Source organism: Eumetopias jubatus, unplaced genomic scaffold (assembly GCF_037043125.1).
Source record: "Eumetopias jubatus isolate StellerSeaLion01/CBP00866 unplaced genomic scaffold, mEumJub1_p1.0 scaffold_11, whole genome shotgun sequence".
Classification (NCBI taxonomy): domain Eukaryota; kingdom Metazoa; phylum Chordata; class Mammalia; order Carnivora; family Otariidae; genus Eumetopias; species Eumetopias jubatus.
In genome coordinates this window covers 126,900,780-127,183,927 of record NW_028274817.1, presented here as the reverse complement: position 1 = coordinate 127,183,927, position 283,148 = coordinate 126,900,780, and the positions used below count along the sequence as shown (strand labels likewise).

General features: G+C 55.9%; 4 protein-coding genes and 2 long non-coding RNA genes across 10 annotated transcripts in view; 3 read left to right on the top strand and 3 right to left on the bottom strand.

Annotated features, from left to right (window-relative positions):
• The window catches only part of LOC114218109 (uncharacterized), a 10,947-nt gene extending 620 nt beyond the window's left edge, over window positions 1-10,327 (bottom strand). The window contains exons 1-2 of the long non-coding RNA XR_003611117.2: window positions 10,003-10,327; window positions 5,229-5,367 (exon numbers count right to left, since the gene is read on the bottom strand). This is a non-coding gene — a long non-coding RNA (uncharacterized LOC114218109). The remainder of the gene's footprint in view (window positions 1-5,228; window positions 5,368-10,002) is intronic.
• A 29,541-nt stretch (window positions 10,328-39,868) lies between these two features.
• On the top strand, window positions 39,869-61,345 carry PLCXD1 (phosphatidylinositol specific phospholipase C X domain containing 1). The gene is made up of 9 exons (XM_088028590.1): window positions 39,869-39,992; window positions 44,390-44,526; window positions 48,001-48,129; window positions 48,832-48,987; window positions 51,547-51,730; window positions 55,686-55,969; window positions 56,486-56,602; window positions 60,230-60,553; window positions 61,295-61,345. The coding sequence occupies exons 1-9, from the start codon at window positions 39,869-39,871 to the stop codon at window positions 61,343-61,345; spliced, it is 1,506 nt and encodes a 501-aa protein (XP_087884716.1).
• A 236-nt stretch (window positions 61,346-61,581) lies between these two features.
• Window positions 61,582-73,453, bottom strand: GTPBP6 (GTP binding protein 6). Of its 3 annotated transcripts, none has more exons than XM_028115023.2 (10): window positions 73,088-73,453; window positions 69,464-69,601; window positions 68,793-68,863; window positions 68,506-68,636; window positions 68,084-68,154; window positions 67,087-67,245; window positions 64,742-64,950; window positions 62,870-63,018; window positions 62,229-62,381; window positions 61,582-61,918 (listed from the first exon to the last, which is right to left on the bottom strand). In XM_028115023.2, exons 1-10 carry the CDS (start codon window positions 73,434-73,436, stop codon window positions 61,795-61,797), a joined length of 1,554 nt encoding a protein of 517 aa, XP_027970824.2. In that variant the 5' UTR covers window positions 73,437-73,453; the 3' UTR covers window positions 61,582-61,794. The 3 variants fall into 3 exon arrangements, with proteins under 3 accessions (XP_027970824.2, XP_027970825.2, XP_027970826.2); XM_028115024.2 differs by having other exon boundaries at window positions 68,506-68,633; XM_028115025.2 differs by lacking the exon at window positions 61,582-61,918 and having other exon boundaries at window positions 62,294-62,381; window positions 62,823-63,018.
• Window positions 73,454-73,456: 3 nt separating this feature from the next.
• LOC114218064 (cohesin subunit SA-2-like) lies at window positions 73,457-129,551 on the top strand. The gene is made up of 32 exons (XM_088028588.1): window positions 73,457-73,633; window positions 84,095-84,220; window positions 84,596-84,748; window positions 85,190-85,286; window positions 86,524-86,600; window positions 89,906-89,977; window positions 95,274-95,478; window positions 95,982-96,133; window positions 99,323-99,396; window positions 100,067-100,190; window positions 104,457-104,555; window positions 106,759-106,838; window positions 110,728-110,835; window positions 111,686-111,797; window positions 112,260-112,374; window positions 114,888-114,991; window positions 115,968-116,060; window positions 116,188-116,277; window positions 117,110-117,316; window positions 118,400-118,476; window positions 118,898-118,985; window positions 119,206-119,286; window positions 119,983-120,075; window positions 121,187-121,349; window positions 121,845-121,993; window positions 124,267-124,368; window positions 126,528-126,679; window positions 127,010-127,144; window positions 127,492-127,670; window positions 127,742-127,847; window positions 128,450-128,540; window positions 129,453-129,551. The coding sequence occupies exons 1-32, from the start codon at window positions 73,457-73,459 to the stop codon at window positions 129,465-129,467; spliced, it is 3,696 nt and encodes a 1,231-aa protein (XP_087884714.1). The 3' UTR covers window positions 129,468-129,551.
• Window positions 129,552-129,686: 135 nt separating this feature from the next.
• On the top strand, window positions 129,687-131,683 carry LOC148163147 (uncharacterized). The gene is made up of 3 exons (XR_015769499.1): window positions 129,687-130,960; window positions 131,131-131,366; window positions 131,456-131,683. It is a non-coding gene; the product is annotated as an uncharacterized LOC148163147 (long non-coding RNA).
• On the bottom strand, window positions 130,587-187,036 carry PPP2R3B (protein phosphatase 2 regulatory subunit B''beta). Of its 3 annotated transcripts, XM_028114983.2 has the most exons (14): window positions 186,262-187,036; window positions 162,475-162,660; window positions 143,632-143,735; window positions 143,242-143,344; window positions 142,254-142,328; window positions 141,645-141,731; window positions 140,711-140,867; window positions 138,664-138,712; window positions 137,847-137,936; window positions 137,460-137,635; window positions 135,171-135,289; window positions 134,995-135,101; window positions 131,500-131,600; window positions 131,224-131,354 (listed from the first exon to the last, which is right to left on the bottom strand). In XM_028114983.2, the coding sequence occupies exons 1-14, from the start codon at window positions 186,592-186,594 to the stop codon at window positions 131,317-131,319; spliced, it is 1,725 nt and encodes a 574-aa protein (XP_027970784.1). In that variant the 5' UTR covers window positions 186,595-187,036; the 3' UTR covers window positions 131,224-131,316. The 3 variants fall into 3 exon arrangements, with proteins under 3 accessions (XP_027970783.1, XP_027970784.1, XP_087885021.1); XM_028114982.2 differs by lacking the exon at window positions 131,500-131,600 and having other exon boundaries at window positions 130,587-131,354; XM_088028895.1 differs by having other exon boundaries at window positions 131,264-131,600.
• Between the last annotated feature and the right edge of the window lie 96,112 nt (window positions 187,037-283,148).

Below are 283,148 nucleotides of genomic sequence, written 5' to 3'. Positions count from 1 at the left end.
GTAGTAAAATGAAGCATAAAAATAAATTCCTAGTGAACTGTTGATCTGAGTGTGAAAGGTAAAACAAGCTGGGGGACACCAGGAGAATAGCTTCTCGATGACAAGGGAGGCAGAGATCTGAGTGCAGGTGTTTTGTGTGCCACTGTGGGGCCTGCCCCAGGGTAGACGCCCAGTAAATATGCACAGAAGGGACCGAGAGGACAGTTTTACCACCGTCTGAAGGTACAAGTCCGTGTACCCTTGTGAGGACACCATGTTCCTCACGGTTAGATTCCGTTTCATGTAAACGTCACTTCTTAAATTAGACGAACGCAACCTTAACAAAAAACACATTCGTACTTATTTTTGGAATGCAATCCTTTGACCCTAAATTTCACATAGGAAAACGATGTCGCGCGAGCTCCCGGGGGGGGGGGGGCCGCAGGTGCACGAGCAGATGAGCCGCGCGCCCGCCCTGCTGCGCGAGCTCCCGGGGGGGGATGGGCCGCAGGTGCACGAGCAGATGAGCCATGCGCCCGCCCTGCTGCACGAGCTCCCGGGGCGGGGGGGGGGGGGGGGGCGCAGGTGCACGAGCAGATGAGCCGCGCGCCCGCCCTGCTGCGCGAGCTCCCGCGGGGCCGCAGGTGCAGGAGCAGAAAGCCCCGGAGCCCTCTACATGAGGTGCAGGGACACAAGGGCATGTACTGCTGGAGTGGGGAAGACCTCTGCAATGCGCCCTATGTCGGAGCGGCAGGGAACACGGGGCTCCCTGGGACCGGGTAAACCTGGCCAGGCCGTGCTTCGGGGGCGGGGCTGCGGGCAGGGACAAGAGGCCAGGAGCCAGGACCCACCTCCCCCCGAGGGGCGCGCCCCACCGATGGCGCCCGCGGGGTGGTGGGCGGGTGGCTGGCTGGCCACTCAGGACGCATGCGCAGGGCACTGTGCGAACCAGCCCCCCACCCGCGGAGAGAGGCGCGCCGGTGGCACGGTACAGTCACGGAGACGAAGGGTACATGACACGAAGGGCCAAGCCCACACGAAGTGCTGACGGAGGGAGCCGAGCGGTGACGGAGGGCCCTGAGGGGCTGACGAACAGCGCAGAACCTGGCCGAAGGGCCGAGGGGCCGAGCCTACACGAACTGCTGACATATGACGATGGGCGGTGCCAAGTCCTGAGGAACTGCCGTGACAGCGCGCCGAGGGGCCGAGCCCGGACGGAGAGTGCCGAGCACTGACGAACAGCACTGAGGGGCGGACGGATGGCGCCGAGCCCGAACGAAGGGCCGAGGGGCCGAGCTTACACGAACTGCTGACGGATGATGACGGACGGCGCCGACTCTTGACGAACGGCTGTTAGAGCGTTCGGCCGAGCCCGGACGGAGAGCGCCGAGCAGTGACGGACAGCAGAGAGAGTCGGACGGACGGTGCCGGGCCTGAACGAACAGCTGACGGAGGATGCCGAGGGGCCGAGCCCGGACGGAGGGCGCCGAGCAGTGACGGACAGCACAGAGAGCCTGACGAACCACACCGAGCCCAAACGAAGGGCTGACGGAGGGTGCCGAGCAGGGACGAAGCGTGCCGAGCCTGGACGGAGAGCACCGAGCACCGGCAGACAGCAGGGAGGGGGCTGCCGGGCAGCGCCGAGCCCGGACGAAGGGCTGGCAGACGGTGCCGAGGGGCCGAGCCCGGACAGAGGGTGCCGCGCAGGGGCGGACAGCAGCGGGCTTGAATGGAGGACTGACGGAGGGCGCCGCGGGGCCAGAGGAGGAGATCAAGTTATTTGAAGGGGGACGACTGGCAGTGACTGAGACTAACGGACAGACGGACGGGAGGGGGCGGAGACGGACGACGGGTGCGGAAGCTGGTGATGGGAGACCGCTGAATCCCGAGCGAGCGACGGGAGCGCGTGTGCATGCGGGGAGAGGCCACCCAGGAAAGAGGCGCAAGGAGAGAAGTGATGGAGGAGGAGACGTGACGGGGGCTCGGGGCCGCGCTGCAGCTGCTCCGGGAAAACCCTGCGCGGTGCTCTTCCCTCGGTGCTCCCCCCTCCCGAACACCTGCACACTCGTTGCTCCTGACCCCGGACACCTGCAGGGGAGGCGCGCTGAAGCGCGCTCCCGCACGCTCGGTGCTCCCAGCTCCCAGACACCTGCAAGGGCGGCGCGCTCCTGTGGACTCGGGGCCTGTGTTGGAAAGCCCACCTACGTGTGGGCTAACACCCGCTGCCACCATCCCCTGTTAGCCTTGCGCATTCACAGCGGGTCCCCCCACATCCCTGAGACTCAGGAAATACTGTGCCATCTCTCTGGAAAGGCGAATTTTCCTGTGTGTTTACCTTAAGGGCCTCCACGTAGTACCCCCAAAATAGCCCTGATTCGTCTGTCCCGCAGGCGTCCTAGCAGAGGGAGGAAGAGTGGGACCCTGAGTCCCAGAAATCCTGTCCCTGCAGGCTAGAGTTCTCCCCAACCCTTGCCAGAGGTCTCGCTCCACCCGGGAAAGCGGTGCACACGTGCTGGTTACGTTACGGGACTTGGAAGCAGGCTGTGCGCAAAGCGCTGGCCTGGCGGAGGGTGGACCAGAGGCTGGGCTCTGCTGGGCAGCTGAAGCCCACGGCCCCTGAGCCCTGCCTGTTAGCTGCAGGAGCAGAGGCCCTTCCTTCTGGGAAGCAAGTAATTACCAGGTCCAAAGCCGTAACCATGGAGTTCACAGCACATTCAGCCTGTGTGGGGATTGCCGAGTCTGCAGGCAGAGCTCCCGCTGCATGTGGGGATTGCACCATCCACGGGCAGAGCTCCTGCTGCAACTACTTCCTCCATGATGGCAAATACAGCTCTGTTTCAGACTCGCACATTGAAGACAGAGTGCCCGCCCACTCTGACCAGACAACAGGGGGGCTGTCCTCAGGGACCTGAGGTTTCTAGATCGATGACAAAGCTTCAGTGACGGTTCCTATCTGTGGGTCTGAGCTGTTTGCTTCAGGGCGACAATCACCTGCACAGGGTCTGCATATAACCGTCCTACCCCGACCAGAACTTGTTCATCACCCGGCGACTCCAATATGACCTTGCTCCTCTCCCCCAGACAGATGCATCTATCCAACCACGGAATCATGATCTGGCCTGAAGAGCAAACCTGGGCTCCAAGGACTGATCTCTGCTGCTGTCCATACCCGAGTTGCTGAGCCCTAATACTCGGGACCGTCCCGGTCTCCCCACTTTCCTTGTGCCCAGTAATGTCTGTGGCGTGTACACGGCCAAAGGCTATCACCAGTCCCCACGCTAATTCCCACATATGGCACAGCCCGGCCCCAAGCCCCAGTCTCAGGCCTGATTCCTGCATAGAGCCCAGATGAAGCTCCCGGCCACATGGCGCATCTCACATCCAGCCCCATGGGGAATCTTTCCAGGCACAAAAGAGACCACTTGTGACTCCATCCAAAGGTGCCCTGTACTTGCTGAAGTGTCTTTTGGGAGAGGCGCCTGTTGCTGAGAGCCCCAGATACCCTCGCTGAGCCTGTCCGCTCCTGCCTTTCCTGACAATGAGCACTTGTGTTGTGCTGGGCACATGGACACCCCAGGGGTCAGCTGACACAGCCTGATACCCCAGGAGGGAGCTGGCTCCTTTGCTGCCTCATCAAAGAGCTCAGAGACTGGTACCCAGCGGCGATAGAAACAGTGCATGTGTGGTGTTTCCCTTGGCCATTGCCTCACCCCCGTGGGACTTGGGGAGAAGGAAGGACCAAGGTACATGTTAGTTCCTAAGCAGGATGTTATGGGGTACACCGTACTCCCCCAAATCCATATGTTGAAATCCTCAGCCCCAGGACCTCAGATCGGGACTGTAGTTGGAGATGGGGTCTTAAAAGAGGTGGTAAAGGTGAAATGAAGTTAGGGTGGGCCCTTATCTGATACCACCGGGGTCCTATAAGAAGAGGGGATGAAGATGCAGACACGCACAGAGGGACGACCATGTGAGGACACAGGGAGAACCCGGGGTCTACACACCCAGGAGAGAAGCCTCAGGAGGAACTAGCCCTTGCCCACACCTGGATTTTGCACATCCATCCTCCAGAACCCTGAGAAATGAATGCCTTTTGTCTAAACCAGCCAATCTGGGGTATTCGTTAGGGCCACGGGAGCATGCCATGAAAAAAATCAGGTCTCAGACCCGACAGAACCTGCTGCCTATTGACCTTGTGCATAAGTTACCGGGACCCCAGGGACAGATCGTTGAGGAGAGCAGGCCTCTGGCTCCCTTCCCTCCTGGTTTGCATGCAGCAGGTGCCCGATGCCGTGAGCACCTTCTGTGTAGCAAGCACTCTGTGTCAATGGTCACACCGGCCCGTCACAGCAATCCTTGGACTGGGACATTCGCATACACACTCTGTTCGTGGTGTGGCAACGGAGGCCCCAAGGGGTAATGTGGATACCCTGCATCACAGGCTGGTAAGTGGCCAAACCAGAGTCCCAACCATGTCTCCGTACTGACTCTCAAACCCCTCCACCATCAGCAGGTGAGGGGGAATGGATTTCAGCCCTCGAGCAGGGAAAATCTTGTTCTCCCAGATAGGCAGGGCCCTCAGGATGGGGTGCTGGCTTCCGGACCCGTTCCGGAGCGAAGAGCTGGGGAAAGCATCGTGTACAAGCCGCACTGACTTCTTGGCCTTGTTGGACCGTGCCGCCCAGTCCCCAGGGCACCCTCACCTTGGAGGGGTCTCAGGCCCGGCTGCCCTTCCAACCCTGTGCTCTGGATTGTCATCCAAGTTCATTCTTTGGAAACTCCCTTTCCCGCTGCCCAAGCCCCAGAAGCAGATTCCTGCTCTGTAGCCACCAAGACATCCAGACTCATCCTGGATCTGAGTGCAAGTGTGTGCTCTGCCCTGAGTGGCCATTATCCCTTCTGACCAGTCTCGGGGTGGCTGGTCCCTGACTAGGAATCTCCCTTTGGGGGGGCAGACCCCGAAGTGGCCCCTGGGGGCTGTTGGCATCTTTTGGCCTCACCAAGCTCCCCAGAGTGAAAGCAGAGGCCCGCTGCACTGTATCCGCTGGAGCCACCAAGTGCCTCGCGGGAAGCACACTCTGCACAAAGTGCGGTTTTTAAAGGGTCCGTGGCTCCTGTCCCGTGGCCCCCGGCCCTCAGGCTGCCTGAAGGACACAGGGCTGAGGCCCCAAATTTTCCAGGCGGCACCAAGGGCATCACAAGTCACTCACATGGCACGGTAGGCCTGTCTCCAGGTTACTGATGCTCACCGGCCAGTGGAACATGAAGTGTCCTGGTTCGTGGTAGACACAGCATGGGCCCTTCCCTTCCACGCATCCATGATGACAGCGGATTTGCTTGTTCGTATTGTTCAAATGATGTGAACATGGCTGTTCTGCTCACAGCTTCCTGGGGAGGCAGAGGGAGGAATCAGCAAAGCGACAAACGCATCAGCAGCCTCCCTCCCAATCGCTGAAACCGCTCTCCTTACAGCTGCATTCCCCTGAGCGCATATCTCAAAGCAGCAAAGTGTTACAAGCACCCTGACTGTGCATCGAGGGGTGCACAGACATGACAGTGCGTTCCCCGCGACACCTGCATCTGCCAAGCCCAGCCCCACAGCAACTGTCTTAGTTTGGGTGTTTAATGACACACAGAAGCTTCCACTGCATGGGTATGTCTTAAACAAGCAATAGGGGCGCCTGGGTGGCTCAGTCATTAAGCGTCTGCCTTCGGCTCGGGTCGTGGTCCCGGGATCCTTGGGTCAAGCCTCACATCGGGCTCCCTGCTCCACGGGGAGCCTGCTTCTCCCTCTCCCACTCCCCCTGCTTGTGTTCCCTCTCTCACTGTCTTTCAAATAAATAAAATCTTAAAAAAAATAAAAAAGCAATAGAAGAGATTTGGGGCATACCACCACCACATTCATGTTCAAAGCAACCTTCCACGTTCCCCCAACATGGTGTTATTCTTGCCGATTTTCTCTGTGCGTGTGCATCTCTAGACCGAACCACACAACTCTGCTGTGGCCACCTCCACAGCGTAGCAAGCCATGCGAGCCACCTCCTCTAGGATTTCCAGAACACAGCAACATCAGAGTCCATACGAATGTGTAATTCACCTAGTGTAGGGACCCGGAGACTGTGCACGAACATCCTGGCAACCCCACTGTGGCCCCCCCCGGCGACCCCACCATGGCAGAGCCTCCCCGCCAGGCCCCGTTCCCGGTTCTTCTTCCTGCCCATGACTACACTGCCCTTCCCAGTCTACCCTCGTCTGGCGGTGTGGGTGCCACGGCTCAAGAGGTTACCACGGGGACGTAGGGGGTTGGAGGAGGGTCTTAGGACAAGGGGTCTGGCTCCTGCAGCCCCACTCCCTGCTGGCAGCGGCCCTCCACCCACAAGGAGGAAAGAGAAACCAAATGGACAGAGCCTGGGCCTCTGAGACCCACTGGCCTTGGACTCACGTGATGAACACGTGGCCTGAATCTTTCAGCCCTGGTGTGTGGGGACGCCTCAGCCACGTGGCAGTAACAGACTGTTGCCCTAAAATCAAAGGAGCTTTGCCAACACCTCCACGACTGTGACAGAAACATAAGGCTTCGTAAGACTTTTCCGAAGCCAGAGCCCATGCTGAAAGCAGAACCTTGTGGAGCATCACTCAGGTAAATGGGGCTTGAAAGCAGGGACCCCTTTGAAAGGATCGCCTGGGAGTTCAGGTCCCACCCACCTCTGCCGTCCCTGCTGAGGGGCACAAGTTTCCTTGACAACCCTCACAAACCTGCTCCGTTCCCTTGGCAACCAACTTTCTGAATTGCCCAAACCTTCCCTGTTGGCAGCATTCCTGTTGCAGTCTCGCGGAGCCTAAAGGGACACTGCTGTTACTATGTGTCAGCAAATCCATGGCTCTAAACCTGCAATGCTCGGTTACATGGGGTTATTAATCAAAAAATTCCACAAGAACCAGCTTTCCAGGGTGACTCATTCTGTACTTGGCACCCATGGGAAAGATGCTGTAACTGTTCTCATGATGGATGAACCCCCTTTCTGACAGAGCCAGGCCTTGGGTCCCTCTCATCTCAGCTGCTTCAAGCATCCCTGTACCCTCACGCCCACAATATTGCTCTCAGCACCAGTGCGTAGAAGACCCTACTCATCTCCTAGGAGGAAAGGGTTATTTTATACACAAATAGTGGGCTGAATGGTGGCCCCCAAAAGGTGTGTCCCCTAGAGCATGTGAAAGTGACCTTATTTGGGAAAGGGTTCTTTGCAGATACAACAAATGAAGGATTTTGAGCTCACACCATCCTGGATGAGCATGGCCCGAAATCCAATGACAGGTGTCCTTACAAGAGACAGAAGAAGAGAGACACAGACACAGAGGAGAAGCCACGCGAGGACGGAGGAGACGGGAGGGATGCGGCCACCAGCCTAGGGACGCCTGCAGCCCCGGAAGCTGGAAGAGGCAGGAACGACCTGGAGCCTCTGGAGGGAGCACGGCCCTGCCCCACCTGGATCTCAGACTTCTGGTCTCCGGAACTGGAAAAGGATAGGTTTCTGTAGTTATAAGCCATCCAGTTTAGTTAGTTATTGCAGCCATAGGAAACTAATTCCCACAGAAAGAGTGTTCTCTCCTTCGCTTTGCTCTGATCCAGGATAAAACTAATATAAAATGCTAACATTTGAGCACTGTGAATGGATGATATATAAGAATTCTTTGAACCATGTTATGGCTTTTTGAAAGTTTGTCATTGAGTTAAAATGAACATTAACGGGGCGCCTGGGTGGCTCAGTCGTTAAGCGTCTGCCTTCGGGTCAGGTCATGATCTCAGGGTCCTGGGATTGAGTCCCATATTGGGCTCCCTGCTCAGTGGGAAGCCTGCTTCTCCCTCTCCCACTCCCCCTGCTTGTGTTCCCTCTCTCTGTGTGTCTCTCTCTGTCAAATAAATAAATAAAATCTTTGAAAAAATAAATATAAAAAATAAAATTTTATTTTATAAAAATAAAAAAATAAACATAAACAAAAGTTCTCAGGAAAAGTCTATGTTTATGCTTGATCCGGGACATTCTTTGCTCACTGATAAGTCCATGCCTTTGCTTTCGGATGAATATGATGGACTTGGGGCCGTAACACCTGCTCTTCATCTCAGGTTATTATAAGGGCACATAAGCACAAGCAGCAAAAACAAAAATACACAAATGGGACTACACACTTAACGTCTTCTGCATGAAGGAATCCATAGAGTGAAAAGAAGACCTATAGGAGAAAATAATTGCAAATCCTATTTCTGATAAGGGGTTGATATTCAGAATATACGAAGAACTCCTACAACTCAACAATGAAAACAAGCGACCTACCTAATAGGTAGGCCTGAACGGACATTTCTCCAAGGAGACACACTGATGGCCAACGGATATATGATGAAAAGATGCTCAACATCTCTAATTGTTGGAGAAATGCACATTGGAAGCACAATGAAATACCACCTCATACCCATTAGGATGGCCACTATCAGAAAAGAGGAAACAACGAGCATCGGTGAGTATGTGGAGAGATTGAAAGCCTTGTCCTGTGCTGGTAGGAATGCAAACTGGTGCAGCCACTCTAGAAAACAGCATGGATGTTCCTCAGAAAACTAAAAATAGACCTACCACCTGACCCAGCGATCTTGCTTCTGAACACATTTCCAAAAGAACTGAAGGCAGCATCTCAGGAGCACCTGGGTGGCTCACTTGGTGGAGCATGCAACTCTTGATCTCGGGGTTGTGAATTTGAACCCCACATTGGGTGTAGAGATTTTTTAAAAAATAAAAATCTTGGGCACTTGGGTGGCTCAGTTGGTTAAGCATTCAAGTCTGGATTTCAGCTCAGCTCATGCTCTCTTAAAAAAAAAAAAAAAAGCCAGCAGGATCTCATAGAGATATTTGAACGCCCATGTTCACTGCAACATTATTCACAATAGGCAAGAGGTGGGAACAGCCCACATGTCCCTGGATAGAAGAATAGATAAAGAAAATGTGGTATATACATACAATGAAATATCATTCAGTCTTTAAAAAAAAGAAAGAAAGAAAGAAATCCTGTCCTCTTACAACATGAATGACCCTTGAGGATGTTATGAGTGAATTAAGGGAGTCACAAAAGGACAAACACCATATGATTCCACTTATATGAAGTGTCTAGAGGAGTCAAATTCATGGACATGAAATGCCAGGGGCTGGGAAGAGGGGTTGGGAGTTGTTCAATGGGCCCAGAGTCTCAGTGTTGCAACATGAAGAAGTTCTAGAGATCTGCTGCAGAAAACAGAATATAGTTACTATGGAACTGCACGCTTAAAACTTAAGAGGCTAAATTCTCTATTCTGTGTTTTCTGCTACAATTAAAAATAGGGTTTAAAAAATATTTTTTATATTTCTATAAGATGTTTAAGTAAACTCTACACCCAACATGGGGCTCAAACTCACAACCTGAGACCAAGAGTCGCATGCTCTACCGACTGAGCCAGACGGGTGCCCCCAAACTAGTTTAAAGGCCAGGTTAGCATTATACTTTTTAAATATAGAAACTTTATTTTTAATTTCATTTTTTTTAAGATTTTGAGATAGAGCATGAGCAGAGGGGGAGGGACAAGCAGACTCCCCGATGAGCATGGACACGCCCCCCGCCCCCCACCCCACATATAGGGCTTGACGCCAGGACCCTGAGACCATGACCTAAGCCAAAGTCAGATGCTTAATGGACTGAGCCACCTAGGCACCCCTGGAAACTTTAAAAGGTTTAATGAATTCAGTTGGATAGTCACAATACTTCAAAATACGGAGTCCCCAGTGGGAGAAGAAGAATAGCGTACACGTCCCTGATGCGGAAGGACTTGGATGCGGTTCCATCCAGTTCAACTCGACACTTCCCGAGGTCACTGCTGGCCCTAGAATTTCTATGGCTCATGGCCTAGGAAATCTTCTCTTCCCCTGCGTTTTTCCCACAGGCACACTACTAGTAAAATATTAAAAATACGGTCATCCCTCAGATTGTGGCAGCATGGGATACCTGGAACGAGATGCGTTGGCCCACCGCCGACCTCCCAAATGAGGGAAGGCAAGTCAGACCTGGATTCGGCAGCTCACGACCTCAAGTCACAGAGGGTCTTCCGTGAGGCTGTGAAGGGATGTGACGGGAAGTTAACTGCCTTCAGGAGTGACTGTCAACTTGATTACCAACCAGATCGCAGGGAGAAGGTGCAGTGTAGAGTCAGAGACCACAGCGTCCACACAAAGCAGCCTCAGACGGAATTCTGCACCATGCCTTTGCAATCGCATGCCAAGGACTTCACGGGTCCTGTTTGGGGTTGAGTTTTGTTCCCCAAACGATAACGTTCACATCCTAAGCCCTATGAACATGTCCTCATTGGGATTAGGTTCCTCGCAGACATGACCAAGTTGAGGTCCCACTGGAATAGGGTGGACCCTAATCTAATGACAGCTTTGCTTAGAAAGAAGAGGAAAAGGGGAGAAGACAGAGAAAATGCAGGGCAGAAGGCCGTGGAATGACAGAGCCAGAGGCCAGAGTAAGACATCTACGAGTCAAGGCAAGCCAGCAACCACCAGAAGCTGGAGACGCAGGTGGGAACCCCCCGCCCAACTCTGGAACCACCAGCAGCAGCACAGCCGCTGCCCCCGCCCGCCCGCCCGCGGAGGCCCCGCCGCCCCCCGCAAGCCAGGGCCGCAGAGGCCCCGCCCCCGCCCGGCCCGCAGAGGCTCCGCCCCACCGCCCGGCCCGCAGAAGCCCCTCCCCACCGCCCGGCCCGCGGAGACCCCGCCGCCCCCGCCAAGCCGGGGCCGCAGAGGCCCCGCCCCCCCGCCCCCCCTCCGCCCGCCCGCGGAGGCCCCACCGCCCCTTCCCAGGCAGGGCCGCAGAGGCCCCGCTCCCGCCCGGCCCGCGGAGGCCCCGCCGCCCCCCCCAAGCCTGGGCCGCAGACTTCGGGCCCCAGAACTGCGAGGGCAGACAAAGCCCCAGCTTGTGGAAACAAGCTGCAGGAAACTCGCACAGACCCTGTTGTGTAGGCTGCCGGAAGCGAGGGTCTCATTCCAGGCAGATGGATTACAGAACCCCCATCAGCACTGGGCCGCCAGAAATCCCAGAGCAGTGGCCTCGCACCGGACCGCTGAAGGGTCCTGTCCCTAAGTGCGCAGGCTGCATCGCGACCGCGCAGGTTCTTGCACCCCGTCCGTGTGGGGGTGGGGGCACCGAGTCTGAAGCATCCTCCACAGTATCCGCGGTGAAGACCTTCAATGTCACCATTCCCAGAGCTAATCAAGAGCCCGGTAGTTACAGTGATGAAAAGCCGGCTGGGACATCCGCTGTGCTAGCAGCAGAATTCTGAAGCTGATCAGACAAAGGGACGGGCGGAGGGAGGGAGGGAGGGAGGGAGGGAGAGAGGGAAGGAGGGTGGGAGGGGGCTTCCTCCCCTGAGGCCAGCAGGCACCCAGGCAAGGAGCTCCTCGGCAGAAAGCCGCAGGGCCCCGCGAGGGGCTGACTGCTACCTGAGCCCAGTGGTGTCCGGCCCTGCTGGAGCCCAGCCATCCTCACAGTCAGACCACACAGAATTTGTGCAGGAATCTGAAATACGGGAAAGAGCTCGCAGCAAAACCAAACCAGTAAGGACAAGCAAGGCCTAAGTAAGTGGGCACCCTGAGCCCACAGGGGATGGCCAGTCAGCGCCCCCCCCACCACCCCAGGGCTTTATTTTCCTGCTTCCTCACCTGGGCATGGGGCGAATTTCACACAGCAGCGGGACGTCCATCCTCTTCATTGGCAGGTTGCAACCTGGCAGTTTGGTGGAAGGTTCCAGCACAGGCCACTCAGACCGGGTGACCTGCACAGCCATGGCCCCTCGCTCTCTGCCGGCCCAACCCTGCAGCTCCTGACAAGGACCGGTAGCGTGGCCTGACGGACGCACACAGGTGCGCTTGCTTCCAAGAGGATTTATACAGAGCCCTGTTCCAGAGACACCTGGGCCCCACTCTCGGAAAGGCTGGTAAGGCTGGGTCAGGCCCCTATTCTTACCCATCAGGGGCTCATAGCTGAAGTCAAGGGCCTTGCTGCAGCCCGTCAGGAGCAGGTGTGGGGGATCAGGAGTGGTGAGGACGGACATCGGGTTGCTACTCCGTTTAGTTTTCTAAATCATTTCAACCAGCTGCTGAGTCAGAGGGAGCTTCAAGAAGACCCTGTTCTCACAAGATGTAAGGAATAGGGGAGGTGGGGAGGTGAGGTGGTGGGTGGAGACACAGGCCAGGGTGCCCGTGGGTGCAGCGGGCACAGCAGCCCGGAGAACCCTTTCCAGCATGCAGCCGAAGGCGGTGTACATGCTGGAGGAGGAAGCCACGCTCTCTGCACCACAGAGGGGGTGGACTCATCCAGGAGCAGCTGTGGGCCTTGCTGGGGCCCAGTGTGGCCTTCTGGCATCTGAGCTGGGAGCTGGACCAGCAGCTGGGTGAGCGTGCCCCGTGGAAGCTCCTGGGGATCGGAGATGATAGAACCTGCTCAGGGTGACCCCAATAACAGGGTTGGAAAACGCATCCCACGGAAGGGAAGGTTTTTGCAAAGTGAATCCTGACTCTCAGGATTTGTGAGAGGGGCGGTCAGAGGGGGACAGGGAGCAGTGCCGAGCAGCAGGGGGCCGTTCCAGCCAGCCCACAAATCCTAACTGCTCCAAGCCTCCCCTGTCTGCAGTCTGGTTGTTACTTCGCTTCTCCCAGGGTGTGTGCAGGGTGCTGACTGCATGCACTGCTGAACGTGACTTGCTGAAGGCGGGGCTGGAAGGCGTGTTGAGCAAACGTTTCAGGAACCACAGGCCGGCATGTCCTGCAGACCGCACCTTGGGGTACACAGCCCAGAGTTTCCCGCAGAGGCTGGAGATGGGATACAGCGTGCGTGTGCCAGATCCTGGAGTGGGTGAGACTCCAGGGAGCAGTTGCAGGTTTTGCAGCCGTGTGGGATGTGGTATTCCACACCTGGAAGCCTCAGGAACTCACAGCCCAGCACCCCCGGTGCCCCGTGTGTGGGCTCCTGGGAGCCGGGAGGACCAGGCCAGCCTCTACTACCCTCTTCCTTCGCATGCCACGGTGTCCCTCAAGACCGGGGCTGCGGTCAGGGAGAAACCCAGGCCGGGGCGGGGGAGAATCCTGTGTGGGGAGAGGAGAAGAGGAAGCTTCTGTATGTGGACATGTGGGCCTCTGGCTGAGGGCACAGAGGAGGGGCAGTCCACGTGAGGGCATAGGGGCCCAGGAGAGCTCACAAGCATGTTTTGCACGGAAGATGTGAACGCGTGGGGACACGTCTGCTGTGGAAACTCTGAATCCTTACCCGAGAATGTAGACAAGGGAAAGATTCCAGGCACGCGGGCAAAGGAGTTCTGGAGAGTTCCAGACGTACTTACGGGGGAGTGGAGACATGGACGGAGACAGGGGCTCAGCCCTCCAAACACTGGAAATGCTTCCGAGCCGGCAAGAAGTGGTTCCTCCATTGAGCCAAGGGGTGGGGGGGGGGGAGGGCAGGTGGGGGGGTTCCCGAGACCACCCCCAGCTCCGCGGACTTGCTAGGGGGCTCGCAGGACTGGGAGGAGGGTTGTGTGCAAGGGTCCAGGGCGCAGTACAGATATGCACGGCCGCATTCCAAGGATGGGAGGGGGCGGTCAGGAGGAATCCGGGTGCTGATTCCTTCCGTTCCCTCGGAAATTCCCGGAAGGTCTCGCAGAACGTGCTCTTTCCCCAGCAAGGAAGTGTGGAAACACGTGGCGTGTTCCTCCAGGGAAGCGCCTTAGAGACTCCGTGCCTGGGCTGGGTCGGTCACGTGGGCACGCTGCCCGGCACCCCCAAAATCCAGGCACCCAGCAGGAAAGCAGGCGTTCGGCATGAACCACGAGGTTTGTGCCAACAGTGTAGACACAGAGCCCCTCGGTCGGTTAGGAAGAGTTTCAGTTCGGGGTAAGGAACCGCTCACTGCTCTAAGCTTCCTGGGGGCTGTAAAGATGAGTACACCCCGAGACGGGAGTGGGGAAGGAGGCGGGGCCAGCGTGGAGACCGGGTGGGGGCGGGGCGGGGAGGTGGGGCAGGGGAGGTTGGGGCCTGTGAGCCGGGGGCGGGGCCAGGGGCGGGGTCTGAGCGGGGAGGCGGGGCCAGCGTGGAGGCCGGGTGGGGGCGGGGCGGGGAGGTGGAGGCCTGTGAGCCGGGGTCTGCGCCGAGGGCGGGGTCTGAGCGGGGAGGCGGGGCCAGCCCGTGACTGGGTGGGGGCGGGGCCAGCCCGTGACTGGGTGGGGGCGGGGCCAGCCCGTGACTGGGTGGGGGCGGGGCGGGGAGGTGGGGCGGGACCAGGAGTGGGTCGTTTGGGCGGCTCACCTTGGGGCGGGGACTGGGCCGGTAGGCGGGGCCAGCGTGGAGACCGGGTGGAGGCGGGGCTGGGAAGGTGGGGCAGAGCCAGGGTGGGGCCGGTGAGCGAAGCCTGAGGAGGGAGGCGGGGTCGGTGTGGCGGGGTCAGGGGCGGGGCCCGGTGGGAGTCCGGAGGGAGTCCGGAGGTAGGCTCCCGGCCACAGGGCTGGGGGTCTGGGGGACTGCATCATGTCAGAGCCAGCGTGGATCATGGTGAGCCAGGGTCAGACCAGGGGTGGGGACTGAGCATGGAGGCGGTCAGGGCCCGGGCACTGGGAGGGGGTGGGGCTGGGTGGGGCGTGAGCTGAGGTCAGGGCCGGGGGCGGGGTTAGGGCCCGGACACTGTGTGGGGGTGGGGACTGGGTGAGCAGGGGCGGGGTTGGTCGGGGGACGTGAGCTGAGGTCAGGGCCGGGGGCGGGGACTGGGCGGAGAGGCGGGGTCTGGGGCGGGGTCAGGGCCCGGGCACTGTGTGGGGGTGGGGACTGGGTGAGCGGGGGCGGGGTTGGGAGGGAGGCGTGAGCTGAGGTCAGGGCCAGGGGCGGGGACTGAGCGGAGAGGCGGGGCCTGGGGCGTGGCTAAGGAGGACTCCAAGGGGGAACTGCGAGCCTTTTTGGCTCTTTCTGGCTCTTTCTGGCTGCCTGGGTGGTTTTGCACCTGCTGCCCTTTTCCTTGATGCACGTGAGCCACGCAAGTGCACACTTACACACACATCCATGCTCAGATGCGTGTATACACACGAGTGCACACAGACATGCGCACCCTCCCCCAGATGGAGACACATGTGCATACCCACACAGGTACACAGTGTACACGTCCACACATGCTCGTGCACACCCATTCGTCGGACGCACACGCGCATGCGCTCACCTAGCCACACGTGGACACATGTGCACGGTATCCTTGCAAACATATGCGCAGACATAGCACACGTTTTCAGACATGTGCATGCACGCCCACACTCCTGCGTAGCAGACACCAGCTCATCTTTCAGGATTCGGGCCAGAAGTCGGCTTCCATGATGCTCTTCTCAGGCGTGCCCATCCCAGGACAAGGTCAGAGCACGTTAGTGTGTAATGACTCATTAGCTTGCACTGCGGATGTTCCTCGTCTGCCGGGAGAACAGGAGCACACGACGCAGGTGCTGTGCCCAGTGTGTTCCTCCAGCGCCCGCACCATAATGAACACCTGAATTGCTGTGGGGCTCAGCTCCACATCTCCTTTTTCGGGCATAGAAATCTTCTCAGGAAACATGGGGCTTACTTTTGGGCTGCCAGTGACAGAAGATGGGACTCTCGCGGCTGTCTGTACAGACAGAAGGTAGGTGTGAAGGCCAAGCTGTTGGTTTGGCCTCTTGATAACAGTATCGAAGGCTCTGGGTCTTTGCTTCCATCTTTCTTCCTTCTGCAGCCAGTGGGCATAATCTCCTCATGGCCCCCAAATGACTGCTGCAAGGGTCGTTGCATCACACACATGGGGGACAACACAGTTTAGTCTGTCTCCTCCTGTGAGTATTAATTCTTCCGTGAAAATCCTTCCTTTGGAGATCCCAACAGAATGTCCCCACAACCTACTGGCCAAGATGCCAGCCAAACCAAATTCTGGCACAGACCTAGAGTCACTAGGATCACCTCAGACCATGGCTCTCAACCCACCAGATTCTGTTCTTTCAAACAGCTTGCTTGAGGTCCATTCCCATACCAGGCAGTTCGTCCAGTGTGGTCATCAGCGTAGTCATAAAGTTGGACAACTATCACCACAGTCAATTTTAGAACATTTTCATTGCCCTGGAAGGAAACCCCATACCCCCTTCCCCCAACCCTGGACCACCACTAGTCTCCTCAGTCTCTCTAGATTTTCCTGGTCGGGACATTTCGTGTAAAGGGAGGTATGTGACATATGGCGCCCTCATCTGTCTTCTCTCGCTGGGCGTCGTGTTTTCAAGGTCCATCCACATTGGGGCAGATGTCAGCGATGTTTGAAGGTGCCAATTTCTCCCCTGGTTTATCGTCTGTGTTTCCCATTCCAGCACCTCAGTGGGAGTGAAGCAGTGTCTCATGGTGGGTCTGTCAACAGATTGTCAGCCCCTTTGTATCAAATATTTTGTGACACTCCCCTCACTTTCTGAAATCAAAGGCAGAGGTAACACAGTGTCTCTGCACGTGTAACTCACATATGATTAAATATATGTATCTATTAAGTAGCTATAATTGCACTATAAAGGGGAATGAAAGGTAAATACATTTTAATAAAACAACGTGTAATTTAATATGTCGCTGCTTGGCTTCAACTACACTAAGGATGTAAAAGGAATCAGATGCTTAAATTTAAATTTAAGAAAAGAGATAACATTCAACTTGATTCAACCTTTATAGTTAATATTTTTTAAACGAGGCATATCTGTATAAAATCTGAATCACCATGGTTACAGCAATCCTGGTACATTTATTGGCAATTCAAAAACTGAGCCACTCTGCCACTGAAGATATTTTTTTTCCAAAATGTTGAAAAAGTCCCAGTAAGATTCTGAATAAAAATGAGAACACCCTTTCCTAGAATCACATTGTAGTTCTATTCCTGCAAAATTAAGTGCATCTTACAGCCATTCGGAAATCATTTGTGCTTATAAGTAGATCAAAGTTAGATTGTTTGCTCAGATTGTTTGCTGGTCTTCCCCAGGAAAGGTGAGCAGGACACAGCACAGTGTCCCTCCCTGTGGGATGCCTGGCAGCTCAGGGCACCATCGCAATACATGCACAGAACACCCAACTTTTGTGTCGACCGGGAATCTACAATTCCATATACACCTGGGAGCATGCAGCTGGCGTCAAAGGTCTCCAAACTGGGACTCACATGTCCTCTTTCCAAGGTGCAGGAGAGGGCAGTGGTTTACAGGGAATCTCTTTGCAGAGCCTCCGGTTCATGGGTGCTCCCGAAATTAGACTGCCTGGGAGCTCATTTGCAGAGCAAACCCCTCATGCAGCCCCCTTTTCCTATGGACATTAAATCCTCAAGATCCCATAAATGCAAGATGTCTTAGTCAGCTAGGCCTGCCTCAATAAAGCACCCCAGACTGAGGGGCTTAAACAGTAGGTACTCATCCCTCAGTCCGGAGGCTGGGAGTCTGAGATCCAGGCGGGGCTGGAGGCTGGGAGTCTGAGATCCAGGTGTGGCCGAGGCGGGTTCCTCCTGAGGCCTCTCTCTCCTGGCTTTGTAGACTCTGCCTTCTCCCTGTGTCCTCACGTGGTCGTCCCTCTGCCTCATCTCCTTACGAGGGCACCAGTCATGCTGGGTTATGGCTACCCTGCCGACTATTGAAACTAAGTTATCTCTTTAAAGACCCCATGTCCACCTTCCGGGGTCTGGGGGTGAGGACTGGAACATAGGGACTTGAGGGGGACACAGTTCAGTCCATAAGAAGAGGTTTCCTGCCTTCCACAGTCTGGAGACATTTCTGTTAAAGGTGAGAGCGGGTGGCATGCGTGGGGCATCACGAAATCGGCTCTGTGTGGGACCCAGGACCGTTGTCTGTCCTCCAACAACGCCAAGAATCTCTGTGTCCAAGCGAGAGCCCGTGAGGGCAGCGCACCCCCGGTGTCTCTGAGAAGTAGTGCATTTCACGGCCTCAAACCCGTGCATCTCTGTTCAGCTTCGCCCACCACGCATCTTCACGTGGCTGAAAAGAAGGAGCCTCCTTCCAGAAAGCCAGGATGGATTGGGCTGTCAACAGTCACTCCCGGGGCAGGAGGTGGTGCCCACCTCATGGGGAACTTGCTGTGACTCCTTTCCGACAGGCAGGAACTCAGCTTTGTTAGAGCGGAGCCTCTTGGATTTACTCCTGCCCAAGACAGGCCTAGCTCGTCCTCATAGAATCCAGTAAGTGTTAGTGCTTTTTCTACAAACACAGTATCTGTCTGTATATTTTTCTGTATACTCTACCTGGTGGTCGACTCTGTCCTCGCCCCACCCCCTGTTGAATTACGATATCACTGTGATAAAAATTGCTGATTTCTATGTCTTCTTATCGACTTATCCCTAAAACTGGAAACCCAAGTCTGAGACACACACACACGCATGCATATGCATTTAGAAGACGTGAAGGAATGCGTGAAGGCAGAAAGCAGAGCTGGGGTTGTCTGCAGACGAGAGAGGGCGGGGGTAGGAGGGGCGCCTGGGGATGAAAGGTACGTCCTTATCTTGATCACGGTAAGAGTTTCAGAGTGCCTACACATATGCCAAATCGTACGCTTTCAGTGCGCATCCTACTGCATGGGAATTACGCCCTCAGGAAGCTGTTAAAAACAACTCAGGGTTTCGGGTACTAACACATCATTGCACATTCAGAGAACTATTTTCATCCATCTTGCTTTTAAATGAGCCCGGTGTTCGTGTCACTTCCATGTCATTTGGGTCTGGGCTGGGTTGGTTCCAGGGAGTGTCCTCTGTTGGTGTTACGAGCACCACACGAGCACACATTTTTCTTGCAGTGAATGCTGAACGGGCTAACCCAACTGGGCTGGGAGGGAGGGACGGACACACAACCAGTATTCCATAAGTGGAATAACCCTCAACATGCAGATCTGAAGATCCGATGAGCAAGAGCCCTTCTTAAGATGAAATACCACACAGGAAAAGGGGCAATAAGATGGACCGTAACCCAACTTTCCTGAGGCCTTTGGGCACATCAGGTTAAACAAGAATTTCTAGGCGCACCTGGCTGGCTCGGTTGGTGGAGTAGGTGACCCTTGATCTCGGGCTTGTGAGTTTGAGCCCCACGTTCGGTACAGTGATGACTTAAAAATAAAATCGTAAAAGAATTTCTAAGTCAAAGACTACATGGCAAAATCAACAATTGCTCAACTGTTAAGCGCTTGTGAAGCCCGTTGGCCCGCTTCCCAGACCGAGAGGGGGAACCCGTGTCATGAGTGGATCACACATCCTTTTGAGACTTTGCCATTATTTGCTTTCCACCCGACTGAAAGAGAGGAATTTCAAACTGTCTGCTGATAGATTTACCAAACCTTTTGTGTAATACTTGGGCATGTCCTTGAGAAGGAATTGAAAGGATAACCGATATTTTGTAACAAAACCTCTACTCTCCTCTAAGCAAGGTGTCTTGGTAAGAATGTCTAAAAGTGGAAACAGGAATGTGTCTAATAAATCTTTTTAAGTTTTTTTTTAAATGTATTTAGTCATTTAAGTCATCTGTACCCCCAACCTGGGGTTTGAACTCACATACCCAAGATCAAGGGTCACATGCTCCATGCACCTCCACAGCCAAGTGCCCCCAAATCTTCTCTGTTCCTAGCAATAAATCCTGATCATCCTTCAATACCTATGGGGGAAAAGGGAGTTGCATTCATTGTATTAAAAACGCAGCTCAAGTACATTTTTCTTTACTGCTATAAACAGTATATGGTATATTTAAACACCTACTGTGTTAGAGAGTTGCCAGTCGTCATAATAATTCAGAAAAAAAAAGGTAACTCTTAGAGCTTTGGGGTTATAATAAATATAACAGATTTTAACTATTTATGAGCATGGGGATGCTGGCGTGATCCATAAAAGACTTTTAGGCATAACAACGTGTTGCCTTACAGTTTCACTGCAAGAAAAAGAAAACATCTAACATCCTCTGAGTGATGAGGAGTGAAAGTATAATCTGATAATAGGAACAGAATAGAAGGACGCCAGTCTGGAAGCCTTAGGGGTAGGGTTACAGCCCCAACTAGATGCCCCGCTGCCAAAGGCACGCGTAGGGAGCCCATGAAAGGGCCAGCGGCTGCAGGGGCGGGGCCAGGCGGGCCCAGGGGACTTGGGGCGGCGACCCTGCTCTGCACGGTCCTGTGCTGGCGGAGTCCCGTCCTTGTCAATCTGTCCGAACCCACAGACGTTTGCAGCACCAGGATGAGCTGGATTGGACTCGGAGTTCCGTTAATAACATTGTAGCTCATTGCTTGTCACAAATGTACCGCCCAGCGCCAGATGTTCATAATCAGGGGAACTGCAGGGGGGTGGTGGTTGGGGAGGTCATGGGAACTCTGTATTTTCTGCTCCATATTTCCATAAACCTGAAAACGCTTCGAGAAATGAAGTGTACTAATTGTAAAACAAGAAGGTAAGGCAGAGGGATAAGGGGAGTGATGACAGGGAAGACCTCACAGGGCAGTCGCAAGGCAGGGTTCCCATCAGAGTGTCCCAATCAGAGCTGACACACTGCAGAAACCCCACGACGTGGGTGAATCTTGCAAATGTAGCATTCAAGGGGAAAGTAAGTCCCCAAAGATTACATACACCATAAAACTGTTCACGAGTTACAAAAAGTAAAAGTTAAACTACACAGCTTTTAGGTGTGTAAGTGGGTTAAACAGTGACCTCCTCCCACCCCGAAAGGCATGTGCACATCCTAATCCCTGGAAGCTGTGGTCGGATCTTATCTGGAAAAGGGTCTCTGCAGATGTGATTCAGGGAAGGATCTGAGCTGAGACCGTCCTGGAACAGAGTGGCCCTAAACCCAGTGATAGTGTCCTTATGGGAGACACGCAGAGCAGGAGGCAGAAGAGGAAGGGTCTGCGTGGCCATGAAGGCACAGATGGATGACGCATCTACAAGCCGAGGGATGCCCGGGATCTCCAGGGCCAAAGAGCTGGGAGAGGGCCTGAGACGGACGCTCCCCTGGAGCTTCCGGAAGAATCCGTCCCTGCTGACACCCTCACTTCATGCTTCTGGGTTCCACCACATACCGGAGTGAATTTTAAGAGCCCCAGTTTGTGGTAATTTGGTACAGGAGCTGTGGGGAACTGACAGGCACACGCACCTAGGGAGGACGAAGCCAGCCCAGGCAGAAGGCGGACACCCAATCGTGCCGACCAGGGTGGGCGAGCGGGTGGGTGGGTGGGATGGCAGGGCTGGGGGCCACTGAGCTTTTTAGGGGTGATGGCTCGCAGGTGCTGATTAAGCTCTAACCGCCACACACATGCAAGCACGCCAGTGCAGCAGGGTTGAGACCGAGTTGTGATCCAGCTGAGTGAACCGTCTGACCATCCACCTGTGGTCCTCAGAACAAGGCAAAGAGCGTTTCTGTGAGTTCATGGATATCCGCGTGGATGATGTTGGGTACAAACTCACTTGAAATGGGAAGGTGCATTCAGCACACGCGGGAACAGTGAGAGAGGCAGCACACGGTGACCACCAGTCTGCAAGTGTCTCCAGCGCTAGGACCAAACAGGCCAGAGGACCTGGGTGTGATGAGCGGGCAGCGTGCCCCACAGCTGGCTGGGGAACATCTGTCCTTGCCCGTGGCCGGCTCTCACGAGGGACCCACAGGAGGATCATCTGAGGGCTCAGACGGAGGCTGGCCCGAGTCCAGAGGCCTGGTGACAGGAGAGAAGGTGCACTGTGTGATGACCAAGCCCTTGATCCCCATGGATCGGTGTGGATGGACTGTTGAGCCAGCAGCTGATGTGAGTTCACTGGGGCTTCCAAAGCAAATGACCACATCCCGGTGGGTTAGACATCAGAAATGTCTTTATTGTCTCACGGTTCTGGGAGCCAGAAGTCCCACATCACAGCATCAGCAGGGCCTCACTCTCTCTGAAGGCTCTATGGAAGTATTGGAGAGGAAAGAGTTTTCTTCTACCCTCTTATGTTCTGTCATTGAGGCCTGTGAATTTAAATTAAAAGAGAGAGAGAGAGATTAGAAGGAAAACAGAAAACAATGTGTATGAATATTGACATGCAGAGGGCTCCAGAGACGAGAAGTGATGCTCAAAGGTGTAGTTACACTCAGGGGTTTATGTATCTTTTTTTTTTTTAAGATTTTATTTATTTATTTGATAGAGAGAGACACAGCGAGAGAGGGAACACAAGCAAGGGGAGTGGGAGAGGGAGAAGCAGGCTTCCCGCAGAGCAGGGAGTCCGGCGTGGGGCTCGATTCCAGGACCCTGGGATCATGAATGGAGCTGAAGACAGACGCTTAACGACTGAGCCACCCAGGCGCCCCTTTATGTATCCTTTTAACAAAGAAGAGGGTTTGGGTTTCAAGGTCAGATAGATTGTGGGGACATGACCAGAGAAACAGTGAGGGAACTAATGGCCGATACGGGTTATTTTAGTAACATCTGTCTGTGCAGTGTCTTCTCGGTGCTGGTGGCCCCTCCCCAGTGATAAGGGTCACTGTCCTCCTCTTGGCACAGGACAGGGTAGGGGAACCCTTCACAGAGGGAAATTTGGGGTGGCAACTTTCGGTCCCCTTCGAAGGATCAGTTCCAGGCGTCTCTCCCAGCTTCTGGAAGTTGCTTGGCTCGTGGCAATTTCACTGCAACCTTCACAGGACATTCTCCCTGGGTGCATGGGTGTCTGGGTCCGAATTCTCCCTTTTTATAGGGAAACCGGTCCTATTGGATTAGGGTCCAACCTAATGACCTCTCTCAACTTGATTGCCTCTATGCGGACCCCGTGCCCTAGTGAGGTCACAGTCAGAGGTCCTGGGGTTTTGGACTCCAGCATCCTTTCAGCCCAGAGTAAAGCAGCTTTCTGGAACACCAAGGTAGGGGGATTCCTTCAATCACTGTGGTTTCCCAGGAGCACAGGCTGGGGTGACATTCTGCACTATGGGGCTTCTTACCGCTTCTCCTCAAAGCCTGTTCCCTCGTCCTGTCACAGTCCCTGGGCTCTGTGTTTGGATCACAGGTGGTATTGGAGAGATGCCAGGGGGATGCCCCTAGCCCTGCAGACTGGGGTTGGATCCGGAGCTAAAGACCCCAACCCAGGAGCAGGAGTCTGGAGTGGGGGAATGGAGTGTGAGGTCACGTTCTGATTCTGCAGCTGTGCGAGTGTGTATGAGCATGAGCATGGGACTGTGTGTGAGCATGAGCATGGGACTGTGTGAGCATGTGTGAGCGTGAGCGTGGGAGTGTGTGTGAGCATGAGCATGGGACTGTGTGATCATGTGTGAGCGTGAGCGTGGGAGTGTGTGTGAGTGTGAGCGTGTGTGAGCGTGAGCGTGGGACTGTGTGAGCATGAGCATGGGACTGTGTGTGAGCATGAGCATGGGACTTTGTGGGCATGTATGAGCATGAGCATGGGAGTGTGTGTGAGCGTGAGCATGTGTGAGCGTGAGCATGGGAGTGTGTGAGCATGTGTGAGCGTGAGCATGGGACTGTGTGTGAGCATGAGCATGAGCAGGGGAGTGTGTGTGAACGTGAGCATGGGAGTGTGTGAGCATGTGTGAGCGTGAGCGTGGGAGTGTGTGTGAACGTGAGCATGAATAAGCATGGGAGTGTGTGTGAGCGTGAGCATGGGACTCTGTGAGCATGTGTGAGCGTGAGCATGGGAGTGTGTGTAAACGTGAGCATGTGTGAGCATGAGCATGGGACTGTGTGAGCATGTGTGAGCATGAGCATAGGAGTGTGTGTGAGCGTGAGGATGTGTGAGCGTGAGCATGGGACTGTGTGTGAGCGTGAGCACGGGAGTGTGTGTGAGCGTGAGCATGGGAGTGTGTGAGCGTGTGTGAGCGTGAGCGTGGGAGTGTGTGTGAGCGTGTGTGAGCGTGAGCATGGGAGTATGTGTGAGCGTGAGCGTGGGAGTGTGTGAGCGTGTGTGAGCGTGAGCATGGGACTGTGTGTGAGCGTGAGCACGGGAGTGTGTGTGAGCGTGAGCACAGGAGTGTGTGTGAGCGTGAGCATGGGAGTGTGTGAGCGTGTGTGAGCGTGAGCGTGGGAGTGTGTGTGAGCGTGTGTGAGCGTGGGACTGTGTGAGCGTGAGCATGGGAGTATGTGTGAGCGTGAGCGTGGGAGTGTGTGAGCATGTGTGAGCGTGAACATGGGAGTGTGTGTGAGCGTGAGCATGGGAGTGTGTGTGAGCATGTGAGAGCAATGGAGGGTTAGAGAGAGACAGAGACACAGAGAGAGAGACAGAGAAGGAGAAACAGAGAGAGACACAGAGAGAGAGAGAGACCCATGGGTGGTGGTCCTCATAGTGCAGAGGCACGGATGAGAGCGGATGAGATGCGGATGAGACACGGATGAGGCCTGGAGGAGGCCAGCTCTGCACTGAGCAGGGAGGAGACCCCCCCGAGGGCAGGTGGCAGGAACTGGACAGGCACTGGGGACAGTGACAACGTTGTTCTGGAGACTCTGGGAAATATGCATAGACTGTCCCCCTACGTCCTCAAACCGTGATGAAGTTTGTTTGCTTTTAATTTTATCTATTTATCTATTTGAGAGAGAGTGAGCGAGAGAGGGGGCATGCAGGGGGAGCAGCCGAGAGGGAGAAGCAGGCTCCCCTGCTAATGTGGGGCTCGATTCCGGGACCCTGGGACCCCGACCTGAGCTGAAGGCAGACCCATCACCGACTGAGCCACTCAGGCGCCCCCCTTTTATAAATTTTTTTAAAATCAATTAATTTATTAATTTGAGAGAGACAGAAAATGGTGATGTGAAATAATTCGATCTCTGGGACATTCTGCATCAGGCCATTCTGAAACCAAGCAAAGTGATCTCACTTTTCTTTGCCCAGAACTCGGGAGCCCATGCTGGTTGGATGCAGGATGGTGAGGAGCTCAAGAACTGACCCAAGCAGGAGGCTTTAATACCAAAACGCCCAGTGAAAATACCCCAAACGAAAGGTTTGGGGTAGGAGCAGTAATTGTGGAGAAGTGACTTGGAGACACATGAGGGGACAGGGACAGATCCCAGAGTGCCTGGGAATAGGGCACATATCCCAGAGTGCAGGGGAGAGACGGGGGACAGACCCCAGAGACGGGTGGGGGAGGGGACAGGGACAGACTCCAACTGCAAAGGAGGGGGAACGGGGGACAGATCCCGGGGGGGCAGGTGACAGACCCTAGAGATGAGAGGGATGACATGGATGACACGGATGACACAGGGGACAGACCCTAGAGAGCGGTGGGGGAGGGGACAGACCCTGAGACAGAGGTGGGGGAGTGGGGGTGGGGGACATGACAGAGGGGACAGACCCCCGGAGAGCAGGGGGGAGGGGACAGACCTCCAGAGAGGGGAGGGGATGACATGGAATGACACAGGGGACAGACCCCCGGAGAGCAGTGGGGGAGAGGACAGGGGACAGACGGGGGGGTGCGACACAGGACGACTCAGGGGACAGCCCCCCCCAGAGCAGTCGGGGGGAGGACAGGGGACCACAGTCAGCATATGGGGAAGTCATGAGCAGTGAACACACAAGGAAGGAACTTCCCAAATCCCTGGTTGGGACACTCTGGAATTCCTGGAATCCCCGCAATCCCGGGAATGGGGCCCCTGGGCTGTGGGCTGAAGTCCCAGGACGCACAGCCTTTGAGTCCTCTGTGCAGGAATTCAAGGATAAGTTGTTACCTGAAGAATTACAACAAAAAGGTGATTTGCCAGAAGATCTATAAAATCAGCTAACACCTTTTTTTTTAAAGATTTATTTATTTATCTGAGAGAGTGAGAATGAAAGAGAGAGAGTAGATGAGAGCGGGGACGGTCAGAGGGAGAAGCAGGCTCCTCGCCGAGCGGGGAGCCCGATGCGGGACTCGATCCCGGGACGTGATTCCGGGACTCCGGGATGGTGACCTGAGCCCAAGGCAGCCGCCCAACCCACTGAGCCACCCAGGCGCCCCTGGCTAACACCTTTTTACAAGTCTTGTCATTTGTATTTTTATCATGTACTCTCGGTAGGAAACATGTGTGGGCCAGGAAAACTACCCAAAGAGAAAACAATCCCGGTGACCTGGTGCCAGAGATGTGCCTTGTTTCCACGCGGATAGTTGTAAAGCCCTGAGACCTCTTCACTTGCTCCTCTCATCGTCACGTGAATCCTACACACAGAGCAGACAGCAGACGGGGTCACGGCACTGGCGGCAGAGGGTCAAGGGGCTGGAGGGGGTGTCCCGGGGTGGGGTCATGGGGTGGGAGGTCACTGTGCTGGGGGTTGGGGGTCGCAGGGTGGGTGTCATTGGGCTGGGGGTCATGGGATGGGGATGATGTCATGGGGTGGGGGTCACTGTGCTGGGGGTCACGGGATGGGGGCAATGTCACAGGGTAGGAGTCACTGTGCTGGGAGTGGTGGATCACAGGGCTGAGGGTGATGTCACGGAGTAGAGATGACGTCACCAGGCCGGGAGTGAGGTCACAGGATGGGGTAACGGGGCTGGGGGTGATGTCATGGGGTGGGGCTGATGTCACGTGGTGGGGGTCACAGGGTAGGGGTGATGTCACAGGGTGGGGGTCATGGGGCTGGGGGTGATGTCACAGGATAGAGTGATGTCAGGGGGTGAGGGTCACACTGGGGACTCAGCTGCCTCGAAGTTAATACATTGGCCCCAACCTGACAGAGCACAGGTGGTGAGGGTGGGGGTATCCCCGGGGGCGGGGTGACCCCAACCTGACAGAGCACAGGTGGTGCTGAAAGAAGAAACATGAATTTAAAAACTGTGCCATAAACTTTTTCCAAGCACAAAAAGAAAGAGTGAGAGAGAGAGAGAGACCCCTCACATCACGATTCCCTTTGGAAAACAGGCAACAGCATGAGGTCTCCTGGAGACGTGTGCAAATCTCTGTAAAAGCCCAAGGATCTGTGGCCAGTTCTGGGTCCCAGTGGAGTCTGTCGTGGGGCCAGGGAGCCTCTGCATCTGGAGCATCCGTAAGGGGTCCTGCCTCCTGTCTCTGGGAACTTTGCTCCCACATACAATTTCCCGCTTGTCTAAAAGAGGGGACTTTTAATATAATAAAAAATAATAATAAAATAAAAATAAAAGGGGACTTTGATGTTTCCTTTGGGTCAGGACAGAGAACAGGTGCATCACGGGTTGTGTCTGGCAGAAAAGGCACGACTTCTTCATTTCTCCGACAAGACCTGCAGTCTGACTGTATCAGTCATCTCGGGCTGTGTAACAAAACCCCACAGAGAGGGCGACTTCAACGACACACATTTACTGTCACCGTCCTGGAGGCTGGGAGTCTGAGATCCAGGCGGGGCCGAGGGCAGGAGTCTGAGATCCAGGCGGGGCCGAGACGGGTTCCTCCTGAGGCCTCTCTCCTGGGCGTGTAGACCCTGTCTTCTCCCCGTGTCCTCATGTGGTCGTCCCTCTGTGCGTGTCTGTGTCCTCATCGCCTCTCATGAGGACCCCAGTCCTATGGGATCAGGGTCCTCCCTACTGACCTTATTTTACCTAAATGCCCTCTTCAAAGTAACAACTGTTGGCAAACACAGCGGTGCTCGGAGGCCCTGGGGAATAAAGCTTAGACATAGGAAATCTGGGGACACAGCTCAGCCTGTGGCACTGGATTAATGCTTATTCCGTAATAATTTGTTTTCCTTCATTCTTACGTTTCATGGTGAGGAATTTCAGGGTTGGTACGAGATTTGGAGATTCCGTGTTTAGTGCCTACCCCTATCCTAACTGACTTATGGTGAGGTAGCTTTGATCACATTACAGCAGGGGACCGGTCTGGGGCGGGCCCGCCGTGTCCCCGCCCCGCACAGGTCTCACAGGAGCCCTGCCCATGCGCCCCTCCGAGGGGCCACTGGTGCCTCGTACCCACGGTGTTGGCTGAGACTCAGACCAGCCTCGCTCACCTCTGCTTTTGTCTTGCATGGACACCACCCTCCAGTATGTCTCTCGCCTGCTCTGGCGGGGTGAACGGGGTGTCCCCAAAGAGGCATGTCCCCATCCTGACCCCTGGAGCCTGTGGACGGGACCTCGTTTGGACACAGGGTCTCTGCAGGTATATTTACTGAAGGATCTTAAGATGAGATCGTCCTGGATCGGGGGGCCTGATTTCAGTGATGAGTGTTCCCCTGGCCTTGCATGACTCTGGGACATCTGGCAGGATTTCCTGGCGTCCCCTGGGCATCCGTCCTCAACCTGGAACATTCCCTCCTGAGCAGACTCTTGCCCGGCTCTCCCGTGAGCCTGCTCTCCACCAGGCCTCGAGGGTGGTCGGGAAAGCCCCAGGCTCTCCGCATGAATGATTCCATCCACACCTACCTCACAGAAGGCACTCAGACACTGACCAGGTTTCTAGGGGCTCAAGGCCTCTCTCTAAGGTGGTCCAGCCCCTTGGGCTGCCTGTCTGCCTGGCTCCGGGCTGGCTGGTGAGCTGACAAGGGCCCACCTGCCTTGCCAGGGCATTTACTAGAAAGGGCACCCAACTGCACCCTCCTTGTGCCCTGGAGATGTGTCTCCTACAGCCCAGGGTGTCTCTCAAGGACCGAAGCCCTGCCTTTGAAAGGGGGCCCTGAGGAATCCCTCACCCACCCCCCTTCAGAGCTCCAGCCACCTGCGCTGGAATCCAAGCCAGGTGGGTTCCCTCCTGCTCATGCTGCCGACTCCATCACTCCTGAGCACATCACTCCCGTCCTGCTCTCGTCCTCTTTGGGTCCCACTCCAGCGGATGCTGGCGAGCGATGCCTGGGGCCCACAGGGGCCCATCGGAGCCCACGGGCACCCATGCTGATACCGGCTGACATGGTTGGTGGCTGGGGTCCTGCTGGGGAACTGTGGTACCGTGGCACACAGCAGCTGGTGGACAAAGTAGCCACAGATGCGAGCGGGATTCTTGAAAAGTATGAGCTAAAATCACATGAGCTCTTATGCAGCTTTGTTTCCTGAACAAAGCAAACTTTAAGGAAAATGAAAGTAATGATTTCCTGAGGAACAAATGCAAATGCAGAGATAATAGCTGTGTGAGTAAGAGGGGTCCACATCGGAGGGGTGGTCCTCAAAAGTCTGCTTGGCGCCCAGCAGAGAGAGGAACAGGCAGGTCCCATCCCTTTCATCTCTTCTGGGACATGTAAAGAGATGAAGTCTTCCCACTTCCATATCTAAGGGGGAGGGGACCCCGGTACGGGGACCGCCACAGCGGGGTTGGGGGGACCCAGGTAGAGGGACGTCCACAGTGCTGATGGGGTTTTGGAATATATGTGAGGTTCGGAGCCGACGACCAAGAAAGAATCCTTGAGACTCTTTGGTGCAAAACGGTGGTTTATTAAAGCACGGGGGCAGGACCCGTGGGCAGAAAGAGCTGCTGCCCTGCGGTTGTGAGGAGCGGCTGATTATATGCAGGGGGTTGGGGGAGGTTAGGAAACGGGGAGGTTTCAAAAGGATTTTCATATGTTAAGGAAGCCTTACAGGGTACCGGAGGTCTTGCCATTGTCAAGTTAGGGTCGTCTTCCCCTCTAGCAAGGCAGGAACAGCAAGACAGTTGGGAGATCCGTGGAGGAACGTTACCCTCTGCCCTCTTCGAGCGTCTGCCAATGGACTGCAGGTTATAAGGACCTTTAATTGTACTGACATTCCCTTCTGGAAGCTATTGCTCAGGCTTTTGTAAGTAAACCGAGGGAGACTCGAGTCTTGCAGGACTGTGGTCTCTGTAAGTTACCTATTTGTTTTTTCTTTAGGGCAGCCGGGAGTGCCTGAGGAATGTCACATATATCCCACGGTGGGGGGGTGTGGGGTGCCAGCTTCTCCTTTGTCCTCAGCTTGCCTTCTGTTCCCTCATCACAAGGACACCCACAGTGGGGTTGGGGGAGTGGACCCGGGTGCGGGGACGTCCCCGGTGGGGTTGGGGGAGGGGACCCGGGTGCGGGGACGTCCCCGGTGGGGTTGGGGGAGGGGACCCGGGTGCGGGGACGTCTACGGTGGGGTTAGGGGGACCCGGGTGCGGGGATGTTGGCAGTGGGGTTGGGGGGACCCAGGTGCAGGGACATCCACAGTGGGGTTGGGGGGACCCGGGCTCAGGGACGTCCACTGTGGGGTGAGGGGGCAGGTGCCGGGTTCCCTGGTCTCTAACCCCTGGGGCCCGAAGCCCATGTGCACCCCTCAGCTGTACCTGGTCGGTGTCGTCACGGTGATGCCGTGTTAGGAGGGTGCGATGTATGGTTGCCCAGAACCCCCAGGAGGACACCCTGAACCTATCCTTTCCTGCCCGTGGTTTCGCCGTCCCGTGGGACATGTGCAGTGTGTCACTGCGTGGAGTGTCAGAGTGCCTCTCAAGGGTCATGGGACGGTGCTCAGCTGTGGGCAGGGGTGAAGCGCTGACCCCTGCTGGTACCTGATGAGCCTGGAGGACATGGTGCCCAGTGAGCGGGGCCAGAGGCACATAGCCCTGTGTATGTAAGAAGCGTCCAGCCAGGAAGATCTGTGCGACAAGGAATGTGGTGTGTGCCAGGGGCTGGGGGAGGGAGGGGGCGTGACTGGTGGTGGGTGTGCTTTGGGGACAGAGAATGTTCTAGAACCAGAGAGGAGGTTGCACACCACGGTGGGTGAGTGCGCTCAATGCCCCCCAATGCTTGCCTTAAAAACCTAACCAATGATTACACATAAAGAGCCCCACACGAAGGGGGTTTAGAAAGGCTGCTCAGTGTCCTGGGCTGGGGAAGGAGCAGTGTCCCTTCCCGTCGGTGACATCGTGGGGTCTTGGACATACTGACTGCTCCCCCGGAGGAGGCCTGCAGCGAGTGCGCGGACCCAGTCCCCGCTCCCAGAGACCGCAGTAGCTTTCTCCCCAACAGGGTGTGAGGGTCAGCGGGATGAGACCCCGCAGGGACGAGGCATCAGTGCTTCTGGCCTCACCTCAGTGCAGCCTGGAGGGCTGCACGAAGGAAGTGGCCTCTGAGCAGGGCCTGAAGGAAGGAGGTGGAGGGTGCGGGTGGGTTAGCCGTTTCCACAAGCAGCCCATGCTCATTCTCTGACACTCCCGGGGAGGCTGCAAGTTTGACTGATGTGCGTGTCCCTGGGCTCATTCGCGTGTGGGCAGGGCAGGTTCCTGCGGTCTCCCCAGCCTGTCCAGCTCCAGAAGCCCTGCATCCCTTGGCTCATGGCCCTTCCTCCGATGTCCCCATCACAGCCCCCGGGATTGCACGCCCACCTGGGTAATGCAGGGCAGTCCCCTGCTTTGAGCTCAGCTGTGCAGCAACCTCCAGGCCTGTCTGCCATGGAGCCTGACACTCACAGGTTCTGGGGATTTGCACAACTTTGGAGCCCTTGTGCTGCCCACCTGAGGCCAGAAGGGGAGTGGAGGCCAGCTGTCAGGAAACCCGCCCAGAGAGGAGGGTCTGTTCTGCAGGCAGTGGGGAGACCCAGGTGTGGTAACTGTCAAGGCTCCCCGGAGCTCAGAGCCCCACTTCACGGGCTCTCTGTGGGACCCTGGGCTGTGGAGGGGGGATGGGGCCGGTGAGGGGTTGTGGGCAGGGACCTGGGTCTCCGCGGAGGGAGGAAGGGGGAGAGGAAGGGGGGGGAGGGAAGGGGGAGGGGAAAGGGGAGGGAGGGGACAGAGGAGGGGAGGGAAGAGAAGCCAGTGGGCTGAGAGGGCTGCTGACCCGGTGTCCCCATGAGCCAGCCATGGGGACTGCAGGGTGGAGGGTGCCTGAGCAGGGGGCGGAGGGAGGCCACCGTGGAGGGTTCCACCCACACCCAGGACCCAGCCAGCCCTCTGAGCTGCCCCCCACGTGTCCTGTGTGCCGTCTGGGTCCCTGCTGGTCTCAGGCAGACACTTGCATGAGGCACATTTGCTGAGGGCTCCATGCACAGGAGGAGACAGGGAGAGGGGAGGAGCAGGGTCCCGCCTGCTGGGCTCCCAGTCACCTGGGGTCAGCACGGGGTGGGCTGGTCTGCGGGTGTGGATGTGCCCTGGGGAGTCCGCCCCCACCCATGGAGGCCACAGGCCCTGGTCAGGGCTGGGACAAGGGCCACTCAGGCCAGAGGGCCGGACACTTCAGCAAAGGACACGGTCACTTTGCCAACCAGTGTGCTCAGAGATCACAGGCACCGGCACCAAGGGATGTGAGGCAATTGAGGCTCTGATGAAACTCTTGTTTGCTCTGGCCCTGGGGTCCGGAGCACAGCCAGAGGCCGGTCAAGCTCTCAGGAAGTCCCCCTGTCCTTGACTGCTGGCCCTGTGGTCACACTCAGGATGTCCTCCCCCCGTTGTGAGAGTCTGGTTCCTGAAGCCTGGGATTGTGAATACCTGTGGACCCTGGGGCACTGTTGTCCACATAGGGAGTCCTGCTCTGCACTTGGGGGCCCTGCTCTGGACTTGGGGGGCCCTGCCCCGGGCTTGGGGGTCCAGGTCCGGGCTTGGGGGTCCTGCTGTCAGCTTGGGGTCCTGCTCCGGGCTTCGGGGTCCTGCTCCGGGCTTGGGGGTCCTTTTTTTTTAATAATTTTTTATTGTTATGTTAATCACCATACATTACATCATTAGTTTTTGATGTAGTGTTCCATGATTCATTGTTTGTGCATAACACCCAGTGCTCCACACAGAATGTGCCCTCTTTAATACCCATCACCAGGCTAACCCATCCCCCCACCCCCCTCCCCTCTAGAACCCTCAGTTTGTTTTTCAGAGTCCATCATCTCTCATGGTTCGTCTCCCCCTCCGACTTACTCCCCTTCATCCTTCCCCTCCTGCTATCTTCTTCTTTTTTTTTTCTTAACATATATTGCATTATTTGTTTCAGAAGTACAGATCCGTGATTCATCAGTCTTGTACAATTCACAGCGCTCACCATAGCACATACCCTCCCCAATGTCTATCACCCAGCCACCCCATCCCTCCCACCCCCCACCACTCCAGCAACCCTCAGTTTGTCTCCTGAGATTAAGAATTCCTCACATCCGTGAGGTCATATGATACATGTCTTTCTCTGATTGACTTATTTCACTCAGCATAACACCCTCCAGTTCCATCCACGTCGTTGCAAATGGCAAGATCTCATTCCTTTTGATGGCTGCATAATATTCCATTGTGTATATATACCACCTCTTCTTTATCCATTCATGTGTCGATGGACATCTTGGCTCTTTCCACAGTTTGGCTATTGTGGACATTGCTGCTATAAACATTGGGGTACACGTACTGCTTCGGATCCCTACATTTGTATCTTTGGGGTAAATACCCAGTAGTGCAATTGCTGGATCGTAGGGTAGCTCTATTTTCAACTGTTTGAGGAACCTCCATACTGTTTTCCAGGGTGGCCGCACCAGCTTGCATTCCCACCAACAGTGGAGGAGGGTTCCCCTTTCTCCACATCCCCACCAACATCTGTCGTTTCCTGACTTGTTAATTTTAGCCATTCTGACGGGTGTGGGGTGGTATCTCATTGAGGTTTTGATTTGGATTTCCCTGATGCCAAGCGATGTGGAGCACTTTTTCATGTGTCTGTTGGCCATTTGGATGTCTTCTTTGGAAAAATGTCTGTTCATGTCTTCTGCCCATTTCTTGATTGGATTATTTGTTCTTTGGGTGTTGAGTTTGATAAGTTCTTTATAGATTTTGCATACTAGCCCTTTATCTGATATGTCATTTGTAAATATTTTCTCCCATTCTGTCGGTTGTCTTTTGGTTTTGTGGACTGTTTCTTTTGCTGTGCAAAAGCTTTTTATCTTGATGAAATCCCAATAGTTCATTTTTGCCCTGGCTTCCCTTGCCTTTGGCGATGTTTCTAGGAAGAAGTTGCTGTGGCTGAGGTCAAAGAGGTTGCTGCCTGTGTTCTCCTTTGGGATTTTGATGGACTCCTGTCTCACGTTTAGGTCTTTCAACCATTTGGAGTCTATTTTTGTGTGTGGTGTAAGGAAATGGTCCAGTTTCATTCTTCTGCATGTGGCTGTCCAATTTTCCCAACACCATTTGTTGAAGAGACTGTCTTTTTTCCATTGGACATTCTTTCCTGCTTTGTCGAAGATGAGTTGACCATAGAGTTGAGGGTCCATCTCTGGGCTCTCGATTCTGTTCCATTGATCTATGGGTCTGTTTTTGTGCCAGTACCATACTGTCTCGATGATGACAGCTTTGTAATAGAGCTGGAAGTCCGGAATTGTGATGCTGCCAGCTTTGCTTTGCTTTTTCAATATTCCTCTGGCTATTCGGGGTCTCTTCTGGTTCCATACAAATTTTAGGATTATTTGTTCCATTTCTTTGAAAAGGTGGATGGTCTTTTGATGGGGATTGCATTGAATGTGTAGATTGCTCTAGGTAGCACTGATATCTTCACAATGTTTGTTCTTCCAATCCATGAGCATGGAACGTTTTTCCATTTCTTTGTGACTTCTTCAATATCTTTCATGAGTATTTTATAGTTTTCTGAGTACAGATCCTTTGCCTCTTTGGTTAAATTTATTCCTAGGTATCTTATAGTTTTGGGTGCAGTTGTAAATGGGATCGACTCCTTGATTTGTCTCTCTTCTGTCTTGTTGTTGGTGTATAGGAATGCCACTGATTTCAGTGCATTGATTTTATATCCTGCTACTTGACTGAATTCCTGGATGAGTTCTAGCAGTTTTGGGGTGGAGTCTTTTGGGTTTTCCACATACAGTATCATATCATCTGCAAAGAGTGAGAGTTTGACTTCCTCTTTGCCGATTTGGATGCCTTTGATTTCTTTTTATTGTCTGATTGCTGTGGCTAGGACTTCTAATACTATGTGGAGTAGCAGTGGTGAGAGTGGACATCCCTGCCGCGTTCCTGACCCTACGGGGAAAGCTCTCAGCTTTTCCCCACTGAGAATGATATTCGCTGTAGGTTTTTCATAGATGGCTTTTATGATATTGAGGTATGTACCCTCCATCCCTATACTCTGAAGAGTTTTGATCAAGAAAGGATGCTGTACTTTGTCCAGTGCTTTTCCTGCATCTATTGAGAGGATCATATGATTCTTGTTCTTCCTTTTGTTAATGTATTGTATCCCGTTGATTGATTTGTGGATGTTGAACCAACCTTGCAGCCCAGGGATAAATCCCACTTGGTCATGGTGAATAATCCTTTTAATGTACTGTTGGATCCTATTGGCTAGTACTTTGGTGAGAATTTTTGCATCCATGTATATCAAGGATATTAGTCTGTAATTCTCCTTTTTGATGAGGTCTTTGTCTGGTTTTGGGATCAAGGTAATGGTGGCCTCATAAAATGAGTTTGGAAGTTTTCCTTCCATTTCTATTTTTTGGAACAGTTTCAGGAGAATAGGTATTAATTCTTCTTTAAATGTCTGATAGAATTCCCCTGGGAAGCCATCTGGCCCTGGGCTTTTGTTTGTTGGGAGATTTTTGATGACTGCTTCAATTTCCTTAGTGGTTATAGGTCTGTTCAGGTCTTCTATTTCTTCCTGGTTCAATTTTGGTAGTTGATACATCTCTAGGAATGCACCCATTTCTTCCAGGTTATCTAATTTGCTGGCATAGAGTTGCTCATAATATGTTCTTATAATTGTTTGTATTTCTTTGGTGTTGGTTGTGATCTCTCCTCTTTCATTCATGATTTTGTTGATTTGGGTCATTTCTCTTTTCTTTTGATAAGTCTGGCCAAGGGTTTATCAATCTTGTTAATTCTTTCAAAGAACCAGCTCCTAGTTTCGTTGATCTGTTCTACTGTTCTTTTGGTTTCTATTTCATTGATTTCTGCTCTGATCTTTATTATTTCTCTTCTCGTGCTGGGTTGAGGCTTTATTTGCTGTTCTTTCTCCAGCTCCTTTAGGTGTAGGGTTAGCGGGCTTGGGGGTTCTGCTCCAGACTTGGAGGGCCCTGCTCTGGGCTTGGGGGGCCCTGCTCCGAGCTTGGGGGCCCTGCTTCGGGCTTGGGATCCTGCTCTGGGTTTGGGGGGTCCCTGCTCTGGGCTTTGAGTCCTGCTCTGGATTTTGGGGACTCTCCTGCTCTGGGCTTTGGGTCCTGCTCTGGGCTTGGGGAGGGACTGCACTGGGCTTGGGGGTCGTGCTCTGGGCTTGGGGGAGTCCTGCTCTGGGCTTGGGGAGGGCCTGCTCTGGGCTTGGGGATCCTGCTCTGGACTTGAGGGTCCTGTTCTGGGCTTGGGGGGGTCCTGCTCTGGGCTTGGAGGTGGCAGGCTGCCGCTCCGCAGGGCAGGAAATGAGTGTCCTGGAGGCAGATCCTCCTCCTCTTGGGGGCGGTGTTCCCGACACCCAATGGCAAGGCAGAGAGCATTTTAGGACGTGCTTGAGCGTCGGGGGCAAGCGGAGGGAGCCTCTGCTGGAAACTCTGCCGGAGAGACTGCCGCGGGCGGTGAGTGCCTCCCGGCTGAGTGCAGGGGGTCCGCTGCGGGGCCAGCGGGCAGGTGGGTGGTCCCAGCCTGAGGTGCGGGCGGGGGCGGGGACGGGTCGCGTGCTGAGGCTGCCCTTTCCTCCCGACCCGGCTGGAGGGGCAGCAGGAAGGGCCGCCAGAGTGTCCACTCCAGGCTTGGTGTCCCTGCCGGCGGGGAGGGTGGGAACTGGCTGGGGTCAGAGCTGAGCCCGGACCCCCCAGGCTGTGGCCCCGGGGTCCTGATGGTGGCGGGTTCCCTGGGCACCGACCTTACTGCCGAGCAGGTGAAACACTTGTTGGCCCGGGGGTCATGGCGGGTCCTTAGGTGCTGGGGCAGGGCCTCCAGACAGGCAGGTCAGGGAGCGGTGGGGAGCCAGGTGAGGAGGAGGGCGGAATGTCAGGCGGGTCTGCCGGCCGCGAGTTCGCCTGTTTATTCACCGAAGAGCTATTTCCTGAGCGTCATTGTGTCACTGTCACCGCCCGAGGATGACACGTGCCGCATGGGGTGCGGAGCAGCCTCCCTGCACACTCACAGGTGGGAGGCTCCGGTATCTCACCTGACTGGGTGTGGGCGTCTGTGAACCCGCTCTCACCCCGGTTTTGTGCAATCCCCACCCCCGGACTTGCCTAAGCCCTGCCTTGCTCCAGTCCAGAGGGTGGAGGCGGTCCAGCTGAGGAAGGGTCCAGCTGAGGAAGGGCGCGCTCGGTGGGGACAGCATGGGGGTGCAGGTGCACCCAGGACCTCTCCCAGGTGCGGGGACAGAGATGCCTCTGGAGGTCGACGTCCCCATCTGCTTGGAAAGAGCCTTTCTGCAGGGTAACCTGTGCCTCGTCCTGCAGTTTCTTTGTGCCTGGTGCTCCTCCCTGGCCTTCCGCTGGGAAGAACCCTAATGTCCAAAGGGCACACTTTAGGGGGCATGTTCTGTCCGCCTTCATTTGAAGCTCAGAGAGCCGTTTTCCTTGGAAGCAAAATGACGAGTCCCTGGGAGATCCCAGGGTTCACCAGAGCCTCCTCTCCGGGGCACCGGGATGGGACTGGGCTCTGGCCAGCTCTTCAGTTGGGGGTGAAGAGGCCCCCTGGGGCGGCAGCTGGGAGAGGCATGGCCCTGGCCCCTGTTCTAACAAGCATGCAGAGGCTGTGTGTCCTAGTCAGGCCTTACCACATGCCCCGATGCGGTCCACCAACACACACGATGGAGTCCTGAGGATGGGGTTACACAATTCCTGATCCACCTGCATTCCGGACACCTGTGTGGGCACGGGGCAGGCAGTGGCCCATCTGTGGCCGGATGGCACCTCAAGGAGTGGTTCCTGTGTGTGTGTGTGTGTGTGTGTGTGTGTGTGTGTGTGACATGGCACAGTCCAGCCTGGACGCTTGCTGCATGAACGTCAGCCCCTCAGGAGGTCTGGGGTCCCACACTCACTCCTGCAGGGACACCACTGACACTGAGCGTGAGCTGAGAGAGCCCTGGGACAGGCCATGAGTGAAGACGGATGGCCCGGGTGCTACTAGATTATCTCAAGGACCCTTTCATGGATGGGAGAGAGGACTGGTCTTTGTTGCTGCTGAGACAGAATGAGAACCAATGGTGTTGGCTTTTGGCGTACTAGACACAGTGTAGACCAGGAAGACATTTTTTTCCTACACTCTTAGGTTCTGTGCTGGGACCCGCAAATTAAAATGACAAAAGACAGGAGTGCTTGACTGGCTCAGTGGGTGGAGCATGCAACTCTTGATCTCAGGGTTGAGAGTTCGAGCCCCATGTTGGGCATAGAGCTTACTTAAAAGACAAATAAAATAGGAGCGCCTGGGTGGCTCAGTCGTTAAGGGTCTGCCTTCAGCTCAGGTCATGATCCCAGCGTCCTGGGGCTAAGCCCCGCATCGGGCTCCCTGCTCCGTGGAAGCCTGCTTCTCCCTCTCCCACTCCTCCTGCTTGTATTCCCTCTCTCATTGTGTCTCTCTCTGTCAAATAAATAAAATCTTAAAAAAAAGATAAACAAAATAATAAATAAAATAAAATAAAATAAAATGATAAAAGACAGATGGACAGGAGAAAAGGTTAATTCTGTAGGTGTGCAGAAGCCTTCACAGAAGAGAAGTGGATTCAAGGAGATAGTTAGACTTATGGGCTTACCTGCCATTTCAACAAGGGGTGATACATTTGTGGAGAAGTGACAAGCCAGAGGAAGAGGGGGTTGGGGTCGTAGGGACAGTAAACTGTGAGAAGGTGAGCGTTTGGGGGAAACCAATGGGAGGTGAGTGTTACTTAGTGAGGCTTGTTATGCAGACTTCCCCAGTGAGAATATTCCTCCCTCTCCTGGTACAGGGGACGGAGCAGGGAGCAGGGACAGCTTCACAAAGGGAAATTTATGCCTGCTTTCAAGCAGACAGGAGGAGGGCAGAGAGTGTTTCTTGTTTCTGCTTTTTCTCAGTCTCCTTTAGATCAAAATAATCCTTATGGCAAAGCGGATTATTTCAGGGAGGCAGATTCTGACCCCCTACCACTCCAACAGCGGGAGGCCGTGCCAGAGGAAGGGCCACATCCAGACTAGAGGGAACTCGTCCCTCGCAGAGGGTGGGTCGGGAATGCCTGTGTGGTGGCCGACACGCTGCATGGTCACCATGGGCCCGGGTCTCCTGCCCCACGTGCTTCTGCTCAGAACCCATCCTATGACCCAGGGAGATGACACGAGGGCTGCCATGTTGGAATCTGGTGGCAGGGACACGACACAGCTCAGCCCAAGACAGGCTCCTGCAGGGAAATTAGGAGGTGTCACCTCGGGGCTCCCGGGACACGGCTCAGTCCCTGATGGTGTCCCTTTGGGTGGAGGTGGCAGGTCAGGAGGCCGGGCTGTGTTGGACGGGGGCATGTGGCTTTAGCCTCAGAGGCACCAGGGGCGAGGGCTTGCCCGCTGGTCCACGGACCACTGTGGCCACGTCTTTGGGGCTCCCTTCCCCGTGCACTTGGTGACACACGCCCACCGGTCTGCTTATTGTGAGAGTGTGCGTGGGACACATAGCTGACAGATGCTTGGAAGGCAGTGGCGCTGGCCGTAGGCTAAGGACCCATGAGACCCCCCTACCATCCCCTAGCCCCGGGCATCGCCCTGGTGCTCGTAAGGGAGTGCGCGGGCTTCGGCAGGAACCTTTCTCGGATTCCTTGCACCAGAGCCCTACCCCAACAGGGGTAGAGGGAGACAGGGGGAGGGGGTGCTCACCTGGGCCCTCAAGACGCCGGCACCCCCAGGATGGAAACCCTGTACCCGTAGACTCTGCAGGCTGGCACGTGAGCCCCTTCCCACTGTCCGGAGGTGCAGTGGGGAGATTAGCGCATGACCAAGCAGGGGGGTCCCCTGGAGGCAGGGTATGCACGGCAGCCACTGCCCCCCACCCCTGGGAAAGCAACCCCCTTGGTTGACCTCTGCAAAACTTCATTTCCTTCCTCAGCTCTCACAGGGTGACCTCCGATGGGCGGACAGGTGAGCACTTGTGGCAGCTTCCAGAGCCTGCCATGCACCACAAATACAGACTGGATGTCAGCGCTGTGCCCCCTGCTCTGGGATGTGCCCCTCCACCACCTCTCCATCCCAGGTGAGGGCCTCTCTATCCATCCTTGCTGGGGTGCTGCTGGCATGCCATGGGTCTCAGGTGTGGGGAAACTGCACGAAGCACATACATGGATACACACAATATAGGCAGACATGCGTGCACATGCAACGCATGCACACAATCAGGTACAGATGCATGCATGCTCATGCACACAATACAGGCACGCATGCACACACACATGCACACAATACAGGACACGTACACACACACAATACAGGTACAGATGCATGCATGCTCATGCACACAATACAGGGGATGTACACACACAGTACAGGTACAGATGCATGCATGCTCATGCACACAATACAGGGGACGTACACACACATACACAATACAGGTACAGATGTGTGCACGGACACACATGCATGCACACAAGCGCGCACACATAATGCATGCATACAGTACAGGCAGGCACGCACGCACACACATGCACACACGTGTACACACAATGCACACAATAAGGCACACATGCACACATGTGTACACACATGCACCACATGAGTGTTTTCCCTTTTCCGTCTCCTTTACTCTAATGCAGCCCGGCAGGCATATGCACACCCCAGGGGAGTGTGGCTTCGTGACAGCATAGGGATTCGGGGTGAAGCTCCCCTGCTAGTCTGTCCCTCCATGTAGGGAACCCGCTGTCTTCTCATGGCTGTATTCATCACTCCCCATCACCCGTGTGCTGAGTGTCCTCTGTGCTTGGAGCCTGTAGAGTCCAAAGTGGGTCTGCCCCATAAGGAGATCACACTCAACACTTTGGGGACTCTGATCCAATGACCTGGCAGCCCTGAGTCAGGCCTGCTGGGTTCCGTCTGGGCCCCTGCAACTCTGGGATCAGGCTGTGTCCCTCTTGGGCCTGAGGGGCAACAGCACAAACCCAGGTGTAGGCACTGGCCAGTGCCCCCCAAATTCATGTCCCCCTCCACCCACGAGCCTTGGAAGGGGGCATTTTGTGGAAATAGGGTCTTTGCAGATGTAAAGTGAAGGATCTGAGATGAGCTCATCCTGGATCAGGGTGGCCCTAAATCCAAGGACAAGTGTCCTTACAAGAGACGGAAGAGGAGACACGGACACAGAGGAGAAGCCACGTGAGGACGGAGGCAGAGACGGGAGGGACGCGGCCATGAGCCCAGGGTTGCCTGGAGCCCCAGGAGCTGGAAGAGGCAGGGAGGACCCTCCCCTGGAGCCTCTGGAGGGAGCTTGCCCTGCCCCGCCTGGATCTCAGCGGCCCTGCCCCGCCTGGATCTCAGTGGTCCTGCCCCGCCTGGATCTTAGACTTCCGGCCTCCAGAGCTGGGATACAATTAATTTCTGTTCTTTGAAGCCTCCCAGTTTGTGGTACTTTGTTGAAGGAGCCACAGAAAACTCATATACCCAATAGATAATGATTGCAGAAAAATGTGAACATCTAGGTAAGTTAAAAAAAAATTTAAATCCTCTATTGACATATATTTACCTGTATTTTAAAATTATATATTTTAATATATGTAGCATACGGGTCCATTTATATATGGGGATGATCCATTTTTATATCTATATATCTATATATCTATAAAGATAGATACTATAAACAGAGAACGAGATCGAACCGTACAATTTTCCATCTGCCTTTTTACTCAACATAGTATCGTCCGCATTTCCTACACGGGCAAATACGGAGCCTCGTGTTGTACTGACCGTGTGCACTCTGCTGACATTTGTATGGGAGCATATGTCACGGAGACTGTCCCGTGTGTGGCGACCATCAGTCCCCACCGTGGGCAGCTTCGCCAGGAACCTGCAGGGTGTGTGCCTTGCTCGCCCACCATCGCTCTTTCGACTGAGTCCTGGACTCTCTGAGGCTACCGTGCTGAGTCTCTCCCACTGGAGGGGCCCCTGCAGCCCCTCTCCGCCCCTGGCCTCACCAGCATGCTCAAGGAGAGATAACGTCCCTGCACATACTCCCTGGTGACCTGAGTCCCTAGGGTTTCCCCTTCCCCCCGGGGGCTGTCTTCCTGTGGGGGGGGGCATGTTTTCTGTGGGTCCCTAAGTACTCTGTGTGCAGTCGGGATGCGGTTTTCCGGTGGGCGTCCTGGGGATCAGCAGGGAGTCGTTCTGGGAAGTGAGGAGGGACACAGAGGTATGCCCGTCCCGGGGCCTCCATCCCCTCCATGCCCCTTGGATGCAGGTGGCCTCTGCAGAGGGTGTGGGCAAGTAGCTCCCTTAGACGGCAGATGTGGGGAGGGACGCAGCTGGTGTGGTCGGGGACACCTCAGCACCAGTGGGGAAGGAGCCCCTGGTCCCGAAGTCACCACCATCTGGGTGGCTGTGAGAGTGTCCTGGGGCTCCTTTAACGAAGGACCACAACCTGTGGCTCCATACCACACACAGGGGGCATCTCACAGGTCTGGGGCCCAGAAATCTCCACAGGTCTGACCTCTAAGTGCCTGTACGGCTAGCTCCTTTTTTTTTTTTTTTTTTTATTGATTGGGGCGCCTGGGTGGCTCAGTCATTAAGCGTCTGCCTTCGGGGCGCCTGGGTAGCTCAGTCGTTAAGCGTCTGCCTTCGGCTCAGGTCATGATCCCAGGGTCCTGGAATCGAGCCCCACGCCAGACTCCTGCTCTGCGGGGAGCCTGCTTCTCCCTCTCCCACTCCCCCTGCTTGTGTTCCTGCTCTCTCTATCTCTCTCTCTGTCAAATAAATAAATAAAATCTTAAAAAAAAAAAAAAGCGTCTGCCTTCGGCTCAGGTCATGATCCCAGGGTCCTGGGATCGAGTCCCGCGTCGTGCTCGCTGCTCGGCGGGAAGCCTGCTTCTCCCTCTCCCACTCCCCCTGCTTGTGTTCCCTCTCTTCACTGTGTCTCTGTCAAATAAATAAAATCTTTAAAAAAAGAAAGATGCCCAACGACTCAGCCCCCCAGGCGCCCCAGGCCAGCTCCTCTGGAGGTTCCCAGGAGAATCTGTTTCTCTGCTGTGTCCAGCTTCAAGGGGCCCCTTCCTCCACGTTGAAGCCCGCAACATGCCTTCTACCCACCTCCCTGAGTCTGACCCCGTCTCCCTCTTAAGGTCCCTCGAGGCTGGGTCAGGCCACCAGATCATCCAAGAAAATCTCCCGTCACGACACCCATAACTGACCTGCAAATTCCCTTCTGCCGCATGGGATGACACCTGCACAGGTCCCAGGGGATTTGGGGGGGGATCTTGGAGGGTCACGTTCTGCCCACCACGTGGGCATTCAGACAAGCGTGTCTTGGGGACATCTTTAGGATGTTAGCTGAGCACAGGGACATCCCACAGCATCTCATACTGTGTTATTTGTAACTTTTAAGTTTCTACGTAAAGGAAAAGTCAATTTTTTAAAAAAGTATTAATTTATTTTGGAGAGAAAAAGAGGGTCAGAGTGAGGGGAGGGACAGAGGGAGAGAGAGAGAGAGAATCCCCAAGCGGACTCTGCTGAGTGTGGAGCCCCCTGCGGGGCTCGATCCCACGACCCCAAGATCATGACCTGAGCCACATTCAAGAGTCGGACACTCAACCGACTGAGCCATGTGGGCGCCCCAAGGAAAAGTGAATTTTTCTTTATGGGGTCAGATCTGTCTGTCGTTTCGTTCATAGCTTTTGCATTGGGGATCATGCTCAGAGGGACATACCCATATGTTCCAACAGAACGGTACGGTTTCATCGTGCGTGAAAATCTGTCAACAGTCTAGGGTACACTGGACTGGACGGGACATAGGACACAGGAATCTCACCTGATTTCCACTGTTAGCCGCGTGCCGGGAGGACCCTTTTGGCCCCTGACTGGGATGCTTCTTTAGAGTACCTGAAATTGGTAGAATGGTGTCCATCTCTGAACTCAGTATTGCGATCTGTTGATGAGTGGATTCTGCAACAGCGTGAGTCTGACTGACATGGCAGGTTTATTTATGTATATGGCACGTCCATATACAACACGTGTGCATTAGCCCCTCAGAGTAAAAGTCCCCCTTTCTTACTCTTCTTTTCAGAGGTTTCTGGGAAACCTTAAAGTTTTTCGGTGTGGATGCATCTGGGGGTGCCTCGCCCAGTTCAGGAGCATGTCCCGGGTTGTGTGGGGTGAGGGTGCACTTTGCACAGGGCCGTCCCCACAGTGACCTCTAGTTTTCCCCACCAGAGACATACCTGGGGTCACGTGGCTTCTCCTCTGTGTCTGTGTCTCCTCTTCTGTCCCCATAAGGACACCTGTCATGGGATTTAGGGCCCCCCGGTCCTGATGACTCTCTATGCACTCCGCCGGCGGCGGCAGGTTCCGGGTGGTTGTGCGTTTTGGGCGACGACCCACGCCTGTTCTCCACGTGAGCTCAGAGCACGCGGTGCAGGAAGAGGCTCCCGGAAAATTGTCCCCCGCGTTTGCTTGCAGGAAGCCACGACACCATGACCTACTGCTTGAACAAGAAATCGCCCATCTCCCAGACCCAGTCCTGGCTGCTGCAGCTTCTGGGCAAGGTCCTGCCATGTGTCACCCGCCCCGTGGTGCTCAGGTGGTCCACCACCCAGGTACGGGTCAGCAGCGGGGGTGACCAGCATCATCCGGCTGGGGAGGCGCCCTGATCCCTGTGTGTCGGGGAGTGGAATGGAAAACAGACCCCAGACCAACCCAGCGGACATACACGACTGCCCCCTGCCCAGTCGTGAAGACGAGGGGCTCTGCTGTTTGGAGGCTGATGGGGCGGGAGGCCAGCGTCTTCAGCCTCCAGGTTACATTTAAGAGCCTGTCAGTCCTGGGAAAACACCCCGAGCTGTGCAACAGTCCAGACGTCTGTTTGGAGATTTACACGCCTGTGAAAAAGATGAGAGAGAACCGCAGTGACCGGGGTCTGCAGGCAATACGCAAGGAAAGGCGGGGGGGGGTGTGCAGGGAAAGGCAAGGAGGGGGTGTGTGCAGGGAAAGGAAGTGAGGGGTGTGTGCATGGAAAGGCAGGGAGGGGGTGTGTGCAGGAAAAGGCAGGGAGGGGTGTGTGCAGGGAGAGGTGTGTGCAGGGAAATGTAGGGAGGGGGTGTGTGCAGGGTTGTGCAGGGAGGAGGTGTGTGCAGGGAAAGGCAGGGAGGGGTGTGTTCAGGGAAATGCAGGGAGGGGTGTGTGCAGGGAAATGCAGGAAGGGGGTGTGTGCAGGGAAAGGCAGGGAGGGGTGTGTGCAGGGTTGTGCAGGGAGGGGGTGTGTGTAGGGAAAGGCAGAGGGGGGTGTGCAGGGAGAGGTGTGCAGGGAATGCGCAGGGAGTCTGTGGTTCTGTCCCTCAGGTGCAGGACAGCACAGAACCTGTTCTCTCTATTCGGGTTTGCTCCATCCTCCCTGCCCAGTGCTTGTCTCCCCGGAACAGCGGTCCTCACAGGATGGGGCGTGGCGTAGAGAGGAGCTGGGGTGACCTGGGGAGTCCTCACCCGGGACCGGGTGGGGTGGTGGTGCCTGGTGTGTAGAGGCGGGTCAGAGTGACCCGGGGCGTCCTCCTGGGGGGGTGGGCGTGCAGAGGAAGCTCAGGGGGACCCGGGGTCTCCTCCCGGGGGCGTGCACCTGGCTGTAGGGTTGACACCTGCACAGCCTGAGGCAGTAAGCGGGGGAGGGGTGCCAGCTGGGGCCCAGCTGGGGGCGGCAACGTGGGGGTCACCTGGGGAGCAGCCCATCTCTCACTTCAGCCTGGGGGAGGGCTCAGGAGTCTGTTTTTGGGTTGCAGGCTCTCGTGCTCTGGAGTCTCTCCCCCAGTGGAGGCCAACACCCCCCAGGGCTCTGACCTTTGTAATTGCTAGGCTCCAGGAATTTCCATCAGGACGTTAATCCTACAGGACCTGCAGGTCTGGAATGCGGAGAAACCACATTCCTGACGTGAGGTGCCTGTTGGGAGTCACCCCAGAGCCCTGTGGGAAGGGTAGGTGGGTTCATTGTGGCCCTAGAGATGCTGCGGTGCTGGGGTCCCCGGTGCTGGGGTCCCGTGGTGCTGGGGTCCTGGGGTCCCACGGTGGTGGGGTCCCCGGGTGCTGGGGTCCTGTGGTGCTGGGGTCCCGCGGTGCTGGGGTCCCGTGGTGCTGGGGTCCTGGGGTCCTGCGGTGCTGGGGCCGCATGGTGCTGGGGTCCTGGGGTCCCGCGGTGGTGGGGTCCCCGGGTGCAGGGGTCCCATGGTGCTGGGGTCCCGCGGCGCTGGGGTCCCATGGTGCTGGGGTCCTGGGGTCCCGTGGTGGTGGGGTCCCTGGGTGCTGGGGTCCCCCGGTGGTGGGGTCCCCGTGGTGCTAGGGTCCCGTGGTGCTGGGGTCCTGGGGCCCCGTGGTGCTAGGGTCCTGGGGCCCCGTGGTGCTGGGGTCCCATGGTGCTGGGGTCCTGGGGTCCCGCGGTGGTGGGGTCCTGCAGTGCTGGGGTCCTGGGGCCCCGTGGTGCTGGGACACCATTATGGTGTGTCCCATGAGGTCTATGGTGTGTGTGTGGGGTGTGTGTTGGACGCTGCTGAAAGGGCTAGATCCTTCAGGGAATCCCGTGCAGGAAATAACCAGCCACGCCTGCACACCAGTACCAGACACAGGGGTCAGTGGAACCCCATCACGGTGCGTCCCCACACTGGGAAATGGTGCATACACTGGGTCATTTTCTCCAGAATGTACAATGTCAGAAGCTGCTGAGGATTCTGGGGAAGACTGGACGGGGGAGGGGGCATAATTGAAATTAAATTTTGCAGCACACACACTGAGGGGCAAACAGGGAGGAACGCATCCTGCTGGTCAGGGACCTCTCTGCCGGGGTTGGGGGGCTGTAAGTTTGTATCCCCAGATCTCCCATCCTGCTGGTCAGGGACCTCTCTGCCCGGGTGGGGGCGCGGGGTTTGCATCCCCAGATCTGGCAGAGATAAGCCCTGGGCAGTGAGAGCGTGGGTCCATTGTCAGCCTCTCTGGATTCTGCTGTTTTCCAAATATTAAAACAATGAGCACCTATTTTACTGTCTAAAAATACAGCACAAGTGTCTGAAGGGATGTTTTAGGGGACACAATGGTCTCTTCCCTCCATCCAGAACGTCCACCAAGGGCAGCGGGACCACAAGCCTGTGCACAGCGGCCTGGGCCGACTGGGGGTCGCCGCAGGAGGGTCCGCCCGTCCCCTGGGAGTCACTGGCAGAATTCCCTTCCCCAGACTCTGGGCCTCTTGAGAACTCGGGGTCTCTGGCCAAGGCCCCACCAAGAGCACCAAGGTCCCTCCCAGGCGGTTGTGCATGGAGGCGGCCTGGGGCTGGGGTGTGGGGACCCCACGCCGTGCACATGGTGGGCCTCTACGGAGCCTCACAACCTCAGTTTCCTAATCTGTCAGCAGGGAGACTAGCAGGAGGAACGCAAGCTCCCCGCAAGAGGACCCAGGGTGTAAAAAGTATTTCCATGGAAATTCATGCTTTTTCCATTATGACGTTGTGTGGAAGGGGACAGCCTTTTCTTCCCTTGACCCTCTGTGACCTTTCTTCCTGGTGCTGTTAGTGGGGTGGGGACGGTGCCCACTGTAGCTGACCCCCCCCCACGGTGCCTCCTGCCCCCTGAGGGTCCAGGTGGGGCTTCCTGGAGCCTGGCCCAGTGCTGTTGAGACCCAGACAGGGTTCCTTCCTGGTGACTGCCTGGGAAGTGGGGGAAGCAGGACCCTGTGTGGCTCTCCGTGGCCAGTGTCATGGCCGAGGGGGCATTTCCTGCAGGACGGGGCCTCCCCAGCCTCCCTGTGTGGCTCTCGGTGGCCAGTGTCAGGGCCCAGGGGGCATTTCCTGCAGGACGGGGCCTCCCCAGCCTCCCTCTGCGGCTCTCCGTGGCCAGCGTCTCCAGGAAAGCGTGTTCTCAAACGCTCGGCTCACGTGGCTTCCCGAGCCCCAGCGGGAACCAATACCTACTGGTTGCACATCAAACAATGTGGCCCCCAGCTTGGCAGCTCCAGCCCAACTCCAAGCCCGGGATGGTGGCAGTGCACCGAGGTGGGGGCCGCGCGGTGCCCCGCAGGGACGCCTGACCTCTGTCCGCAGGTGCTGGACGTCACCAAGCAGCTGGATGCGGGGGTGCGGTACCTGGACCTGCGGATCGCACACATGCTTGTCGGCACTGAGAAGAATCTACACTTTGTGCACATGGTATACACCACTGCGCTGGTGGAGGTACGGGGGCACAGGGGGTGCATGGCTCAGCGGGGAGGCCTCCACCCACATGCACTGCACACAGGAGAAGGCCGGCCTTCAGAACTCGTGACCAGAGTGCATTTCTGAGCTTGCACCCTGACCCCTGACTCCTCTAGTGTCTCCTGGAGTTTGCAAAAGGGGCGCCTTGTCTTCCCGCCTTTGGTTGGGGTGTCTTCAGTCTCCCCAGCCGCTACATGACGGCTTCCAAAGTGTGAATGTGACACATCACCGTCATGCTTCACACCTGCTCTGGGCACCCTGCCCCCCCCCCCCCCAGCCCTCCAGGGTGTGTGTGTGGCCAAGAAGACACCATCCCCGGGATCTCACTCCACATGCCACTGGCTGGCCTTGGTGTGCTCCCTGGCACTTCAGACTTCACACCTCGGCACCCGCGGTGCCCTCTGGAGTGAGCATGCACACACGCGGTCACACACACGCATGTACAAGCACATCCAGGCATGTGCTTCTGCCCCCTGAGCAATGGCTGACAGCCTAGCTGTTGCTTTGGCGAGGCTGCGTTTGAGATGGCTGCCGCCTGCTGCATGTATCTGTTTGTGCGGGACCTGGCCCGTTTGTCCAGTGAGTGTTGTTTGGAAAAGCCCCTTCAACCTGCGGGAGCGTCCCCCACCTTCCTGGCCTCTCTGGGGACTGTCTGCAGGAGCTCCTCTCTCCCCTGCGCAGGACACGCTCACGGAGATCTCAGAGTGGCTGGAGAACCACCCCCGGGAGGTTGTCATCCTGGCGTGCAGGAACTTTGAGGGCATGACGGAGGACCTGCATGAGTACCTGGTTGCCTGCATCCGGAACATCTTTGGGGACATGCTGTGTCCCCGAGGGGTGAGAAGGGCCCCTTTGGCAGGGCTGGTGGGGCAGGATGTGGATGGTAGACTTACCTGCTGCTTGGTTCTGGTGCATGATTCTGACAGAATCCTGGTGCTGGGTGAGGCTACTCGTGTGGTCCTCTTGATGCCCCGAAAGCAGAGAGACCCCGCAAGTGCAGCCTGGTGCGGCACATGCGCTGCCCGGACAGAGGAGGGCTGCTTCTCTAGCACCTTGGGTCACACTTAGTGCCTGTTTAGAAATTGCCACCATGTTTCGATACCCTGAGCATTCTCTGGGTGTGCCCCAGGGCCACTGTCACACAGTCCACCATGGGGCAGCCTCAGAACTACAGAGATGTATTCTCTCCCAGTCCTAGAGGCTGGAGGTCTGAGATCTAGGCAGGGCTGAGGCTGGGAGTGTGAGATCCAGGCGGGGCTGAGGCTGGGAGTCTGAGATCCAGGCAGGCCTGTGGCTAGGAGTGTGAGATCCAGGTAGGGCTGAGGCTGGGAGTGTGAGATCCAGGCAGGGCTGAGGCTGTCAGTCCGAGATCCAGGTAGGACCAAACCTGGGAATGTGAGATCCAGGCAGGGCTGAGGCTGGGAGTGTGAGATCCAGGCAGGGCTGATGCTGGGAGTGTGAGATCCAGGCGGGGCTGAGGCTGGGAGTGTGAGATCCAGGCGGGGCTGAGGCTGGGAGTGTGAGATCCAGGCAGGGCTGAGGCTGGGAGTGTGAGATCCAGGCGGGGCTGAGGCTGGGAGTGTGAGATCCAGGTAGGACCAAACCTGGGAATGTGAGATCCAGGCAGGGCTGAGGCTGGGAGTGTGAGATCCAGGCAGGGCTGAGGCTGTCAGTCCGACGCAGGTGGGGCCGAGGCGGGTCCTTCCTGAGGCAGATCCTGTCTTCTCCCCGTGTCCTCATGTGGCCATCCCTCTGTGGGTGTCTGTGTTCTCATCCCCTCTTTTTATAAGGACCCCAGTCCTATGGGATCGGAGCCCACCCTTGTGACCTCATTTTACCTACATTATCTCTTTAAAGACCCCACCTCCAAATAGTCATGTTATGGGGTATTAGGGTGAGGACTTCAATGTGTGATTTTCGAGGGGACACAGTTGAGCTCACAACACAACCTGTGCTTTATTATCGTCTTTTTTTTCTAAAGGTTTTATTTATTTATTTGAGAAAGAAGGAACACAAGCAGGGGGAGCAGCAGAGGGAGAGGGAGAAGCAAACACCCCACCGAGCAGGGAGCCTGACCCGGAGCTCAATCCCAGGACCCCGGGATCATGACCTGAGCTGTAGGCAGACGCTTCACCGACTGAGCCACCCAGCCGTCCTTGTGCTTTATTATCTAGATAATTTTTTCCATTGGCCGGTGGGGAAAGAGGCCTCCCTTAGTCTCCAGGAACCTGAGACATTAACTCCATGTCCATTTTGGGTCCATTTTACATCACTTTGTCTGGCGTTTGTCCAATTACGTCGTAAGCCAGGAGAAAGCACTGTGGTCCCTCATGGTTTGGGGCCAAAACACAGACCACGGGGCTGCTGTGAACCAGGGCGCCCAGGTGCTCAGGGATCCTGGGGTGATGGTGGCGGGAGCGGTTGCCCTGGGGATACACTGCCAGTCTGAGTCTCCCATGGGGACGTCAGAGGAGAGACAGGAGAGGGTGGGAGGTTGGATGTTCAGCCTCAGGGGACAAAAGCACAGGTCCTTCAACAGGGTGTAATGTAGTAAAAGGTGACCTTCTGGGGCACCTGGGCGGCTCAGTCGTTAAGCGTCTGCCTTCGGCTCAGGTCATGATTCCAGGGTCCTGGGATCGAGTCCCGCATCGGGCTCCCTGCTCAGCGGGGAGCCTGCTTCTCCCTCTCCCTCTGCCCCTCCCCCTGCTCGTGCTCTCTCTCTTTCTCTCTCTCAAATAAATAAAACTTTAAAAAGGTGACCTTCCTTGTGCCCATCACTATTCGAGTTGTCTCAGCGAGTCAGTGTGGGCTCAGGGTGCTGAGAATAAAACTAGTACCCTGTTCCCCTAAGAACCCAGAGGCCACAGTGCAGTTCTGGATGCAGCCCTGCCCTCTGTCATATTCCCTCTATAGACACCCCCTATAACACTACATCACTGCATCTCTCAGATACCCCTATTCACCACCACCACTGTCTCTCAGACACCCCGATCCTCCACCACCTGTGTCTCTCAGACACCCCGATTCTCCACCATCACCGTCTCTCAGACACCCCGATCCTCCACCATCACCATCTCAGACACCCTGATTCTCCATCATCTGTGTCTGTCAGACACCCCGATCCTCCACCACCTGTGTCTGTCAGACACCCCGATCCTCCACCATCACCATCTCAGACACCCTGATCCTCCACCACTACTATCTGTCTCAGACACCCCAGTCCTCTACCATCACTGTGTTTCTCAGACACCCCAATCCTCCACCATCACCGTCTCTCAGACACCCTGATCCTCCACCATCTGTGTGTCTCAGACACCCCGATCCTCCACCGCCACTGTCTCTCTCAGACACCCCCATAGTCCTCTGTCAGTCACCGCCATCCCCCTCCCGCTCCAGGAGTTGCCGACACTGAACGAGTTGTGGTCACGCGGGCAACAGGTCATTCTGTCCTACGAGGAGGAAAGCGTTGTGAGCCGGCATGGGGAGCTGTGGCCTGGGATCCCCTACTGGTGGGGGGACCAGGTGAAAGCCCAGGAGCTCATCCAGTACCTGGAGCGCATGAAGGGCTGCGGCCGCCCAGGTGAGCAAGGCCTGTCCATATAGGTGATGCCACCCTGCAGCCAGGTCCCACGCATGCTGTCACTCACAGGTCTGCTTCCGGCTTTCAGGAAAGAACTTTAGAAGTCGTTTATCTTGTGTCTGTGTGCATAACATGTATAAACATGCACATGGGTGTGCACACACGTGTGTGTGCCTATATGCACATGGGTGTACACAAGTTTACAACACGTATAAACACGTGTATGGGTGTGCAAACACGTGTGTACACGTGCACACACGCATGTAGCTAAGAGCATAACGTGTACAAACATGCGTATGGGTGTGCAAACCTGTGTACGTGTGCATATATGCCCATGTAGATAGGTGCATATACACATAGAGTTGTACGCACACATATCCACGTGACATCTGTGTGTGGACCTACGTGTACACACACGTGGCATCGATTCCGAGGTGCGTGTAGTTGAGTACACACCCTGCCCCAGGCTCTGCTCTGCAGGGGTGGTTGTGCCATCCTGCACAGGAGTGTGAGCTACGTGTTGTGTGCAGCGTGCTCCCACAGACGCACTGTGCACGGTTTACTGCAGAAGAGCTGAAACAGTTGCTGGCGGCCACTGAATGTCTGTGTAGCTGGCACTTGCTAAGCACGGGCTTGTTGACCGTCTGGCCGCCCTGTGCAGTGGGGATGTGGTTGTTTTCGTTTAGGGGTGAGGAGTGAGTAATGCCCACTACCCGGTGCTGCACATTGTCTCTCTCTGCGTCCACCTCTGTCCGTCCATCTCTGTGACTGCGTCCCTGTCCCTCTTTCTCTGTCAAGTTTCACGTCTTACTTTGGTTTGGGGCTTCCTTCGTACAATGGCTGTGTGGAATCCACCTCACAGAGGTGACAGGGCTTATCTGCGTGGACCCCTCCTGGGCTGCTGGCTTGGCACGCCGGCCGTGCCACTGGGCATTCATCCCATGCACACTCGGTCCACCATGCCCTGTCGGGCAGCTGGCCCAAGGGCTTGCCTTGTCTCCAGCTCAGAGAGGGCCAGTGTGGGACTCACATGCTCACGTGGACCCCTTCTAGTGGGAATGCTCACAGTCCCACGTATTTCCATTGGGACCCCCGTGGTCTGAGGGCTTTGTGGTACTTCTCCTGGCAAATGTGCTGCAGATAACCCCCAGTTTACTGCTGTGGCAGGGGCATCTTGGCTTTGTGGCACCCACTGGCTTCAAGAAAGTGACCTTTTCTTGATTGTGGAGTCCATGGCTTTACTGTTTCCTGTCCGTGGTCAAGGGTATGTGGTTGTGCCAGGAGACACTTTGGGCCTCCAGGCCCTGTTGTTCTGTGTCATGCTGTGCATCAGTAGCTGGTGATGCAGCGTGGTCGTGTGTCCCACTTGGCACGGCCGGTAGAGGTTCCCTGAGTCAACACCATCGATGACCATGTTTGAAACTGACAGAGCCGTCACTGCACAGAGACTCGAGGAGGCGGTAAGTGTGCCAAGCTTTGCCACGTGCTTCTGGCAGCCGGTTCCGTGTGCTTTTCCACGGAAGGCAGCTGGGTTTTCAGCCTGGATGCTGCACTGACCTCCGGCTTCTTTGTGGGTTCCGTGGTCTGTTGTTACAGACTCCTGCATGGGGCGCAGCTGTGGTGCATGCTGTGGAGCATGTCCGTGTGGTTGAAACAGCACAGGGGTGCAATTGGTGGGGTGCAGTTCTAGCTCCAAACCTGGCTGAGCCTGGGCTCCCACTTTGTGGTAGGCCCACGGTGTTTGTTTGAAAACTGCTCCGGGTGGAAACAACCCGGCGTTCGTGGTCGATGCACAAATACACTGAAGGCCCATCTGCACAACAGAATATGGTCTGTCCATGGAGAGGACACACGGTGCAGTGTGGATGGACCATGGACACGTGGTGCTCAGTAAGAGAAGCAGACACCACGGCCACATCGGGTGTGTGGGGGGCAGAAACAATGAGACCTCATGGGGATGGGGCCTCCTTTGGGGGGGGGATGAGAATGTTCTGGAACCAGAGGTGGTGGTTGCCCAACCACGTGAATGTGCCACACGCTGCTGAATCATTCTGTTTCCAGCATGTGAATTTCACCTCCATGTTTAAGAAAAGTAGCCAGTGGGGGGCAGCAGGGTGGAGGGTGTCATGTGCAACTGCTGCTGAGAACCCCAGTTGTCTTTTCCTCTGGGGATGGGAAGCTACGCTGGAGGAAGCCTCCCCACACAGATGTGAGTGGGTTCCCCTCGCTTGAGGCCCTCTGTGGACCTCCCATGCTTCTGGTGCTCATGTGGCTCCAAGCATGTATGTGGCTCCATCTGCCCCTGTGGCTCCAGCACGTATGTGGCTCCAACTTTCACATGGCTCTGAGGGCTCGCATGGCTCCAAGGACTCACGTGGCACCAGCACTCGTGTGACTCTGGGCATTCGCGTGGCTCCAAGCACACATGTTGCTCGAATTCTCAGGCCTCTGCATGCTCACAAAGCAGCGTTCCCGAAGCCATGAGCATTGTGTCCTAAGGGAAGGGCATAAGGCCCGGCCCCGAGACCACCTGAGGCCACCGGAGGAGCAAGTTGTTGGTGGTGTAGTATCTCGCTCTCTTGTGTTTCTCTGGTTGATGAGCTTGGATTCTGGGCGTTAGAGGGAAGACTGCTTGCAGAAACACCCACCTTCTGTGACCGTTGCTGTTTTGTTGTGGGTCAGGTTAGCAAGCCAGTGCCGGGTGCTCAGAACGTCGCCTGCCGGCTTCCTAACACAGGCTGCCAAGCACCGCCCCCCCACCCCGAGATTCTGCATCAGCAGATCTGTGACGTGGCCAGGCGCCTACCTTTCCGAGGATTCTGGACGCCCCGCCAGAAATCCACTGGCCGACACGTGCTATGTATCGGTCTCCATTTGCTGCTGTGACAAATAGCACACACCCTGCAGCCAAAAACAGCACACATGTATTTTCTTACGGATCGGAGGGTGGAAGTTCCAAGATGGGTGTCTCAGAACTAACATCATGGTGTCGGCAAGGCTGGTGCCTTCTGTAGGCTCCGGCGCAGAAGTGGGTTTCCTTCCATTCCCAGCTTCTGGAGGTGCCACGTCTTGTGGCCCCCATCTTTGTTCCTCCTGATTCCACTGTCAACACTGTATGTTCCTCATCTGTGCTCAAATCTGCCTCCTGCCTCCCTCTTCTTATGGACCCGTGTGATGACAGAGGCCACGGGGGCACCAGCACTACTTCTACCTCAACACCCTTAGCTTGATCAATCCACAAAGTCACTGTTGCCATGTAGGGTTACATATTCATAACTCCCCGAGATCAGGACGTGGACATCTCTGCAGATATTATTCTGTCCACCACGTGGGGGTTGGGACGTGGACGTCTCTGGGGACGTGATTCTTTTTTTTTTTTTTAAAGATTTATTTATTTATTTGAGAGAGAGAGGATGAGAGAGATAGAGAGCACGAGAGGGAAGAGGGTCAGAGGGAGAAGCAGACTCCCCGCCGAGCAGGGAGCCCGATGCGGGACTCCAGGATCATGACCTGAGCCGAAGGCAGTCGCTTAACCAACTGAGCCACCCAGGTGCCCTGGGAACGTGATTCTGTCCACCACGTCAAGGTTGGGACATGGACATGTCTAGGGACGTGATTCCATCCACCACGTGGCAGTTGGGATATGGATGTCTCTGGGGATGTTGTTCCATCCACCATGTGGGGGTCGGGATGTGGACGTCTCTGGGGATGTTATTCCATCCACCACATCAGGGTCAGGACGTGGAGGTCTCTGGGGACGTGATTCCGCCCACTCTCGGGTGACAGGAGCACGGCACTGACATTGACACGTATGTTCCCTCTGCCGTTGGAACTGTCATCTGCATGGAGACCTGAAACTCTGGTGATGAGAAGTGGGAGGAGAAGGGGGTGGGCTGGCGGAGCGTGAGGCGGGTTGTCTGCTGCCCTGGGTACCTCTCTCTCCTTCCTGTTTCAGGCGGGCTGTTTGTGGCGGGCATCAACCTGACAGAGAACCTGGCGTATGTCCTCGGGCACCCGTCCCAGTCCCTCAGGAAGATGACCCTCCCGAACCTGCCGTACCTGAGCGCATGGGTCCGGGAGCAGTGCCCTGGGCCGGGCGCACGGTGCACCAACATCATCGCGGGCGACTTCATCGGTGCGGACACGTTTGTGGGCGACGTCATAAGACTCAACGAGAAGCTGCTGAGATGCTCCCATGTCCCTTCTGCAGCTCACGTGGAGTGCGGGCGGGAAGAGTGGGTCCGGGGCGGGGTCCCTGCCTCCCCCTGACGTCAGGGCAGCCCTGTTGGTGGCACCTGGCCTCACAGTTCTTCTGCGTCGCTGGGGTGGATCACAGAACACGCTGATGATCAATGGTGGTATGTGCTTGCATCCTGAGAGGAAGAATGACCCGAAACCTGGGCTCTGCTCCTGTAGGTTCAGCCCCGGCTGTGCTGTGGTTGCCGTGGGTCGTCCCTTCCCCTGGGGCCTTGAGGGCAGCAGGATGACATCCCGACAGCTTCCTGGAGCCACGTGAAGCCCATCATATCGTGTCGGTTGGGTAGGACTGGGTGTACCGGAACCCCACTGAGAAAACCACGAAAACGGGGAAAACCTACTTCTAATTCTGACGGCATCACGGCCTGTGTGTTTTCCCTGAGGACCGTGGGCCCCATGGGGCTGGTTTCACTTTGGCTTCTCTGACGGTAACATAAGGACCGTTAGGGGCTGTTTGATGGCGAGTGGTGTTGCACACATGCTCCCTCCCACTTCCAGAGGCCTCGTGTAGTGCTCTCTTCGAGGAAGTGTGGGGACACGGGTGTGACGGGCAGCTCCATGCCCACGCCGGGGGCTGCCGTGGCATCCCCGTCCTCACACCCATCCCCTGGAGTGGCAAGTCTGTGTTCCTCCCACCCCCTTCCTCTGCTTGGCACGTCAGCCCCGCTGGGAGGCTGCCTTCAAGCATCTCCAAAATGAAGCCGATGGTCTGTGGTGTTGGCCGCCTGTCACTGTTCCCTTCTCCCAAGGCCACACTGGGCGTTTCTCACTTTTCCCATCTCGTCATTCCACGGTTTCTTAGAGTCCGTCCATCTGTGTCGATCTACCACCCATTTCTCACAGCGCCAAAGACGTTAACCGTATTTTCTTCTTTTCTGTGTCCTCATGCTCTGGCGTTTGGGGACCAGAATGGTGAACGGTGAGACCGCCCCTGTCAGGGCTAGCTGATTCCCACAGACAGAAACGACGTACTTGGGAGCATGTGTCTTCTGTGGAAATGCAGCGCCCCGTCCTCCAATGCTCACACGCCACACGGATGCGGGTGCGCTCCAGAGCTCACAGGCTGAACCGATTCTCGTGCTCCTTGGACACAGGGCGGGATTGGTTCCAGCAAGATCGCAATAAAGCGAGTCAAATGAGTTTTTTGGTTTCCCAGGGCACATGGCCGTTATGTTTACACTATCGTCTATTAAGCGTGCAATTGTATGGCACCTAAAGTGTGTACGTGCCTTAATTAAAATGTGTTATTGCTTAAAAATGCTAACCGTCTGAGTTGTCAGGGAGTCGTAACCACTGGCCACAGACAACCACAACAAACAGACTCATAAGGAAAAGCTGCAACCGGAATGGGATGCAGAGACATGAAGTGAGCGGACACTGTTGGAAGAATGGCACCCGCGGCCTCCGCCAGCCTTCCATTGGTCAGACACACGGTATCTGGGAAGCGCCGAGAGGCGAGCTGCGCCTGATTTCCAGCTACCCCAGTCTTCCGGGGCGGGGGCCTGTCACCCAGAGCCCGCCACCACTACTCACTCTGGACAGCTGTCCCGAGTGCTCTCTCCCACCTTGCCTTTCCCATGGAAACCCTCACGCCCCAAAATGGGTTTTCCCCGTGGCCTCAGGGGGCACTCGCCCCTGTCTTGGGAGACAGGAGTCATTAAATTCTTCTTTCGGTGGTTGGCCTCAGCCACCCCCGTGGGTCAAAAGCCCGGGGGCCCGGATGAGACACCCCCCACCATGGGCGGCCAGGCATCGTGTTAGAGGCCTTGGCTCTGCTTCCCGGTACCCAGGGTTCCAACTTCATGACCCCAAAGGTCACAGAGGTCGCTCCTTTTGCATATGAGGGTTATGGAGCTGCTGGTTTCCAATGCTCGGCCAAAGGGGAATCCCAGTTGTACTATCTTATTTTTCTTCCCACGTTGACATGGGATCCAGGAGTTCCTGTGTATCTCGTGTTCTGGAATATTCCTCCTACGATGGAACAGCACTAGACATTAGGTCTTCTTAGGACATAGTCTTGAAAATGATACTGTAACACAAGGACCACCGTCTCTATGTCTGATCCACGAGTACCTTGTCTTTGCGTCAGGAACGGTCCACGCGATCATTTAATCCCAGAGGACGATCGACAAAGTCGGACGTGTTTGTGCCTTTTTGTTTTCATCATTCAAGCGACCAAAACATCTGGGCAATGCATGGGAGGGTCTGTACAAGCGTGATGTTCAGCGAGCACGTTCTGCAGGTCACAGAGAGCTTTGTTCAAAAATCGTGCTGGGCCACAGCTTATTGCTTTGGAAATTAAAACAGTGGATGAGGGCGCCTGGGTGGCTCGGTCGTTAAGCGACTACCTTCGGCTCAGGTCATGATCTCAGGGTCCTGGGATCGAGCCCCACATCGGGCTCCCTGCTCGGCGGGAAGCCTGCGTCTCCCTCTGCCACTCCCCCTGCTTGTGTTCCCTCTCTCGCCGTGTCTCTCTCTGTCAAATAAAAAAATATATATATATTAAAAAAAACAAACAGAAACAGTGGATGAAAATTTTTTTTAACATTTTATTTATTTGAGAGAGAGCGAGAGCGTGAGCACGAATGGGGGGCAGAGGCAGAGGGAGAAGCAGACTCCCCGCTAAGCAGGAAAACGGACGTGGGGCTCGATCCCAGGACCCTGAGATCACGACCTGAACCGAAGGCAGATGCTTCACAGACTGAGCCACCCAGGCGCCCCTGGATGCAACTTTTGAGTGCTGTGGTATTTTAAGTTCCTCAGTGTGGACATGAAGGAAAGATTCCACACTAGATTTTACCTTTTTTTTTAATTAAAAAAAAACTTTTTTAAAGATTTTATTTATTTTTGACAGAGAGAGAGAGAGAGAGAGAGCGCTCAAGCGGGGGGAGTGGGAGAGGGAGAAGCAGGCTTCCCGCGGAGCAGGGAGCCCAATGCAGGGCTCGATCCCAGGACCCTGGGACCATGACCTGAGCCGAAGGCAGACGCTTAATGACTGAGCCACCCAGGCGCCCTGAAGATTTTACTTTTAAGTCAACTCTATAGCCAATGTGAGGCTCAAACCTACAACCCCGAGGTCCACAGACTGGACCAGCCAGGCGTCCCCCTGGCCCTGTGTAGTTAATTTTAAGGATGAGACTTGTATCTGAGGGGTGAGCTCTCTCAGGGATCTGCCTGGCGGACGACAACGTTGTGGCTGAAGGTGTGGACGGTCAGCCCACAGAGGAGGAAGCGGCGTGGTTCAGCTCTTCACAGCGCCCGGCAGGGTGCGTGGTCGGCTGGGTGAACGACCATCTCGTGATGGTGGCTCTGGGTCAAGCCTGTATTTGGTCCTTCCTCCTTCCCACATCAGATCTGTGGTGGGCGCACTGAGGGGGTTTGGGTGGGTCCCCTTCCTCCAGCGACTGCCTCCCTCCCAGTACGTGGCTTTGTTCTCAGGCCCTGGCTCCTCTGGACACGGTGGGCCCCGGAGTTGGGAGGGGAGAAGCCCATCTGCAGACAGAGGGGGTCTTGGGGAAGCCTGGGTGCTGGCGGGGGGAGCGGGGTGGGGGGCGGTCTTGTACCTGTTCTCCCCAGTGAGAAGCTCGAAACCCTCTCTGTGTGGCCCCCAAAACCTGTGGCCCTCCCTCCCAGGCCCCAGAAGGCCCCTGAATCTCCCTCCCAGGCCCCCCGAGGCCCCCAACCCTCTGTTGCAGGCCCCCTGGAGCCCCCAGCCACCTCTTCAGCAAGACCCCACTTTGCTAAGCATCCACAGCGGATGTCAGGACCCTGCAGTCTCCAGGCCTTGGGGTGGGGCCTTCGGGACGGGGTAGGGATACCAGGCGGTGGGGGGGGGGGTGCCAGAAGGAGAGTGAGGGACCAGAGGCCTGACCCACGCCCACCCCTTCCTTGTGTCTCTTGCACAGGGAGGAATTGGGGTGGAGCGGTCAGAGCCCGGAGAGGGGGTCTGGGGAGATGTGTGTGCCCCTGGCGTAGGGACCGGGCAGAGCATGGCCTCGGGGGCTCAGGGCAGCGTGGGGCACGCACCCAGGGGCATGTGGACTGGGCTGGGCCTCGGGGGTTGGGGCGGCCTATGCAGGATGCTTCCCGGCCCCCTGGGGTCTGTTCGGAGACCCCGTAGGAGCAAATCCCCCAGGGCCGAGCTGAGTGAAGCAGAAAGCCTGGCGGGTCTCCTGGACTGATCAGCCTTCTCAGAGGCAGCAGGTGTCCTGACGCTCCAGCCACGCCTGGGCCATCCTGCAGCCCGCCCCGGCCACTGGGCCGACCGGGACAGTGCTGCAGGACTTCACGCCTGCCCCAGCCATTGAGAAGGCCAGACAGTTCTGCGAGGGGCCTCACACTCCCCAGTCCACTAAGCCGGCCCGGACGGTGCTGGGGGACCTTGCGCCCCCATCCGCTCAGCCGGCCCGGACGGGGCTGCGGGACCTCGTGCCCCCCATCCACTCAGCCGGCCCGGAGGGGGCTGGGGGACCTCACACCATCCCCGTCCACTGTGTGGGCCCGACAGCACAGGGGACCTCGTATCAGCTCCACACTCAGCCCTCGGGGCTCCTGTGGGAGGAGTGGGTGAGGCCATCCCAGCAGACAGCCGGCTCGCGGGGTGCTGTCATCCAGTCCTGTCCGATACCCCAGGACCCCGCTCGTGAGGGTGCTGGGGCCGTTGGAACAGATGATCACACGTGGGGGCCTCAGAGCGCAGATATTTATTCTCAAAACGGTTCTGGAAGCCAGGGCGCTGACATGGGTCTCCCTGGGCCAACGTCGGGGGCTGGGTCCTTCTGGAGAGAACCCGGCTTCCGCGCTCCCTGCCTGCCTCAATCCCGGCTCCTCCTCATTCTTCCACACCAGCACCGCGGGGACCTCAGTTTCCCCAACTCAGCCTCTGCTCTGTCCTCACGTCTCAGGACTCGAGTAAGGAGAAGGTTCTCCCGTCTTCAGGAAAGACACACCCCCCTGCATGCCCCGAGGCAGGCTACGGGTTTTTGTTTTTTTTTATTTTGAATCCCTGAATGCTGAAATCTGGAATCACTCACAAAACACTGCTGTAAGGGTGACCACACATCAAAAGGGGAAAATGAAGTAAAACACTTTCCAGGGCGGCAACAGAGAGGCCTCTCACGTCAGCGTTCCCTCCAGAAAACGGGCAACGACAGCACGCTCAGACGTGTACTAATGTCTTTAAAAGTGGAGGGACCGGTGTCCAGTTCTGCGCCCCAGGGTGTGTGTCCTGGGACCTGTGATGAAGACAGCCCAGGTCCGTGACAGGCCGTGGGAAAGGCGAGGTCCCTCCTGTCTCTCCCACGTCAGAGCCGGCTGGCTGTGAGCGCAGACCATCCTGGCTTTGTGCTGAATCAATGACACACCGTGTTTTCTCCTCGACCCGTGCAGAGAGGCTTCTGGGTGGCCGGGAGACTGTCACAATGTCCAGGACGCTCCGTGGGGAGCAGCGAGGCCTCGCAGCTGTGAGTCTGTGACACACACCAGATGCGGAAACCCCAACTGGCCCCGTCACGGCCACCACAGGCAGGACCTCCTGCAGGGCAGCCCACACACGGAAGAAGCTGGAAGACTGGTTTACAAACATGAGCAGAGCTCTGAATATCTTGTAGCCGAAACCCCGCGGGAGGGACGTCAGCTCTCACGAGACATGCACGATCCCCCAGGGGCCAGAACCGCTCAGTCCATCCGCCTGCAACCTGAGCTTTGACTTCCAGGCACAGGAGGCAGCCACCAGCCCTTCCACCCAGAGCAGCCACGGAGGGGACGGCGGCCACTTCAGCGGACGGCTGAACTCACACAGTGTCCACTCACTCGGGGAAGAGCTTCCTGAACTTGCCGTAGGCGGAGCTGCTGATGACGACCCTGACGTCGGCCACGCCGGCCTCGGGAATCACGTCCACCTCCTGCACCGTGGCCTCCCGATGCAGCCAGCTGAGGACGTGAGGAAGGGCAGCATTCTGTAAGGACGTGTTCGCAGGAACTGTTTCCCCCAGGGAGCTCCGCCCCCGAGCCCGCACACGACCTTGTCGTCACTGCCCACGGCCCGGGAACGCCTGGCACGCCAACAGCCGGCCGGCGCCCGCACGTGGGGTAATTAACCCAGATTCACGGCAACTCAGAAACGACGCGGCCCCTCTGTGTGCTGGCGCCTTGCCTGTTCCGCTGCCTTTCCCGCACCTGCACACCCTGCATGGCCACAGCAGGCCACGGCCACGGCCCCCGCCGGGCCAGCCCCACGCACCTCAGCTGCGTGCCCGCCAGCCGGACCCGGAGAGTGAGGACCTGTCTTCCCGTGGCTCTCAGAATGGCATCTTCCAGCCGGGCTTTCAGCTCCGGGAGCCCGTGCCCCAGGAGAGCGGACACGGTGACGGCCTGTGGTCCCGCCGGGCTATACCTGTGTGGGGGCAGCCAGCAGACCCTGCTCAGCCTCAGGAAGATGGAGCGAGGGTCCCCCAGGGGCCCCCGCCCACGGGCCCCCACTGTGACCCCCTCCGTGTGTGTCAGGAGAGGATGCGGCCCCGTCGGACAGGAACACAGAGGAAACCATGATGAGGGTGCAGTGAGATATGGGGTCCGTGCGGGCGAGGGGGCTCAAAACAAACCACCCCAACATATGCTGCTCTGGTGGCCTGCTGAATCTTGTGAGTTACAGCCCTTCACAGCAGGCAGGTGGGGGGAAGGGTGCTCTACCTCCCCTTTTCTTCCTGAGAGCAGGGGAGGACGCGCCACGGGAGGACGCGCCACGGGAAGCCGCCTCCAGCGCCTGGATGACAGCAGCCTGCTGCTACCAGCCACGTCGAGGCCCCTGTCACACAGGTGCATCACCGGTACTCGCCAGAAATGAGGCTCCAAGGTCATGGGGCAGTGGGCGGGGCCCCTCACCCGGGAACCAGGTCCACCTTGTTATGAACTTCCAGCACGGAGTCCAGGAGTGGGGCAGGCAGGTGTAGGCCATGCAGGGTGGACAGAACGCTGGCTTTCTGCAGCTCCGTCTCCGGGTGGCTCACGTCTCTCACGTGGACGATCAGATCCTGAGGAACAGAAAAGCCACGTGGTGGGGACGAGGATGGGACGGGACACTGGTCCTCAACCCCCCCCCACGGGAGGACCCGCCCAGACGGGGGCTCTGATGGGCACTGCACGCGCGGGTGGGAGTGGGGCGGCGTCCCGTGCGGTCCGCGGTGCCGGTGGAGGTGCGTGGGACCTGGGGGTGGGCGCTCCCTGAGACCAGAGCGGGCCCGTGGCTCACCCAGTGCCCCTTGCGCGGGGTCTCGCCCCGGCCAGGCCACTCCCCTATACCTAACCCAGGGCCTTGGGCATCTCACACGTCTCAAACTGACACACACCTGCACACTCGCTGTGAACCTTCCAGAGCCTGAGTTACTCTGAATTTTAAAGAATTGTTTTTGCCTGGTTTTAAGTGGTTTACAGGTAGGGGTCTGACGCAGAATTGGGAAAAATGCAGAACAGAAAAAGAGCAAGAAGTGCCTGTAATTCTGCCCCTGCAAACAGAGGGGCCACTTTACATTCCAGGATGTTCGCTTCCAGGTTTTAGATGCACTTAACATTAAGACAAAGATAAGCATTTTATTCCAGAAACACTTGTTTTGGGAAATGCGGACCGTGAGGTGGTGCGCTCTTCTGACTACGCTCCTGGTCTAGAGTCTCCCGGCTCCTCCTTTCCGTCCTGGGACAGCCTCCACGACACGTGTTACATTCGTCTGTCACCTCTCCTTGGGCCCTCTGAACCCGGACCGTGTGGAGCACCGTGTGGGCATTTGCGGGACGCCCTTCAGTTGGGGTTTCTCTGGTTGTTTCCTTGTGTTGACACTAGGTTTGGGGTTTGGGCGGAAGGCCCAAGAGAATGTGCCCTTCAATCACATCACCCCAAAGCTGCACACAAAGGCTGACCTGAGGGCCAGGGGTCAGCTGTGACAGGTCTCCCCGCAGAGCGGCTCCACCTCCTTCCGGAATTAGTCTTAGAAGAGGTCACTAGGCAGGGCTCGCTCTCACGGTAAGTTAGGGCGCCAGCTTCCTGACGGGGTGGAATGTGAGTCCCCAGGGCCGTGTCACGTATGAGGAGACCTGGCGTCTGCGTTGTGTTGTGTTGTGTATGAAGACAACCCAGGCCACAGCGCTGTGTCATGTATTATGATGGCATCCGGCCCCCATGCTGTATTATATGCGAGGGGACCTGGTCCTCGGGCTGTATCGTGTGAGGGGACCTGGTTCCTGGGGTCACATTGTGAACGAGGGGAATCCAGTCCTCGGGTTTTATCATGTGTCAGGGGGCCCGGTCCCCAGGTTGTGTCGTGTATGAGGGCATCTGGCCCCCACGTTGTGTCATGAGTGAGGGGATCCAGCCCTCATGTTGCGTTAGGTGTGAGGGGACCCGGGCCCCAAGGTTCTGTCACGTGTGAGGAAGCCTAGTCCCCGGGCTGTGTCATGTGTGAGAGGGCCCGGTCCCTGGGTTGTGTCCTGTGAGGGGACCCGGTCCCTGGGTTGTGTCATGCGCGAGGGGATCCAGCAGCCATCATGTTGTGTCATGTGTGAGAGAGCCTGGTCCCCATGTCGTATCAGGTATGAGGGGACCTGGTCCCCAGGGCTGTGTCATGAATGAGGGGACCCAGTCCCCAGCTTGTTTCATGTGCGAGGGGATCTGGTCCCCAGGGTTGTGTTGTGTCTGAGGGGAACCAGTCCCAGGTTATTCAGGTGATTTCAGTAACTCAGCCCCCGGGATCATCGCACACTCACCGAATGAGCCACGTCTTCCAGGGTAGCGGAGAAGGACTCAATCAGGCTGTGGGGCAGCTCGGAGAGGAAGCCGATGGTGTCCATGTAAATGACAGCCATGCGGGAGGGCAGCCACCCAGCATGGGCTGTGACGTCCAGTGTCGCAAACAGCTGATCCCGGGGCTGGACGGCATCATCGCCTGTCAGGGCCTTAATCAGCGTGGTTTTTCCTGGAAGGTGGGTCACAGGGGACACACTGCATGAAAGGGGCCCTCACACGTGCCCCATGGTCTACTGCTGCACCACGGGCGGCTCCACGTCCGAGCCACATGCCTCTCGCAGAGGGGGTGGCCAAGATTTGTAGGATCTCTGAGCTCCTAGGTCTCTGTAGGACCCTTAGGATGCCTTATGTGGGCAACAGGAAGATGCTGCTATGCCTCTCGTGCACGCGGGTCAAGAGGGCCAGGGCCTGGGGTATGAGGGCCTACTTACAGGAGAGTGATGGTGTAGACCGGGTGGTGATGTGTGTGAATGTGAGGGGAGGGGATGGGTATCCGTGCAGATGAGGGTAATGGTGTAGACAGGGTGGTCATTATTTGTACGTGTGAGTGACACGGGATTGGCATTTACGTAGACGAGGCAGGTGCTTCGTTTGCCCAAGATGCAATGGGGATCTATATAGAGAAAAGCGATGGTGTAGACAGGGGTGATGGTGGAGTAGGAATTTCTGTGCTGTGTGTGGGAGGGGGCTCGGTATCTGCGTAGATGGGCGTGATGGTGGAGTGAGATGCGTGTGTGTGTGGGGGCTGGGCATCTGTGTAGACGAGGGTGATGGTGGAGTGGGGGTGCGTGTGCTATGTGGGGGGGGTTGGCGTCTGTGTAGATGGGGTGATGGTGGAGTGGGGGTGCGTGTGCTGTGTGAGGGGTTTGGGCGTCTGTGTAGACGGGGTGATGGTGTAGTGGGGGTGCGTGTGCTGTGAGGGGTTTGGGCGTCTGTGTAGACGGGGTGATGGTGGAGTGGGGTGCATGTGCTGTGAGGGGTGTGGGTCTGTGTAGACGGGGTAATGGTGGAGTGGGGGTGCGTGTGCTGTGTGAGGGGTTTGGGCGTCTGTGTAGACGGGGTGATGGTGGAGTGGGGTGCGTGTGCTGTGAGGGGTGTGGGTCTGTGTAGACGGGGTGATGGTGGAGTGGGGTGCATGTGCTGTGTGAGGGGGGCGGGGCGTCTGTGTAGACGGGGTGATGGTGTTGATGGCAGTGTGAAGGTGTAGGCAGTCAGGAGCTGTGTGTTTGTGATGCCCCCAGAGGATGTCCCCTCCACAGCCTTCCTGACAAAAAGGACCTGCGTCTGCACCCAAGCCCCGTGTTCAGTGGGGTAGTCACCCAGTCCTGGGCTAGTCCATGTGGATTACCAGCGGCCCCTGCTTCGGCCTGCTCCGAAGGTGAATCTGGAGGGGATTATCCCGCCGGGGGTGACCTGGCACCGCTGGATGACAGGTGCCAGGACACGGATTCCTCCTGTTCTCGTCCGTGCTGGCTGAGCCGCGGGGATCCCGCTAGACCCAGGTGTAATCCCCGTCAGCCAAGGACAAAGCCCCCGTCCTCACCGCCGGACACGCCACGCGGTATTCTGTATTTCCCACCAGCTGTGGGCTGTATGTACACAGACCGGATTCTCTAACACCTAGGTGTACCCCCAGCTTTCCGTTCCAGGTTTTGTGGGACGTTCCCTCCCTCCTTTGGACACGGACCGCCAGCGCCTCGAGGACAGGGAGCCGGTCGCGTCACGTTGGTTTTCGGAGCAGACACAGGGGGACTGCACCTTACGGTGGCACATGCTTGTGGAGTGAATCTCGATGGTGAAGAAGTGAGCCTACCGTGCCTTCCCTTCACGGGAGGGTACCCGTGAGCTCAGGGCTTCAGCAGGAAGGACACCCAGGAGTCTGCATGCTGCATACGATCACGCTAACCGCACATGCGAAGCTGAACCTTGAAATGCACCGTGAAGTCTTACCGGACACAACCTGAATTGTTTTTTATTCTTCTACGGACCAGTCTTCCGTAAACGAGCTTAAAAACGTCAGACTGTTTTCCATCTCTGAGTGGGAAGAGCACCGGTGGAGTCCAGTCCACCGTCCAGCGCTTGACAACCACACTAGGGACTTGACAGGGTACCGGCCGTGGGCACCGTGACAGCCCGGGGATAGCAGCCACGCTCTCCACCTGTTCTCGTCATCTGTCGGCCCTCTGAGTACCACGGTCTTGTTGCTTTTGCAAGCGGTCTCTCCCCAAAGACACTAGCCCAACACTGGGATACTGGGGGGAACGGGACAGTGGACCCCACTTCTCGCGCCCGGAAGTGCTCTCACCGCAGTTTGTGTATCCCACCACAGAGATCACAGGAAAGTCCTGCCGCCTCCGCTGCTTCCCCAGGACACGCCTTTTCTTCCTCAGTCTCTCCAGGGCCTTCCGAATCTTGATCTCCTTTTCCTTCAAGAGGCGCTGCTGCACCTGCATGAAAGATTCTCCTAAAAACACCCAAGATAGCGAGTCAGCGGGCAGGTGTGGCAGAAAAGATGTCAGGGCAGAGTGCGCCCCAGAGAGGGGTGTGGACAGACACCCTCTCGCCGGGACCCTCCTGTTCTCCCACAAGGCTGCTGCCTCAACGCCTTCCCACCTACAAGACGGCTCTGCCCAGCACAAGGTGGCCTCACCCGCGGCCTTCTGCCCCTGAGGTCAGGTGGGCTCCCCTTTTTTCGGGAGCAAGGGGCAGCCTCAGAAGGACAGCCGCCTGATATCCACAGCCCACTGAAAGACACATCCACATCCTGACCCCCAGGACCGGTGAGCAGGACCTCATTTTGGAATAGGGTCTCGGCACCTATAACTGGTCAAGGATTTGAGATGAGATCACCCTAGGTGAGGGCAGCCCTAAATCCAAAGACAAACGTCTGTAGAACAGACAGAAGGAGTCACAGAGGAGAAGCCACGTGAGGACGGAGCCAGAGACGGGAGGGACGCGGCCACAAACCCAGGGACGCCCGGAGACCCAGAAGCTGGATGAGGCAGCAAGGACCTTGAGCCTCTGGAGGGAGCACGGTCCTGCCCCGCCTGGATCTCAGCAACCCTGCCCCGCCTGGATCTCAGACTCCAGTCTCCAGAGTGGTCTTTAAAGCCCTGGTTTGTGGTCTTTTGTTACGGGTGCCCCAGGAGACCACCTAGATACCTTAGCTTGTTTGAACGTGACCACATACGAGGCCCACATGCGGCCCTTGCCCCACTGGGATCTTTCCACAACGTCCTCTTCCCAGGGGTAGCTGCTGTGACATTACCCCCTCCCTTTAGCACCCCTTGACCTCACGTTACCTGACCCCATGATGTAGCGCGAGCCCCCTCCTCGTCCATCCGGGTGGGCAATGCTCCTTTTCAGGTGGGATCTGCCGTGGAAAGGGGGCATCTCAGCAGACACACATGTCCATGCAGTGACAGCAGAGCAGGTGCCAACACAGACAAGTGAGGGTGAGAACTCTGGGTGGAGAGAGCAAGGCGGGGTGGTCTTCCCTCCCACCTGGGCCATCTTCACCATGGGTGGAGGGTCCCACAGTGGGGTGACGTGCCCTGGCAGGCATGCTGCTGGGACATGGCACCGGACAAGCCAAGCTGTCCAGGAGGGCGTGGCCAGCCCTGCATTCCGTCTTCACTACGCTCCGGGTGATGGCGAAGTCAAACACACAACTGCGAGAAGAGGCTCTGCTGTCGGCTGTGACAGCTGGTGGTGTGCCAAGTACCTGAGAAGGGGGAGCTCGGCCAGGGCCACCTGCAGCCGTGCTTCTCTGGTCCGGGCATTGCAGCGGAAAATGTGAAGGACAACCGTGAATCGGTCGAACACCTGCACGCCCCAGGTGGCTTCCAGGTCCTTCTGGAAAGGGAGGGAGAGGGAGTGAGTGAAGGCATCTGCAGTGGTACCTCGGGTGAGGGGGCGGCTGTGACACTGTCCGCAATCCCCTATCCTCAGCTGTCCCGTCCCAGCGGGATGCTGACCCCACTCCCCCAGCCCATCGAGACTCCCAAATACCTTGGTGGGCGTGGCCAGCCTCTCTACATTCAGGAAGACCGCTGTGATTTCTGGCGACCCTCTGATCTTCTCTGGGGAGAAGAGAAGGTCCCCTCAGATGTCTGTGCTCCGTGGAGTCCGTCGTGGGACTGACCCTCAGCTTTGGTTGGCTGTGCCCAGGACGCCCTCAACCCTCTGTGCGCATATTAGGGAAGTCGGGTGTGCCGGACAGGGGTCTAGGGGAGGACTGGGGTCCACCTGCAGGGGTGTGGGTCTTGCAGACACATGGCGGTCGCACAACCCCACAGGGACTGAACGGGGCTAAGACCCGGGCTGACACGGACGGGCAGCGCGCACCCCTCTGGGCGTATCTGCAGGGCTCAGCTTGCTGATCTCTATGGTGAGCTGATGTCAGTTGGGGCTGGAGACCCTTGGGGGGTCTGTGGAAGGCTGGGTTCACACCCAACGCGCTGTCTGGAAAGGGAGCTGGACTGGGGGCCTCGGGGACGGTTTCCACCCTACTCCTAACTGCCGATGGCACCACGGGGCACAGTGCAAGTTGTCAGAGGCGCACGGTGGGCCTGTCAATGTCTGATCCAAGTTCCCATGAGGCCGCCTCTACCCAGCCCAGATGGAGAGCCCGACTCTTGCTCTGTTTCTCTCAGGAGGAAGGGAGGGGCACGGGGACCCACCTGCCAGGTGCTCTAAGGTCCCTCTGCCGAAGATGAGCTTCCCATCTGGTGTTTTGGTGGGTACCACCATCCTGTCCGCCACCGACCAGCCATCCAGTGTGTGGACCAGTGCTTCTGCCTCCGCCACCTGCCACTCAGCTTTGGGGAGACACAGGGCCAGGGTGAGGGACGTGTCCCCGTGGGCTCAGCCCCGGGCCCCATCCAGCCCTGGCCCGTGTCCCTTGGCTGGGATGGCTTCCTACAGTGTGTGCAGAGGTCGTGAGACAGCACCCAGGGACACAGCTCTGCTGTTCCAGGGCATAGACTGCGAGAAGGGGAGGACAAGGCCAGGGGGACGCGACGACGGGCCCTCCTTACATGGGAACTGGGGGCTTGGCAGCCAACGGGAGGTCTGGTCTGGAACGCTGCCAGGACAGTGTATGATGCGCAGCCCCTGCTCAAGGCCCCAGCCCCCCACGCCCTCAGCTCCTGTGACCAGACCCTCTCTGGGACTCCGCCCACCGTCTGGGATGCTCCTGGACCCTTCCCCAGGCCCCCTCCTGCACAGGGCCGGCATGTAGGCCCCACGCGTCATCCTGTCTGTCCAGGGTGGCTGCGATCTTTCTTGTGCTGCATTGGCACCGGGCTCTGGGGATACCCACTCCTTGCCCACAGTGGCTCACGGCCCACCCTGCAGGGAATGCGGCATGTTCCCTGGGCCCTCAGGGGCTGCCACGCAAGATGTGCTGTCTGCTGGGTCATGACAGACCATGGGGGCCACTCTGAGACACTGCGCTGTCCCGAGTGCCCCACGAGGCTGCCCCCCACCGCTGCGGCACGATGTCACAGAGGAGCCGTCACATCTGCACAGAGCACCCCCTGCTGCATTATCCCCACTCCAGCGACCAGGTGCTGCGGTCTTTAGGCCAGCCTTGCTGAGCAGTGGCAAACCTTAGGTGCCTGAATAGTCTGCAGAGCTCAGGCACAGGGAGGAAACTGAGGCTAGGAGGGGATGCTAACGACAAGGCTCGTAGGGATCCGAAGCCACGGGGAGAGGCCCCAAGCTCTGCTTGGTGGGAGACGGGGTGCCCCATCCTCTGGGCTGAGAGGAGGCACAGTGTCCTCACTTTGACTCCTGATGGGCCTCGCGGGTCCTCCTCACCTCCACCCTTGCGGTCGCTCAGGTCAGGTGCACGGGGCCACCCCTCGACTTCCCTCCTTCAACGTCACGTGTAGGCCATCAGCAAACCCCACAGACGCTGTCGTTCCTGACCTCCATGGGGGGGGCCACATCCCCCAGCTCCATCGTGGATCACCGTGAGGCTTCCCACAACACCCTGCTGGGGTCGTGAGCCTTCCCCACGAGCTGGGGGTGTGGTCAAAATGCCATGTGGAACCCCCCACCCCTAGGGCTGGGTACCCACTTGGTGGGAGTGAACACTGAGAAACACTGTGGAGTCCACAGTTCAGAGACACGGGCTCACTCATGACTGGGACTATGGAACGCGTCCCCCTGCCCACCTCACCACCACAGCATCAAGGGCCCCTGGATGGCAGCATCTATTGCCCGGTGCCTTATGCCCAGCCGTTAGGCAGAAATTACAGGACCCAGAGCAGCATCAGAACCCGAGACCAACACAGAGGGGACACTGGATTTGTCAGACCAGGAGTTGAATATGACTATAGGACCCCTGGGTGGCTCAGTCGGTGAAGCGTCCGCCTTAGGCTCATGTCATGGTCCCAGGGTCCTAGGATTGAATCCCATGTCGGGCTCCCTGCTCAGCGGGAAGTCTGCTTCTCCTTCTTCCTCTGCCCCTCCCCCCGCTTGTGCACGTGCTCTCTCTCTCTCAAATAAATAAATCTTTAAAAAAACGCAAACGACTACGATTCACATGGTATGGGCTCTGACGGATAAAGTCGAAAGCACGCAAGGACAGATGGGCAGTGTAAGCAGACAGATGGGAACCCTAAGAAAGAACGGAACACAAACGCTAGCGGTCAGGAACACTCTAATGGAAGTGAAAAATTCCTCTGATGGGCTTCTGAGTGGGCCGGGCAAGGTCGAGGCACGGGCCTGTCAGCGTGAAGACAGGGCGAGAGTGACAATCACAAACGTCTGCCGTGGGAACGATGTTGTCGAGAGAGTGGAGAGCCAGGCCACGGACTTGGAGTGAAGCCTTTGTAAAACATCTGAGAAAGGACTGTTATCCACAAAGTGCGCAGAACGCTTGAGGCTCAGCGATAAGGAAAGAACTTGATGACACAATGGTCTGGAGAGCCAACACACATCTCACAGAACACACGGGGACTGCAAACACTAGGAAGGGATGCTCCGCGCCATCGCTCCTCGGGGAAATACGTGCAGATTTCAACAGAGCCCGGTAGGCACCATGAGACTGGCCCCAAATGCGCCATGTGGACAGCACCTAATGCTGGCGAGGATACGGAGCAACAAACAAGGTTTGTTCGTGGTTGCTGATGGCAATGCAAAACGGTGCAGCCCCTCGGGAAGCAGTCTGCTGATATCTATCTATCCATTTGACAGAGACAAACAGAGAGCGAGTGAGCGTGAGCACGAACAGGAGCAGAGGGAGAAGCAGGCTCCCTCCCTACTGAGCAGGGAGCGCGACCCGGGTCCCGGGATCACGACCTGAGCCCAAGGCAGACACTTCACCGACTGAGCCACCAGGCGCCCAGACAACAGGTTATCGTCGGCCCTGACACAAGTGAGCTGTCAAGCCACACAAGGGCACGCCGGAACCTTAGATGCACGTTACTGGGTGAAAGGAGCCAGTCGGCAAAGGCCGCAGAGTGCACGATTCTCACTAAGACATTCCGGAAAAGGCAAGACACAGGGGGGTGGGGCTGCTTCCAGCGGCCCAGGGCAGGTTTGGGGGATTGGAGGGGTGGGGTTTCATTGGGGCCCTCGGCGCCCCGCCCCTCTGAGCCCTCGCCCTGAGCCCCTGTCCCCGAAACCCCGCCCCGGGCAGCCCCGCCTCCGAGTCTCCGGCCCCGCCCCCGGCAGCCCCGCCCCCGAGTCTCCGCCGCTGTTGTCCCGCCTCTGAGTCCCCGAAACCCCGCCCCGGGCAGCCCCGCCTCCGAGTCTCCGGCCCCGCCCCCGGCACCCCGCCCCCGAGTCTCCGCCCCGGTAGTCCCGCCTCTGAGTCCCCGAAACCGCCCCCCTCCGAGTCTCCACCCCCGATAGTCCCGCCTCTGAGTCCCCGAAACCCCGCCCCGGGCAGCCCCGCCCCCGAGTCTCCGGCCCCGCCCCGGGCAGCCCCGCCCCCGGCAGCCTCGCCCCTCTGAGCCTCCACCCGCGACAAGCCCTCCTGAGTCCTCGCCGTGAGCACCAGGGCTCGAAGCCCCGTCCCAGAGTTCCACTCTGAACTCCAGCCCTCGGAGTCCCGGGCCTCCTAGTCCCCGCCCCCGACAACCCCGCGTCTGAGCGCCAGCACTCGAGGCCACGCCCCTCCGAGTCTCCGTCCCCCAACAACTCCGCCCCTCTGAGTCCCTGCCCTGAGCGCCTGCACTCGAAACCCCGCCTCTGAGCGCCTGCACTCGAAACCACGCCCTTCCGAGTCTCCGCCCCCGGGAGCCCCGCCACTCACTGTCCCCGGCCCCGCCCGCGGCGCCGCTCCGGATCACCTCGGGTCAGCTGCGGCTTCCCCGGTCCCCGCTTGACCTCGGGGTGGATCAGGCACACGCGCTGGGTCCCCAGTGGCAGCAAAGGGTCCCTCCTCAAAAGTTCCTCCTCCTCCTCTTCCTCCTCCGCATCTTCTGGCTCCTCCTCCTCCTCTCCCGCTCGGCTTCTCGGGCCATCAGCCCGTGGGCGCCGTCCTCCACCTCCTCGCCCCTTGAGGTCCCCGGGGCCAGAGCCGCCGAGCGCGCGGTGGGGGCAGGCCGGCAGCGGCGGCGCAGCTCTCAGAGCCCCGCGGCCGCGAACCACGCGAGAGAGCCAGGCCCCCGGCCTGACGGCGGCCCGCAGGGCCCACATCCCGCGTTCGCCCGCACGCAATGGGGCGGGGCTTCGGGGGCGTGCTCCCGCGCGGGCTCCCCATTGGCCGCCGGGCGTCACGTGCCCGCCGCCCGCTGATTGGCGCGCGCGGTCGCGGGCGGGCGGGGCTTGGGACGCCACCGCCCGGGACGAGCTTCCCTTCGGCGGGGCCTGGTCTCGGCGGAAGCCCGCGCCAGGTAGTTCGGCCAGCGGGACCGGGCGCTTCCCCACGCGCGTCCCTCTCCGGCCTCCGCGCGGGACGGGGGTCTGGTCCTGGGAGTCCATTCCCCTCCCCGGGGGTCCCGAACGCAGCCTTGAGGGTCCGAGGGCTGCCCCGGGGGTCGCACATCCTGCCGTGGGGGTCCGAGTGCTGCCGCGGGCATCCGAATGCTGCCTCAGGCGTCCCGAACCCTGCCGTGGGGGTCCGAGTGCTGCCCCGGGGGTCGCACATCCTGCCGTGGGGGTCCGAGTGCTGCCTCGGGGGTCCCACATCCTAACTTGGGAGTCCGAGCCCATCCCAGGGATCCCGAACTCGGCCTTGCAGGTCCAAATGCCCCCGGGGATCCCATATACTGCTTTGGGGGTGTGAGTGCGGTCCTGGGGATCCCAGACGCTTCCTTGGGGGCATCTGAGCTGTTCGTGGGGGTCCTGAACTCTGCTGTAGGATCTGGAGCCCGGCCGGGGAGTGGGGGCTCCAGAACACTGCTTGGAGATTCTGAATTTAGCCTGGGGGCCGTGAAGTCTGTGTCAGTAGTCCAGATGTGGCACGGGGCTTGCAGGCACCAGGGGTTCAGGCCCTGGGGTTAGAACCAGCCGTGGGTGTCCCAAACTCTGCCTTGGAGATTCTGGTCCGGTCCCAGGGCTTTGAAAGTGTGCGCTGCTAGCCTGGAGTGTGGCTCCAGACTCTGGGTTGTGGGGGAGGGGGACAAGTGGAGCACCAGGGCTTCTGTACCCTGCTGAGGGAGTCCTGTCCCATCCCTGGGGGTCTGGAACCCCGCCTTGGGGGTCCTAGCCAGTCCTTAGGAGTCTGAAAGTTTGCCTGGCAGGTCTGAGTCCATCAGTGCTTCAGGGTTAGGGTTTAGCCGCATGGGTTCCCCAGTCTGCCTTGGGCACGGGATGCTGACTTGGGGCATCCCCGGTGCTGCCCGGGGGTCTGGATCTGGCCTGGGCGGATTCTGAAGTCTGTGCTGGTAGCCTGAGTGTGGCCCTGGGGGCGGGGGGGGGGGGGTCCCAGGACCTCCTTGGCGATCAGAACCTGGATGGTGAAGGTGGTGTGGAGCACGACTGCGCATTCCACCGGGTCCAGCAGAGAGTGAGGGTGGGCTGGTTCCAAAGGAGCGCCCCTCCTGTTCAGACTGTGATCAGTTCTGTTCTCCAGGAAAAATCCCAAACAGCATCCACGTTCCCTGTGATGATGGGACGGCTCCTCGTTCTGACATATGCAGAGGGAGATGGCAGAGTAGTACAGGGGGACGTGGCCCAGGAAAGCAGCTCAGTGGCTCTGTAGGGATGGGTGTGGGGATTAAAAGCAGTGTTGGAGATGGTGTTTTGAGCAGGATCTGTCCTATGCACAGCCCGGACAAATGTGAGCCACTTGAGCAGAATTAAATGGAGATGTAGATCGTTTGTCTTAAAGAAAATGGGCACAGTCAGAATGTGGCCCCCGTGTCACCTGTGAAGCCCTGGACAGGCCATGGTTCCCGGATGCCATTTCCTGGCAGAGGGAAGGAGAGGCAGGATTAAAAGTTGCCATAAGGAATGCCCGAGTGTGTGCGTTCTGGGCGGCGTCTGTTGTTCTGTGGCTGGTCCCCCGGCCCTCCGCTCCGTCACACGGCTCGAGACCGCCAGGCACAGGGAACGTGGATGAGTGCGTCCATGGAAATACCCTGGGTCTTCTGTCCCCGTGAGGGTGTGTTTGGAGGGCCTGGGTCTGAGATGCTGGGGTGGCGCCTGTGTGCAGCGGGAGGCCGGCTGGAGATCACACAGCCGCACGCCGCGGTCCTGTTACGCCACCTGGCGTAAGATGTGGGCAGGTCCCCTCATGCAAGCCCTACCTCCTCCAGAGGAGTGCAGTCCTACTTGGGGGAGAAGAACTGCGGAGCTCACGTTTCCAGGGCTGTGTCTGTTGGGCGCTGGGCTCTCCGCGGCACACACACACACCTCTCCCTGCTCTCCTCCGCTTGCTGTCCTGGCTGGATCCCCTGCGCCGCGCCAGAGCCTGCCTTCCCAGCGGTTTCTAGGGGCGGGTGGGGGAGGGAAGCAGCGAGGATTAACGCTGGATAATGAGGTAATGCATATTTTTTACGGCTTTACTATTGACGGTGTGTCTTATGGCTGCTGAGGGAAGGTAGACGGTTTCCTCCCGAGTAAGTTGGGAATCTACCCACTTACCTTCGTGCAGATGCAGAGCTGTGTGGAGACAGTCCCCCAGCGTCTCCTGTTTATTACACAGCGCAGAAATGGTGCTGGGGCTGTGGGAAGGACGGGGAAGAGAGGTGAAGACAGGTGCCCTGGGGTAGATGCGCTGTGCACGGAACAGGAGCGTGGAGGAAGCACTCGTGTTTGGGCTCAGTTTTCAAAGTATTCCATTGTCTTGATTGTCAAATGTCCGTGGTTTGTAAGATGCGTCGTGGATGGCATGGTCAGAGGCATCCTGAGGTGAGAGACCCCAAACCAAGCACAATGCGTTAGGATCAAGGAGAGCCCGGGTGTATGATTTACCCCTCTGCCTTCGCAGAAATAGACCACCTGCAGATCATGCCTTCTGTAAGCCGAGCCCCTCCCAATTCCTGGGCATTGTCTGGGTTTTCTTGCTTCCTTCCCTCTGCAACACCTGTTTAACCACGTCGAGTGGAAGACGATGTACTTAACGTCCCCCGTGTTTGGAAGCGTGTGTACCTTTGAGAGAGAGGAGTGAGTCGGGGGTGGCTTGCAGATTCCAGGCTTCATGCCGCAATCTGACTTTTCTTGTGTCATAGTGGAAGGTCTGGCCGAGAGGGGGTGAAAGCCGTGTCGGTCTGTGACGGCAGTGGCCAGGACGGTGTGTCGGTAAGTCCTCGTGCCTACGGAGCTCGCAGCCAGCTTTATGCACGCTTGTTACGTGGACCTAACGTGCATGTTTCCCTGTGCCGTGTTCGTGTGGATGAGAACGTGGAGACAAGAACACGGAAGGAAATAGAAGTCACTGATCCTCTGACTGTAGAGACTTTGCTGTATATCCGTCCAGTTTTTTTCCCCCGCTTGGGTAGTGTCTAAACCCAATGTGCGGCTTGAACTCACAACCCTGAGATCAAGGGTGGCGTGCTGTACCAACTGGGCCAGCCAGACGCCCCTCCTGCCCTCTGCATACATACATGCATGCATACATACATACGTGTACATACGTGCTTGCACATATACACATGCGTGCGTGTGTAGATACAGATCCCAAAATTTAATAAAAAAATGGGTTTGTCCTATATCTGTTGTCTTATAACCCTTTAAACTTCAGGGGTACCTGGCCGGCTCAGTCAGTAGAGCACGTGCCTCTTGATCTCAGGGTCGCAAGTTCCAGCCCCACGTTTGGCGTGGAGTCTAGTAAAACAACCAGAAACAAAAACAAAAAGGGAAAAAAAAAATCGAAGCTTGAAATGTATCCTGGGTGTCCTTTGCGTGAGTGTGCATTAGTGTGTGCTGGATGTGTTCCAGTGTGTTCACAGGATGTGATCCACTGCTTGCTTCATAGTTTAGTTTAACAAGAATCCCTTCCTCTACCTGGACTGGTTCCGAGTACGTGGGGGTGTGAGGGCCACGTGGTGAGAGGACTGTTCTCTCGTCGCTCCTGATTTCAGAATGAAGATAATACAAGGCAGCCTGACTCTAATTTGGGGGGTTGCACGTGCACGCCGTGCGGAGGGTTACTCCTCGTGGCCGCAAAACGCACGAGAACCTCCAGAGTCCGTTCTGTAGCCCACGGGTGGGCATGTGGGTGGGGCTGCAGCCCCTTGGGCTCTGCAGTCGTGTGGCCTTAGGGGTGGCGAGTACCTGGCTCAATGCGGGGCGGGGGCGCGTAGCTCCCACCAGAGCTGTGTCCCCGGGACGAGCCCCCTAGTGGCCCTGTTTGCTGCTCACAGGCACAGGTCTTGCTTCTCTGGCTACTCTCAGCCCCCTCGTCCCTTGATCCTACTGCGTCCCCCTCTGCCAGGGACATGATGTGTCCTGTTTTCAGTTTTATTCGTACCTGTGACAGGGAGTCAAGCTCATTCTCTAAACGCTTCATGTGGAATAAACACGTTTCAAGTGTGCAGTTTAACATACGTGTACACCGTGAGACCGTCACCACCGTCAGGGTGATGGCCATGGCTGCCATCCCCCAAATCTCCTAGGCCTTGGTAATTCTGCCTCCCTCATTGTGCGCCCCCACGGCCCCCCACCCGGTCCGATCTGCCCTGTCACTGAACGTGACATTGTGCATTTCCTAGAGTTTTGTATACGTGGACTCGCGCACTGTGGCTTCTTTCTGCTTATCTGCATTTTTGGTCGGGCTTCTTTCACTCAGCGTAATTAAGTATTTGCGCGTTCACCCGCATTGGAATGTCTCCATGGTTCCTTCTTATATTATGCAGTGGCTGTCCCGTCTGTGGGTCGACCGCCCAATTGGTCTGTTTACTGTGCACAGGACATTTGGATTGTTTGTAGGTTTGGTCATTACTGACAAAGCTGCCAGGAACATTCGCACACAAGGCTTCGTGTGGAAATATGCCTTTGTTTCTCTCAGGTAGACGCAGTGGCTGGTACATGTACATTTAACAGTTTACGAGACCGCCAAGCTGCTTCCCCAAGTGGTTGGACCGTTTCACATTCCTGTTGGCAGGTAGGAGAGTTCCTGCCACCCCCCGCCCCCCACCCCCAGCACCTGTCAGCATGTTGGATCTTAGCCGTCCCAGTGGTGGTGGTTTCATTCTGCATCTGCCTAGTGCCTAATGACCTGAGCATCTCTCCATGTGCTTACCGTCCCATCTGTGTATATTTTCTGGTGAGGACTCTGTTGGAATCTTTTGCGCATCATTTTTATTGACCTGTTTTCTTGCTGAGTTTCAAGAGTTCTTTATAAAATATTGGTAAAGGTCCTTTATTAGATTATGTACTTTCCAAGTGTTTTCTACCAGACACTGGCTTGTCTTTTCATTCTGCTTGTTGTTGTTGTTGTTTTTTAAGATTTCATTTATTTATTTGAAACAGACAGAGAGAGAGAGAGAGAGCACAAGCAGAGGGAGCGACAGAGGCAGAGGGAGAAGCAGACTCCCCGCTGATCGGGGAGCCCAATGCGGGGCTTGATCCCAAGACCCTGGGATCATGACCTGAGCCGAAGGCAGCGCCTTAACCACCTGAGCCACCCAGATGCCCATTCGTTCTATTAATAGTGTCTTTCACAAGAGCAAAAGTTTTGAGTTTTGGTAGAGTCCAATTTATCAATTATTTCTTTTGTGTATTACATTTTTAGTGATGGATCTAAGAATTTTAACCCTAGATCACAAAATTTTTCTTCCATTTTTTTCTTGTAAAAGTGTTCTGGTTTTACATCTTACTTTTAGGTCCATGACCCATTTGAGCTAATTTTTGTAGAAGTTGAAAGATGTGGGTCAGAGTTCATTGTTTTGAATGTGGATGTCCAGTTGTTTAGTACCATTTGTAAGCAGATTATCCGTTATCCATCGAGTTTCTTTTGCAATTTTATAAAAAGCCAGTTGAGCATATTTAGGTGGTTCTACTTCTGGACTCTGTCCTGTTCCACTGCTCTATGGGACTGTCCTTTTGCCAGTACCACACAGTCTTGATTACAATAGCTTTATAGTAAGGTTTGGAACTAGATAGTGTGAATTCTCCAACTTTGTTGTTTTTGAAAATTCTTTTGACTGTCTTTGTTCATTTTCTTTCTATATGAATTTTAGAATCAGCTTGCTAATACCTAGAAAAACTTATGCTGAGATGTTGATTGGATTTTGCTGAGTCTGTAGATCATGTTGGGTTGTGTTCACATTTTAATACTCTGAAGTCTTCCAGTCCATGAACATGGGATGCTTTTCCATTTATCTATATCTTCTTTAATTTCTTCTAGCAATGTTTAATACTTTTCATCATCTGCATCTTTCACCATCTTGGTTAAGTAAATTCCTATGTATTTTATTCTATTTGATGCTGCTGTCAGTGGAATTGTTTTTGTAATTTACTTTTTAGATTGTTCATTATTGGTGTGTAGAAATGCAGCTGATTTTTGTGTGTTGACTTTGTATCCTGTGACTTTACTGAATTCATGTATTAGTTCCCACAGTGTGTGTGTGTGTGTGTGTGTGTGTGTGTCTGTGTGTGTGTTTGTGTGTGTCTAGAATTGTTAGGGTTTCTACATGTAAAATCATATCATCTGCAAAATAATTTGACTCTTTCCTTTCCAATTTGGGTGTTTTTCTTTCTTTCTCTCTCTTTCTCTATTGCTCTGCATAGTTACCCTGGCTAGAACTTCCACTACTGTGTTAAATAGAAGTGGCACAGATGTACATCCTTGCCTTGTTCCTCATCTTAGAGGAAAACCTTTCTGCCTCATCATTGAGCATGATGTTCACTGCGGGTTTTTCATAGATGGCTTTGGTTATATTGAGATAATTTCCTCCTATTCTTAGTTGCTGCTTTGTGTGTGTGTGTATCACAAACAGGTATTGAATTTTGTCAGTTACTTTTCCTGAATCAGTTGAGTTGATCATGTGATATTTTTCCTTAATTCTCTTGATGTGGTGCCTTACGTTGATCAGTTTTTGTATGTTGAACCAATCTTCTACTCCAGAGGTAAGTCCCGCTGGTCATGGTGTATAGTCCTCTAACATGCCGCTGAGTTCTGTTTGCTGGTATTTTGTTGAGGATTTTCACATCAGTGTTCATAAGGGATATTGGTCTGTAGTTTCCTTGTACCATCTCTGTCTCGCTTTGGAATCAGGGTAATGCTGGCTTCCTGGAATGAGTTTGGAAGTGTTCCTTCCTCTTCAGTGTTTGGAAAAGTTTGAGGATTGGTATTCGTTCTCCTTAAAACGTTTGGTAGAATTTCTCAGTGAACCCTCCAGGTCCAGGGCTTCTCCTCTCAGGAGATTTCGATTACTGATTCAATCTCCTACTAGTTACATGCGTATTCAGATTTTTTTACTTCTGTGTGACTTACTCTTGCTAGGGTTTGTGTTTCTAGAAATGTGTCCATTTCTTTTTTTTTTTTTTAAGCAAGCAGAGAGATTTTCTTTCTTTTTTTTTTAGGATTTTATTTATTTATTTGACAGAGAGAGACACAGCGAGAGAGGGAACACAAGCAGGGGAGTGGGAGAGGGAGAAGCAGGCTTCCCACGGAGCAGGGAGCCTGATGTGGGGCTTGATCCCAGGACCCTGGGATCATGACCTGAGCCGAAGGCAGACGCTTAATGACTGAGCCACCCAGGCACCCGAAATGTGTCCATTTCATATAGGTCATCCCATTTGTTGGTGTGCAGTTGGTCACAGGACTCTCTTCTAATCCTAGTTCTATGGAATCTGTAGTAATGCCCCATTTCCAGTTTTCATAATATGAGTCTTCACTCTTTTGTCCGTAGTCCATCTAAATTAAAGTTTTGTTAATTCTGTTATGTTTCAGAAGAACCAACTTTTGGTTTCATTGGTTTTCTCTATGTTCTATTATGTGTTGTGTTTGTCTCAGTTCTGCTTCTTTATTAGTTCCTTCCATCTGCTAGTTTTGGATTCAGTCTGCCCTTTTTCTCATTCCTCAAGGTATAAACTTGCATTGTTGATCTGGGATCTTTCTTGGTTTTCAGGGTCAGCACTTAGAGCTACAAATTTCCCATCAGCAATGCTTTCCCAGTGTCCCATAAGTTTTAGTTATGTCGTGTTTTCGTTTTCATTTGTCCCTAAGTATTTTCTAATTGCCCTTGTGATTTCTTCTCTGGTTCACTCGTTCTTTTTTTTTTTTTTTAATATTTTATTAATTTATTTGAGAGAGAGAGTGAGAGAGAAAGGAGCGCGGGGAGGGACAGAGGGAGAGGGAGAAGCAGACTCCCCATTGAGCAGGGAGCCTGACGTGGGGCTCAATCCCAGGACTCCGGGATCATGACCTGAGCCAAAGGCAGACACTTAACTGACTGAGCCACCTAGGCGCCCCAGATCCATTCATTCTTTAGTAGTCTGTGTTTTAATTTCCACAATTTTGTGAATTTTCCAGTTTTCCTTCTGTCACTGTGGTCAGAGAAGATACTTTGTACATTACCTATCTTTTGAAATCTGTTAAGACTTTGTGGGTTAACTTGTGGTCTATTTTGGGGAATGTTCCAAGTGCTCCTGAGTGGAAGGTGTGTGCGGTTGCTGGGTGGAGGGTTCAGTATATGTGTCTTAGATCTAGTTGGTTTGTTTAGTCTTTTTTGTCCTCACTTGTCTTCTGTCTGGTTGTTCTATCCCTTATCGAGAGTGGGGTGTTGAAGTCCCCTGTTGTTGTGGCATGCTTCATTTCCACCTTCTATTCCATGAACATGGTATAGCTCACTGTTTCTGAAGGTCTTATTTCATTTTTTTTCACCAAAGTCTTGTAGTTTTCAGTACACAGACCCTACATGTATTTTGTTAAGTTGATATCTAAGTATTTAATTTTTGAGGAGCTGTTGTAATAGGTACTGTTTGTTTGTTTGTTTGTTTTTTAATTTCCATGTCTGGTCTTTCATTGCTTGTTTATAGAAATATGATTGATTTTGTTATACTGACCTTGTATTTTGTGGCCTTGCTAAAATCACTTTTGAGTTTGAGGAGATAGTTTGATACGTCCTTTGGGATTTTCTGCATAGCCAATCATGTGATTCTCAAACAGAGCTAGTTTTATGCCTTCTTTTTTCCTAATCTGATGACTTTCATTTCCTTCTCCTCTTTGCTCCACGGAGTAGGACTTCCAATACATTGTGGAATAGAAGTAGCCTTGCCCTGTCCTTGGCCCAGTGTAAATGCAGGTATAGGACAAACATCCTGTCCTGGGTAGGGAAGGAGACTCTTGCCTGTAGTGCTTATTACTGCCTCATGTCGTGCAGCTGGCCACACTCTACTTGTCTCATTAGCATCTGAGAATTGGGTTAAAATTTAAAATGATAAAAGGCATTATCTTTAGTGTTGTGTAGGATAGGAAAGAGGGAGCAGTGTAAATATTTCAGGGTGGAGTGAACGGTAAACCAGTTCATGCTACGTCCTTCAGATAACTGGTACCAAAAGCCAAACTTTAGACTTTCTTATTTGAAATCATTACAGACTTGCAAAAGAGTTGCAGAAACAGTACACAAAGTGAGTCTTTTCCTTTCCCCCTGATTGTTCACATTACTATCACACCACGTGTGTGTTGTCTCATCGTCTCTCTGTGTATGTGCACACTTGCAAATTTATCTTCCTGAAGACACGTGAGAGCACATTCCTGAGGCAAGGCCTTTAATGGCACACATGTCAGTGTGGGGTTCCTACAGGCGGGACCACGTGTGTGTTGCAGTGCAGTTATCGGTGGCAGGGAGCCAACCTGGCCAAGCCCTAGAGCCCTCGGATGTTCTCAGTTATGAAGACTGTGTCATAAGGCCCACTGTGTGGGGGTGTGGGGGTGCAAGGGTGTGGGGGTGCAGGGGTGTGGGGGTGCAGGGGTGTGGGGGTGCAGGGGTGTGGGGGTGCAGGGGTATGGTGCTAAAATGTGCACTTGTCCCGCAGACCCTCTGTGCCCCAGGGTGGCCCTCGAGGACTCAGTGTCAGCGAGCCCTTGGAGGGTCAGACTTTAGTGGGCAGGGGAGCACTGGGTCGAGGGAGCTGTGGCCCTGGTTCTCTCACTGTGTCCATGCTGGTCCTCATGCAGTCGCTGCAGCTCACTAGGGAAGGTCATGCTGTTGCTGGGCAGCTGTGCCCACTGTCTGCATGTGTGGCCCCAGGTTCTGCCAAGACCCCCAGGTTTCACTGTCGCCATGACTCCCAGGTTCCGCCATCTTTGTGCATGACCCCGGGTTCTTCTGTGACTCCCTTGTTCTGCCCCGTGCACCTGTGACCCCTGGTTCTGGGCTAATCTCCTTGTGCCCTTGAGGCTGTGGTGGTCTCAGCCCTGCTTCTGCTGGGCCCCTGGGCCCCCACCTGCCCCTTAGGACAGGGAGAACTGGCTCACCTGTCCCACAGGACTGACTTCCTCTGACCTTGCTGGTCATGGCTTGAGCTCCCCATCTCCATCCTGGGCTCTGATCAGTGGGATGATGGGTACCCTATAGCCCTGAGAGACAGCCCTCGGGATTGGCTTCAGAATGGCTTGTTGTCGCCTGGACACGGGTGGTTCACGGCTGTGGCTGCAGCAAGTGGACTGGGTGTGTCATGCTGGGACGAGGACATGGTTGGGGATACGGGCGCGGTGGAAGCGGGTGTATGACCACTCAGCTGAGGTCCTGGTGGATCAGAAGCTCCGGCCGAGGCCTCTGTCCTGCAGCAGCAGTGGGTGACTCGGAGTGGCTGCCCCGCTTGCCCGGGGGCCCCTGGTGGTCATGGGCAGTGGTAGCGGCTACTTCCTGGCCACACTTCCTCAGTCCTGCGATGTAGGGGTCCTGTCGTTAAGCTGGCCTCCATGTATCAGCGCTTCACATCCTACTTTCTGGTTGTAGGTGCAGGAAGGACCCTCGGGGGGCCGGGATGCCAGTGGAAGTGGACCCCGACGGCGAGGGCGGCGCCCATGCAGGAGGCTCAGGAATCAGGCTGGCCAGTTCATCTCTGTGGTGACCCTCTTTGAGGTGATGGCCAGGAGGAGGAGCTCCATACTGGTACTGACCACTGCTGGGAGGGATGCACGGGCTGGGTGGGTTGTGACGTGCTTCTCCACATCAGGCGAGGAGCTGGCTGGCTCCCACACGGATCCTGGAGGCCTTTGTCCCTGCACGGCCTGCCCATCGAACCACCAGTCCACTAGGGCCCCACGGGACCACCAGGGCACTTCCTCTCCCCATCCTGAGACACCATGTCCCCTCCTGAGTCATCAGACACCGTGTCCCCTCCCCATCCTGAGCACATCCCTCTGTCCTGAGACACGGTGCACCCTCCTCGCCCTCCCCGGGACGCAGAGCTTCCCATGCAGGGTCCAGCCCCGTCATGGCCTCCTTTGGTTTTAGGCGCAGGGAGCACCCTTGGGGGGCCAGGATGTCAGTGGGCCGGGCACCCGCCGGCGAGGGCGGCCGCCGCGGAAGCACCGCAAGAGGAAAGTAGCCATCACCACAGAGGTGACCCTCTTTGAGATGGTCGCCCTGGGGAAGAACTCGGTGCAGGTACCGCCCGCTGCAGGGTGTGTGCGGTGGGGCGGGTGCGGGGGTGTGGCAGACGTGGGGGCCCTCCTGGTGTTTGTCGCTACTCACGCCACACGGAGGCCGGGTGTCCTGGCAGTCGTGGCCGCACCCACTGCTGCCTTGTTCTGCCCGGCCTGCTCAGTGGTCATGTGTGCCCGTCACACGTGCTCGCCACTGCCCATCACATCACCTGATCACACATGTACACACACGTGCTCACCGCTGCCCGTCACACACGCCCGATCACACACGTACACACACGTGCTCACCGCTGCCTGTCACATGCACCTGATTACACACGTACACACAAGCGCTCACCACTGGGATCATATTCATGATCACACACGTGTCCTCATGGCTGGCTGGTCGGTCCCACGCACCCCATCACACACGTGTGCTCACCACTAGCTGTTGCCCCTGCAGACGGCCGTCGAGGAGTGGGTGCAGTCCTATAAGGTGGACAGGGAGCTGGCCTTGCTGGACCTCATCAGCTTCTTCGTCCAGTGCTGTGGCTGTGAAGGTGAGCCGTGCTCCTGGACCCTCGTGCGTGTCCCCACAGGTGGGCCCGCTGGGCCTGCCTTTCCTGCCCACGTGTGGTTGTAAGAGACTGGGCGGGCTGGGGCTTTTCCAGACGTTGGTTTAGTTTACGTAGGAGACTTGTTATCTCAGAGCAAAGGGTGATTGTCCCCCCAAGGAAAGATCCGTCCACGTCCTGACCCCAGGACCTCAGGATGTGACCTCGTGGAGAAGAAGGACCTTTGCAGTTGTGAGCAGTAAGATAGTCCTTAGGGTGGCCCTAGTCCCACAAGACTTGGCGCTTGCAAGAGGAAGGACATAGGGGCACCTGGGTGGCTCAGTCAGTTAAGTGTGTGACTCTTGGTTTCACCTCAGGTCATGCTCTTAGGCCTGGATCGGGCCCCGAGTCAGGCTTTGTGCTCAGCGGGGCGTCTGCTTGGGATCCTCTCTCTCCCCCTCTCCTTCTGCCTCCTCCCGCTCACGCGCTGTCTCTCTCTCTAAAATCCATAAATAAAATCTTAAAAAAAAGAGAAGGGGAGATGGGGCGCCTGGGTTATGCTGCAAGAAAGCCGGAAGCTGAAGGTCTCCAAGCTGTGTACAAGGGGGCAGTGAGACACACAGAACGTGAACGTTATTCGGTCCTGCCCAGCAGGGGACACGGACCCTTGCTGCCACGTGGATGGACTTTGAACACATGGTGCTCAGGGACAGATGCAGGCACCTCAGACCACACAGGCTGACCCCATGTGCACGAAATGTCCAGAACGGGCAGGTCCACAGACGGACGGCACCTCCGCGGTTCCTGGGGCCAGGGAAATGAGAGGGGAGCACCACTGTGGGGAGGTGGGGGCCTCCTACAGTGGGCTGTAGCGATGGGTGACCGCAGTGAGTACACGCACCACTGAGGTTCATACTACGAGTCTGTTGTTCGCTCTGCGCGTTCCGTGCCCATCAGTTGTCATCACCAGCGAACAACTGGGGGCTTCGCCCTCCCTCCGGAACCTGACGCAGGGGCTGTGGGGCCAGGACCGGCCTGTCGAGAATCCCCTGCGGCATCTGGCTGGGCGCCCTGAGGATGTCTCATGAAAGCCCCGTGGCGTTAGACACGCGGGGGCCACAGCACGTGTAGAGCCCAGCCAGTGAGGCTGGATGCAGTGGCTTCGCCGCCCTCTCTCAGGGACGAGGTGGTGTCCCCTAGGAGGAGGGTCGGCTTGAACCACGTTTCCTTCTTTCTCTCGCAGGGATGGTGACGGCTGAGCTGTACCAGAGCAACCAAGGCCAGAACGTGGTGCACAAAATGACCGAGAAGTTTGACCAGGTGGGGCGGGCTCCACGCACTCCGTGAGCCCGGGGCCTGAGGTCACGGGAGCTTCCTCCTGAGCAGCGCTGCCCTCCCCCCGCCCGCCCTGCCCCCTCCCCCGGGCATGCGGGCTTGCGGTCAGGCCTGGGGGTGGAAGGAGCTGAGGCATCCCCATTTCCTGGGTAGGAGCCGTCCTCCTCTGCTTCCCTGGGAGAAGCGGGCCTCTTGGGGTTCCGTGTTGCTTTCTAAAGACTAACGTGAACCATAAATATGGGACATTCTGTCACGTACGGGGAAAATACGGCTATAATAAAGTGGTACTCACGTGGCCATCGTCCAGAGGAAGAAAGAGAGCGAGGCCAGCAGGTGCCCAGACGTGCTCTGTGCCCGTCCGGACCACCTCCCCGCGGTGACAGGAGTATGTCCTTGAACTTGGTGCTCACAATATTTCGGTGCTCTGGCTTTGCTGCTGCACACGGGCACCCGTGCACACCAGCCCCGCTCTGCCGGGCTTCCAGCTCCGTGCCCGGGAGACACCAGTGCTCTGTGTGGCGTCTGTGAGGCTCCGTCACACAGACACACAGTTTAAGAAATAATTTATATACACGTGAATAATGTCGAGTAAACGTCTATGTCATGGCTGTGGAATGTTCCGTCGCATGTGTCTGCGTGGTTCATGTCCCCATTCTGCTTCTGATGGCATTCGGGTTGCTTTTGAGCTTTTTCTGTGTATGGCTGTGGACGTGCATGTCCATGGGTCCTGCTGTCCGTGTTCCCGCGTTTGCGTGTAATGAATGTATGCACATTTGACTCTGTGGTGTGAGGCCAGCTTGCTTTCACGGCATCTCCGCGTGTGCGTTAGGCTGCGTGGCTCTGCATCCCCGTCCGTGTTGGCTGCTGGATAGTTTTTGCCAATCTTGTAGTTGTATGCATGGTTTAGTTCCCCGGACTGTTGGTGAGCTCAAGCGCCTCCTTGCATTTTAAAGACGATTTTCTCTTGTTTAACACGTTGTTTTCATTGTGGAAAAATACACCCAGCATACAATTCACTGTCTTAACCAATTCAAGTGCATAGCTCAGCGGCATTGGGTGCCTTCACACTGTTGTGCGACTATCCCCACCATCCGTCTTCAGAACTTTCCATCATCCCAACTTGAAAGTCTGTCCCCATGAGACACCATCTCCCGGTCTCCCAACCCCGGTCCCTGGCCCCACCATCTACTCTCTGTCTCTGTGGATGGGACTCCTCTAGGGACCCCGTGTACGTGCAGTCCCACAGGATGTGTCCTTCTGTGTCGGGCTCATGTCCTCAAGCTCCATCCACGTCCTAGCAGGTGCAGAACGTCCTTCCTCTTCAAGGCTGCGTCATGTTCCACTGTGTGCGAACTCATCCCTTCAGCGAACAGACGTCTTATCTACAAAATTTCTCACATCTTAAAATACCTAGAAAGTGTCTTCAGAAAGTCTTGTGAATCAAGTCCGTGAACAGTAACTGTTTTCTTTTAACTTTTTATTTGGAACAACGTTAAACGTAAGAAAAGAAGAATACATAAACTTCACCTGCATTCAGCAACTAATGCTCTGCTGTCTTCAGCTTATCCCCCATGTGTGCACGTGTGTCTCTGTGCTGTGCGTGCACACGCGTGTGCACTGTGCACGTGAGCGAGCGAATGCATGTGTGTGCACCATCTTCAGCTTATGCCCCATGCGTGCACGTGTGTCTCTGTGCCGTGCATGCACACGCATGTGCACTGTGCACATGAGCAAGCGAATGCATGTGTGTGTGCTGTATTCAGCTTATCCTTCATGCGTGCATGTATGCCTCTGTGCTGTGCATGCACACGTGTGTGCACTGTCCATGTGAGCAAATGTACATGGGTGTGTGCCATCTTCAGCTTATGCCCCATGCATGCTTGTATGCCTCTGTGCCATGCACACATGCGCGTGTGCACTGTGCACGTGAGCGAGCGAGTGCATCTGTGTGTGCTGTCTTCAGCTTATCCCCCATGTGTGCCTCTGTGCCGTGCATGCACGCGCGTGTGCACTGTCGGTGTGAGCAAGTGCATGTGGGTGTGTGCCATCTTTGCCTCATCACCCATGCTTGCGCATGTGCCTCTGCTGTGCATGTACACGCGTGTGCACTGTGCCTGTGAGCAAATGCACGTGGGTGTGCGCCGTCTTCAGCTTATCCCCACGCATGCACGTGTGCCTGTGATGTGAATGCACGCGAGCGAGCAAATGCATGTGTGCACGTGTGAGTGTGTGTGTGCAGGTCCATGCATATGCACAGATGTGTTTGCCGCCGTGTGTGTTCACCAGAACCGCCCGTAAGGGGGCTGCAGACTGAACTGGGCCCTGACTGTGTCCTCCTGTGTGGCCGTGAGCGCTCCCGTGAGACCGTGGTCCTGTCCTCACTCTCAGGCGCTCTTAAGTCACTGGAGGACAACACCCGTGCGAAGGATCTGCACACGTTACCATGCCTGTCTCAGGAATGTCCTTCACGTTTGTTTGTGTCCCGTTCAGGGTCCCGCTAAGGTCCCTACATGACATTTAGCCATCTGTGCCCGGGCTCCCTTGAAGCCCACAGGTTTGGCAGTTCGGAGAGCCCAGGCCCGTAATTGAGGAGGATGCGCCTACTTGCTTCTGGCCTCTGTGTCCCCGAAATTAGCTCCTTACTTGGGGTCCCTCAGCATGTCCCTGACTCGATTGGGCCTCTTTCCTCAGAGAGCTCCCGTCACCAGATCAGGGTCCCGTTCGGTCTCTCCCCACCTCTGAAGCAGCAGTAGGGGCTTTGCCAGCCCCTCAGCCTGTGTGCCTCATGGGAGACCCTGCGCTTCCCAAAGAGCAGGCCCCTGGACACGTTGTAGGGAAATGCCATAGTGTGCAGGGCCCACAGCGGGCAGGGTGACATGCACAGCCACGGCACTGGCCGTATGGAGATGTGGCCAGCGAGCACGAGAGGTTCCGATGCTCCCGGGTCCTCTGTGCAGAGTGGCGTCTCCCCATGCTGGCTTCCAGAGATGACACGTGCACGCTCTGAGTGCCAGCCGAGTACACGAAGTGGCTGAGCGCCGCAGACGCAGTCCGTCTGCACGGCTCCCGAGGACACTGACGTGAAGGTGGACGTGAACTGCTGTTGTGGAGACAGGCCGTGCATGCTGTCGGCTGCTCGGAGCCGTTCCCCCCCCTCACCCACGGGCCTCGGCCTCCAGGGGGGATGCAGACCAGCTCCCAGCACCCTGTGCTGCATGGGCCTGTCCTGCCGGGACGCGCTGCAGCCGGGGACGGGGGACTTGACCGGCACGTCTCGTCTGTCCTTGCAGGAGACCGGGCTTTACTACAAGAAGTTTCTGGCCTACCCCTGGATCCTGACCATCATGTGGCCAGAGAAACTGGTAACACACATTCCACTGTTTAAGAGTGGGGTGATTCTGTGTGGCTTCCCGGCACACCCGAGGCTGACGGAGCCCCGGGTGGTTCCTGTGGAGTTCCCAGCACGGGGTGGGCACCCTGATCACCGACGAGGGACTGCAGCCGTGAGCCTGGCTCCCACGGGAGCCGCCCCGAGCCGGCCCTGTGGACAGGGTCCTGCTGGCACAGTGCATGCAGACCTCACTCTATCCGGACTGCGGCGAGGGGGGCTCGGGCTGACCTGACCCCGTCCTGTCCACACTGAGTGCAGTAGAGCCTCCGAGTCTTGTCCACAATGCGACAGGACCTGACTGCGCGCAGTCCACACTGAGTGCACTTAGGTCCTATGGTGTGTTGCTTTAATTGACAAGGTGAAGCCAGACTCCGTGTGCAGTGGGACAGTCAGACTTGACCTGTCCTGCAAAAGTGACTTCATCCAGTGAGTTCTGTCCACACTGGGATAATCTGACCAGAGCGAGTTCATCTATACTGGCACATTTAGACCCGACAGTGTTCTTTCTACTCTGTGTTACGGAAACTGACTCTTCTCTCTACACTGGCACATTTAGACCAGATCGTGTTCTGTCTACACTGTGTCATGGAGTCCTGACGTGTACTGTCTACACTGGCTCATTTAGATCTGATCATGTTTTGTCTACACCGTGTCATGGAGCCCTGACTGTGTTCCGTCTACACTGGCGCATTTAGACTTCATCATGTTTTGTCTACACTGGGACATTTAGACCAGAGTGTGTTCTGTCTACACTGGCACATTTAGACCTGAAAGTGTTCTTTCTACTCTGTGTCATGGAAACTGACCCTTCTCTCTACACTGGCACATTTAGATCTCATCATGCTCTGTCTGCCCTGGGATGTTTAGACCTGACAGTGTTCTGTCTACACTGGCTCATTTAGATCTGATCTTGTTTTGTCTACACCATGTCACGGAGCCCTGTGTTCTGTCTGCACTGGCACATTTAGACTTGATCATGTTTTGTCTACACTGGGACATTTAGACCAGAGTGTGTTTTGTCTACACCGGCACACTTAGACTGAAAGTGTTCTTTCTACTCTGTGTCATGGAAACTGACTCTTCTCTCTGCACTGGCACATTTAGATCTCATTATGCTCTGTCTACACCGGGATGTTTAGACCTGACAGTGTTCTGTCTACATTGCGTCATGGAGCCCTGACTGTGTTCTGTCTACACTGGCACATTTAGACTTGATCATGTTGTGTCTACACTGTATCTTGGAAACCTGACTGTTTTGTCTACGCTGATCATGTTTGTCTACACTGGCATATTGAGACCTGTTCATGTTTTGTCTATGCTGTGTCATGAAGCCCTGACTGTGTTCTGTCCATACTGTGTCATGGAGATCTGACTGTATTCTGTCTACACTGGCACATTTAGACCCGACCATGTTTGTCTACACTGTGTCACGGAGACCTGACTGTTCCATCTACACTGGCACATTTAGACTGGATTGTGTTCCATCTACACTGGCACATTTAGATCTGATTGTGTTTTGTCTACACTGTGTCATGGAGACCTGACTGTTGGGTCTACACTGGCACATTTAGCCCTGATCATGTTCCGTCTACACTGGCACATTTGAACCTGATTGTGTTTTGTCTGTGCTGTGTCATGGAGCCCTGACTGTGTTCTGTCCACACATTTAGAGCTGACCATGTTCTGTGTAGTCTGTCCTGTAGTCTCTGCGTGCTGTTGTGATGGTCACTGTTGGAATGACCCAAGCCGTCAGGGTTTCTGTGGCCGTCTGCATCTGGGTGGAGAAGGGTAGAACAGGAGCTGTTGTAGGGTGCCATGTGGCCGGCCCCTGGCACAGCAACTGCAGGTGTCCTGTGGCTGGAGATTCACCTGGTGTCCTTCATATCATTCATTCCTCACCATCTCATGTGTGCAGACGAGATACCATGTATTAGCGCACTTCACAACGAGGGTGTGGGAGGGTTTCTCACAAAGTGCACTGAGTTTGGGGAGTGAGGACTGACCTTGCAGACCCGGTTAGTGACCTGGTCTAGCCTCGGAATGGAGGGGTGTCTCAGGACATGTGTGTAACCCCGTAGGTGACTTGGTCCAGCCTCGGGATGGGGGGTTTCGGGACATGTGTGTAACCCCGTTAGTGACTTGGTCTAGCCTCGGAATGGGGGTGTGTGCGTGGATAGAGGCAGGAGGCAGGTTGTCCCGATGAACGTCTTGCCGTGTGCATGGATAGAGGCTGGAGGCGGGTTGTCCCGATGAATGTCTTGCTGTGTGCGTGGATAGAGGCTGGAGGCGGGTTGTCCCGATGAATGTCTTGCCGTGTGTGTGGATAGAGGCTGGAGGCCGGTTCCCCTGATGAACATCTTGCCATGTGCGTGGATAGAAGATGGAGGCCCATTCTCCTGATGAATGTCTTGCCGTGCGCATGGATAGAGACTGGAGGCTGGTTCTCCTGATCACCCCTTGCCATGCGCATGGATAGAGACTGGAGGCCGGTTCTCCTGATCACCCCTTGCCTTGCACATGGATAGAGACTGGAGGCCTGTTCTCCTGATGAATGTCTTGCCGTGTGCGTGGATAGAGACTGGAGGCTGGTTCTCCTGATCACCCCTTGCCGTGCGCAAGGATAGAGACTGGAGGCCTGTTCTCCTGATGAACGTCTTGCCGTGTGTGTGGATAGAGACTGGAGGCCTGTTCTCCTGATGAACATCTTGCCGTGTGCGTGGATAGAGACTGGAGGCCGGTTCCCCTGGTGAACGTCTTGCCATGTGCATGGATAGAGGCTGGAGGTGGCTTGTCCCAATGAACATCTTGCCGTGTGCATGGATAGAGGCTGGAGGCCCATTCTCCTGATGAATGTCTTGCCGTGTGCGTGGATAGAGGCCGTAGGCCGGTTCTCCTGATCACCCCTTGCCGTGCGCATGGATAGAGACTGGAGGCCTGTTCTGATGAACGTCTTGCCGTGTGCGTGGATAGAGACTGGAGGCCGGTTCTCCTAATGAACGTCTTGCCGTGTGCGTGGATAGAGACTGGAGGCCGGTTCTCCTGATGAACATCTTGCCGTGTGCATGGATAGAGGCTGGAGGCCCGTTCTCCTGATGCACCCCTTGCCGTACGCATGGATAGAGCCTGGAGGCTGGTTCTCCTGATCACCCCTTGCCGTCCACATGGATAGAGACTGGAGGCCTGTTCTGATGAACGTCTTGCCGTGTGTGTGGATAGAGACTGGAGGCCGGTTCTCCTGATGAATGTCTTGCCATGTGCGTGGATAGAGGCTGGAGGCCGGTTCTCCTGATGAACCCCTTGCCGCACGTGTGGAAAGAGACTGGAGGCGGGTTGTTGATGACTTGATTGCGGGGCACATGAAGGAAAGAGGCAGGAAGGCTGATGGGCGGCTGGTGAGCTGTGCCGTCCACACCTGCAAGCCCACAGTGATCTCTTCCCTTTCCCATTCCCCGCCCCTGACTCCGCCCCTGGCAGAGTCACTGGAGTTTCTTGTCAGCTCAGCGGGAGCAGGAATGTGCTAAGTCCCCAAAGTGCCAAAGCATGCTTTTAAGTACCTTTCACGTTTGCAATGAATATTTACAGCACCTGAAATCAGCCAGAACCAGAGTGAAAAACAGGAGGGCCTGGCTTCTCTGGGATGAGTGTTGGAGAGGTGCCTGCACGCTTTCCTCAGGGTGACCTGAGGTCCTAGAGACCCGGCTCCTTCCCACACGTGGGGGTCCACCCACACAGCCTACAGACCTGACCAGGGGACGTGGGACCATTCGTCGAGGTGCAGGGTGTGGGAGAGGTGGGGTGATCCTTGTGGGTGTGGATATGTGACCCCCAAGTTCTGGGTCTCAGGGGGTTGGGGTCAGCGGGTGAGTGTGTATATCTGACCCCCGCTAGGTGCAGGGTCTGGGAGAGCTGGGGTCACTGTGGTGGGTGTGGATATGTGAGCCCCCCAATGCAGGAATGGGAGTGTGGGCACCCTGTGTCAGAGTGGATGTGTGACCCCAGGTGCAGGGTCTGGGAGATTGGGGTCACCCTAGGTCAGAGTGGATGTGTCACCCCCCCAGCTGCAGGTCTGGGAGATTGGGGGTCACCCTGGGTCAGAGTAGATTTGTCACCCCCCCAAGTGCAAGTCTGGGAGATTGAGGGTCAGCCTGTGTCAGAGTGGATGTGTGACCCCCCCCAGGTGCAGGTCTGGGAGATTGGGGGTCACCCTGTGTTTGGATGCGTGCGTGTCCCCCCCAGGTGCAGGGTCTGGGAGATTTCGAGTCACCCTAGGTCAGAGTGGATGTGTCACCCCCCTAGGTGCAGGGTCTGGGAGATTTGGGGTCACCCTGTGTCAGAGTGGACATGTGACCTCCCTAGGTATAGGGTCTGGGAGATTTGGGGTCACCCTGTGTCAGAGTGGATGCGTGACCCTCCCAGGTGCAGGGTCTGGGAGATTGGGGGTCACCCTATGTCAGAATGGACGCATGACCCTCCCCAGGTGCAGGTCTGGGAGATTTGGGGTCACCATGTGTCAGAGTGGATGTATGACCCCCCAAGTGCAGGCTTGGGAGATTTAGGGTCACCCTGTGTCAGAGTGAATGTGTGACCCCCCAGGTGCAGGTCTGAGAGATTGGGGGTCACCCTGAGTCAGAGTGGATGTGTGACCCTCCAGGTGCAGGGTCTGGGAGATTTGGGGTCACCCTAGTTCAGAGTCGACATGTCACCCCCCCAGGTGCAGGTCTGGGAGATTGGGGGTCACCCTGGGTCAGAGTAGATGTGTCACCCCCCCCAAGTGTAAGTCTGGTAGATTGAGGGTCAGCCTGTGTCAGAGTGGATGTGTGACCCCCCCCAGGTGCAGGGTCTGGGATATTGGGGGGTTACCCTGTGTTTGGATGCGTGCCTGTCCCCCCCAGGTGCAGGTCTGGGAGATTGGGGGTCAGCCTGTGTCAGAGTGGACGTGTGACCCCCCCCCAGGTGCAGGTGTGGGAGATTGAGGGCCACCCTAGGTCAGAGTAGACGTGTCATCTCCCCAGGTGCAGGTCTGGGATATGGGGGGGTCACCCTGTGTTTGGATGTGTGCCTGTCCCCTGCAGGTGCAGGTCTGGGAGATTGGGGGTCAGCCCGGGTCAGAGTGGACGTGTGACCCCCCCCCAAGTGCAGGCTCAGCGTGTGGTCATGTGACCCAGAGTCCCTTGTGCAGGAGCAGAGCTCCATGTCGTGATGGTGGGATGGGCCCAGACCCGGTACAGTGTCTGAGCCCCTCTTCCCTTGTTCTGTGTTGAGCACAGCAGAATGACTTTTACCCCATCGTGGGGCCAGGGCCCTTCTGGAAAAGGTTTCGGGTGAACTTCTGTGAGTTCACAGAGCTGCTGGTGCACCAGACGCACTCCTCGGTGCTGTGTGACGGACACCTCATGCACACAGTGATCTGCATGCTCAGCGGCCTCACCAACTCCGCCGTGTACAGCCTGCGGCACACCAGCTCCCTGGCAGGTGACAGGCTGCACAAGGACCTGCTGGCTTGGGGGCAGGGAGGGGCCGCGGGCCTGGGGGGCAGGTGACACGCTGCACACGGCCCAGCCCGGGGGCTCGTGCTGGCTAGGGGGCAGGGAGGGGCTGCGGGTCCGGGGCCACGGAGCCACAGGACATGGAGGGCAGGGGCCCGAGGACATGGGGGCAGGGGCCATGGGACCAGGGGCAGGGAGGGGCCATGGGGGAAGGGGCCACGGGGGCAGGGGCCACGGGACACGAACACAGATGTGTTCTCGGGGCCGTGTACATGCTCATCATGGACGGGCGACCATACCCATTCTTGTGACCCAGCAAGGAGCGGGTCGCGGCAGGCCCTCCAGCTGCCCTGACCTCCCAGCCCCTTTCACCCCCAGACCCAGTCTGAGTACCTGGCAGAACGGTCGCTCCTGTGGGAGGTGGAGCCCAGCACTGGGGTCACAGCCCTGGGGTCCCAGCCCCAGGGTCACGGCCCGCTCTGCTGGCAGCCATGAAGCTGCTGACGGCGCTGGCCAGCGTGAACCAGGGCATCTGCACGGGCAGGCGCACGGCCCAGCGGCTGTACGAGATCGAGAGCATCACAAAGCTCAAGGGCAGACACAAGTACTACATGGAGCTGCTGGACCAGCGCAGACACCAGGTGCCGACGGGCCGGCTGGGGTCACCGCGGGCGGGAGGGGGTGCACCGGAGATGGGGGGACGCAGGGGTGAGCACTACACTGCGCAGGGGGGAGGGAGGGTCCCAGACGGAGGCGGGGCGCAAGTACTGCATGGAGCTGTTGGACCAGCGCAGACACGAGGGGCGGGACCGGAGGGCTGGGGTCACCGCGGGGGGGGGAGGGGGTGCATCGGAGATGGGGCGACGCAGGGGTGAGGACGTACTGTGCGCGGGGGAAGGAGGGTGCACCCGGGATGGGGGGACGCAGGGGTGAGCACTACAGTGCGCAGGGGGGAGGGAGGGTCCACCCTGGAGAGGAGGCAGGGGACCCAGGTGTGAGGACAGCACCTGGTGCAGAGAGGCAGGGAGCCTACCTGGGAGCCTGGGCTTGGCCCGCCCCCTTGGCTCCAGGCCTCCCCCCGGCCCCGCCCCTCGGCCCCAGGCCCCGCCCCCGCCCGGGCTGCCCCACGGCCTGTATGGGTTCCTGCTCCGTCAGCGGGGCGGCTGTGGCCGTGTGCAGTAGCGCCTGGTCCCCCAGGCCTTGTGACCATTCTCCGGTGTTAGGGTGTCCCCACAACACGGCAGCAGGCGGGGGCGCGGAAAGCACAGCGTGGGCCCCCCAGTCGCTCCACATCCCGGCTCCAGGTTCCAGCTGGCCTCCCCGGGGGGGTGGTGTCCTCTGGGGACAGGCAGGTGGACCTCCACGCCCCTGGCTCAGTTACAGTTCTGTTCTGTCGTTTGTGGGTTCAGTATGTTCAAACTGCGACTCCTGCGTCCTCTGTGTCCCTCCCCGCGGCTTCTGTGCCCCCCACAGCCCGCGGCTTGTGTCCCCCCACCCGCGCCTTCTGTGTCCCCCCGCGGCTTGTGTCCCCCTGCGGCTTGTGTCCCCCCCTGCGGCTTCTGTGTCGCCCCGCGGCTTGTGTCCCCCCCCACCCGGCCTTCTGTGTCCCCCTGCGGCTTGTGTCCCCCCCCGCGGCTTCTGTGCCCCCTACACCCCGTGGCTTGTGTCCCCCCTGCGGCTTCTGTGCCCCCCACACCCCGCGGCTTGTGTCCCCCCCGCGGCTTCTGTGCCCCCCACACCCCGCAGCTTGTGTCCCCCCCCACCCGGCCTTCTGTGTCCCCCTGCGGCTTGTGTCCCCCCCGCGGCTTCTGTGCCCCCTACACCCCGCGGCTTGTGTCCCCCCCGCGGCTTCTGTGTCCCCCACAGCCCGCGGCTTGTGTCCCCCCCGTGGCTTCTGTGCCCCCCACACCCCGCGGCTTGTGTCCCCCCTGCGGCTTCTGTGCCCCCCACAGCCCGCGGCTTGTGTCCCCCCCACCCGCGCCTGCTGTGTCCCTCCGCGGCTTGTGTCCCCCCCACCCGGCCTTCTGTGTCCCCCCGTGGTTTGTGTCCCTCCCCGCGGCTTGTGTGCCCCCCACACCCCGCCGCTTCTGTGCCCCCCACACCCTGTGTGTCCCTCCTGCAACTTCTGTGTCGCCCCTGCGCCCTCTGTGTCCGCCCCACACCCGTGTCCCCCCCGCGCCCTGTGTCTCCCCTCCCGCGTCCATCTGTGTCGTTCCCCCCGCCCGCGCGTCCTCTGATCCCGCACGCGCACCTCTGTGCACACAGGAGGTCACGTCTTTGGGGGCACCCACAGTTCTGGGGCTGCAGAAGCCCTTTTGCAGAAACACAGTGGTGCACATGGGGTAGGGTTCCCCTGCACAGGAGCAGTCCTCCACCCCGCCCTGCGCCCCGCCCACTCACCGCCTGCACCCCTTCACCTCTGCCCCCCGCCCTGTCACCCCTTCACCCCTGCCTCCTACCCTCACCCTGTTACCCCTTCACCTCCTGCCCCTCACCCCGCATGCCTCCACCCCTGTCCCCCCTCATCCCAGCACCCCTTCACCCCTGTCCTGAGCCCCACCAATCCCTTTGTCCCCAGCCCCACCGCGCGGCCCCCTCCCATCCTCACCCTGTGTCCCGTCACCCCCACCCCTCACCCCTGCCCCTCACCCCCCAATCCTGTGCCCTGCCACCCCCACCCCTTACCTTGTCATCACCCCTCTGCTCCTGCCCCACTCCCTTCGTCCCATCAGCTCTTCACCCTCACCCCATCCCCCTGTACACCTTCACCCCCCCCGCTCCTCACCCCATCACCCCTACCCCCTTCACCCCATCACCCCCACCCCTTCACCCCCAGCACTCATCCTGTCACCTCCAGCCCTCACCCCGTGACATCTTCACGCCTGCCCCTCAGCCCACTGCCCCACACCCGTCACGCCTTCACCCTGCCCCTCACCCCGCCCCTCACCCTATCACCCCTTTACCACCATCTCACTTACCCTGCCACCCCATCACCCCCACCCTTGACCCCATCACTCTATATCCCGTCACCACTGCCGGTCACCCCGTCACCCCTTCCTCACCTCTCACCCCGGCCCTTCACCCTGTCACCCCATACCCCTTCACCCCTCACCGCTTCATTCCCACCCCCTAAGCTCCTCCATCACCCCTTTGCCCCACCCCTCACCGCATCACCCCATGCCCCTTGATCCCCAACCCTTACTCCTTTGTTCCCGCCCCTAACCCCCACCCCTCACCCCTTCATTCCCCCCCACCCTGCACCCTTCCCGCCCCCCACTCCTCACCCCCCTCTACCTTTACTGCCCCCCCAGCCTCTTCACCTCCATCCTTCATTCCATTGCTCTGTCCCACTTCACCCCTGCCCCCTCCCCTTCACTTTTTTGCCCCCACCCTGCACCCCCACACCCCCACCTCTGGCCTTTTCACCCCCCTGCCCCTTCAACCCACCCTCCTACCTTGTCACCCCATACCCCTTCACCCCTGCCCTCCAGCCCATGCCCCTTCCTGCCCACCCCATGCCCCTTTTCCCCCACCCACATCCCTTCACCCGCACACCCCTCACCCTCACCACTCGCCCCTGCATCCCTGCCCTGTACGTGCACATGTGTGCATCGACACTGTGTGTGGAGGGCACAGCAGGCTTAGATCAGAGCAGGCGGCAGGGTCTGCGGCCCTGTGGTGGCAGAACCGTCCAGGTACAGGATGCAGATGCACGGTGAGGGGCGACCACCCAGAGGGCCGCGTGTGGGCCTCCTGCACACCCGCCGCAGCTTCGAGGGGCCCGCGGACCCCTGCTTCTGTCCAACACACCCATCCTTCTGCCGCTGCAGTTCCAGAACAAGCCGATGGCCATCGACAACATCATCTGTGCGCTCTTCAAGAGGACGTTTGTGCCCCGCTACCGGTAAGGGTTAGCCTTGATGCCGTGCATCTTCCCGTGTGTGGCCCGTGACTCGGGCCGTGACTGAGCCTCAGGGTGCGTCTTCCCCACGTGTCCTCGGGACTCAGACTGTGACTGAACCTCAGTGTGCGTCTTCCCCGTGTGTCCCCATGACTCAGGCCGTGACCGAGCCTCAGTGTGTGTCTTCCCTTGCGTGTCCCCTGTGACCCAGGCCGTGACCGAGCCTCAGTGTGCGTCTTCCCTGCGTGTCCCCCGTGACCCGGGCCGTGACCGAGCCTCAGTGTGCGTCTTCCCCGCGTGTCCCCTGTGACTCGGGCCGTGACCGAGCCTCAGTGTGCATCTTCCCCGTGTGTCCCCCGTGACCCGGGCCGTGACCGAGCCTCAGGGTGCGTCTTCCCCACGTGTCCTCGGGACTCAGACTGTGACTGAACCTCAGTGTGCGTCTTCCCTTGCGTGTCCCCTGTGACCCGGGCCGTGACCGAGCCTCAGTGTGCGTCTTCCCCGCGTGTCCCCTGTGACTCGGGCCGTGACCGAGCCTCAGTGTGCGTCTTCCCCGCGTGTCCCCTGTGTCTCAGGCTGTCTTAGCCTCACTCAGCATTATGCTGACGCGTGCACCCCGCTGTGCTGAAGACATTGCCTGGCTCTTCGGTGACAATCTCGCTTCATTTCTCAGTGACATCAGCTCGGACATCCGTGTGATCTGTATGGGGGAACTTGGCTGCTGGATCAGGCTGTATCCAGACATGTTCCTGGACAACAACTACTTGAAGTACATCGGCTGGATGCTGTACGACAAGGTATGTGCGCCCTGCTGGTCTGCCGCCTCCACTGAGAGGGCCCACAGGTGTGTCGTGTGTCTGGTTCGTTTGTGGAGCGAGCACGTGTCTCCCGGACGGTTCTCATGAGTCCAGCTTTGTGAAGGAGGCTTTCCACAAAGCAGCAGTTTTGTAGCTGTCCTCGCTGTGGGGTGACAGAGGGTTCAGGCTGTAGGGGCTCACCTGTGCCCTGGAGAAATGGGGACGTGGCCCTCCTTCGTGTCTGCCCTCCGGCACAGGGTTTGCATCTGGGTCCCTAGCTTAGCTAATGGGGCAGGCACACGGGGGCAGGGTCGGCTGTGTGCAGTCCTAGGCTGCCCGCCCCATCCACCCTGTCTGTCTGCTGCCCGCTCTCAAACTGGGAGACACGTCCACAGTCCTGAGACTGCCTGACACAGGGAATCCTAAGCACGCGCCTGCTCCGGGTAGTAGCTCTGAATCCTGCACGTTCACATCCCCAGCAGCGCAAATGTGTGTTGGGGACACCCGCAGTTACCAACATTGGGCGGTGTTTCTCCTGTCATGGACATAAACGAGCAAAAGTCAGTTCTTCTGAATAGATGCCCTCTGTGTTAGAACTAAACGTGATGAAGCCCTAAGGATTGCCTGGGACGGCCCCACGGCTGTGTTTCATGTTTCTGGAACTGATGGTCCTGTTTTGTTCTCCTCCTCCTCTGGCCTTCCGAGCTGGGGCTCTTGCCTTGTTGGGGGAAGCAGACAGGTGTGTGGGCATGTGCGCATGGGGGGAAGCGGGCAGCTGTGAGTGGGGTGGAAGTGGGCAGGTGTGTGGGGGGAAGCGGGCAGGTGTGCGGTGGGGGGGAAGCAGGCAGGTGTGCATGAGTAGAAGCAGGCAGGTGTGAGTGGGTGGAAGTGGGCAGGTGGGGGGGTGGAAGCGGGCAGGTGTGCATGAGTAGAAGTGGGCAGGTGTGCGGGGGGGAAGCGGGCAAGTGTGTGGCAGGGGGAAGCGGGCAGGTGTGCGGGGGGGGAAGCAGGCAGGTGTGCGGTGGGGGGGGAAGCGGGCAGGTGTGCGGGGGGGGAAGCGGGCAGGTGTGCGGGGGGGGAAGCGGGCAGGTGTGCGGGGGGGGAAGCGGGCAGGTGTGCGGTGGGGGGGAAGCGGGCAGGTGTGTGGGGGGAAGCGGGCAGGTGTGTGGGGGGGGAAGCGGGCAGGTGTGTGGCAGGGGGAAGCGGGCAGCTGTGCGGGGGGGGAAGCGGGCAGGTGTGCGGGGGGGGAAGCAGGCAGGTGTGCGGTGGGGGGGGAAGCGGGCAGGTGTGCGGTGGGGGGGAAGCGGGCAGGTGTGCGGGGGGGGAGCGGGCAGGTGTGCGGGGGGGGAAGCGGGCAGGTGTGCGGGGGGGGAAGCGGGCAGGTGTGCGGTGGGGGGGAAGCGGGCAGGTGTGCGGGGGGGGAAGCGGGCAGGTGTGCGGGGGGGAAGCGGGCAGGTGTGTGGCAGGGGGAAGCGGGCAGGTGTGCGGTGGGGGGGAAGCGGGCAGGTGTGCGGGGGGGGAAGCGGGCAGGTGTGCGGGGGGGGAAGCGGGCAGGTGTGCGGGGGGGAAGCGGGCAGGTGTGCGGGGGGGAAGCGGGCAGGTGTGCGGGGGGGGAAGCGGGCAGGTGTGGGGAGGGATCTCTGTGCGGTGCACACACTGCTCTGTGTGCTTGTTGCGGGTGAGGCCCCAAACGAGTTTCTGCATCATCTGTGGGTTTTCACAGCTTGGTGGCTTATTCCCCGTTAGGTCGCACGGCACGTTTGCTTCGGCTTGCTGCCGGTGATCGGTGTGCCTGGCAGGGCAGCTGTCGGTCATGCGTGGTGACCGGTCTTGGGTTGTGAAGACGGGGTTTCTTTGCTGCAGGGCAGGGGAGGGGGATTGGAATGTCGAGCCGTTGCTTAGTGTGCTGTGTGGGCCCCGTGGCGGAACACCACCAGCGGGGGCTCTCAGTCTGCACAAGCTCATTGCTCTCACGGCTGGGCTCTGACGTCCCAGGCCAAGGTGCCGGCAGACATGAGTCTGCAGAGGATTCTCTGTCCTGCTTCACGGAGGGCATCTCCTCACCAGGTCCTCACATGGAGGAGGGGGCGAGGCGGCGAGGGGGCTCCCCAGATCTCACCCTACCCCTAACCCTTATGACCCCATCACCTCCCAGAGGCTCCGCCTCCACATACCATCCCCTTGGGGGGTTGGGACTTAACATATGGATTTTGGGGGTCACAGACATGGGTCTGGAGCAGACGTCTCTGCTTTTTATTTGTGGGGGGTGCGCAACTGGCTTAGTGCACAAGAGACAAGCATAGAGACTTTCCTGGGGCCTCGGCCAAGGGAGCCCACGTGTGGAGGGAGGAGGCCGGTCAGGGCACCGGTTGTGGCCAACGTGGGGCCTGCAGGGGTCCGGTGAGGGCGGCTGTTCCAGCAACGTGGGGCGTGTGGTGGCTGCCGGGATGCTCTCTGCTGCCTGGGGAGCTGGGATGCAGAGGGTGGCCTCCCTCCTGTCCCGACCCCGCTGTGCTCTGCTCTGCTCGGGGCATGGCGACAGACCTCTGGGAGGGCACTGTGACACCCTTCAGAGCCCGGGAGTGGCTGTCGGAACGTCCCCTGCAGGGACTGACCCCCGAGTGCAGAAGACGTGGGCTCTCCCTGCAGGCAGCCGCCTGGTGCACCCCTGCAAGCAGGTCAGCCTTGAGCAGCCTCACCCCACCTTGTGCCTCATGTCTGGCCCTGAGCCTGTGTCCTGCTTTGGACTCTGCTTCTTTATCCCCTGAAACGATCTCTCAGTGGGCTCACTTGGTTTTCTGCAGAGAAGGAAGTGGGGCGTAGAAAGGTTGTGTGCCTGCCCTCCACTTTGGATTTGGTGGTCCGGGTGCCTGTTTCTTTTTTCTTTTCTTTTCTTTTTTTTCCTTTTCCTCTCTTTTCTTTCTTTTAAGATTTTATTTCAGAGAGAGAGAGAACGTGTGTGCACACATGAGCCGGCGGTGGGGAGGGGAGCGGTGCAGGGGGCAGAGGGAGAATCAGGCTGAGCAGGGAACCCAGCGAAGGGCTCAATCCCAGGACCCTGGGATCATGACCTGAGCCAAAGGCAGATGCTTCACTGACTGAACCCCCCAGGCGCCCCCTGGGTACATTCTTCTGAATCAGGGTGCCTCTGTGTTCTCACTCACACAGAGGACACTGATGCTGGACGAGATCTCTCAGAAGATAAAACGTTGGTAACTCCATGGATACAAATGCATGTTTTCTCTGCTTAGAAGAAAAATCTTGCAGGGGAGCCTGGCTGGGTCACTCAGTGGAAGGTGGGACTGTTGATCTCAGGGTCCTGAGTTCGAGCCCCATGTTGGGCATGGAGCCTTAGAAAAATAAACAAAATACAATATGGATGCCCAGGGCTGTTATAGCTGTGGGCATTGAATTAGTCACTTTGGGTGGCCATAAAAGACATCCCAGGCAGGGCAGCTCAAACAACACACATTTATTCCTCCCAGTCCTGGAGGCTGGGAGTGAGATCCAATCAGGGCTGAGGCTGGGAGTGTGAGATCCAGGAGAGGCCGAGGCTAGAGTCTGAGGCCCAGGAGGGCCCGAGGCTGGGAGTCTGAGATCCAGGAGGGGCCGAGGCTGGGAGTGTGAGATCCAGGAGGGGCCGAGGCTAGAGTCTGAGGCCCAGGAGGGCCCGAGGCTGGGAGTCTGAGATCCAGGCGGGGCTGAGGCTGGGAGTGTGAGATCCAGGAGGGGCCGAGGCTAGAGTCTGAGGCCCAGGAGGGCCCGAGGCTGGGAGTCTGAGATCCAGGAGGGGCCGAGGCTGGGAGTCTGAGATCTAGGTGAGGGGCCGAGGCTGGTTCCTCCCGAGGCCTCTGTCCTTGGCATGTGGACCCCGTGTTCTCCCCGTGTCCTCACGTGGTCGTCTCTGGGGGTGTCTGTGTCCTCATCCGCTCTTCTTGTAAGGACACAATCCTATGGGATCAGGCCCACCCTTGGGACCTCATTTTACAACTTAATCCCCTCTTTAAAGACCCCACCTCCCAATACGGCCCCATCCTGATGTCCTGGGGGTGAGGATTTCAACATGTGAGTTTGGGATGCACAGTTCAGAGCCCAGCAGGCATGTTTCTGGACTGCGTGGGGGTTGCAAAGCTCCATGTCCCAGCTAGAATGTTCTAGGCTGAGGGCTGATCTGTGCTGTCATGGACAGAGGCATTTCTGACTGAGAGTCTGTGGTGGGGAGGCTGCCCTTCCGTGGTAACTGGACCCCATTTCTCTGTCCTGAAGGACGCGAGTGTGCGGATGAAGTGCATCCTGGCACTGAAGGCACTCTATGAGAAAAGAGAGTCAGCTATGAAGTTGGGCCTTTTCTTCTATAAGTTCAAGGTGAGTGAGATTTTGCATCTCGCTGCTGCACCCCCCGTGGCTGGTGCCCGGCGTCCATGTCCCCAAGCATCTCGGGGGATGTGTGGAAGTGGGGCCGTGTCCAGCAGCCGCTGGCTGGCCTAGAGTGCCGGCCACGTCTCAGCCCGGTGCTCGGGGCTGTTGTCCTGCAGAAGAGGAACTGGGAGCTTCTCTGGGTGTCCAAGCCCAGGGCCCAGCTGCCCGTGCTTCACGGCCCACCGGGTGACGTGGACCCCGGCAGCAGGGTGCTGTGTGTGCAGGGCTGAGGTTGGAGCCCGTGCACACCCCCAGTGGGCCAGTGGGAGTGCTGACCTCTAACTTGTGGTGCGGAAGCTGGCAGGGTCAGCACCACTGACCTGATGGAGGAGCAGCTGATGCAGTTAGTCTCCAGGGTCCCCTCGCAGAGGTTCAGAGCTGCTCCGGACTGTGGGTCAGTAGTCAGCTGCACGGGACAGTGCAGGGGTGCAGCCCATGGTGCACTGGTACCAGCTTGTTCCTGAGTTCGGGGGCCACGCCATCACCCAGGACACTGTCACGAGACCCCACTGCCCATTCTGGAGGACTACCGTTGCTCAGTCGAGGACTCCAACCCGGGACCCGTGGCTGGAGGGGAGTAGGGGTCGGGCCACGGAAGTGCCCAGTGAACGTGGAGGGCCAGCCTGTGTGGCAGGGGCCACCCGGTGGGGGTCATCTCATCCTTGGGGGTGTGGGGGAGAACCCAGCGTTCCTTGACCGTGTCAGGGTCTTCAGCGGGGTTGAGCAGGAAACCAGTGAGGCCGGACAGCCAGGAGCCATGCGTGCCCGTGTATTTATAGAAGTCTTCCCTGACCCGGGAGCATTCCCAGGACGCGGAGACCCCCAGAAGAGTGATCTCACACCTGAGGAAGAGTGGGAACCAGGGAAAGACGAGAACACAATCCCCTGCACTGTCTGGGAGCTCAGGATGCGCCTTTCCTCCAGGTGCAGGGAGGCCCCCGCCCATGAGGGTGAGGGGCTGTTGCAGATGGCCCTCCCATACCTCCTGCCGTTTCTCGACCCTTGCACCTTGGAACACCACACCGTGCAAAGGGCCGAGCTGGGGGCAGCATGCCCTGGGCCCTGTCAGGGCGCCGTTGTGTCCAGGGGGGCAGAAGCTTCCGGTCCTGGTTTTGTGACCCTGTGAGATGATGCGTGGCAGTGTGTGGGGATGGGGTCCCACATCTGGCAGGTCTGGGGACAGGGTCTCACGTCAGGCAGCTCTGGGGACGACTGTGTGCCCTGCCCTGTGGTCCCGACTTCCACGTGGCGATTCCCACTGTCTCTGGGAAAAGTAAAGTCCACATGTAGAGAGGAGTGAGTGGAGGTTGAAAGCCCAGTGCGGACACCCCAGTGTCCACGGGGGCATGGAGGGCCTCCTGGAGGTGGTGGTGAATCCCCACGGAGGAGGACGGTGTGGTGCCAACCCCGTGTGCCAGCCAGCCGGGACCCATGGCCCGTTTCTGGGGATAGAGGTTGTGCAGAGTAGTCATCCACCATCCCTCGTAGGAAAGAAGCACTATGTAGGCTTGTCCTCTGGATGGGCACACGTTGTGTGGAGCTCACACCCCCAGACCGGCAGGGATGCAGACCGCGGTCTTCCGGGCGACTGTGCTTGGCCAGTAGCGCTGGTGGAAGCGGCCTCAGGGTGCTTCCCTGAAGCCCTGAGGATCCCAGGCTTCTGCTTCCAGTTTCTGCACAATTCCCTCTCACGGTCCATCCGCACCAGCAGTGACAGCTGGGGACACTAGGAAAGTCTGGGGACGCTTGGGTGCTAGCGCCTGTGGGGGGGTGGTACTGACATCTGAGGGCACCAGCGACGTAGCTGGATGCCCCATCCCACGAGGGGACGACCCAGCCCCGCATCCTCGGTACTGCTGCGGGGAGAGAACAGAGGCGGGGCTGTAAGCCTGGGGGGCGTGGGGACCCGACCGTGCAGTGGGGGCGGGAGAGGACGCTGCTGGCGTCGTGCGCGTCAGCCTGGGTCCTCACCGCCCCGGCCTCGGGGGTGATTGGTGCCAGGCTGCCAGTCGGCTGCTGACGTGGGGGTGCCTCCGATGGGGCAGTCCGTCCTGTGAGGTGGCGGTGGGGGGGGGGGGTGTGCGGTGCCCTGTGTCACGCAGACGGTGCTGGAACGGAGCCTGTTCGTTTCGTGGTCTTCCTTCCGTAGAAACGAATCCTGTCGATGACGCAGGACAGGCAGCCGGAAATCACATCCGAGTGCATGCAGCTCCTGAGGCTCATATCCGAGTAAGTCGCTGCGCCCGTGCCGCGCGCTTCCCCGCTGGCGGTCGCCGTGCCCGTGCCGCGCGCTTCCCCGCTGGCGGTTGCACCGTGCCGGTGCTGCGCGTTCGCCGGCTGTAGGTACTAATGCCCATGCCGCACTTCCCTGCTGGAGGTCCCCACGCCCATGCCGCATGCTCGCCGGCGGGAGATCCCCGTGTCCATGCCGCACGCTCGCTGGCTGTAAGTACTCACACCTGTGCGGCGTGCTAGCCGGCGGGAGGTCCCGGCGCCCGTGCGGCACGTCCGCCGATTGGAGGTCGCCGTGCCCCTGCCGCGCGTTCGCCGGCTGTAGGTACTAATGCCCGTGCCGCACTTGCCCGCTGGAGGTCCCTGCGCCCATGCCGCGTGCTCGCCGGCGGGAGGTCCCCGCGCCTGTGCCGTGCGCTTCCCCGCTGGCGGTCCCCTTGCCCGTGCCGTGTGCTTCCCCGCTGGAGGTCCCCGTGCCGCACTTGCCCGCTGGAGGTCCCTGCGCCCATGCCGCGTGCTCGCCGGCGGGAGGTCCCCGCGCCTGTGCCGTGCGCTTCCCCGCTGGCGGTCCCCTTGCCCGTGCCATGCGCTTCTCCGCTGGAGGTCCCCGTTCCCGTGCCATGCGCTTCCCCGCTGGAGGTCCCCGTGCCTATGCGGCGCGCCCGCTGTTTGGAGGTCGCCGTGCCCGTGCCGTGCATTCGCCGGCAGGAGGTCCCCGTGCCCATGCCGCACGCTCGCTGGCTGTAAGTACTCACACCTGTGTGGTGTCCTCGCCGGCGGGAGGTCCCCGTGCCCGTGCCGCGGGCCCGCCGGGTGTAAGTACTCACGCCCATGCATGCGTCCGCCGGCTGGGGGCAGGAGGGGGCGTGCAGCCACCACACGTGATGGAGGCGGACAGTGGGGATGCGTGGTCATGCGGGCAAAGGCGCGTGTCCGGCTAAGTAAGACACGCCAAGCGTCCACTCGGGGCTTGCGCTCCTGCTGGGTTTCAGAACTCTGCCACCAACATCCTGGCTTGCGATCCACCGCAGGGGCTCGTTGGGTCGCCTGAGAGGGCCTGGCGCTCAGGGGTTTGGGGGTTCTCTCTGGGGTCCTGGCCCCTCCTGTCCGCTGCTGGCCCTGTGTCAGGGGCTCCGAGGGGCTGGTGTCGGGGTGGCTACGATTGGCTGGGCCTGCAGAACGTTCTGGAAGCTCCAGGGTCCCAAGTAGCACTTAGGCTGGGACGTGGGGCTCTTGTTCCCCTGGACGTGCCCCGTGCAGGATGCAGCCTCCTTGCTCAGTGAGTCAGGTGTCAGGCATTGACGCGAGGCAGTGCTGGAACAGGGGACACGGGGACACGACCTCCGGCTCGGCCCCTGTGCATAGACACCGGGGAGGGTGCTGTGGGGATGTCTTATACCCCAAAGGCTGGGTGCCTCCCCGTGGTGCCATCTGTCTGCCCCGTGCTGGGGACAGAGCGGGCCCAGGTGGGCGTTGGACCGTCTCACGGCTCTGCATCTGGCGCAGCCCAGATGGACACTGTCGCAGCGGGGGTCCGGGCTCCGGGCTTCGTCCGTGCTGTGCTGTGGTCCCGTGAGTGGCCGGTGCTGCTGCCAGCTGGCCTGATGCCCACACCCAGGAGCAGTGGGTGGGTGATAAGTTGTATTATAAAATGGAACCGTCTGGACAGAGCAGAGTGCAGACGGGCACCGCGACCCGGGTTGGGGCCCGGGTGCGGGAATGCGTGTCTGCTGGGGCCTTGCTGCCCACCACTGTCCCAAGCACAGTGCAGGCTGCACTCGTGGCCGTGAGCCCACCGACAGCAACACAGAGAAGCTCTTACCTGTGTGGCTCCTGACACATGAGTACAAGACACCTGGCAGGGACGTGAGGTCCCCATCTAGTCCTCCAGCTGCTGCCTGCCCCTGCAGAGCCCGGGATGCGCCTGGAGTTGGTGGCAGGAGGGAGTGTGCGCGCACGTGGCGCGAGAAGGTGCTGGAAGAACCGGATGGAGGATTTGGGTCCCGGGCCGCAGGGTCGCTGTGGATGTGGTGGCGCGACCACAGGGTGTCTCACGCCCACGCGGAGTCTCTGCTGTGCTCAGACCGCGTTCTGAGGTGGCTTTGCTCTTGTCTCCCGTGCCTGGGCTCTGAGTGGCCCTGTCTGAGGTCTGTGTCCTACAGATGCTGTGTCTTTCACGGGCGCTGTGGGCCTGGCTGTGGGGGGGCCCCTCCAGCCTGGGGTCGTGGCCTCTACCTCCTGCCCTGTGCAGGCTGGGTGGCCCAGGGTAGCTGCATGTCCTGCTCGCTGGTGTTCCCATGGCCGCTGTGTCCGTCGGGGCCCTCCAGAGAGACGGAGCCAACAGGAGGCGTGTGGACACGTGCATCTAGAAGCAGGCCCGTTATGGGCACTGGCTGAGGATAACGGAGGTGGGGACGTCCCAGGACGTGTGTCTGCGAGCTGGCTGCCGCCCACGGTGAGGCTCATGGGCGGCCGAGTGGATGGGCCTGGACCGTGGCAGGTGGCCGTGGGGCCCGTGGAGCAGGCTCCTGGGCTTAAGCTGTCCAGCGTGTGAGTGGCTCCCTCCCATCGCTGAGGGTCTGCGACGGGTCGGAGGTCGGCAGCTGCCCACGCACGTAAGGGAGTGACGACAGTGGAAGCCTTGTGTCAACCTGACTGCTCACAGTGGGGGCGGGGCGCAGCTTACCCATGATTCCGCAGAGTCCGTGAGGAGTTCCCTGCATAGACTCACATGCGGGCCCAGCAGATCGTCCTGCCCGGTGTGGTGGGCCCTCTCTAATCCGTTGAAGGCCTACGTGACACGAGGGGGAGGAAGGGTGTGTCCGCCGGGCTAACCCTAACCCATCCCCGTGGCCATCCTGCTCCCACGCCTTCGGGCTACAGCTGTGCCAGCACCTCGTGGGCCCTTGCGCGGCAAAGCGCCAGGTCCTGGGGCCACACCCTGGCCTGAGTCCCCAGGTGGGCTCAGAACCATGTGGCTTTGGGGCTTGAGGCTTGGACAGGGCTGACGTGGACCTGCCGAACACGCTCCTTGCTGTGTGCAGTGCCCGAGGGTGAATGCAGGTGTCCCACTCCCTTGTCTGGGGCCTCCCCACGTCCTTGGGGGTCTCCCACCTTCATTCGAACCCCAGGCACTGTGGCGTGTAGGCCGCCTGCCCTGGTTTCTGCTGGTTTTGGGAATGCCCACGTGGCCACGTTGGCAGGTTGCTCCACTTGTGATGTGGTGAATGCTGTGTCACACGTGGGTTCAGTGGATGCATTTGGACAAAGGGTCTCACGCTGGTGATGTCCCTCCACACGCTGCCAGTGGTGTCCCTCACCCAAATGCCCCAAACGCTCCCACCATGGGTACCCGTGGACATCTGCTGCCCCCCCGTGTGTGCCCCTGCATGGCCACCTGCTTGCAGTCAGGAGCGCTGCTCCTGGGGGGGGTGGAGGGTTGGGCAGAGTTGGGCTGACAGGTGCCCCAGGTGCACACGCGGGAGAGGACGGAGAGCTTTTCCCCTAATTTGGGGCTCACAGGCGGCTTAGAGGGGAAGGAACCAACTCTAACGCCGCAGGCGCTGTGGAGGGCAGGCCTTCCTGGGATCCTGCTCACCTGGCCTCAGCTCACGTGGCATCTTCTCATGTGGCCTCAGCTCACATCCTGGGTTGTGGGCTGCCCTGGGTGAGCTCAGACTGGTTGGAATTCCAGATTAGGCCACATCTAGGGGAAGCCGAGGTTGGGGCTATTGGCCCAACAGAGAACCTCAGTTTGCTCTCGGGGACAGGCATGTGTGGCAGAGCCCCGTGTGCACAGATCCGTACGGCAGAGCCCCGTGTGCACAGGTCCGTGTGGCAGAGCCCCGTGCGCAGGGGCCCTGGGCTCACGAGTGTCTCCCCCCAGGCACTACGTGGGCGTGTTCTCCGCCATGGAGTACGTCTTCCTGTTCCAGTTTGTGTACGCGGCCTACAGGCCCATGGCCACAGCTGCGGGCGAGCTCATCTGTAAGAGGTAAGGTGGGTGCCTGGCCACCCTGGGGCCCCGATGGGGTCTCCAGGGCTGTGATGTCACTGTGATGTTGGAGGTGGGGTCCCATGTCCCGTGTCCCACATCCCACCAGCTGCAGATGTGCACATGGAGGGTGGGGGGCGGGAGGAGGCCCCAGGACCCCCAAGAACGGCAGGGCACATGACCAGGGGGTCGGCAGGTGTTGGGCCCTGAGGGACAGAACAGGTTGGACATGAGCGCCACCTAAGGCCCTCTCAGGTCCTCTGAAGCCCCCTGCCCCCGAGGTCCCCTGAGGCCCCCTTGAGGGTCTCCTGAGGGCCCCTGAGGCCCCATGAAGCCCCCTGCTCCTGAGGTCCTCTGAAGCCCCCTGAGGTCCTCTGAAGCCCCATGTCCCTGAGGCCCCCCCCCCCCCGAGGCCCCCTGAGGGTCTCCTGAGGGCCCCTGAGGCCCCTTGAAGCCCTGTGCTCCTGAGGGCCCCTCCTGGGCCATCTGGCTGTCTTGCCCTCACTAACGTTCGGGTCAAGTTCCCCATTCTCGGCTTCTCTGGGGGTTTGAGGTGCAGCGACTGGGGACAGTCTGGTGGTTGGTTCCCTCCCCAGTGCTGGTCCGAGCTGACAGTCGGCTCGGACAGACAGAAGTCAGTTCTGGACCTTTCCTCCGCGGTCTGTTTCGTGCCCCCATGGCTTCCTGGTATTCCTGCGCCCCGGGTCTCTGTGTGGCGAGTGTGTGCAGACATGCATGCTGGAGTGCGGGTCGGCCCAACCCCCCAGGACCCGGGCGCCCAGCCAGGAGCACGGCCCCCTCGCCCCCCCCCCCCGGCCAACGTCGGGGTCACTTTCTCTGATCTCCCTAGGCTCCTGGCCCCTCCGCCCCATGAAGGTTTCTTTGGTCAAGAGCCCCCTGATGAGTTTGATAGAAATCTGCAGAACATGAAGACGCTAATCGACTTCTACCTGCAGGGCGAGGTGAGGGCGTGGCCGTGTGGGGCCCGGGGACAGGATGTCCGAGCCACGTGAGGGACCTGGACTCGTGTCCCGTGCCCTGCACCCCATCTTCCATGCCATGTCCTATGTCCCATGCCCGCATCCCACGTTGGGCTGGAAAGGGGCTCGGTTGCTGTGTGCACAACACTTGCTTTGGGCACGTGGGAGTCGCGTCCCTGGGTTGGTGTCCTCGTGTGTCTTTACGTGTCCACACGTGGGAGGGTTGGGAAGGGGGCCCTCCCTGCCTGTGTCATTACCTGACCTCCCCGTCCCGTGTCATCATCCCATGTCCTCTCCGCCCCGTGTCACCGCCGTGTCCTGTCCGCCCTGTGTCGTCGTCCCGTGCCCTCCCCGCCCCGTGCCGTCGTCCCGTGTCTTCCCCGTCCCGTGTCATCGCGTGTCCTTTCTCATCCTTACCTCACATGTCCGGCACGTCCCTGTCAGTTCCACAGACATGTCCCGTACCTGGTGGACGGCCTGTGGGAGGCAGCGCCCGCCCTGGTCCGGAACTGGGAGTGCATGACGGCCCTGCTGCTGGAGCCACGTGGCGGGCGCCAAGGTGAGCGTGGCCAGAAGCCTGCTCTGAGTCGGGGACCAGGGCCGTGATCCTGCTGGCCTCCCTGCCGTGCCTGCCAGGCCCACCATCCCCCACCCCGTGTCCCGCTGTTCCCCCCCGTCCTCCCATCCCCCCATTTCCCCCCGTGTCCTGCCATCCTCCATGTCCCCACGTGTCCCGCCATCCCCGTGTCCCGCCGTCCCCGTGTCCCGCCGTCCCATGTCCCACGGTCCCCATGTCCCGCTGTCCCCACGTGTCCTACCGTCCCCGTCCCGCTGTCCCATGTCCCGCTGTCCCCATCCCGTGTCCCGCTGTCCCGTGTCCCGCCGTCCCCATGTCCCGCTGTCCCCGTGTCCCGCTGTTCCCCCGTCCTCCCATCCCATTTCCCCCGTGTCCTGCCATCCTCCATGTCCCACGGTCCCCGTGTCCCGCTGTCCCCATCCCCCGTGTCCCGCTGTCCCGTGTCCCACCGTCCCCATGTCCCGCCGTCCCCGTGTCCCGCTGTCCCATGTCCCACGGTCCCCGTGTCCCGCTGTCCCCACGTGTCCTACCATCCCCGTGTCCCGCTGTCCCATGTCCCGCTGTCCCCACGTGTCCCGCCGTCCCCGTGTCCCGCTGTCCCCGTGTCCCGCTGTTCCCCCGTCCTCCCATCCCATTTCCCCCGTGTCCTGCCATCCTCCATGTCCCACTGTCCCCGTGTCCCGCTGTCCCATGTCCCGCTGTCCCGTGTCCCGCCGTCCCCATGTCCTGCCGTCCCCGTGTCCCGCTGTCCCCCCACGTCCCGCTGTCTCTGTCCCGTGGTCCCCATCCCCCGTGTCCCACGATGCCCCTTGTGTCCCCCTGTCCCTGCCCTCTCTGTGTCCCGCCATATGGCCCGTCTTCCCCTGGCCCGCCACCCCTGCTGCCCCCCGCTGTCCCGCCAGGTGTCCGCCCACGCTGTCCGTGACACTGGTTGGCAGGATGTGGCGCAAGCAGGCCCGTCAACGCCTCCTGTGATGCGTCTGCTCCTTGAGGGGCTGGTCGCGGGGAGGGGCACGTGCCATGCTTCCCTGGGGTGAGAGAACCTCAGGTCTGGAGGGTGCGGTTCACAGGTCTCTAGTCGGGGGTCCACGGGACGAGGGCCACGGGCCGCTTTCCTGTAAGAGGATCAGCCCGGGAGCCGCTGAAGCCCAAAGCCTGGGCCCCAGAGTCGCGGTGCAGCCTGGTGAACGAGCCCCCAGCGGCTGGGACCCCCTTCCCCCAACCCTCTCAGACCCTGCCCCCCCGACACCGCCAGACACCACCCCCAGGGAGACGGCCCCCTCCTCTGACACTGTCCCCCCGAGCTGCGGCCGAGGCCCCGCCCCTCTAAGACCCCCCTCTCCCCGACCCCCCGCTTCAGACACAGGTGTCCTTTGGTAATAGCCAGGGGTCCCAGGGCCACGTATCAGACCTCCAGGCCCGTCTCATTCCTGGCGGGACCAGCAGCCTCAACCATGCTCCCTGGGGCCACCGGAGGGGCCCGTTTCTTTATCGTGAGGACGTCTCCTTTACTCCGACCCGAATTTCTGGGGCCCCGCTGCGTGGCCTCTGTTCTTATGGACTCTGTGTATGAACCTTGGCTGTACCTGGGCTCGTAGGGGCAACCAACTCTAGGATGTGGGACGCTGGACAGGAGGATCCACGTGCGAGGTTCTCAGAGCGGCTGTGACAAATTACCTCAAACCTGGTGGCTTAAAACAAGAATCCAGCCCCTCCCAGCTGTGGAGATAGAGTCTGAGGTCCAGGCGGGGCAGGGTTGTGCTCCCTCCAGAGGCCCCAGGGGAGGGTCCTTCCTGCCTCTTCCAGCTCCTGGGGCTCCAGGCGTCCCTGGGCTGGTGGCCGCGTCCCTCCCGTCTCTTCCTCCGTCCTCACGTGGCTTCTCCTCTGTGTCTGTGTCTCGTTTTCTGTCTCTTACAAGGACACCTGTCATTGGATTTAGGGCCACCCTGCTCCAGGTTGAGCTCATCTCAGATCTTTCAGTTCATCCCATCGGCAAAGATCTGATTTCCCCACAAGCTCACATTCTGAGATTCTGGGTAGGTGTGAATTTGAGGAGTGAAAGTCACCGCAGAACAGCCAGTGGACAGACTGTCCCCGCATCTGGATGGGTTTAGACCCGTGTCCCCGGATACGGGGCCGATGCCAGGGGAGCCCATGTGCGGTTGTAGGTATTGTCAGGTGTTGTCATGGGAACACATGTGTCTGCCCCGGCCCAGGGATGTGTGCAGCGGAGCCCACGTTGCAGTGAACGGGCGACAGTGGTTCGCTTTGCGTGCAGTCTGAGCAAAGGGCTGGGCCTGGTTGCCATCGTTTGCTCATCACTGAGTCCGTGAGCTGTGTTGGGGCGCTGTTGTGCCCAGGAGCCCAGCTGCGCTCCCCACGTGCCCTGAGCCCACGCTGGGCCACCGAGGCCTCTCAGGGCAGCGCACCACTGCAGAGCATTCCGTGTCCGGTGAGGGTCCGAGTGGGCTGAGCTGGCCACTGTCTCCCCGCAGCACTGACGAGTCAGCAGGAAAGAGTGCTCATTGAGATGCTCGTGGCCGCTGTGCGACAGGCTGCAGAGGGCCGCCCACCTGCTGGCCGCCGACTGGGCAAGAAAGTCAGTGCCACCCCCGCCCCCACGTGGATGCGCTTCGTCCCCTGTGCTGACCGCTCCGCTGGGGCTCTCGTGCTGGGGCTCTGTGGGTGCCCGCTCCCAGCTCGGCCACGCAGCGCCCCCGCCCGCCTGGCCCTGGGCTCCGCTTTCTGCTGCTTCCGCCTTGTGCTTGCCGCCCTGGCTGCTCACTTGGCCGTGGGCCCCGCGGGCAGGGCTCTTGGCCACCCAGGTAGGTCTTGCTGGCCGTGCTTCGCAGCTGCCGCCCACCCCTCCTGCCGGCCGCCAAGCCCTCTGCCACCTGCTTCCTGTGTCTGCCGTCGGCCTCCCCGGGGAGGGCACTCCACAGTCCTCCCTGTGCCGTGCGCACGCTCTGAGGACGTGCAGTTGGTCAGCCAGCCTTTGAATTGCCTCTGTTGGAGCCTCTGGCGCTGTTGGGACAAAAGATCGTACCCCGGGGGACCTAAAACCACAGGAATTATGCATTCTGCCCCAGCTTTGCAGACCAGAAGTCAGATCCAGGCGGGGCAGAACCGCTGAGATCCAGGCGGGGCGGCGCTATGCTCCCTCCTGAGATTCCTGGGAAGGGTCCTCCCTGCCTCTTGCAGCTTCTGGGGCCCCAGGTGTCCCTGGGCTTGTGGTCGAGTCCCTCTCGTGTCTGCCTCCGTCCTCACGTGGCTGTCATTTTCCGCTCTGTGCACGTGTCTGGTTCTGGGCCCTCGGTTTTGTGACACCAGTCCTACTGGATTAGGGCCCACCGTAAGGTGTGAACTTGGGGGAGACAGCTCAGTTCTTGATGGCGTCCCTGCATGGGAAGCACTCGATTGGAAACGAAACAGCAGAGTAGCCGTCGAAGCTTTGTCCTTGATCTGGGGGCAGCTCTGGCTGGGTGTGACCTGGTCCTGTGCGAGGAGGTCCCAGGGCCACCGTGGGACCCTCGTGGCTCCGTCATGGGCTCAGGCCACGCATGCTCTGCCTGCAGGCGGCCAGGGAGGTGGACGGGACCCGCCGCTGCCGCGAGCATGCCAACATGAGCCGACACTTTGTCAAGGTGCTGCCCCGGCTGCTCTCCAAGGTGCCAAGTGGGGAAGGGCCCCAGGCCGAGAGCCCAGGGAGGCTGGGGGAGCTCCAGGGCAGGCCAGGAGGCGGCAGAAGCGAGGGGAGGCTGGCGAGGCTCCACTTCACGCCTCCTCTCTGGGCAGTTTGCAGCAGACAAAGAGAAGGTGACCCCCCTCCTGCAGATCCCACAGTATTGCAACCTGGACGTGTACGACATGGACGGCCTGGGCTCGGTACGTCCTAGGATGCCGTTCCTCCTCCCTGAGCTCCATGCCTGGGGGCCACAGCCCTCCTTCTAAGGTCCACACCCCGCTTGTCTGGCTCCAAGGGATGGGGCCACGTCTCTTCTCCCTGGAGTTCCACGCGGGGCAGAGGGCACACTCCTCCTCCTCAGGGTCCATGCCCCTGCACTGGGGTCGCGTCCCACTCTCCTCTGGGTCCACATCCCCCCCTTCTGTGGGTCCACGCCCCCCACCCCATCTGGGTCCCGGCATGGGGGCCACGTCCCTTCTCCCTGGAGTTTCGCAGGGGGGCTGCTTTCCTCCTCCCTGTCCACACTGCAGGGGCCCGCCATCACCCACTCTTGTGGCAGAGTCAAGACCCCTATGCTTGCAACTCCTGTGACTTTCTTCTCTTGGCCGCATGCCCCCCTCCCTGCGCTCCAGCTGGCCCTTTTAGCCGCTGACCTTCTTCCAAACCTCGTGACCTTCCGCTCCATCCCTGACCTTTCCCTGAACCCTGTGATCCCCTGGCCTCCCCCCCACCCGACCCCTGATCTTCTCCCTGACCCTTTATCTGCCCTCAACCCTGTGACCCCTGACGGTTCCCCGTATGACCTCGGACCTTTCCTCCTTGACCTCCTGACCTTTCTTCTTAGCCCATGAACCCCTGGCCTTCCCCCTCAACCCCCTGACCTCCTCGCTGATCTCCTGAACTTTCCACTGGCAGTTTCCCCCTCGACCTCCCGACCCCCTGACCTTTTCTCTCCACCCCGTGCTGTAATCCCCTGACCGGTCCTTTGTCCCCCCCCCCCCACCGGCCCCCCTCCCCCACCGCCTTGCGCAGTACCTGGACGCAGCCCTGCTAGAGCTGGACTGCCTGGTGCAGCGGCACTCGGACGTGGCGGTGCTGGAGGCCTGTGCCCGCGCCTACGGCACCTACTGTGACGAAGGGGGCTCTGCCCACTGCCAGGCTGCCCCCGCCTGCAGCCGGCTGGTGGACATGCTGGTGGACGTGCTGACCCCACTGCTGGACGTGTTCATCCAAAATGAGGTGCTGGCTGTGGGGGTGTTTGGGGGAGTGGGGTGTGTGATGTGGGTGGTGTGCATGTTGGGTGTAGGTGTGGGTATGGAGTGTGTCGTGAAGGGTGTGGAGAAATCCACGGCGGTAGGGAGGACGTGCTGATCGAAGATGCTTAGGCTCAATCCTTTCTGTTCTGTTGACGTTTCGTAAAGCTGGGCACCTGTCCGGGGTCAGCTCTGTGAACTCGCCAGCGTGTACCTGGGGGACCGGCTCTTGGTCTCTGGGGACACAGGGTGGGTTCTCCGTTTGAGCCCCGACTGTTCCTGCTGCATCTATGACGGGTGTGGGAACGTGTGGGGGCTGGTAACAAAGTATTCCGTTATTCTCCGCAGGAGCCCCGTAAGCCCCCAGAAAACACGCCCTGACAGAGGCACTGGCCTGTCTACACTTGGCGGGCAGATGGTTTCTGTAAAGAGCCACATCATAAACATTTTTTGGCTGAGCGGGTAAACCTGTTCTCGGGTGGTAGTACGAGAGCACCGGAGACAACACGTCACTGGGGCCGTGTTCCAACAAAACTTTATTGACACAGACAGGCTGAAGGCCAGGTGTCTGGCCCTGCTTCAGGCACTTTCCTTGTGAGGTCCCGCTTATTTCCACAAGCAGGACTCCAGGTTGCGCTTGCATATCCCCCAGCCCAGGGCCTGCCACGAATGTGGGGAGCTCGAGGTCAGCGACACGCTTCTCCGTGTGTTCTCTCAGCTGTAAAGTGAGAAACGTGTTCCCTGTCATGCATTCTTGATGGGGATGTGAGGGAAGTGCACAGAGATGGTCGATCTCAGACCCTGACTGTCCTCGTCGTCGGCAGCCTACGCGTCTTTGGGGGTGTCCTCTGCTCCCTCTCATTTCCTCCAGAGCTGGACACAGAATGGCCTGGGGCACTGTTGCCCTTTTTGAGATTTTAAAGAGCTGCCTTCCGGAAACTGGAGGACAGAGCAGGCAGGAGCGCAGGCCTGGCTCGAAGCCGGTCTGGCATCCCGGGGAAGCCCCCCCCCTGCCCCTGGAAAGTGCCTGTCCCGTCACCACCCCCTCTGCTCTCTCCCCGTTGTGTAGAAACAGGGCCTGTTCCTTGGACACGGTGAGATGGGGCGGATCTGCTCCACGCTGCGGAGACTGGCTGCCTTCTACAGGTGAGCGGGGCGACGCGCGGCCGGTTCCCTCGGGGGGGACACACATGACCCCCCAAGCCATGTGCCTGCTGCCTTACTCTGACAAACGTCCCCGTATCCCAGGTGAGGCAGGGAGCGCTCGGACCTCTGGGGGCTGTCCTGTGGGTGTGCCCGGTGGCTCTGGGGCACCTGGGAGCCCATCCTGCCCACCTGGGGCCCCGAGCCGTGTTCCCAGGAGCAGGGACTGCCTCACCAAGCAGGTGCTGGACGTCGTACCGGAGGGAGCCCAGCTCAGCCATCTGGGGTGGGTGGCCCCTCAACCGGCCAGGAAGTGATCCCTCAGCTCCAGGGCCTACTGACCAGTGTTCACGGCCCACCTGGGGGATGTTGGAGCTCCTGATGGGGCTGGGCCCTAAAACTCCTTGTGTGCGTCTCTGGCCAGCGCACACGACCTGAGCAGCTGGAACCTGTACGAGAAGATGGATAGCCTGCTGACTTTCCGGAGGCACCAGGGCAGCCTGCCCACTGAGGTGAGGGCGGAGGGCGTGAGGGGTGGGTCCTTGTTGGGGGCAGGGGGGACGGGTTCTGAGAGGAGAGAAGCGTCCTGAGGGGAGGGAAGCATGGGGGGAGGGTCCTGAGGGGAGAGGGGCAGGTACTGGGTGAGGTCTCAGGGTCCCCTGCTAAGGAATATTCCCAGGGTGGGTGTCCCATCCACATCCCCAACTCCATGACAGGCTCCGCGCCCCACAGGTTGTCCACTGTGCGCTCCAGTGCACCTACTATGCGCTCCTGTGGCAGATCGTCGCAGCCACGGACCGGCTGCCGCCCCAGGTGGGTGAGGGGCGCGGAGGAGGTCAGGTGTGGCCTGCAGTAGTCTGGGAGGAGGGGAAGATGGAGGGGGACAGGGCCGTCATTGCCGCTTTGACAGGCGTCCGCCCCCACCACTGGCTGCATCCATCCTCCCGGGGTCCAGCCAGGGCTCCTGGACTCTGACATGAGAGCTGACTTTGGGTCATGGCCGACACCGCCATGCAGCCTGTCCACCTGCCATGCGGAGTGAGGCTCAGGTGATCTCTGAGTACCTGCTTCTGTGTGCGCTGGGTGAGACCCTTGTCCTTGGCTGCTGGCCCGTCCCTTAGTTTGAAGCCAACCACACTTTGGGGCTATACTTATGGTTTCCTGGAAACCTGCAGGCCTGAGTTCCTTGGGATGTAGTGTGGGCCAGTGGGGGCAGAATATGGTGTGGGGGACCACGGAGATACAGGGAGGGGGGATGGGGGAGGGGATATGGGCGTAAAGATGGGGGGGAGGGGGAGGGAGATGGGGGAAGGGGGATGTGGGGGTACACGTGGGGGAGAGGGATGTGGGGGGAGGTTGGGAAATGGAGGACGGAGGGTGGACGTGAGGGTTAATCTGGGTTGGGATGCACCTGACGCGCTGGCTCACCTGAGGCGGGCAGGTACCTGGCGAGCTCGCTCACGGGTTCACCTGACGGGAGGCACCTGCACGCTGGCTGCTCGCTGGCAGGAGGCGCTCCTGGACTTGAGGAAAAGGCTGATGAAGTTCTGCCTGGTCTGCCGCGTGTACCTGAACCACCAGAGCAAGGTGCTGAGCGAGAAGGTGCGTGTGTCCCTCTCCGTGCTCACCGGGTGATCCCAGGGCTGGCCGAGCAAGAGGAGGGGCGTTAGAGACGCCCGGGCACGTGTGCTTGTGATGATCAGGGCACTCAGTGTTTCATGGGATGCTGTTTTCTCCTCTCAGTGTGTGTCTCGTGGGGTGACATTTGTCCTCAAACAGTGTAAAGTCGTGGGAGCATCTCATTTATATGAAGTGGTGTGCATGCCTTTGCACACTCCGATTTATGGGAACCCATGTGCATGCCTCTCCCCCCGCCCCAGTGACGGGAGTGCAGAGCCCGCGTGCACGCCCCCCCATTGACGGGAGCCCAGAGCCCACGCTCACGGCCCCGGTTTACGGGAGCCCATGCGCACGGCCCGTTTATACCAGCCTGGCGGAAGCTCCTGTCATCGGCTACCAGTGCTGTGGTGGTGGACACGCTTTGGGTGTTAGTTCCTGCCCACCGTGTCTCTGGTGGTTGAGGTACACGAAATCTTCAGGGTGATCTCCTGTCTCCGGGGAAGCCATTCTAAAGGCTTCACGATGCCGGACCCAGCCACCCTGCTTCCCGCCACCTTACAGGCTCAGTCACCTGCCTGCTTTTTTCCGATGCGGGTGTGAATTTTAAAAAGACTCTCTCCCGTCGTCTTAGATAAAACCCACCTCCCGTTTGACCGTCGATGGCTGAGGAGGTTGAGCGTGTGTCTCCTTTGCCAGCCACTGACTCGGTCCTGTGACCCCGCCCCTGCCCCGCCCCCCTCGGTCACAAGTATGTGTCCGTGGTTTGCTGTCCATGGGGCTTTGGCCACGGCCTTAGCCTGCACCGCTGTCCTGCCTGGATGTTGGGGACATTTCCGCTCACTGTGTGTTGTTTCTGGTGTGTATGTTGTACGTCTGTGTGTTGTGTGTTTCTGGTGCAGAGCTTGCAGGGTGGGGTTCAGAGGGGGAATGTCTTCGAGGGGCCGGGGGCTGTACCCCTCCATGTGCTATGGGTCTCACCCATCCCTGGGTTGCCCTGGGAGGCTGCGGGGGCAGCAGACGGGATCTGTCCTTGTGGGGTGGATGCCTGTCCCTGTCGGTGCACCCTCACCCCCACCCCCTCACACCCCCTCAGGCCTTCATCCTGCTCTGTGACTTGCTGCTCATCCTGAGCCACCAGGGCCCCGAGGAGGACACGGGCCTGGGGCTACTGTTCTTCGTCCCCGATCATGTCCTGCAGTGCAAGCTGCTCACCTTCGTCAGGGAGCACGTGTTCCTGGAGGACACAGGAGCCGCAGGTCAGCCTCCCAGGGGCCTGGAGCAGGGAAGGGGGAGAGACCTTGGGGTGGGGTTACCTGCGGCAGCCCAGGGGCGGGAGGGCCCGTGGGGGCTTGGGGTGGGAGGTGGATGGGCCTTGTGGGGTGCTCTAGCACCCTGGAATCTGGAGCTGCATTTCCCACACGTCTGTCTTCCTGGTTCATGCTGCCACAGAAGGGTCGGGGGGAGCCCTGACCGGGCGGTCAGGACCTGGAAACACAGGGGCCCTGCGGCACTCGGTGCTTCCTGTGTGGCCCTGGGTCTGTGCTCTGGGGGTCAGCATGTCCAGGGGTGGTTCTGACCCACTGCTGTCCTGGCACTGGTCCCCGGAGACGACGCCGGCACCCCTGAGCCCACCCATCGGACTCCCTGCTGTGCCCTGTCGTGCCCCTGCCATGCCCCTGCCTGCCCCTCGGCTGCCCCGTGGCAAGGGGGGGCTGCAGGATGACATGGCAGAGAGTGGGCTGTCTCTCCAGGTCCCAGCAGAGTTTACAAGGAGGAGGATGCGGACGAGCTGCATGAGCTGTTCCACAGGAGAAACATGCTGGCCGTGGTCTGTAAGCTCATTGTCTGCAACGTGCTGGAGATGAGTGCGGCCGCTGACATCTACCAGTTCTACCTGAAGGTCTCTGCCCGGCTCTCCCGTCCCCGCGGCCCGAGCTCACCCTCCCCCGCCCACTGCTCTCTTGTGTAAGACACAGGATTGGGGTAAAAGATTCCAAATGCACGGAGAACATGAGTGGAAAGTACCCAGATTTACGGACTCATTGTCATTAACTCGTTCTCCCGTTCCCTTCACCAACTCCCGTGGATCAGCCCACCTGTGTGCGCGTGTGGGCGGCATCCCTGTGAGTGCCTCATAAGCATTTTTAGAACCTTTTTTTTTTTTAAGATTTTATTTCTTTATTTGTCAGAGAGAGCACACAAGCAGGGGGAGCAGTAGGCAGAGCAGGCAGAGGGAGAAGCAGGCTCCCCCCTGAGCAAGGAGCCCCATGTGGGCTCGATCCCAGGACCCTGGGATCATGACCTGAGCTGAAGGCAGACGCTTCACCAACTGAGCCACCCAGGCGTTCCTCATAAGCATTTTTGTATCACTAACACCTTTTTCCAAACCTAACTCCTAGAGAGTACTTTCATTTAGAACAACACATCTTGTCTTTTAAAACTAGGTGGTCTTGTTCAGTGAAGCACTGCTGTTTTAATTTCATGCTTTCATTACTACTGAGATTGAATGCAAGCCCTGTGAGGGCAGGGACTTGATCTTTTTGGCTTTGATCGTTGACGTATCCCAAGTGATTATCATCACTGCCTGGTATTGACAAAAGCCCAAAAGTTTTGATGAATGCATGGATGGGTAAATGGATGAGCGCATGGGTCGATGGATGGATGGGTAGATAAACAGATGACTAGATGGGTGGATAGGTGGTTGGGTCGATAAGTGGGTGGATGGATAAGTGGCTGGGTGGGTGGGTGGGTGGATGGGTGGGTGGGTGGGTGGATGGGTGGATGGAGAGATGGATGGATTAATGGGTGGGTGGGTAGATGGATGGGTGGGTAGATGGGTGGATAAATGGATGGGTGGATGGGTGGATAAATGGATGGATGAATAAAGGGATAGGTAATGGATGGATAAATGGGTGGGTGGGTGGGGGATGGATGGATAAATGAATGGGGGGATGATGGGTGGATGAGTGCATGGGTCGATGGATGGATGGGTAGATAAACAGATGACTAGATGGGTGGATAGGTGGTTGGGTCGATAAGTGGGTGGATGGATAGATGGGTGGATGGATGGATGAATGGGCAGATGATAGGTGGATGAGTGGATGGGTAGATGGATGGGTGCGCAAGTAAACACATGAATAGATGGGTGGATAGGTGGATGGATGATAAATGGGTGGATGGATAAGTGGATGGGTGGATGGGGAGATGGATGGATAAATGGGTGGGTGGGTAGATGCATGGTTCAATGGGTGGGTGGGTAGATGGATGGTTCAATGGGTGGGTGGGTAGATGGATGGTTCAGTGGGTGGGTGGGTAGATGGATGGTTCAATGGGTGGGTAGACAAATGGATGGCTGGGTGGGTGAACAGATACATCTGTCAGTCACTGTCACTTCCTTTCTCAGAAATCGTCATCTCAAGACCTTCTTTTGGTGTCTTGTAATACAACGAAGACATTAGTCCTTTGTTATCTGTGGGAAATACATCCCCTCGATTACCTTTTAATTGAGTTTTATTTTTGTGACGGTATTTCTCTTCCCGTTTTAACCTCACGTGGTCCTGAGCTTTATGGCATGGGGTGTAGGGACAGGCTTGCCTGGGTTTTCCCCTGCGTCTTGTGTGTTGGGGTGGTGCTCTCCTCTCCCGGGACTTCCCTCCTATGCAGTTGTGCCCTGAGTCTACCCTCCTAGGTCCTGGGGGCCATGACGGCGGCCGTGTGTTGTCAGACATTTTGGTCGGCTCTTGCGGCTGTGCGCCCGCGGGCTGGCTCAGCTCTGGCACAGGCAGGTCGGTGTGATTCTGAGAGGCCTTGCTCCCGCTCCCGGCCCACAGTTCCCCTGGTGGCCCTGCCTTCCCCACAGAAGGAGCGCCCCTGAGGGAGGGGCCCAGCCAGTGCTGGGGGCGCAGCTGGGCCCCTGGACTGCGACGCCCGATGGCCACAGCTTCCCCAGGTCGTGTGGGATGCGCCCTGTCCTGCCGGCCCAGGGCCTGGTCCCGACACGGGGCCCGGTGGGTGCTGAGCGTACAGCGGGATCCACGTTCACGGACTTCCTGGGACCCAGACAGTGGGTCTGGGCTGCACGGCCGTCCTTAGTTTGTCATCTGGGAATACGCGTAGTAAGGAGGCTGTGCCTCGGTGGCCACCGTGGTGACGGTCCTTTCCTTGGACTCGCAGCACTACCATCACTTTGGCGACATCATCAAGGAGACCATGACGAGGACGAGGCAGAACGACAGGCTCCGCAATGCGCTGTCCCTGCTTCTGTGCCTGCAGCAGGTGAGCGGACGGTTCCGGAAGGTCTGACGGCGCCCTGCGACCGCTGCCTGCGGCACCGGGCCGCCCTGCGTCGCCCAGGCCCGGAGGGGTGCGCCTCCTTGGGGACACACCGGGCATGGGTGCCGCTGCGCCTCACTGCCCGCTCCTCGGGAGTCCTGCACCCGTTCGTGCCGTGTGATCAGCCGCTCGAGATGGGTGCATGTCGGCGGCCTGGCGGTCACAGCGTGCCATGGACGGACGGACGGACGGACGGACAGGGTGGCTGGCAGGTCAGACCCTTTTTCCTCCCGTGTTGCTGGAGGCTGCAGTCCAAGGTCAGGGTGCCAGTGGGGTCAGGTTCTGGGGAGACCTCTAGAGGGTCATGGATGGGCCCCTTCCGCCGTGTCCTCACGTGGCCACGGGTGGAACTCAGGAAGCTCTCTCCGCACACCTACGAGAACGCTACCCCACCGTGGGGGCCCCGCCATCCCGACCTCATCTGCTCCCAACCACCTCCCAAGGCCCCGCCTCCCAGCAGCCCCCTTGGGGGCCGGGCTTGCACGTGTGGACTCTGGGGGACACAGATGTTCAGTCTACCACAGCCGGCTTTCCCGGTGAGCCGGGTCTCCTGACAGTGACTCAGGGGGTGTCCCCGACCCTCAGGGTGGACGTCCCCCATCCCCCATCCACTGACCCTCAGGGGGTTGTTCCCCCCTCCCCCATCCACTGATCCTCAGGGTAGGTGTCCCTTGCAGTCCACTGACCGTCAAGAGTGGTTGCGTACCCCCCTCCCCCATCCACTGACACTCGGGGGGCATCCCCCATCCATTGACCTTCAGGATGGGCGTCCCCCCAATCCCCCGACTCTCAGGGTAGGCATCCCCCCTCCCCCGTCCACTGACCTTCCGGGTGGGTGCCCCCCCTTCCCCGTCCACTGACCCCCGAGGGGGGAGCGTGTGTCTTCTCCGTGTCAGTCTGTCATGACACCGTGTGCACGCGTGTGTGCTGTGTGACTCTGGTTCTTCCATCCCCGTGGCGGCTGGTTTACCCAGATCCGTGGAACCACGACTTGGACAGGTGGTGTGTTCCCTGCTCTGTTCTGCTTTCGGACGGGCGTGTCCGCGCCTAGTGTCAGGAGGGGCCACGTCCACGTCGCGAGGCTGTGTGGGGTCATGCGACAGCGGGGTCTCGAACTCAACTGTCTGTCCCCGTTCTGTGCACCGCATCTGGGGCCACCCACCTGGCTCTGAGCTCTCTGCAAGGACTGCCTGTGGTCCTCAACGCTGGGGCCACGGTGGCCCACACAGCCGACCGCCCGCCAGCCTCCGGGGCTGCCGTGGTCTCGTCTCCCTCTGGGGAGTTGAGCCTCCGCGGATGTATCAGGAAGGGCCGGGATCTGGCATCCCCTCTGCCAGCGTGGGTCCCGGTCCTCGTGCTCGGGCTGCCTGTGGGCGCGGTGGGCAAGGCCTTTCCGCAGACACTTGCTGGGCCGTCTCTACCCCGTGGTTTTCCTGGAACACGGCTTCTCGTTCCCGTTTCTGGAGGCCGTGTGCATTCCCGACCCTCACACTGAGGCCTGCCTTTAGGTCGGACTCTTTCCTGCCATTTCTTGTTCCTTTGGAAACGGCCTCCTTCCTCGTCCCCATAGAACGGGTCTGCACGTACGACGTTGAGGTGATGCAGATTCCCCAGAGCGAGCGTGGAACGGGGGCACGTCCCGGCCATGTCGCACCCCCCGTGTCCCCTTCCGTGTGCGTGTGTGTGTGTGTGTGTGTGTGTGTGTGACTTCTCTGTAAATCGGGAGCTCCTTCTCCCTCGCTGGTTTCCTGTTGAGCCTGACACACAGGAGCGGTCACTGAGCCGTCGCTGAGCAGACGTGACGCGGCAGTCTGGGTGCCCGTGGGACGTTTGCAGGCTGCCCGCCGCCCCCACCCCCCCGCCCGCTGCGAGTCGTGGTCTGTGCCGCGTGGTCCCCGCCCCCTCCCCCCATCCCCACCTGGGGGTGGCTCTGCGGAAGAGCCTCCTGCACCTGTCCTCTGCGGGTGTCATGGGCAAGTTTCGCCACTGGGGGGCGCTGGTTGGGGGGGTGGAGGGGAGGCTTCTCTGGATGTCCTTGAACCTCAGTCCCCTGGGACGTGCCTTTGACGACCCTGACCCCACGGCCCCTTGTGCTCCCGCAGCTGTTCCAGAAGCACGTGGACACGTACGGCCTTGGCTATGACCCCATCGAGTTCATCTGCGGCCCCTTCTACTCCATCCGGCTGCTGGCCCGCCGCTTTGCGCTCACCCTCGGCTTTGACCGCGCCCGGGACGCTGCCCACCTGATCCATAGGTGTGTGCTGGGGGAGGGGTGCTCTCTGACAACACCGCCTCCTCTGCCCCGCCCCTGGCCAGAGCCCTGCCTGACGCCGGGCTCCTGACTCTGACTACCGCCCCTGGTTGGAGCCCCGCCTGGTGCTGTGCTCCCCGCTCTGACCCCCGCCCCTGGTCTGAGCCCTGCCTGGCACCCTGTCCCCCGCATGAGCCTCACCTCATGCCCCGCTCCCCCAGGTGAGCCCCACCTGGCACCTCGCCCCTCCCCCGGGCCTCAGCTGATACCGTCCTTCCCATGTGAGCCCCACCTGACGCCCCCCCCGCCATCCGCTGGACACCCTGTCCCCAGGCGCGGGCTGGCCTTTGCCTTCTCTGAGTCCCCAGTGCCTGAAGAGGAGGCTCGGCAGCGCTTCCCCAACCTCAGCTTCCTGCTTGTGCTCGCTGAGTTCTCCTGCAAGATCCCGCCAGCCGAGCGACAAGCTGCGTGAGTGCGCTGGGGACCTGGGAAGGCGGGACCCCCTGGCGGTGGGGGCAGGGACGGGCTCCTGGGGACACGGGGCAGGGGTGGGAGCCCCTGTGGGGAGGGGATTCTCAGATGCGGACGACCCTGCTGAGGGCTGCCTTCCCTGGGCTGACGTGGGCCTGCTTGGGGTCCTGGGGGGCGCTTGGCTCTGGGCTGCAGGACCTGCGGCCACTGGGTGGCACCCCTCCAGCATGGCTCCATGGTCCTTAGCCCCCAGCAGGGGATGGACACCGGGGGCCCCATGGGTTCCTGGGGATCTTGCCGGGTCTCCTCTGACATCCCCCTGCCACGTCCACCCTTGCCCACAGACTCGCCCAATTCCAGGACTCCATTCCCGAGGGCGTGCCTGTCTTTGGGGAGGGGGACATGAACCCCATGCTCGTCTACCGCAAGTCCCTGATGAGGACAGACTACGTGGCCCAGGGGGAGGAGGAGCCCGCTGCCAACCCGTTTGACGCCATATGCAAAGACAGCAAGCGGCCCCAAGGTGGGGAGGATGTCCGGGGTTGGGAGGGGTGGCCCTGGGGGCCCCGTGGCTGACCGCTCCTGGCACCGCAGAGCTGCCCGTGGGGACGTGCTCCACCTGGACACCAGACACCCTGGCCAGCTCCAGCGCAGGGGACAGAGAGACGAGAAACTCCTCCAAGGGCCAGAAGTCCAAGAGGTGAGGCCGTCGTCTTCCAGGTCGGGGTGGAGGGGTCTGTCCTTAGTGGGGCAGCCTGTTGGGCCTCTGCCTGCCTGGTTTCGTGGTCATCCTCGTGGGTTTCTCCAGAGCAGAGCCTTGGGTTGGCCGTGAAAGGTTGCTGGTCTGATGGGTTGGGGTCCTGGTGTGAATCTGAGGCAGGGACAGGGCTGGTGTGATGGGCTGGGGCCCCGCGAGGGTCTGAGGCAGGGACGGGGCTGGTCTGGTGGGGGGGTTCTCGGTGTGGGTCTGAGGCAGGCACAGGGCTGGTCTGCCCATGTGCAGAGCGCGCTGTCCTGTAAGAACGTGTCCGGAGTGTAGCCAGGGGCTCTTGCCGACTGCCCCCACTGCCCAGCGCCGAGCAGGACTGCCCACAGTGCAGAACGGGATGGGACGGCGTTAGAGGTGCCACTGGTTGCCCACGATCTGGGGACCGTGCCTTGTCCACGTCTGTGCGTGTCCTGTGTTTTCCCAGGGCCGTCCACACCTGTTCCCTGCAGGGTTCGCACTCCCAGGGGCCTCTGGCCGCGGCTGGGTCACTGCCTCCGTCTCCCTGGCAACCGGCCACCCTTTGTCTCTGGCAGGGACGTCTTTGATGTTGACTTCCTGTCGTCGGAGGACTCTGAGAACTCTTCCAACGAAGACGTGGATGTGGAAGGCATCTCCGTCCATGAGGTCGGTGCAGGCTGGGCCCCGGGCGGTGGCCACGTGGGGGCGCTGGCCTGGGCCTGCCTTTCCTGCCATGGGCCCCACATCCCAGGGTGGTGCAGAGGTGGGACGTCCCATCTGATGGGGTCTCCTGGGTGACGCTGTGGCCTCTCTGCCCAGCGGGGGTGGGAGCAGGTCCGCCTGCATGTTCCTGGCGGTGGGGGGGGGCGGCGCGCGAGTGTGGAGATTTGGGCTCCGTTCGACAGCTCACCAGGTGTCTGCCGTGTGGACGACCACCTGGCTGCCAGACTGGGGGTGGGGCAGGCCCCTGAGCCGTCCCAGGTGCGTGCGCTCCAGGCTCACGCGGTGTGCTAGGGGCCTGAGGCTGGCAGGGTGTGATCCCATGCTCTGGACTGCTGCTTGGCTTAGGACTAGGTTTTGGGGTGCCCTGGGGTCCTCAGCATCTCTGTTGGCTCCTGCCTGGCGGCCCCCAAGTCACACCTCCAGGATCCATGGGTGTGACGTGGCCCTCAGAGCGGTGCAGAGGCTCATGGCAAGGCAGCCCCGCGTGGACACCCCCCCCACGGGCACACCCCCCTCCCCCGTGCGGACACCTGGGGTGGAGTCAGTGTGCCGGCCGGGGGGCCCTGGGCAGGAGTGTGGGAAGGCTGCGCCCTGTGCCCATTCCACATCCCCCGCCCTGCTCTGCTGCTCCCAGGGCCTGGCGGGCGGGGGTCCCAGTCCACTGCCCACCCCACACTGACCGGAAACCAGCCCGAGCCACGGTGTGCACCGCTCTCCGTGTCTCTGTCCACATGCGTGTGTGATTCTGTGTCCTGAGGGCTGTGTCTCTGTCCACGTCTCTGAGTCCTGAGGGCCGTCCGTGTCTCCGTCCACGTGTCTGTGGGTCCTGAGGGTAGTCCGTGTCTCCGTCCCCAGGGGGCATCAGACTGAAGAAGAGGACACACGCCCCGCTGGGACTCACGTCAGGAGTTCCGCGTTCCTCCTCGGTTGCTGCCTTGCGTTCCTGGGCTTGGGGAGCCAGTGGCGTCCAGGTGCGGCTGACCCAGGCCCCTGGGGGCTCCAGGCGGATGATGGTGACCCCTACCATCCGCCCCTGCGCATCCCAGCCCCGTATGTGGGGAGAGGGCCACGTGACCGTTGACTGGGGCCCCCGCGGGGTGCCCGCGCACCCACCCACCTACCCACCAGGTGCCTACCCGCCTGCGACTTCCCTCTGGCGACTGCTGTGCTTGGCTGGAAGGTTCCGGAACCAGCTTTGCCCCCCGCCGTGGAGCATGGTACTGGCTCTGTAGTCCGGCGTGGTCCTACATGGAGCGGCTCTAGCTCTTCCTTTCCCGGCCCAGGGCCCCGCTATTGGGCGTTTCCTGGTGTCCAGTGCTGAGGGCCGGATGCAGGGCAGGTACGGGCCTGCTGCCTGCGGTCGGCTCAGCACCTGCTCACTTCAGGCAGACCAGCTGCACCCGACTCGGGGCGGGGGCTGAACGCACATAGGCCGCCCTCCCTGGACACGCAGGGTGGGGCACTCTGCGCCTCAGATCCCGTGTGGGTGCCACGCCAGAACTCCCGGGGCCACTGTGTGGAGGAGGACGCCCCCATGTGGACACGGACAGCCAGGCCGGTCTGTGGGGAGGACTCCTGCCGGTCGTGCACAGGCAAGAACGCCCCGGGAGCTCAGGCCTCTGCAGCCCTGCGTAGGCCTGGGCCAGGGGGTTTGCCGTCCGAGGGGCGGGGGGAACACCAGTGCCTCTGGGTGTGCCCTCTCCAGGACTCTGGAAGCCGCTGTGGGAAAGCACGGCCCTCGGCCATGGCATCAGGACCACGGGTGGCCCGCGTGCAGGTCTGGGCAGGAGGGCCACCCTGCTGGACACTCCGGGCCCCAAGGCCTGGGACCCTCGGCCGGGCTTCCCGTGTCCCAGAGCCGTGCACACTGCGTGAAGTCTCCCGTGGGGACATTGCCGTCTGCCCCCCGTAGCGTCCCCGCCTGGCGTCTGTGCCCATTGTGACCTCCGTGTGCCGTGTCGTGGGCAGGGCAAGCCGAGCCCGTCAGAGAAAATTCTTAAATTCTTTATTTGAAAATACAAACGTGATCTCGTAAAACATTTTTAAACTGCTATACACACCAAATAAAAGTTAACTTTACACGTTTTGTACATTTACACGAAAACGTAAGTACGCTCGAAGGGGTGCTCCCTCCCAAACCCCGCGTGCAGGGCTGCAGCTGGGGCGGCACCTGGAGACGCTCCTGTGGACGGAAGGTCCCGGGGCCACTGTGGCACCGGGGCCCCTGGAATGTTCCTGACTGACGACGTGAGAACAACACAGGGCCATCCAAGCCCCGGAAGTCCGTGCGCGGCTCACGCCCCCGAGGCCGATGCTTTGGAGCAGAACGTGGGTCCCCTGCAAGCGGCCGCTCGGCCGTGAGGGTAAGTCTCCAGACGCCTGCACTCAAGAGCTAGGCGGTGGGGCCGGCGTATCTCCTCTCCCAGCCAGGGGTCCCGGGCAGGCGGGGACACACGCTCAATGACCATCTCACCAGCTTCCGTGTTGAATAAATAAAAATTTATCATCCCATACAAATCACTTCATTTTCTAGAACAGACAGCTCAACGATCAAACGGTTTTGTTCTTTACACGAAAGCAGCTCTGCATCCAAACCTGGGCGCAGGTCACGAGGGCTGCAGGTCCTCGTCCTCACACGCATACTCGTACAGCTCGACGGTGCCCAGGCTGGACGGCGCCTCAAAGAAGGGCCTCTGGGCTAGTGGGGACCTCAGGGAGCTCAGCTTCTGGTCCACAGGGCTGAGCTCGGCTTCGTACCTGCAAGGACGGGTGGGTAAGCACACAGGGGTGCGGCCGCCACAGCCCGGGGGCAGGGCACCCCTCTTTCACTCACACGCGTGGGTTCGCGTGCACCACAGCCCGCGAGGCACCACCAGCAGCCCCCGGACGGCTGTGAACTCACCCTGGGGAAGCCTCAGGCCCAGCGGGGTCACTGGCGGATTGCCTCCACCCCAAGGGAAGAGGAGCTGTGCCCACACTTGGAGGCCGGCGTTACCTGGACACCTGCATGAGACGTGGTGCCATGAGGTAAGAGGCCACGAGTCGACTTTGTGAACGGGATCAGACGATGTGACCAAGTAGGGTTTCTCTGGGGCCAACCTGTGAAGATCCCCCGTATCCACAGGGGCATCTGACACGTCCATGACGACCCCTCTGCATCTCAGACTGGGTGGGGACCAGGCAGGGACACACGCCCACTGGCACTCAACATCGTACCGGACATTCTAGGAAGCGCGGCGGGCGGGCGGAGAACATGAAAGTGTCCTCCTCACCCGCAACGTGACTGTCCACGCACGAAGCCCCAGAGAACCGATACAGACGCTCCTGCAGCCAACAGGTGCATCGAACACAAGTGCCAACTACAGATCGACAGACTGTACTGCTGTGCGTTTTCCACAGAGAGCCACAAGTTCCAGGTTTAAACTACCTTCCCAACACCAAGCGTCAGGAAGCACTTATGTCACAAAGGACAAAGACCCAGGTGCCAAAAACCACACAATCCTGGCGGAAAAGCATGATACCTGACTATGCGCAGACACACACGCTTGTGGGTTAGGAAACACGGCATCTTCGAGATGCCCACCGTCTCCACACCACGTGAGATTTTGGAAAATGAATAACTGAATTTTCCATCTACTGTCTTGTAGGAACAGACAAGCTTATCCTTAGAGACTTGCTGTAAAGGCGGAGGAACCGACGACACGACCGTGAGAAAGAACGCGGGCAGCATCGGACCACGGGGTTGCCGCGTCACCACAGAGCTGCAGACACAAGCCCAGGAGGCTGGTGAAGAGCGCAGATGGGTTCAAAATCCACCCCACAGCCAGCCGGTGGGGCCAGGGAGTCGATTCTCCAACTCTCCCCGCCCAGAGACCTGGCACCAGGCCTGCAGGCCTCTTCAGGAAACCCACAGGCAGATTCCATGACTCCTGTGGAAACGCAACGCACCGCGTGGCCCGAACGCCCATGAATGAGAAGGAGAGCGAAGGCCTCTCCCTCAGGCCATGGTGGTACGAACAGGCTGCAGAGGTGTGTGGACAGACGCACAGTGCACTGGGGAGACCTGGCACGCACGCGTGTCACCGTGAACATGGCCAGCCCCTCGATGGCTCTGCCCCAGACGGTGTTGCAGCAGCGGAGCAGGGACCTGGACCCTCACCTCACGCCCCACCCAAGTCAGGATGGGCCACAGACCTGGACGTGGAACTGAAACGTGCAGACAAGAGCTCTGTGGGTCTGGACGAGGCAGCAGAGTCTGACACGGGACAGCAGAACACAGCGTGTGGTGCCAATGGACGGACACCTGGCACTTCATCAATGAGAACAGCGTCTCTCTCAAGACACACATTCCAATGAAAACAGTTGGAGTTGGCCACAAGTTTGGAGAAAAAGTCAACAAACCACAGATCCGACAGAGAACCTGTATCGACGAACCATGAAGAACCATAAAACCTCAGTGAGAAAGCGGATGATGCGACGTGGAGAACGCGCAGAGACAAGGCACATCCCCTGGGGACCACGGAGGCCCGACGAGGACAGGGACGCTGACAGCCACGAGGGGACACACCCGGTGGCATGCCAGGGATGGGCTGACATGTAAATGACCGCAAGCAGACCGTGCTGACGAGGATGTGGAGCAGCTAGAACCATCACCCACCACGTGGGATGCCGCTGTGGGTTCTGGTGAAGGCAAACAGGCATCCCCACGTGACCCGCAGCCTCAGGCACCGAACCCAGAGACGTGAGAACCCGCGTTCACACAAGGCCAGTGTGGGAATGGTTCACAGCAGCGCTATTCACACCTGCCCAGAACCAGAGGGGAAGCCACCGAATATCCGTGGCCTGGCAGGTGGTCACCCAGAGTAGGAACCCTGCTCAGCGGGGACACGGAGTGCCCGACGTGCCCACCGAAAGGCCCGGCTCGCTAACATCTTTTGCTGGCAGAGCCTGTGCGAGGGGACGGCGGGGTTCCGCTTCTGTGACGTCCAGGAAAACCACAAATGCCAAATGAAGACCAGCCCAGCACCTGCCAAGAGTCTGAATGGGGAGGGACGGGGGATGCTCGAAGTGCCCCCTGCCCATTTGAAACCCTCCTGGGGGTGGGGGTCAAGACCCCGGAGCAGGCAGCCCCGTGGCCACCAAACTGAGAACTCCTGCATGGAGGGCCCGTCGCGAGGGGCAGAGGGGACGCCCTACCATGGGCTCCGCTCCTGCACCACAAACCACATGTGGAAACATGCCTGACCCTGCGTGACCCTGACCCGGGGGCTGAGTGGCCTCTGATGGGAACGGGGAACATGCGTGTGACCTGATGGGGAAAGGGAACAGGTGTGTGACCCGAGCCCGTTGGGTCTGTGTGCAGACACTGGAGTCCCCCCACCCTTGAACACAGGCCTGTTTACACGCCTGAAGGCCCAGGCCCGGAGGGTGGAGCGGGGCTGGGACCAGCCACAGGCCTGGGAGCAGGACAACCCCCCCCCGCCCCGATCCCGCACACAGCCACGGGGGAGAGGAGTATGGGCGGCAAATGGGCCTCAAGGCCTGTCTCCCTGCGCTGGCCTCATGAGCAGGTACCAAGAGGACAAGGTTCCCAGCTGCGGTGATGCTATGAGGGTCTGTCGGGTCCTTGCCCCTGAGCCGGGCTCTCCAGGACCCCAGCTCTGTGGTGTGTGTGCCCTCCGCAGTTGGTGGGAGGCACTGACTGGGCAAGAGACGTCCCAGGGTCCCGGGTGACCCAAGGGTCAAGACGGAAGGGAGTTGGCCACGATGTGGGGGCGGGGAGCAAGCATATTGGCGGGGGGGGGGTTGTGAGCGTGGGGACGGGGAGAGGCCGGGCCCTGGGCCACAGGCCTCAAACGCCCCTACTGCACAGCCTGCGCCGGGCCCTCTTGGCTGGTGCTCCTGGGTCCCAGGTCTTGGGGGCAGAGTAATGACACCTCTGGGTCTGTTTCTGGGACAGGGGCGGACACAGGGGCACCAGGACAGGCAGGGGGCTGGGCCTGCCCGCACTCACGCCCGGGGCCCTGCTGTGGCTGCAGACTTGGAACCTGGCCTGGCTGGATCGGCAGCCCCCGTGATCCTGGGAAGGGGCCTCTCGAAGCTCCTCGGGCCAGGCCTGTGCACAGGCCCCCGCCGGGCATGAGTGGCTTTCACTGAGGATTCAGGACACCCACCGCCACCTTCTCTTCCCCACCGAGGTTCCCTACTCACAGCCGCGCACGCTTGTCAGCCGAACATCACAGGTGCCCGAAGCACGCAGGGGAGCAGCCCCCACGAGCCACTGTCTCTGGCCCGAGCCCATGGGGGGGGTCAGGTGGATGTGGGAAAGGAGGCGCCCGCTGCCCACGTAGCACGCGTGGCCCTCCCGGCCATCTCTGCGTCCCGTCCGCACACTCACCCATCCTCCCAGGGCTCTCCCACAGCCTCCTCGGCCACCAGGATGTCGTACTCCTCGGCAGCGTACTTCTCCCAGTCAGAGAGCTCAGGGCCTTCGCTCTCACTCTCCTAGATGAAACAGGCGTGTCACGCGGCGCGGATGCGGCCGCCACCCCACGTGCTCCTTACCACACTCACCCTGAGCAGGGAGACCTGTTCCTTCTGCTCATGGTCGAGGTATTTCTCGATGTTGAAGAAGGTATCAAAGAACACATTGGCGAGTTTACACTTCTTCAGGTCATGGAGGGTGATTTTCCCTGCAGGAGAGGAAACAGTTCAGACACGATTACTCCCGGGTGAGAGCTTTCACAAATCTGCATTTGACGTGTGTGCATGTCCGTCATGATGCGCCTTGAAAAACATGGCACAATACTGCATTTTCTGATGCAACTGGGCATAAAACGCACCCGCACGAGGCAGTTCCTGGTGTGGGCAGGCAGGCTAGGTGGGGCAGCAGTGCAGACCAGAGGCCTGGGGGCCTGTGTGCCCCAGAATGGGTCAGAGGACAGACGTGGAGGCGCAGCACAGGAACAGAGAGAAACTCTGGCCGCCAGGGGGCGCCTAGGCACACATCATGGAGCACGACGCTGGGGCGGGAGGAAATCCACCGCTAGGCAGGACCTGGACATGGCGGCCCCAGAACTCACAAAGACCATAAATACCCCAAGACCAGGATTCCACGACATGGAAACAATACTAATCAAGGCATCACAGTTTGGAAAAAGTCTCCCTCTGTCCCTTGGACCCCGGAAGGTGTCCTGGGGTCCTTCCTTGTGCCACTGCTGGCCTCTCCCTGGACGCAGGCTTCTCAGCTGAGGGGTGTCAGGAGGACCCCAGGTGGCATCCTGGGCGAGGAGGGGACAGGCGCCCAGGGCCCCGCCCCACACCAGGAACTTGGGCTTGAGGTCCCTGAGGTGGGAAGCCAGGGAGCAGAGGCAGGGAGACGTGGGGTCAGGGACATCCACCTTCCTGACCCTGGTAGGACGGGTGTACTCACCCAACAGGACAGGGCCCTCACCACGGGTGAGAGCTGAGGGGGACACACGGGGCCTGAGGGAGGCAGGGGAAGGTGGACAGCCGGGACACGCTGTGTTGTGTCCACACTCAATAGTGACCACCACCAGTGAACAAGGGTGCTCATGTCACACATGAGGACATCACCTCACCCAGTCCTGGGTGGGGTCTTGTGACATGGTTGGTACCAGGCCTCCCCAAGGCCCCACTCACCATTGTCACCAACTCAGAGTAGGGATGGCCATTCCCTGAGTGGGCGTCCCTTCACACAGGTGTCTCTCACACAGAGAGCATCACACCTCACGTGAGGACATCTCCTTATATGGGGGGATCCCCTCACTCAAGGGAAATGTGCCCTCACATAGAGGCATCCCATCTTACAGGAAGAACATCCCGTCACACGGGGTGTCCCTTACACAGAGGGCGTACCACAGGGGGACATCTCACATGGGGGGCATCCCGTCACATGAACACATCTCACATGGGGTGCCCCTCACATCTCACAGAGGGGATTTTCCCTCACAGTTGGGGGCAACAATATCACAGGGGGATGTCCTGGGGACATCTCCTCACATGGGGGGGCATTACAACTTATACGGGGGAATCACCTCACACAATGTATCTCCTCACACGGGGTGGGGGCATTGTATCTCACCAGGGGGAGTCACCTCACATAATGTGTCCCCCTCACAAAGGGGGACATCTCACATGGGGGGGCATCACAGCTCACAGGGGACAACCACCTCACACGATGTGTCCCCTCATACAGGGGGACATCACATCTCATGGGGGGAAAAAAATCACCTCACATGATGTGTTCCCTCACACAGGAGGACATCCCCTCACATGGAGGGGGTATCACATCACATCCCACGGGGGACGGGGGGGGAGATCACCTCACATCATGTGTCCCCTCATACGGGGACATCTCCTCACACGAAGCATCACATTTCATGGGGGAGGGGAAATCACCTCATAGGATGTGTCCCCTCACATGGGGGGGCATCACATCATCACATCTCATGGGGGGTGTAGAATCACCTCACATTACGTGTCCCCTCAAACAGGGAACATCTCCTCACACGATGTGTCCCCCTCACACGGGGACATCCCCTCACACAGGGGGAGCATCACATTTTATGGGGGAGGGGAAATCACCTCACACGATGTGTCCCCTCACACGGGGAGGCACTACATCATCACATCTCATGGGTGGGGGGCGGAGGGAAAATCACCTCACATTACGTGCCCCCTCACACGGGGACATCTCACACGACGGTGTCCCCTCACATGGGGGTACATCACAGCTCACAGCGAGGAACCACCTCAGACAACGTGTCCCCCTCACAGCGGTACATTCCCTCGCAAGGGGGCATCCCCTCACACGGGGTATCCCATCTCTGGGGGCATTACCTTCGTTCTGTGGCTTCACCAGGTCCAGCATCTGGCAGAGGCAGTCCTCGAAGGGCAGGGCCTCAATGGCCATGCTGTCCAGCCTGCGGCACTGCTCCTCATAGAAGTACTCCAGTTCAAACATGGACAGCGCGCCGTCCCCATCCAGGTCCATGCAGCGGAACCAGTACTCGATGCTGCAGTCACAGCATGTCAGTGCGAGCCTCGGTGAGCCTGGCCATCTGTGACAGACCCCGCTGGGGACTGACCCCACCGGGACTAACTGAAGCGTGGACCCTGCCTGGGACTGGCCTTGCCTGGATGGGCCCCTGGTGGCGCCCACGCTCAGAGGTGACCGCTAGCCTACGGCTTCCAACTGTTGTACCGGGACAGCCACCAAATACGTACCTGGTTGGAGTTTTTTTGTCTTCTTCAGAGATCAAAAACCAGACAAAGTCAGCGTAGCTTATTTTTCCTTCCTTCTGGACTTTTCTGCCCCTGGGTTCAGGGTTGAGACCAACAGGCAAAATGTGTGTCAGGGAGAAGCGGCGTGAGGTGGGATGCCCCTGCCCACCTCACTGCTGGGTGAGTGGAGCCTTGCATTTGGCCCCGTCCCACACTGGACTCCTACTTGGGGGAAGGCTTCAAAGGACATGTGCACGCAGAGGTTGCCCTGGAATGGCAGACGGGGCAGGAGTGGCTTCTGTGGCCTCAGTCACAGCCGCCTTGTGGCCTACTCCAGGGCCTTCTCAGATGCCCAGGGCCTGACGTGAACCACCCACATGGGGCCTGTCCTCCCCCACCCCTTACTAAACGACCTCATGCGATAATGGTGTTTGTCCCCCCTTCTTATGACCTCACATGACAAAGACGTGTGTCCCCTTATTTATGACCTGGTGTAACAGCACTGTGTATGTCCCCCACTGACATCACATGACAAAGCTGTGTTTCCCCTTACGAGCTTGTGTGACAATGGCATGTGTCCTCCCTTAATGACCTCATGTGACAAAGATGTCCTCCACTAGGACCTCATGTGACAGTGGCATGTATCCTCCCTTATTTATGACCTTGTGTGACGACAGCATGTGTCTTCCTCACGACCTCAGTGACAATGGCACTCCCTCTCAACACACGACAAGCTCACATTAGGGAATGAATGAGATCGAACTGGACTCAGGCACAGAACACTGGCCAAAATCACAAGAAAATGACTGTTGAGACGTACCTTGTCACCGCCCCTGAGAATATCCTCTCGATCATCTTGGTGGATATAGCTGCAGAAACAGAACTGGGCCGTGAGCCGCCTGCCCATACCTGCGGTCACGGCCCAACCTCAAACGCTCGGGGAAAGCTGGGCAGGCTTGGGTCCGAAATGCTGAGCCCCAGGCCTGGCGGGGGGTGGAACCTACTCTCCCGCATGTGTCCTCCCCAGGGCGCTGCCCAGAGCTTTCCTGTTCCGAGGACTGAGCCCCAGTCAGAGCCGCGAGAGTGGAAAGCTGACCCAGGGGCTCCAAGACAGAAGCAGACTAAAGAGCAGACCACATCTATAGTCACACTCTCAGATGCTGCACCTCCAAACACTCTCCCTGTGCGATTAAAACCAAATGTGTTTACACTAAAACCTGACAAATGAGAAGTGAAAAGCACGGTCATCAGTCAGCCTCGGCACCTGTCACAAAGCACCACCGATGGGGCAGATTAAACAACACATTTATTCTCTCGCTGGGAATGTGAGATCCAGGCGGGGCCGAGGCTGGGAGTGTGAGATCCAGGCGGGGCCGAGGCTGGGAGTGTGAGATCCAGGCGGGGCCGAGGCTGGGAGTGTGAGATCCAGGCGGGGCCGAGGCAGGTTCCTCCTGAGGCCTCTCTGCTTGGTGAGTACACCCCGTGTTCTCCCCGTGTCCTCACGTGGTCGTCTCTGTGGGTGTCTGTGTCCTCATCCCCTCTTCCAAGACCCCAATCCTATGAGATCAGGGCCCACCCTAATGACCTCATTTTCCGTAATCACCTCTTTAAAGACCCCGCTTCCACTTATGGTCCCATTCTGGAGTCCTGGAGAATGTGACTCTGACAAAAGAATTTTGGGGGGATACAGCTCAGCCCATACCACACACGGCACCCACGGGACGGAGAAACGAAGACAGTCTCTTTCCACGTCTCCCGATTCTTCCTACCTTGATGAACGTTATCCTGATACAAAATGACTGGGTGCTACAACAGGCTGAATTGTGTCTCCCCCCAAAAAAACATTTCTAAATCCTGATTCCTGAACCTTAAATGGAAATACGGTCTTTGCAGATGTGATGAAGGGAAGGCTCTGAGATGAGCTCATCCTGGATCAGGGCGGCCCTAAATCCAATGACAGGTGTCCTTGTAAGAGACACAAGAGGAGACAGAGAAGCCACATGAAGACGGAGGCAGAGATGGGAAGGACGTGGCCACCAGCCCAGGGACACCTGGAGCCCCAGAAGCTGGAAGAGGCAGGAAGGACCCTCCCTGGAACACTGCACTGCCCCGCCTGGATCTCAGCAGTCCTGCCCCGCCTGGATCTCGGACTCTGGTCTCCAGACCTGGGAGAGGATGAATTCCTGTTGTGGGATGGGCCCGGTTTGTGGTCATTTGTTACAACCACCTCAGCAAACTCCTGTACAGCCCTCCTGGGTGACCGCCCATAAATTCCTTGACTGGATACTTTGAGGGTACTCTGCTGTTGTTTTAGGCCCCCTCTGTTACAGCAGTCCCAGGGAACTGTGTGACAGCTCACTCGGATGCACACATCCAAAGACTAAAAACATGGATCATCAAAGGAAACCTACCTCGTGGGCTGCACAGGACAGCCCTGCCTGCCTTCTGACCCCTCTGCCTGCCTTCTCAAGACACCAGGTCAGGGTTGCACCTGACACTTGGCCTGGCTGCTGCCAGCAGCATGGGGCACAACCCTGCGAGCACCACCGCTCTCACAGCTGGAGCCTCCTTATGTGGGCAGGTCAGCAGCCTGCAATGTGTGTGTGTTTCTGTCTCCCGTGTGCATCATGTCCCACGTGTGTCCCCATCCCTCACGTGTCTCGTGCATGTGCATCCTGCATCTCTCGTATGTCCTGTAAGAACATACCACTCCTGGAGACGAGGGGCGTGAAAGACAGGAAGGCAATTTTAGACATCAGGCCACAGGCCCAGGGGAGGTGGCCATGGCCAGTGGCACTGGACAGAGCAGGGTGCCTGAGCGGCCAGCACCTGGAGGTCCCCCTGTCCCACACAGGCTGCATACTAACCGTGGTCGTTGTGCCGGGCCAGGTCCTGGGAATCGATGAGAAGGTCGTGGTCCGTGTCCAGCTCCCAGAACTTGCAGTAAATGACATAGAAGTGCTCGTATGAGAAGTACTCCGTCAGCTGATTGATGTCTGCTTCCTCTTCCAAGAGCGCCACATTCTGCCAAAACAAACCCACCAGAACTGGTGCATTTTCCACAGGAGCTGGGCTTCCTGTGGGTGGGACCCCGGGGTGGGACCCCCCCCCCACCCAGGTGTCTCATATTATGAGGGTGGAGGGCCCAGAACTGGTCAAGACAAGCCTGGGGTTGGGAGCAAAGCATCTAGGTCAGGAGCGCACTGCAGTCAGGGTTGTGCCTAAAACTCAGCCTGGCTACTGCTAGCAATGTGCGGCAGTCCTGCAAGTGTCAAGCCTCTCACAGGCTGGGGCCTCCTTCTGTGGGCAGATCGGCACCCTCCTCATCAATGCCCACATGTGCACTGAACCCCAGTGAAGGGCACACCTCGATCTCCAGTGCCGATGGGTCATTTCTCCTGCACGGACAGTGGATGGTCAATGGGTGGGTAGAGGGGTAGAGATGGACAGAGGAGGGTGGCGAACAGAAGGATGGAGAATGGAAGATGGACACGGGCGAAGGATGGAGGGTAGACGTAAGAGGGTGGAGGATGGACGGAGGAGGGTAGAAGACAGAAGATGAAAGATACGGATGCAAGAGGGTGGAGGATGGGGGGTGCAGGGTGCAGGGTGGACGGATGGGTGCAGGGTGGAGGGTGGACGGATGGGTGCAGGGTGGAGGGTGGACAGTCCAGGGTGGAGGGTGGAGGGTGGATTGGTGGATGGAAGACGCAGGAAGGAGCACGGCAGACAGGAGGATGGCAGCTGCACAGGAGACATGGACATACGGAGGCCCCGTGTCCCCACTGGCCAGTGGCCTACCTGCAGGAAGGTGCTCCTGCGGAGCTCTGCACACGTGATCCTCCCTGACCAGGACCTGTTGACGGTGTAGAAGATCCTCTGTATGACCTGCAGGAGGAAGGCGGTCAGCAGAGCGCCTGGACACCGGGGGATGCAGGACCCCATGTGCTGGCCGAGGCACTCACTCTGTGTTTGCCCAACAGTTGGGTTGGGGATGAAAGTGCCTGTGAACCCTGTGGTCCAAAGAGCAGGCACGTGTGTTCCCCCAAAGCTAAGACGTCCTCCCAGGCTGAGAAGCCCATGGCCAGCCCTCTCCCTCCGGCCCGGGGAAGGAGACCACATGGATCTCTGGGACGCCCCCTCCCTTGCACTAGTGTCTGACTTCCAGACACGTGGGAAGGCCCGCCAGGCTCTCCACGAACTCGCTGTGCTTTATGCCTCAACACGGGACATCTGCCTCTCGAGGACCCTCCCTTGGCGCCACTCAGCCGGCACTGCCAACATCTTATTGTGGGCGAGAAGATCGGGGTCCAGAAAGGCCACAGCCCGAGGATCTGGGTCCTCGCTCAAATGTGTGGTGGGGCCTGGAACTGGGGTCCCGGGGGCAGCCGGCTGTGCCCGAATACTCACGGTGGTGATGTAGCGAGAGTGGAACTCTGATGCCTCCTTCAGGAAGGCTAAGCCCGGGTGCGTGTTCACCACGTCCTGCACATAGAAGACAAGATGGAGCTTGGGGACACGCTCCGTGCCCGCCGAGCACAGGCACCTGTGTCTGTTGCCAACCCCTGCGGCTTCCACAGGGACAGGGCTGCTGTGCACAGAACACTCGGCCACACAGCTGCTTACGAAACATAACCCCAAGGGTGCAAGTCTGTAAATCCCTTAGGCTGCACGCTGAGGAAGCACGGGACAGGGTGGTGGAAGCGACCATCGTGACCTCTGACAATTAACTGGGACTCAATGCATATAAATGCACAAGGACCCACACAGAGGTCCACAGGGGGGGTTTAAATACCCTCATTTTACAAGCTACAGTCACATGAGCCTTTAGGTAACATCTGCTGGAATAATCCAGTTACTCAGAATGGCTACCCAGAAGGCCCAGTGACAAATCTACCATTCACCCTCGATTATCTGTCTCAGACTATGCCACGATGCTCTAAATGAGTCTGAAGGGAAGCAGAGAATGTTCTAGAACACCATGACCTATTTTTATGCAGCAGGTGACACAGCCAGGGGCTGTAGTCCCCACGTCTCTGTGGCCTCATGCTCTGCAGCTGCATTTGGCCTCCCCACTCACACACATCTGCACCGCGTGCGGGGCACATGTGGTCCCCCCACTCACACACCGGCACCATGTGGGGCACACGTGATCCTGCCACTCACACACGCCTGCGCCGTGTGGGGCACACGTGGCCTCATCACTCACACATGAGAGGGGCTGGTCCCTGGGCCATGTCTGTAGGAAGCAGTACCCTGAGGGAAGGGAGCCAGACCCCTAGCCAGTGTGTGTTGTAGACGCAGGGGTGGACCCGGGAGGAGGTGCGTGTGGTGTGGATGCAGGGGTGGACCTGGGAGGAGGGGAGCAGGTGCGTGTGGTGTGGACGCCAGGGCACACCTGTAAGAAGGGGATGAAGTCTTCTTGCGCCAGGTAGTTACAGCCGGGATTCATGAGCAGGTGGACGAACTTGGCAGCGTCATCGTGACAGTTCTGGAGGGTCCTGCAATGGAAGAGGACGTGCCAGCGGTCCCCACGCACCCGATCCACGAGGCCCCTCCCAGACACAGGCCGTGAGGAGGGCACGGGGCCATGACGGGGTGTGATCAAGAGCAGGCCCGGGAAGGGACAGCACACCGTGCCACATGCCCTGGAGGTGAGCTCCCTCCTCTTGCCGTCTCGGCCACAGAACATGAGCCGTGATGCAGCACCTGCCCTTGGAACTGCGCAGAGCTGGGGACATGTCTCCCTTCCCAACACCCGCCCCCAGTGCACAGGCGCAAGACTCACTTTCTCCACATGGCGACGAACTTGTGGACAGAGACGGAGCCCGTGCGCTCTCCCCCGGCACTGCAGAACAGCGGCCCCTTCCAGTACAGCGGGCAGCCACAGGCCTGCAGTACAGGGGCAAAGCGGGCAGTCAGCGCCTCCTGGACACCCAGCTGCTGCCACGACCGCGCGCTCCCGCGGGGATGCCGCAGCGGACCTCTGCTGCAGAGACACCGGACCTTCAAGCCCATCAGCCCTGCACAGAGGAGTGCAGTGTCCCTGCCAAACACAAGACGTGCGTTCATTCCCACGCACCAGGGACAGCAAGAGGTGCTTGTCCCAGCTGTCACATCGGGTGACAGGAATGCAGCTCGGGGACAGGAACAGAGCACCCCATCCAGCAGACAGTCCATCAGTGGGCAACCAGCAGGCCCCTGAAGTCTGCGAGTCCAGCAGCAGCTCGGGATAACCATGGGCGAGGGAACAGACAGCGTAAATGAAGAAGGGCTCTAAACGTGACACGGAAAATACCGCCCATCAGAACTTCACCACGTGAGCACAGACCATGGTGTTGAGCACATGTGTCAGCAGAGAAGCCTGGAAAACACTGATCTAAGCTCCTACCTCAAAAAAGAAGAAAAGGAAGAACACTGGACCAGGCAGACATGAAAATAAAAGAGGTGCACCTCGGAGGCTCAGTCATTAAGCGTCTGCCTCTGACTCAGGTCATGGTCCCAGGGTCCTGGGATCGAGCCCCACATCAGGCTCCCTGCTCAGCGGAGAATCTGCTCCTGCTTCTCCCTCTCCCACTCCGCCTGCTTGTGTTCCCTCTCTCGCTGTCTCTCTCTGTCAAATAAATAAGTAAAATCTTTAAAAAAAAAAAAAAAGAAAGCAAATACTCAATACAGAAAGTCAGCAAAAGTGAAAGTCAGTTCTTTGAAGATCTAAAAAAAAAAATAAAAACACCCCTTAGCAAAACTTGTCAAGAACAACAGACAGAAGACACAAGTTACGAATGTCAACTGTCACCGCGCCTCCCACAGGCATGAGGAAGACAGGAAGTGGACACTAGGATAACTTCATGCCCACACGTGCCACAGCGTTGGTGACCTGCACAGAGTACCCGTGAAGGCTTAATCTAACCCAAACGGACACAACCGAAAATCTGAACAGAGCTATAAGTCTGCAAGAAACAATCTGTAAAACTTTCCCAAAGAAAAGTCCAGACCCAATGGCTCTGCTACTGAGTTTGCTCAGGCATTTAGGAAAGAAATCATATTGACTACATACAAACTCTTCCGGGGACTAAACATAAGGGATGTTTCTTAATTCTTATCATGAGGCCCACACACAGCAAATACTGAAATCTGTCAAGGATGCAAGGAAACTTATGGGCCAGTCATGTCTCACCAACACAGATGCAGAAATCCTATACAGAATACATATCAGCAAACTGAATCCAGCCATTACAAAAATAATAATTAAGAAACAACAGACCAGGAAACTGAGAACGGAGGAGAACACCTTACTCTCTTCTAATTTTTTTTTTTTTTTATTTTTTAAGGAATCTCTACACCTAACATGGGACTCAAACTCACAGCCCCAAGATCAACTGTCATATGCTCCACTAACTGAGCCAGCCAGGGACCCCGGGAACACCTCATTCTAATAAAGGGTATCCACAGAAAACCTATGGCTCACATCAGACGCAAGGGTGACACATGATGCCTCCGTGTCCAAGCTGGGACCAAGGCAAGGGCACCACGAGTACTGAGGCCAGGGCGCGGGGGCGGGAGAAGGACAGGAAGGTACAAAGGCCCAAGAGGAGAACTCAAAACTGCTGTAATTCAGAAATGACACAGTGTGTAGAAGACCCGAGAGACTTACAGATGATTATAATAAGTAACTTCCGCAAAGTTGCTAGAAGCAAGCACAATATACGTGAGGCAATTCTATTTCAACACACTGGCCAACAATTACAAAATGAAATTTTTAGCAGTGCCATCCACGTAAAGCATAAAGAAACCCCTCAAATAAATCTAACCAGCACTGTGTGCCATCTGCACAAAGCCAACCACACACCACTGCTGGGAGACGTTAAAGACCCTGTGTTGAGCTCCTGCGGTGGAGACCCCAACGCTGGCTCCCGAATGACCCCCAGATTCAACTGAAAGCCAATCGACATGCAGCAGGGTGTCTGGTGTTGTTGCGGAAATACAAAAGCTTATTCAGAAACCCGTACAGGAAGGGGAGGATTTTGAAGGCTTACTGCAGAGTTCCATCAGTGAACACTTGGTGCATGTGTGCAAGGAGGGACAGACAGACCCAACGGCAGGGAACACTGAGGAAGAGATCCTGAGCCCATCAAGTGATTCAGGAGAAAGGCAGGCCTACAGTTCTGCGGGTACAACCATGTTCTCAGTGAGAGCACTGCATCAACAACGGGTAACCTTCCTTCACACTGTGCACAATGGTCAATGCACAATGGATCCTGGTCCTGAATGGGAATGGTAAAACAGTAAGCCTTATGCAAGAAAATGTAAGAGAAGCTCTCCCTGATTTTGGAGTAGCAAAGATCCCTCACACAGGACCCAAAACACCTTCAACCCTGAAGGGAGAGAGAGAGCTAAACTTCACTTAAGAACTGTCTGCTGGAAGATGCTGTGAAGACCGTGAAGACAAGCCACAGACCAGGAAAGAACATCTGCAACACGCAAGCCTAACAAGGACTCACAGGCAGGATTTTAAAGAACCGCTGGTCAAGGAGAAAAAGGCACACAGCACAAGAGAGCAACAGGCACTCTGAGAAAAGAATGCACAGACGCCCATATGGCCACGGAAACGTGCTCGGCATCAGCGCTCACAATGGAGATGCAAAGAAATGTGTAAGGAGAGATCAGAAAGGCCCAAAGGAACAGCTCAAAGTCAGAGGACTGAAAATACCAGGCATTGGCAAGGATGCAAGGATCGGAGCTTACGAATGTGGCCGGTGGAGAGAGCCGCCAGGCAGGGTCTACCGAGAGCTGGCCACGCAGTTCTGCAGGCCACACACTGTCCTCTGGGAGTAACCCAGAGACCTGACGCTCGCTCCCACAAGACATGGACAAGAATGGTCCCAGTAGCCTTACTCAGGATGCCCCAGATGGAACCACCCAGGTGTCCACAAGCAGGGTGTTGGATGAACGAACTGGTAGATTCACGCCCTTTGAGGGTGTTGGTTTCGGGCCCTATCATGGAATAAAATGCAGCGATCACAAAGAACCACCCATGTGTTTTGGGCACAACCAAGACACCAGTGCCCCATGCAGGTGTGGATGAATTTCATGGAGGCCACACTGGGCTGGGGGAGCTGGAGGGGAAAGGACACCCATGCCCGACTTGTGAGACGTGAACCAGGACAGCATCCAGAGCACGGGCTGGTGACGTGGAGCGCTGACCGGGAGTGGGCCGAAGGGAACTCCCTGGGTGCCGTGAACATGTGGCGTCGTGCTCTGGGTGGTGGTCACGTGGGTGTGTGGACACTTGCGGCATGCAGGACTGGCGGTGACAGCACTGTGGCCCCTCAAGGCGCCACACGTCCGTCCCCGAAGCGGTCCATGCACATGAAGCTCTGTGCACTCTCCTGTAAGGGGGCCCCTCCGTGGATGAGTTCCCAGCACGTGCTGGCATCCCTAGGGTTCCAACCAATCTGACAGCTGGAAGGTTAATCCTAAGGCTTTGGTCGTGACCTACACTGCCTTGCAGGACATTTTGTTAATTTTCTGAAGCGAGTGGGAAACGTGACCTCTAAAATGCAAGAGGCAGAAATAACAGCTTATAAAAAAGTATAAAACTGTCACTCCAAGGGAAAAGATGCATCACAGTAAGAGTTTGCTTTTTATCAATTTTATGTAACATACACTCGGAAAGATTCGCTCTTTGTAGAGTGCACTCAGATGCCTAGATCACATGTCTGTCCCCACAGTGAGGAGAGCCGTGTCACCCGCCGATTCCGGCATACCCTAACCTTAACCCTAACCCACACCCAGCAAGCCCCTCTCCACCCCTGTGGCTTCCCTTTTCTGGAATGTTGTATAAGTGGGATCGTGCCGCCCGTGGCCTTTTAGGCATAGTTCCTTTCAGTCAGCATCATGCACCTGAGGTTCAGCTATGCCGTCATGTGTGTGACATAACAAATATAAATACTCAATTCTGCCCCACTTCCTGGCACAGTGATTCTGAAACCGCTGTAATTCCCTACGGGACTGGGGTGCTAGGATCACCCTCTGTTCTAACTTTTGGTCTTTAACTCTGGTTCCTGACAGAGAGCTCCTAAATCCCCTGGGGTGTGCGGGCTAACAGGTCCTTCTGTTGTCTTAAAGAGGTGGTTCTGGGTGGCTCCCGGGTGGGGCTGGACAGCAGGAAGGCTGAGCCACGATGAGACACTTGGGACGTTCAGCCCGGCACCATCCTCCAGAGAGGAGAACACCTGGAGGTCGGGAGTATGATGCATCATGCCTACAGGTGAAGCCTACATGAAAGTAAAGACGAGGTGTAGAGAGTCTCTGGATGGTGAACGCCATCTGAGCACATGAAGGGTGGGCGCCCAGCTCCACCGGGACAGCAGCTCCTGAGCTCGGGACCCTCCCAGTGCTCACCCCGTGTGCCTCTTCCTCTGTCTGTGCAGTTCTATCCTCCCCCAAGGAGGGCCGTGGGAACCCCCGGGTCTATGGCTGGTCGGTCAGTGCACAGGTGACAACCTGGGATTTGTGACAGGTGTCAGAAGTGGGGTGGCCCTGGGGAGCTGAGCCCCTAACCCCTGGGCTCTCTGCTATCGCCATGAGGCGGTACGGGAACCGAGCAGAGGGGCAGGTGATAGGTGCGTAACACTGTACATGTCCTAAGTGTCTCTGAATTCTACTTTTATGGTGGTTAAGATGCTGATGGCATTTTAGGTACATTTTACCACAATGAAGAAGTATCTACTATCTGATTCTGTTCATGTAAAATTCTAGAAAACTCACCTAACCCACAATGACCAAGTCCCCGTGGCAGCCGGGGACGAGTGGGGTGGCATGGGAAAGGGCAGAGTCAGGGCATGTTGGACACGTGTGTTGTCGGGACTCCGTGCATAGTTTCAGGGGACACACATACATCACAGCTCCACAGATTACACACGGGAAGCGTGTGCCGTGTACTGTGCATCAGTTACACCTCAAGGAAGCTGCCAGAAATGGGAAGAAAGATGCACTGTGAAAAATACACACGTGAAAAGGTGTTCAACATAATCATCAGGGAAATGAAGCCGTGGATGAGTTACACGCGGGGGAGAATGGCTGAAACTGTAAAGTGTGGAAACCAAGCGCTGGTGAGGTTACATGAGAACTGGCGCTCTCGCGCATTGCTGGTTGGAGATGTACCACGGACAGCCACTCTGGAAAGCACTTCCACAGTTTCTTGTAAAATCAGTCGCCAACAATTCAAGTCCGAGTACTTGCTACCTGAGAGATGCAGACATGTGCATGAGTCTTCCGTGTGCACACACACAACAGCAGCTCTACTCACAAAACACAATGGATACAACAAAGCGCTCACCCACTGGGAAACATGTAAGCCACGGTGCGTGCACACACGGGGCACCGTCTGGTACTCAGTGACTCCGGTGGGGAGGAATATCACATTATTCTGTGTGACTGACACCAGAAACCAAAGACAGCACGATTCCCGTCACGTGAAATTCCCAAAGAGGCAAAACCGCAGTGCCAGACCACGTGTGTGTGTGTGTGTGTGACACAGCCAGGGAGACAGGGATGGGACCAACGGCAAGGACAGGGCTCCCTGCCCTGACAAGGTGGCGCACAGGGGACACATTTACCAGAACATACCACGTTGTACATGTAACACTGGGAATCTTGCTGTGCGTAAACTCTATGTCAATAATGCAGACCAAGAAAGAATGAATCATTCGAGAAGCTAGGAAAAAATGATGGAATAGAAAAAATTACAAGAAAGTAATAAAAATGAGAGCAGAAATCATGAGATAAAAAAATAAATCCCTGGAGCTGATGGATGCTCATCTGAAAAATAACATAAGTCCATCTCCACCGTGAGTAGACAAGAAAGGAAACAGAAATAAATAATCCCATAAACAAAGGGTCACACATACAGATCTGATAAAGATTTTAAAAATGATACAAGAAGATGAGAAAAAATGTTGAAGCAATAAACGTCTAAGTTACACAAAGAACTGTTTTAGAAGAAATATAAATTGATGAAAATTGACTCAAGAAATTAAAATCCTAAATAGAGCCAACAGCGAGGGATGTAAACGCTGGAAGGAGTAAAATTATCCGCGCAGATAACCGTGCATCACAACCTGGGCAAGAACAGCTATGCACAGAGGAACTATGCACACATCTCATTTAACTACCGCCGCTGAAATTCAACCAGTAACATGTCAGCAAATCAACAGAAATGCAAATCAGACATGGCGCAGGACGCCATTTCCCACGCACGTGACCGCCAAGCTGCAGGCATCAGACCACGTCTGCTGCCCGGGCCCGATGACGCGTCAGTCACGTGATCATCCATACGCTGACCCTGAGGGTTCGGACGGCACAGCCCTTATGGGGGGGGAACCTGGCAACACAAGACAGTATCATGTGCGTGTGTGCTGTGACCCGGTAAACCTGCTTACACAACAGTCCCAAGACACGGGGACAAAATGTGAAACGATGCGCACACACGGTGTTTACTGCAGTGTTGGCACGAGGCGCCGACAGCCCCCCACCCCCGGTGGGGGAGAGTGAATGCAGACGACGGCTCCCCCAGCAGCCGCGTGCTATGCATCGGCAGGAAGAAGGGGGCGCTCACTATACAGGCCGTCCTCGCTGTGCACAAAGTACAGGGAATCGTACCAGTCCCCGCACTAACACGGTTCATGTTTCAGTTACGGCGGCACAGACGTGTGAGCAGACTACGGTGTCACTGTGGCTCCTTTAGTCCATCTGCTATGAAGAGGAGGCGTAAAAACGTGCATCAGTTCTCTGAAAGTCTGGGAGGACCCGGCGCTGTGTGTCTGTTATTCGGCTCATGCAGACAGCATGGAGTGTGGTGTGTGCCCCCGGCTCCCCCCAGTCAGGAAACTGTAACAAAGTAAGTTGGCTCTCTCCAGGCTGCATAATGTGCCAGGTCAGCCCAGTTCTCCTGGATGCTTCAGTGAAAATATGAAAATCTGCTTCTTACCACCAAAACCAGCTTCTTCCCCAGCCGATGGGCCAAGTGATTTCAGCTCTTGTAAACCCACCATGTCGGACGGACGTTCACACAGGTTACTGATGCTGCAGCTGGAGATCGGGCAGTTTTGCTGGCCAAGGTCTGGAAGAAACATGACACGGCGTGTGCGGGATCCGTGGGAACATGAACGGACCGCAGAAGAAAGGCTGACCGCGGGAACACTGCTGTTGGCGCAGGGCAAGGGGCCACGCATGTGGAGCCAGAGGAAGTCAGTGAGCGCCCATGATCGACACAGACGAGGCTGTGAGGGAAACTCGGACGCGTCCCAGAGGATGTGATGCCAGAGACAAGCTTCACGTGAAGGGAACTCTCAGAAACATTTCACAACATTGAAAGTGCAGAGGGTACAAGGTTGGAAGTGAACCAGACTTGGGAGCAGGACACGAGCCAAGGCACAGACAAGATGCTCGCTCTGTACCGTACACCGGGCGACACGGGGACAAGCCCCACTCAGACGTCATTTGCTAATGTTTTACAAAGAAATACAACACCAGCTTTTAGAATTTCTAATGTTTTAAGTTACAGTGGAATAAAAATGAGTCTTACTTTTTTTTCCGTTTCCCTACACGTTTGTAACGAACTATAAGAGAGTTTTTAATGTCTTTACAAACATGTTTTAAAGGTCCCAGAACACTTGTAACTTCCCCCTGGATAAGACCAACCTGCACGGCGTCGGCTCGCACGGTTACTAGTGTTTACGGTCCGCACTACGGTGCAAAGCAAGGGCCGCCTGGACAGATACGGCATGAGCTCCAAGATTACAATGTTCACTGATAAAATACCCACGTGTAGGACAGCGTGCTACTTTCTACCTCAGAAAGGTATGAATTAGGTATGTGTGTACGTTCCCATATATGTGCGCATTTCATAACACATATGTATATGTCCATACGTTTGCTCGTATTGAAAAACAAGACAACAATAAAACAGTAAACAGACACTGTGACCACCATTCCTTCTGGACGGGGTAAGAGAACACAGGGAAACAGACAGGCATAGAATGTGTACTTCTCTGAATATGTCTGATTTTTGGGTTTGACCTTGGAACCATGCATGTTTTTACACACTTCTAAAACAACACTTAAACAAAACTTTAAGAGAACAATCCACAAAAGAAGAGAACACTTCTGAACTCATCCTCTGAGACAAGTATTACCCTAACATCGAAACCAGACAAAGTCACAAAACCACAACCAGTGCCTCTTACGAATATGAATGGAGCAAAAATCATCAAAAATACGAGCAAACAGAATCCAGGAACATAGAGAAAGGACTATGCACCTGGGCCACGTGGGACGTATTCCAGGAATGCAAGGTTGGTTTAATGCTGGAAAAATCAACTCACGGAATACACTGTATCAGTAGAATGAAAAACCAAAACCATCTGTGCAGATGCAGAAAAACCGTGTGACACCGTTTCCAAATAAAGACGCAGCACACAAGCAATGGAAAGAAACGTCCTCAGCCCGATAAAGGAACCGCACAGCTAACGGCATGCTTTGTGGTGGAAGAGCAGATACTTTCCCCACCAGAGCAGCAACGACACAGGACTCTCCACACTCCCACTTCTCTCCAGCACCGCGCGGGAGGTCTCACACAGCAGTCAGGCACGGGGACAAAAGAGGAGACACGCACACTGGGAAGGAAGAAGCCCAACGATTCCTGCTTGTAGGTTTCTACTCTACGGAATGTTAGTGGCATTACACCAGACAGGGTGAGTTCATGAGGATGCAGGACGCGAGATCGATACACAGTAATCAACTGTATTTGTACACACTTGCAACAAGCAATCTGAACATACATTTTAGAAAACAATTCCATTTATAAACCACCAAAAAGAATAAAATGCTCTGGAACAAATTTAACAAAAGACGCGCAAAACACACTTGAAAACTACAGAATGTTTCTGAAAAAAACGAAAGATCTAAATACACAGAAAGAAGCCTCTTGACATGGATTGGAAGACTGAATATGAAGATGGCAAAGGTCTGGAAACCGATGTACAGATTCAACATGACTCTTATCAGGATACCTGTTGGCCATCTGTAGAAACCGACAAGCCGATCCTAAAATTCACACAGCATTACAAGGAGTCCCAAGGAGCCCAAGCAACCTTGAACAAAAAGAACAAAGTCAAGAGGGGCTACACTTCCCTGTCTGAAAACTTACTACAAAGCAACAGTGACGAGGACAGCGTGGTCTTGGCATAAAAACGGAAATACGGGTCCATGCAATAGAGTCAGAATCCAGCGATAAACCCGCATTTCATGATCAACTCATTTCCAGTGAGGGAGCCAAGACCAGGCCATGAGGAAAGACGAGTCCTCTGCACACGTGGTGCTGGGACCCCTCGATGTGCACACACAGAAGATGAAGTTGTGCCCGACATCGCTATTTACAAAAGCCAACTCGAAACAGATCCGAGACATACACTAAGAGGGGAAACTATAGAACCCATAGGAAAAAAAAATGAATAAATCTTCCAGACCTTAGATTTGGCAATGACCTCTTGGACAGGATGCCAAAAGCACAAGAAACAAACAGAAAAGTAGATAAAGTACGACAAAATGAAAAGTGTAGCAATGACCCAGACAATGGGAGGAAAAATGTGTACACCATGTATCTGATCGTGGACTTTTGTCTACGACAAACCAAGGACTCTTACAGTTCAACAATGAAATGACAACTGTTTTTTTTTTTTTTTCTTGGCAAGATGGCGGAGGAGTAGGAGACCTGGATTTCGTCTGGTCTCAGGAATTCAGCTGAATAGGGATCAAACCATTCTGAACACCTACGAACTCAACAGGAGATCGAAGAAAAGAACAGCAACAACTCTCTGAACAGAAAAGCGACCACTTATTGGAAGGTAGGATGTGCGGAGAAGTGAATCTGAGGCGATATTCGGGAGTATAGACTGCGGGGGAGGGGGCCTCCGCCGGCCGCTTCTGGCAAGTGGTAGACAGTGTGGTCTCAGGACCCTCGGGGTCACAGAAAGACCAGGGGTGCCTGAGTGCAGCAGAGCTCCCAGGTATCAGAGCAGGGAAGCCGGCTACAGAGACGGAGCCGAGGCGGGCTCTCAGCTCGGGGTTGCCATAAACTGTGATCCGCGGCACAGTCGGGCCACTGCTCCTCCAGCAGGGACCCAACAAGCGGCAGAACCGGGGAGACTCCCGGATCTGGGGAGACTTCCTCCCCTGGGAGGAGCGGTGCTGTAGTGCACCGCAGGGATCTCCTGGGTTTGGGACTCCACACGGGGTCGGATGCCAGAGATAGAAATGCTCGGTCACAGGCCGGGTGAGCATGGAGTGTGGCCGGAGACCGGGGAGACAGGAGTGACTGCTTTTCTCTGGGGGCGCACTGAGGAGCGGGGCCCCGAGTTCTCGGCTCCTCCAGGGTGGGGATTGGGAGGCCGCCATTTTCACTATCGTCCTCCAAAGCTGTACTGAGAGCTTGCAGGGAAAAAAAGCTCCCGAGAGCAAACCCGAGCAGATTGCTTAACCCCGACCGACAAGGGCGGGGCAATTCAGCCTCCAGCAAAGACATTTGGGAACCACGGCAACAGACCCCTTCCCCAGAAGATCAGCACCAACAGCCAGCAAGCCAAGACCAAGTCTACCGATCAATGAGAATAGGAGAACTCCAGCGCTAGGGGTATACTGCACATAGGATTCATGGCTTTTTTACCATGATTCTTTAGTCTTTCAAAGGTGATTTTTTTAACTTTTTTTTTTGAATTTTTCTTTTTCCCTTTTTCAACCAACATCTTATCAATCCCTTTAAAAAAACATTTTTATTTTTCATTTTTAGAGTCATATTCTATCCCTTCATAGTAGTTACCCTTATTTTTGGCATGTCTCTCTTTAAAATTTTGAGATACAGTTTCTTCTAACAGATCAAAATAAACCCTAAATCACTAGTGTATGGCTTTGTTCTAGTCTCCTGCCTGATCACATTCTCTCCTTTTTTTCCTTTTTTTTTTAAATCTTCTTTCTTTTTTCAAACAACTTCTTATCAATTCCTTTTATAAAATCTTTTATAATTTTCCTCTTTACAGTCATATTCCATCCCTTCATTGTATCAACCCTTATTTTGTACATATATAAGTTTCTTTCTTTAAAATTTTAGGAGGCACGTTCTTCTAACAGACCAAAATACGCCCAAAATCTAGTGTGTGGCACTGATCTATGCACTAGCCTGATCATATTTGATCATATTCTGTTTTTTTTTGTTTTGTTCTGTTTTTGTTTGTTTTCATCTTTTTCCCCTTTCTTTTTTCTTTCTTTCCCTTTCTTTTCCCCTGGTTTCAGGTCTTTTTTCTGATTTGTTTAGAGTATATTTTCTGGGGACGTTGTTAACCTGTTAGCATTTTGTTCTCTCATTCATCTATTCTCCTCTGGACAAAATGACAAGACGAAAAAAATCACCTCAGCAAAAGAACAAGAGGTAGTACCGTCTGCCAGGGACCTACTCAATACGGACGTTAGTACGATGTCGGACCTAGAGTTCAGAATCATGATTTTAAAATTACTAGCTGGGCTTGAAAAAAGCGTGGAAGTTCTTAGAGAAACCCTTCCTGGAGAAATAAAAGAACTAAAATCTAACCAAGTCGAAATCAAAAAGGCTATTAATGAGGTGCAATAAAAAATGGGGGCACTAACTACTAGGATAAATGAGGCAGAAGAGAGAATTAGCCATATAGAAGACCAAATGATGGAAAATAAAGAAGCTGAGAGAAAGAGAGATAAACAACTACAGGATCACGAGGGCAGAATTCGAGAGATAAGCGATACGATAAGACGAAACAACATTAGAATAATTGGGATCCCAAAGAAGAAGAAGAAGAGAGAGAAGGGCAGAAGGTATATTGGAGCAAATTATAGCAGAGAACTTCCCTCATGTGGGGAAGGAAACAGGCATCAAAATGCAGGAGGCACAGAGAACGCCTCTCAAAATCATTAAAAATAGGTCAACACCCTGACATCTACTAGTAAAACTTACCAGTCTCAGAGACAAAGAGAAAATCTTGAAAGCAGCTTGGGAGAAGAGATGTGTAACCTATAATGGTAGAAACATTAGATTGGCAACAGACCTATCCACAGAGACCTGGCAGGCCAGAAAGGGCTGGCAAGATGTGTTCAGAGCACTAAACGAGAAAAATATGCAGCCAAGAATACTCTATGCAGCTAGGCTGTCATTGAAAATAGAAGAGATAAAAAGCTTCCAGGACAAACAAAAACTAAAGGAATTTGCAAACACGAAACCAGCCCTACAAAAGGAATACTGAAAGGGGTCCTTTAAGCAAAGAGAGAGCCTAAAAGCAACATAGACCAGAAAGGAACACAGACAATAGACAGTAACAGTCACCTTACAGGCAATACAATAGCACTAAATTCATATCTTTCAATAGTTACCCTGAATATAAATGGGCTAAATGCCCCAATCAAAAGACACAGGCTATTAGATTGGATTAAAAAACAAGACCCATCGATATGCTGTCTGCAAGAGACTTATTTTAGACCCAAAGACACTCCCACACTGAAAGTGAGGGGGTGGAAAACCATTTACCATGCTAATGGACACTGAAAGAAAGCTGGGGTGGCAATCCTTATATCTGACAAATTAGATTTTAAAACGAAGACTGTAATAAGAGATGAGGAAGGACACTATATCCTACTTAAAGGGTCTATCCAACAAGAAGATCTAACAATTGTAAATATCTATGCCCCTAACGTGGGAGCAGCCAATTATATAAGGCAATTAATAATAAAAGCAAAGAAACACACTGACAACAATACAATAATAGTGGGGGACTTTAACAGCCCCCTGACTGAAATGGACAGATCATCTAAGCAAAAGATCAACAAGGAAATACAAACTTTAAATGACACACTGGACCAAATGGACTTCACAGACATATTCAGAACATTCCATCCCAAAGCAACGGAATACACATCCTTCTCTAGTGCCCATGGAACATTCTCCAGAATTGATCACATCCTAGGTCACAAATCAGGTCTCAACCGGTACCAAAAGACTGGGATTATTCCCAGCATATTTTCAGACCACAATGTTTTGAAACTAGAACTCAATCACAAGAGGAAAGTCCGAAAGAACTCAAATACATGGAGGCTAAAGAGCGTCCTACTAAAGAATGAATGGGTCAACCAGGAAATTAAAGAAGAATTAAAAAAATTCATGGAAACCAATGAAAATGAAAACACAACTGTTCAAATCTTTGGGATACAGCAAAGTCAGTCCTAAGAGGAAAGTATAGAGGAATACAAGCCTTTCTCAAGAAAGAAGACAGGTCTCAAATACACAACCTAACCCTACACCTAAAGGAGCTAGAGAAAAAACAGCAAATAAAGCCTAAACCCAGCAGGAGAAGAGAAATAATAAAGATCAGAGCAGAAATCGATGAAATAGAAACCAAAAGAACAGTAGAACAGATCAACGAAACTAGGAGCTGGTTCTTTGAAAGAATTAACAAGATTGATAACCCCTAGCCAGACTTATCCAAAAGAAAAGAGGAATGACCCAAATCAACAAAATCATGAATGAAAGAGGAGAGATCACAACCAACACCAAAGAAATACAAACAATTATAAGAACATATTACGAGCAATTCTATGCCAGCAAATTAGATAACCTGGAAAAAAAGGATGCATTCCTAGAGATGTATCAACTACCAAAATTGAACCAGGAAGAAATAGAAGACCTGAACAGACCTATAACCACTAAGGAAATTGAAGCAATCATCAAAAATCTCCCAACAAACAAAAGCCCAGGGCCAGATGGCTTCCCAGGGGAATTCTATCAGACATTTAAAGAAGAATTAATACCTATTCTCCTGAAACTGTTCCAAAAAAATAGAAATGGAAGGAAAACTTCCGAATTCATTTTATGAGGCCAGCATTACCTTGATCCCAAAACCAGACAAAGACCCCAACAAAAAGGAGAATTACAGACCAATATCCTTGATGAACATGGATGCAAAAATTCTCACCAAAATACTAGCCAATAGGATCCAACAGTACATTAAAAGGATTATTCACCATGACCAAGTGGGATTTATCCCTGGGCTGCAAGGTTGGTTCAACATCCACAAATCAATCAACGGGATACAATATATTAACAAAAGAAAGAAGAAGAATCATATGATCCTCTCAACAAATGCAGAAAAAGCATTTGACAAAGTACAGCAACCTTTCTTGATCAAAACTCTTCAGAGTATAGGGATGGAGGGTACATACCTCAATATCATAAAAGCCATCTATGAAAAACCTACAGCGAATATCATTCTCAGTGGGGAAAAGCTGAGAGCTTTCCCCCTAAGGTCAGGAACGCGGCAGGGATGTCCACTCTCACCACTGCTATTCAACATAGTATTAGAAGTCCTAGCCACAGCAATCAGACAACAAAAAGAAATCAAAGGCATCCAAATCGGAAAAGAGGAAGTCAAACTCTCACTCTTTGCAGATGATATGATACTGTATGTGGAAAACCCAAAAGACTCCACCTGAAAACTGCTAGAACTCATACAGGAATTCAGTAAAGTGGTAGGATATAAAATCAATGCACAGAAATCAGTGGCATTCCTATACACCAACAACAAGACAGAAGAGAGACAAATTAAGAAGTCGATCCCATTTACAACTGCACCCAAAACCATAAGATACCTAGGAATAAATCTAACCAAAGAAGCAAAGGATCTGTGCTCAGAAAACTATAAAATACTCATGAAAGAAATTGAGGAAGACACAAAGAAATGGAAAAATGTTCCATGCTCATGGATTGGGAGAACCAACATTGTGAAGATGTCAGTGCTACCTAGAGCAATCTACACATTCAATGCAATCCCCATCAAAATACCAGCCACTTTTTTCAAAGAAATGGAACAAATAATCCTAAAATTTGTATGGAACCAGAAGAGACCCCGAATAGCCAGAGGAATGTTGAAAAAGAAAAACAAAGCTGGCGGCATCACAATTCCAAACTTCCAGCTCTATTACAAAGCTGTCATCATCGAGACAGTATGGTACTGGCACAAAAACAGACACATAGATCAATGGAACAGAAGAGAGAGCCCAGAAATGGACCCTCAACTCTATGGTCAACTTATCTTCGACAAAGCAGGAAAGAATGTCCAACGGAAAAAAGCCGGTCTCTTCAACAAATGGTGTTGGGAAAATTGGACAGCCCCATGCAGAAGAATGAAACTGGACCATTTCCTTAAACCACACACAAAAATAGACTCCAAATGGTTGAAAAACGTAAACGTGAGACAGGAGTCCATCAAAATCCTAAAGGAGAACACAGGCAGCAACCTCTTCGACCTCAGCCGCAGCAACTTCTTCCTAGAAACATCGCCAAAGGCAAGGGAAGCCAGGGCAAAAATGAACTATTGGGATTTCATCAAGATAAAAAGCTTTGGCACAGCAAAAGAAACAGTCCACAAAACCAAAAGACAACTGACAGAATGGGAGAAGATATTTGCAAATGACATATCAGATAAAGGGCTAGTATCCAAAATCTATAAAGAACTTATCAAACTCAACACCCAAAGAACAAATAATCCAATCAAGAAATGGGCAGAAGACATGGACAGACATTTTTCCAAAGAAGACATCCAAATGGCCAACAGACACATGAAAAAGTGCTCAATATCGCTCGGCATCAGGGACATCCAAATCAAAACCTCAATGAGATACCACCTCACACCCGTCAGAATGGCTAAAATTAACCAGTCAGGAAACGATAGATGTTGGCGGGGATGCGGAGAAAGGGGAACCCTCCTACACTGTTGGGGGGAATGCAAGCTGGGGCAGCCACTCTGGAAAACAGTATGGAGGTTCCTCAAACAGTTGAAAGTAGAGCTACCATACGACCCAGCAATTACACTACTGGGTATTTACCCCAAAGATACAAATGTAGGGATCCGAAGGGGTACGTGCACCGCAATGTTTATAGCAGCAATGTCCACAATAGCCAAACTGTGGAAAGACCCAAGATGTCCCTCGACAGATGAATGAATAAAGAAGAGGTGGTGTATATATATATATATATATATATATATGTATGTATACACACACACACACACACACACACACACACACACACACACACACACACACTGGAATATTATGCAGCCATCAAAAGGAAGGAGATCTTGCCATTTGCAACAACGTGGATGGAACTGGAGGGTGTTATGCTGAGTGAAATAAGTCAATCAGAGAAAGACATGTATCGTATGACCTCACTGATATGAGGAATTCTTAATCTCAGGAGACAAACAGGGTTGCTGGAGTGGTGGGGGGTGGGAGGGATGGGGTGGCCGGGTGATAGACATTGGGGAGGGTATATGCTATGGTGAGCACTGTGAATTGTGCAAGACTGTTGAATCACGGATCTGTACTTCTGAAACAAATAATGCAATATATGTTAAGGAAAAAAAAAGAAGAAGAAGATAGCAGGAGGGGAAGAATGAAGGGGAGTAAATCGGAGGGGGAGACGAACCATGAGAGACGATGGACTCTGAAAAACAAACTGAGGGTTCTAGAGCGGAGGGAGGTGGGGGGATGGGTTAGCCTGGTGATGGGTATTAAGGAGGGCACGTTCTGCGTGGGGCACTGGGTGTTATGCACAAACAATGAATCATGGAACACTACATCAAAAACTAATGATGTAATGTATGGTGATTAACATAACAATAAAAATATAAAGATTTAAAAAAATAATAAAAAAAACCAAAAAACACCAATGAAATGACAACCATTTGAGAAATGGGCAAAGAATGCGAACAGACGCTTGTCCAGAGACGTACAAACGGCCAACAAGCACGTGAAGAGATGAGCACGATCGTCAGCAGGGAAACTGCAAATCAATCCCATAATGAGATAGCAGTGCACACAGACCAGGGTCAGTGTCTCTCATCAGAGACGTGGACACAGCGCGACCCCAGGAAATGGCGCAGGTGTTTCGGAAAAGCGCTCGGGGTCCCACAAGCAGTTGCACAGTAGTCCCACGTGACCCTGCATGACCACTCCCGGCTGTGCAGACCCAAGAGAAAGGTTACGTGTGCACACGACACCTACGCGTGCACGTTCACGGCAGCCGGAACAACACAAACACGCAGGCGTGGATGAATGGGAAAATATGGGACCTAAGAGTAAAGAAGGGAGCGGAGATGCGTGCTACCATGCGAGCGAACCTTGAAAAGACGCTGCATGCAAGGAGCCACGTGTAAGAAACCATACGTGTACGAAATGTCCAAAACGGACAGGTATGCAGAGACGGGAAGCAGAGGAGTGGCTTCCTACGGAGCAGGGAGGGAGGGAGACGACTGTTAATGGGCACAGGGTTTGTTCTCAGAGGGGAGACTGTGTCCTAAAACGGAGCATGGTGAGGACGCAAACACCGCTGAGCTGTGTGCTTTAAGTGGCTGGCTTGGGTGGCACGGGAACTCTGCGAGGGTGAGAGACAGACGGAAAGGCAAGCCCCAAACACGGAAAGCAAAAGGCACCCGTGACGCACAAAGTCATCGAGCAGCCGGAGAGGAGGATGTTCTCGCGCCGCACACGCACGAAGTTATTTAGCATCCAGAGAGGAGAATGTTTTCGCACGGCACAAGGCACAGAGCACGGGCTTCCAGAGCACGGAGAGGAGCTCCAGTGAAGAAGAGTGTCGGAGAGGGACAGGGAAAGGGAAAGCAGGGGGCACACTGGCCGCAGAGGACACGAACAAGGGACACACACAATCCACTGGTGAACACTGCATGCTGAACTCAGAACCACTTTCTACAGCGCGGTCGACCGCCACAGGCCCCGCGGACAAGCAAGCTCCCAACCCAGGAGGCACCCACGTGTAGCTGCTGGCCCCTTGGAGAGGGGGACGGGCTGGGCCAGCAGGAACCCTTGCGTGCTGCCATGGGCTCGGGCCGCTGTGTTCCCACTGTGCCCACGTCGGGCTATGTGACCGGGGGAGGCTGAGGTGTCCTCTGTGCAAGCCCACTGCAGCGGTGCACACTGAGATGTGGGCCTAGAACACAGCGTCCACGGGGGACGTGTAACTGTGGGGGACGCCCCCCAGAAGGACGGCACGTGGAAACTGAACGGGCGATGTCAGGTCTTCACGTGTGAACACGGACAGTCTAGGAACACACTGTCTGGGACAAACGAGACCGCGGTACGATGCACACACTGCATGGGAGCTGAGCTGACAGTCACACACTGCGTCCTGCACACAGGACTATGGGTGCGTGTTCACCCGCTCCAGAAGAACAGCACCCCACACGGGAGAGGCACGGGCCCCACGGGAGAGGCACGGGCCCCACACGGGGAGAGGCACGGACCACACAGGGAGAGGCACAGGGTCACACGGGGAGAGGCACACGGGGCCGCATCGGTGTACAGGAAGGCCTGCGATCAGGCTCTGGGGACGGGCCCTAGAAGATTAACGCTTGCTGAACCTGGGACAGCGACCCATGACGTGCGTCCTTCAGGATGGAGGACGAACATTCACACAAGATCCCTATTTGTGCTTCGGAATGGAATCAGAGCAGCTAACGTCCGCAGACTCGTGGGCGCCCACCTTGGCCACTCGGCCCATGTCCTCCATCCTGGCTCTCTCGTGCGGGAACTGTGTGAAAGTCTGCTCGATCTTGGTGATGACAGCGTCTATGTTCACCGTGTCCTTTGGACAGCCTCTAGGGAAGTAGAAGGTTGGAATGCTTTGGCTGGTGGCGGGCGGCAGGGGCTCCTCCTTCTTCGTCTGAACCTAAGACAAAACAGATGGCACCCGTGTGAGAACCTGTAAGCGTCCCGTGTCTTCACGCTCACGTGTAATTAGCAGGGGTGAGCCAGTCGAAAGGTAAATGCACCAAGCACCACCTCTGACCCAAATGTGGACACACGACTCCACACAGTCCCTGCGGGAGGACACACGACCCGCCAGTGAGCACCACACTCCACCGCGGGCCCTCACTGCCAAGCCTCCCGCAGTCCTGCCTCGGCCAGGACCCCTCCGGATGGGAACCGGGGATGCCCAGGCTGACTGAGAAGCCGACGTGGGTGCCTGCAGAGAACCTGCCCTGAGTCCTCCTGGGGGTCAGGACCAGCCAGGCGGCCACTAACGGGCAGGCGATCGCATGCAGGAACGGGTGAACCCGCAGGGACAGTGTACACAGGGAGTCACCTGCTCCCACAGTACCCGTCCTGGAGCGGGACGCACCCACCGCCCCAACCTGTGGGTGTCTCTCTGCTGAGAACAGGGCCGTCCGTGGCCTGAGGTTCTCTCTGCGAGGCACCCACAAGCCATCCCACAGCCCGAGCCGCCACCCTTGGCAGCGTGGCCGGATGTCCGAAGCACCTTCTCACCACCGTGGCGTCGGCACATCCCCAGCGGCCGCCGTGTGCTGGCATGCTGCTTGGCCGACTGCTCTGCACACAAAGCAGGGTTGCGGCACAGAAGTCTCCTACGTAGAGATGACTGCTCAGGTCAACCACAGAGGAAACATCCATGCCAAGTCGGCCTGGAGCTGGGTGCCGGGCCAGGTGTGGGGGCACCGAGGCTGGGATGCCCTGCTGGGTGCGCTCAGTGAACCCGGCTGCCCTGTCTCTGCAGGCCACGGTCCCCCAGCGGCGCTCGGCGGCATGTCCCATGCTGAGCCAGGACGGAGCAACTTTCCTGCCACCACACACAGCCGCCCTAAGCCGCGGATGTGGATGGCTGAGAACCGCACATCCGGCCACCCCGGCTGGAAGTGATACGGGAGCCCAGTCTAGCCCACAGATGCATCTCCCATCCACACCCCGAGTTCTGTACGGTTGGGACGTGAGGCCACGACCAGACGTGGCAGAGGCAGCCCAGCATCCTAGCAGGAAGTGCGGGAGTGAGGGCAGAGGTAAGTGCGGGAGTCCACACGGGGAGGACGAAGGCTACAAAACATGCAGAAGAGGGGGATGGGGAGGGGCACGCAGGCTCACGCCTGCTGAGCTCCATGTACCCGGCAGCACGGCCGGGCCTGCCACAAACCGTGAGCCCCGGGCCGGTGGAGGACACAGCCGCACACCCGCGGGCACCAGAGGCGGGGGCTAACCCGCAGGGAGGCTGACGGGAGCGCAGAGCGCCCAAGCCCTGCTGTGACCACAGCTGAGGGGGGGGACCCGCACAGCAACCCCATCCCAGCAAGGAGAAGGTGGTCCTCCCGTCGTGCCCAGGGGCGCTCAGAGCACAGCGCACATGCCCACCGGCCGTGCCCACAGGTGCAGGGGCACAGACCACACAGTCTGCCACGGCACACTGTCAGCAAGCCTGGTCCTGCGCGCGTCTGATACCGCCTCCCCGCGGGATCCTTCACCCTGCCATGCGGGACCCCGTCCCCGCGGGATCCTTCACCCTGCCGTGCGGGACCTTGCCCCAGCTCCGTGACAGCCACAGAGACAGTCCCCATGCTCCACAGTCACAGTCCAATGCGGTTCCCACGCCCCCAGGTCACGGCTCAGCACACAGTCCCGGTGCTCCCCGGTCACAGTTCAGAGACCGTCTTCCGTCAACCTCAGTTGCACGTCAGGACAGTCCCCAGAGTCTGGGGTCACACGTCAGGGACGGCCCTGTGTCCCCTGAGTCACAGGTCAGGGACGGACCCGTCCCCTACTCCTCGGTGCTCAGAGGCCTCCCCTTCCAAGACTTAGGCACGTTTTCATGAGACGTGTTCTCTGTTCAGCCACCGTGGGGGCCGGCGTAATCAGACATAACAGCGTCCGGCTCCCGGGGCCTTCAACCCTCGTACAGAGAGCAAGGGCACACAGCAGTGCATGGAGAGATGCAGACCAGGGGAGTCTGGTGTGGTGGGGGAGGGGAGGGGAGGGGGGTTAGGGACAGAGGGAGGGGAGGGAAGGAGCAGGCTGGAGCCTGGGAGACACGGGAAGGGGAGGGGGACGAGGGAGGGGCAGGGGTGGGAAGGGGCTAGGAACTGAGGCCGGACGGACCCGGGAGCCTGGGGGCCACAGGTTTCTGTCTCTGCTCGGCAAACACGCCCCTCGGTGCACCAGTCTCCCCACCAGCAAGAAGCCTCTCGTCCACGGGAGCCACACTCCCCTTCCCCCACGACTGGGGGTGGTGTGGGAGGAGGGTCCCTGCTCAGAGGGTTTGAGAACCACAGCACCTGGGGAGGGGCGGGTGTGCGGGGGCTCTGGCACATACCTGTCACTGCCTGCCTCAGGGCCTTTGCACCCACTGTGCCCTGACACCCCCACAGCCCCTCCCTCACTTCATCCCAGACCACACTCAGACCCTGCCGGCCACAAAGTCCACCCACCGCCACCCTGCTGCTCCTTCTTGGGCGGGTCGTGGGAGCTCACGAGGTCACCCTGAACAGAGAACACTCCTCCCCCGCCCTGCCGCTGCTCCTCGCTCCTCGGAGGCCCCATCACCCAGGTCACAAGGTCAGCACTCCCCGCAGAACCCCGCCCCTGCCCTTCCCCGCATCCCACCTGCTGCCCCTTCACCGGCCTCGCCACGGCTCACCAGGCTCAGAAGGTGTGTCAGCGCTCCCCACTAGAGGGAGCGAGGCCGGCCCCCCCCCCGCCCCCCGCCCCCCCCCCCCCGGTCGGCACAGAGCAGGCCCCCAGCGGTACAGGCTGCCGGGGTGCACGTTTCCTACAGGGAGCACGCCTTTCCCTTTGTTTCAGGAAGCTGCTACCCCCGAGCGTGCTGGCCACATGACGCGACATTTGGCTGTGTCCCCCTGCGTGCTTCCAAGCCCGGAACCTGCCCGTCTCCGGTGCAGGTGGGGACCCGACAGCCAGCCGCTCACCAAGCACGCATCTGCCCTTGCCAACGTCTGAGGCCAGACGACACCGTTCTGTAGGAACCTCACGGAGTCTAGCCCAGCAGTGGAAATTCCAGGTGAGCTCTCTCTTCGTGCGGGGTAAGATCCCAGGAGCCCAGACCTACGCTTCCGCTCAGAGTCCCTGAAAACGCTCCACAGAATACCTGACAAATACTGCCGAGGGCATCCATGTCCTGGCAGGAGAGGAAGGCCTCCTCAGGCCACAAACACCTGGAAGGGGAACCCAGTGAGGCCAGTGTCGTCTGCGTGGCTGAAATGACCGTCTCTTTACAGTCTTGCCGACGAGCTCAGGGGTCAGGAGACACCGTCCAGCGTCCTGAAACGGGGCGGCACCGAGTGTGGGTCCCCGAGAGCTGCAGCCCCGTGGGAAGAATTAGCCAGAAACCAATCCCCACCGACGCCTGATGCCACGGAATGAAAACGGTGGGCCTCACACATGCTGCTGCATCAAGGAGCGGGGAGCCACGGGGGCCACCCTCCCCTGAGAACTCCGGGCCACGGCCGACGCTCACTCGGCTCTGCACACCACATTCACAGAATCCTGGAGCAGGGAAGCCAAGGGTCTCCATCCGGCTCTGGGTCTGCCAGTTTTCTGCCAGGCCCGATTTACTCACATCCCGTGTTTTGCCTGAATAAGCACAGCAGCTCTGTTCCCTGTTCGAGGGGGGAGGGAGACAGTAGGTCATTCTCTGAGTTCTGTCCTGGGCTCCACACCACGGAAGAGCCAGATCCCAACCATGTTGCATCGCTAGCTGGAACAAACCTCGGCTGAGGCTGACATCCGTGCCCACTCCCCGTCCCCTTTAATTCACAGACTAACAGCTGTCATTCACCGGACACTCACTTTGATCGGACGCTACCCTGCATTACTGTTGGAGCAGAGACCCTACACCCTTGTCCAAAAGAAGCCCCAACCCCGAGCAAGGACGACACTCATTGTTTTCTCCCTTCCGAGCCTTCCAGACACCCTGTCTGCTCTTCTCCATCTGACACTTGGGCTATTTACTAAACTCTGCTATTACTTTCTGTGGCTCGCAGTTGATTTCTACGCTGTGAGAAGCTGAGGTCCCTCCTGGCTGGTCCTGTGGGACCCTCCCCTGGGTTCTTGCACTCAGCCTGCCTGCATCAGTCTGGATAACCCCAAACCCCTCTATTCAATACCGTACGGTCACGCCAGACTCGCCCTGCCTGGAAGCAGCAAGATCTGTCCCCGGCACACCCATCATTATCTCAAGACCCATAAAACTCCCTCAAAGTCCCAAGGAAAAGGGGCAACTCCTGGTCCAAACTCACAAGTGCACATGCAAACAAGGCGCCAGGACGGAGAGCAGCAATGAGACAGCAGGACTGAACCCGCCGAGACTTCAGATACCTGCAGGATCGGATGCAGGACCAATATTTCTCACATGGTTCAGAAAACAAAAACGAGATGCCTGAAAGTCCAAGTCGACTGAACACAGACCCAAACAACACGTCTAGATGTCACAAGCAGATTCACAGACAACACAAGTGGATGGACGGCAGGGCGGACAGACCACAGCCGAGGACAGATGTGGGTAAGTGGGACGGACAGAAGCCAGCGTTCAGATGGCCGCCCAGAAGGGGGGGTGCACCCAGAGTCCTGGGCTCCCAGTGCTCCCCACACGGCCCCCATAAAGGAAACCCAAGTGCAGACACAGGAGAATGGAACCACGGGACACCAGACACGGCCAGCACATCTTCCGAAACAGTCAGGATGAAACACAACACAACACAACAGGGCCATCTTCACTGGAGCACGGAACCACACGGCCGGCACATTGTGGACACACACCACCACCCCACACCACCCCACACCACCCTGAGCAGCCCCCGGGGGAGGGCGGCGCCATCCCGCAGCTCTGCCCTTTGTGAGGCCACCCGCCGTGAGGCTGTCCCTGAGACGTGCACGCGAATATGTTTAGACCAAAACAAAACACAAAACACAAAACTGAGCTGTCCGCAGACACGGGTTCGCAGACACACGGAGCCCTGTCCACAGACATGGGCTCGAGGACACGTGGAGTCTCTGTCCCCAGACACGGGCTCATGGGGAGGCGGAGTTCCCGTCCACACACGCGACGTCTGTCCACACACATGGGTTCGCAGGGACGTGGAGTCTCTGCGCACACAGGCACGTGGAGAGACGTAGAGTCTCTGTGTCCGACCCGGACACGTGGAGTCTCTGTCCCCAGACATGGGTCCGAGGAGACACAGAGTCTCTGTCTGCAAACACGGGTTCGTGGAGACACAGAGAGGGCACTGAGAAAAGCACGGCCACATGCAAGTTCTGAGTAGCAAGGGCGAAGGTGCAGCGAGGGAAGGGGTGTGTGGCGGGCGTAAATCAATCGACAACCACATCAACCAGTAACGAGAATGTGACTTGACTCCTTTTCAAAAGCCGTGTCCACGGCACAGCACCAAGAGGGGGGGTGACCTGCAGCATTTCAGGGAATCTGAAAGTAAAGACTGTGATTGACCGTGAGTCTAGAAAAGCTGAGCAGGTGGCAGATCCGGCGTAAGTGCTGAAGGGGTACGAGAGCAAAACGCAAAGGGCGAGGAGAGAAAGACACGCAACCTAAGTCAGTGAACGGACAAATGTTCCTAAGGCGTACGTGGCTTAAATGCTGCAGTTACAGAACAAAGAAAACAGTATTCATTTATAAGACACACGTGTAACACGTAAGAGCACAAACTGAAAAGTTTTTAAATCCTGGAAATACGGTCCAGCTTCTGTGGCCCTCAGAAAGCTCGTGTGTGGCTGCAGGACAGGCCACACCACCCAGCGACAGCCTGCACCTCTGCGAGAGGGTTAGTACACCGCACTGTGGGCACGACACAGAAGCCCCCATGACCTAGGTTGCGGAGCCTCGGCACCCAGACCCGGGCTGGGCTGGGCTGTGCACGGAGCCTCGGCACCCGGGACACGGAGTCTCGGCACCCAGGACCCAGGCTGGGCTGCGCACGGAGCCTCGGCACCCAGACCCGGGCTGGGCTGCGCACGGAGCCTCGGCACCCAGGACACCGGGCTGGGCTGCGCATGGAGCCTCGGCACCCACGACCCAGGCTGGGCTGCGCACAGAGCCTCGGCACCCAGGACCCGGGCTGGGCTGCGCACGGAGTCTTAGCACCCAGGACAGAAATGCTGGGGACAGACGGACGTCCAGCAAGGAGGGAGGCTGCATTCCATCTCCCCTGGCGCTGATGACACGTGTACCGGACAATGAGAAGCAAAACAACCTGGTGCGGACACAGAAGATTTACAAGTTTAATCTCCTGGACATAAATAGCCCTCGGCCCCAGCACAGCTGCAGGACACACATTCTTGTCCGGCACACAGGCCGCCTTTGGGAGCTGGCCACCTCCTGGTCTGCAGAGGAGGTCTCAGCAGATTCTGCAGGAGACGCGAGGGCCGTTCCCTGACCTCCAGCACCTTAAGCCGGACATCCGTGACAAAACGAAAGCAGAAAGGCATGTGTGTGCACACAAGAATTCCACAGCAGGCCTCAGGGCTCCGGAAAAGTGAGAACAAGCCGCCGACGCCCGGGCACCCAGCTTCCAGGGCACTGTGCCTTCAGTCCAGCCGGACGCGCGGTCAGCGCGAGCCTCGTGCGGCATGCTGCCCAGAGCTCCCTGATAAAGATGACACCTCCCCACGGAGAGCTATTTCTGGAGAGGGCACTGACTCATCACAAGGCCACAAAGCAAGAGGACGCCGCTGGCCGCCCCACACACGCACACCAGGGCCATCCTGTCCACGTGGGGCTGGACACAGCGTCCCGTCGAAGCGAGTGGGTGGACGTCCACAGAAGCGATCCGGGCCATGTCTTTGCTGACGTACCTCCTCTGAGCACTGGCTCTGATGCTCAGAGGTCACAGGGTGAGGGCTGGGACGTGGGAACTGACCCTCGCCCACGCCACCCGGATAAGACACACAGTAAAAGCCAGGTGTCGGAACAAGAGCAGGCCAGGCAGAGGCATGCTGGGCACGGGCGGCTCAGCTCACAGGGCCCCAGGGCGGGCTCCCACCTGAGACACAGATGTAGTCCTGCCTGGGACGGGACTGAGGAGCCCGGCGGGGAATTCCCCGTGAGCCTGCATGCACTTCTGGCCAGCACGGGAGGGCCCTGCGGGCCACGAGCTGAGCCTGCACGCGGTGAGACGCCGTGGCCGGCACGGGAGGGCCCTGCGGGCCACCAGCTCTCCTCGGCTTCTGTGGACCACTCCCTGCCACCTGGCAGAGGTCCACCAATGAGATTTGCAGAGGACATACTGGATGCACAAACGGGAGTCGGGGTGAGAGTTAATGCAGAGGACTTGAAATGACCACAGCATAGGTCCACCTCCATGCAGGTTTGTGCAGACGCCCTCTCCACATCAGGAGGTTCCAGGTGTCCATGTGTCAGGCCTGAGTGGGGGCCGGACAGCAAAGTCCCAGAGGACACGGAGCCTGGTGGAGCCGGCCAGGGAGTGCGCCAGGACAAGGTCCACATCCAAGGCCCCCCAGCTAGCGGGACGTCCGTTCAGCTCCGTGCCCACAGGCAGAACGGGCATGGATGGTCTGGTGTCCACAAAGCCTGGGAGACAGGGCTGGAAAATGTGGATGAGGTCGTGCCACCACCGGGTGCTGCCAGGGAGTGCCATGAGAGGGGCACCGGCATCCACAGCCTCACAGACGGGGGGACACGTCCACCTCCTGGGGCCCTGGGAGCGTGCGTTGCGGGTCCAACCCTGCCCTGGCCCCGTGACCCCGTGCAGCGTGAGGCTCTGCTCGGTGTCCGGGACGGCCTGAGCCCAGAGACCAGGTGTCACCAGGAGGAGGAAAGGTAAGCTCACGGTACAGGACAGTCACCTGGGGATGCAGTCTTTGGGGGCCTCCCATGGTGTCCTGGGGGCTTGTGCGTCCACAGGGACGACCCCGCAGGGAAGCTGCACAGGGTGGGCGGTACAGGACCCGGGTGGTGACAGAGTGCAGGACGGGGGGGGCCCGGGGCACCGTCAAGTGTAGCACGCGGGAGTGTGGGGAGGGAGATTCCCCATGGGGGAGGGGGGGCGGGGGGAGAGGGAGCTGGGGTCCCAGCTGAGGTGGGGGCAGGAAGCACAGCAGCTTTCCTAGGTCGGGGCGGGGGTCACTGACCGAGAGACAGCGCAGGCCAGCATCCGAGAGTCCCTGCGCCGCTCAGCGAGGGTATGTGCCAGGCCCCAGAGCCCCCGGGAGGGCAGGCGGGCACGAATGAATGAGGGCTGAGGAGCACGGCGAGCCCGTGGCCCAGACATGCTGCCACAGTCCACACAGTGCCCTGACCCCGAGTCCAGGACACACGTGGAGCTAAAAGCCCAGCCACGTCTGAGGCAAACGCCCCCCCAAAGCCCCAACACGCCCCATCTCTCCCCAAACTCATTCCCCTCCCCATCCTGCACCCAACATGCCCCCATCTCTCCCCAAACTCATTTCCCCTCCCCCATCCTATACTTGCTCCTCAGCCCATCCCCCATCTCTCCCCAACCTCACTTCCCCTTCCGCATCCTCCATGCCCCCCCAACATGCCCCATCTCTCCCCAAACTCATTTCCCTCCCCATCCTGCCCCCAACATGCCCCATCTCTCCCCAACCTCATCTCCCTAACCCTCCCCCACCCCTCATGTGCCCATGTTCCATCTCTCCCAGAATCTCATTTACCCCTCCCCCATGGCCCACCTGCCCACAGGCCCATTCCCCATCTCTGCTCTAATGTCATTTGCTCTTTTCTCACCCTCCACCCCCACTGCTCCTTTCCCCTCATCTCATCTGCCCCTCCCCCATATCTGCCCCTCCCCCCATATCTGCCCCTCCCCCCGTTCCCCACGTGTCTCCTAATCTCATTTCCCCCACTCCTCCTCCACTCCCACATGTGCCTGTGCCCCATCTCTCCCCAATCTCATTTCCCCTCCCCCATCCTCCACCTCCTTCCCACGCCCCCACGCCCCATCTCTCCCCAGTCCCATCTCCCCCACCCCTCCCCCAGCCTCCCATCCCCTCCAATCACCCTGCATAAAGCCCCATCTCCCTCCCAGTCATCACGGTGGTCCCCACCATGCCCATGGCCCCTGGCCACCATAGCCCCGTGCTGACCTGCCCAGGGCCACGTCCAGACCCACACTCCAATGCGCTGGGCTGAAGGAAGGCAGGAACCACCCCCCTCCTCCCGCAACTCTCCCCCACAAGAAACCCCGTCTGAGTCACCACACACACCCCAGAGAACACTCACTGTACCCGGGACACATGCTCATCCCTGCGGAACCCCGCTGAAAGAGACCTTCTGTAACATGAAGCGCTTTCCCACTGGAGGAATTCGTAGAATTTGTCTCCCAAACAGTGATGCTGGTGAGACAGGCTCAACCTAAAACAATCCGCCTTTCCCGGGGGGGGGGGGGGGGGGGGGCAGACCCCCTGATGGCAAGTCACCGTGACTCAGGCAGCAGCAGGAGGAGGGTTTGCCAGTCCCGCAAACATCCTAGGGAACCGTCGACCAGAAACCACCAAACATTCATCTTCCGACCGGGTGGCAGGAGATCCTCCGTGGCTGGTCCCACTTTCATGGTCTTAGAGAGATCCCAAACACACTTTCCTCAAAGACACGGAACAACGTACAACACAAACCACCTGAACACAGAATTCCCAAACTGGAAGACACCATCAGACAGAGGAAAACACAAAGCGTGTAAATGTTGACACGTGAACAAACGAAACTCCAATTACAGAATCAGCAAAAGCAGCTCTCTTCCTCCCCCTGAAAAGCCCTGTTCCATTCTGTGGCATTTTTTTCCTTAGGCCACACCAGGCGCTAACTCCTCACTAGCAGAGAAAGGGCAAGTGTTTCACGTGGCAAGTGTCTGGAAACCCAGATGCAAGGCACTTAGGGAGCAAGCGAACGAACAGAGGTCCAGCTTCCAGCGCTGCGGGCCTGTCCCCCACATCCAGCCCCCGTCCCCTCTCCCCCGTCCCCTTCCAGTCCGCATGTCCTGTCTCCCCCTGCACCTGAGCACTAGGGGGCGGGTGGAGGGCCAGTGGCCGCAGAGAAACCTGAATGACTCGGGAGTTCGCGGGAAGTCTCAGCCTTTTCAAGGACGTGGTCCCCTTAAACCACTGACAAGACACACGCGCACACACACACGGAGACGTAAAGCCAGGTGTGAGCGCTCTCAGCTCGTGAGAATCACCACAAAGTCCACAAGCCGATCTGTGACTAAACACCACCCAGGCGTCCACGGTCGCTGCTGCGGTCTCTGAGTATGCCCACACAGCGCTCACAAAGCACGGCAGCGACAGCAGGGAACGCGGCCGCTTCCACGGCCATGGGGAAAGGTTCCCTCCGCTCACGAGGGTAAAAGCCCCCGATGTTTACGACTGAGGTTCAAGCCACCGGCCAACGCCAAACCCTCTCTGCACTGGAGAGAGAGAGCCGCTTCATCACAGACCCCCTGCGGTTTCCTGACCTGAGCTGTTCTGCCACTAAAACCACAGGGAGGGAAGCTGGGGCTTCCTTTTAGGGAAGGCCTTCCCTGACACTCCAGCGCCACACGGGACACCTGCTCTCTACAGCCACGACATAGCCGTTGGGGGGGGGGGGGCACGAGTGCAGGTGGGCACCCCGGGGGGGGGGCACGAGTGCAGGTGGGCACCCCGGGAGTACGAGCGACGGGGGGGGCACGAGTGCAGGTGGGCACCCCGGGGGGGGCACGAGTGCAGGTGGGCACCCCGGGAGTGCGAGCAGGAGCCCCCCCACCCGTTCCGGGGGGGATGAGTGCAGCTGGGGACCCCGAGAGTATGAGCAGCCCCCCGCCAAACGGGGGGGAGTATGCAGGTGGAGACCCCGGGAGTATGAACAGTGCCCCCATCCATTCCAGGGTGGACACGCACAGGTGGGGACCCCGGGAGTACAAACAGCTCCCCCATCCATTCTGGGGGAAGGACAAGCGCAGGTGGGGGCCCTGGGAGCATGAACAGCTCCCCCAACCATTCCGGGGGAGGGACGCGCGCAGGTGGGGACCCCGGGAGTACAAACAGCCCCCCCAATCTGTCCCGGGAGGGATGTGTGCAGGTGGAGATCCCGGGAGTATGCCCCCCAATCTGTCCCGGGAGGGACACACGCAGGTGGGGGCCCCGGGAGTACGAGCAGCCTCCTCAATCTGCCCCAGGAGGGACGTGCGGAGTACCCGCAGCTCCCCCCATCCGTTCCGGGGGAGGGACGCACGCAGGTGGGGACCCCGGGAGTATGCCCCCCAATCTGTCCCGGGAGGGACACGTGCAGGTGGGGGCCCCGGGAATATGAGCAGCCCCCCCTCAATCTGTCCCGGGAGGGACATGTGCAGGTGGGGACCCCGGGAGTATGAGCGGCCCTCCCCCCCGATCCAGACCTCAGCAGGGGCCACGGGGGAGCCTCACAGGAGACGCACACCACACCACAGGAGACGCACAGGCACCCCCGCCCCACCTGGACCTGCTGGAAGGCCTTGAGCCTCTTCTTAAAGCGGGAGGGCAGCACGAAGTCACAGCCGCGGGCCAGGGAGGCGAGCTCCTGCCTGAGATCCGGGTCCTGGCGTAGGGACAGCTCCCGGAGCCGCATGTCCGCCCGCATGGGCCGCCGGGGGCCAGGCCAGGCACTGTGCTCGCGCTCGCGCTCTCGGGGCTGGGCCGGGCAGGGGCCGGCAGGCTCGGGGCGGCAGCTGGGCCCGGCAGGACAGTCTGGGTGGCCCGGCTCAGCGCGCTCCATGCGTGGCCGGCCGGGCGCTCTGGGGGCCGGCCCTGGTCCGCGCGCATTCCACAGGCTGAGGAGGGCACATGGCTGCAGGGTGGGGGAGGCGGCCGGGCTCCGCTCCTCCCCACAGGCCCCTGGCCGTGCAGGCGGGAGCCACTCCCGGCCGGAGCTGTTGTGGCTGAGCTGCCGGTGGGAGGGTGGGAATCCCAGACGCAGCTCCCCGCACGCACGGTGACCCTGTCTTGTGGCTCAGCCCAGAGGGACAAGCGCGTAAACAGGTCCGCAAGGATACATCTCGGGACGGGCGCCTCTAGTTCTGGGGGTGGGGGCGACAGGCGCTCTCCAGAGGAGTGCAGTGATCTGGGGAAGAGTTGGCCAACACAGGGAGGGATGAGAGGAGGCGCTCTGCACAGGAGTGAAGTCTGTCCAGGACACAAGAGAACCTGTTACAGAGCTGGCTCCAGATCTCTGCTGGCCCCCACAAGCCCAGATGCAGCCAAAGCAGCTGCTTTCTCCCTGAAACCGTGCCAAACACAAAGGGGTCTGCGCACAGCACCCTCCCTCCCGGCACTTAACCCTGGAGAAAATCAAGCACAAAGGGTCCTCTGATGCTTTCGTTCCACAAATAGGGCTGGCGTGGGGGGAGTATTCAGGATTTTATAGCTTTCCCGCCCTTCTACACAATGTAGATAACGTAGAATAGAACGGAGATCAAGTCACTCTGGTAACAGACAATGGAAGCCAACAGGGTAAAAAGTCATGAGCAAAGCGGATGGGATACAATGTAACATAAGCTAGAGTAGCTAACCGCAGAAGGTAACACACGATGTAGAGCAGGTAAGGTAGGATACAGTGTACATAAAACAAGATGTCACGGAACACAGAGAAGGAAGAACGTAGGTTAACACAAGAAGAACACAAGATTGTGCAGATGCTGAAGAGTGTACCCCACGTAACTGACGTGTAGGGACATGCACCAGACTGTAGTGACTGGTCATGCACAGCAAACGGGGTGGCTCCAAGCAGTGGGCTGAGAGCAAGGACACCCGGATCCCTCAGAGCGAGCACACCTGCACAGCCCAGAGGAAGCACACCTGCATCGCCCAAAGCGAGCACACTTGCACAACCCAGAGCGAGGACACCTGCACAGCCCAGAGGAAGCATACCTGCACAGCCCAGAGCGAGCACACCTGCACACCAGAGAGAGGACACCTGCACAGCCCAGAGCAAGGACACCTGCACCTCCCAGAGTGAGCACACCTGCACAGCCCACAGCATGGACACCTGCACAGTGCTGAGCAAGGACACCCGCACTACCAAGAGCGAGCACACCTGCACACCAGAGGGAGGACACCTGCACAGCCCAGAGCAAGGACACCTGCACCTCCCAGAGTGAGCACACCTGCACAGCCCACAGCATGGACACCTGCACAGCGCAGAGCAAGGATACCCGCACTACCAAGAGCAAGGACACCTGCACAGCCCAGAGGAAGCACACCTGCACAGCCCAGAGTGAGCACACCTGCACAGCCCACAGCATGGACACCTGCACTCCCCAGAGCGAGCACATGTCCACAGTCCGCAGCATGGACACCTGCACTCCCCAGAGTGAGCACACCTGCACCTCCCAGAGCGAGCACACCTGCATGGTGCAGAGCAAGGACACCCACACTACCAAGAGCAAGGACACCCGCACCTCCCAGAGCGAGCACACCTGCACAGCCCAGAGGGAGCACACCCGCACCTCCCAGAGCGAGCACACCTGCACCTCCCAGAGTGAGCACACCTGCACAGCCCAGTGCAAGGACTGCCACGTGCTGGGACAGAAACACCCGAGTATCGAGTGAGTATTATGTTTGGGAACTAGGCAGCCTGGAGAAATCTCTCCATGGACATCACTCCTCCTAGGGAGAAAGACGGCCCTATTTTTGTGAGGACACGTGTGGGGCACTAACTGGGCAGGCCTCACCCGGTCTCCTGGTGGCCCACGTCCCAGGACTCCATCTGGGATCTGTTCATCCTGATGCCCCCGGCCCCTCAACCAGGCTGCTCTTCCGGCTCTGTAAGGGTCAGATGGGCCTACTCTCCATCCCAACCCGTGTCCACCTTGTTCCAGAAGATGCGGGGTCTTTTACCTGTCCTCGCCTCTCCCTTCCACCCTCCCCGAGCTCTCTTCTCTCCCTTCCTTCTGCTGAGGTTTAGCAGGAGCCTACCACCTGCCAGACATAGTGGCCATAGGCAGAGAGTTCGCAGGGAGGGTGCAGTCCAAGCTCACTGCGTATTTACTGCTTGTTTCAAGAACCACACTCAGAAACACGAGCGTCCCGAAAACACACACATGACCCCCGAGCAGCACGAAGCAGCGTTTGGCTCCATAACATGCCCCTTTCTGAACCAGGTCCCACACAGAGCTGGACAGGCCCTTCCTTCCCAGACCGGCTAGAGCTGGGCCCCCAAGAAACTGCAGGACGCCTCGTCAGCCCGCACTTGGCACGTGGTCTCCCAGCAGGTGGATGCAGCCTGTCTTTCCCACTCCAGGGACAAAGACATCCGAGAAGCCATGAGAGTGGTTCCAAAGCAGCGACTCAAAGCACACTGCACCCACCTTCCCCTCCATAATGGGCTTCACTTTTGTTTTTTGTTTGTTTTTTAAAGTAGTTTCAGGTTTACGGAAACATGGAGCACAAAATACAGAGTTCCCATGACCTCCCCAACCACCCTTCCCCTGCAGTTCCCCCGATTATGAACATCTGGTGCCGGGCGGTACATCTGTGAGAAGCGATGAGCTAGAACGTTATTAATGGAATTCCACCGAGTCCATTCGGGCTCATCCTGGTGCTGCAAGCATCTATGGGTTTGGACACCTTCACAAGGACAGGACTCCACCAGCACGGGACCGTGCAGAGCGGGGTCGCTGCCTCAGGTCCCCTGGGCCCGCCTGGCCCCATCCCGGCAGCGCTGGCCCTTTCACGGGCTCCCTACATCTGCCTCTGGCAACGGGTCATCTAGTTGGGGCCACACGGGAGGCAGCCTTCCAGACCAGCTCTGCGTTCATTCCACACCATCTAAGCACCCCTCCCTGTTCCTGCTTTCACTCCTGTTCAGGAGCTTGGCCCCCTCACTTCCTTCTCCTCTGCCTCCTGCCTGTGTCGGCCCTAGTGCATCTGTCTTCCCCACTTCCTGAATGTCCTCTAGGATTCACGGGTTTGCCACCAACCCCCTCTGAAGTCTCCAAAGAGACAGACCAGAGCAGTGTGTGCAAATCACCAGGTGACAAGAAAACGAGGGTGCTGAGTGACCCGGGAGTGGTGTGTGAGGCCACAGGACAGGCGTGCCGCTGGTCCATTCGGACCCAGATGCCACTTGCAGGAAGGCCGCCCAAACACCTCATGCCTGGGATGACCAGAGCCAGGAGCCATGCAGGGATCGGACGGGGCCACAGGGTGCCCCAGCCTACGTCTCAGATATAGACCCAGGCTGCTTGCTGTGTGGCGTTCCTGCCACCACAGGCCACACCTGCTGATTTTCCTCCGTTCCCTTTCCCTACACACCTTTGGGAAGAGATGCCCTTTGTGTAGCCTGAACAAATGGGCAGGCCCTCCCCTGCTTCCCCTCTGCAATATGACTCTGCAGCCTGTCCCACAAGAAGAGAGAGGGTTATGCCCCACGCTCAGATCTGGGCTTGTGCGCTAGCCACACATCACTGCCACAGACAGGAGGGAGTGTGTGCACGGCATGGGGGCGCCCCTCCCTGCTACTGAAACACTCCTGCTGGGGCTGCACACGCGGGGCTGCACAGGCCAGACACCTGTGCCCCTGAGCACAGACGCAGAAGACCTGCCCCAGCGAGCTGGCCTAAAGGGCCTGCCCCAGATCTGTGAGCTCAGCCAGTGCCCCGTGTAGTTCCTAAGTCTGGGGCGGTTCGTTCACAAGCAATCCCACGCAGCGGTGACATGAGCAGAGCACAGGAGGCTGGGGGCAAAGCAGACAAAACCGTCCACCTGGTTCGACACCTGCTCGTGCCGTCACCAGATCGTATAAAACGATGCCGTTCAAATTCAGGTCTCTGGTGTTCCCATTTGAAATGTGTGCAGTGATGAAAGCACACACGTACCAACAACCACGAGGGCTGCGTAAAAAAACATGAAGCATACCGGCCTGGTTCAAGTAAGATGCTGCTACAAACAAGCCATTTTATTCCAAATAGAAAAAAGAAAGCTTTTACTCATCTGTCCACTTGTACATACATTCTGGGCAAAGATTAGTGCTCTTCAAACTTTCAGAGGTATGTTTATAAGAGAAATGAGAGAGCGAGCGAGGGAGGGAAGGATGGAGGGAGAAGTGTCCGCATTCCCTGCCGTCTGACTAATCTTTAGAAGTGTTTTTCCCCAGGAGCAACTTCAGACCTTCGTGACAGCCCAGGAGGGAGGTCATGGTGACATTTACACATGAGGAAACTAAGGCACGGAGCTGGAGTGCCCGAGGCGCACGGCTAGCAGGGGATGGCATGGGCCTGGCACACGCAGACCGGTGACCCTAGGCCGGGATGACCGTCAGGGGTCACTTCCCAAATGGAGACCATTTTTGCCGCCACTGCAGCAGCTACTCTGAAAGCCACATGATGTGGAAGCATTTGGAAACAGAAAGTTTGCAGAGACACACGTCCCCGAGCGTTTCCACCATGGTAAAGCAGCGCAGGCCCTGGGGCCACGGGCCAGTCTGCAGACACGGTCACGAGACGTGGATAGGGCCCATTGCCACGGGGGCAAGAGCGGGCAAGCGCTCCCTGGGAGAAAGCGTATGTATGCACAGCTCCGACTGCGTGCGCCTGGACACGGCGGCTCGGAGACCTGTCTAAAGGGGGCCGTGTCCAGGGCGCTGCATAGGTGGGAGGGGAAACAGGCCTGGCTGTGGATGCGTCTCCTGCCCACCCCCCCACTCTACACAGGAGAACGAGGCAGTCAGGACACACGCTCTAGAACAAAGGCAACACTGTACTAGGAGCAAGGACCTCCGTGCCTCCTTGTGGCATTCTGCCCACGGCGCTTTGTCCTTGCACCAATGAGCTGTTTAAGCTCCCGAATTTATCTTCCGATGCTGGTTTCTAACTGACACTGAGGTGAGGGTCTGTGGGCTGTGGGGCAGCAAGGTCCTGATACCTGTTTGGACCTGCTCCGTGATGTACGCTTTGAAAATCTCTCTCAAACACGAAGGGCAGACTTCTGCTTCCAGATGAGATGGAGGAACAGACAGCAGACTTACAGACGGCCTGAGGTTGACACAGCATCAGAAAGAGATGGTATCAATCACACATGGTCTGACAGAAATCGTAGAAAGGGGGAAAACTCACAGCTCCCTCTATGAGGCCACTGCTCCCCGGACAGCAAAGCTAGAGCCATCGTCATAGAAGAAACCACCCCGATATATCCTCCCTACACAGACACGCAGATCTTCACAAAACGCCAGACGCAGAACCCAGCCACGTATAAAAAAGATCATTAACTATGATCACGTGGGCTTCATCCAAGGGATCGAGGTTGGCTTAACATCCAAAAACCGAACAACACCTCACCCAGACCGTGAGTGCGGGCGCACACACGGACGTCTGCATCCGTGCATCTAACAGACTCCGAAATACGTGCAGACATCTGTGCCCACCACTGGTCGGCAAAGGTGCCAACACATTTCAAGGCAACAACAATGGTCTTTTCAAAAAATGACGCAGCAGCAAAGGGGTAGTCAGAAGAAAACCCAAACCCAGAAACTTACCTACGACCACGCATAAAACTTAACTTGAAATGGATCACAAATCTAAGGAAAGAAGGAAAGTTTTTATAACTTCTAGAAGAAACAGGAGAAAATCTTTTGACCTTGAATCTGGCCAAGATTTAGATTACAGGACGTCCTTCTAGGGATACAATGAAAATAAATGATATGTTGAACTTCATCCAAATGTAAAACTTTTCTGCTTCGAAAAACACCAGCAAGAAGGGAAAAAAAGTCCCAGGGCAGCAGGAGATTTCCCAAACACAGGAGCTGAGGAGTCCCAGAGCTGTATCCAGAAGGCAGGAGAATGGTAGCAAGTCAGTAAAACTAGAAACCGCATGAAGGGAACACAGGTAAAACATATGAATCAATGATTCCCTGAAGATATATACACACCCCCCCCCAAGCCAGTGAAGAGCTGCTCCACACCCTTGGTTATCAGGAAGCTACCTTAACCCACAGAGACCTACGGCACGCCCACGTTCCAGAACAGGTAGGAGCCTGACAACACGGCGCTGCGCCAAAAGTGCACGCGCCGGAACCCTCACACGTCCCTGGCGGGAAAGTAAAACGGTGCAGCCACTTTGGGAATCAGTCCAACAGCTTCCTAAAATGTCAAACGTCCATTTACCACAAACCCCAGTCATTCCACTTCAGGTATCTACCTAAGAGAAATGAAAACATACGTTGACCCCAGGACTTAGAAGCAAATGTCCTCGGCAGAACGACTCACGACCACTCTAAAGTGGAAAGCAGCCCAGCTCGCTGCAGGAGATGCGGTGAGGCGCCTCCGTGCAATGGGGGCCATGAGCAAACAAGTCCCAGCCGGGCGCGAACCGCTGGTGAGCTCGCTGCAGGAGATGCGATGGGGCGCCTCGGTGCGACGGGGGCCGTGAGCAAACAAGTCCCAGCCGGGCACGGACCGCTGGTGAGCTCGCTGCAGGAGATGCGGTGGGGCGCCTAGGTGCGATGGGGGCCGCGAGCAAACACGAAGGCGTCCCAGCCGGGCACGTAATTTCTATCTAACGCAGCAGTTCAGTATGTGCAGGATCCACGTCACGCTACAACGCTGTCTGCTTTGGGGGCACGGTCGTGTCTCGGGAGCGGAGCAGAGTTTTGACAGAGTCGTAAAAGGGCAAGCACCACCTAGTCGAGAGAACAACCACCTGACGTTTCCAACGGCCAGCATGACAATGTTGCACCGGCCCACCTGCTGTGGAGCTGTTCTGGGTGTCTCTGCAAGTGTGGGGAGGTGGGCGACCCTCTGTGGGTGACATCAGCGACAGCACCTGTGAGCTGCAGGAGAGGCTCACCTCTCCAGGATGTACATCCAGACCACCTTCTCCGGTGTTGGAGACAGCCCAGCTACATGGTCAGACGGTCAGACACACCCTCCTACCTCCTGATGGACACCCGTGCACACCCCCACCTCCTCACGGAGCCCCCACGTACCCCCTACGTCCTCATGATGAAGCCCTTGTGCACCCCCTATGTTCTCATGATGGAGCCCCCGCGCACCCCCTACCTCCTCATGATGGAGCCCCTGCGCACCCCTTACATTCTCACGGAGCCCCTGCGCACCCCCTACCTCCTCATGATGGAGCCCCTGCGCACCCCCTACGTCCTCATGATGGAGCCCCTGCGCACCCCCTACCTCCTCATGACGGAGGCCCTGCATACCCCCTACCTCCTCACAGAGCCCCTGCGCACCCCCTACGTCCTCATGATGGAGCCCTTGCGCAGCCCCTACGTCCTCATGATGGAGCCCCTGCGCACCCCCTACCTCCTCACGGAGCCCCTGCAAACCCCTAACTCCTCATGATGGAGCCCCTGCCCACCCCCTACGTCCTGATGATGGAGCCCCAGTGCACCCCTACCTCCTCACGGAGCCCCTGAGCACCCCCACCTCCTGCAAAACAATTATCTTACAAAGGACTTGCATCTAAGTTATGTATAAAGAGAGGATTTGAACAGGGGTGTCACGATGGCCGAAGAGCAGGTGAAAAAAAAACTATTTATCCACAAGAGTCCTTAAATTTAAGGACATCAGATTTTACGGTCAAAATTGTATTTGCTGATGCTTGTAGTACGTGAAAAATTCACATCCCCTAATGCATTAGCAGACAGCTCTGCTTGAAGTCCACAAGGGTTAGCAAGGAGCTCCTCAGCCCTACAAGCTGAAAATGCTCTGAAACGTGGTGCTACACTAAAGCGTCACTAGAATTATGTTCTACCCTAAATACACATCAAATCTTTTCCTGTCAGACTTGTGTGAAGGATGAATTAATGTGGCAGAAGGTAGTGGGATACTGACCACTGCAGGGGAAGGAGTAGGAAGGAGCCCCTACGAGAGTCTGAACTAGCCGCTGGGCAGGGTCACTGAGATACCGAGCACTGTGGAGAAGGAGTAGGAAGGGGCCCCACTGAGTCTGAACTACCTGCTGGGCAAGGTCACTACTGACCACCGTGGAGTAGTAGGAAGGAGCCCCTGCAAGAGTCTGAACTAGCCGCTGGGCAAGGTCACTGGGATACTACCACTGTGGAGAAGGAGTAGGAAGGGGCCCCATTGACTCTGAACTAGCCGCTGGGCAAGGTCACTACGGACCACGGTGGAGAAGGAGTAGGAAGGAGTTCCACTGAGGTCTGAGCTTGCCGCTGGGCAAGGTCACTACTGACCACGGTGGAGAAGGAGTAGGAAGGAGTTCCACTGAGGTCTGAGCTTGCCGCTGGGCAAGGTCACTACTGACCACGGTGGAGAAGGAGTAGGAAGGAGTTCCACTGAGGTCTGAGCTTGCCGCTGGGCAAGGTCACTGGGATGCTGACCACTACGAGGGAGGAGTAGGAAGGTGCCCCTGCGAGAGTCTGAAGTTGCTGCTGGGCAAGGTCACTGGGATAACGACCTCTGGGCTGACGGAGTGGGAAGGGGGCCCAGCAAGAGTGTGAACTAGCCGCGGGGCAAGGTCACTGGGATACCGACCACTGTGGAGAAGGAGTAGGAAGGGGCCCCACTGACTCTGAACTAGCCGCTGGGCAAGGTCACTACGGACCACGGTGGAGAAGGAGTAGGAAGGTGCCCCTGCGAGAGGCTGAAGTTGCCGCTGGGCAAAGTCACGGAGATATTGACCACTCGGGGGATGGAGTAGGAAGGGGGCTCAGCAAGAGTGTGAACTATCTGCTGGGCAAGGTCACTGAGATACCGACCACTGTGGAGAAGGAGTAGGAAGCGGCCCCTGGGATACTGACCACTGTGGGGGAGCGGTAGGAAGGAGGCCCCGGAGCAAGTGCTGTACACTTGAAAGTCAGGTGCACGGGCTGTGGCAGAGTCTTCCTCTGCTGGGCATCGTTACTGGGGTACGAAGTAGGTGCAGAGACAGCGCATGCAGGCTAAGCTCTGACTCCCTAGGAAGAACGCCCTTAGAAGCTCGTTCAGGGCTTTGCCTGGTTGGGATCGTGGTGAGGGACCCACGGAGCCCCTGCGGTTCAGCACTCAGGCTTTCCCTCTGTGGAGACAGGTGGGAGACACTCCAAGTGCCTGTTGCATGTAGCGTGTTTGCCAGAGGCATCGAGCCAAGCGTGTGTGGTGCACATCCCTGGGGCGGGGAAGGTAACAGGGCAGTCGGACACTCAGGGTGTGTGGACTCCCTGGTCTCCTCTTCCTCTAAGCCGGGGAATTACACGGGGCAGGGGTGAAAAGGAGCTGCTGGTGGCTGGCGGTCAGTCCTTGGGTGTCTGTGCACTCTGGAGAAAAGATGTGTCATCTGTGAAACCTGCTGTGCAGACCCGGGAGCGTCACCCGTCTGTCCCCTGCCAGTTGGCCCTTGGGAACCGGGTCTTGGTAAACACCGCCTGACACAATGCGTGGACGGGCAGCACAGGAATGGGCCCCTCGCATCTGGTCCCCGTGAGAACATGGGTCCCCTTGGCAGTCCACTTCCCTAAATTCAACTGAAACGGTCCGTAAGTTCCACACACGCGAAGACGTGTTTAAAGCCAACCCCACATCCCAGACGAGAGCCATCACTATTTTGTGACCTGGGGGGGGAAGGCGGAAGACAAAGCATTCTGCTGTTCCTCAAAAGCGCGGCACATGCTGGTTGTGGAAACTTTAAAGCAGAGGAGGAATCTCAGATTTCCTCAGGACGCAATTCCCACCAAGCCTTCCACGCCTCCGCCTGGGTCCCAAGCTCCCACGCCCTGCACCGCCCACTCAGCTCAGGCCTCAGGGTTCCAGACACATGGCTGCACGCATCAGCACTGTGTGAACCTTGCCTGGGGAGCGAGAGAAGGGGCGGACGGAGAGGCAGACAATCTCAAGCGGAGTCCACAGTGAGCGCGGAGCCCACTGGGGCTGGATCTCACGACCCCGAGATCAGGACTGGAGCCGAAATCAAGAGTCGGGGGGCTCAACCGACTGACCGGGAGAATCGTGATCACACACCAGCCCCACCATGTGCGCGCACCTTTCCTAAGTGCTAGCGGCCAGCCGTGGAAGCAGGTCCAGCATCCGCGGCCCAGAGTGCTGCATGCTGCCCAATCCCACAGGTGGCCACGCACAGACCCGGCCCAGCAGCCCGCCTTCCGCAGTCAGACCGCTACGGCCTCTGGGGAAAACTGGACATCGGATCTCCACTCTGAACCTCCACTCCCTGTGCCCCCTGCCTTCTCCTCGCTCAATTCAGTGCCTCCCCCCAAGTCGCAGGCCCCCTTCCTGCCCAACCTCTCTCCCAGTTCACAGACACAACCTCTCCATGCTCGGAACACCTGAGGAACGTAATCCCCCGGGGTGCATGCCTCTGGGGCCTACTTTACAGAAATATGTCCTTTCCAAGGCATCCAAGTGGCCCTCCTCCAGCAGGGCTGACTTGCCAACATCTGCAGTCCCAAGAGGGTTCCCACGACGTCACAAAATACAAGAATTCACCTGTGAGTGGTGCTCGGCCTCAGCGCTGAAACCTATTTACCGACAAGCAGGCAGCTCGCTGAATGAGACCTTGGCCGTCCAGGGGGAGTACGGATGCCATCATGGGGAGGGAAACCACTGTCCCTACGGGAAGAACCCTTCTGAGCGCTGGCCCTTCTCACAGATCTCGAGGCCTCTGTTAAAACGAGTGATTCCGGCAAAACTGCCCCCAGCACTAAGGTTCTGCGGTGCAGTGGGAAAGTGACTGACCAGAGCTCAAGGGATGGTCCGGGGGCCCTGCAAGGTGCAGACAAGCCTTCCTGTGGGGTTCCCTAGAGGGTCTAAGCCAGGTGGTGTCTAGTGTGGCCTTTGGGCCCAGTTCCCACTCTCCGTGCAGACTTACTTTCTGGGAAAGGTCGTCAGGTCCGCTGGAACAGGCCAGAAAAACACCAGTAATTGAGAGCCAAATGAGTTTTCCTGCAGGGAGGAGCACCTCGCAATCTGCCCTTAGCGGCTGGTCCGCTGGGGTTGGGAAGCTATCAAACGAGTGATACTACCATACGGTTCGTGTTGCCGATGGGACACTAGCTCCAACGGAAACGTCTTCAATGTCATAAACAGGTTCGGATGCAACGTTAACATTTCCGGCTTCAGGAGTATTGCAGGTCCATCGTATGCACCAGCCGCCACACTTGCCGCAACACCCGGAGCCAACATTTTGTGACTTCGAACGCACACAGGATTACGCACCAGAGACCAACCTCTTTTTTGGTACATGGCTGGCTGACTGCAACTACTGTAGACAATTTAAGGAGAAAACCAGACAAATGAAGGATAAAACCTCTAGGCTCATTACTTAAGCCGAGAAGAAACTGCGAAGTGGGCACCCAAGACCAAAACTCGGAAAGACTCGAAAGGAACTCCAAAAATTCCCACCCGAGGACCAGCATGGGGCTCCGGCAATGTCAGAATGTTTCAGCACATAGGGCTTCGTTTGGGGGAAAAACCGCGCAAACGTGAGTGTTTTCACGTGTGACGCTCCCCGCACCCCTGAGCCCCAGGTCGCTATGCACCCGACTTAGCAGAAGTGAAGCGTAACTTACTACTCGCGTCCCCGCGGATCTCCGAGTCCCTCGCACGGGTGGCCCGGTCCTGGGACTAGCGGCGGCTCCCAGCGGGAGCGCGGTGGACGCGGGAGCCGGGCTGGGCGCCCCCAGGCTATCGAACACCGCGGGCTTGCAGACGGGGGCTGCGGCTGCTAGTGGGGGCCCGGGCTGCCCTGCGTCCCCACCGTCCGTCTCAGTCCTCCCGGGCATCTTGATCCTCTGCAGACAGTCCTGGAGCATCGTCTGCGTGCTGGACTCGCTGAGCCAGCACAGGAACAGCTCGTCCACCTTCATCTTGAGGACGGGCTGCAGGACTTTGCCGGGCGGCATCTCCAAAGCGTGGACCCTCCTTCCCGAAGAGCCTCTTCCTCCTGCACGCCTGCCTGGCGCCAGGAACCCAAGTCAGGCCTGAATGGACGTGGGCGGAGCAGACGATGGCTGCAGGCGGGGGTCGCGGGCCCCGGGTCCAGGGGTCTGGGGGGTCACGCGCCCAGGGTCCCCAGGAGGCGGGGTCGCGGGCCTGGAGCCCGGGTCCTAGGGAAGGCTGGGGTGGCGGGCCCGGAGTCCGGGTCCTGGGCAGGCGGGGGTCGCGGCCCGGAGCCCGGGGTCCTGAGGAAGGCTGGGGTGGCGGGTCTGGAGCCCGGGTCCCGGGGTCCTGGGGTCCCGGGAAGGCGAGGGGTCTCGGGCCTGAAGCCCGAGTCCTGGGGTCCCGGGAGGCGGGGTTCGCGGGCCCGGAGCCCGAGGTCCCGGGAGCAGGCGGCGGCCCGGCCCAGCCCGACGACGGGGCGAGGGGGCGAGGGGGCGAGGGGGCGAGGGTGCGGGCAGTGCCCGGCCCGCCGGAGGTCCGGGCTGCGGGCGGCGCCGGCGTCTCGGGGGCTGCGCGGACGCCCGGGCCCGGCGAATGGTCGGCAGGAGCGTCGCTAGGCCCGCGCAGCTCCGGGCAGCTTCAAAACGGGCGCGCCGGCCGCCTTCCCAAACAAGGTCGCCTACGCCGTGCGTCACCGCGACGCGTGGCGTCATCACGGCGGCCACGGGCGCCGCACGCCAGCACGCACGCCTCCCTGGCTTCGGACGCAGCGGCCTGCGGAGTCCTTGGCCGGGGGGTGGGCTTTGATGCAAGCGGGGGGCGTTTAGAGGCTCGGTGGGGACGGGGTGGGGGCCGCCCCACACGAGGTCTTCCTGATTTTTGGCTTTTTAGGGGTGCAGCCCACGCCCGCGAAGCGACCTTGAAGGCGGGGGAGGTGGGCCTGCGTGCTCACGGGGGGGGGGGGGTTAGGCCTGGCAACTTGAGCATGCGCAGTGCGTGCCAGCCGAGAGCGCGCAGGGAGTCTGATGGTCCGGAGGGGGCGGGGGCGGGGGCGGGCATGCGCAGTGCGTGCCCGTCGGGAGCGAGCCGGAGGCCTGGCCGTGGCTGGCTGGCGGGCATGCGCAGTGCGTGCCCGCCGAGCACGGGGACGAGCGTGCGCGCGGCGGAGGTCGGAGCAAGCGCGAGCCTAGGCAGGCAGTTTCTACGTTAAAAGGGCAACTTCAGATCGTGAAAGGCCCCGTTTACGTTAATTTTGTTTATCAAGCGGTAATGATGCGTTGGACGCGAGCAGCTCTTTTAAACGTCAGCTCTTTCGCATGAGGACGAACTGCGTTTGCTGCAGAAATAATAAATCTATTGTGTTGGAGGTGCAATTAATTACCTGAATGACCTTTTGCCCCCCCCCCCCCCGCTAGCTTATTTCCGTTTAACCGGCTCGTTTAATCATACACAGTGCACACATGCCCTCTTTGTGTTTTTGGTTTTGGGTTTTTTTTTGTTTTGTTTTTTTGTTTTTGGTAAAGACGTTTTCTTCTCCCTAACATGATTTTGTAAAATAGTTTTCGCTTGGGTTCGCCCCGTTTTCGGGGGTAATTTCAAGGCTTCAGGAGCTGGGTTCCACTCATCAGTAGAAACATAGCGGACTCACTGAGTGTCCGGTTTTGTGTGTAATGATTTCCAACTGTCTGTGTTTCGCAACTGCAGCTGAAACTCCGTGTGCACCCGCTCGTGGGAGCGCCCTAATGCAGGAATCCCGCGAAGTTATTTCTGTTAATTGGGAAGCAAATGCTTGTGTGGGATGCTGTCGTTTCTGGACAGAAGTAAGTATTCATACAGATCGCCCTTTGGGTTTATCACATACAGACATCTTGTCAAGGAACAGACGTGCCTTTCACCCCGGGTTTTTAAACGAGCTGTCGCTCACTGCTCCCTTCATCGCTGTGGTTTTGGCAAGGAAAGGACTTTTTTTGAGCCCCTGCACAAGACGGCTTTATAAGTCCGGGGGCCGGTGGTGAGACCCAAGGTAGTACTGTACAGCTTCCAAGCGGACAGAAATAAGGTCCAGGACAGGAACAGAATGCACCTTCAGTCTGTGCTGGCCCGCGAAGACCCTGTCCTGCGAGGACAAAGAGGTGCTGTGGGACCCCGAGGCCCCCCGGAGTCAGCCCTCTGCGGGGCTCGCCCCGAAACAGGAGCACCATCTGCTGATGACACAGAGGACGCTCTGGTTCTGCCTGACTTCCAGTGGGGTGGCAGGAGGGCCCCCTCAGGACAGAGGGATGAGGGTGGGGAGGAGCCAGTGGAGAGGAAGATTCCCGAGGATTCTGTGGGGGGGGGGGGCGAGAAGCAGCAGAGTCGGCTTCCCTACTGTGTTATCCTGGGGAGCTCGCAGAGGAAGGCGCTGAGGTGGTTGGAGGGGAGGGTGGCCCCTTCCTTTGCCCACCCAAACCCAGTTCCCTCTGTTCACCGCAGTCTGCCCGGCCCCTCAGAGCTGGTCCACACACCCCCCAGCTTCACCTCCATCAGGGGCTGGCTGCTCAGAAAGGCAAACCCATCACTGCACAACAAAACAACAATGTGTCTTTCTGCAGAGTCCCAGGTAATTGATGGCCCACCCATACTTGGGGAAGGAAGACGCCCCAAAGACAAGTGCCTATGAGGTCCGATCTCACGGGTCCCAGGCTGATCCTAAGCTGCAAGTACACACACTGGAAATCGGAGTGATCAAGTTTATATCTGCCAAGTACATTCATCCAAAACGAGTTGGGTTTTCTTCTTTTTAAAAAATCTCTGTTTCTATCATTAGAACGAACTTCTGGGTGCCTGGGTGGCTCACTTGGTTGAGCGGCCAACTCTTGATTTCGGCTCAGGTCATGATCTCAGGGTCATGAGATCGAATCCTGAGTTGGACTGGTGCTCAGCGGGGAGTCTGCTTTAGATTCTCTCTCTGCTCCTCCCACTCGTGCCCTATCTCTCTAAAATAAATAAGTAAATCTTAACAAAAAAACGAACCCCAGAAGAGCCAGAAATGTGCCTGTGTTTGGTTTCAAGTGATTTCCTTCCAAGAAGCTTACCAGAAGCTTAATGACATTCCTTGTGTCAGGTCTTGAGTCTAGATACTATTTATGAATTCTGCCTCTCTGTCTCTTCTCTTCCTGTTTTATTTGCTTCACTTTGCTGCTGACTGACTTCCTTTCCAACATTTGGTTTTGTTTGCTGCCCCATGGCACGTCCTTTCATACAATTTTGAAGTGTGAGAATTGGGTCTTTTCCTGTGCCCCTCGAACACTCTGTAGCAGTGGGGTGGGTGAGTGGACCGGGCTGGTGGGCCAAAGGGCGCATTCCACGACTGGGATGTTTCATGTCGCATTACTGTCACGGGATCGGTTCCTTTTTGTGAAGCGGTCACCCCTGCTCCCCCTTCCCTCCAGGACTCAGCCCACGACCCAGCGTCACTGCCTGCCCTTGATTAAAATGGTTTTCCATGACAGTTTTCCAGCAACAGAACCACAGATGAAATGGCCTTGGAAGACTTTTTTTTCAGCAAAGACGGTATCATGGTCATTCCCTGGGTGCTATGCTATTCCTGTCGCCAGGACAAAAAGTGTAGAAAACATCCATTAAAACTTTCCAATCTAAGCAGTGGTGTTTTAGGTAAAATGCCATACGGACCTGGTAATTAAGAAAAATAATAATTTATTTTGTTAGCACCCGTCTTAATAAGCTTTCAAAGAAGAATATAAGTGTTGATCAAAACAACAAAAGGAAACGAATTGATAACAGCCCTAACCAAACTAAAGAGAACAGAAAAACCGTGCTTAAAAAAAAAAGTTGTTCAGATTTGCCCTTTTCTCCAAAGAGTTTTACAGAGGTTATGCACGTGTGCATTTTTTTTCTTTCAGATGTCCCTGTATTTTCCTGATTCAAGATCCCAGTTTTAAGCAGTGACGGGGCGGGGGGAGGGGGGCGGCTCACAGACAGTGAGGCTGTGTCTCCACGGTCCTGCAGATGAGAGTTGGCTGCTGAATGATGTGTTTCTGTCCAGCTCCCGCTGGGATGCTTGGGAAGCTTTCACTTCCTGCTATCAACTCGCCTGGCTCCATCAGTCCTTTCTTAATTTATTTACGATGTATTTATTATGCTGGAATGTGGCGTAATTAAGCTGCCGCCTATTGGGTCCTCTGAGTGTGTACTACAAGCCTGAGGACAGAGATAAATAAAAGATGGTTCACAATCTCAATGATGTCCTAGTCAAATGGGGTGGGAGCAGGGATTTATAGAATTAGATAATTCAATGCACAATTATGCGTCACAACGTGGAAGTGTGAGGAGAGAAAGGAAAAATATGCAGGGAGAACTGGCTGAGGGAGGGACCATCAGCCTCACAGAGGGCGCTCAATAAGTGGACATGTTCAGGACAATTTATACTGGAAAGCAGAATGTACTGAAGGAACACACAAGAAAAGGAGCTTCAAAGGCCTCCTGAGGGGCTTCTGTACCAGGCAGACACGTTCGGACTTTCTCCTGCACAAAAAATTGGAATCAGGAGGCTGGACAAATAGAGATCCACGTTACCTTGTGGCGAAGCAGTTGCTACAATGTGGCTTGCAATAACCTGGAAGGTGGGAAGTGTGCCTGGCTCCCCTGTGGCGTTGGGAAAGGGTGGGAAAACACAGCTGCAGGCTGGTTGTTTCTCTCTGCGTTTGATCAATAACAACACAAACGGTAGAAGTTTAGAGAAGACTGGGCCAGCTTGCAATCAGAATTTTAGAGAGGATACGGACAGCCCCCAAAACTGCAGGGTTGAAAAAGGAATCGGGTTTTCACCCAATCAGAAGTGTGTGCATTACAATACCGCCTTGGGGGACGGGGGAGACCCAACGCAGGTTTAATCCCCTTTGTGAAAACCCCTGAAAGAATGTAGGTGCACAGACGGGCTCCCAGAAAGAGCCCCGAGTCCCTGTGACCAAGTTTAGGGAGAAGAGCCAGTGCGGATCGGCCAACTTCTTGCCACGGTATAGATACTCTAACCAGAGAGTTTGGGGATGGTTGTTACGCACTGGCAGCTGACTGATACGTACAGTTGGAGCCATTGAATCAAGCTGGGGATTGAAACGATCAAATACGTCTGAGGCATTTGAGGCGCTTCGCTCTGGCGGGGAGGAGGAAGATCGGTTATAGACATAGGAACCCACGCAGCCGTTAGTGGGCTGTTGGGGCTTTATACTGTGTGTCAGTCATCTGGCTCTGCTGTAACAAGTTGCCACAAAGTCGGAGGCTTAGGAGAACACAGAGTTGTTCTCCCACATTCTGGAGGGCACAAGGCCAATGTCAGTCTTACTGGGCTGAAGTCAGGGTGTCACAGGGCTGGTTCCTTCTGGACGCTCTGCATGGACCTGTGCCTTGTCTTTTCCAGCTTCTGGTATCCACCTTGGCTCAGCGCCCTTGCTCCACCTTCAAAGCTCATCCTTCCCACGTCTGCTTGCCTGTCATGTGGCCTCCTCCTCCTCTGTGCTCCCATCTCCCTCTGCCTGCGTTGCGTAAGGACCCTTGGGATGACACTGAGCTTACACAGATATCCAGGATGATCATCCACCTAAAGACTCACTTCCTTTATTATTAACATCAGTTATCATCAGTCTTACCTCGCTAGGGCTGCTGTGCCAACATACCACAAACTAGGTGACTTGACCAATCGATGTGCATCCTCTCCCAGTCCTAGAGGCTGGGAGTCCAAGACTCTGGAGACTGTGAGTGTGAGATCCAGATGGGGCTGGACGCTGGGAGTCTGAGATCCAGGAGGCTGGGAGTCTGAGATCCAGGAGGCTGGGAGTCTGAGATCCAGATGGGGCTGAGGCTGGGAGTCTGAGATCCATGTGGGGCCGAGGCTGGGAGTCTGAGATCCAGATGGGTCTGGAGGCCGGGAGTGTGAGATCCAGGTGGGGCTGAGGGTGGGAGTCTAAGATCCAGGCGGGGCTGAGGGTGGTTCCTCCTGAGGCCTCTCTCCTGGACAAGTACACGCTGTGTTCTCCCTGTGTCCTCATGTGGTCATCCCTCTGTGTGTCTGTGTCCTCATCTCTCCTTATAAGGAAACGAGTCATATTGCAATAGGGTCCATCCCTATGACTTCATTTTATCTTAATCACCCCTTTAAAGACCCCATCTCCAAATACAGTCCCATTCTGGGGTCCTGGAGGCGAGAGTTTTAATGTGTATTTGTGGGGGGGGAGGAACACAGTTCAGCCCATTATGGGGGGAAAGGATGGGTTTGAGAGGGGTCTTGGCACATGGACATTAGCAATCAGTATGACTTGTGAATATTGATTGTCCAAATAGCAGCAGAAAATTCAGAAGCAGAGAAAAGACTTTGCGTCTATTTGATTCCTTTAAATCATTTCTGTCTCATTATTAAGATTCTCTGTCTGCTGAAACGTCATTTTCCTGGTCTGCTTTAGATCTTCGAGCTTGTTTTATTACACCCATTTAAAGTCTGGCAAGTGAGTCCAATGTCTGGGCACAAGGTGCATGATTCCTCTTATGTGAAATGTCCAGAATACAAAAATCCATGGAAACAGAAAGCAGTTTAGTGGTCTCCAGGTGCTGGGGAGGGGGCTGGAGAGGGACTGCTCATGGGGACGTGGTCTCCTTTTGGGGGGATGAGAATGTGCTAGAACCAGATAGAGGTGGTGATTGCACACCTTTGGGAGTGTGCAAAATGCCACTGAGTTGTACAATTTAAAGTACTTATTTTTATATTATCCGAATTTCACCTCAATTTTTAAAAAAGGAAGCACGTAGGTAGAGAATACATGAGAGGTGGTCAAGGGAGAAACCCAGGTGAGGAGTGGGAAGACAAGATGCTGATGGAACCAGAAAAGAGTGCTGGAAGGGAGAGGGACAAGGCCTCCTTGAGGAAAGGCGTGCACTCTGGCAGAGGGCCCTCCTCTCGGTGCACACAATCTCCCCGTTGCCACTGCGGTGCTCGGGGACCTTTCTCTGCTTCTACGCTCTCTGCGGCTCTGCGAATATTTCAGATTTCTGAGTAGCTCTCATTGCTGATGGTGCTCGATGGTTTGCTCATCATTTCTCTTTTAATTTTTATAACCATTTGGGTGTGTAAGTCTTATTAACCAGCCTTGCTGGAGGGATGAAGCAACCAGGCATTTGGGGATGTTGGCTGGTGGGGGCTTCGCATCAAGGTTGTGTGAATGAAAACCAGACAGACATGGTCAGAAGCCCACTGTTGCCTCTAAAAAGTAAAACACTGTTCTTATGTACAGGACTGTTCCCTCCACCCTGGGTGTGAGCGTCCAGTGGCAACCCCAAAAGTTTTGTCCATGTCCTGACCTCCAAACCTGGGAAGGGGACCTTAACTGGAAATAGACCTTTGCAGATGTGATGAAGTGAAGGATCGGAGATGAGCTCATCTTGGATCAGGGTGGACCCCAATCCGCTGACAGGTGTCCTTGTAAGAGACACAAGAGGAGACACAGAGGAGAAGCCATGTGAAGACAGAGGCAAAGATGGAAGGGACGTGGCCACGAGCCCAAGGACACCTGGAGCCCCAGAAGCTGAAGAGGCAGGAAGACCCTCCCCTGGAGCCTTGGGAGAGAGCACAGCCCTGCCCCGCCTGGATCTCAGTGGTCCTGCCCCATCTGGATCTCAGACTCTGGTCTCCAGATCTGGGGGAGCACAAATTCCTGTGGTTTTATGCACTCAGTTTATGGGAATTTGTTATAGATGCCCCAGGAACTAACACCCTGGGTACTTGTTAAAATGGGAAGATTCTGGTGAAATAAGGCCGGGAATCTGTGCTTTGATCCAGCTGGTAGAGGCAGCCCTCGAGGAGACTCTGAGAAACTCTGTATAATGAGTACAGTTTGTCCATTTTGTGTATTTTAAACATGGGTGGGGGGGAAGTCAAAGTAGATTAATTCTTCTCCTGAAGAGAGCCAGGGATGCCTGGTATTTGGTCTCATGAGAGAGCACCAGTTTTGTTTTGTTTTGTGTTGTATTGTTTTGTTTTTTTAGAGTAGTAGAGGTGGATCTATGCTCTGTAACTTTCTACTTTCCACTGACTGAAAAAGTATTTTTTCCATGGCCTCAGTGAATGAATATTTGTTTTGGGGCAGGAAGTGGAGAAAAAGACTGGCCACATCCCCTCCTTAAGGCTCAAATGTTTAAGATGTTAATTGCACAGGGATGAGCTCCTGCAAACCCCGCGCAGGACAGATTTGTCCTGCAGTTCTATCCCGGTTCCCGGGATCCTCGAGGGACCTGTGAGCTCCCTGAGGGGGGCCACCCTCTGGCCTCCAAGCACAAGGCCTCCTGGAGCTGCTTTGCCTTCTCTTTAACTCGTCAAGACTGCGTCCTGATTCATCGGAGGAAAGCCAGAGACCTTGACAAATACCTCTTTGTCCCGTGTGCCGGTTGCCAGGCCTTGTTTGGAGAAATAAAAGTTAAGTCGAAAAATGCCCCTTTTCCATTTTCATCTCTGATCGAATTCTCTCCTGACCCCCTGGTTCCCCACGGCTGTGTTTCAGGGTTTGATGATAAGGAAAAGAATTTTGTATTTGGATAATAAAATTTCCTTACTTGCCTTCAGCAACCTTCAACTCAATTTCCTGTCCCTGGAGACAGTGTATATTATAGAATAGAATCAAATTCCTTATTCGTAGGGAAAAAGTTCCAATTTAATCTGAATATTCAGCGCTTTGCACTGGTCAGGGTGATGGATGGCGTATGGAAATGATTCTGGTTCAGGTAATCAAATGGCAGAATGCACTCTGGTATTGAAAGAAATAATGAAGTCTATTCAATATTCTATAAAGTGCAGAAATGCACATCACACTGTGGAGACCCTGCGTTCTCTTATTACCTTACCAATACCAGCTCCGTCGCAAAAATAAGTAATAAATAAATAAATAAAGGGTGGCCACAAATGAAGAATTAATGTACGTGAGAGCATGTAAAATGTAACAGCCATGCGGGGCAAAGGCGGCGGTGGCGGCCTGCCGCTATTTACCAGGACGAATACGGATTGAGGAGAGAAGGGGGTCTCGTTGTAAAGAATAAGGGGAAGCTTCCAGATCTCGCCAGAGACACGTTTCCTGATAAGGACCTAGGGAAGGGGGTAGACTGATCCTTTGGGGGTGAGGGAGAGTTAGAAGCACCTCGTCATCCATAAATCCTGCTGCGTGTTGGAAATCCGGGACCACAGGGAAGATGACGCCTTGGGGAGGCCTGGGCAGGACTCGGGTGCTGGGGCGTGACACGGTGTCAGGGTCAGGAATCAGCAGCAGAAAATGACGATATTTGGGGCCTGGCATGGGCAGAGCCGGGTTCCGGCTGCCGTGCTTGTGTAAGTAGTCTGGGGGATGCTAGCGCTGAGCACAGAGAGCTGCCTGTTCCATCTTGCTTCCCCTGGGACTCCATCTATTTTGGCGTCATTAGTGACAATGATCACCATCATCTGTATTCCTAATTAGACGTGATGTGTTTTCCGACTGTGATCTTTTCTTTACGCTGCCCATGGTGGGTGCAAAGCCTGTTTCTTCCATGCTCAACAAGCAGGTGACATCTCGGAAAACAAGAGGACAGGTGAGCTCCATGGCAGGGCAGCCTGGCTTTCTGGGAGGTGTTTCCAGAAGGAAAGCTGCTTGCCTGTCAGCATTCCATCGACACATGTGAGCTTTCCAGCGTCCCACATACACACAGGGTTCAGCTCCATCCTTGTGCGCACTGGACGGCAAAGCAGACCACTGGACTCCCAGACACCGGTGGGACCATCAGGGCAGAGATGATCTAGATGCCAGACTGACGTGTGTGACCTCTTCACCCCTGGTCTGCTCACAGATGTGACCTCTCAGTGACCTGGGCATGGCCTGGTCCTGGGCGACCTCTGTGAGCTCACCATCCCCAGGTGACCCCTGCGACCTCACCACCCTCATCTGCTCACAGACATGACCTCACAGTGACCTGGGTGTGGCCATGGTCCTGGGTGACCTCTGCGACCTCACTGCTTCCTGGATGACCTCCATGACTTTATCACTCTCATCTGTTCACAGACGTGACCTCACAATGACCTGGGTGTGGCCATGGTCCTGGGTGACCTCTGCGACCTCACCACCCCTGGGTGACCTGTCACTCCACCACTCCTGGTCTGCTCGCAGATGTGACCTCTCGGTGACCTGGACCTGGATGTGGTCTTAGGTGACCCCTGTGACCTCACCACTCTCATCTCCCTCATGTGACCCCAGAATGAACTGGACGCGGACCCCATCCTCTGGTGATCCTTGTGACCTTGAGCTGCGTGCACTTTTTCTTCGTGTCACTGCTGTGCCGGCCCTTCCTCACCTGGGCACGGATAGGTACCCAGGAGGCCGAGCAGCCCCTGCCTGCCACACTTCCCTCTTGGGCTCAACAGAAGATGCAATCAAGCAGGGAGCAGGGCTGTGGGGGCTTTTTGGGACCCCGACTCCTGCCAGCCTCACTCCCGGGGCTCCGGGTCACCTCCCGATGGGCCAGCCTCAACATGCTGGGTCTGTCCATGGCTCCCTGAGCGACTCACAGCCCTTTGGCAAATCTCTTCCTCTGCTCTGCTGCTCAGAACACTATGTTATCGCACTGAACTCTTCAGGTGTCAAATTTTTATTTAAAACTTTTTTATTCAGGGGCACCCGGGTGGCTCAGTTGGTTAAGCGTCTGCCTTCGGCTCAGGTCATGATTCTGGGGTCCTGGATCAAGCCCCGCATCAGGCTCCCTGCTCAGCGGGGAGCCTGCTTCTCCCTCTCCCTCTGCCCCCGCTTGTGCAATCTCTCTCACTCGCTCTCTCTTTCTCTCTCAAATAAATAAATAAAATATTTTCTTTAGGTAAAATTCACATAACATAAAATTAACTATTTCAGGGGCACCTGGGTGGCTCAGATGGTTGGGCGTCTGCCTTCGGCTCGGATCATGATCCCAGAGTCCTGGGATCGAGCCCCACATCGGGCTCCCTGCTTGGTGGGGAGTCTGCTTCTCCCTCTCCCTCTACTGTTCCCCCTGCTTGTGCTCTCTCACTCTCTTTGTCAAATAAATAAATAAAATCTTTTTTAAAAAAATTAACTATTTTAAAGTGAACAATCCAGTGGCATTTAGTACATTCACCATATTGTTCAGCCATCCCCTCTACCTGGTTCCAAAACATTTCCATCCCCCCAAAAGGAGACCCCGTCCCCATTAGCAGTCATTCCTCATCCCCTCCCCCAGCCCCTGGCAACCAGGAATCTGTTTCCTGTCCATAGAGTCACTGAGGACAGGATCCATGTCCACGTCATCGCCTGTTCTGGATGTTTCATATAAACAGAGTCACGTGCAATGTGTCCTTGCATGTCTGCTTCTCTCACTGGCCGCCATGTCCTCAATGTTTGTCCACGGGGTAGCAGGTGTCAGAGCTCCGTTCCTTTTCAGGGCTGAGTCATATTCCCCTGTGTGGATGGACCAGACTATCTGTTTATCTGCGCACACTTGGGCTGTTTCTGCTTTGTGCCTGTTATGAATCACACTGCTACAAAATGCTTCAGGTTTTAAGGGAAGAGCTCATCCTGTGCCAGTATTTTCTACCTGATGACCAGGGCTCTGACTCACCCACTCTGGGGCTCAGTGTCCTCTTTGGTGACACCATCAAAGCCCTCACCTTAAGATTCTGTTGAGCATTTGGTGAACTGACATGGGAAAAGCCCGTAGAACCATTTTGCAACCTCAGAATAGGATTTTATTTCGGAATAGGGTCTTTGCAGATGTGATGAAGTGAAGGATCTGAGATGAGTTCATCCTGGATGAGGGTGGCCCTAAATCCAATGACAGGTGTCCTTGTAAGAGACAGAGGAGGGGACACAGACACAGAGGAGAAGCCACGTGAGGACGGAGCCAGAGATGGGAGGGATGTGGCCACAAACCCAGGGACGCCCGGAGCCCCAGAAGCTGGAAGAGGCAGGAAGGACCCTCCCCTGGAGCCTCTGGAGGGAACACGGCCCTGCCCCGCCTGGATCTCAGCAGCCCTGCCCCACCTGGATCTCAGACTCTGGTCTCCAGAGCTGGGGGAGGATGTATTCCTGTGGTTTTAAGTCCCCAGTTTGGGGTCATTTGTTGTGCCCCCCCCCCAGCAGGCTCACACAGCACTCATCTCCACTGTGGCCATGGAGCCTAAAGATCTACAATGAGCCCCCACTTGCTATCACAAAGGCCCCTTCCAGCCCCCTTCAAAGATGAGAGACACTCCTCTGTAACCCCTGGTGGGTCATCTGGTGCAGCTTTAAGTCAATGTCTTTAAGTAATGGGGGAAAAACAGTCTTTTATTTGATTACATTGCATGGAACCAAAAAAAAAAAAAAAAATACAATCGAGGAGCAAAGCTGAAATCACTCACCCTGAGGCTGGGTCACCCGCATGGGTGGAGGAGATACAGCAAAGGCACCTAACTTGGGATGGCTAACTCCCATCCAGGTATCTTTATTTTAATTTAATGAACGCATTGTATCCCTTTTGCGTGTTACCTTAGATCCTTGTCAGAAGCAAGTTTGTGCTACATGCTGAGAGCTGAATGACCTTCACGCACTGCGGTTCAAAATCCCGTCTGCCAAACTCTTACGGAAACACCCCAAAGCAAGCACAGGACTCCAGCACTATCAGACCCATCATTGTGAAACATCGAAAGCAGTCAAAATGACCGAGAATGGAGGCTGGGTTCAGTAAGTTATGTTTACTCAAGACAGTCTGCAAAGGAAGACAAGCAAGAACGCAGGCCAAGGGAAAATGGGCTTGTTGCAGAGGCAAAAGGGAGAGTGACATAGCAACCCAGAATGCATGCTCTATCAAAATAGCCTCGGAGAAAAACCGGGAGGTAATACTCCAGATGAAAACCGTTTCCGTGAAGGTGGTAGAGATAGTGAGCGATTTAAAGAATATTTTCTCTGTCTCCCAAATTTCCCATAGTGAGACGCGTGTGAGCTAAAAATAAATGTGCGTTAAAATTGTTTTGGAAAAGGTTAGGCTATAAATAAGTTTATGAAAGAAATGGAGTGAAGGCAATCTTACTATCCTCAGCAATGTGCCGCGTTAAGAGACAGCTCACAGATTTCTCTTTCAGGGGGGAAACGATTGTTGTCTGGGTGGTTCTTTAGTTTACGTCAAACCTCAGATGCAGGACTTTTTGCTCTGGCGTATTTTGCCCCTGAACTTAAATGCAGCAGAAACCCTTAGGGTCTTGGATGGGATACTGTCTTCTGTTTCCGTCAGCATAAATTTAGGTCTGTCGGCACTCAGGGCAGCAGACCCTGGCTTTTCCTGCTGAAGACCTACATTTGACTCCGAGCATGGAAGGCACGTTTTTCTTAATGACATGGGGTTGTATTTCGGAGAGCCAAAGTTAGTGATTTAGATCATTTATTATTTTTTTAAAGGATTATAAAAGACATAGGTACTTTGTGTGGAGAGAACTTGAGAAGTACAGGCCCAGTATAAAGAGAACAAAAATCTCTCCTCTTCCAGTGAGTGTAGGTATTTCTTTTCCAGATGTGAATAATCACGATGAAGGACTGATCACTGCACACGGGGGGTGGGGAGAAATGGGGCTCCCTGTTCTTGGGAAGAAGGGGCCTATGTGGTGGCTCTGAAGCTGGGAAGGACTGTGTTTGACAGGACTTGCGGGCTCCTCTCAGCTGGGTGGTCTGGAAGTGGTCTAGCGATACAACACACAAGGAATTAGCCCCGAAAATGTGGGTAAGGGTCCCAGTCACAGAAAGCAGCCAGGGGGCGGGTCCTGATGTAGGAATGAGTTCTGCGTGCTCAGGCAGAACCGAGGCTCTGGGCTGGAGCCCATGGGCTGAGCTAACATGCTGGTGGGTGAGCCGTGCTGGTCGGCAGGGCCTTGTAGTGATGGGATAGGGAGCCACGGGGAGACGTTACATGCAAGGGACACCATGCAATTTGTACTGTTAAGAGAGAACAAGAAATAGTCTGGCATTTCCTCAAGGGTTAAACACGGGGTTGGCCTATGACCCAGCGACGCCGCTGCTAGGCACGGCAGGACTGGAATGTGAGGTAAGTACTTGTCACTGGTGGGGTCACTTGGCTGTGTGTGTGTGTGTGTGTGTGTTTGTGTGTGTGTGTACATGTGTGTGTGAATCTCTAAATGTTCTACTTACTGAGGAAGAAATTATGGCAAGGTAAGCAGGTAATGGATTGAATGAGGGATCCCTAGGAGACATGTCCATATCCTAACTTCCAGAATATGGAATGAGAAGGACACGGCCACCAGCCCAGGGACGCCTGGAGCCCCAGAAGCTGGAAGAGGCAGGAAGGATCCTCTCCTGGAGCCTCTGGAGAGAGCATGGTCCTGCCCCGCCTGGATCTCAGCAGCCCTGCCCCATCTGGATCTCAGCGGCCCTGCCTCGCCTGGATCTCAGTGATCCTTCCCCGCTTGGATCACAGCGGCCTTGCCCCACCTGGATCTCAGAGGTCCTGCCCCACTTGGATCTCAGTGGTCCTGCCCCGCCTGGATCTCAGACTTCTGATCTTGGAGCTAGGGGAGGATGAATTCCTGTGGTTTCAGGCCCCCAGTGTGTGTTCATCTGTCACACGGCCACAGGACATTCACACCCTGGAAAGACTTTGGGAAGTCAACACAGCACAGAGGCTTGACTGGTGTGCTCAAGAAGTGCAGGACAATGGTCTTAAGGAGCACTGTGGGGCGTCTTGGGATAAACTGGTCAGACTGAGCTGCCCTGAACACCACAGTCCTTTACTGCTGCTGATCCCAAGGTTCGAGAGGAGCCCCGAACTGAGCAGGCCCCAGCCATCTGCTGTGTCCTCCTAATCAGCCTGGGTGGAAAGAATGCCCTTGCAGAGGACAGCTGAGTTAAGTCTTGTTTTGGCAGCACATAACTCCGGTTATTTTAAGGGCTCTTGTTCATGCCCTAGAGGTTATGTACCAGCAGATTTCAGGAAATCACAGCCACGCATGGTATTAAAGCTGCATGACTGTCTGGCTCCAGAATCTGAAGTATGTAATTAACTCCTAATCCTCGGTGTCGAACCACTGTCAGGCACTTCCATGACAGAAACACACTGTTTCATGAGCCTTTCTTGGGGTCACAGGGAGCTCTTCGGGGTCTGAGCAGACACAGTGCTGGGTCTGAGCAGATGCACATATTGAGTTTGATTTTCCTTCCAGACATGGGGATTAAAGAGATGTAGATGATAGATAGATAGATAGATAGATAGATAGATAGATAGATAGATGATAGATAGATAGATAGATAGATACATGTAGAGATGAATGGATGGACAGAGAGCTGGCTGGATGGATGGTTGCATGGATGATGGATGGATGGATGGATGTAGAGATGGATGGATAGGTAGATAATAAATAGATAGATTGAAAGTAGATGTGTTTCCTTTACAATAAATACAAGTACACCATTTGTTTATAGAGAGCACATATACGCACAGAAAGACCATGAAGACCATCTGAGGCTGTAAGTGCAGGTTTTCATTGGCATGGAGATGAGCAAAGAGTCTCTGATACATGTATACATATACACCAAAATTTTATGGGTTATAATTATATATCTAATATTCCATAACATTATGTAATATGCATGCATAATACAGAATATAATGTCATATAATACATGAATATATATTACATATGTATATTATACATGTATCTACTTTGTATAACATATAATTTTAGATAATACAAGTATACATAGCACATAATGATATAATTGAGTATGCTCTATTATATATAATTTGGTTTCTCTTTTTGCCTTATTTTTGTAACTCATGAATTGTCAAGATGGCTTTGAAATTTCTTGTATGGATTTCAATCTCACACCAGCACCATGAAGTGAATTCTTCACAGCTTCCTGCCGCTGAACCTCCCCAGGGTGGCTGTGGGGTTGGGTCTGTGGACAGGTGCTGTGCCTCCCACTGGGGTTGGGCTGTGTCTGGCCCTTTGGCGATTTCTCAAGCCTGGTGGGACCTCTGTGGCCTTGCCCTTGAATCTGTATATTTATTTCATTTTAAAGGTTATATTTATTTATTTGAGGGACAGAGAGAGAGAGAGAGAGAGAGAGAGAGCACATGTGCATGAGCAGGGGGATGGGCAGAGGGAGAGGAAGAAGCAGACGCCTGCTGAGTAGGGAGCATGACGTGATGCAGGGCCTTGATGCAATGCGGGGCTCGATGCGGGGTTTGATCCTGGGACCCTGGGATCATGAGTTGAGCCGAAGGCAGACACTTCCCCCCCTGAGCCACCCAGGCGCCCCTTGGATCTGTAGATTTTCAGTGCTCGCTGGTGGCGTCTCTCGGTGTTGTGGGGGGCAGGTGGGGAAGCTTGCTGCAGGAAGGTCTTGTGACAAGGGCCAGGTATCCTCAGGAGGGGAGCACTCCCTGCAGACACCACTGATGCAGAAGGCATACCCCGGACCTGACCCCATGCCGTGCGGCTACACAAGGCCCCAGGGACGCAAGCTACCCGTCTGTGGGATTCTGCACCCACCTCTTTTGTCAAAGCTGATACCCTTCCGTGAGAAGCGGAGAGGGCCCTCAGCTCACGCATCCCGCAGGCTGTATCCACAGTGCATGATGACCCCAGTCGTGTGTGCTGCAAGTATATGGGAAGCCTATGGGGTGTGCATCCCACCTTGTGGCGGCGGGTACGGGCACATCTGTTTGGATAGTTACGGCGCGTGTGAAAAATGCTACAGTGAGGCATGAACTAGATGCCACCGCAGCTGAGCGCTCCTTGTCTGGGGGACTGTGGGTGTGCAAACGCATGACTGCGGTACAGGGAAGTGCACAAAGCCTGAATCGAAGCCAGTGGAGCTCTGAGGAGGGACTCCGTGACAGATGTTGAGAGCCAAGAGGACCATCGAGCTGCATTTCTAGCACTTAAGCAAAGACTGTGGTGAAGAAACAGATGGAGAACCACAGTGACAAGCAGCAGAGAGAGCACCGTTTTGGTTTTCTTGTTGTTTTTTTTTAATTTTTTAATTGTTATGTTAATCACCATACATTACATCATTAGTTTTTGATGTATGTTCCATGATTCATTGTTTGTGCATAACACCCAGTGCTCCACGCAGAACGTGCCCTCTTTAATACCCATCACCAGGCTAACCCATCCCCCCACCCCCCCCCTAGAACCGTCAGTTTGTTTTTGAGAGTCCATTGTCTCTCATGGTTCGTCTCCCCCTCCGATTTACTTCCCTTCATTCTTCCCCTCCTTCTTGTTGGTTTTAAAAGGAAAACATCACTGCGAGTCCTCAGGATGAATGGGCCAATGTGGAGGCGTCCATGGGAGATGGCCTCCCACGTGTGGTACGGGTGGACACTGCAGGACGCATTCACCTTGTGTGTCCTGTCCCAGGAGCCGTGCAGACCAAGGCGGAGATGAGATGCTGCCAAGCCCGCGTCTCCTGGACGCCGTGCACATCTGAGCAGGAGAGTCTATTTCTGGCCACAGCACAAGTGGACTGGATCTCAACACTCTAAAAACATCCCATGCAAAGCGTGCGGCCGACATTTGTCGGGCATACCTCCCGCGCCTGCCACTGGACAGTGGACGTACTCAGTGACTCTATTTCTGGCGAGCAGGTGGGGGGAAGGATGAGACTCGGTGGCTGTGCCAGTGTGGGTGGCAAGACTCAGGGATTCCTACGCTGGTTAACATTTTTGTGTTTCAGACTTCATGCACTCCACTGAGGAGACAGTGCATGAAACCTCGGATGTCAGGGTCTGGGCCCAGAGTGGAATTACACCATGGGCTGACTTTCTGCAGAGGTTACTCTTTTTCTCATGGTGCAAGATTACATTTGCCCACCCACCCCCCCCCCCCCAGTTGCAGAGTGCTTGCACGTCTTTCCACTGTGCCTGGAGGTGGCTGGTTCCCACACTTTTCCCGGCACACCAACTCGCTTGGAGAAAGGGGGACCCTCTTGACATTCAATACATCTTGTGGAGTCCGACGCAGTGTCCAGCCTCAAGGCCCCCACGCTTCCCCATCCAGCACACTCTTGTCTCTGCAGGAGCTCACAGTCCAGGTTCTTCTCCTGAATTACTAACTCAGGGGTGCTTCTGATGTCCAACAATCCCCAAAAGATCCTCCCTCCTTGGGTCTGGCTCCTCATCCTGGCCCTGCCCGAGGTCCGGTCAGAATTCAGGAGATGCACAGAGACTTACTTTCTTGTGTGGACTCCGAGGAAAGTGGGTTCAGGCAAAAGCACATTAACAGCTCACCCAACATGAACGGGGGCAGTGGACAACGTGTTTCCTGTTCTCTTTACTTGCAGAAGTGTGTATTTTTGTGAACATGAAATTGCGAGGAAACCTCCACCTTTCCTCCTTCCTTCCGTATTGAATCAGTTCCTCCTGGGAGCTGGTCTCCCAATTCTCAGAGAGACTGGTTTGTTTAACAGAAGCATGCATGGACATCATTCCTTGTCCTAAAGGAATAAAATGATGACCCCGGGGCGCCCCACGGTCTGGGGGCATTTCGACACTCTTGCGGGGCACATGTTATGTGCTGCGTACTGGGGATGCGGAAGCCAGTGAGATATACCTTGGAGGAGCTCACAGTTTGGGGGAAATGGGAGAAAATGTGGATGATATGCTTGAGGTCTGTCAGCAATGTGGGGGAGGGGGAGGGACAAGTCAGGGGGCAGGGGATGGGATGAGAGAGTGGGAGCCCATCCCAGATGGGAGAGACAGCCCATGCAAAGGGATGAAACAAGAACTGAAAGACGTGTGCAGTTCACATCTGTTATGGGCTGAACTGTGCCCCCAAATCCACATGTTGGAGTCCTAATCCCCAGGACCTCAGCATGTGACCGTATTTGGAGATGCGGTCTTTATAGAAGTAATTGAGTGCAAATGGGGTCATTCGGGTGGGTCCTGGTCCAATGTCTCTGGTGTCTCTGTAAGAAGGGGACACTTGGGCATGGACGTGCACATGGGGGAAGCCACGTGAAGACAGAGGCAGAGATGACAGGGCTGTGTCCACAAGCCCAGGGGCTCCAAGAATCACTGGCAGCGCCAGAAGCTGGGACAGGAACAGCTTTTCCTTCAGAGCCCCCAAGAGGAACCAACGCTGCCCCGCCTGGATCTCGGACATCTGGTCTCCAGAATGGGAGCGGATGGATTCCTGTTGCTTTAGGATCCCCCTCTCCCATTGGGCTCACTGGTTCTGGTGGCCCCAGGAGGTGCGTACAAAGCTGCACAGTGCAGGGACGCTCTGAAGGCAGCAATGGGTAGAGCAATAAAAGGAACAGGGAGGACCCAAATGGCCTGTGACACCCCAAATACTGGGGATGCTCCAGAAAACTCCTGGAAAATCCACTGTAACTAGGGAGGGTGTGGGAACTTGGTCTTTCATAGGCACCTGGCATGTGATTCTCACTATTCCGACAAGTGTTTGGACGGTCTTGCTCTTCACTACCAATTTCAGAGAAAGGACTGAAGATGGAAGAAAGATCGTTTCCTGATCATTTAATTTTGCCAGATTGGTTTTAAAGCCATTGTCTTAGTCTGCTCGGGGTTGCTGTCACAGAACACCAGAGATGGGGTGGCTAAAATGACCAACATTTATTTCTCACAGTTGATCTGAGATCCAGGGGTGGGACATTGCTGGGAGGCCCTGGCTTGAGAATGACTGCCTGCTCCCTGTGTCCTCACACGGTGGAGAGAAAGAGAAAGACATGGTGTGTGCAGAGGATTCTCATAAGGATGCTAAGCTCATCATGAGGACGCCACCCTCCTGACTTCGTCTCTAATCACCTCCTGAAGGCCCCTCCTCCAAATACCATCCCACTGCGGATCAGGGCTGTGACACATGAATCTGGGGCAGGGGCACACACATTCAGTCCATTAATAGCCAGGCTGGGGAAAGTTTTAAAAGAGATTTACGTAATAAGGAAAGTGGTATACATATTTACCCATGTAGTTACCATTTCTGACATTCTTAGTTTCTTTGACTAGGTCCATGTTTCCCTCTGATACTATTTTCCATGAACATTTCTGTCTTGTAGGATGAAACATTGTTAACATTTTGCACAACAAGAAATGTTAGTGATACATTCTGTCAGCTGTCATATGCCTGGAAACGTGTGGTTTTCTTGAGAAGTACTTTAGCTGGGTATAGAATTCCAGGCTGACAGTTTTCTTTCTTCCAGAACTTTTAATAATGTTGCACTGCTGTCTTCTTATCTGTGTTGTTTTGATGGGAAATCTGCCTTAAAGGCCATCTTGTTTCTAGATAGGGACCACGTCCTTCCCCCTCCCATGTCTCCTTTTAAGACTTTTTCTCTTCACCCTGATTTTGAGCAGTTTGATTACAACGTACCTTAATGGCATTTTCTTTGTGTCTCTTGCGCTTGGAGTTTGTTAGAATTTTTGGATTTGGGGTTTAACGTTTTCATTGAATCTGGGAAGTCTTCAGTCAGTATATTTTCAAATGTTTTTCCTCTCTCCCTCTTCCCCAACTCCATCTCTCTCCCAGCCTGCTCTGTTCATTTACACAATTTTTATACATTCTCTCTTTCGTTTGAGATAGTTTTTATTGCTATATCTTCATATTGCTCCATCTTCAAGTTCACTAATCTCACCCACTGTTAATCCCATATGGTGTGTTTCATCTCAGACATTGTTATTTACATCTATTAAAGTTTGATTTTGTTATTTTTGTATGTTCCTTGTCTCTAGTTTTTGAACATGCTGCATACGGTTATAACTGTTTCAGTGTCTTTGCAGAATCTACCATAAGGGACAGTTTGCGGTTGCTTTCAATGAATAGGTTTGTCTCCTTGTATCGGTCATATTTTCCAGTTTCTTTGTACACCTGATAATTTTTCACTGGATACCAGACATTTTGGATTTTATTTTGGACACTGCTGGATTTTTTTTTTTTTTTTTTTTTTTGTATTCATGTAAGTATTGCTGAGGTTTGTTATGAAGTACACTTGGAAATGGTTTGATCCCTTTGGGTCTTGCTTTAAAGATTTGCTAGGTGGAACCAAAAGGTGTTTTGTCTACAGCTGGTGATTCTCCAACACTGAGACCAAGTCTTGCTGGCTATCCTAACCACCCACTGCCCTGTGAGTTAGGTTTTCTAGTCTGGCTCAGGGAACATGCATGGTTCCCAGCCCTGCGTGAGTACCCAGCCCCATTTCTCTGGATCCTGGATCCTTTCAGGTGATTCTTTCCCCAGTCTTCGGTAGGTCCTCACCTGCATGTGCTCATCAACATTTAGCTGAAGACACAAGGAGATCCTTTGTTCATCTCTGGAGTCTGTCTGTGTAGTGTCTCCTCTCTGGATCTCACCTCCTTGGTCTCCCCTGTTCTCAGCTCTAGGTCTTCAACTTCAGGGGTCTGCAGGGCTACACCTGTGTCTGCTGCCTGTGTCTGGAAACTCTCTCCAGGTAGTGACCAATCGGGAACTCACTTCCCTGTTTCCTGTACCTCGGGGATCACTGCTCTATTGCCTGATGACCCGTGTCTTGAAAACCATTCTTTCATATGTTTTGTACATTTCTGGGGTTGTTTCATGTGGGAGAATGAATCTAGTCCCTGTTACTCAATCCTGGTTGGAAGCAGAAGGCTTGGGGAAAGATTTATAGGTAAGGATGTTGATGCTGTGACATCACATAAGGTCTTGCTGACTCTCTAGAGTTAATGTGCCCTTTGGAGCACCACCCCAGCCCCTGTTGGAATGTACCCCCTGAGGGGGCAGACCTAGTTTTGTCCACTGCTGGGACCCCAGCCCCAAGGACAGTGCCCTTGCTGTTCATGCAGGCTGCAGTAATTTGAAATAGAGATGACTCGGAAAAATGGATGTTTATTCATACATTCAGATGAGGTGTTGTTTCTACCATCCCCCCACACATGGATATTACAAAATCTTCCTATTACATGGTGTAGTTATCAGCATTCTGGAACATTCTGAAGAGACATGGGGCTGTTGGAACCAAGGTCCCTGCCCTCTTGGGGATGAGTGAGGGGTGAGCCATCACCCTACAGTTCCAGCGCCCAGTGTCCTCCTAGTTGGGAAAATATCACCTGAGAGTCTCATTGCTCCACACTGATATTGGCCTGCACCCTGTTTTAGGCATAAAATATTTGTGGAGAGGTTTGCGTGTGTGAGTATGTGATTATGTGCAGTTGTGTGAGTGTGAACCATGTGTATAATTGTGTGATTATGTGTGGAAATATGTGGCTGTCTGTGATTATGTGTGTTTGTACATGTGACCATGTGTGTACAAGTGTGTGATTGTGTGTGCGTGTGTGTGTGTGGGTGGTGGAGAGTGACATTGGCTGACAAGGTGACCCTGGGGAGCAAATTCACTGCCCACCCCACTTCTCTCCCTGTCATTCTCAGGAGAGGACATGAAAGGTAAGTGCCCGCTGAGGCCAGGCGGGGACAGGCAGCGTGGTTTTCTGTACCTGGTGGGCACCTCATTTGAATGAACATGCATTCCTGTAGGTGTGGCTCCTTGAAGTTGGGGTGCATGTGGTGGAGCTGAGGCTGGGTGCTGTGACCAGCAGGCAGCAGATGGATGCTCTCCTTTTGTACCTCCCAAGCTGCCACTCACCTTGCCCTGTAACAGCCACCTGCATGGCAGGCAGAGACCCAGCTGGGGAGGCTGGGACACCAGCCACTAGGTGACACTGCTGCCGTAACATCTGGTGCTTTGTGCACACCTGAGTGCTCCCCATGCTGCCACCACTCTTGTGGGGACAGGTGCCTTTGGCCACACTAAACAAGTACAAGATCAGCGTCTCCCCCCCCCCGCAAGTTGGGACATTAGGGCCCAGTCTGGGCAGGCTGCCCTGGAGGCTGCCAGCTCAGGTATCGAATCCTGGTTATTAAAACTCTTTGTTTTCGTCCTACGTGTTGGAAATAGAAATTGTCCTAAATCACAGTGGTGCAGTTTCCCTGCAGAGAGGACATGTTTTGTTTTGTTTGGGGTAATACAGGGTCCCAATGTCCTGCACCTGTGTTACTCTGCGTCCTTTCTCCCTCTTCCCTCATGGAGAGAGTCCACGATGGTGGAATTAAGAAGTCATCTCGGGGAGGAACCTGAATCGTCCCAGCCCTGTGTGTCTGCACTAGAAGAAGGGATATGAACATGCAGGAAGTTTGTGCAGAATGCTGACTGTTCTCCGAAGAAAAATGACCCCAGATCCACTGCAGCTGTTTCATTACATCTCAGAACGACATGGACTTATTTAATAAATAGAAGAATTTTTTAATCAAGTCATGAGACAGGATGTATAAACTTTCTTATTGATTACACGTTTGTAAGAGCTTTCTCAATAAAGCGCACTTGCTCCCCTCTGTCAGGTTTCTATTAGGGCAATTTAATCTGTGTAACTCTTACTTTATATTGTTCTTTCTGTTTTATTACTTCGTATTACAGTACATCTTTGTAGCCACAAATTGAATAGCATAATTGTTTTTTTTTCCTTCTTGGGACAAAAACGTGCTTTTTGTTTCCAGGAGGTAATAATTTTAGACAAAACTTGACCATTTTAATGGGAAAAAGTTCTACCAAAAAATAATAAAAAATTAAAAACCCTGCATAGGCATTTATGTCCCCTTTTTGATCTAAAACATTGTGGCAGTCTGTGTGATCCATGTTTTTGAAGCAACACAAACAGTCGGGTTGTAAACATTTTACATGGAATGTAGCTAATTTCCTTTGGGAGCATTTTGGCTTTCCTGTTGCCAGGTTGTGTTTTTCTGTCACGTACCAGGTGAATCGCTGTCAATTCAGGGGCATCTCACCCACTTAATTTGTGAGAGGGACCACCGCAGTGGTGGCCCATTCCAGCTACTCTGCACTTGGGCTCATCCCTTATGCACACTGCATCTGTATAGACATTTCCGTGTTTCTTCACAGCGATCGCTTCTGCATACATGGCCTCCTTTGTCCTCTCATGGGTCTCGGGAGAAAAACACGCCCGCCGTTAAGGTCCTTCTACGTTAAAGGCAGGGAATGGAGAAATGGGGAGGGTCTTAGCCAGGACCCCAGGGTGGGGAAGAGGGCTTGGTTGGGGGAAGGGGTCTGCTTCACCCCCTCCTCGTCCATCCCAGGCCACACCTCCCATCCCCGGGTGCTCGGCTCCTGAGATGAGACCCGCCACTGGTGTCATGGCTGAGACACACCCTGGGGGTCCTTCCACTGAGAGCTACCTGGGACCCTCTGAGAGCCCCTCATGCGTGGACCTCATTCTGACATGGAAGGTGTCTAGGGACAGAGTGACCGTTGTGAAGTTCTCTGCCCCTCCTGTCTCCTGTGTCTGTCTTCTCGGCTAGTCCTGGGGCTGAAGGAGGCTCTCATGTCTCAGGACCAAGGACCCCGGGGCCCTCAGCATCTCCTTGTCCTACCAGGTCACACCACACTGGGGAGAGCCAGCAGTGTGCCATCCACTGTGAGCCAGACTCCAGCCAGTGTCCCTCTCGTCCCTCAGTGGTCACTGGTGGCACCTCTCCCCTCCTCCCCATTTCCTTGGTTTTCCAAGATCTCAGACCTGGAGGATCCCACAGATGCCAGGTGCATCTCAAGCAAATGGATGGACTCCATTCTTAGCTTCGGAAAAGTGCCACAAGGCTGGATTTTATACCCACAAATGTGCTGACCACACTGGGCCATGGCACATTCCAACAAAGACATATAAATCCAATGTGAAAGAAGCATGAAACGATCATAGGCATGTTTGCTCTGGACTTGTTTTCATCATGGTATGAACAGTGCTAGTCTGACTGTCAAGAATATAATCACAGCCATCGGACATTGCAGACTCATCATGTTGCTCTGACCAGGATTCCCATAGGGGCACCACTGTTTCCTCAACATGAACCCAACGATTGTCCCTCTCAGCTGTAGCAGAAGAAGGAGCTCTGTGTATGTCCGTCCTGGAGTCGTAGGGATTGTCATGAGATCCCGAGGAAGGAGAGGACTGCATGCGGAATGGGGAGATGGCCAACTAGCTTGCTAAATGAAGACAAGCGTGCCTTTTGGTTGGTTCCAGAAGATTCCAGAAGGATCTTTTCTCCAGGATGTGAGGAGTGATAAACCAGAGAAAGAAAGTAAGGGCTGAAATTGCTGTGGTTTTATTTCGTCTTTTGGGAGGGGGCAACTGGCTTGTTAGCAAATGCTTGCAGACGCGTGGAAAGGATATAGCCGCCACCTGAAGGATGTCTGGGAGGCCCCTGCTGGGTTTCTCAGAAAGGCCTCCAGCAGCGAGTGTGGATGGGCAGCATTGGATCTCCAGCACACAAACGATGGGGTTGGGGGACTAAAGGCCCGGCCACGTTGACGCTCAACCCTCGGTATAAATGCCCCCAACCATCTTGCAGTCGCTCAGGTCCCAACCGGCCCAGAATCAGACCTCGAATCCTTGTTACGGCCCCGCAACACCTTGTCACACAGTCGTCCACCTACAGAGGAGCAACGGCTTGCTACTTACGACCTTGGGTAAATGTGCTCAGGGCCACCACTGGGCTTCATCTATTTGCCAAAATCATGGCACTTGGAAGTACAACCAAGGATTCTTCAAGATACCCCAAACTGAGGTCCTTGTCATTCGTTCAAAGGCCCCGCCCACGCGGGCTCACACTGCAGTCCCCGCACGTGGCTTTACACGGTAGGAGCATCCTACCGGGCGGGAGGCCAGGATGGGACCCTGAGAAGTATCTTGCCTTTTGCGTGTAGAGAACCTTTCTCAAAGTCGTGCTCTATGGGTTTAGTCATGCTCTGTGGGTTTACCAGAGAGCCTGAGAAATGGCAGAGCAGACCATCTTTCCAGATGCCCCGGTTTCTGGATTGGGTAGGTGGGGGACCCTGGAACATGAGCAGGGGGAGGTGGGGTTCTCTTAGGGATTTGGGCTCTGAAACTGGGCTTCTGCAGAGGTTCGGCGGGAAGGAAGTTAGGCCAAGATGGAGACGCAGTGCCTCACTCCCAGCCTCCGCCATGGGAAGCACGTGAGCCACCGGTGGTGTTCCTGGGGAGACCTACCTGTGAGCTTTGTCTCTCTTTCGCTTGCCTGGGATTTCTAAAGTCTTTACGGTGAGTGTAGAATGCAGTGAACATTTACTACAAGGGAGCAGAGAGTAAGACTCCCTAAAATTGTGGTAAAACACACGTAACCTAGAATTGACCATTGGAAGGGTGTGGGGGCCGCCGGTGGGGGTCGGCGCCACCTCGTGGGCCCCGGGGAAATGACAGTCGCTCTGACACCTGGCAACCTTCCCTCGCCCACCGCGGCATCAGTGACCCATCTTTAGGGTTCTTGCCCTGAGCACCGACCTCCATGGAAGCCCAGCCTCGCCACACGGCTCCCAGCTGAGCGCTCCCTATGCAGACACGTCCTGACGCTCGTCCTGCTTCCTGTGCCCCCGAGACTCTGCAGACCCTGCCCCTGCATCCCATCCGTCCAGGTGTCCAGGCTCGTAAGCTGGGACACGGCCTTGGCCAGGTGCCTCTCGGTTGGGTTGTGCCACGACAGACATTCTTCGCCCTAAGTCGTGGCCCCTGGAACGGGGGATGTCCGGGGTTGGCGGGGGGGACAGCTGGGGCCTGACCTTCTGGGCTGCCAGGGTGGCCTCCCCGCCTCCTCCCTGTCAGCAGGCCCGTGTGTCTGTTTACCGGTTTCCGTGTGTGTCGCTATGGCTGCCCGGCGCAACATTTCCTGCCCTGTCCTCCCCTCCCCCATGGTGGCCCTTCTGTCCTGCGAGGGTGGCTGGATACACTCGCTCTCCCACTTTGGACCTGCTCGAGGAAGGGGATTCCAGCGGGTGGGACCCTCAGCGAGGGGGCTGTGGGTCGAAGCTTTAAAACACAAAGAGTGTGGGGTGTTCTGAGCCAATTCTCCCAGCTGTGGACTGTCGGAGTCACACACGCAGCCCTCTATCCACTTATCTATGTATCCAGCTATTACGTATGCATCCAGGCATCAATAGCTTGTCTATCTCTATCCGTCTGTCAGTCACCTGTTTATGTACCATTGATCCGTCCATCTCTCCACCCCGTCATCTATCCATCAACAATGTCTATCTATCCATCCATCACGTACGTATCTACTGTCTATCTATCCATCCATCCATCCATCCATCCATCCATCAACTTACTTGTCTATCCATCCATTTACTTACCGACTACCCATCCATCTATCGATCAATCTATCCATCCATTTACTTACCAACTATGTACCCATCCGTCTATCTACCTGTCCATCCATCATATCTATGTATCTATCTATCCATCCATCTGTCCATCTACTTACCTGTCTATCCATCCATTTACAAACCAACTCTCTACCCATCCATCAATCTACCCATCCAATATCTATCAATCTCTCTATCCATCCATTTATTTACCAACTACCTACCCATCCATCTATCAGTCTATCATCTATCTATCTATCTATCATCTATCAATCCATTATCTATCTATCCATCTATCAGTGTATCATCTATCTATCTATCAATCCATCATCTATCTATCCATCTATCTGTCTATCATCTATTTATCTATGTATCATCTATCTATCTATCCATCATCTATCGTATCTATGTACATATGTATCTATCTATCCATCCATCCATCTGTCCATCCATCCATCTATTCATTTATTATCTATCCATTGATCTATCATCCATCCATCCACTAGATGAAGAAAAAGAAAGCAGACACTGTCACACCAAGATGGGGTGTGTGTGTATGTGTTTGGACACGTGTTTGGTGGGTTTGAGCAGAGGTGTGCAGGGCATGAGGGTGGGTGCTGTGTGCACCCCGGGAGGAAGTGTGCAGCAGGTGCCAAGCCCAGCATGAGCACAGGCGCCCTCCAGGGCGTGTGAGGGAAGGTGCTGATGTGATGCAGCCATGGGGGTGAATCCAGGGGGTGGGCGCATCTGGATGCAGGGCATCTGGAAGGCTGGGCTTCCTCTCTGTGTGAGATGGGGGTGGGGGGAATTTATTTATTTATTTATTTTTGTAATTTTAACTTATTTCTTCTTATTGGGATGAAATTCCCATAACAGTAACATCAATCCTTTAAGACTGAAGAGTGGGATCACACACGATGGGGCCTCATGTGTCTGGCTTCTCTCGTGAGCATCGTGTCCTCAAGGTCCATTCACGGGGCAGTAGGCGTCCAAGCTCAGTTCCTGTTCCTGGCTGAGTCGTACTCCCCTGCGTGCACGCAGCTCGTATAGCCTATCCGTCTGTCCATCCGTGGGCACTTGGGTTTCTTCCGCCGCGTGCTCTCGGGCTTGGGGAGGATCGTGAGAGCGTGCCCACTGCGTGTACCTCTGGCTCCCAGGTGAGAATCGACCGTGCTGGGGAGCGTAGGACCCGAGCGCTGAGGCCGGAGGCGTGGCAGCTCACACACGGTGGTGACCGGGGCGCAGGACACGGCTGCACTCGGGGTGCGTTGTGGACACAGAGCCCCTAGACTCTGCTGGAGGGCTGGAGGTGGGCGTGAGGACAAGGATGACCCCTGGGGCTGGCCTGGCTAGCGGGGCACGGCGCTTCCCTGTTACCATTTGAGAGGGAGCCAGGAATTTGCTCATTGCCGTGAGTGTGGAGTAGTAGGCTGGGTGGACGGAAGTCCGGTGGGTTCCTGCGACCCCGTGGGTTTGGGTCTCCGGGTGTCCGGGGGCGGGGGCAGTGCTGAAATAAGCAGCAGACGCAGTGGCCAGGGACAGCTGTGGCCTCCATGTCTGTCCGAGGCGGCCCCTCGCCCCCGCCCGAAATTCCAGAGGTCTGGCTTTCCTGAGGGTTTCAGGGCTGGGAGGGCGGCTCCTGCTGGGACACTTTCTGAAAGCCACTGGTGGCTGCAGATAGAAGCAGGAGGGGGGCGGGGGGAGCGGGTGGCCCGCCTGGCCAAAGCGAGCTGCTCACACACTCCCCAGGGGCCTGCGCAGGGACGGGCTAGCTGGCGGCACCAGCAGGAATGCAAGCATCTGGGCACCGACCCCGCCTTGCCTGGGGGACGGGGTCAGTGCCCTTTAAAGGCACGCTGAACGGGGCCCCGGCGGGGGGTGGCTCCTGGGCTCCCCCGTCCGCAGAAAAGCCATCCTGGCCGATGCCCCAGCCATGCCAGGCCCTCCCCACCTGCCTGCACCCCCACTGGCCTCGACCTCAGCCTCAGGGAATGTGGCACCATCGGAATTAGAAACGGACCGGACCCACCCTCGAGGAGAGGGACACAGCCCAGCTGCCCCAGAGCTGGCTGGTGGGCCCAGAGAGGGGCACCCCGCACGCCCTGGGCGTGGGTCTGTTCTGGGCCCACCTGCGGAAACGAGATCTGTGCATCTAAGACCCCGGGGCCTCGCCTTTGCCTCTCAGCTGTTGCTGACTGCCCTGTTTGTGTGGTTGCCGGGAGACGCCGGCTATAAATAGGGCAGGGTCAGCTGGGGCCAGCCGGGTGGGCCGCCAAGGACCGGCTGTTGTAAACAGTGACATCTCCGGGTGGTGCTGGTTATGGGGGAAACGGCCCTTAATAAACCGTGGCACCTCCTGCTCAAAGTGCCGACAAGACTGCCCGATGACCCCAGGGCCAAGTACCGGTCTCTGCCTCCGGGGCTCTGTCTGCAGGACCCGCCCACGGGCCACCCAGACCCTGGGTTTTCAGTGTGGCTCCAAACACGGCACACGTGTGTTTTTTCTGGAGCTCCGTGGAGCGGCCTTGGTGTCCTTTGAAAAGGGGCCGGTGCTGAATTTTGCAGAGTGTGAATTCCAGCAGATGTGGATGTTTCTTAGCGGGAGGGTGACAGGCGTGGGACGTGGGAAGGATTTAGAGCGCGAAAAGTGCAAAAGGGATTTCTCCAAAGCCCGGTGCTCAAGTCGGGTGAGCAAACCGTGACGGTGGGTGTGCAAAGGGGCAAAACACCCCGGAAGTGTCTTCCCTGCAACGGGGCCAAGCCACCCTCCTGACGCAGCACACCGGGGACCCCACGTGTGGCCCGGGGAAGTCTGTGGGTATCCCCGACAATAGATATGGGGGGGGTGCCTGGGACCTGTAAGGTGGGAATAACCAGGCTGTGGGGCAGGAGACCCCAGCGTGGATGGGTGGGCCCCAGCCCCTCAGGAGCCCACAGGTCACGTAACTTCACCCCATGTTGGTGCCTGTCTGATATCGACCCACCATGCTATGAAACAGGCCTGAGTCGATATTTAACGTTTCGCAAACGAGGGAGAGTGGTGTGACGGTGTCTTGTGTGGTGGAATGGGACAGGAGTTGGGGGGACCCTGGCCATGGCCCTCGGGGCTCAGCCACCTCCCTGGAAAGCTCCCAAGCAGGCCAGACTTTATGGCTTTTCCTACAAAGGCAGACGGCAAAGCCTCAGGAGCACAGAGCTGTCTGGGCTCAGTCAGGGTCAAACGGAGTGTGTGAGGTGCCCGAGGCTTTCATAACAAATGACCCTAAACTGGGGGCTTAAAACCATGGGAATTCATCCTCCCCCAGCTCTGGAGACCAGAAGTCTGAGATCCAGGCGGGGCAGGGCCGTGCTCCCTCCTGAGGCTCCAGGGGAGGGTCCTTCCTGCCTCTTCCAGCTTCTGGGGCTCCAGGCGTCCCTGGGCTGGTGGCCGCATCCCTCCCATCTCTGCCTCCGTCTTCACGTGGCTTCTCCTCTGTGTCTGCGTCTCCTCTTCTGTCTCTTGTAAGGACACCTGTCCTTGGATTTAGGGCCACCCTGATCCAGGATGAGCTCATGTCCTTCATCACATCATCTGCAGAGACGTCGCCACGTAAGGTTTCGCTCAGGGATTAGGACGTGGACATTTGGGGCCGTTACTCAGCCTGCCGCACCCACCTTCTGGTCCTGGTGCCTCCCGGCTCTGTGTCTTAGGATTCCCGGAAAAAAATCAGCTCCGTCAGGTGTAAGCCCTCAGGACAGCAAGCTGCTCCCATGAAGGGAGGGGCACTTGGTCCCTCGGGGTTGCTGTAACAGAATATGGTAGGCTGGGCGGCTTGTTAACAACCGGCAGTTACTTCTCACGGTTCTGGAGGCTGAAGTCCAAGGTCGAGGCACCTGCAGATTCGTGTTCGTGGACGGCTTCCGGGTTCATGGACCGCTGGCTGTGTTCTCGCTGGTGAGAGAAGCAGGGGGCTCTCTGGGGTCTCCTTGACGAGGACCTGAATCCCATATGGGGGCTCCACCTTCATGACCTGAGGACTCCCAAAGGGCCAGCCTCCATAACATAGACTCAGTGCATCACCCCTGTTCTTCACTGTCCTTCACCACAAAACCAGAGTCCAAGCGCTCACGCTGCCTCCCCGAGGACCCAAGACCAGCTCGTGGGTGTTTCCGCTCCAGATGTGCTTCCCCCGCCTTGGGGAAGAGATCACAGCGGTGCCATCCATACGGCTCTGCTCTTCATGTCAGACGGCGTGGAAACCGTGCAATTCAATACAACGGTGCACCCCGATCAGCTGTGTGCACAAAAGCCCGCCCAGCTCCACAGCAGCAACAAATCCTTATTTCTCCCCCAGCGCTCATAAACGTCCTGTTATGAACCTCCCCGAGCCAGTAAATGTTTGCAGCTTCCTGCACCCAGGAGGTATTGGAAACACGCTATTAGTTTATCAGGTCGTAAAAGCGTGTTTAAGGGGGTGGCGTGTGGGGCTGCCGACGGCCCCCCAGCTCCTGGGCCATGAGCTGGTTCCAGAAAGGCGTGGGCTCTGGGTGCAGGCTGTTGACCTGCTGCGGACGGGGGGTCTCCGTGCCGACGGAGGAGGGGGTGGGATGAGGTCTCGTGGTCCAAGCAGCCTCACGGGCACATCGGCTTGGGTCTTGCAGCTCGTCAGCGTGGACGGTGCATTGAACCGAGGTGGGATTGCCACACGGGTGGCGGGAGGAAGGCCAGAGATGTGGCAGGTGCACACGGACCACCCAGGATGGGTTTTCTCTGTCCCAGTGCAGCTGGCGGCCAGGGGAGGTCCGTGGGGCTCTCTCACCTTCAGGGCGTGGAACCTGGTGATTCCCACAAATACGGCCGTTGTTCCCTGTTTCAGACTCGCAACCACTTTAAATTCGGCTTTTGACCCTCCCCTTCGTGACCACGGATGGGTCTCCTCTCTGAACTACGGGTTTAGTGATAAAGTGAATTGTCCCCCGAAATTCTACGGTCCGCCTCAAGAAGCTGAATGAAACAGAGCATGAAAATGGAAGTAGCACCAAGCAGCCCGGGCTCCGTCCAGGTACAGCTGGCCCTGCTCAAGCCCACGGGGCCCGAGGGGCAGCATCCTGGTTCTGTTGCCTTGTCCACATCTGTGGCCCCTTTGCCTTCCCCCGTCTGCTCCAGGATTTGAGGTCAGGAGCACGAGGTCCCCCACGGTCTGCCGTACTGAGTGCATCTCTTTCCTGACTTCCTGGGAGACACTGTCCCTTCGGTTTACACCTGAGTATGGCATTCACTTGTACGTCGTGCACACCTGTGTGGTAAGTCCGAGCTGATACCAAGCGAGGAAATGGTACTTTCCAGGCTTCGGAGTACCCTCGCCCCGTGCAGCCCCCCTGCAAGGTGGTCCCGGCATCACCCCGCCTTGTCCCTCCATAAGCCTGATGTGTCAGCACATCTTTTTAGTTTTCCTTACTGCAGAATGTGGCTGCACGTCCAGCTGGGTGTCGCTCAGGTCGGGGATTATCCGGATGATGGGACCTGCCATCCCTCATGTTGGAAGAATCGATCGGTGCTTTTTTATCTATGACCTGTGATGTGACGCCCTTCTTACAAGAACTGTCATTTTTAGACAGTTTTAGTCATTTTAGACTGTCATCTTTAGCCTAGAAGGCTCTGGTAAAGGGGTCCTGGGATGACATGGTGTCCTGTGGCCCCAGGTGCTTACGGGATCTTTTAGGAACCGCCGTGTTTCCATAATCACTGCTGTGTTGTCCCGGTATTGGACAAAAATCGATAGTTCATGAACGCAAGGCTCACCTGCATGGTTTCCTGTGGCTTCTGAAACAAAGGACCAAAAATGGGGTCTTACAATAAGAGACGTTGATTCCCTCATAATGCTGAGGGGTCAGGACTGTGGAGTCCCTGTGTGCTGGGGTCTTTCTTTTCCTATGATAAATGGATGACAATGGAGCCCGAGGCTGTGCGTGCGGGGGTCCCTGGCATGGGACCGTCCCATGGCGGTTCATGGGTTACACAGGTCTCTCCTTCATTCCAGGGTGTGGTGTAATATATGCTATTTTACTGTTGAAGAGGATTGTCCTGACTTTACTCTGTTTTTGTTTGGTTGGTTGGTTGGTTGGGGGATTTTTATTGTACTTGTTTTGAAGTGCAACAAGATAGTTACAATAAACAAAAAACTGCCCTCCAGGATGACTTCACTTTCTCAGGGGTTCGTCATAATTGCTTTGAGGTTTCCTGCCGTGGCAGTGTAATTAATGGATGCTGGAAGAGAAACGTCCAGAGACGTGAATTGACACATTGTTTCCCCTGCTGTGTTTCTAGCTGCAGCAGAACGACTCTCGTTCGGGTGTATACTTATTTCTGTGCAATGTTTTACGAGCATTCTGGCAGTTTTGTGCTCTTGCTTACTTTTTTTTTTTTTTTGAGTTTATTACAGGTAAGAATAAAAATCTCTACCCAGGGGTCCTTATCTCACTATAAATTGTTCAGCAATTTTAAGGATGGGCTTTTAAAAAGCACTTAATGAAAAGAAATGAAATTTCCCTTATTGCACTAAAAAAAAAAAAAATCCAAATGTTAGAAAACATGCTGCCTACTCTTTTCATGGAGCCTGGGCAGCCGTTATGGAACACCGTTAGCACGAAGCACAAAGCCCGTGGCCGTTACCCTTGACCTGGGGAGCTGCAGGTCTTTCGTTAAGATTAGATAGGGATGAAAGAAGTCACCAATTTTCTCTAATTAGGTTGCGACTCAGAATCTGAACACCCCAGGTAGCGTGGATTCACACAGATCTGAGACCAAATGCCTCGATTCTGTGTTAGGCAAAGCATTCGGCTGAAACTAATTATAAAACGAAGTGAGTAACGTGCCCGGTCCTTCCATGGGGCTGGTTAACTACTGCTTGTTGTTTATCCTCTGCTTCTGAATTGTGGTAAAATGCACATAACATAAAATTTTCTGCTTTAATTATTTTTAAGGGCACAGCTCAGTGGCATTAAGCACATTTACACTGTTGTGTAAACCTCTCCATTTTCATCTCCAGAACTTTCCGTCTCTCCAAACTCCCCATCCCCCAGCCCCTGGTCCCACCATCTACTCTCTGTCTCTGTGGATGGGACTCCTCTAGGGACCCCGTATACGTGGAATCACACAGGATTCGTCCTTCTGTGTCTGGCTCATGTCACTCAGCACCACGTCCTCAAGGTCACCCACGTCACAGCAGGTGCAGAACGTCCTTCCTTTTCAAGGCTGTGTCATATTCCACTGTGTGCGTGGACCATGTTCTGTTTGTCCATCCGTCCATCCATCCGTCCATCCACCCATGGACACTCGGGTTGTTTTTACCTCTTACTAAGTATCAAATATCACGTCTATGAACATGGGTGTGGAAGCGTCTCTTCCATTTCCTGCTTTTGATGATCTTGGCTGGAATTCCAGACTAGAATTGGTGCATTAGACACCAAGTCAATGTTTCATTTTTCCCCTCCTGCTGTTTTCCATGCCGCTGATCCACGTCACGTTCCCACCAACCATCTCTGCACGTCCTTGCCAACGCTTGGTTTCCGGGAGCATCCATCCTAACGGGTGTGAGGTGGTATCTCATGGTCTCCTGACCTCCGATGCTTGCTTCTCTTACGGGCTTTCCTTCACCAACTGCATTGTCTGGCAATGAAGGCCACTATCCTCAAACATGGCTCCACATCATCTGTGTCCAGCTCTGTGCGTCTCCAACACGTTGCTGCGTGGACGTGCGGTCATATCGTTTCTCACAGTCCAGGAATTTGGGAGAAATGGGACGGGAGAAGGGAAGCATGGGCATTCTCCAGTGTGGGTGGCCCCCAGATAGTGTTTCATGGGCAGGTGGAAGTCTGTACGAGCCCACAAATACCCCAAGGGCCCAGGTGACTTCTCGGTGGGGCAGTTCCTGGGAGAGCCCCACATTGTCAATCTGGGATTAAGGTGGTCCCTGAATGCGGAGCACTGTGTCTGCGCTGACCCCCAGGACTGAGTGCGTTTGGTGACCTCGGAGTAAACCCTGCTTCCTGGGCACCTTCCCAGATGTCCATCCCGGAGCTGGCCCTGTGGCAGGGTTTGGGGAAGAAAGCTGTGAATCCCACCACAGCTGAGTTCAAATGCACTTCCTCCCGCATCTGAGCCTCTCACGGCCAGTCAGGGAGGCCGACACAGGAGGAGACCCAAGAAGGGCCTGGAGTGCCCAACCCCAGGTGGTGGGGGCTCCCCATGGTCACCACAGCTGCAGGGCCCTCCAGGGACACCAGACGCCCTGACGGCCCACGGGCCCTGACACGCAGCCGGCCCGCCCTGCAGGGAGCTCGGCAAACATGATAAATCCTGCTAATGGCCACGTTCCTGACAGCCGGAGCCCGTGGTCTTTCTTTAGTGGCCTGGGCAGTCCGGGCTGACGGGGAGATCTCGCTTCTGGGCAAATATTGCCGTCATTCCACTGCTTAGCCTGCCTCCCACATCACAGGGCCATCTTTAAGAAAACAGCCTGCTTCCGCGGGGTCACGGCAACCTCCGTCCGCATCTGCCCACATCCACAGGCACTAATCCTGCCCCACTGGCCACCTCCATGTCCAGGACGCTTCGGGCTTTCCAAAAGATGTGTGTCTGCGGATGCCGGGTGGGGGCCCTGCCGGCAGAGCCGAAATGCACGGCTGCATCCCTCACCTGGGACTCACGTGCGTGTATGTCAGGCGGCCGTAGAGGCAGAGTGGGGCCGGAGTCTTACGTGGCTTCGGCACCTGCCGCATGTGAAGCAGAATAATGGGGTCACTGTGTGCGGTGAGGGTCCCCCAGGCTGGCCCGTCGCAGTGACCCAGGTGGAAATTCCCTTCCCTGGCAGAAGGGCGGGTGTCCTTTCTTCCTTTCCGTAGAGGCTCTGAAGGGTCCAGCTGTGCCCACACATGTCCCCGAAACGGGGTCCTGCATGGTGGGGACGGTCACACTGCTGTCCTCCCGACAAAGACAGGAGGAAGCCTTCTCTTGGCTTTTAAAAATAACGAGGCGCTCCCCTCTGATTGCAAAAGCAACCTGGACAGGCTCCTCGTAGAAAATTCTGGAAAACAATTAATGAGAAAAAAAATCAAGTCACTCTTGAAACACGTAAAGGCGAAAATAACCCCATCGCCTAGACAGACGGTCTCGGATATGCCTTCTGGTGTGTTTCTGCGCAGTTGTAGACCATCGGTATTGATCATTCCCTCTGGGGACCAATCTCACACACACACACACACACACACACACACACACACACACACACACACACACACACACACCCGTTTCGTAGGTGGGGCTCTCCTCACATTTACAGGGAATGCTTTTATATCTGGAATTTTTCCACTCAAATTGTATGATGAGCATCCTCCTTGCCACTAAAAATCTTTGCCAACAGTTTGCAAAGTGAGTTTTCATACTGTGGCTCTTTGGTGGTTGATTCAACTGTTTCCTTAACGTGGGACATTTTGCTTGTTTCCAAATTAAACACGATAAATTACTCTGTGAGGGAAGTGCCCACGCATGGGTCTCTGGACACAGCTCTGATTTATGACGTTGGGAGCGATTCCTAGAGGGAAGAGACTGGATGAAGTTTTTCAAGTCTTTGATCCCCAACGCCAAATTGCTTTCCCAGAAGCTCCACCACCTGATTCCCCGTAGCCATGAAAGAGCCATCCTCCCGCTGTGTTATCGGTTTCCCTGATGCCTGCCAACTTGAAAACAGGATCTGTATGAGATTCCTGGGGCGGCTGTAACAAAGGACCACAGCCTGGGAGGCTTAACAGCAGAGATTCATCCTCTCTGGCTGGAGACCAGCAGTCTGAGATCCAGACGGGGCAGTACCACTGAGATCCAGGCAGGGCAGGGCTGCTGAGATCCAGACAGGGCAGGGCCGCTGAGATCCAGATGGGGCAGGGCCGCTGAGATCCAGGCGGGGCAGGACAGCTGAGATCCAGACGGGGCAGGGCCGCTGAGATCCAGACGGGGCAGGGCCGCTGAGATCCAGGCAGGGTAGGACCGTGCTCCCTCCAGAGGCTCCAGGGGAGGTTCCTTCTTGCCTCTTCCAGCTTCTGGGGCTCCAGGCATCCCTGGGCTGGTGGCCGCGTTTCCCCCCATCTCTTCACGTGGCTTCTCTGTGTCCATGTCTCCTCTTCTGTCTCTTACAAGGACACCTGTCATTGGATTTAGGGTCACCCTCATCCATGATGAGCTCATCTGAAGCCGACTACATCTACAAAGACCCTATTTGCGGATAAGTTTCCATTCAGACACTCCGGCGGTTATGACTTCAAGGTATCTTTTTGGGGGGGACATAATTCAGCCCACAGTAGGGTTTCTTTATTGCTTTATTTTGCGTTTTTTCTTGTGACCACCTATGAGGTTACAATTTCCCCCATTTTTTAGTGAGTGGTATTTCTTTCTCCTGTGAAACATCGATAGGTCCTTTTCTAATACCTGATGCCCCTTTACTTATTCATTCCTAGGAGTTTTGGTATAAGAACATCCCCCGTTTATCATCTACCTTATGATTTTTCTTGACATGGGTGCATCTAAAACTTTTGCGCTGTCAGATTTACCAAAGTGCAAGTTCCTATCCCTGGTGATGGGAAGGCCTCCCGCCCATCCCAGAAATGTGCAAACACTCTGGTGTGCTTTCTCGGACACCTCTGTATGCTTTCAGCTTTGCACGGAAGCCCTTGATCCACGCGGAGTTCACGGTGGCATCTCTGACATGGTGATGATTTTGCCCCAAGTAACGAAGTCGGCAGGATGTGCGCTAAGTTATGCTTCCCTCACCTGCTTGGTTCTGCCTTCTCAGCCCCGATGAAGAGTTGTTTATTGGGGGGCTGTGTGCCCCCTTTAATTTTTTGTTTCAAGTATTGAGAGTGCACAAGCTAGGACTTGGGGGGGGGTCTTCTGTGGGGCAACCGAGTAGGACCGGGGAAGACACAGGCTCTTCCATCTACACCAAACTCTTGGGTCAGGCTGGGGGTCCCAAGCCGGCGGCCTGAGGGGGCATCTCGACTCTGCAAACTCCTGCATCTCTCCTGCCTTCTCCCTCCTTTCTTGGTTCTTGGGACCCCTGGGGATCTTCCTGTTCAGACCCCCAGGCCCTGCTGGGAACCCTGATAAACTCACTGGGGTAAAGGCATTAATGGCTGGCCCACGTCTAATGCGTTTTGCCACCCAGACAAGACTTGCGTTTTGACAACTGCCTTTCATCTCTTCCCCAAAGAACAAAGTGCACGCTTTCGGGTGCCTGTGAGGAGCTGGGGGAGCAGTCTTTCTGGATGCGGTGGGAGGGGGGCTGTGTTCCTCATGGCCCTGGAGCCACAGCACGTAGGTGGCTGCTGGCTCCGACGTGCAAGCGGCTGGCCCTGCAGGCTGGTGAAGATTTATCCCATGTGAGGCCTCAGAGATAGGGAAGGAAAACAGGGGCTGGAAGGGTCCTGGCACTGGGACGGGGCCTGGAGAATCGCCACAGACAAAGCTTTTCTCCCTTGCACTACGGTCTCATGGCCACACTGAATTCACCTTTGTAAGCACTTGTCGAGCGTCCGTCATGGAAGAGACAGAAACTCATAGACAAAGAAAATAATATCTAACTGCTGCCGGTGGGGTGTTCCTGAGGGAAACGACGTTGCAGAGTGTGGCGGTGGGGGGGGGGGTGAGGGAGGGAGAATAGAGATGAGGGAGGGAGAATAGAGAATAGAGAATGGCGACTTGGGCCGGTTATGGAAGTGTGCATGAAGGGGGAACCAGGAGGAACCAGCCCAGTGCCGGGAAAAGCAACACAGGCAGAGGGATCAGCATGTGCAAAGACTCTGAGCTGGGAAAGAGTTGGGTGCATGCTGGGAGTTGAAGGTCATCAGAGACCAGATCACGGGGAACTTGCAGGCCTGGGGAGGAGCTCAGATTTCATGAAAAGGACGGAGGGGAGCAGATGTCGGCAGTGCCCTGTGGTGTCCTGTCCTCCTTCTGAGCTACGCAGGACAGGTGGACCCAGATCCCGGTGTCTGGCGTCCACACAGTCTTCACACTGGGTGGTGAGGGCACCCGGGTGGTGGGGTGGCAGAATGTGGCATTACCCCCCCCTCCTCGGAGGGAATGGTCAGCCGACCCCAGCCCTCCTGCCCCTGCAGCCCCGAGTCTGCTTTCTGCCCCCACGGATGTGCCTGTTCTAGACGTTTCACACCAGATGGGATCGCACACAATGTGACCGTGTGCATCTGGCTCGTCTCGCTGAGCATCACGACCTCGAGGTCCATCCACGTGGCAGGTGTGTGTGTGCTCTGTTGCTTTCCATGGCTGAGTACCATTCCCCAGCACGTCCGTGGCTGAGTACCATTCCCCAGCATGTCCGTGGCTGAGTACCATTCCCCGGCATGGACACACCCACTTTGGGTGTCCACTCATTGTTTGATGGACACTTGGCTCTCATCATTGGGGCTCCTGGGTACACGTGTGTGTTGGAACACCTGTTTCCAGGCATTTGGGGCTGTAATTGCCGGATCTTATGGTGATTACATGTTTAGTGTGTCTGGGAAGCAGCTTCCCTGCCCGTTGGCCTCACCTGTGTGTCCAGGTGTGTGGGGGGCTCTCACCTGCATGGGCCGTATGCCGCTCTGTTTGCAGCACTGCGGATAAAACCACGTGCTGGGCTCTGCTTCTGGCCTCATTGCCCCGTCCTTGTGCCGTCCTTGTGAGGTTCTCAGGCCCAGGCCCATGGTCCCCTAGCGCTCAGATGGTCAGGCCCCTGCAGGTGCCAACTTGCCCGCTCCAGGGGTGCCCTACACCTGTTTTCCTGCAGAGGTTTCTCACTGTTGGGCTGGACTGGGGTCGCTGGGCAGCTTCCCGGGCACTTTCTGGGTGCCGTTGGGATGCCCAGAGGACAGTGGGCTTCCACTCCCGAGCTCCCTGTGCCATGACTCAGTCTACCTGCATGGCAGTCCTGGGGATGGAGACCAACATGGGCCCAGGGACACTCACGATGACATTTGAATGAGTGGCCTGAGGAACTGGCCAGCATTTGGATGGCCGTGTCCCTGGCTGCGGCCGCTCCGGGAAGGAGCCCAAGGGCCGTGGCGCTGGTGTGGACGGACACCTGAGACCCTGCATTCCCCGAGGGTCTGGGCACCAGTGGGAAGCTGGGGAGGGGAGGCTGCCGAGGACGGCTGGAGAACCGGGGGCGTCTTGTGCATGAACCCGGGGGGGGCTGCACCCTCACCCCAGGACAGTGCTCAAGGTGGAGCCTCATCTTGGGGAAGGGGGAGACAGGACCGGGAGACCCAGGCTCCATGGGCGCAGTCGGGTTTGGGTGGGGGGAAGGGCTGCAGGCTCCGGAGGCTTTAGTCAGAGGGGAGACGGTCTCCGTCCTCCCTCCCTTCCTCCCTCTCTGCCTGTGTCTCTCATCTGTCCACCAATATCGATCACTTGGTTTGTGTATCTATCTGTACCTGTATGTATCACAGTGTGTGGCTCTATCTGTATCCGTATGTATCAGCGTGCGCGGCTCTATCTGTATCTGTATGTATCAGAGTGTATGGCTCTCTGTATCACCATCTTTCATCCCTACACACACGTATATATGCACACCTGTTGTATGTAAACACCTATGCATATGTCCGTGGGCACCTGAACATATATGTGCTTTTTCCCCGAATCACCTGAACACGGTCCGCACAGCTCAGAGCCCTCCAGCGTGCATCTCCTTGGAGCAGACCCGCTCTGTCTAACAAGATGCACCTTTCCCTGAACACGCAGCACGCAGACCATGTTCGTTTTGCATACTTCTCCCCAAATGTACGGCATGGCTGTTTTTCCTCCCCAAACCAGTGCACGTGGAGGTGGGGCGAGGTGTGGTGAGCTGGATAACATTCCCTCGTAGGGGACAGGGGACGGAGCTCCAGGATGGGGTCAGCAGCCGGCACAGGGACGCCCTGCAGCCTGAGGGGGCCCATTGCCCATGCAGCCACACGATGGCAGTGTGAGCCACAGAAATGCTCCTGTGCGCTTGGGAAACCCATTTCCTACACCTTTGGGGTTTTCGTTCCTGTTTTCTGCAGTTGCCTTCCCCACCGGCCAGTGTTTCTCGGGGCTGGAGTGTTGTTTTGCTTTCAAAGTTCAGTGCATATCAGCCCCCACACGTGTGCCTGCACCCCCCCCCCCGGCCTCCTGTGGGACGTCCACCTGACGAGGTTGACCAAGTGATTCAGAACTGACGTTAGGAAGCCCGCAGGCTTTTCCCAACAAAACCCCCAAGTCGGCTGCAGTGCAGAGGCTATGCAGGTTAGTGGGAAACTCGCGGATCCAATGAACACCGATGGGCAGACTGACGGCCACGTGTTGGTGTCCAGGATTCCCCACACATCCCCCTCACCCCGGCCGCAGCCAACGATCCTAGCGAAGGAAACCTGCAGACCCCAGGCTCCCCATCGTCAGAAACATGCCAGGCACACCTCTTGCTACTTGCAGACATGTGAGGGGCGGTCTGCTCTGTCCTCATGACCCACCCCTCGTGCATTCCAGCTGGCCGGATGTCCCCACGCACATGGACTTGCAGGGGTTCACGCATCCCTTTCTGGGACTTTCTGGCTCAACGTTGCCCTGTAAACACCACTTGTGAGCAAGCTTCCCCAAAAACTGCCTTGTCAGCTTTCTGGTGTTTCCTCAAAAAAACTCTAAACAATTTTTTTTTTTTTTTTTTTGCAGAGATGGTTTAAGTGGCCACAGGAGTCCAAGCAAGGCCTCCTTGTAATTCTCCCCATCAATCTGCCATTCGTGAGTGCCTAAGGGTACCTTGGTGCCGCCTTGATTTCTCGGTGTTGGGATAGATCGATTCTTCTAATTTCCAAGGGGAATGGCATGGAAAGTTCCAGAAGTGCGATGTGTCTCTGCTGTTTTCATGCATGGTGAGGACATCTGGTGCAGAACCGTGGTGTGGCTTCCAGACCCTGTAGACAGATTCCAGACCCCGTAGATGGCTTCCTGACCCCGTAGACGGTGGCCGTTTGCAGCTCCTGCTGGGTGGCTCTGGACTCTAGCCGCGTGCACGGACCACCCTTCGAACTGCCTGTAGGTCTGGGCGGGAGAGGTGCCTTCTGCTGCTACTTCCAGCGTTCACGCTGCCTGTCGGGTGGGGTCTTCAGAGGACCGGCCCCCGCGTTCTATCTGCTCCTGGCCCGCAGGCTATCTGCCCTCCCAGCCTGCCTGCTGATGGTCGGGCAGCCCCTCTGATCTCCACGGCGCTGCAAAGATGTCAGGGGGCATCCCTGACACAGGTCGGGACGAGATATGTTCCTGGTCACGTGCGTGGGGAGGAGGCATGTGTCCTGGCCATGTGGATGGGGAGGGTGTGGGTCCTGGACACGTGGGCAGGGAGGAGGCATGGAAGACTTGAAGCATTGTTGAGTGGCGGTTCTGCCCCAGTGAACGTGGCTGCCAAGGGCGATGTTGAGATAATGCTGTTGGTGACAGAGGCGGATGTTGGCCCAAGAGTGGGGAGGACGGGGTATTATGGGAGGTTTGGTGCCTGACAGGTGGGCTGGGTGTGGCAGCGAGGCTCGTGAAACCCGCAGGGATGGGGGTGATGTCTCTCTGGCATTTGGACAGATCCTACAAAGCTGGGAGCACGTGGTCAGCCTGGTCCTCCTTCCTCTTTACCGCACATCCCACTGTTAAACTCCGGTTAATGGTGCTGGGCAAGGCGCCGTCACAGCGTGCCTTCTCCCGGGGACAGACGGCCAGACCCCAGAGGAAGGAAGACAGACAGGGACCAGCTTGGTGTTGTACGTCCACTTTCAAGCATAAGATGTTCAACAACCCGAGTGTCCATGGGTGGATGGATAAATGGCATGTGGTCCATGCATAGAATGGAAAAGGACGCAGCCTTGAAGGGGAAGGACGTTCTGCACCTGCTAGGACGTGGATGGAGCTTGAGGACATGAGCCCGACACAGAAGGACACATCCTGTGTGATTCCACATACACGGGGTCCCTAGAGGAGTCCCATCCACAGAGACAGAGAGTAGATGGTGGGGCCAGGGACCAGGGTTTGGGAGACCGGGAGATGGCGTTTCATGGGGACAGAGCTTCAGATGGGGACGATGGAAAGTTCTGGAGGCGGATGGTGGGGATGGCCGTACAACATTGTGAATGCACCCAATGCTGCCAAGTTGTCCACGTGAAATGGTGAAAATGGTAATTTTTACATCAGGTATGTTTTACCATGATTTACAGGCATCTTTGAAAACTCAGGTTTGCTTGTTTGCCGGTAGTCCTTGGCATTTGACTTACAAGAGGCACGAACACAGCGTGCACTGTACCTTCAGGTGAATTTGCCCACCTGCCCGGGGAACTTACCCCTGTCTGCTCTAGCCACGTCCCCAGAACTCCCAATTCAGCCTGATGCAGGACCCGGGCGTGGGGACGGTCGCCACGGCTCGAGATGCCCACTTCGCCCTGCGTGCATCTTACCCCAGGCTCAGCAGGAGCGGCTCTCGGGGCTTCTCTGCGTGGGTCAATGACAGAGGCGGGTGGTGGGGATGGGGATGGGGTGCAGGGGCTGCTGGGAGGATGGGAACGTGTCGGTGCGCCTGGTCATTTTAGAAGGACAGCCTCCTTCTCCTAGTTTCAGGGCACTCCATTCGTTCCAGCTTTCTGAATGTGCAAGGCAGGGCCAAGTCCAGCCCAGGCTTTCTTCTTTTGTGTAAGTTCAGTATTAAATCTATGTTTTTCCTTTTCGATTGTGATAAAATATACGTAACATGAAATTACAATTTTTAACCACTTTTAAGTGTCCTAAGTGCACACTGTTGTGCAAACATCCCCACCATCCGTCTCCAGAACTTTCCATCGTCCCAAACTGAAGCTCTGTCCCCATCAAACACTAACTCCCTATCCCCATTCCCAGTCCCTGGCCCCACCATCTACTCTCTGTCTCCACAAATGTGACTCCTCTGGGAACCGCATATATCTGGAATCAGGCAGGATTTGTCCTTTTATGTCTGGCTGATGTCACTGAGCACCATGTCCTCAAGGTCCATCCACATTTTGGCAGGTGCAGAACGTCCTTCCTTTTCAAGGCTGAATCATATTCCATTGTGTGCATGGACCACATGCTCTTTATCCATCCATCCATCCATCCATCCATCCATCCATCCATCCATCCATTCATCCGTCCATCCATCCATCTGTCCATCCGTCCATCCATCTGTCTGTCCGTCCATCCATCCATCATCCAACCATCCATCATCCATCCATCCATCCATCCATTCATCTGTCCATCCATCCGTCTGTCTGTCCATCCGTCCATCCATCTGTCTGTCCGTCCATCCATCCATCTATCCATCCGTTCGTTCGTCTGTCCATCTGTCCACCCATCCATCAATCCATCTGTCTGTCTATCTGTCCATCCAACCAACCACATCCATCCATGCACCCATCCACCCATCCACACATCCATCCATCTTCCACCTATCAATCCATCTATCTACCTATTCATCCATCCTTCCATCCACACATCCACCCATCCATCTGTCTGTCCATCTGTCCATCCACCCACCCACGGACACTTGGGTTGCTTCCACCCCTTGGCTACTGTGAACAATGTCACTGTGAAAATTTCTGTACACGTTTCTATGTGAACACGTTTTCAATTCTTCTGGGTCTACACCTGGAGTGGAATTGCTGGATCATAGGGTTTTCTGTGTTTTAATCCAGTGAAAGGCACTCCTCATTTTTCCTAGTGCCGCTGGTGCTGATAGCTCAGGCCTGTCATGGTACCACAGGGTCTGGCTCCTGGGGAACAGCAGGTCCCCCCATCCCCTGGCTCTCATGAGATGCCCCCCTTTGTCATAATTTGTATTTTACATTTCAACCCCTTGAAAAGTAAAACTAAGTCAGGGAAGGAGAAGACCATTCCCTCTTGGCTTCTTTATTTCCAAACCAGTTCTGAAATCAAATCCTGTTTGGCAGGATGGGAAGAAGGTTCAATCCGGTGATGGTGATGCCAGCATCACATGTGTGAAACCACCACCCCTGCCATTATCACCTCCATCATTAACTACCATCATGGCCGCTGTCCCCCCCATGTCACCTCTAGCATTGTCACCTGCACCTCGGCCACCATCATGGCCATTTGCCCCCTCCAGTGTCACCTCCAGCACCATCACCTGCACCTCGGCCACCATCACCACCACTGTCCCTTCCATTGTCACCTCCAGCATCGTCACCTGCACCTCGGCCACCATCATGGCATTTGAGCCCTCCATTTTCCCTCTAGCATTGTCATCTCCATCTTGGCCACCATCCCGGCCATTGAGACTTCCAGCCTCGCCTCCAGCACCATCACCCACACCTCGGCCACCGTCATGGCCATTGTCCCCTCCAATGTCACCTCCAGCACCATCACCTGCACCTCGGCCACCATCATAGCCATTGAGCCCTCCATTTTCCCTCTAGCATTGTCATCTCCATCTTGGCCACCATCCCGGCCATTGAGACTTCCAGCCTCGCCTCCAGCACCATCACCCACACCTCGGCCACCGTCATGGCCATTGTCCCCTCCAATGTCACCTCCAGCACCATCACCTGCACCTCGGCCACCATCATAGCCATTGAGCCCTCCATTTTCCCTCTAGCATTGTCATCTCCATCTTGGCCACCATCCCGGCCATTGAGACTTCCAGCCTCGCCTCCAGCACCATCACCCACACCTCGGCCACCGTCATGGCCATTGTCCCCTCCAATGTCACCTCCAGCACCATCACCTGCACCTCGGCCACCATCATAGCCATTGAGCCCTCCATTTTCCCTCTAGCATTGTCATCTCCATCTGGGCCACCATCACGGCCATTAAGCCCTCCAGCCTCAGCTCCAGCACTGTCACCCGCACTGTGTTCTCCCCTTTGCCAGTGTCCCCTCATCGGGGCCACACCAGCCTTGTCAGGGGCAGGCACACGTGTTAGGAGAACCAACCACATGTGTTGGTTCACTCCCCAACTGCACACTGGGAGCACTGCGTGAGAGGCCACGAAAGGTGGACTGACCCTGGTTCTGCGCCTGTCTTCCCGTCAGGGGGACAACCCTGTGGTCCACTCAAACTTGTCTGGAAAAGGCCGCATTTGCTGCGTTATGTCTCGTGTCCTCATTTACCTTGGGAAACATAAGCTACTTTCTACGGGGTGTGTCCTCAGCCGTGCCCACGGAGACTTCATGGAGGCATGTGTCCTAGCTCAGCTGGTTCCGGACCGCTGTCTGTGTGGTGTCTCGCCTGCACCACCCTCTGTGCCTCCCTGTCCCGGCGGGTGGGGGCCTCCTCTCTGCAGCCCTGGGGCATTCCTGGAAGCACTGGGGGTCTCAGTCCACACGGCCCTCCCTGTCATAGGCTCCAGGCACCCACGCGCCTTCCCTGGACCAACCTTCCGCGTGCTCCCTCCCCGGCTCGCTCCCCAACGTCTGCAGCTGGCTGTCCCCAAGGACCCTCAGCCTCATGTGGCCCACGCTGTGCCCGTGGCTCCTTTGCACACCCTGGTCCTAACCCCAGGCACTCGGAACTTCTGGTCATCCAGCCCTGTGAGCTCTTTCTCTGCCCAGATGACACCGACCCCAAGACATGCCGCCTTCCCCAGCTCATCTCTCTGTTGCGTGCCCTTCCGGCGCTCCCTCCCCCACCAGTCCCGTCCAGCGCACCAGCATCTCTGTCCTGACCTCTGCTTTAGCCACCAACAGCCCCGTGGACACTCTGCAACCGCTCGACCCCTGCCGCCCACCGTCTACCAGGCAACCACCAGCCCATTTTCTGTCTAGGGATCGGCCTGTTCTGGACGTTTCACGTCTGTGAGATCATCCGATCTTTCTGCTTCTTTACCTGGCTTGTCTCACCCAGGGTGTGTTCAGGGTGTGTCCACGTGGGAGCAGGTGTTAGAGCTTTGATCCCTCTCCCGGCCGAGGGATACTCCCCTGCGTGCACAGACCCCACCCTGCATGTCCGCTTCCAGGCTTGTCTATCCCTACCACAAACAGCCGTCTTTAAGCAACACGAGCGGAGCGGAGCCCGTGCACGCGGGTGCCTTGTCTGTGCCGGCAGCTCAGGAGGAGACCCCACAGCCGTGGAACAGAGGAGGAACCCGCGTGGGAGCTCGGCCCACGGCGCGGGGGCGATTCAGTTCAGCGACTAGAGAGGCTGCCAGCGACCCACGTGCATGCTCCTCCTTCTCTCGCTGCCCCCGTGCTGGGTCTAGACCTGCACGTCCAGCCTGGGGCTGCGTTTCCCACAGCCTGTGTGGCCCGGTGGGGCCGAGCGTCTACACCGCAGCCTGGGCCCTTGAGCGGACGTGAAGTGTGCACCTTCTGTCTCGCCTGCTTAGGAGGTGGCAGGGGGCCCTAACCCTGCTCCTGCCCCTTCCCCATGGGGTTGGAGGGGAGCAGAGGGCTGGCCAGCCGTGTATGCAGGGCCCCAGAGAGGACCAGCCCGCCGCCGCCGGCCGGGGCCTCACCTCCACTTGTTGTGTTTGCTTGTTCTGTGCGTTGGTCCGGCTATGGGAATTCCCACTTGTTCGCTGTGCCCGCTGAGCCTGCCCGGAGAAAGGCAGCAGGATGACAGGGGACGCCTTTCAGAGTAAGACACGTGTGGCCACTGGAATAGGGTGGTCTGCACCCCAGCGCGGGGACAGAGGTGGACACGTGCCCCTCGGAGCCACCACGGGCCCTGGCGCTCGGTGGAGCGCTGATCTGTTGCACAGGGAAGGACATGGGTGAATGCAGACGCTGATCTCCTGCTTTCCTGGACGTCTTGGGTGTGAGGCCGCGCCCTCTGGGAGCTGGTTTGCGGATGATGCTTCGGGTCCCTGGCTTCTGGCTCAGCTAGAGGCAGGTGGTCTGACCGGAGAGTGGAAGGAGCAGAGCCCCCCTCCCCGTGGTCTCCCGAGCCCTCACTTGCCCTGACCCTCCTACTGCCAGGCTCAGCAGTGGGGAAACGGCTGCCTGCCCGGGGCCGGAGCGCTCCGAGTTGCCGATAAAGGTCGGGTTTGATCTCGTGTTCCGGAGGAAGCCGGACAGAAGGTGCTGAAGCTTGAGCGGCCAGGATTCAGTGTCTGGGCTTTCCTGGGCTGTCGACTTTCTCCTTCCTTCTGTGTTTTGATGCCTCCAGCCGCTTTTCTTTTGGTCTGGAAAGAATCGTGGGCGTTCGCCTTCTGAGCAAGCCCAGGCAAGCGGGAGACGGCGAAGACGATTCTGGGAATCGTTGATAAAGGTTCTGAGCGTAGCCTTCAGGACGGAAGGAAGTGCTGTCTGGGACCAGAGGGCTTGTTTCCGGAGCACGGGCCAGGAGTCCGGGGTCTGAGCCGCGGGGGCGTCAGATGGGGCTTATGTGATATTCATTGCCTTGTGTGCGGAGGCAGAGACCAGCATGGAACAACAGCGTTTCCGGGGATGTGTCCTTTTTTTTTTTTTTTTTTTTTAAGGTATTAGAGAGACACATTTCTTGGGTAGAGATGTTTCGTCCACTGGTTTAAGATCTTAGAGGGCGGAGGGCGTGAGTCACCAGAAGTCTGGCTGGACCCCCGAGTGGGGAACTAAGCCCCTATTGTGGGTGCATCTCCTCTGGATCCTCCGGTGGTGGGCGCTGGGTGATGGAAACGAGGAGGGTCCTTATTATTGGGGTGATAAGACAGCTACCACCTGGAGGGCATTTCACACCATAAAAAGTGCTTTCAGAAGTCTTTTGTATTTTTAGGCTTTCAAAGAAGAAGGTTCTTGTTCAATTAACTGCTCGCAACTTTTTGTTTGTTGGGGTAGAATGTGCGTTACCTGAAATCATCATTTTAAGGTCAACAATCCAGGGGCATCTAGCCCATTCATGACGTTACTTGACCATCACCTGTATCTGGTTCCGGAACATTCTTATCCCCCCAAAGGAGACCCCGTCCCTATTACTGTCCTCTGTTCCCTCCCCCAGACCCTGGGGAAAAATCGATTTTCCGTCTTTGGGTTTGCCTCTTCTGGGTGTTTTCTATCAACGGGATCCCACACGACGTGTCCTTGTGCGTCTGCGTCTCTCACGAACATCATGTCCTCAAGGTCCCTCCACGGGACAGCAAGTGTCTGTGCTCCGCTCCCGTTCACGGCCGAGTCAGATTCCATCCACGGATGGACCCCATTGCGTTTACCCATCCATCCTTGGGTGTTTGGTGGATTTGAATATAGATGCCGTGAGCACATGTGTGCATGCACTGGAGACCCCGTTTTCAGTTCTGTGGGGTACATGCCTGGGACAGGGATTGCTGGGTCCTCTGGTAATTCTGTATTTAACCATCTGGTGCTCGCGATTTTCAGTAGAGGGATGTGCAGCTATCATACTAGCCTGGAGGTTTCCCTCGACGGCACGCAGGTGGGTTTCAGGACTCATCAGACCCACAAAATGCCGCCCTTTACCTTTCTCATTGGCCTGTCTGTTGTCTTGAAATTGGGAGCCGCACAATTAGGGGGTGAATTGTACTTGGCACTCAGTTCACTGGCTGAAGACGTGTTAGGTGCTGCACATAGTTTGCAAACAGCCCCTTTCCCCGTGTGTGTTTTCTGGACATCTAGAGTTGCCTGTGGGACGCGGGGTGGGAAGTGCACACGCGAGGCCATTCTCCCACGAACTTGGGGGCGAAAACACTCGTTCTTAGTAGGGCGGTGTCCTCAGACCTCAGCACAGAGGTGCATGTGTGTTGTTTCCCACGGGATGTGGGTTGAGAGCGGCAACACGGGGACGTGGTCCAAGGACCAGCCTCTCCCTGTTGGTCTTTACGCGTCTGCCCGGATTTCTTTATGTTCGACACTGGCCAAGACCCCATAGCTCATCAGACCTGCAGAACCCCTTACATCCTTAACTGTTACTAAGAACCCCTGGGAGCCCCTGGTTTGTAAGGCTGTGTACGTTGACCCCATTAGACCGAATCCCCAAATTACCACTTTACCACAAAAAACATTGAAAAAAATGTATCAGTGTACTTAACTACAACAAGAATAAACCCATCCCGTGTTAAATCAGCAATGTGTTTCTCAGCCAAAAGTAACTGCGCTTTTCAAGACGACATATTTAATGAGAAAACTGGCATTCTTCTTGCTTTTCTGCAGGCGGTGTTCTGCGTGAAGGAAGAAAGTCGTGTGCTCTGTCCGCTTCTATGTTCTACCCGTGGTTTTCGTTGAAGGTCTGAAGAAAATCCAGTCTTGCCCCGGCATGGATGGAAAAGACGCAGAAGTATTTCAATAGCTTTTTTGCATGTTAGAAACTATTCTCTGATGCTGCTCCTAAACTTGACAAGGGGTAGTGGCTAAAAGGGGAGCAACAGTGTGGTCTCTGAAATCCTATTTAGGTTAACATACGTTGGGCTGCCTTGTGGGGCGAGAGTTTGCCCTGTGAGCACAGAGCTCATGTAGTGGGGTGAGTGCTGTCCCGCCTGTATTCACATCCACTGGGAACCTGTGAGTGGGACCTTATTTGGAAATAGGGTCTTTGCAGATATCAGTGAAGGATCTGAGATGAGCTCATCCCGGATCGGGGTGGCCCTACATCCAAGGACGGGTGTGCTTACAAGACACAGAAGAGGAGGCACGGACACAGAGGAGAAGCCACGTGAGGACAGAGCCAGAGATGGGAGGGACACGGCCACCAGCCCAGGGATGCCTGGAGCCCCAGAAGCTGGAAGAGGCAGGAGGGACCCTCCCCTGGGGTCTCCATAGGGAGCATGGTCTTGCCCCGCCTGGATCTCAGTGGCTCTGCCCCGCCTGGATCTCAGACTCTGGTCTCCAGAAGGACCTGGAGCCTCAGGAGGGAGTGAGGCCCTGAGACACCTAGATTTCAAACCTCTCCGGTCCTTTGGGACCATCGGCTGCTCCCTGGTGGACAACCCTAATTCTTCTGATAGAAGACAAGCATGCGGGGCAAGAAGGTTCACATTCCCGCCCACCTGGTGCCCGCGAGCACGCCGGAGCCCCAGGAACCGACCTGGGCTGGGCTCTGTGCACCAAGAGCCCTTCCTGGGTGGGATGTGGTATCCGTGTGCACCCGACCCTCGCTCCTAGTGGGAACGGCTCTTTCCCTGAGCCTCTTAATTCATAGACACAGACCCCGCAGTGCTCCGTGCCCGGGCGCCTCTGAGCTGGCCCCTCCAGATCTGTGTGCAAATGAGCATTACCTGCGGTGTTCCGCGAGCGGCCCTTTGATGTGGGGTCTGACACTCTGAGACGGTAAGGAAGAAAATAACTTTAAAAATTTTAAGAAACCTTAATTGAAGTTAACATAAAAGAAGATACAGGGTGTTAATTGGTCTGTCTGAGGCATAATGTGGGCCCTGGAGACCGTGTCCCTTACCCCCTGCCAAAGTGTCAAGACTCACATCTTTAATTCAACACGCTTTGTATTAATTACCTCTGGATAAGGTAAGCTTTGATTGGGAGCCCTTTATTATGAAATTACTGTGCATCGCCTGCCTTAAGATAAATAAATTAGGGCTGAATTAGGGAGAAAAACTCTCCCTCCGACTGTGAATGGGAAAGAACGTCTGTGTGTCGAATGCCTGACGAAAAGGCAGTTTTCCTCCGGCATCCTTGGTGGGGGTGGGGTGGGGAAATGCCTCCAGATGCCCTCCCCCACCACGGTGTTCGCCTGCGGCTGTTTGCTGGATGGCCAGGCTTTGCATCCTGCCTAAGGTGGGCAGAGAATGCTGGCTGCTCGGAGAGGCCCCCCCTGCAGCTGTCTGCTCTGCGGAGGCCCATCCAGGCCTAGAAATCAGGCTGCGGGTGGGCGGTGGTCTGGAACGTCAGGGGCGGTGTCATGAAGGAAGGGACAGGTGGGGTGGGGTCTAGGTCTGGTGAGCCCCCCCCCATCCCCCCCGGTGAGGGACCAAATTCACGGGCAGAACGGGCTCAAACCTATGAGAGGGAAGTGAACGACAGGCTGGGGCGTCCTAAGAGGCTGGAGACGTGGGTCAGAAACCAGACCATGGCTTCCCTGGCAGAGGAACGCAGGGATCAGGAAAATGCAGGCGTCAGCTGTCAGCTACACCCAGGAAAGGAGCGTCTGCACCTGCCGTGCCTTCTGCAACAAGTCACCCCACGCGGGAGTCTTAAAGCAACGGAAGTTTATTCTCTCCCACTTTTGGAGCCCAGACCTCTGAAATCTAGTGGCTGGTTGACGTCTGGAGGAAGGGAAATCAGAGACACAGAGGAGAAGCCACGTGAGGACGGAGGCAGAGACGGGAGGGACGTGGCCACCAGCCCAGGGAAGCCTGGAGCCCCAGAAGCTGGGAGAGGCAGGAAGGACCCTCCCCTGGGGTCTCCATAGGGAGCACGTTCCTGCCCTGCCCGGATCTCAGCGGCCCTGCCCCGCCTGGATCTCAGTGGTCCTGCCCCGCCTGGATCTCAGCAAGCTGGGGGAGGATGGATTCCCCAAACCTCACGCTTTGGGGTTATTTGTTCCAGCAGCCCCAGGACACTCATACAAATAGTCCCTGTCCAAAAAACATAAGCAGACCGTGTGGGGGCAGATTCCTACATATTCCTACACTCCTACATACATTCCTAGACACGCGCATCTAAGTACTTGCGTGCTGCTTATCGTTTTTCACAAATATATACCTGAGAAGAAAATACAATGTTTACGGCTAAGCTCTCCTTTATGCCATAGATTTATTTCTGCAAAGTTTGGGGGAATGAACAATATTTCCTCATTATTGTTCGGTGCCTACGTGGAGCTATGTTCCCACGGGACCAAATCCCCTGTGAGGCTTCCAACCCTGTATGTGCCTCCTCCCCGGGGCCTCTGACTCTGCCCGCGGCCTTGAAGTTGGCCTTTGAGGCTTTCTCGTGCAAACAGAGTTTTGCTGGAAGGTGACGTCTCACTATCCTGCACTAGTAAACCAAATCCTGACATTCTGATCCTGGTTTTACAAGCTTACTCACAAAGGCATTTTCCACGTGGATGGCACTGAAGTGGGAATACAGAAGCCGATTCAGCCCAGAACTTTGGGTAGTACCTGCATTTCTCTACCAAACCCCACATCGCAACAACAGAGCAGCTGGTTGCAATGAACTGATGATTTAGATTTGAATCTCAACAGTTTCTCGCTTTGCTGGGACCCAATTTATGAATCCATTTGCATTATTACGTGACCTGGGGCGGGGAACGTGACTTTGCAGGGAATGTGACGTTGCAGGGTTTTGCTGCTTCCTTGGATCTAAGTGTTTTCGTGTTCCCGACAGGAACCGGAAGCATGAGGTGTGTGTGCTCACTTATGTGACGTAGAGAAAAGGAGTTGGCCAGGGCTAGCGTAGGACTGTCACGGTTTCACCCCAGAGGCCATGGCTTCAACAACACACGGTGACTGTGTCGCTGTCCTCTGGAGGTTGGGAGTCCAAGATCCAGGCGTGGCCCTCATATCCAGAGGCCCCCGGGTCAGGACTGCAACATAGGAATTTCGGGGACACAGCTCTGCCCACGGCAAAGACACGCGAGCCTCACGGCTTGTGTCAAGATGCAAGGCTTCAAACGAGAGTGGCCGCTCCTTGGGGGACATTAGCAAAGGGACACACGGCCCGCATCTCAGCACAAGGCGACCGCACCCCTGCCCGGCTGGCCGGCGGGAGGCCTGGGATCGGACTTGGCCGGACACGTCGTGGCGTTGGCGAGCCGAGGCGCTGGCAAGGATGTGAGCTGCAGCTATGGGCATTTGCAGTAGCTGTGACGTCTGAAGGGAGGGTGGCGGGGGTGTCCCATGGGGATCACGTGGCAGGTCACGTGCATGCAGGCTTCCAAGAGACCTCCTAGGTGGGCCGGCACAGGGCCCCCCCTGGACACGGGTCTGTGTACCTCCTGAGCACACAGAAGGACGGACCCGGTATCCCAGGCATGCCGGTGCCTGCATGGACCAGGTCGCACGGCTGTCCGGGCCATGGGCTGGGGTTTGGAGGTGGGGATGGCTGGTGCCGGGCGTGTCTGCACGGCTGCAGTGGCCCCGGGTGGCCACCAGCATGAGGCCCATTAGCGCATGTCCCCAGTGCAGTCCCCGTAATTACAGCTCATTAGCATTCGCCCGCGTGCGCCTGTCTGGTCTGGGCTCCGGGTGCGTCAGCGAGGCTGCGGCCGTTTGATACGGGGAGACGCGGAGGTCAGTGCACAGGCACTAATGAGGCCTGGACGTCAGGAACGATTCCTGGTGCCGGGTGGCTGCTTGGACACGCACGCGGCCGGCTCCCCTGAAGCAAAGGCGGATGTGCCCAGGACGCCCCGGGGCCGGCACGTACCGTGTGGGGCTCCAGAGGCACATCGGGGTCTCCCCTGCTCCTGGTCACAGCACGTTGGGGCCGGCGCCTGCAGGAGGGGCCCCGCGCGCCCGAGGGCTGGTGGTGCGTGCCCCAGTCTCTGCGCCGTTCTTTAAAGAAAGCCTTTGTCTGAGCATCAAGTGGGATCCTGCTGACCACTTTGCTGCAAGAGGGTGGACGCCAAGGTGATTCTGCAAGTGTGCTGTCCAGGGCCAAGTAGGTTTCAGGTGGACCTTCAGGGGGAGCAGGGCGTGAGGGCAGGGGGAGGGACGAAGGGAAGGCAGGGAGGGGCGTGAAGGACGACAAGATTTCCCCCCGACAACAACACAGCCCGCCCGACGCCACCTCGGGTCTTTTGAGACACGGCAGGCGCACGGCCGTCCGGGGTGGGGAACAGTCTCTCCCCGCACGGAGCCCCTTAATAAAAAATGAGGTCGCTTTTCCAGTGCAGAGGATGACAATTTCCCCCGAAACGTATTTCTCTTTCAAAAGACTCTCGGGGGGAAAAACTCAAAGCTTTCTTCAATGTGAAGCTCTCTGTCTTCTGCTGGATGTTTAACTTCCTGAGGCAGGTTGAGAGCGGTGCTCACGTCGGGGGCGCCCCCAGGTGTCCGCTGGGATGGCAGCAGGGTCCGCGCCCCCTTCCTCAGGATCACGGGTGGGAAGGTGGGGAGATCCGGAGTGGGGAACATTTGAAGGAAGACCCACGGGCTCTACAGGCAATGGAAGGAGGGCGCAGTGTTAACATTTCCGATTGGGGAAATACAGTTTTTTTCCAGCATTCTCCTCCATTGGGCGTGCGTGGGGAGCGCTTCTGAAATACGTTGAGAGAGCTGTTGTAGAAAATTGGGGGAAATGGATGGAGGGGAAGTGTCAGGGGCCCAAGGACCCGGGTGACCTCTTTGGGTTCATTGGTACAAAGCGTAGGGTCATTGATTGATCCGGCACAAATGACATCCCACAGAAAGCTCGTCTGCACAGTGACTCTCAGCCCCGGCCCCGCCTGGATCTTGGACCCCCAGCCTCCAGGACTGTGATAATGAATGTGCGTTACAAAGCTGCCCCGTGTGGGCTATTCGTCACAGCAGCTCGAGCAGACTCACACACACATTTTGAAACACATGGAAAACTAGAGAATCGTAGAACAAAGTTCATATTCCCTTCACCCATTTCCAGGAATTGTGAACAATTCACGGATCCTTTTTGTGTCTCATGAGACCCATCACGCCGACCCTACACGCTCTTTACTGGGTTCTTGTGCTCATCCCCTTTACTTCCTTTTTCCCGCCTTGTGTTGTCCTTGGTTTCCCATTTGGGGGATTTTGAAAGAAGCCAACGCATCAGATCATTTTGTCTGTCGATAGGTCAGTAGACATAGGTGAAAGATGGGTGTTATTTTTATGTGGTATGGACGGATGGATCGTTGTTTGCAAGGAGCCGTTCTAACGGCAGAGACTTGGAGGGAAGGCAGGAGTCAGGGGAGGGGGCACCTGAGGTGATTCCACACCAGCGCTTTGCTTGACTAACGTGACCGTGTTAAATGCCCGGGTCCCCTTGGATGTTGCACTGGGGTCCTGCCCTCTCTCTCCACCTGTCATCAGCCACCGCGCTCCTCCGGTCGCCTGCGCAGGGTCTCTCACGGCCGGCTCTGCGAGGACCCATCCGCCGTGTCATTCTTCGTTGGCCTCCGGACTATGGGCTGTGGCGTCCACCCTTCATGGCCCGAGGACACTGCGGAGGCTCGTGCTTTCAACCCGTGGGTCACGACCCTCCGCCGGGTTGTGGAATCCATCTACTGGGTTGAGAGCCGATGGGGCACATGCGATGAAATAAACTAGATCAGAGAAGAGAGAGGACCTTGTCCACGTAGACGGGAGGTACTGATTCCTCAGACCGTGAATGATTGGGGACGCAAAACACGCATTCATTCAGGCACAGGGGTCACAGGGCACCACACGGTGGGATTATGAACGCCATCTTCTCACGACCACCATGCAGGTCCAGAGATGGAAGGTTTCCGGCAGCCGGGACGTTCCCGCCTGCACCTTCTCGGGCCGTATCTCCTCCATGGACGTCCCCACTATTCTGGTTTCTGTCCCATCCCTGGTTTCATTATAAATGTTTGTCACATGGGGGGATATACAAGCCACACGTTTATAAAGGAAGTAAATTGTGCTACCTAATGATATTTTGTAACGACCTAGCATAATCTGGAGTGCACCCTGGTCTTCTATCAGTCACACTGTGTGCACCCTGGTCTTCTATCAGTCACACTGCATGCACCCTGGTCTTCTGTCGGTCACACTGCGTGCACCCTGGTCTTGTATCAGTCACAATGGGCACACCAAGTCTTCTATCAGTCACACTGCGTGCACGCTGGTCTTCTATCAGTCACACTGGCCGCACCCTGGTCTTTTATCAGTCACATTGCATGCACCCTGGTCTTCTATCAGTCACACTGCATGCACCCTGGTCTTGTATCAGTCATACTGCATGCACCCTGGCCTTGTATCAGTCACACTGGGTGCACCAAGTCTTCTATCGGTCACACTGCATGCACCCTGGTCTTCCATCAGTCACATTGGGCACACCCTGGTCTAGTATCAGTCACACTGCGTGCACCTTGGTCTTCTATCAGTCACACTGGGCGCATACTGGTCTTCTCTCAGTCACACTGGGTGCACCCTGGTCTTGCATCAGTCGCATGCATGCACCTGGTCTTGTGTCAGTCACACTGGGTGCACCCTGGTCTTGCATCATTCACACTGGGAGCACCCTGGCCTTGCATCAGTCACACTGGGCACACCATGGCCTTGCATCAGTCACACTGCATGCCCCCTGGTCTTCTATCAGTCACACTGCGTGCACCCCCATCTTCTATCAGTCACACTGCGTGCACCCTGGTTTTGTATCAGTCACACTGCATGCACCCTGGTCTTCTATCAGTCACACTGGGCGCACCCTGGTTTTCTATCAGTCACACTACGTGCACCCTGGTCTTCTATCAATCACACTGGGCGCACCAAGTCTTCTATCGGTCACACTGGGCGCACCCTCGTCTTCTATCGGTCACACTGGGCGCACTCTGGTCTTGTATCAGTCACAATGCGTGCACCCTGGTCTTGTGTCAGTCACACTGGGCGCACCCTGGTCTTCTATCAGTCACACTGCATGCACCCTGGTCTTCTATCAGTCACACTGGGCGCACCCTGGTCTTCTATCAGTCACACTGGGCGCATCCTGGTCTTCTATCAGTCACACTGCGTGCACCCTGGTCTTGTGTCAGTCACACTGGGTGCACCCTGGCCTTGTATCAGTCACACTGCATGCACCCTGGTCTTGTATCAGTCACACTGTGTGCACGCATCTTCCATCAGTCACACTGCGTGCACCCTGGTCTTGTATCAGTCACACTGGGCGCACCCTGCTCTTCTGTCAGTCACACTGGGTGAACCCTGGTCTTGTGTCAATCACACTGCATGTATCCTGGTCTTCTGTCAGTCACACTGGGCGCAGCCTGGTCTTGAGTCAGTCACACTGGGTGCACCCTGGCCTTGCATCAGTCACACTGGGTGCACCCTGGCCTTGCATCAGTCACACTGCATGCACCCTGGTCTGGGATCAGTCACACTGCATGCACCTGTCTTCTATCAGTCACACTGCATGCACCCTGGTCTTGTGTCAGTCCCACTGGGCGCACCCTGGTCTTGCATCCATCACACTGGGTGCACCTGGCCTTGCATCAGTCACACTGCATGCATCCTGGTCTTGTATCAGTCACACTGCGTGCACGCTGGTCTTCTATCCGTCACACTGGGTGCACGCTGGTCTTCTATCCGTCACACTGGGTGCACCCTGGTCTTGCATCAGTCACACTGTGTGCAACCTGGTTTTTATCTCCTACATTGTTGCCAGAGATGGCAGAGTTTCAGGATAGTGGCGAGACGACCTCTTCCCACCTTGGCACCCAAGGGTGAGGGAGGAAGGGAACAGCAGTCTGTGGGACCCCCAGGACCCTCTACTCCTAATCCAAACCCCACCTCCCACACTGTATACACTTAGTCCAGCCTGCAGGGACTTGGTAGGAGGATGGAACCGGGCACTTTGGCAGAAACCCCACTTCACAGCAGTATGTGCGAGCCACCTGCCTTTACCGGGAGACACTTGCCATCCCAGAGTGGATATGCCGAGAGCAGAAAGTCTGAGAGCCCGGCATCGGATGGTGCAGCCACTGCCAACACCCACGTCCTGTGTGACAAGGAGGCGGTTTAGATCCTGCCCTGAAGATTCTGATTGCCCCTGAGGCTCCCATCGCAAAAAAGAGACAGAAGCATAGAGAAAGGTGATTGATGTCTTTTTTCCTTTGTACAGATGAACCTTTTCAAAGGGGGGGGGCGGAGAGAAATTTGTAGTGCAGAGCTGTGGGGTAGTGGTGTCTCACCTGCCTGCTGGTAAGCCCGCAGGTGTGCTAGCTGGTGTGTGCCCAGGTGAGCCTGCAGGTGAGCCTACAGGGGTGTCACAGGTGTGCCTGCAGGTGAGCCCACAGGTGTGTCACAGGTGTGTGCCCAGGTGAACCTGCAGGTGAGCCTACAGGGGTGTCACAGGTGTGCCTGCAGGTGAGCCTACAGGGGTGTCACAGGTGTGTGCCCAGGTGTGCCTGCAGGTGAGCCCACAGGGGTGTCACAGGTGTGCCTGCAGGGGTGCCACAGGTGTGTGCCTAGGTGTGACTGCAGGTGAGCCTGCATGTGCATCACAGGTATGTGCCCAGGTGTGCCTACAAGTGAGTCTGCAGGGGTGTTACAGGTGTGTGCCCAGGTGTGCCTGTAGGTGAGCCCGCAGGTTGTGTGCCCAGGTGTGCCTGCATGTGTGTCACAGGTGTGTGTGCAGGTGTACCTGCAGGTGAGCCCGCAGGTGTGTGCCCAGGTGTGCCTGCAGGTGAGCCTGCATGTGTGTCACAAGTGTGTGCACAGGCATGCCCGCAGGTGAGCCCGGCACCCTCATGTGGTGCCCACCTAGGTGCCCAGGATGCACGGACGCCCATCCTCACCCTCCTCCCTTTGCTTCTCCTCCTGCAGCAGAAGGACTCATGGCTCCCACACAGGCTGCCAACGAATGCGAACCCATGTTGACAAATGCTCGTCAATAAGCAAAGGCGAGAAGCAAAATCAATATGTTAAGTCCTGCGGTGCCCCTGCCGCCCCGCCGAGCGCTCCCCGATTAATTTACAGCGGCGCAGGAGTCAGCTCTCAGAACCATGCAAGTTTTCAGAAAAAGTTTACAGCCGGCCTTGTCAGGCGTTGTGCCGTTTCTTCTCCTTCCTTTCTTTTTTTTTTAAGGAAAAAAAAAGAAAAGAAAAAAACACACACACATTCCCTCCCAGTCTTCCTTATTCTGACACCGTTTTCCTTCAGAAGATCTCAAAGTACAAGCGGGTACATGACATCCGCTGAGCTCCCCAGCGCACGCACTTTGCGTTTGATTTATGACATGACTCCGTAGGTGCGGCTGACAGCTTTCAGATTGAAGCCCAGGCGAGCGGGCTTTCAAGAGGGGCGGGCGAGCCGGGCCCATCCATCGCGGGGCGTCCCGGGAGCCGTGCGCCGCCTTTGTAGCGCCCTGCAGCGTGGCGGCCCCCACGCTGGGCCCGGCCCCGCTCGCTGACAGGCAGCCCGCACTTCACCCTAATCACGAATAAAAGCCAGCTCCCTGTAGGTTACACATCTTCTGTGTTTTGACATTGACCTTAATACATAATTTAACCACAAAGCCTGAGCAGTGTGGAACAAGATAAGAAAAGACCACAGAACTGGCAAATAAAGTGATGTTCAATCAGGAATCATATTTGTTCCTGATGGCGGAGACGTGGGCATTAAGAACAAGGGCAGGTGCAGCGGGGAGGGGAGGAGGGCAGGGGCCAGGAGGCCGGGGTGCACCTGCCTTGCTGCTCAGCCGTGTTCCAGGACTGGGGGGCGGGGGCGGCTGTCAGGAGAACGTCTGTCCTGCATCTGGGTTGCTGGTCGGCAGTCAATTTACCCGTCGGTTCCCAAAGACTTGGATGGGTCTGCGGGCGAGGCAGTGCGCTCCTGCGTCCGTTTGTTTGCACAGAGACTCTGGCGCCCCAGGGAGTGTGGGAAACAAATACGGACAGCCAAGGCACCGGGTGTCCGTCCTCTCCCGGGAAGGGAGCAGCTGATGCCTGCAGGTGTTGGTTGTGAAGGTGGGGTGCTGGGGCAGGTGCATTCCTGGAGGAGGCAGCAACCGGGCGCCGGTGGGTCTCCGTCAGCACCACGACCAGCTGGGTCTGATTTCCAAGCTGCTCTGCTGTGAACACTGAGTCCCGGCCGGGCACCATGCTCTCTGAGGGGCTGGTGCTTCTACCGAGAGCCGGAAGCACGCTCCCGGGGGAGGCACCTGGGTGCTGAGAGGTGGGGCGACAGAGAGGTGGGACCCCCCCCATCTGCCTCCAGGCCAGGACGCGGGGCTGGCTCTGGGCACCACACGTTGTGGGGCACACACACTCTGGGCAGGGCAGCAGGACGCACAGAAAAGACCCCGTTTCCCTTCTGGGAACCCAGCTTCCACACGGAGACACAAAGAGGTGCAAAGGACAACACACACCCACATACACGTGCTCTCACACATACGCTTACACACGTGCACACAACATGCATCATCTCCGTGCACAAGCATGCAACACACCAAACACGGACACACATCCACCCACACATCCCCAGGCAATACACAACTCACACCTGCACACAGGCGTACACACACTTACACCCCCAAACTTACAGCCACGCGCCACATACAAATCTACCTCCACACACACCCCCACGCCCACGCACAGCCACATGCCCACACATGCTTGTACTCCTCACAGCCCCCACCACTTTCCCACATGCCCCAGTATGCACACACAGTCACACACCCTCATGCACACACACACACACACACACACACACACACTCCCCAGTGCCCTGCCCTGTCCCCTGCATGCCGGAGGTAGAGATGAGGGAGCAGGTGAGGACGCAGGCAGATGTGCTGACCCAGGACGCTCCCTTCTGCCACCAAACCCCATCCCGGGGAGGGAAAGAAATGCGCCACCAGTTTGGTGGCTCGGACATTTACCTTCCTCGTCCAGCACTGGTCTAGACGTAAACACTGATACACTAGGCTTGTGTCCAGCCCCAGCCCACAGCCCCGCGGTGGCCGCTAAGGAGCCTCGGTCATTCACAATTCAGGCTCCCGACGTGGGACCAGCTACCTGTGAAATACGAGGATCCTGAGCTTCAAACAGCCCTTGGAAGTGCTGGTGATTGACGTTCATTTGCACACAGCCACGTGACACATGCAAACCACACATAGGTCTCCAACAACAAATGATTATTTCTGCAAATGAAGAGATAAATTTCTGCAGGGAATTTTCCCTCTGGTCTTCCCTACTGCAGCTTGGAATTCTAATTTTGGCCTTTTTCTGTGAAAAGAGGTCTTTTTGCTATTAGATTTTCGTGCTTTACATCAGAGATGAGTGCGGGATTTTTATGATTTCTTGTTGTTTTTGTACAGCTGGCTTTAGAATGGCCCATGAGGCAAAACCTACTCATTAGTTTTTAATGATGAGAATAGAAATATATAAAGTAAAAATTAGAAGACACAGGAAATCGTAACATAAATACTTTGGTGCATTTTGGCGATGTTTCGCCTTGGTCTTTATTTTCTTAAATATGTGGTTATTCCTGACAACTTGGAAAGGGTTAGTGACTTTCCCAGAGTCACACAACTGCATTCCAACCCAGGTCGATGGTCCAGAGACTCAAAGCAGTTCTGTTGCTGTAAACACCTCTGGAAAGGGAGCCACGGGACACATGCCACAGGACACATGCCATGAGACACATACCACGGGACGCATGCCATGGGACACATGTTACAGAACACATGCCGTGGGACACATGCTATGGGATGCATGCCACAGGACACATGCCATGGGATACATGCCACAGGATGCATGCCATGGAACACGGGCCACAGGACACATGCCACAGTTGCCAACCTCCTGCTACCCACCAACCGCATTAGTGTGATTCTCATTATGCTTTTGTTGTTTTGTTAACAATCTAATCTATCATTTAGCAGCCATCATCTATCTATCTATCATCTCTCATTTACGCAGCTACCATCGATCTATCATCTATCATCCATCTATCATTGTCTTTTCATACATATAAGGACTATTTTTAAAAAGTTTTTAAAAGATTTTATTTTTAAGTAATCTCTACTCCCAACATGAGCCTCAAACTCACAACCCTGAGATCAAGAGTCTCACACTCCACTGACTGAGTCAACCAGGCACCCCAAGGACTATTTTTATGTTTTTATTTTCCTGATTTTTCTATTTGTCTATTCTAACCATTTTCGATAGGACTTTTGGTCTTTTCCCTGCTTTTCTTTTTTAAAAAGTTATTATCATAGGGATATCAGTCATTTATCCATGATACATGCTACTAAAAAAATCTTTCTCAATTTGTCTTCTCCTTTTGACTTTGCTTACTTTTTCAGGGGAGAGGGTCAATTGGACCAAAAATATTTTATGTTGTCAAATTCGTCACTCTTTTATTGCATCTAGATTTTCAGTCATAGTTAGAAAGGCTTTCCCTGCACATAGATGATGTAGGAATTCAACCATTTTTTCTTCTATTACTTGTATCATTGCACTTTGCAAAAAAATGTGGGTCTGTGATCACTTTATTTGTGTATGGGGTCTGCAGTCTTTTCCCACTTATTGGAGATGTCTATCTTTCCCTAGGGATTTGAGATGGCAGATTTGCATGTGTAGTTGGCATTCTTTTATGCCCTTCCTATCCACTAGCACACTGTCTTCACGACGGGTTTTATCCGGGCTTTACCATCGGGTAGGACAACTGCTACAGCAGACCCCGATTTTCAATGTTTCCCTGCTATTCTTGCTCTGAACGTCAGGTCGACTTGCCCGACGCCGGAGAGATGGGCTTGTTGCTTCCATTACTTGAGGCCACATCACGTTCATATGTTAACTCACGGAGAGCTGACATGTATACTGCCGAAATGTCCTAACGAACAAGGGAGGTCTTTCTACTTGTTCCATGTTACTCTTGTTTGTTTTCAGAGTGTTTTATAGTCTCATTTCATACAGTTAATTCCTAAGTGTTTTATCGTCTTTGTTGCTATGGCAAATGGCATTTTCTTGTGCAGTAAATGTTCTAACTCGTCATTATTTGCATCTACCAAGCCTGTTCATTTTTGCATGTTAATTGTATATCCTGCTACCTTGCTCAAAACTTTTCTTGTTTGAGTTAGCTCTATTGTTATTTCTCTAGGGTCTTGAAGGTTTTCTGTAAGGATATCTGGGTGTTCTATCACATCATTTGAAAAATAAATACAGTTTTGCCTTTCATTATTCAAGTCTGATAAATCTGATTGTTTTTTTTTTTTTTTTGTCTTGATAACATTAGCTAATTCCTCCAGTATGAGGTTAAAGAGTAGTAGGGACACCGGGCATCCCTGCATATAAATATATATGTATTTGTATATACATACATAGATACACATATGTGTATATATCATTTTAATAAGTATCCATCTGTTTCTTGTTTTTCCACTGGTTTCAGGAATTTTGTCAAAGAGAACTCATTTGATTTTTCTCCATAGACCACTGCCATGTGATTTCTATTAATATTTTTTTTTGTGATATTGAATCATCTTTTACCCCCTGGAATGACCTCACTTGGTCATGTGTATTATTTTCTTAAAGTAGTGTTGCCACTACGTTACTTCAGATTTTTCTTTAAGATTTTTATTTATTTATTTGACAGAGAGAGAGAGAGAGAGAGCGAACAAGAGCAGGAACATAAGCAGGGGGAGTGGGAGAGGGAGAAGCAGGCTTTCCGCGGAGCAGGGAGCCCGATGCGGGGCTCGATCCCAGACCCTGAGACCCTGAGATCATGACCTGAGCTGAAGGCAGGTGCTTAACGACTGACCCACCCAGGCACCCCTTTATTTCAGATTTTTAATTACCATTCACAAGTGATTCGGGGATGAAAATTCACACTGATGGAAATGACGGATATGTTTGCTGTCAACACAGCCATATGATTTTATGTTATGACTGGCGTTTGTGTTTTATTTATTGTTTCTTTCTGTATTTGATGAGTTTTCCTTGTAGTGAGGAAGTGTAAAAGTTTCCTCTAACATTTGGGAAGGTATGTGCTCTTGTTCTAGGGTTTAGTCTTTGTATTTAAGCTTTTTGGATTCTCCTACCCCATCCCACATCTGCATGAGTTTCCTGCGGCTGCTGGAACAAAATGTCACATTCTTTGTGGCCTGAACAACGCAAATTCATTATCCTGCAGTTAAGGAAGTTAGAAGTCTAAGATGTGCCGCCTGGCCTGCACTCCTTCTAGAGCCTCCAGAAGAGATTCTGTCTGGCTTTTTGCCTTTTCCAGCTTGGATAGTCTTCCTATGCTCCTTAGCTTATGGCTCCTTCCTCTATCCTCAAAGCCAGAAGCTTAGTTTCTTTCTCCTCTCTGACCTCCTGCTTTTCTCTTCTAAGGACCCTTGGGATGACCCTGGGCACACCTGGGTGATCCAGGATAATTTCTCATCTCAGGACCCTAAACTTAATCACAGCTACAAAGTCCCTTTTGCCCTATAAGGTGATGCATTCACAAGTTTTGGGTTAGCACATGGACATCTTTGGAGACCATTATTTTATCTATCACTTGGGGATTAAGACATGGACATTTTGGGGGACATTATTCTACCATGTGGAGATCAGGATATGGGCATCTTTGGGGCCATTACTCTGTCCCCCACATGGGGATGAGGATGTTTTGGGGGGCATTATTCTGCTAACCACAATATCTGATTTCCACCTGTTACTCGCATAGTTGTCAACAACTTTATCCCACTTTCCATCTTCTTTCTCCTTTCTCCCCCCCTTAAAAGAAAAAAAAAATCTTTTCATTCATTCTTTCTGCTTTGCCGGAACTTATAACGTGTACATACTTTCCTTCTTCCACGTCTCTCCCCCTTATTTTAGACTTAATTCTACAGTTGAATCTACCACATGAATTTGAAGCTCATGGTCTTCTTGACCTTCTAGAAGCACCAAAGATCTGAGTCATGTGTGGTTTATCTGTGCTCTTGGTTGATCTTGTGAGTTTTCTGGAGTAAGTTGAAGAGGTTCTAACTGAGGTGATGATGACTGACACTATCCTGCAGTCTGAGACCCCACCTTGATTTTACTTCACTGTTTTAACACAGGAGGGACAACCATAGTGGAGTCACTCCACGTAGGGTAGACAAGAGAGTAGAAACAGATGGAGAGATTTTCCGTACCCAGAGAGCCCATAAGCTATGATGGAGAAGTTCGAATGTTCACCTAATTAACTCACAGTCAGTAACTTGCCCTGAGCAAGCAGGACATTGTGTGTGTGTGTGTGTGTATGTGTGTGTGTGTGTGTGTGTGCGTGCGTGCGCACGCGCATGCACGCATGTACTTCCTGTCATAGTTTGTCCTCTCCTCCTCATCGTGTTGCTCAGAGGCAACAAGAGCAGAATATGGGTTGTTCCCTTCACAGAGACCGTCCACATTTCTCTTCCTTTTGAGAACAAACAGTTGAAACTACTGGTAGGGAAGGGACAGGGCCACGTGAGTCAAGACTCTTAGTCAAGAACCAAGAAGACCCACAAACCTGAGACTGACTTGGATGGACATGAATCTGGGAGGGAAGTTGGGAGTTTTCACACTTGATGGGAAGCCTAAAGAACTAGCCTCAGAGAATAGAACAGACCCAAGGAGGGAGGGGCAAGAAGAGCTTGCTGAGCCACCATGGACCCTGGAGACATTGTGGCCACCGCCTTGAATTTCTCAACTGGTCCCGACTGGCATCATTCTCTCAAGATTCCAAGTGCTGGGCAGAGAGTCCCATTCCCTGGAGTGTGTGGATGCCGGGATGGCAGGAGGGAGAACGTCCCCACCCCATGGCGGGCTGAAGAGAGGTGGGGCTGGCTCCCACCAACACTTGCCAGATGGGAATGACCCCCAGTTAACAATTAGGGTCTCAATCTCTGCAGGACAAGTCTGCTCCAAAATTGCCATGTGCCCATTGAGGGGACATGGGGAATCAAGGTCAGAGAAAGCAGAATGTTCGGTTTGGTGGTGGAGGGGGATGCTGCTGGAGCTCCAGGGAGGATTTTGAGCATGGCCAACAGGACAGCCTATGGGACAGGAATACGAGATTTGTGACAACAGGCCACCCCACGGGAGAGGAATTTGAGATTCGTGACAGACACGAGGAGGGATCACAGTGGACACCAGTCCGATTGAGGGTGGCCAAGTAAGGCAGGGAGGGAGAAAGCAGCCGTGGTTGATACACAGCAAGCACGTGTGGGAAACTAGCGCCGAAGATCTCCGATCTGGCCGCCTTTATTCTTTGCTGAATACAAACCGGAGTCTGAGAGCTGGTAGCGGTTGCTTTCAAGGGCCTGATAAGTCACAGTTAGTGTCATTATGGGGGAATGCCCACGGAATAGCATATTCCCGTCCTCCCAACCCCACGAATCCCTTCCCACTCTACGTGGGATGACTGTGAAACTTTGTGCACACACACAAAAAAATCCCACCCCGAACCCCCTAAACAAAGCTCCTCTCTTGACCAACTGCAGAGAACGGTGGAACTGTCCAAGGCTGGCCCTTTTTCGAGTTAGGAGCCAAAAAACTTTGGACACTTTCCACAAAAGTCAGAAACATATTAATTTTTCAGAGCTTTGTGAGTCAAAAATGGCTTGTCCAATTTGCTTCAAGCTTCCCAGCCTGAGATGAAGCATGAGCAGTTTCCGGCCAAAGGAGACATTTTGTCAGAGTGGGAAGGAGGTCAGGCGAGGGCAGCGAGCGTGCAGGATGGGATCCCCCGGGCCTGGGACCCTGGGCAGGTGTCTCTAATTAGCAGACACCCTCTTGCGGAAATGGGGTGGGCAGGTGCTCGGGCTGGCGCCCATGACCGACACACGAGGGCACGGAGGGGAGACCGTAGGCTGTCCTCGGGACACGGAGGAGGGGTGAGCGAGGAAGGACACGTGGGCTTGTTCCATCTTTCTCAGAGCACTATAAAATCTCATTTCCAGGAAGGAAAGAAGGGGGTTTGGGGATGAATTAGCAATATCTAAACGCGATTGAGGAACATGATGACAGGTTGGGGGTTGGACGTGTGAGGAGGCAGAGCCCCTGTGGGGCCCCGTTACCATTAATTTGCAATCCGGGGAGGTGAGATATTAATGCCCAAAGCAAGGCCATTGTCTTCAGCGATTCTCTCTCTGGTCCTTCTATGTCCCGCCAGATGCAAGCCGTCCTCCTTGACCGATTTATCGACACTGCAGCAGGGGACCCCACTTTGTACTCAAAACGGCCTTTGGTGTTTGCTGTTCTTGGAAAAACCAACACTTCCCCCTTTGCTCTGCGGTTCGCCCGGCGCCCCAGAAAGCTGGTTCAGTTGTTGGAAAGGGTCCCGCGGTCGCGTGCAATTGCAGCGAGTCAGCGAGTCCCTTCTTTGCCCATGGCACAGCCCTGGGGCCAGCTCGGTGTGGAAGCAGGGAGACGAGAGGCCGGGTACCTCCACCTCGGGCTTTGTCCTGCTGTTGAAGTCAGCATAGAGCTTGCAGTTTTTTTCAAAGCTTTTTTCTGTCTTACAAAACATGCAATCAACCATTTTTAAGTGAACACCTCAGGGGCATTTAGGACATTCACTGCATTGTGCAACCACCAGCTCTGTCTCGTTCCAGAACATTCCCATCCCCCCAAAAGGAGACCGTGTCCCCACTGGCAGTCCCTCCCTATCCCCTTCTCCAGCCTCCAGCAACCACTAATCCACTTTCTGTCTGTGGATTTGCCTGATCTGGACATCTCATATCTGTGGGCTCACACACTACGTGGACTTTCGTGTCTGGCTTCTCTCACTGAGCATCATGTTTTCAAGGCCCGTCCACGGGGCAGCTTTCAAGGCCCGTCCATGGGGCAGCAGAAGTCAGAGCTGTGTTCCTTTTCATGGCTGAGACATATTCCCCTGTATGGATGCACCCCGTTCTGTTGATCCGTTCATCCATTGGCGGGCATTTGGGTTGTTCGTGCCTTTTGGCTGGGGTGAATGGTGGTGTGTGGGCATGCTTCTGTGTGCACCATCTTTACGTATCTCGGATTTTTAAATCACTGCCAACACCTTCTCGGGAGTCGGGAGACTTGAGTGGAATCTTGCTAAGGTTGTGGGAATCGGGGCCCCAAAATGTCCCAAATTGTGCTGGCCGGTCCTAAGTGATGGCAAATTTGGCCAGAGCTGACTGAGTCATTAGCAGCAACTCCCTGACCAGCCAGAAAGGGTCTGTTTTTCTTCTGCGTTCAGATAGGGCCAAGCTTGGGCTCCTTGCCACAGGAGGACGGGGTGACAACTTGGCCAATGCAGACATTACTGCAGCCACTTCGGTTTGCATCAAGTGAAAATGGGTCTATAGGCTCCACTCCGGGACCTCGGAGCAAAGGGGGCTTCAGCTTCCTTGGATGGCAGAGCTGCTCCCACCGAGACCGAGAGGGCGTCTGCTTACTTTTCATTTAGGACAAAGCAAGACCTCTCTTTTGCATTTATTCTTGGAGGCTTAAAATTTAACCATGTGCCACTGTTTTTATTTTCTAGAGTGGCTGCAACAAAGGACCCCGGACCGGGGGCTTGCAGTAATGGGAATTCATCCTCCCACAGGTCTGGAGACCAGAAGTCTGAGATCCAGGCCGGGCAGGACCACTGAGATCCAGGGAGGGTCCTTCCTGCCTCTTCCAGCTCCTGGGGCTCCAGGCGTCCCTGGGCTGGTGGCCACATCCCTCCCGTCTCTGCCTCCATCCTCACGTGGCTTCTCCTCTGTGTCCGTGTCTCGACTTCTGTCTCTTACAAGGACACCTGTCATTGGATTTAGGGCCACACCCTCTTAATCCAGGAGGACCTCATCTGGGGTTTCTTAATTACATCTGGAGAGACCCTGTTTGCAAATAAAGTCCCATTCCCAGGTTCCAAGTGGACACGAAGTGGTTGTACGAAGGTACAACCACCTAAAGGAACATTAGAGTGAGGGGAACTGCCTGGGTTCAGGGCTAAAGCCAATAAAATGCCATTAAAGAGGAGAAAGGCCAGACCATTTTTCTCTGGGTTTTGCAACCCACATTCCTTTCTACGATGGCAAGATTCAAATTCCTGGTTTTGCAGAGAAGGCTTTTGAAGAGTCTGTGTGGCTTCCGGGACATCAGATGGTTTTCAGGAAACAGTTGGATGAGCTCAGTGTAAACAAATGAGAAACAGATGAGACACAGTTCTGATGAAAAGGCGCAGGGCCGAGAGATGGAAGGGGGTGGTGTGGCAGCGTGCACTGGGGTTTTGGCGAGGCCCAGAGCTCTGGGGCCGTTTGGTGCTGGGCTGGTGAGCGGAAAGCGCTGATTTAAGCTACTGAGGGTGAGGGGGTCGTGTCGCTGCCGTGGTAGCCCGCGTGACACTGTGGGCTTAGTCCACTTTGTCCACCGCGGGGAGGTGGGTCTGGGGGTGCTCGTAGGGGCGACGTTCCCTGGCTGTTCTTGCACGCCTCCCCAGACCGGTTCTCGCCGTTGCTAGGCGGAGGCAGACGTGCTTCCGTACCCATCCCAGATCCAGGGTGGTCCAGCCGTGCCCACGCTGTGCCCACCACCATGTGGAAAGACCACCGAGGCAGCGGGTCCGGGTCCATTTTAGTTCCTTGGTGTGGGAAGAGGCTGCTGGCTGGAGCCCGCAGGGTGTCGCTGGGACCGTGTTCAGGTCCCCGGGAGGACCCAGCTATAACGCGCGGAGTTCCAGGAAACTCCCCCCAACTGTAACCATGGCAGTGATGGAGCAAATGGCCCCATTTAGAAATCGCAATCTGAAAAATGCAAAGACGTCTTCAGTACGGTCTTCAAGGTGGGCTTTGCTCGGGAAGTTAAGATTTTTGTTTCCACGACACTTTTCCTGCTTTCCCCTACCCCCTCCCTCTGTCCTTTCTTGATTTCCACCTGCACCACACCCCTCCTACCTACCCAATCTTCTTTTCTTTTTTCTGACTTTCAGTTTCTTTTTTTCTCCATTTTTTAGCTTTATGGGGCCAGATTTGATTGTCACCGTATATATATTTAAGACGTCCAACGTGATGTTTCGATCTGTGTGCACACGGTGTGAAATGATCGCCACAATCAAGCACGTTAAAACACCCACCTCCTCATGTGGTACCGTTTTTCTCTTTGAAACAAATTTTGTGGTGGGGACATTTAAGATCCACCCCCTAGCAACTTGCAAGGACACAATGCAGTATTCTTAGCTGTGGTCACCGTGCCGTATGTGAGGTCCCCCAGAACTCACTCGTGTTCTAGCGGAAAGTTTGAGCCCTTGAACCAACGACTCCACGTCTCCCGACCCCCAGCCCCTGGAAACCACGGTCTGGTCTCTGCGTCTGTGAGTCTGAGCATTTTAGATTCCATGTAGAAGTGCGAGTGTGCAGAATCTGTATTTGTCTGACATATTACACTCAGCGTCATGCCCTCGAGGTCCACCCTTGTTCTTGCAAATGGCGGGACTGCCTGGGTCTTCAAGGCTGAGTGATAGTCCCTCTATCATCAACCCTTCCCTTTCCCCAAGCTTCTGGTTTCCATGTGCCCCATGCACAGTGTTTCTGTAGGTATTCCTTACCTTATTGATAGCTTTGAGGCCCACACATCCTTTCTGCAATGGATAGGAGCTGTGCTGGGGCATGAGGCCCCTCCAACTTGGGGTGTCTGCCCTGTGGTTCACCTTTCCCCCTCCTCTGGCATCCCCAGACCTGTGGCTTCCACAGGCTGGTCCACGCCCAGACAGACAGTGACACTAGACCCACCTGGCCAGCCTGTTACACCTGCCACCTCCAGGTTCCCTCGACCCCAGAGTCTGTTTGCACTGGTCCCAGGGGACTCTGGTGCTGACTGGGTTGGGAAGCCCAGGTTTTCCTCCTATACCCCCAATCCTTGCACCTTGAGTCCATCAGCTGCTGACCTCACTCACCTTGAGCTCATGTGGGCCCCTGGTAGCAGAAGCCTACGTTATACCATCCCGGGGGCTGTGTGTTGGCCTGGTCATCTCTCTCAGAGCAGCAGTTTCTGCAAGAGTGATGACTTGAGCCCCATCTCCCCCGTATACCTGCTCCCATCTTCGTCCTGCTCCTTGCTCATCTGTAAGGCCAGCTCGTCTGATGCTCAGCACACAGGACCCATCAGTTACAGCTGCTAGTGGTGTGCGGATCATCCTATATCGGCTGGGTGGAGGAAGTCATTTTAGTCATATTTCTTCCTATAGTCCTTCTGAGAGCCAACCCAGCTAAATCAAAGGAGAAGGTTAAATCATTGATTCAGCTGCTTATTCAAAAAAATGTTGATTATTTACCATGTCGCAGGCACAGGATGCTGGGTACTCACCAGCTCATGGGAGTGTGACCTCTGCTCTCCTACAAGAATGGGTGGGGAAAATATGACACTCCCCGGGTGGTGACCATGCATCATGTTAAATTCTGGGGGGGGGGGTATTGTGGGAGCTCTCTATCCACCCACCCGCCCACTTACGCATCTATCCATCCATCCATGGCCCATCCAGCCATTCCTCCATCACCCATCCATCTACCCATCCATCCATCCATCCATCCTTTGACCTGTCCGTCCATCCACCCATCCATCCATCATCCATCCATCCATCATCCATCCATCCATCCATCCATCCATCATCCATCATCCATCATTTCCATCCATCCATCCGTCCATCCATCCATCCGTCCATCCATCCACCAATCATCCATCTATCCATCCTTCCATCCAGGCTCTACATACAGGTACCTCTGTATTAGATTCTTGAAGAATAGGTCTTGTCTTCCTGAAAGGATACATTTTGCTATTTACTGTAGGAGAAATCTTCCATAACAATGGCAGAACGATGAGTTCCAGGCTGAATGGGTACCACCAATGGACACTCAAAGCCTCACCTCTTTCCGATTTCCCCACTGAAAAGACAGAAAGGCCTCATGGTCTGGCCTGAAAGTACTACACATACTTTCTATGAAGGCACCATCCTGCTTCCAGCTTAATCTTCCTTCTCCTGAACACCCATCTGTCTGAATGACATCATCAGTATCTCCATCCCTCATCCACCAGGCCACAATTCCAAAATCCCTCCAGATTCCCAGACTTTTTCTTCTCCTTGTGCCCGCATTCAAGGCTCAGCATGTCGTGCTGAACCCTTTCCTTTATGACCTCCTGGTTCTGTCTTTCTACCTCCACTCTGCCCAACCCCGCTCCGGCCAGGGACTCCCCTGTCTTCTCCTGGCTTACCAGGCTCGGGAGGGCTTCTCAGCTAGAGCCCTGGCTTCTCGTTTCTATTTTTCCTGCATTGGGTCTTCTGAGGTCGCTGCAACAAAGTACCGTAAACTGGTGGGTGGCACATCAGGAACATATCTCCTCATAGTTCTGGAGGCCAGACGTCTGAGATCCAGGTGTCATCATGGTTGGTTCTCATGGAGGACCACGGGGGACAATCTGTTCCAGTCCCCTCCCAGCTTCTGGTGGTTTTCTGGCAACCCCTGGTGTCCCTGGGCTCATACACACATCACTCCAGGGTCCGCTTGCATGATTATGGGGCCTCCGTGTGTGCACGTCTGCTTCTCTTCCCAAATTTCACCTTCCTATAAGAACACCAGTCACACTGGATTAGGGGCCCACCCTGATGCACGATGACCTCATCTCAACAGATTACATCTGCGATGATCGTATTTCCAACGATGGCCACCTTCTGAGGTGCTGGAGGTGAGGACTCTCTCACCTGAGATTTTGGTGGTGGGGGGGACACAAGTGAGTCTGTAACACTTGCATTCCACCAAAAGTCCACGGGCATTTGCAGTTGCAAGTGCCTTATGCATGGCTGACAATGGCACTAAAAATTGTGCCCATGTTGTGTCTCGGAGCATGTGCATGTCATGCCGAATAGAAGCTGCTCAGATGGAAGGCGCTTGGCGGTAAAATGGTGACACCAAGGCACAATTTGCTCCTGGGAAAACAACGCACATTTAAGAAGCAGAGAAGCAACAACAAAGGTCTCACTTGGGGCTGCAAGCAGGAGGGAGATGGCCCCGGGATCACCGCAAAAACCCGACAAAAACCCGGGATCCTTAGTTCCTTCGGAGGCCATTATTTTGGTTTCCATGAGCGCGGGTCATGGGAAAAACTCTTGGTTTCTCTGGAGCACTCGGGCCGCTCGTCCGTTTCAGAGAATTTAACTTCAGAGTTGAAGTAGGGCACCCTAAAGATGATGAGAATGAGGAGGTATGTTTTATTGAACAACCTGAGGCACAGAAATATAAATGATCAAAGGGTTTGCATGGGCATGTTTTCCCACTTACGTGGAGTGGAGCCCACTGTGCTGTGATCTTAATTGTGGTCAAAGGGGACTCTCCCCGAGTGCGTGGTCCTCTTGCTGCCCTGCTGGGGGGCGAGGTGGGGTCAGCAGCTCCAATGGGTGCCTCCGGCCGTCCGAGGGCATCTGAAGACACCACACAGAATGACTTTGCAACTGGAAATTAAAACTCTTCTTCATTCAGCAGAGCTGTGTGCTTTAGGTGGTATTCGTGGCCGGAGTGGTGGTGGGGAGCAGGGTGTTGATCCACTCACAGTGCTGGAGGCCACGAGTCTGAGATGAGTGTTTCGGGGCGAAAACCAAGGTGTCCACAAGGCTGTGCTCCTCCTGGAGGCTCGGGGCAGAAGATGGGCATCCTCGTCCTTCCCAGTGGCTGGAGGATGGCCACGTTCCTTCACTGATGGCACCTCCTCCTGCTTCTCTGCACCTTGTCCCGTCTCTGGCTGCACCTCACGTCCCTCCTCCTCAGGGTCAGATCTTGCCCTGCCTTCCTCTTACAGGCACTTGTGATGGAGCCATCCCACCTGGATAATCAGGACGCCCGATCCCACCTGCAAAATCCCTATTCTGTACGGGGCAGCACATTCATGGGTTCTGGGGATCAGGGCGTGGACAAATTGGGGGGCCCCTATTGGGCCTGGCACATTATCAAAAGTCACATTCACAGTTTCTGGAGGCTGACATGACAACTTTGGGGACATTCCTCTGTCTCCCAACATGAGGATCAGGATGTGGACATCTTTGGGGACATTTTTCTGTCTCCCACATGGGGATTAGGATGTGAACATCTTTCGGGACATTTTTTTTTCTGTCTCCCACAGTACTAATCAGATCTTTTGCTCTTCCTGACATTTTTGTTAAACTCAGGCTCCTTCGAGTCCAATTTGTACCGAAGGGCATTGCCAACATTTTTGTTAGGCCCGTGAGGAACCAATCAGGAGGACTGCAGGGTCAATCCCTTGCCCGAGTGCCTTTCATGACTTCTGCGTGGTATGAAGTCACAAGATGAACAAGAGGAGGTAGAAGACACAATTTTGGAACAGGTGGTTATTAGGTCCAATGCATCAGCCATTCAATCAACAAACATTGTGAGAGCATCTACCATGTGTCCATGCTATACAGGACTGGAAATCCACTGGTGGTCTGGTCCCGCTGTGAGGGCTGAGCATCCTTTGTCCTGCCCGTGTGTCACGGAGATGTTTTGTGTAGCGTCACATGGTGGTGATAGCACAAGCTCAGGTGAATCTTTGGCCAGGTGTCCCTGTGCCCCACTCACCTCAGGACAGGTGTGAGGAGACTCCCATGGTTGGACAACTCTTGGGGGCTTTCAGCTCAGGCATGAGCCCTGGGGGCTGCGGGAACTGCTGGGCCCCCTCCCCGCCAGTGCGGAAGGAGCCTGAGGTGGTGGGGGAGGGGGTGGGAGTCTACCCACGTGTACCCAGTGAGGTGCACACACGATGGTGGGCGTGTTCATCAGAAAGTCCTGCCCCATTCTCTTACCGTAAGATTTCTAGTGCCTCAGTGTGGTCAATGGCAGCCCAGCAGATGGCCCACGGTACACGTGGGTCACATTTCAGCATTCCAGCTGGTTGAGCGTTGGCATCCAGTGACTCCTTGAAGAGCGTGGGGCTGTGGTGTGGACAGTCCATTGAACTGGAAGGGGGCAGGACCCCACATGGTGATTGAAAAGGTCACATTGGTCCTGTTTGTCCACAGCATGAGACCGCAGGAAGAGCAAAATGGCGGACAGAGCTGTTGTTAGGCTTGGAGCCATCCAACTTGGTTGAATGGATTAACCAAGCAAGCAGCATGATACGCTATTTCTTTGACTTGTGTAGACGAAACTACACTGATTTTATGCAAGTCAGAGACTTTGAGTTGGCTAAAAACCTTAGGGCAAAGATTTTCTAACTGATAAGGAACTCCATTCTGCCCCAAGGATGCTGGCTCCTAGAGTATGATGCTTAAATTCTGATCATTTTTGTTGGGGAAGGATAAAATTGTTCTAGGGCATTACACTATTCAGTGAGTCCTGACTTGGAGAGCAGGGCTTTCAGACCCTGTTGTGAAGTAGCATGGGCATTCTTCAGAACCGCTTGGGGTGCACAGGGATAGAGGGGTCTCAGGAAATCTGTGTCCCTCTGCTCGGCTTCTCACTCCTTTCAAGGAAACTGCATTTGGACAAAGGGTTTGTCTGTCTCGAAATGCCTGAAACCATCCAGTTCAAGAGCGAGAACCGTGGTTTGGTCTGTCAGCTCATTGAAGGAGGAAAAGTAATACTTACCAGGGCAAGGTGTTCCGTGAAATCCAATGACATTCGCCTAGGGGCTCCCCATACCAGTAATGTTTGGATGAAACAGACCCGCCCCCTGCTCAGGCCTCTCAGAGAAACTCTTAATTGCTCACCCCCATTGGCTAAATGCATTCTTGGCCCCCTCCATGGAGGACCATGGAGATACTGCTGAAATCTGTCTTGGGGCTTCTGTTCCATTTAATGGGCTATTTGGATAACGTTCCGAGACCAGCAGATACATAGGAAATGAGAAGGAGGCAATCAATCATTTCAGTAGGCACAATGAAGGAGGAACAGCTGGGTGCCACGGAGACAGTGAGGCGCCATCTTTGTTGTGGGAAGAGCTGACATTTGTACCCCAAGGATGAGGAGGACGGGCCCATCCACATGTTATTTTGAGGTTTGTTCCCGAATGTGGGTTCTTGGGATCTTGGAAAGTTATTTTAAACGCCCTGCTCCAGCACCGTAACCAGCACGCTGTCCCCTCATGAATCCATCCCATCGATCCAATGCCTTGGCAGAATTACTGAAATCTGGCCCTGATTTCAATGCTGGGGGATCTGAGCTGGGGCTGTTGTCACATTCCAAGTGTACTCCGCACACTATGATGTCCCCCCCGCCCACCCGCCTTCCCCTCAGAGAGTCCTTTATGATGCAGCGTTTGGGGAAGTTCTTCTTGGCAGCTGACCCGAGTCCCTCATGCTTCAGCCTGAACTCATATTTGTTGCTTCTGCTCTGGTTTGTTTTTCGGCTGGAAGGCACCTGCGCTTGCCCCTAATTGTTCCCGGCTGTGGCTTCCATACGCCTCCCTCTGCCCATGATCCTGGCTCTCGGGGCTCCTACTGGAGCAGGATTTCCACCTGGGACCCCATGGCCTGAGTCAGGCCTCTCAAAGTAGCACACTCAGTTTTGGGGCAAAGACCCATGAGAAAAAAAAAAAAGACTCTGTGTTGAAGCATTTAGTCAAGGGGTTCAGCCAGCAGAGGGACTCTGTGGGTACAGATATAAATGCAGAACAATTCTAAACGCATCTTCGAGCAGGAGCAAAATGCTCTTGAAGAGAAGTGGCAGCCCTCTCAGATTCTCAGATTCTTGGAATGTTGGAAATAAGTCCTTCGCGGTTATTCAGGGATGATCTGCCCCCCTCCCCAGGGGACACCTGGCAATATCGGGGGACATTTTTGGTTTTGTTACAACTGGAGGGGTGCTTTTGGCATCTGGTGGGTGCAGACCAGAGATGCTGCTCAATACCCCACTGCGCACAGCACACCCCAGCACAAAGAATTATTCCGCCCTAAACATCAGTAGTGCCAAGGTTAAGAAACCCCCGTCTAGAGGAATCTGGATCATTTTGCAGACTGTGAAACAGGTTCCTGAATGTGAGGTGGCAGGTCATTGACTGAGGCAGCTGGCTCTCCCCTCTTGGCTCAGCCCTCCCCCTGGCGTGGCCACCACAGCACGACCCCATCGGTGGGTGAAGGCATTTGGGGAGGCAGAATGTGGCTGGGAACGAGAACGCACATGTCCCTCTCTCCAAGCCTGCCTCCTGCTTGTGCACGGGACCCGTTCCCTACGGAACAAGGTGCTGGAGCTGAGGGTTGCTCATGGCTGCCGAGCCTGCATGAAGGCTGGCTGCCGAGTGACGCTCTCTCCAGAACGTGTCATATCTCCAAGCTGGTGAAGGACCCAGGCAGGGTGACATCACCTGGCAGACAGTCCACGTTTGTGCTGGTGTTTTGGTCATGTCAGTAGCCTTCGTTGTCATGAACTGAAACAGGGGGCAGCGTTCCACCTCCAGGTGGGCTCTCCAGCCCATTTTCGTTCTGCTCATGCGGCTTCCCGTGGTGAAGGCAGGTGGTGGAGACGCAGCGTCCCTCCTGGAGGCGAAAGGCCGTTTTTGACATGATGTGCTGTATTTGAGGAAAGAAATGGGTTCTTTGGGAATGCGAGAGCCCCCTTCACTGCCGAGATGCATGGTCAAACACAGCCTGGTGTCAGGAGGATTCCAATAAAAACATCATTGGAGGCTCATTGGAAATGGGGCACGGGGAGGGGGTTGTGTCGCATAGATTCTTCTGGTCTTTTGCCCCCCCCCCCCCAGCACTTTCTGTCCATTTCATTTTTGGCTCTACTGCAAAATCTGCCACAGAACTGAGAGCAATGCTTGGTGGTACCTGGGTGAGAGGCAGGAGGCTCGTGCAGGGAGGCCCACCCTTGATTTGATTCTGAAAGGAAACAAGATGATTTTAGTTGATACATTATTGCAACACAAGGGTGTGGAATCCAGAGCTTTGGGAGCTCTGTGGTTTGCAAAACCGAGCTTCCCAGGGGAATCTCCATGTGGCGCCCACGGGGAACGTTCCCTCTGGTGCTCCTCAGCTGGGGGGGACGCTCGGTTTCCACTGCGGACGGTGACAGGCACCCCGTTCCGAATACACTGCGGCTTTCAGCACTCGGATGCGAGAAAGACAGGGGCGGCTGTTTCCGACCCGGAGGTTAGGAATAGCAAAGTGCGGGTTTGCTTTATGTCAGGATCTTTTGCTTTTGTTCACAAAACCTGCACAGCGTGGGGTTTTTGGTTACGCACAGTGGCTCGGAGTGGCTCTCCTGAAAATCCAGATTATGTGGTTGGCAGTCCTGCCCCCCGGGGGGGGGTGGTGGGTGCGTGTGGACCCAGGCCTTCTCCCAGCCTGGTCCCAAGACAGGCACCGACAGCTCTCCCAGCCTGTCACTGACGTCGGTTTATTTTCCCTGGCCTGGAACCCCCCTGTGATGCGCGCCCCAGCGCGCGGTTCCAGACAGCCGCGCAGACACTTGGGGAAATCCGTTGGCCGTGTTTGATTACACTTCTGCGCGTCAGGGCTCCGCGTAAACACAGGTGACAGCTCAAATAAGCACCGGTTAATTTAATTTGAGCCTGTCCGGCGGGGTGGTCACGCCGAAATGCGGTGAGTGGCCTTCTTCGGGGGCTCTTTGTGCCGGCGCTGGGGACCAGGAGGGTCTTGCCTGCAGGCCCGGGGAGCCGGCGGTGTGGAGCCCGGTGCCCTGCTGGAAACCGAGTGACGGGGCCTCCAGGGCCCTGCAGACAGTCGGGGGAGCGGGGCTCTTTCGGGAAGGCTCGTGCAGACCGCCCCATTCGGGGGACTCCGTGGGAACCCCAGAAGGAGGTGGAGCCTAAGGCGGTGCCCCTTGCCAGGCAGCGCCCTTCTCTCTGTCCTCCCGTGCAGGGTCCATCCGGCTCAGGTGAACGGAGCCCACCACGGCGGGCGTGCGCCGGCTGTCCTCACCTGCGCCCCGGGCTGGGACAGGGGATCCAGAGGTTCTTGAGGCTCGGAGGAGCGTCCCACGTCGAGGAGCGTTGCGGGGAAGGGGTGATGCCGGGGCCTGAGTGTCAGGAGCGCGCGTGCGCGGCATCAGTCCGCCAGTGCTGGTGCGCGCCTCGCCAGGGGCCGGCCACGTCTGTCTCCGCGTTGGGAGCCGTCTGGTAGCTGTAACTGCAGGATGAGCTAACATTACAGACTTATTTGGGATTTAAGGCTTAGTTAAATACGCCCCTCAAAAAAGTTTTCTCACTTTTTTGATACGCTACTTTTGTTATCAGGGTGTTAATAAGGCGGGACGCGGCAGCACGCGGAAGGAAGCTGTTGGCGTGTCAATTACACGGGGCTGCATTTCCGTGCTCATTAGTATTCTTGGATGTCTCTAATTTACATCTAAATGTACTGACTAATTTTGATCCAATCATGTCAGAAATGATAGGTACTCTGTGGGACGAGATGACAGCCCCACCAGCAGAAATTGCCAGAGTGAGGGATCCCCCAGGGCGATGATTTAATGCCCGAGTCAGCCCCGGCTGTCAGAATCGGCGGCCAAATTATGACACATTATGCCGGCAATGGACCCACACGGACGCGGCGCGGGGGGAGCTCGGTTATTAAACCTGCGCCCCCCGCCCGCCGCCAGGGTGCATCCCGCGCGCCCCCGGAGAGCTCCTAATCACCCTTCTGAGACCCCTCCATCGAGCGGGCTGCTGGCCATGGAGGGGGGACACCGAGGTGCCAGAGGGCGGCACTCCACGGTGTGCACCCCGGGCCCCCAGAATGGCATTTGCATTGTCCCCACAAACTTTCTGCAACGTGTGTGCTGCAAGGGTGGGCGGCTTTCTCCCCAGGGATGTGAGCGTGCGTGTGAGTGCATGCGTGCATGAGCTTGTGCACATGTGTTTGTCTGTGTATATGAGCGTGTGCATGCATGTGTGCACGTGTCTGTGTGCATGTGAGTGATTGTCCCTGGGTGTGCATGTGTATAAGTGTATGCATGTACCTATGTGTGAGTGTGTGTGCACGTGTCTGTGTGCCTGTGAGTGATTGTCCCCAGGTGGGCATGTGTCTGTGTGCCTGTGTGTAAGTGTATGCATGTACCTATATGTGAGTGTGTGTGTGTGTGCACGTGTCTGTGTACGTGTGACTGCTTGTCCCTGGGTGTGCATGTGTGTGTGTATAAGTGTATGCATGTACCTATGTGTGAGTGTTTGTGTGTGCACGTGTCTGTGTGCATGTGAGTGCTTGTCCCTGGGTGTGCATGTGTGTATAAGTGTGTGCATGTACCTATGTGTGAGTGTGTGTGCATGTGTCTGTGTGCATGTGAGTGATTGTCCCCTGGTGTGCATGTGTCTGTGTGCATGTGTATAAGTGTACGCATGTACCTATGTGTGAGTGTGTGTGTGTGTGTGTGCACGTGTCTGTGTACGTGTGACTGCTTGTCCCCGGGTGTGCGTGTGTGTGTGTGTGTGTGTGTGTGTATAAGTGTATGCATGTACCTATGCAGGAGAGTCTGTGTGCACGTGTCTATGAACATGTGAGTGCTTGTCCCTGGGTGTGCATGTGTGTGTGTGTGTGCCCATAACCACGTGTGCGCATGTCCCTGTGTGTGTCCATAACCATGTGTGCGCATGTCCCTGTGTGTGTCCATAACTGTGTGTTTGTCCGTGTGTGTCCATAACTGTGTGCATGTCCCTGTTTGTGTCCATAACTGTGTGTGTGCCTGTGTGTGTATAAGTCTGCATGCACGTGTGTGTGTGTATATAGCTGTGTGCAGGTGTCCGTGTGTATGTAAACATCTGTGTGTATGTCCGTGGTGTGTGTGTAACTGTGTGTGCCTGTGTGTGCAAGTGTGTGTGTGCACGCATCCCTGTGCGTGTGCATGTGCTAGTGTGTGTGCACAACTGTGTGTATGTGTGTGTGTGTGTCAGCTGTCCTCCTTCAGGACCCCTCTCCTGAAGGAAACAAAGACCCTCTGCACACAGGCAGAGACCCCCTTCCCGCAGTCCAGCCTGGCCCTTGTTCTTAGCTTAAGGGGATTTTCCTGTGCAGGTGAACTTGTATGGCAGGAAATGTTTATCCTTTTTGGGGACACATCTTTCATCTCAGAAAAGGTTGGGCTCCCCACATCTAGGGAAGCAGCAGTGGTGGGGTGCCTCCTGGCACGGGAACCCAGGCTCCCTGCCAAGCTCAGCCACGCCACAGCTCTGAGGGACTGTTGTCCCTCATAGCAGTAAGAACAACCACATGAGCAGCAGGAACGGTACTAATCATGACAGCTCAAAAGGACACATGTCAGCGAACCCATTCAATGTCCTCCTTACACAAACCCGGGGTTCCACACCCTGTTTTCAGCTGTGTGCTGCAGGCCTCCTGTGACTCCCCTTCCCTCTCACCGATGATGCCATGTGTCTGATAAGGTGCAGCTTGCAAACCGCAATGTGATGAAATACGGCAGCCCGGGCATTGAGGGTGGTGCGTTTGACCCCATGGAGCCTGCCCATGTATCCGTCCTTGAAGGGGTCCAGTCATTCCTTTTCATTAACCACACTTGGGGAACCAGCAACTGAGGATCATTCTTGCTCCTTCGTCTTCCCTCCATCAACATTAATTAGGAAGATCAGGCTCCCTGGGAGGGTGTCCTGGCTGGTGGTCCCTGCCTGCAATGGGACTTTTCACTCATGATTGGAGTCACAACTTTAAAATCCTCTTGCTACACGGGATTAGGGTTTTAGAGCCTCCCATGCCTTGAAGCAGGGGCAATTCTCCTGGGAAGATGGAGTCCAGCCTTGGTTGAGAGGTGAGGCTGTGGTTCCTTTTTCCAGGAGTCCCCAGTCTGCCTCCCTATGCAACATGCAGGACCACCTCGACTCGGGGCCACCGGTGGGGGCGGCTTTTCTCAAGCGGTCCTGGGCTCCGATGAGAGTAAGCATGGTAGGAACTGCTCTTCATCTGTTTGGAAGGGCTTTGGGGGAAAATAAAAGAAAGCTCGTCTTTTCCCAGTAGGTGCTGCAGGTGAGTCTCATCATAAGAATGTGCTGGATGTGTAGTCCCAGATTTTTAAAAGCAAATTAATCAGGGACTGCTTATTCCCACCTCAGAAAGATGAAACACGAGCTCCTTTGAGGGAGCAGAATCCTTGGTGAACTATTTCTCCCTTTAAAATTTACATGCCCATTATTTTAAAAATGATTTATGTTGACCTATATGCAGTGGATGTAATAGGACGGAATGGTGATGATAATACTAATACTGGTAAAAATAGGTGAGAAAATTGGGGCAAAGGGAAAACCAGGCCAGGAAAGATGAGGCGAAGCTAGAGCTGACAGTTGCACCGGTGTGGGCTGGGTTCTCCAGTAGCAGATGTAGAGAAGAGATCTGGGAATTAGGGGGCAGGGAACTCATTCGGGGTCAGCATCCCTAAAGGGCGAGGCTGGGAGCAAGGCTGAGTCTGGGGAGACATCGAGGCTCATTCTGGTTTTGGTGGGAGGGAGTTCTGGATGAGCACACCCATCACAGTTGTCCCGAGCTGGGCTGCTAAAGCCCAGTCTTTGGCACCCACCTGGCTCAGTCCCCAGGAATATATGATTCTGGGCGGGCAGCTCTCTGCAGCCAGGCTGACCCCAAAGGAGCAGGTAGCTTGAGGATGCCTGCTGACAGCCCTCCATGCCACTGAGTGGTGAGGCCCTCCTTGTAGGGGGTCAGCGGGGGGGAGGGTGCAGCACGATGTCTAGCACAATACACCAAATGCGCGTACACTGGGAAGTGGACTGAAAATCCACACTGAGCTTTCTACATGCGTCTGCCACTGTATACCACGTGTGCATGGCCCATGAATATGGACCACATATCTACACGGAGCTTTCTGCACGCATCCCCCACTGTACAACACACATGTGTGCATGGGTGAGGGTGGACCACACAGTCACAGAGAGCTTTCTACATGTGTCGGCCACAACACACCACGTGTGTGTGTGTGTGTTGTGCAGGTGGACCACACATTCACAGTGAGCATCCTAACCACCATGTGCAGAAGGACACAGATGCAGTGAGGGGCTCTTGGGCGCAGTCACTGGCCTCTCCCCTCCCCCATGCTGGACAATGAGCCCCAGGAAGTCACAGGTGACCCTTGTCTTCTCCATGGTGGCATTTCCTATGCCCACATAGTGCCAAGGACGTGCTAGACAAACCACACACATTCACTGAACTGAAATAAAAAAAAAAAGATTTATTTATTTATTTTAGAGAAAGAGGGTGAAGGGGCAGAGGGAGAGGGAGAGAGTCTCAAGCAGACTCCCCCCCTGAGCCTGGAGCCTGACACTGGGCTCCATCTCACCACCCTGAGATCATGACCCGAGCTGAAATCAAGAATCAGACGCTTAACTGACAAGCGACTGAGGTGCCCCTGAACTAAAGTTTTAATTCTTATTGTGAAATTATTTTTGGGATAGGGACAATTTTGAGCTGCTCTATACTTGGCTTCCTGGTGGAGTTGGCATAGAGATGCGGCGGCAAGTATGTATGGGTGTCTTTTCTGCCTGTAAGGATTTCTGGGTGACATGGCTGCTGGCTTGGCGTGATTAGCCAATGGGATCACCAGGGTCCCGTGTCCTATATCTCTGTCCTCTCTCTCCCGACCTTTGTCTTCTGTCCTCATGCTGTAGCTCCATGGCCTTAAAATGGTCTTGGAAGGTTCTGGGACCAAGGCAATGTCGTCCTCACAACCAAGCCAGGAAATCTTCCTTCTTTTTCTATTTTCTGCAAGAGTTTGTGTCAGATTGGTGTTTTCTTTCTTCCCTGGGGAATGCCATCTGGGTCTGGGTAATTCTTTGTGGGGAGTTTTAAAAAATATGAATTCAATCTGCATGATAGATACAGAACTAATCAAATTTTCCATTTCTTGTGTCAGTCTTAATGCATCGTGTTTTTCTGAGAATTTGTCCACTTCATCTACATTCTCCAATTTATTAGCATAAGGTTATTTTAAATATTTATAGCAATGTCCCCCTCCATTTTTAAAATTCCTGATTCTGCTGATTTGTGTCTTCTCTCTCTCTCTCCTTTTTTTTTTTATTGGTCTTGCTCAAGGTTTATCCATTTTATTAGTCTTTTTATATGACCAACTTTTGGATTTATTGATTCTGTTACATTCTTTTTCCCATTTTATGCATTTTTTCCCTTGCCATTTATTGTTTCCTGCCCTCTGCTTTCTTTTAATTTAATTTGTTTTCTTTTTTTCCTAACCTATTCAGACGAGTTTTTAGACACTGGTTTTCAGTATTCCTTCCTTTCTAAAATACAAATTTAGGGCCAGAAAGCTTGCTGCCGATGCAACATTGGCGGCAGAACGTACGTTGTGCTGTCTTAGCACAAGCATTTCATCCAGATTGTCTTCTGGTTATCACTGTAGTCTCTTTCTTGATGCATTGGAGCCTTGGGACCAAGTTACTGAATTTCCAAACATTTTGGGAGCTGTCTAAGTATCATTAAAAAAAAAATTGGTTTCTAGTTTAAGTCTGCTACGGTCAGAGATCATATTCTGTATGGTTTCAGTCCTTTGATACGTGGCGAGCCTTGCATGGTGACCCAGGATGTGGTCGTTTTTGGGAAACTGGTCCCCTTGAAACACGAAACAATGTGTTTCCTGCACCCAACGGAGGAAGAACTCCGCCATGTTCTTTAGGTCAACTTTGTTCACCGTCCTGTTCGAACTTGCACGTCCGTGCTGAATTGGCAATCACGTTCCCTCTCTCTCAGCCAGCGCGGAGCATGAAAATCTCCCGTAACGATGACGGACTTGTGTGCTTCTCCTTTCCTTTCTGCTGGGTTTCGCTTTCCGTGTTTTTGGGATTTGTCATCCTGAGCACAAAAGTTTCACCTGGCTGTGTTTTCCTGGTGGCTCGAGGTTTCCACTCTGAAACACCCTCCTTGATGCCCACCTGTTGTCATTGTCCTCCTCTCCTGGTTTCCTTCTTTGTCTTGATTTCTTCTTATTTGACCATATCCCACATCTATTGGCTTGCTAACTCACCACTCTTTTTCAGTATGAATTTGTGATGTATTTTATTTTTATATAAGTTCAGTGTCTACCATCTGTGTTTCTCATCCGGAGCCCTGGGATTTCAGTCAAGGTTGCTCAGATTGTTATCGAAATTCAGTTTCCTTGTGGTCTTAGGGCCAAGGTCCCATTTGTACCCTGGCTGCCGGCTCTTAGGGGATGCTTACAGTCCTGCCACGAGGGCCTCTCACCACATGGTGGCTTACTTCCTGAGCCTGGAGGAGCGTCTCCCTCTGATCTACCAAGGTGCTGTCTTAGGTAAGGTCATCTCATCATGCGAACTGCTGTCCCATCACCCTTGCCATATGAAGTAACCTAGCAGAGCCCAGGTGGCTCAGTCGGGTGAGCATCTGACTCTTGATTCTGGCTCAGGTCATGATCTCGGGGTCATGAGGTTGAGCCTCATGTCAGGCTCTCTGCAGAACGTTGAGCCCGCTAAAGATTCTCCCTCCCTAAAAAAAGTAACCTATCAAGAGAGTGACATCCAACACAGCCACCATCTCTATCTACGTACTCGGAGAAGAGGAGGATTAGAGTACACCAGGCAGGGGGAGTGTAGGGGCCCATTTCAGAATTGGGCCCACTGCAGGTGCCCACTGTGTGGTCCGTGGAGGCTTAGAGGTGAGGATGCCTCTGTGATCCAATGCCACCAAACCCCTTTACATGTGGTTCACTTTGCTTTGTGTAGGACTTCTCATTTGTCTGTCTGGTGAACTCCTACACATCCCTCAAGACGCAGTTCTGAAACCCCATCCTGCAGGAAGCTTTGCCCACTCTCCAAGCACAGTACTTCCTGTTAGCATGTCACATGGCAACCCCCTCCAAGCCAGCTGGGGGCCCTGCCCTCAGGCACCTTCCATGTCTGCATTTCCAGCTTCTAAGACCTCCAGAGGACACCCAGTAGGTGCTCAAAATACATTTACCCAACAAATGAACATCCGGCTGGCAAAAAACCAGGCTGGGTGCTTACATACATCCTGGTAGATTTAAAACATGCATGTCAGATAAGTAAAAAAAAAATTAATTAAAAAATTAAGACGTGGTTTTAAGTACTTTATTTTTTTAAATTAATTTGAAAATATTTAGTTTGAATTTCGTTATAACTCATTTTGAGGTCAAACAGGCAGAGTTAAAAGACACAGGAACCCTTAACAAAAAATATCTGCCCCAGGCCCTGGCATTCTCCCCGGCTCAGCGAACATCTTCCTGGAGGCCCCGTGACCCACTCTCCAGACCGGGCTCCGGTTGCTGACCTCCATGTTTGTGTAGTTCCTGCCCACATGGAGCCTCCCCGACCTTGATTGCTGGCTTACTCTCATGGCACAGGCTGCGTTAGTGTGCAGTTTCTCCTGGAGACGCAGTCAATGCACACACACCACACACACACACACACCAGTACACACACACCACACATATGCACAAATGCACACACACCATACATATGCACAAATGCACACACACCAGTCCACACACCATACATGTGCACAAATGCGCACACACGTGCACACACACACCAGTCTACACACACCATACATATGCACAAATGCACACACCTGTACACACAGATACACACTACTCCACACACACCACATACATATACAAAGGTACACACACATACATACAGATACACACCATGTACCCACCCGTGTACACACACACCATGCACTCTCACACATGCTCATCCACACACACCACACACATACACATGTGCACACACACCACATACACCATACACCACACATGTGTGCACACAGCACAGACCACACACATACACAAATGCACATGCATACACACAGATACACACTACCCCATATACATCATACACTCACACACATGCTCATGCACACACACCACAAACACATGCACATACACGTGTACATGCACGCACCATGTGAACGTCTTGATGGCTGGGCGTCTGCACACCTATCCCTGCAGACAGGCACCATTGCTGTGCTGGGTCATGTGCACGTTTTGACGTTTCTGCTGGGGCCGCATCCTGCCCTTGTTGCATTGCAGAGCACCGCAGAAAACACCCGAACCGTCGGGTCAGGAGAAAACCAGCCCCAACCTTAAACCCATCCACGTGGAAGACAGTAACTCCTGATGGAGAACACGACCAGGGAGACACACGATGCTGTCCACTTGTGCCTGAGCCTCGCCCATCCCTTCTTCCGTGGGGCTTCCCGCTCCCCAAGAGGCCGGCCTCTTCAGGTGAGTAAACACCCATTGGTACTCCTTCCATGTCCTTGTTTCTGGCTCAGCTCCCTTGTGGCCGGACACTCGTGCATTCTGATCAGATTCTACCTTCTGCTGCTTTGCAGCTTCTGCCCATGGGTCTTGCCCGCCCCATTTAGTGGACTCGTGTGTTTGATTTTCATATCTGTGTTGCAAGCAGAACAGATATGTCCCCGGGATTATTGTTCAGAAGCACGACTGTGTCCCGAGACAACGCACCAGCACTAGGTGTGAGACGCCTTTCTATTTCCCTGGGGTAGCACCCAGCACTTACTCGTAAGTGAGTGGAAAGTATCTCAGACGTGATACAAAGTTTAACAAATGTGAGTGTGGCTGGATGCGGGTGGGTGTCCTCATGGAGCCCAGGTCTGGGAAGCCGGTGGACATGCTCCTGTTTGTCTGAGGGTACGTGTGTGTGTGGCTGCGTGTGTTTGGGTGCATGGGCATGTGTGTGTTTGGGTGCATGCATGAGTGTGTACATGTGTGTGCACGAGTATGTGCATATGTGCTTGTGTGTGCATGTGTGGGAACACGTGTATGCACGTTTGTGTGTGACTGAGTGCACACGTGTGTGTTTTGTGTCCACACACGTGTGCATGGGGCACTTTAATGTGTGCATGCATGACTGTATGTGCACACGATTGGGTGTCATGTACACAAGTGTGTACATCTTTGTGTGTGCATGAGTGTGTTGTGTGCACAGGTATGTGTATATGTGTGTCCATGTTAGTGGGTCGTGTGCATGAGTGGGTGACATGCATGTCTGTGTCCATGTGTTGTGTGTGTGGCTCTATGCACATGCATGTTTGTGTGTACACAAGTGTCTTGTGCACACGAGTGTGTATCGTTGTGCTTTCCCTTGGGACGGAGCAGGAGATGGGGTCCTCACTCCCTGGCTGGCAACAGGGCTCCACCTTGCTCCTTCAGCCCGCACCCCACGAGGAACCCGTGAGGACATGCTCTCCAGATCTGCCGTGCCACCCAGAAGCAGCAACTCCTTTCCATTCCGGTCTCTCAGGCTTGCCCGGGCCATGTGCAGCGTGCACAGAGCCAGGCTCCTGCGATTTTGCAGGGCTCCTGACACAAGCCCGCTTTGAACCCATGTCTATTTTTATGATGAATCGCGTCTTCTTTCTACCCGGCTTCCCCTCTCTGCCTGCAGAGATGCCGTCCCCGGGGGCGCTGGGCTCCCAGCCACACAAGCCTCCCTGTGTGCAGAGCTCAGGCAAACCGGTGAATCCAGGAGGGCACGGTTTACACTGCAAATAACTCCAGGAACACCGGACATGCCCGCCGCAGCCATACCATTCACGGGGCTCCAACAGTAAAAGGTGCCTTTTTTTTTTTAAAGATTTTATTTATTTATTTCAGAGAGAGAGAGGATGAGAGATAGAAAGCACGAGAGGGAAGAGGGTCAGAGGGAGAAGCAGACTCCCTGCTGAGCAGGAAGCCGGATGTGGGACTCGATCCCGGGACTCCAGGATCATGACCTGAGCCGAAGGCAGTCGCTTAACCAACTGAGCCACCAAGGCACCCTAAAACGTGCCTTTTGATGGTGATTGCGGGTAACATCCTGCGGCTGAACATCACGCGCGCAGATGGGACACGGTGCTGTGGGCAAAGCCCAGTCCCAGAATCATGGCATCAGCCTCTCCTCCAGGTCTACTTGCTCCCTTCAGCACCCTGGAGCTGCTCTCACAGACTTTGCCCAACCATGGTGTTGTTCTGTCCACGGGCAAAGCTTCCAGTCTGCTGACCCCACTGGCTCACTTCTGACAATCTTCATCACCCTGTGGGATCTGCCATCCGGCCACCTCTTGGAGCCTCGTGTGCTGCCCCTTGACTGCTCCCAGTTCTCTGTGTTCTGGCCATGCATTGCCTACCGCAGGACCTTTGCATTGGCCACGTCTTTAAGCATGCTTCCCACATGCACTGAGGTGGCTCACCCCACCTTAACTCGGTGAGTCACCTGCTCGAGAACCCTCAGCGGTTCTCCATGACCCCAGCACGAAGCCCAGCTGCATCCAAGTTCCCAGGGCAGGCTCTGCACCCTTCCCAAAGCCTTGCCCTCAGCCAGCATGTGTTGGACCCTGGGCATCTCCACATGCGGCCCCCAGGATCCCCTTACGTGGACCACGCACCTGCCTGATTGGAAACCTCAGGTCTTTGCTAGCCGGGTCCACTATGGAAGGAGCTGGAATCCTGTTTGCTTAGTGATATCGATTTCCTCCCGGGAGGAGATGGACAACCACCCGCACATGCACGGATGGATTAACCTCACAGTTGCTTCGAATGCTTCTTGCTACCTGCTTGGCATCCAATCAGGGTGACGGTGGAGGGTGTCCGGTCCGCAAAACAAGCCCCTGACTCTGGCACGATGTCTGGTCTAGGCAGGAGCCCATATTCCATGGGGTTCCTACTAAATGCAATTAAGGCCATGGTGAGAGCTGCACATACCCACACAATGTCCCCCTTGCACGTCTTTAGGGCAGCCCGCCGCCTGCACACCAGCCTCGAAACTGAACAATTCCACCAGCTTGCTGTCCTCCTTCCGATTTTCCTCTCCTGTCACCCTGTGCCCTCTGTCCAAACCCTGAATCATAAACGTGTCAGCACAACCTAGGAATTAGGGAGAGACAGAGGGTGCCCATTCTCACGTGGGAAACATCTGAGTTGCAGAATTAAAGTTGATTTAAGATGTTTACCCGTGGGTACTTCCAATCGGACGAGGCACTGCTAGGTGCTCAAGGGGTTAAAGAGCAGTGTTCGGAACGTGCGTCAGGATTTTTAAAGCTTCTGCAGGTCCTCAGGGGAAGTTAAAATGCTCAGGGATGTGTGTATAAGTCAGCAGCAGCGGCTGTAACAAGTATCACAGACCTGGTGGCTTAAAGAACAGACATTTGTTCCTCCCAGGCCTGGAGGCTGGGAGTCTGAGATCCAGGCGGGACCGAGGCGTGTCTCGAACCCACAACGGGATGAGCTTGCACTCCAGGCCGTTGGAGCCGTGTTTGGAGGCAGGCACGTGGGGCCGGCGCTCCGTTCCCCTTGTTCCATGGGCCTCCTGTTTTCTGCATCTTGGAAGTCGTAATGAACTTTAATTGCGAGCCCTTTGCATGCTATGGCTTCAATTTAGTCTCCATCAAAATTAGCTAAAATCCATGGGCTTGATTTATTGCATTAGCAACGGTCCCGCTAAAGGGACGTAATTCCTCCTGAAAATGCCACATGCCGGCGGAACAGGAAGCCAATTAGGGGCCCGCGGATGATATATGGGCATTTTAACCAGCAGTTTACTTAATATCCCCATTAAACAAGACTCTTTGCATTAATCATTTCATTCTCCTCCAGTCTATAAGGCCCTTTAATTGCTGCTTAAATGAGCCCTGTGTTTCAGCCCAAATTCAATCTTGGATCGGGAGAGAGAGATCCTTTCCAGGGCTCAGCTCTCCGGCTGCCAAGAGCTGTCAGATACGATCACGTAACTGTTCACATTTCTCATGGTCTCATTGGAGCTCCCCGAGATTGACAGAAATACCGCAGACGTGTGTGTGCGTGTGTGTGTGTGTGTGTGTGTGTGTGTGTGCGAGCAGGGGAGAGACTGACGTGCGTGCGTGCACGGCAGGGCAGAGAGCAGCCGGGCCACTCGGCACCCCAGGGCCACCATCCCTGTCCTGCACCAAGTTACTGCATGATGTTACTGTTGCATGAGGAGTAACTCGTCTTGCTGAAGAGTCCTGAGCCGCTTGTTGGGACCCAGGAGCAAATGTCCGCTGGGTGCAGTCCTGTCCAGCTGTATCTGACCAGCTCGGGTTGGCAAGGCACCTCCCAAGAAAAGATGGGCAGACGTGTTGCAGGACTGACAAAGGCAGCTGGCCTCATGAGGCTCTCCGGGGCCGTGGATGGGCCTGCAGTCTTGGGGTGCAACACAGTCAGCCCCCCAGCTCCAACTCTGACCCCCTCATCCCGGGAAGCCATGGGGGCTGGCTTTGTGCTGCACCTTGGCTGTGACTGGAGGAGGGTCCTGCATCCAGACGCTCCCGCCTCCCCCGGGGGCCTAGGTCTTTGGGGACCTTTGTCGGGACTTGAGAAATGCAATGGGGACGGGGCCCGGCAACGCGGTGGCGTCTGAGCAAAGCTCAGGAGGACCCTCTGGAGGCCGGTGGCCGACTCCGAGGGTGGTCCAGGCCTCTTTCCTTGGCCCGAAATTCAAGACGGGAGATACCGCCCTGGAACTCATATATTTTGCTCTCTGTGAAATTTGGCAGAAAGCAAAGGCCCCCCTGGTCTGCCCCAGGCCTTGGGAATGCACCTCCAGTGTGAATTTGTTGAAATGCATGCCTGTGTGCTGGGGTGGAAGAGCAGGGGGTCTTTGCTGTGGGCTTTGGAGCTCGTTAGGAAGCCGGGGGCCTTGCTGGCCACCCCCTCGCCCTCCCAGAGGACGGACCCCCCGAGACCCCCTGCTCCATCCTTCCTGGACTGGATTGGCTGGAGCTGACAGGTCACGTGGCAGCAGGCCTGACCCGTGCGGGGAGCCCCTGAGCGCAGGGCTGGCTGTGCCGTCCATGCGGGGCTGGCCCCTCTGAGCGGTGCTGCCACACGCAGGCTCTTTCCAGCAGGGACGAGAGCCAGAAACAGTCATGTGTGGGCGACCCTCTTGGCATTTTGCTCGGTGCATGCACAGGCCAAGGCACAATGGGGGCCTCTTCCAGTTTGGGGGTCACGGTGTGGGGTCATTAATAGCTTTAAACTCAGCAGGCGCTTTGGGGAGATCGGCCGCCGACTTTGCAGGGGCGGCCCAGGAGAATGCAAACAAATGCACCCTGGGAGACAGGGTCAAGCGCCCAACACTGTGCCGTGCTCCCCACTTCTCAGCACCTCCGGTCCCGTCTCCAACTCCAGCCTCTGTGGGCGGGGGACACTGCCCCACGTTCATGCTCCCAGACCCCGCAGCCTGGAGAACACCCCACAAACACGTCCCGCGGGCGAGGAAGTCCATTAAGTTGGCACCCGCTGTTGCTGGTGTTCTTCGATTTTTTTTTTTTTTTTTTTTGGCTCATTCTGTGAACTCTGTTGAAAGAGTAGGTTTATTTTAGGAGAGAATAAATAATACCAAAGCCGGACAGCACCGTGCTTACAGGGACTTCTGAGCTTCTGTAGGATTCGAAGGGAAGACGCTGGGAAACAGAAGGTCCGCGTCAGTCACGCAGGACCGCTTGCGGAAAACCTGAGCTGAGCAGATGAGTGGGACTCAGGGTGAGAAGCACATTTGCGTCTCGACGGCACCCCTCCCTCTGTACTGCGTTCCTGAGTGCGGCGGAGAATGTCAGAAATTCTTGTCTGCAAACTAGGTCTGACTTTGGGGGAGGCTGGTGTCATTAATTTGCAAGAGCTCGCATGGGCACCTCTAAGCGCGGATGTCCCAGGGTAACAGTCTGCTAAAGAAATATAATGAGAGAGATGTTTCTTGCCGTTATTTCTCAAAACCAGTGCCTGCAATGGAAAGCAACCTGCCCCTCAGCTGTAACCGTCTGTTTCGCAGTCCTAGTGCATAGATTTGCAATTTTTAAACGGCCGCATGTGTTTTTCGGAGCCGGTTCACAGACCTCGTGGGTACCTGTTGTGTTTCCGGTTAATGAACGCAGAGATAATTGGGTGGCAGGTCTCCAGACTTCGTGAAGCACGATTCGATCAACGGATGCCAGCTGCAAACTGGACACAAAACAGAACCAAACCAAAACAAACCCTGAGCAGTTTTGCCATTATAAAGCCCGACCCTTCTATTTATTATCATCATCATTATTTTTTTTTTCTTTTTGCTTTGCAGAACATGAAAAGAAACGAGGAGACTCTTTCTGGGCTCGGAGGCATGTGCTGTAGCTCGGACTTGTCTCCTGGGGATGAGAAACGCCAGCCACATGTTTGAAGGCTCTCTCCATCCCCCAGCGCTCACCAGGAGCCCACCCTGAGGTCCCGCCAGCCATCCTTCTAGATGTACAACTGGGGGGAAATGCCAGGAGATCCCGTGGTGACTCTGCAAGCCCTGGGGGGACCCAAGTTGTATGGGCGGGAACGCTCAGATGTTGGTGGTGCTTGGATGGTGTGGTTTTCCCAAATCCAGGATTTACTGGAGAGAATCCAGAGAGAACGTGGCCCCTGGCTGGGCTTCGGCTACTAAGAAACCCCCTTCTCATGCAAACGCTCTCAGGTCCCATCCGTAAGTGGGGGCCCAGGGGTCCTTGGTGGTGGTGGTAGAGGGAGCTCTGCATTTTCTCTCTCTCTCTCTCAGAGATGCTCCTCCAAACGGTCCAGAGGCCCATCTACAGACAGATGCGTAAACACAAAGGGGTCCTTGCACGCAGGGGAATATTTCTTGGCCGTGAAAAGGAAAGGAAGCTCTGACACCTGCCACCCTGTGGATGGACCCTGAACACAGGATGCTCTGTGACAGAAGCCAGACAGCAGGACCGCACCGTGTGTGACCCCATTTATAGGGATGGTGCCGAACAGGTAGGTCCGGAGACACAGGAAGCACATTTGTTGTCACCAGGGGCTGGGCGAGGGCATGGGGACGGGCTCTCCTTTCGTGGGATGAGGGTGTTCTGGAACCAGACAGAGGTGTTGGCTCCACCATGAGTGCTGAGGACCCCCCGGATGGACAGAAGTCAGCACACTCTGGATGGTCAGTGCATTCCAGTGTCCACTGCCGCCCCCCCCCCCCCCGCCCCAGATCTCTGGAAGAATTTCCCTGGAACTGCTTTAGGTAAGTTGTGAGAGACAGAGAGGTGAGGAGGTACTGCAACCCCAAGTTAAACAAGCCAATGTTAACCAGTTCACTGAAAGGTGAACGCGCCGTGCGCCAGTGGAATGTTCTGGAATCCGGTAGCAGGGATAGGTGCACAGTTTGTGACGACGTGGATGCCACGAATCACCCGCTTGAGGTGGGGAGCCGTTCGCGATTTGCCGCAGCTCGGGGACCTGGGGAGGTTCTTGGTGCGCACGCGCGCCGCACGGTGGAGGGGTTGTTTCCATTCGGGGCGGGCGGGCGCACAGGCTGGGTGCCTGGGTGCGCGGAGGGATGGAGGAGCCTGCAGGTCTGGCGAAAGCCGGAACGGGGTGCACGTGCGGGTGTGCGGACGGGCTCTCCCTGCAACTGCCATCGGGTGCTGGTGATTTGGGGGCCGCGCCTTGGTCAGGGCTGGACGCGTGGCCTTGCTGGAGAAGGGGCTTCATCCGAAGGTGCGTATTCGGGAGGAAACAGGAGACTGTTTCTGCGCAGAGCGCACCCAGGTGGCGGTGGGCAGACTACTTGAGTCGCACCTTGGCGCTGGGATGCAGGGAATGGACGGTCCCCCCTTAGCCATGTCCACCAAGTACCTCTCGCCGTGTAGCGCCACAGAGGCTCGGGTTTGGGGAACTAGCCCGTGGGCATCGTCCCTAGACCCGGGCTGGGCCCCCCTCCGAGTCGGCAGCATGTGCACCTCACAGAAGGCAGTGGGGGAGGGGAACCGGGTTCTCTGTTCTCCACGAACCAATGCTGTTTAGCACACGGTGCTCTTGGAAACATTTCGTCCAATGAGCCGTGTAAATTGTGTGCCGGGAACCCGTAAGGGCGCCTTTGCCACCCACGTGAATGACGGTCTCTGGAGTGTGCAGTGGACAACCTGAGCAACTGTGCATGGCGGCCTTGGTGCCCTCTTGGGACAGAGGCACCACTTGGAACGCACGTTGGACACGCAGTTCCTTTCCTTCTAGCATGAGCTTAAAACCGTGCAAGCCTCCAGTTTTCCTAAAATCAGTATTTTTGAGACACTGATGGCCAGTGTTAACACTCCCAAAGCCTTTCCTTTCGTTTATGGCACATCGACATCCACACTTTTATCTGACTTTGGATTAAGACAGGGGCCAAAGGTTTGGGCAACTGGCCAAACATATTAACTGTTCACGGTCCCTCCCCTCCTCCCGATTCCTGGACAGGGCCGGATGGAACGGCAGAAACGCATTTGGTTCTCTCGATATCTCAACTGCGGGATTTCTGGAAGTGCGGGGTTCCCGAGCTTGGAGGCATCCAGTCCGCCGAGCTGAAGAACGCTCTGTTTCCCCAGCGGTTGCCTGGCAGGTGCTACGTGCGTGCTCAGCGCAAGCATCATTGGGGCGCGCCGCGAGCGCGCCCTTACCGCCTGCTCTGGGTCCCCTGCGCGTGCGCACCCTTCCCCGGCTGGACGTCGACCCTCCCACTTGTCCACATCGGATGGAGGCGTGGGGGGCCTATTTCCACTCAGCAGCGCAGAAAGGAAAACATCCCGGGGAACGCACCGCCTAAAAATTCATCCGTCCCCCGAGTGGCACGCAGCTCCCTGGAGCTGCGTCTCGGAGTCCTGCAAAGGAAACCGAGCGAGGAGCAAGAGTGTGCATTGCGCTCCACCTGCGGCCCCTGAGGTCGCGGGGCCTCCGAGCCCTCAGAAGCGTCGTCACTCCTACACCTGGCCCTACAGGGTCCCTATAAATCCCCCTGCGTAATGCACCTGCTGGTCCAATACCGCGCGTCCACTTGAGAGCTGACTCCTCCAACACACGAGTCATTTTGTCCCCCCAAATAAATAAGTAAAATAAAAGAACTTAAAGATATATTCAATTACCGTTTTTTAAAAGGC

What these genes read in the sequence shown, in the direction of transcription:
- LOC114218064 (XM_088028588.1), top strand. Translation starts at nt 73,457, where the DNA reads ATGGGGCGGGGCTTCGGGGGCGTGCTCCCGCGCGGGCTCCCCATTGGC. An exon ending in CTCCTGAGGCTCATATCCGA is followed by an intron (nt 106,839 to 110,727) that starts GTAAGTCGCTGC and finishes GTCTCCCCCCAG; the next exon opens with GCACTACGTGGGCGTGTTCT. An exon ending in ACGTGTTCATCCAAAATGAG is followed by an intron (nt 117,317 to 118,399) that starts GTGCTGGCTGTG and finishes CCCGTTGTGTAG; the next exon opens with AAACAGGGCCTGTTCCTTGG.
- GTPBP6 (XM_028115023.2), bottom strand. Translation starts at nt 73,436, where the DNA reads ATGTGGGCCCTGCGGGCCGCCGTCAGGCCGGGGGCCTGGCTCTCTCGC. An exon ending in GAAGCCGCAGCTGACCCGAG is followed by an intron (nt 69,602 to 73,087) that starts GTGATCCGGAGC and finishes GTCTCCCCAAAG; the next exon opens with CTGAGTGGCAGGTGGCGGAG. An exon ending in GCGCTACATCATGGGGTCAG is followed by an intron (nt 67,246 to 68,083) that starts GTAACGTGAGGT and finishes GGGTGTTTTTAG; the next exon opens with GAGAATCTTTCATGCAGGTG.
- PLCXD1 (XM_088028590.1), top strand. Translation starts at nt 39,869, where the DNA reads ATGGGCGGACAGGTGAGCACTTGTGGCAGCTTCCAGAGCCTGCCATGC. An exon ending in AGTGCGGGCGGGAAGAGTGG is followed by an intron (nt 55,970 to 56,485) that starts GTCCGGGGCGGG and finishes TCCCACTTCCAG; the next exon opens with AGGCCTCGTGTAGTGCTCTC. An exon ending in GGCTCCTGTGGGAGGAGTGG is followed by an intron (nt 60,554 to 61,294) that starts GTGAGGCCATCC and finishes CTCCCACGTCAG; the next exon opens with AGCCGGCTGGCTGTGAGCGC.
- PPP2R3B (XM_088028895.1), bottom strand. Translation starts at nt 186,594, where the DNA reads ATGCCGCCCGGCAAAGTCCTGCAGCCCGTCCTCAAGATGAAGGTGGAC. An exon ending in GGCCCGGCACAACGACCACG is followed by an intron (nt 138,713 to 140,710) that starts GTTAGTATGCAG and finishes CTGTTTCTGCAG; the next exon opens with CTATATCCACCAAGATGATC. An exon ending in AACAGGTCTCCCTGCTCAGG is followed by an intron (nt 135,102 to 135,170) that starts GTGAGTGTGGTA and finishes TGTTTCATCTAG; the next exon opens with GAGAGTGAGAGCGAAGGCCC.